The sequence below is a fragment of the Pezoporus flaviventris genome, unplaced genomic scaffold (assembly GCF_033815535.1).
Source record: "Pezoporus flaviventris isolate CSIRO_AGI_PZ_B2104156 unplaced genomic scaffold, CSIRO_AGI_Pfla_v1 ptg000001l, whole genome shotgun sequence".
Taxonomy (NCBI): domain Eukaryota; kingdom Metazoa; phylum Chordata; class Aves; order Psittaciformes; family Psittacidae; genus Pezoporus; species Pezoporus flaviventris.
Window position 1 is genome coordinate 63,103,136 of NW_026892549.1, and position 229,365 is coordinate 63,332,500.

General features: G+C 41.1%; 3 protein-coding genes and 3 long non-coding RNA genes across 8 annotated transcripts in view; 4 read left to right on the forward strand and 2 right to left on the reverse strand.

The window, feature by feature from the left end:
* Window positions 1–349: 349 nt before the first annotated feature.
* On the reverse strand, window positions 350–23,136 carry SELENOF (selenoprotein F). Its single transcript, XM_061462190.1, has 5 exons — window positions 22,985–23,136; window positions 20,723–20,890; window positions 8,577–8,640; window positions 2,967–3,016; window positions 350–572 (listed from the first exon to the last, which is right to left on the reverse strand). Exons 1-5 carry the CDS (start codon window positions 23,051–23,053, stop codon window positions 441–443), a joined length of 483 nt encoding a protein of 160 aa, XP_061318174.1. The 5' UTR covers window positions 23,054–23,136; the 3' UTR covers window positions 350–440.
* Window positions 23,137–23,808: 672 nt separating this feature from the next.
* On the forward strand, window positions 23,809–106,860 carry HS2ST1 (heparan sulfate 2-O-sulfotransferase 1). Of its 2 annotated transcripts, XM_061462222.1 has the most exons (7): window positions 23,809–24,118; window positions 84,745–84,983; window positions 91,348–91,433; window positions 95,403–95,541; window positions 98,982–99,079; window positions 100,299–100,456; window positions 101,368–106,860. In XM_061462222.1, the coding sequence occupies exons 1-7, from the start codon at window positions 23,995–23,997 to the stop codon at window positions 101,592–101,594; spliced, it is 1,071 nt and encodes a 356-aa protein (XP_061318206.1). In that variant the 5' UTR covers window positions 23,809–23,994; the 3' UTR covers window positions 101,595–106,860. The 2 variants fall into 2 exon arrangements, 1 of the variants encoding a protein (XP_061318206.1); XR_009744924.1 differs by lacking the exon at window positions 101,368–106,860 and having other exon boundaries at window positions 98,982–99,204; window positions 100,299–100,457.
* Window positions 106,861–115,862: 9,002 nt separating this feature from the next.
* LOC133273745 (uncharacterized) lies at window positions 115,863–123,445 on the forward strand. Its single transcript, XR_009744925.1, has 3 exons — window positions 115,863–116,000; window positions 117,093–119,509; window positions 120,448–123,445. It is a non-coding gene; the product is annotated as an uncharacterized LOC133273745 (long non-coding RNA).
* Window positions 123,446–130,482: 7,037 nt separating this feature from the next.
* LOC133273748 (uncharacterized) lies at window positions 130,483–202,616 on the forward strand. The gene is made up of 11 exons (XR_009744928.1): window positions 130,483–130,653; window positions 134,186–134,254; window positions 135,747–135,894; window positions 173,835–173,895; window positions 174,599–174,733; window positions 177,136–177,272; window positions 178,609–178,725; window positions 180,160–180,324; window positions 186,970–187,259; window positions 191,816–192,002; window positions 199,937–202,616. It is a non-coding gene; the product is annotated as an uncharacterized LOC133273748 (long non-coding RNA).
* A 1,622-nt stretch (window positions 202,617–204,238) lies between these two features.
* Window positions 204,239–219,440, forward strand: LMO4 (LIM domain only 4). Its single transcript, XM_061462257.1, has 5 exons — window positions 204,239–204,827; window positions 206,995–207,233; window positions 213,997–214,093; window positions 214,449–214,604; window positions 218,689–219,440. The coding sequence occupies exons 2-5, from the start codon at window positions 206,998–207,000 to the stop codon at window positions 218,695–218,697; spliced, it is 498 nt and encodes a 165-aa protein (XP_061318241.1). The 5' UTR covers window positions 204,239–204,827; window positions 206,995–206,997; the 3' UTR covers window positions 218,698–219,440.
* Window positions 219,441–226,098: 6,658 nt separating this feature from the next.
* The window catches only part of LOC133273759 (uncharacterized), a 260,975-nt gene continuing 257,708 nt past the window's right edge, over window positions 226,099–229,365 (reverse strand). Inside the window, exons 13-15 of one of the 2 annotated variants that reach the window (XR_009744931.1) lie at window positions 228,126–228,393; window positions 226,895–227,084; window positions 226,099–226,218 (exon numbers count right to left, since the gene is read on the reverse strand). This is a non-coding gene — a long non-coding RNA (uncharacterized LOC133273759). The remainder of the gene's footprint in view (window positions 226,219–226,894; window positions 227,085–228,125; window positions 228,394–229,365) is intronic. The other variant, XR_009744930.1, reaches the window with a different exon arrangement.

Sequence of the window (229,365 nt, forward strand, 5' to 3'; positions counted from 1 at the left end):
CTTCTAGAGAGAGGACAGTTCAAAGAAGAAAAGGGGATTAGCAGTCAAGTTTCTTTGGAAGATAGTACATGGCATTTGGTTCTGACTTTCTTACAAACAGCAGCTGACAAAAAGCATGGTAATCATTTCAGTTATTTGAGGCTCTTCAGTTTTAAAAGCATTTGGAAGAATAGGTCCAATTATAACAAACTGGTAATTGCATAATTAACTTTGAAACAAAGCATTTTGCTCATGATAAATGCATTAAGAGCTGAAATACATGAAGACAAGCTATTATGTTTGTCAACTTGTCAGATGGGTGCTGAAGCCTCCTCTCTTAATTACAAGATGTTTAGCACAGCTCAATATAAAGCTGGAATGTGTTTCCAGTGGTAGCACATTTCATCTGAGATGATTACCATGACAAGGCAGGAAAAGGGAAGGGGACTAAAAGCAGTGATTTATAGACGCTCTAATTTTTCACTTAGAAATTCTTCCACGCTATCTGTATTCCACTTGAGGATGCTCAGTTCTTCTGCAATGTTCCCACTGTCATCGAGCAGCTTCAGTACAGGGTCAGAACCACGCACATACTCCAAGGGAAGAAATGAGAGTCAGTTACCTTGGGCTGGATTAATGCTCCTCCCCCAGACTGATTTAAATTAAGTAAAAATAGCTCAAAGCAAGAATAGTAACAAGTCCAAAGAGTGACATCATGAACACTTAAGAACAGAGCACTAAATTACATCAGAGTATTCTGGGTAAACGTTGGCAATACACTTTGTGCTAAGAAATCAACCTCAGCTTTGGCTTTTTAAAGCTTAGACTTCTTCAATAAACCCAAACAGACAAGCTTGGTTGCTCCTGACAAAAAATACAAGTATTCCAGTGCCCCCTCTTTTGTTCTGATTTTATGCATTTCCTTTCTAGGGTTTAACAACAATGGATTCTACTTTTCTGGAGCAAAACAGATCTGTAAGGATCAAATTAAGAAATTAAGCTTAGGAGATGAGCCTTTTAGCTTGTTTTCTCCTTCTCTCCTCCAGTATTTTTTCACCTACTGTGCAGATTCAAAGGAGAAGGTAGATGGTCAAAGCTAGAGCTGGTGTGCATGTGTATATGCAAAGGAAAAACCAGTAGAAGGGGAGACACCAGACAGAGGCTTTAAAGATGGAAAGATGCTGAAGTCTGTACACTCCACTAGCAGCAGTTGGCCAGTGTTTGCAGCTATGGCTTTCTTGCCTAGTCCCAAGAAAAGAGGGTGGGAGAAAAGAAGGAACCCTAAGAGACAAAGAGGCCTCACTTCACAAGCAATTAAAACACATAAAGGGCAGTAAGTGTCTGAGATCCAGAACAGTTATTTGCCTTATGTAAAACAGGCAGAAAACAGCTTCAGTTTAGACTTTTCACTTGCATTTAATGTCAGAGAGAGGAAAGTGGAGGAATAAGTCAAACGAAGGGGTGAGAGGATGTCAAGGTTGTGTGCGTGTGTATGTTTGAGCAACATCTACTTCTTGTCCTTGGCCCACTGCACAACCTAATGCACATGCAGGGGGCCAATGCCATAAACCTAGCTTTGAAAGATGGTTTTCTACTTCGGCTGGTTTAAGTTACTGAAGCTGGATTTCTGAATCAAGCACCTGAATTATTTTTCTCATATAATCAGTGGCCTTTTTAGCTTTTTAGAAATTTCTGGTCACTTTCACAGCTCTAAGTTACTTCTATCAGTTTCTAATGTAATCCCATTCTTTCCTGCTGCGTTGTATCTGTGCTTACAAGGCTTTGCTGGGAACATACTACTTTAATGCTTCTGAAGACTCACTAAGTCACAAATTCTGTGATGCAAATAAAAACTTCACAGTATCAGAAGGCTCTAACCATTTAAGTTTATGGAAAATGTTCCCCAGGAGTATTGTACCTTTCCCTGCTGAGCTAACCTAGAACCTAGTTGATCTTACTTGACCAAGCTGGTGGCATCTCTAATCCATTTTCCAAAAGTCTTGTACAATAAACACAGATCCATTTGCACTCATTTTTTTTCTGGCAGTGCTCTACACCAACTGCACTCGAGACTGCTTTGGTGTTCAATACAGCTACAAAGCTCAAAATAAAAGTGAAACAGTCAGACATGCAGAAGGAGAGAAAGAAACTGGAGGACACAGAGACATGAATGCATGAGACAGAGGAAATCTGTTTGAGATGGAATCTGCTGCTCAGAAGACAAATCTCTTATTGCAGCCATGCATAGCTATGAAGTGATTCCAGATGGTGCCATTTGGTGAATGGAGATGGGAGCTCAAGAGGTGAGAATCAAGCTGTGTATGTGTGAAGTATGCAGGAAGTTCATACAGGATTTTAAGAGGAATGTGAAGTTTTACACCAGATCTTGAAACCAAAGGCTTGTTTCAGCTTAAGGCAGTGCAACTTATGCAGCTTTGCATATATGCAGGTTATAATAAACACCATTCAGCATATGCATTTCTATAAAGCTGGATGTTTGAAGACTATAAAGAAAAACAGCATCATAGGAACACAGCAACAAAATTCTGAGAGGGAGGAGAGGAATCTAAGAATCACTCAATGTATGGAAATGGCAGCTCCAGCTCCACCAGAAAATGAGGGGAAAACAGAACAGGAAAAAAGGAAACTATGGCAGAATAAGCTTGAATAAATCCAAAATATCCAGAGAGTAAGGACAGAATGCAGGTGCTCCTCACATTCTTTTGCCAATGGGTACCAATTTTTTTCCCTTGGATTAAAAAGAAACAAACAACATCACCACAGATTGGTACCAAGCAGTTACTGAACAATAAACCGGTTAGTATCAGCAGCAGGAACTTGTAAAGATTTATACTGGCAATGCCCATGTATGTCCTCTGCTAAGGGATTGCTTGATCATTAAATAAGGAACAATCCACAGCAGGACTGTCTCCATCAAGCTTAATTCTTCCTAACAACCTAAATGAAAAAGCTGGGTTACTACTCACCTTGATTTGCAGTCCCCTGAAGAGTTTTGGCTTGTTACTCCTGACAAAAGCTATGGTTGGAAGAAAAGAAAGAAAGATGATCAAGCTCTTCTCCACTTGCATAAAGCAGAATTACATTCAAGGCAGTATTCCCTGAATCATTTCTTTTGGAATGATGTTTTAGAAGATACTTTAATGTTAAAATTCTTAAAATCCTCACAAAATAATATTCAGCCTATCACACCTAAGGCATGCCCTGGTTTTGCTAATATTCCAAACAATTTGCTAATGCAACTGTGTAAAACAGTTTACCTGCAGGTACCACTGCCAGGCTCCAGCAGACTGACCTGTATGCTGCTGTGATATGCAAATGTGATGAAAAGTGTTTGTTAGAGTGACCAAAATCAGGCTGAAGAGAAGCTTTGTGAGGGATGCTGAATATGACATGCATCCCATCAGTATGCTCACACAAGCTGCAGCACTGCAGGTGAAAGGAGCACAGAGGGAACTGGGGGTAGAAGTGTCATTCTTGGGAACAAGACAGTCTTATCCTGCAGAGATCTCTGAGGTTACATGTTGAAAACAGCAAGAAAACAAGAAGCTGCTATCTCCTCTTGCCTCTCCCCTAAAGGCAATCAGCTTTAAGATGGACTCTGTCATGTAGCTACATGGAGAGTTAAGGTCAGAGGTGGGCTGCTGCTGAATAATCCTTCACAGCACAACCCAGGCCTTGTTTTAGTGTTAACTTAGATGATATGAATTATTCCAGGACAAAGTGTAAGCATAATCCCCTACTTCCAGACATTTTAGCCTGATGAATGTCCGAATTCCACAAGTATTTATAATTTGTGTAGAAAATTATAGCTTCATTCCTCCTTTTTTACATTCAGGTTATACTAAAGGCTGCCTTTAGTATCTGTACTGACATTAAGCAGACTGGGGATCCTTGTCAGTACAGACGGACTCTTCCAGAGGTGCCACCTGCATGTTAAAACTGCTTATTCAAGGTTAGACAACAGTGACTCTCACAAACTGCAGTGTATCCAGCTGGTGTGCATGGAGATGAGAGTAACTCAGGACTAATGTTTCATACTGTCTCACAACATGTAGTGCTTTCCTCAGTAATGGTCAGGCTGTCCCCTGGCACTTTTATACCTATCTTTATATCATTGTAGAGTTACCTAACACTTTCTCATTATATGTATACCGAGTGGCATTTATTTTCTCCTCTCTCCCACTGTGGTCCCAAGACAGATCAAAATCATATCCTCTGCTGGCTGCACCAACCACTACACAGTATAAACCAGTCAAAAAATACCAGTGGCCCATGAGCTACCAGATATACCTGACCCCTGAAGAAAATAGGGCCTGTTTCCATTCCTTCTACAGATCTATATATTAATGTCATCCTGTAAGCTGTATTTGGCTAACAATTTCAAACAGCACTAAATAACCAGTTCTTGCTCACATGATGCAATTCAGTTCAGACTCAGAGACATAATTTTCCGTGTTTCCCATGTCCTTGTGACCTGTTAGCTGTCTCAGCTGTCACCAACAGTGGAAAAGTGCACAAAAATGGCAGATATTCCTTATTTTTTTTTAAAGTCCACAGCACATTGAACTGTTTCATGGGGAATTTTTCCACATTCTCCTTTTCAATTTCAATCTAAAGCTGCACTCAGCCTCTAGGGCTCTGTATGAAAAGGAGGTTCTAAGAAGTAGTCAGTACAGTGGCTAACTGGAATTGCAGAACTTAAATGGCAAGAGAGCATAGTGAAATGGATAAAGTTTCAGAGGCAAATCTGAACTGTGGACTTTAATTGTATTAAAGAATAGCCTTTGGGGATTACCTCGAGTTAAAGCTTGTAAGTGGTGTGAGGATTTGTTACTTGAGTGACAGATGAAGGCTCATGTGGATGTGCGTGGCTGTTCTCTGGCTTCAGCGTTGGACTTGAACAAGCTCACATGAAATGGCGACAGAATGAGGTGGAAGGCAGCAGTATTGTATTTTGTCACTTTAAAAGTAGCTATTACACACTTGTATCAATGTCAGACGTCCAAATTTTCTGAAAGCTGAAGCATTACACAACATTTTCCCTGCAGTTTTAGACAGCTGGAATAAAATCCATCTCTGTTAATGGCATATTTATTTCTAATGATGATCATAGCCACTTTCTGCATTAGTCACCTGAATTTGCAATGCAACAAAGAGAAACTCTCACTGTACAAATAACTTCATTTGTATATCCTGACCTTTGGCAACTGAAGTGAGAAACTAACATGCTGACATGCTTTAAAAGTACAGATTAGCCCATCAAACACTATGGGTTTTTTTCTCCTTTGCAGAAAAATCACGTCCTAAGTTGAATGAAACCGATGGGGTTAGGAAGTCAGATGTAGCTACAGCGTGCATTTTGGGACATGTGGCTGGTTGCTTATCACGGGATGGGGTGCACATGCTTCACCTTCAGCACTGCCCCAACGGTTTCCCTTCTGTACCCATTATTGAATATTTTGACGTTGAATGCTAAAATCTGAGCTATCTCCTCATTTTCCTCTCCCTGTAGAAGCTGTAGGAATTACACACAGCAGAGAAACAAGCATTTCTCTAACTCCTGGGTTACTCATAGCATTTATCTAGCTCATGGGCAAGCGGGGAAGGCATTTTCCACTTTGACTTCTGTAAGATGAAGTCTGAGCTTGGTGCCGTGCCACTGTGTTCCAGTGAATTAAACAGACTAGAAGTCAGAGCTGTTCTACTGCCAGCTCTGCAACTGTCCTTTCACATGATGTTAAAGAAATCACTTCCCCCTGTGCTCTTACATAGCGTGTGCAATACCAAAGCATATGCCTTCTGTTTGAAGGCCATCCTGAGGTGAGCGTATAGAGTACACTTGATTGCCATGCAATCAAATGCAACTAAAAGGTCAGAGAAAAGGATCAGGTGTACGTGAGTATTATAAAGCCTGACCAGCACCGAAACTGTTTTGCAAAGAAAGGTAGTACCAAACAGTGCTTTTGAAGACCCAAGAGCATCCTCTGCCCTTGAACAGAGCAGAATGGAGAAACTCACTGCTATTCTTATAATGTCCCTTTGATTTGATATATATATATGACATCTCTGTTTTGGGAAAGTCTGTGAAAGCAAGTTTGTTGTAATTAAAGCCTGGAGTCCTTAGTGCAAATGACTAAGGAATGTAAGCATCACTTAGGCCCAAACACAGGGCAAGCCTGTGCACGTGCACACACTGCACTGTTCTCTCTGAGGCACAGTAGGATACACCAGGAAGAAAACTTCCTGACCCCAAATGGACACGATACCACATCTCTCCATGCAGAGATGCAGATCTATATGCTAGGACTAACTTCTTTGTAAACAGAGCTGACTACCTACTGTTATAGATTAAGGGCATGATCCAGACCACCAGGGATACCTACACTCAGGACTATTCACATTATTTAGATTACTGTTTCAGAAGCAAAGATCTCCTGCTTGATCTGTAACTGAAAATATACAAAGCTATGTTAAGAAAAAATTAATCTCTTAATACCCGAGAGCCAATATACAATGGCAGTAAAATCTCACATTAGTTTTCATATGACTATGCGCAGATAAGTATTCTTAAGCTTGTCTATCTCTACATGCATCAGAAGGATTATAATGGCCTCAAATCAGAAAGGCCTGGAGGAGATTAACAAAACCCTGTCTCTATTTTATCAGTTTCAGATTTTAACAGCAGAAAAGCACAAGTCTGAACTAGTCACATCTTCAGCACAAGGTCCACAATAAATATTTACTGCCCAATTTTTCCTCCTGGTAAGCTACAGCATGTCTTCAAATAAGAATCTAATGTGATTAAGCATCTGCTAGTAATGGAAAAGTCCACTTGATCAAACTTCTGATCTTTCTGGTGTTTAAAAATCTGCGCTTTTAGTTTAGATTTATTCCATTGCTGTAACACAAGGTCTGTGTATGCCCATAGGGATTCATCCTTTTTACACTGGACATACCCTTCTCCAGTTTATGCTATTTTTTGAGTAAACAGAACCCTTTAGCTTCTTCTAACCTCTTGATGCTGTGAATGATACACAGCTTCATATTATAGGTGAGTCTCATTTAAAATGCTGATTATGCAGTGAAAAGCAGTGTGGTACTTGTCTGATGAAGGTGACTGTCCCTCAGCATTACACTAAAATCACCCATTATGTGATCAGGGCAAAGAATTGTTAGTGTTTCAAGAGCAACAGCAGAAAGGAGTAAGTCAGGAGTAAGGAGGAATGTTTCAAAACTGGCGTAAAGGATGATCTATATTGAGAGATCTATACTGAGAGTCTTCTTGTGATGTACTGAAGTGTTTCACACATGGAATTAGCAATAGAAAGCACGTGAGTTATTACAAGCTTTCAAAAGACATCTGATCAAATAGTAGCACGGTACTTTGTGCAACTCAATGCAGCATAAACAACTGATTTTTAGAACTCACAAATAAGCAAGACTACATGTATATAAAGTAACTGCAGTGATCTAATAGCAATACAGAAAAGGAAAAGTAAAGTACATCTAAGATTATCTATACATAGTTGTTCTGAGTTACTTTCAGTGAGCAGAAAGCAAACAGTATTACTTTGCCTAACTCAAGGAAATAAAAGGGTAATTTTTTTAATTTGGCCCTGAATTATTAGACACAAACAGCTGGAAAGTAAAAAAAAAAAATTACTAGAAAAATAAATCTGTGCAGAATGTCACAATTTGTACATAAAAAAATGATACGACAAACTAGACCATTTTGCACCCAAAATGAACTCAAATAAAACAACAGTGTTATTGAGGCATTACTGATTATCATGTGGACTCCTGGGCTAGCAAAGTTAATCTCCTCACACCCTTGAACTGGGGAAGAAAAAAAAGCTTTGCCCTGGCCTTCCAGTCAATTAACTAAACTGTGTGTGGGTAGAGGTGGCAGGAGAGGGCCTAGTGGCAGGGGGGTTGGAACTAGATGATCTTAAGGTCCTTTCCAACCCAAACCATTCTATGATCTGTGAACTTCCCTGAGTTGTAATCTGCCTTAAAGTCCTTCTTTTACTTGTTTGTCAGCTGGCCTTCAAGCAAGGAGGTATTAATACTGGCTGTGGTAGATGGAGATAATGCTGTTTGTGCGATTTTATGTCTTAAGCTAGGTTAGTCTTTCTTCTCTATGGCCAAAGTACAGCATTAGGATCTTCATTAAAGAAGCCAAAGCACTGCTATCATCTAAGCTCTTCCTCCATTTATAAGAAAATTGCATTTTAAACTTCTCACAGATGTTTTTTTCCCTGCAGCTTCCTCCCACCACACACTGATGGTTCTGATTTTCCTTTCACTACTGTCTTCCATTCACTTTAATTGACTGTCATTATCCACTGACAAAACAATTATACTGCAGGAGCTGTGAAAAGAAAGTAATTCCATAGTGCACAATATGATTTCATCTATCAATTACTTGAGACCAGTTCCATGAGTCTCAGGTAATGCAACTTTCCTGATAGGATATATGAAATTTATGACTACTTGTAGTAGTACTTAAAAGCACATTTTGTCATTCAGCTGTGACAGTATTTCACATTTGAAAGAACATTAGTGGCTTTACTTACCCTGGACTTGGGGGAACCTTCCCAGTTTTCATCCACATACCTCTAGGACAGCTCCTGCATAAAGCTGTAATAAAAAACAAGCAGCTGTTAAGGACAGAAAAAAATAATCTAAATTACTTCTGATATGTTTTATCTGTTGAATTGTTTTTCTTTGAGGAGACAATACACTATTGTGTTGATGGTAACAAGCAGGATCCTAAATTGAATTGTCTCTGACTTATGCAACAAGCGACTGTTCATTCAAGATATGTGGTAATTTTCTTTTGTTGTGTTAAATACGTAAAACCAGGAAAAAGAATATCATTTGAGATATGCAGTTGCTGGAAACAAACCTTCATTAAAAAATAATGCAATCAGAGATGTTACAATGGGAATTATGGACTAGTAATAGGAAAACTATTTTTTCCTCCCCAAAGATGCTAAGAAAATCTCATTAAGTGAAACTTCAGTCTCCGTTTTAAACCTACCTTGGACAGTGAAATACTGTTTATAGTAAAGGTAAGGCAGTGACTTTAGGCTTCTCATTTGGGCTAACTATTAGTATTTTATTGTAGTTAACTGTGATTGCAGAAAGAGATCACGTTACTAGGCCTTAGCTGGGCTAACTTTGATGCTTGCACATAAACGTCAGTCACTTCTGTCAGCTGTGCAAGATACTGTGAAGTTAGGCATCGGAATCTTACACCTAGTTGTCAATACTGTGTACCAAGTCATGTCCTTCTAACCCTGAAAACACACCGTTTGTAGTGTAGCTGACAGAAGAAGCTTCAGGTAAAAATTTCTAATTCAATTCATTACCTTCTATAAGCACTGAAGACCTCTGCTTTCATTGTCAGTGTTTGCGTAAAAAATGTACAAGCTGGGACATAGAAAAAATACAACCTGACTGCAATGAAGTAAATTCACGTTTCACTTAAAATATGAACTGTGAATATATGTAATGAAAAAGCTCTTGCTGTGAAATTTAATGCATACTAACTCTCATGAAACAGGAGAGGTGAGTCATGAAAGCAAACCACAGACAATACCACAGCAATCTCAAAGACAAATTAACTCTATGTGGGCATTATGGGCAGCCAGGAATACCCCTTCACTTCAGAATACAAATCTTCTGAATACCGGTACAACTCATTATTTGCTTAAATACTATGAACTGGAACATAAAAAACCACCAGTAATTTGCAGTTATTTGAGAAATAACTTATTTCCTGACATGAACTCATCAGAAATCATTGCTTCCACAGGAAACAGGACAAAAAACATTGAACTGCGCTGCATTGCCTGTCCAGAACAGCATCTCAGCAATTTGCTTCATTGCATTTACATTTTCAGCTAAATAGCAGATTTAAGTTAAAAATAGGATTGGACTGTTCAACCCCAGGACTGCTATGATGAAACAATATGCAAAAGATCAAGAATACAGCATTTCTTTTAAAGCTTTTTTACACCACCCAAAGCAAGATTTTAATTAAAAAAGGCACTAATAAGCAGCTCAGATACTTGCTTGCATAATTAAAGTGCCTCTGGAATTAAAACATGAGAAAAATGACAGAGATAGGGGAAATGTGGAATAGGGATAGTACAAATTTCAATTACCTTGTCTCTATTCATTATTCTTTAACAAACATTCATCAACGATTATATCAGCAATCTGGGATAGATTTAGATAATAGCTCACACACTGAACATTTATACTGGTTCTCTGATACTGACAGTTACCTGCATTTTTCCATCCAGTTAGTATAAGGAATTAAACAACTAAAGAACTAAGTACACCCCAAGCTAGGATGGGGTAAAACAAGCATTTGTTTCAATTCTCATTACTGCAAATAATTCTTTATAGTTTATTTCTTCCTTTCAAACAAGGATTTCTATGGAACAAGATCACTCTGGTAATCTAAAACATGCTAAGACATCTTGTAATTACAAACTATGTCCAGTTTGTAACTCCCAGCCAGTATCTGAATAGAAGTGAAGTTTATCAAAGAAAACAGCTCATTTCTTGATGTCTGTATTTTGAGCTTATGACTCTGCCATAATTGAAGCCCAACTGCGCTGGTACAAAGAAGTTCAGATTCATGCTGGCACAAACAGCTGCTCTCGGCCAGACAAGAAAAAAACAACCCCCAAAACCCTGAAAAATCAATTGGCTTCATTTATAACTCTAAACAAAGGTGTCTTTTGCAAGAAACACAGGTTTATTTGCATCAGTTAGGCCACAACAAAAGCAGACTTGTTAATATCTAGTGCTACTACTATCTCATCATGTCCAGAGCAGATGTCCTCTGAAGTTCCTTATGAAGGCATTTACTGTGTTTCAAGTGTTCCTAAGGGTGACATGTATCACTCAGTGTGGAGGCACACAGACATGTCTGGTCAGTTCATTACAGAATGCTTAACTCTGAAGTTCATTTTAAGATAATGCTTCACTTGTTGTAGTGCTGATGGAAGAGAGTTTAGTACTACAAGCAATGAAATAAAGACTCTAAACTATTACTAGGGTCCACTCTAACATGCCAAACAAGCGCTGCTATGATGGGCAGGCTGATTCATGTCTACATCTATAAAAATAACTTAGCTTTGTTTATAACATTCTAATGGTATGTTTTCTAAGGCTGTGGTGACAAAATCCCTCCTCTTTTACAAAGCATCAACTCAAGTTAACAAATTCAATCCAAAGCTTATTGTAAGCACCTGAACATCTCTGTAGGAGTTCACACTGATGTAATGAAGATGGCTCTTCACAACTGAGAGGAGGAAAACCGTACTATCGGTCATGGCTGCTTTAGTGATGAAGTGGTAATGATAACAGAATAAACCACCATTTACCTAAGAGCAGTGTTAGATAAAGATGTGTAGTGTAAAAATAATTGTTCCAGCAATTGAAAACAATGAACCTGAACTTAGGTGAACGAAAGTATTTAACCTGTTATTAGGAAAGGAATGGAAGTAATTTATGCAAGACAAAGTTCATTTCTAAACAGACACAGTATTGTTATCACAATTACTCATGGTGAAAACTCCAGAAGGAAGATTATGTTCCTGCTATGTAACTGGTAGTTTCTACAACCAAACAGGAATTCAGATCAAACTGAACTGAAAAAAAATGGTCCTGAGCAGAGATTGTTTCTTGATCATAATAAAATGATGTTAGGTTGAGATGACCAAAAAGGTTTTGTAAAATACAATGAATTCTGCCTCATTTTACATCTACAGCACCTATACTTTGCATACCGGTTTCTTTAAATACTAAGCCAGACCCTGCACAGGTTACAAAGTGTCATTCAAACTGGATTTGTACCCCTGTTTGCAATTAGCTGAGTGAAATTCTAGCACCATCATGTCTTAAAACATGCAATGGAAGAGGCTGTTAAGGTAAAGCCATGCAATGGTAAATAGCTATCTTGTAGTATCTGGATTCTCTCCAATACTGCATATTTTCCTCTCCAACTATCAAACCATTTAAAAACTAAAGTTAGGCTCTGAGATCATGCCGTACAAAGCAATTTATGACTGTTGCCTCAGGTACAGGACAATCCTCCACTAAATATTTACCAACAACTAATCTCTTCCCAATGCAAACAATATTTGGTTTTATGAAATTCATCGCAATTTTGATTTCATACTCCTATATAAGCAGATCTCCCAAAGAGGTCTCCTCATCCCCTATCAACTCATGCTGTTATTTTACTTCAAGGGAAAGTCAGGAAAAATACAGATGATATTATTCTTCTCAGCCAAAGTACCCTGGTATGTGCAAACTGGTATTGTTTTCAAATAGGGTGCCTGATCCCTTGCTTGAAAGTCATGCAATCTCATTTTTAATGTGTTCTACCCAACCACGAAGCAAAACAAGTTAATAACTGGTATTTGTTCTTCTGAGAAATGAAGTCACAAGGTAAAGAGATTTTGGTGCAAATCTCTTCTGCTCTTTTCTAAGCTCCTATGACTATCAGTTTGTTTGTTACTTTAATAGAAAGCTGGATTAGTTACAATAAAGGAATACACACAGAGAAAAATGCAAGGAGAGAATGCAGGGTGTTTGTATGGACAGTTAGTTACAAGTCTTCAGAATCACTCTGGTCTTCCCCTTCCCTGGAAACAGAAAATGAGCAAGAATCTGTGGGTTAACACAGAACAGTCAGAAAGCCTCACTGCCAGGAACATTATGAATTACTGCTCTGTCATGTGGAAAGCCAGTAAATCATTGCTGCACACATACATACCATTCACAACTGATGTCATCAGTAAATTCAGCAACAAAGAACCTACTCCCATTCACAGCTCATTATCCTGTGAGGGGAGATGCGGAACTCTAAATAAGAGTTTGGAAACAGAGAGTCAAACAGTCAAAAAACAGTTATGTGAATTACTGCTATTCCTGTAGTTAGTGCTATGTATTACAGGCAAATTCCTGTGAACAAAGCTGAAGCAGAATCAGAGCTCTCATTTGTTTGCAGGGAAGAAAATTCCAACTGAATATAAGGGGGGGGGGGGGGGGGGGAGTTACAATAAGGGTGTCTAAAAACTGAAATAATTTACTAAGAAAGGCTGTGGAATCTGTATCCTTTGAGATCCTCAGATCTTTGAGCTCTGCTTTGAGGAAGAGATTCAGCTTCTTTATTCTGTATGTCATAGTAGTGCACAACTAGGTTATGTACAATCTTCAGCATACAGAAAATGTGTCACCCATCTAAGTGTTTTATTTTTTATCTCAAACATTATCTCCTCCTTGCAGTATTATATAAACATCTTTGCTCTTTAAATCCAACAACTTCCCCTCCTGGCAAACTGTTTTTTGTTAACTTTGCTGTCCGAAATCATTTGGTGTAGGCTCATGTGAGCAAGAGACCTGGCACAAGGGCAAGAGAGAAAATGCAGAAGCTGAGCAACCAACTTCAAATCTTTGCAGTTGCAGCAGGGATTAGGTGCTGTGAATGCCCAGTTTGAGTGGAAGTGGAGGACAGAGCAGAAGAGAGAAGGGTGGCAGAAAAAGGGCTCTCACTTGGACTTAGTGAACAGAATTATGTAAGCTAAAAAGTACAGGCAATGTAAGTTCCCATTTTGGAATATACTGTCCAAATTAATTGCTACCTAGCCATCTACTTACCTCTACATGTAGAAGCCCTGAGTATCTCTCTTATTCTCAAGAGTATGTTCTTTAATTAAAGAAGAAAATGGTAAGAACAGAAGTCATCAACTATTTGTTTGACCTTGGATATTTAAGTAATGTGGAGACTTTATACTTTTGGAAGTTGTTCCAACAAGCGTAGAGTCAAATGCCAGTGTTTTATCCAAATGAAGGAGGTCAGACTTAAACAGCTAAACCTATTCCACTCCCCAGCACAGATGCACATCAACACCTTTAACTCACATTTAGCAAATTCACATTTATGATTTCCCTAGCCTTTTCTTTTTCACAGATAAGACTAGAAAGAGGTCTTCCATAAGTAAGGCTTGCCCTACTATAGGGCAGATAATGTATTTTATCTGAAGTTTATCTGACAGAGATGAACCACTGGTGAATCTGATCCAAACAAAAGATGGTAAATCTCTGTCTTAAGCAGCGACTAGCAAGCTGCACCTTCCTTATCCAAGACTACTGTTTGTCAACATTGTTTAATTGCTGATAACAGCATGTAAGAAGGAAGGGAAAGAGCGTACCTGATAAAGTTCTTGAGAAGGAAATGCACTTTAGCACATTTTTATATTAATATTTATATATTTATACTCAGTAGTCCCCATAACATTATTCTACTGTGAATATTATCAGACACTTTTTAGTTAAAAGCAAACTTGAAATGTGATCATTTGACATATTAGTCTTAGAGAGTTCTGATTCTTAAAATATGCTGGCATTGAATTATGCTATTTTTAAAAGTCACACTTGGTAAAAACAACGAGCATGAACCACTTTATGTAGCACGTCAGAAATAGGGAGTACAGCTGGGCAAAAGCACAATTTGATTTTTACAGAGCAGACAAAGGATTTTATAGAACACATCAAAAAGCAGAAAAAGATGGTTTGGTTTTTTTTTGAGAAATAGCTACAATAATTCTAATTAATTTATTCAAGTCTTGGTATGACTTACACTGACGTTACACTACTGAGATGTCAATGAATTCTAAACAGTCAGCTATTTTTATCCATCGAATTAAAAAACAAGATATGAGACTGCTTCATTGGCTCTATTCATATGAAGAGCCTCTGGCAGAACAAGCAAGCAGCCAACAGGAATTTCTGAGTGTAGCACTTTAATTAGTGAAATGGAAAGATAAAAAAAAAACACAACTGAAAAATGAAACTAAATTGGGTCACACAAGAGCAGCCTAAAGCATAAAAAGCATTTCAAGTTATTCTGGTTGCAGGAACTGTTGTGAGTTTTGTAAACTATTTAGAGTTTTAAAAAGCCTTAACAAGAATGTCACCTTATTCCTCCTTGCAGTTCCTAAGAGTACACTGAAAAGTTGTGTAGGGTTTTAAGAGAGCTTGCCATATTTCATTATTAAAAGTAACACACAGGCATAATTGCAGTGACACGTTTATTAGTAATACTAAACTAAATATTCAGTTCATTTCCAGGAGGGATCTAACACTAATTCCACACAAATTACTGCTTTAAGGTTATGGTAAAACTACATCATAGAGAAGATAAGTATTATCCATTAGGATTAAAACTTGTTCTGAAGAACAGTTTCTGCATACATGCTCATCTCCTACCCTGTAATGTTTTATGCCTGAGTGACTGTTTTGCTGTGAGTAACAAATAAGGTACTCTACAGAAAACTGCATTTGTATAGGTATATTTTTTACCGTTCAGTGAACTTGAGTCATCTTCAGAACAGGCCAAGCTGAATATTAGCAGCTACTTTTACATGGGCTAGGTAGGTATAATTCTCTTTTGTGTATTGTCCGTCACCTCTGTATTTTTCATCCACAAAACCCTCTGGTAAATTGTGTGATACTATGCAGAAACAGGCAGCTGGTGTGGAAGAAAGGGTCAGAGCTCAGGCTTCATTTTCAACAGACTAGAAGGTCTATGGTTTTGCAGTGTAGAAACAGGCTGCATCGTTCATGTCCTGAAGTGAGTTCCCACAATTTCAAATATTGACGACTTGCAAGGAAAAGGATCTTAGGCTGATGCAGTGAAAACAGGGTCTGATCTTCCTGCAGATAAGGCAAAGTACCTGGTTAAGTACAGCACCAGTTCCAATGTAACAACTAGGGAATAAGTCTGCAACCTATGCCCAGCTGCCACATGTCTATTAATGAAGGCATGCTTACCCAGCAGTGGAAATCCATAGTAAAACTGTAGGAGAAGCTCTTCTGCTGTGCTTTGACTTTTTCCCCCATTTTCCAAAGCATTTTAGGATGCATTCTTAGGATTTTCTTGCCAGTTTGTTCTCAGTTTTCAGCATTTTTCAATGCTGAGAAAGCATAATACTTAAAGGTCACTAAATACCACTGTTTTCTATATCTCATCCATTCTGCTAATGGGGTTATGTCCATAGACTTGCATTAACTTTCAAACAGCAACCAAATACTGACAATCATTATAGGTTTGGGTAAGATGTAGAATTGGGATCTGAATGTAAAGCAGTGATAACCAAAGTTGAAGCTGCTCACATTTACTTCAAGTGAGTATTTCACAATACTTTCATACTGAAATGAAAGGAAGCTTTTATATTTACTGCTACAGGAAGAACATTAAGTTGGAAGCCTCTCCTCTTGCGGTACAAGAATCCATTTCAGGTTTCTGAACTATTCCAGTTATTTATATTATCACATCTAGTACAAGTTTGCTGAAAGATAATCCTGAAGTTCTCATTATCTGAGCAGTGCAGAGCCCAGGTATTCCAATACATTATTAAACCATGCTTTGACAGCTTCCAGTTTTTGACAACCCTGAGTGTGTGCACAGGAAAGTAGTTAAAAATTTCAGGACCTTAAATGTTCTTGCTTAAATTTGTCCAGTGCAGCAGTTACTGCCCACCTCTATGGAACTTTAAAAGCATGCATAGAGACTTCTGTATCATCATGTTAGTTTATGACTCTACTATAAAACAAAGCCATTTAGAAATAGTGTACGATAGACACATATGATGTTACCCGTGACAATGTGTCATCTAAATCATCCATTTTTATGGCTCAAATTTCCTGGCCATCTCTTGCTTACACCTAATGTCCCACTATCTAGTTCACCAAAGACCCCAACATTAGAACATGACAAATACTTGACAACAGAAATTTAAAATGCTGAGGTTTAACACATCTTAGTGAGCAAAATGTATTTCAAAGCTCCGTTTAGAAATACTGATGACTTTTAAGGGTTGTAGCAATCCTGCACACTGCAACTGTGCCATTTAATGTTTTGCAAATTTCACCACAGAGTTCATTCTTAAAATCAATTTGCATTTTGACACACATATTGTTGCGATACATCTAAGATTACAATATACAATTAATGGAATATGCTTATAGCAGTGTCTGAAATGATCACGCAGCATAAGTGAAGCTGCAGATGGAGTGCAGCTATTTTCAGCTACTGCAAAATATGGACAATCTCTCCTGCTACTACAATTTCATGCACAGTTAGCTTCACCTCCATTTCATCCTTCTACATTTTACACACCAGCAGTACTCTGCATCTGACAGACTGAGGCTTAAAACTTGCAGCTGTCTGAAGCAATACTGTTTAAGCCAGCTTCCGAATTAGTCTGAAAGTGAATACAAAAATCTCTAGAGGAGGAGCAAGTAACCAAACTTATTCTTCCATTTTGCCCACACTACAATTCTGAAGCAATTGAAATGTTCACTGGCCTGGCGTCAGCAGAAGTTCAGAGCAAGACAAATCCTGGGTAACAAGAGCACCTCACAGCTATTTTCCACAATATCAATTCACAGAACACTGGACCAATAACAAGATGAGGATTAACAGACATCTGTCAAGGGTGTGAAACAGTTGAAATCTGTAAACATCTCATTTGAGGCTGCACTGATGCTATGGCACAAGGTATTTTTAGGACTGGGTGTATTTCACAGTTCATCTGTGAAAAGTAGAAATGATATTTTAAATTCTCATTTCAAACTCATAGCTTATAGCAAGTCATGCTATAAACTAACTCTGGCTTTTTCTATTTCTAACACTTTCCACATACAATGAGAATTAATTTACAATCCTGAAGACTGTCCTGGAATTCTAATAGTTAGCAAGTCTGCCTGTAGCACAGACTACCAACATGCTGTGTCACGTGATGGGAACAAATACCTATGCACATAAGAAACAAGCTAGGTCCACTGGAATCATGGTTCAGAAAGACAGAAAAAAGATCCCTGTACTTTGAGGATGTTCCAGCATGTAGTTACAGCATTAGCTGTAACCCACAGCACCACTGCTCTGGATCTCAGCAACATCTAAGGTTTATGATCTGCAAGTCAGACATCTTACAACTAAATACAGGTTTTAAAAGAAAGACTAAAAAAATCCCTCAAGCAAGAAGGCTTGAGGAAAAGCCTAACCCCTAACAACCAACTTTAAAGATGTTTAACATCCATTCATTCTCAACTATCACATTTTCATTAGCAATAAGATTTCAATGGCAACCTGAAAAAAAAACCAAACCTAAGGAAAGGTAAAAAAATAGCAAAAAACAGCATTCAGTTTTTCTATTTTCCATGTATAGCATGAGAAAACTACTTTAGCAAGAAGCTACTATAAATTATATTGGTAATTTTTATGCAAGAATAAAATCTTAAGCTCAACTGCAGATAGCCTGCAACCAGCACAATGTTAAAACACAAGTCAATCCCAAATGTGAGGATTCTGAATACAGTCTGGTAAGATAATATTTGTGGTCATTTCTCCCAACACCAGTTTTCTACTCCATAGTCTTCAAGGGAAGTTACTCAGTACAAGTTCAAATAACCAAAACCAACCCCAATCAGCAAATCCCTTCTGAAGCAGCATTCAAAAGAAAACTAGAAATGATGCTATAATTTAGTACTCAACCGTATAACCATCACATTAGAACAGTCCACTATTTCTACTCACATACAGTATGGAAAGCTGGCATTCAAGCCAAGATGTGAAAATGCATGAAAACAGTACCACAATCACTCCTAGCACTCAAGCTGATACTTAACATGCTGGCTTCTAATCTCAAGTATCATTTGTATTAAATGTCTTCAAAAATGTCACAGAAATAAGAGCAGATAAGTAATGATCAAGATGCACATGGAACTGTGCTATAGCAGCAGATTACTTATATTTACTGAAAAGCACAAGCAGAAAATGAAACTGGGTAGGCCAACACAAAGAGACTAAAACCCCCAAAACTTATACAATCTCGTGGTTCCTATGAATATACAACAAATTCTGGTTCATTGTGAAGGGATTTATCAAACAATCTTGAAACCACATCCAGCCCTATACTATTTGTTCTACTGCATTCAGCCTGACTAAAACAGAAAAGTTCTGAGACTAAAAATATGCTACAAAATGGCATTTGAATAGTCTTACACAAAAAGTGTGATTACTCACACAATGAAACCTTGTTCTGATTGAGGATCATCAGTGTCAGTATCTTTTGATTTAGATTTTGTTGTTTGATCCAACTTTCACGAATGTAATGTTTACAACACAGAGTTATACCCTTGAGTGAATTACTGATAAATTGAAAAAGATTTTCTTTTTCCCCTCAGGTTACGTGACAGAAATGCAATACAACTCCTCTAGTTTATTTTCCCAACAAATGACAACAGAAATTATCCTGCTCCACAAAGTCTTGTGCTACATCTTATGCACACTGACGTAAAACTGTAAAAATATCACCCGAACAAATAAAAGCATCCACTCCTCACAAGAGGACAAGAAGCCTTGCTGCTGCCACCAGAACTGTCACAAGTTGTGGTGCACAGACACAGCACAGCTGGAGACCCTTCCCTGGTTTTTAATTCCCTTTTATTACATTTCATCAGATTTTATTCTGAAACTTTTCAGCTTTTGCGTGTATGCATATGTATACATATGTACATACATACATATATACTGGAGCATTTTCCAGAGACCAACTTTCCTTTCCAAGATTCATATATCTAGCAAAGGAAAAGTCATAGATACCAAATCCCATAAAGACTGTACTGAAATATTACTGCAAGCATTCTTTTGTCAATATATGAAACAGCACAGTTTCATATATTAAGACTGCCTCTTAACAGTCTCTTAATATTAATGCACTGATTATTTATTCTCTGCAAGCCTCAAACACTTGCTTCTTGATATTTATTTCATCTAACACTAATCAGTGATTATGTTCAAAATTATAAGCAGACTTTATTAAATATTATGTTGAATTAATTGATGGGAGAAACCTGTTAGATTTCCTCATTCATTTCTTGTTGTCAATTATTTAACTACCTCTTAGCCGTTACAAATTTCAGCATCTCTTCTTCCTGAAATCTCTACTTTCCTGATAATTGACTGGTCTTCAATGTATTCTGGAATAATCTTAAATTACAACACATTTGAAAGCATGTATTCTTTTCAAGAGTTCTGTAAAACTTCTTGATCTACCTTAATCCGGATATATATTTATTTACTACAGATAAGGGAAAGGTTTTGCATAGCCCTACTGACTGAAACACAGCATGGGCTTGGAGCAAGATCATTCCCAGTATTTCTAGCTGTTTGAGCCTAGCTGTTCTCACCACTGCAGAATGGAGTTGAGCACTCCTGCTTCTGTCATTCTTGTGTCACTTCAGAAGATGACATACAGCTTTGTTCCTTGGCACTGAATTATCCTGGCCATTACACTAGGGTCAATGACCAAGCAATAGCCATGATCAAGAACACCAGTCTATGGTCTTTTTTTTTTTTTTCCCCCTCTTCAAATCCCATATATCTTCCAATCTAAAGAAGCTGGACATAGCTCCCATGAGCCACTTCACACTAGAGAGGGGCTGTCACAGAACCAAAGACTTTCCTACTCATACAGTGACGTTATTTCAGAGCAGTATGGCAAGTTTGCAAATCTAGACTCCTCTTGAGATTATAATCCAGATTGTCATATATTTTTAAAATGAAAAGCTTCATAGACATAACAAAATGTGTTAAATTATTCCACAAAGGATTTGTTCCAAAACCTACCTTTCTAGTTTCCAACTGAGCTTCTTCTTGGCAGCACTGCCTGCAGAATGGATCCAACCGATTCAGATTGAACTGTCCAAGAAGGCTGCAAGAACTGCAGAGCAAGTTACTGGAGAAGCCCAGCTCTCTGCAAGCTTCTGATGACAACTGTGCTCCATAGGCGCTTATCTGAAAATCAATACAATGTTATACCTTAGTATTAAATTAGTTGTTTAGAAAAGGAAGGTTTAAAATGCTTCAATAACTAGGAAGAACAAAGTTCTTCTGTGACTCTTCTACAACACCACCTAATGGCCTGCTCATAAGTGCAAAACAACTTACTTTGAAGAATGGCCTTTACCTAATAGTGAAATCTAGAAACTCATTATACGTATATTTCAAGGTATCAAACCTGCCAGAATTCATTTACATACACTTCTGACAACTCTATTGTTTTCCTACTGCTAGCTCCAAATTAAGAAAAACCCAAATATAATGAAACAGCTGAAATGCACATGGCTACAGATCTCTAAAGTCTGCTCTTCCAAAGCAATTAGAGCAAATTTCGTATCACCAAAAACACACTTGGAAAATAAGTAGAAAAAGCACAACTAGGGAGTCTTGAAATGGAACAAACTGCTCAACAAGGCATCCAAGTAAGATTTTAATTTCATGTTTGCATTAATGTTACAGGAAAATTGTGTACTAAAAATGGAAGTGTAGATAAAACCCTCCAATTCTGATTTACCAGTAATACATTAAAATAGGTAACTCAATTACATGTAAAACACTGGTTCCTTTTCTGAGCAGCAAAAACAGTTTTACGAATTACCCCAGCACTTAAGTGCTTTTTGGGTTTTGTTTTCCCATTCCCCTACAAAAGGATTTAGCTTAAACCCTTTCCTTCCATCTGTATGCTTGGGTGGAGTTGGGAGATGCGAGAGTGGAAATTAAGAAAGGGGGAAAAGGAGACAGTTTACCCTGAGATGCTTCTCAGTCTGGTTGAAAAACCTTGAACAAAACCCACATCTAAACTGGTAACAAAACAATCAGCAGGCAAATCTGTGCTCAGAAAAGAGACAATACAAGCAAACAGGACTGGATGTTACCAGACCAACAGAAGAGCTGTGCTGGACCAAACAGAAAAAAACACAGAAGAAAAACTAAGTTTGTCCTTCAGCAAATCAGACTTCTCTTCACATTCACCCATCATTTAATCTTTACAGCGTACTCGAGTAAGGTAGAGACAAGCCCCATTTCCTCCCCTGAAGCAGCCAACACACTGCCAAAGGAAAAACATCTGATGTGACAGATAGGAAAAATAATAGATTAGGAATTAACATAAAAATATCAGGAGCCTCAGTTAAAGCACGAGCAGAGAAGTATAATATACAGAAAATGCTCTTTTTCTTCTTCCTACAGGACACTGCTAAAGTAATTTCTATAATTCTGTAAGTATAGAATTCTTTGTTTCTATAAACAAAAATGGGACCCTATCTTACTGAAATAATCTGTTATTTAGCCTTTCCGAGGGATACTGGCCATAAGGAATTTAACACCACCACAGTAGTATAGAAAAATCTAATGAGGATGCCAAACACTGCCAAAGCTGCACCTTAATTCTTGTTCACCGGTGTCTTGTATAACCTCATGTCTCTGGAGCTGAGGTGATTCAGAACTTTAAGGGCATCGGGTGCCCTAAAAGAGAGCTGATCTGTCAGGGAAACATCAAGGGACAGCCTGCACAGGACAATCTTCAGGTAGAAACCAAACCCAACCTACTTTCACTTTCCAAACCTATCCTTATCTTTATTGCTAAGGAAAACCAGTTCCTGGAATTTATACCAACACACAAATCCCACCAAAAACGGGCAAGGGAGCCTGTAGATTTATGCTGCGAGTAGCTGCAGCACCCACACCTCTCGCCGTTTCCCAAGCTAACAGAGTAAACCGGGGCCGAAGCGAGGGTTCAGGCTTCAAAATGGGGCTTTCGCCGTCTGGAGGAGTGCTAAGCAGCGAGAGCAGAAGGGAAGAAGCAGCAGCGGAGCACAACCGCTGCTAAACAGAACACAAGGAGCGGCCACAGAGGCAGAAAGCAGACGAAACACAAAACGATGCCTCAGGGATGGGATGGAATGGGCAGGGCAAGGCCCGCTGCCACCGCCTTCCGCTACGAGACATGTCTCACTCCTGCGCCACCCCCCTGTTACACCCTGTCTCCGTCTGGAAGCCACAGGCGCACTCAGGCCCCTAACGCACGAATAGAGCGGAACGGCCTCTCACCGCCTGCAGCCCCACCAGCAGCCAGAACCAGCACCACCCCAAGGCCGTTTTCTCCCCGGCCGCCGCCATCTTGGTGCCAAATCGCTCCTGCCAGCGTCGCCGGGAGGCCGCAGAAGGACCTCACCCCTTGGGGATGCCCGACACGCTGCCTGATACGGGAGACCGCAGCCTGCGCCTGGCACCACATGCAGAGGCAGCTAAACCAGAACACCGGTGGAAAGCCTAGAGCAAAACTGATTTAGTCTGGTCAAAACAGTACTTCACAGCGAGCCTAGAGGCGATGCCGTGCCCCAGCCTTAGTCAGACATTGCAGAAACACCCCTAAATCAAACCCTTTCCGGAGAGGTGCTGCCAACAGGCACATAAGCCCCTAACCCCGGAGACGGATAGGCGGCGTGACCAATAGTGTTGTGCCTTTGCGAGTGCTGCGGTACCTCTGCCCAATGAGCGTGGGCTGATGGGCGGGACTTCAGGAAGTGCCTCCCAATCACGAAGGGTCGCATGTAGGCGGGACATCGGCTCAACCCGGCAGCTCAGGGCTGGGGGGGGGGACGCTGAGGAGTCAGCGCGTTGTGGGCGGGGCGTCGCCTGAGAGTTGCCAATCCCGTTTCTGGAGAGGGCGGGGTGGTGACAGCACCGCCCAATGGCGGAGGGCGCGGGGGCGGGTCCCGGCGGCGGGAAGCGGCGGTGGCGAGTGTGTGGTGGGGCTTTCGGTTGCCGAGCAGCGCACGCAGGCGGGGGAGGGTCGCTAGTGGCGACGGGCGCGGGGACGGGGCAGGCGGTCGGTCGGTCGGTCCTTCAGTCGTTTGTCTGTGTTTGCCTGCCTGCGGGGCGATGTGAAGGCGGTGGCTGGCCCCCTTCCTCCCCTCAGCCGCGCTCCCTTCGCCTCCCCTCTCTCGCGCCGTCCCTGTGGTAGCGGCTCCCGCCGGCCTCCGCGGCCGGGCCCCGCGTTATGTAGTGATCCCGGTCGGGCGGCGCTGCGGCGGCGGCGGCGGCTGCTGCTGCTGCTCATGGGGCTGCTCAGGATTATGCTGCCGCCCAAGTTGCAGCTTCTGGCGGTGCTGGTGTTCGGGGTGGCCGTGCTGTTCCTGGAGAACCAGATCCAGAAGCTGGAGGAGTCCCGCGGCAAGCTGGGTGGGTGAGCGAGCGGCGGGCTGGGGGCCGGGGCAGGGCGCGGGGGAGCGCGGAGGGGCGGCTCATCCTGCTCATACCCTTCTTCATCCTCTCATGGCTCTCACCCCCTGCGGTGTGCCGCCGGCCACCGGTCCTGGCCACTTCTCCCGTGTGGCTCCTTGTGCTGCCTGCACGCCCGGAATGATAAAAGAACTGATCGATACGCTCTGGGGACTCTGCAGAAGGGGCTGCCCGCGGCAGCCTTGGCCTTTCAGTTCGTTTGTGTGTATGTTTTGCGAGATCATGGGACCTGGGAGAGGTCGATGCAGGGAAGGTAAATATTTCTGTAGTGTGTCTAAACGGGTTTTCCTGAAAGACCTGGGGTGCTCAAAGCGATCAGGAGCAGTGGCTGGCCTGCGAGTGCCCTCTGACAGGTGCCTGGGAAGAGCAGCAGTAGTGGTGCCCACAGTGAGTCTAGCTTTGCTGCAGCGAATTAGCATCTTCTTCACGTTTAATTTCTGCTCCAAACGTTTCACTAACACCCGGCATTCGAAAAGAAAGCACAGGGTAAAGTGGAAAAAAAAAAAGGCAGTTCTTAATGGCAAATGGGTAATTTGTTTTACTCAGTTTGAATGTGAGATGCTGTGTACTGAGTGTAGTTAGTGATCTCTTAACTGTCACTGAGCTATAGTTAAACAGAATAACGATGGACTTGAAAACTCTTGTGTTAGATTTCTGTGGCTTTTCCTGCCGTAAGAAGGCCTTTTTTAGAGTAACATCTGCCTGGTAAGATGTTACTACACCTTACTACTTTGTCTGGTATACATAAGGCCACAACTTGTATAGATTTGATTTTACTTAATAAAGGGTCTCAGGGGTGTGAAAAAATGCCATTCTGAACCTAACCTGTGGTGCCTAGGGTTGTAAAAACAGAGCACTGAGACTTCTGATGTATGCAAGTGCAGAAGCTGGTTTACAAGTGTTCTTGATCAGTTTTCTCATATTATTTGACTTTACTAAGGTATTTAGACTATGAACACTTCAAGTTTGTGGGAAGGAGAGTGCACATATTGTGTTTCTACTGGTGTTAAAACTGGAAGCGGTCTTTGAGTGACATGGGAAGTTTTAACTGTGAGCTTCTAACAGCCATGTCAGCCTAACTTAAGTTGAGCTGTATGATTTTACTTCTCAGCATTTCTTTTCCAGTTTGCTGTCTCTGAACCGGATATTAGAGATTAGGACCCTGCAAATAGCAGTGGTTGACTGCGTGAGTTATGGAATGCTCTCACTCTGTGTATTCTTCAACTGAAAGTTTGTATTGCTTATAATCAAGTCATAATTTTGGGGTCTCAATAACTATAAACAAAAATTTGAAGAAGAAAATGAGTGAAATTGGAAGATAATTCAAGCAGATGTTAACATAGCACTCAGGGTTCAGTGGAATTTTGTACCCATCTGTTTTAGACTGGTTGGTACCTGTGGCTTCAGTGCCTCTGTTGCTGACAGCGTTACCTTAGGGAAATCTGCCTCCTGGCATGAAAAGATTAACGTAATGCCTGTGAAAATAAAGGATTTTGCTGGTAAAACTTCCTCTTCCTCCTTAATATATATGCAGTGGGCATGATTACCTTACATATTTAGAGGATTAAAATACACAGCTCATACTGCTTTGGGACGAGAATCTAATTACTGTGTTCTGCTGATTTTATTTGTTAAGGACAAGGGAAAACTACTGTAAAGTTTATTAAAAGATTTGCTTAGTGGGCAACTTACCAGTGATTCTCTAAAACCCATGTAAGGAGAGGAAAAAAGGCTTTCTGCAAGATTTGAACTCGGGTTCTGTTTTTGAAATGTGAAAGTATGCATTGTTAAAAAGCTTCTTGCTGTCTGAATGCCTCCCTTTTTATGTGTTTGGTCTATATTTTATGACAGAAAAATCATCATGGGAAATTTTTTTACTATCAGTGGTTGGTGACATTTCTGCTGAGGCGTAATTTGGGGAATGTTATTGTCTGAATCAAAGTAATTAGTTGGCCTAATGCAGTTGAATTCCAGTCTTTCTCCTTGCCTCCCAGAAGAATGGGGAAGGGGGATGACTGTGTGTGTGAAGAGGCAGTGATACTGTGATTTGATAACAACACAGTAGTTCTTTTGGTCATTCAGTTGTGTTTCAGTTAGACACATTGCATATTGTTTGGGTACTGGGTTTTGAACTATACTATGTGTTTGCACTGATATATATCCCATGATAAACTGTCATCTTGGAAAGTAATTGTAAGAATTAGGCACTGACTAGGAATGCTGAATGTCTTCAGATTTGATAGTAATTCTGCAGTCTTATCAGCAGTTCTCATAATATTCAACCCTACTTTCTGATAGAAAGGGGTTTATTCAATCTCTTATTGAACATATGAGCAACTTCTGATACTATTGGATGGGGTTAATTTTAGTTTCAGCATCTTGAAATTTGTTGCCTGTAACATGAAATCGGATCATGTTTCTGAGTGAAAGAAAGAATGGTAACCTCTTTGTTCCTCAGAGACTTTTTATAAGTAAAACTCAGTCATCCTGGCAAACCTTTTATCTTTTTTGTAAGTAGAGAGGTACAAGAGACAGAAGCAAATGACCATCACAAATAGTGATGCTGCTTTTTTTCTTGGTGATGAGATTATTATGATCCTAATATAATTTTAACAGGCATTTGTAAACCTTTGAGTGTCTCCATCATATGAAAGATAACTTCCTAATTAAAAAAAAAATATATATTCATTGTAACTTCTTTTCCACTTTTGGACTTAAGCTCTTTACAGATAGTTTGAGTGGTGAGATCACAAGCAGAGCCTAATTGGAACCCAGTTCCAAGCACTTTTTTGTGATATTTGTACATACAGCTATTAATCTTTCATATTATTTTCAAGTTTGCATTTAAGGGCAGCTAAATTGGCATTCTGTCTAGGCTAAGCTGTCCCTAGCTTCCAGTGAAAACTTTAATGTTTTTATTTAAGCCTACTGTACTTGCTCGTTACCTCTAGGAATGCACAACCCTAATAGAGAATATCGCATGTGAAAGGCAAATGTTGAGGTTTGCACTGTCATTCCTAGAACACATTATATTCCTGGAATATAATGTTTGACCATCCCCTTTGGTTTTTGGAAGCCTAGTAGGTGCAGCTCTGCTTCTGTTTTAAACTGACCATCTCTGCCTCTGGTTTGAACGGGTCTAGCATTAAACTTGTATCATGCCATCTCCTGCATTGCCATTAGTGGTGCGCTGGCTGAAAACACTGATCCAGCTGGAAGTAATCCATCCTTCTCTTCTCTTCCCTCCCCACAATTTTGTTGGTGGGGAGAAGGAAGAGAAGAGGGAAGTTTGCATGTGTTCTAGCTTTGATGTTAAATTGATTTGATTCTACAATAGCAAGTGCTAGAGACTTAAAATTTGAGTGGAGAGATGGGGGAAGCCTGACTCATTCAAGGAAGAGTCTGCAGGACTGATCAGAGAAGGTGAGGTTAGTAGATGGGGAAGGATTGCTCTTTGGTGGGGTGGAAGTGAAGCAATACTGCTACTTTCTAGCTTTTTAGTGATACTTATGTATTGGATTTTGAAAATAGTCCATGTCTGAATAATGTAATATACTATAACTGGGAGAGCAAGGATTGAACAACTTTATTACTGTTTCAGATGATTGCTTCAGAAACACTGGTTAGCTGTACTATGGGAGCATTTCTTCTGCTAAGTGATAAACTTACAGCTCATGGTGTTAATTCAGCACCTTGAATCCTGCATTTTTTTTTTTAGGTGGTTTCCTAGCACGTGTGGCCCTTGCTGGGGTAGTATTCTCCTAAGCACTGTGCAGGTACCTAACAAACCACTGTTCCTTTAAAGTTAAATGATTCAATTTTCCAGTGATTAAATCTTATGCTTTCTAGAAATACAAGAGTTTGTGCTGTTTTGAAATGTTGAAATAATAGGCATCTTATGTTTCTTTCATTTAGAAAAGGAATAAAAATCTCCTGCCAGTTGCATGTGTTTGGCAAACCCCTCAGAAAACTTCTTAAATTGTCCCTGTAATATGACATGCATGGTTCCTGCGTATATTATTTATACTGGAACTTCATGTATAAAGATTAGTGTGTGATCGTTGCAGTTCCCTCTGCACACAGCTATGCAAATAATATACTAGCATTTCTTTTAAAATTAGCTCTGTTGCCCAGTAGTTATTATTTTCCACTAAGTAGCCTGAGGCATTCTTTCAGAAGCTGTTTTCTTGTGTACTGACTTTCCTGAAATGAGCTTTAAGGCTGCTTCCTCAGTATATCTCCAGCCAGTTAAATGTTCTTCCACTTTGCCATGTTGGTTCTATCATACTTTTTCATTTAGTTCCCCCTTCCCATTCCCCTTCACCATGCCCCAGTCATGCCAGACACTTTCAGAATATATTTGAAATGACTTCCATACTACACTTCTACTTCCCATTGAAAAGTGTGACATAGAGGAAGTGCATGAATTTTATCTTGTGTATTTATTATGTTGATTTTTGTATTTATAACTTTTTTTGGAATAAGTGTTGCGGCTGCTGCTGTTGTATTTTCCATGAAATTGCTAATGTTGGAATTTTGACTAATACAAAACTGTGTATGTTCCCAAGAACATACCAAGCAGTTCAGACTTGCTAATGGGCTCTGAGGCTCGATCTCACTCCTTTCCGCTGGCACTCCAACATTGGTTTCTAACAGTGGAATTAAAAGGCACAACTTGTTAGACTTTCTTTTCTCTTCTGGAAGGCTACATAGAAGTAATATTAGTGGTGTTGTACCTAGTTTGCAGGTCTCATGCTTTTAGTGAAATAGGGTTGAGAATGAGTGATGTGGTGAGAGCTGTGCCTTTGTTTCTAGTCACAGATGCTGTTCTTAACAGTTACCTGGCAAGGGTCTGGTTTTTGTTAGAAATGTTTCAAGGCACTTCTGAGAGATGAAATAGAGTTGAGAAATCAGATAAAGTGTAGGTCTCCAGTGCCTGCAGCCATGGGCAGCAGTGGATGAGGTAATTGCCAGGTAAGGCACTGCATCTGTCTAGATTCTCCATAGCAAAAGGTCAGGCTTGGGCCAGTACATATATATATGTGTTTGTTTTTAACGCAGAGATTTAGGCTGTAACAAAGACTTAAGATACCATCCTTCAAGGATATCCTGGAAAAAAGCCACAGTTACAATCAGCTGTTTAGAATAGAAAAGGCTTGTTGGACAGCCAAAGAAATGCAATGCCTTGTTCTTCTTCTTTGTGAATTAATGCAACATTTCAGATTTGGTAATGGTGGTTGTGAGGCAGGGAATTCATTCAAGGCTGAGAACCTCAGGAGAAAGTGTTTAAAGGTGTTCTAGGTCCTGTTCTTCCATGTCATTGTTTTTCTATAAAGGAATGGAGATTACTGAAATCTGCCGGGCATTTCATTATTGAAATAACGTAATGTGCTTGGCACTGTAAAACAAAAAGTGGTAGCACTTCTGGGAATCAGAAAAAGCTACTTTTAATGCCTTTATTTACTGTGATAAAGCAACTAAACCAGTGACATGATGGCACAATGCCATGCCAATGCTCCCTTTGTTTTTCTTGTCTCTTTTCTACTTCTAGGCATGGTGAAAGTAAAACCTAACAAAACTAGAGACCCCAAATACTCCACTAAATTAAAATTGACTGGTTGTGCATTTTATACATGTACATGTATGTATATAAATATATATAAAATATATGTATATTAAAAAAACACCAAACCAAACCCCAAACAGCCCTTCCTAAACTACTTAAACTTTTGAGTTAGCGTAACAGGTTAAACCATTGCTTTCCAGTTTATCATGTACATCTGAAGTGAAATATATCATAGGATTTTTTACCTTCCTCATTTCAGAAAACTGACAGGTTTGCAGCTGGGTTCTGGGGGTTTTTTGCACAGCTTTGTGTTGCCCCAGGCTATTAAAGTTAGGGACATTTGAATGGTTCATGAAGTAATTTCCATATCTACTGACTGCCAACCATGAGTCACTGTTAGCCTTATTCTGGCCAGACTTGTCTTCTAATAACGAATGCCTTCCCTCAAATTCTTGCTCCTCTTTAGGAAATAGATGGCTTCTGCATATGGAGTCCTCTATGTATTATCACTTAATTGGGTCAAAAGACAGCCTTTTTATGTAACTGTGTGCAATCTGTAGTTTTTGTCACTTGCCTCAAGTGTATTTAAACGTTGTCAAAGCAGTATTAAGATAGTGGTAAGTGCTTTGCTTGAAATGTGGTGCTGTTTATCTGTTTATATATCTGAAATAGTAGCCTAGCAAGCATGGTGAAAGTGCCATGCTATAGAAAAATTGCTGAACTATTATGTGTATTTGCACTGTTTTTTCAACCATAAATGAAAGATGGCAGGGGGATTGGGGCTAGATGATCTTAAGGTCCTTTCCAACCCTAACAATTCTATGGTCCTATGAAAGACTAAGTGAAAGAAGTCCAGTGTTGAGAGAGGCATCTGAAATTTGGCCAGCTGGCTGCAGTCTTTCATAAGTATGTACAGACTCTTAACTGAAATCTGTACTACTTGCTACATAGACAGGGGGCAGCCAGTATCTTAGTCAAACCTTAGCTTTGTGTGATGCTCAAACCCATCAGTTCTGCTGGATCTGCCCACTCCCCTAAAAACTTGTGGTCCCAGGAAGTTGTGTTCAAAGCTCAGTAGCATCTGTAAAAAGGCAGTATTCAGAGAAGTCTTTATTTGCTTAGAAGAGAAAAGCCAACCTCTTTACTTACTGGAATTGGGACAGTGGTTTTCTATTCATCCCCCAACTGCTCTCTACTTGATCTTTTAAGTTTTGGAGAGCTAAAGTCCCTCCATTTGGCATTCCTATCAGTAACTGCCTGTATTAAAATGACTGCTAGTGCTGGTTACAGTTGCTATGCCCAGGCCCTTCACTAAAGGTAGAAATTCTCAGTACTTGTGGATGCATTCATGTTGCACATATATGTAAGGTTTTGTGTCTCGAATATGCTTACTTTCTGGACATCAGTGTTAACTGCAGGATGTGCCCTTGAGCGTCAGGATCGGGATTCATATTGAGTGTCTGTATGTTCCCAAGTAATTAATTCATTGCTGTAGTTTAGCTTTTATGGCTATAAATTAACAGCCCATTTTTACTTTAAACATATTGTTTGCAAGTATGTCTATAGGAAGTCCAACTACATCTGCATGTCTTTTTATTGTCTCTAGTATTCAGTGTACTGTTATTGTACTTACTTTGCAGTATCTTCGTGACATGTTTCCAATAGCATTACTGCTATAATAATTATAATTCAAGCTTTCTGTTAGTGATAAAATTCATCATGAGCAGCAAGGAGAGTCTAAGGCAGTGAAAGGCTTAATAAGATAATGAAATTACAAAAAGTATTTGAAAAGAAGCTATCACTTTGGCCCAGTCTTTTTCTGCCTTCCTTTACGTCCCCTGCCTTTCTCTATCCAGTTAGTTTAAAATGACAGCTGACATCCTTATACTTTTTTAATCAACTTGCTGTTTAATTCTGAATACTAATTTGTGTTGAAACATATGTAAAACTTAAGTGCTGTTTTGATAAAACAGCTTTTGATGATTTTGAAGTGTTTATGCAAACCTTGTGCATAATTGCTGTAAAACTGTAAAGAGTGTGGGGATGGGATCTAGGTTCCATAAATTAAAATGCATCTCTTCCCCATTTACTTCTTCTCTCCAAAGATCTTATTTTATTCTTCCTTTTTTTTTTTTAATATATATACATATATCTAAAAATACATAGGGAGAGTGAGCAGTATATAAATTTATAATGTATATTGTAATAAATATAAACCTTATATATGTATTTATTACACTAATTTGCTGTGTGTTCCAATGTTGTAGTATAGGACTGATCTTTCTTGGACGACAGATCGAAAGGCAGTAGCATTTCATTTCACTTCACTTGGAAAAAGGTGCAAAAAGGCTGTTGTGAACATGAAGGAACTTGGAGATATGAGAGCAACTGAAGAGAGATTATGCTTGTTCCTCTCACTTACTGCAAAGTGGAGAGGGAAATCCACCTTCATTTTCTTCTCTCCTGATTTTTTCCGCTGCATATCTTTCCATTTTCAGTATTTCCAATACCTTCCGTTCTGGATATATTGTTGTTGAGCATATTCAGAGCAGTTGCATAAATTGCATAGCTGTATTTGGAATACTTGCATTTCTTTACATTGAATCTTTACATTGAGGGGTTTTGAAGACAGTTTTGCAGTAGTAGAAGTCTCTTTTTGCAAAATATGGCATTTGCCATGGGTTTTAATATACAAAACATTAATCAGCACTTGATTGTGTTATCTTGGAGTTGATTTTGATCATTCATTCTGAGCAAAGGTTTTCTGTAATTCTGAGAAGGATTTACATATTTAGAGTAAAAGGGAATGAAATCAAAAAGTAGGATGTGAAAGTGATAGAATCTTATTCTGACACATAAAAGAGACCAAAAAGTGTCTCCAGAACAAAACAAAGCAGTCTTAAGATTTTGACTTCCTTAGCATTTGAATGACAGATGTATATTGCGGAGAAAATAACTTCTTGGAGGATCTAATTTGAACTTTTTGATTCCTTCAGAAAATGGGGAATGATTTTTGCAAAAGCTGATATCCTTCCATTGTCTGTGGGAACACTAGGATCTTACAAGGTTTTATTCCCATGCTGAAGGACAAAAGCAGTCCACCTTGTCTCTTGACAAAAACTCAGTCACAAGTTTATGATCACTTTCTGAAGATGTGGCTTTGTACATGGTACACAACACAGCCTGTGAGAGCATCCATGGCTTTTGAAACAAAGTCATAATGTCAGGTTTTTTGTATGGTGGTGCAGAATGAAGTGGTTCATTGGTAGAGTCTTATTTCAGCTGCACTCCTGCTGACAGCTTTGGCGCCAACATTTTTCATTGTCTCATTTGTCATTAAGCCTTCAGCAGTGTGTGCTCTTACAAGTGAGAAAAGATGTTTTCCTGGCAAAATACCTATACTTGTATACTATTATTGATACATTATCTGATGTGCTGAGATGACCATAGCACTGAAATGCTTTCCCTTAAACAAGTTACTGCCTTTGGGAATACTGAATGTCTTTATGATGCCTTATAATTTGCCCCTTTTTATTTATTGAAAAAATAAAAATCAGCCAAACAAAAGAAAATTACAAAGCCCTCCTGCTTATCTGAGAATAATTTAGTGTATTTTAATAGGTTTTTAGGCAAATTAACTCCTTTCTATTAACTTTGGTGATGCTGCCAATAAGGCATGCTTTTGAAGATAAGTACCTAATAAATAGCTTGCTGTCTCATGATGAAGCAATTAGATCTTGCTGTCCAATTTGATGATTTCGAAGTACATAAAGTGGGATTGGACTGAGTATGTTTCTGGACTGCATTTTACTTACAAAGGTAGCATTTTAAGAGTAGATATGTATTTGCCTTTTGGAGAACGTTTTTGTCTACAAAATGACCACTAGGAGTATGATAATTCAGTAAGAATCGGCATGTTCTATATTTGTACTGTCTTCCTACTTCTATTAAAAGGAATTTTATGTTTTTTAAGTAGTTCTGGACTTCCTTCCCTTTGCTCTCTAAGTTGTTAATCTTAACAGGCTTCTTGTGCAGCTGCTGTTGGTTTGAGTGAAGACAAAACTTGTAGTAGCTTCCGTGTTCTAGCATGACCTGTTTAAGGTTTAAAGTTATCTTTATCTGGAGTGTACTTCGTGTTCTTGCTTGATCAAGCTGTAAAAAAAACCCCCAAACCAACCAACCAAAGAACCCACAAGAAAAATTCTAGCATACTCCTTCATTTATGCTTGTAGGTTAAGGTTTATAGTCTGTTCAATGTGTATGTAGTGTCTAGGCATTTTCTGCTATGAGGAGTACCAGAATGCCTTACTTTCTAATAGGCTAGTAGTACTTACTCTAGTTGTTGAAGTGCCTCACAAGCATGGTTTATGAGCCAAAAGCAAAGACTGAGTGACCAGAAATACCTGTCTAACCTTACATTTAAACACAGCAGTGTTCATAACCTGTCATGTCTGGTACAGACTTGAATTTTATCTTTGAAAGTATTCAATGGCCAAAGCAGTTAGGGTTATGTAAAAAATTTTCCACAGAATTCAGTTGGAGCAGTGCTTATTCCAAAGTTTTGAAATTTGAGGAGAGATTTTGGAGAGGTTAATGAAGTAAAATTGCTGTCAGTCATGGAGGTGCGTAAGAGGGCTAGAGAAGACACAAGACCCAATGGATGAGCTGTCAAGGTTACCAGTGGGAGCATAAAATGCTCCTCTGCCAGCAGAGATCAGAGCATGGAGCATGAAGTTAAAGCACTCTTAATTTCAGTTTAGTTTAATGTTTTGGGCTTTGAGCTGTAGAGGTGGCATATGTTTGTTTCTGGACAGAAAAGGGCAGCCACCCCTTCAACTAACCCAGAAAAAATTGGTCAAGGATATTTGTCTGGCTTCTTAGTTATTCATGAGACATGTTAAATGCATTTGGCCTAAAGGCAAATTTATCTTGTAAACGCATGGTCAAGCTTAGAGGAGACTGTTAAAGATGAACTTTTGAAGAGGGGAAATGAGGAGTAGAAAGGATGTGTATGTGAGGATCAGTATGACTTTCACATGTGAGCTATCCACAGTCTCTGATCCCAGCAGAAAGGCAGAGAGTGTTGGGGAATACTCTTATTTTCAAGGCTTGCTTTACTCTTGTCTAAGAGTCTGAAAAGGTACTTGCTTCTGTTCCTCTTGCTTTATTTTTGTCCTCTGTAATGCAGTTATACCATCCTCTCCTTTCTGATGTGAAAGACAAACGTAAAGCTGAGGTGATGGTTTAGCAGAAAGAAAGGGTAAATCAAAGAGCAAAACATTTAAATGTATCCTCTTTTGGTTTTCCTGTCTCTGCTTTCCAAACCATACTCTGTAAAACATGGTCTTGCTAACGTGTTTGTGGGAGCAGTTTTCTAAACGTTTGTGGCCACTGAGCAACCCAAAGCATTGTTTCTGGTGATTTTTATGTGCCTACTTATGTGTGATTGTGCCTACTTACAGTGCAGATGACAAGGCAGTCTTAATACGAGAATTAGGAAAGAGAAATAGATGCTAAATTATTCACATACCAAGTTTAAAGAAAAAAAAACATGTGAAGGAGGAATGAAGATAATGAAAGAAATATTTTCTTTATTTTTTAATTGTTCTAAGCCATAGAAAAAAGTCCTTAGAAACTGCATAACCATTTTTATATTTTCCAGGAGCATTAATGGTGATGGTTTGGGAGTTTTAAATGCATACACTCTGACTGGTGAAAACTTGTGTCAAGGATGCAGTTAAAAGCACGTATTGTTTTGTGATAAGCAATGGGGTGTAATAAACTTAAATTTCTTAAACTGGTGCTATAAAATTTCCATATGAAATATTTGTTTTGTTGGAGATGAGCAGAAAAGGTTTTAAATGTTAAACTGAGATAGAAACACCATTTTTCAAGAATTCATATTGGAAAACAGGGTACTTTTTTGGATTTGCTTCCTCTCATTCTTATGTCATCTTAAACCAATATGTAAATAAAAATAGCGCTTACATAATGGGCTTTTTAAGTCTGGAAAAAAACCCTAAATGTCTGACAACATGACACAAGCAACAAAATCTGTCCAGTGTTCATATAGCAGCAGGAATGTGAAATGCAATGACTGTTCCTGTATCTCTTTTACTTAATATATATTAAGTATGTGCATGTAAATGTAAACATGAGATGGCACTCTAGAGATAACTAGTATGCAGGAGAAGCCTGTAAGAAAATCCAGGAATTTATTTGGATGAGTTTTCTACCCTTGATGGAATGGCGTATCTATAAACTTTCTGCAAATTCTATTAATCCTTCAACATTTGCTGTATCAGGTTCCACAATTAAATAGTGACATAAAATGGCAATATTTGACTTCTCTATAGAAAAATGTCTAGACCTCACAACATATGTATCAGGCAGAACTAGCAGGTAGTTTAGAGCTTCACCAACTGATAAGCCTTAACCAAGCACACTCATAAAATGGTACAGAGAGACTGTTCTTTTTCAGTTGTTCAGAACCTTTGTTACAAAGAATTTGAGGATCTAAAACCCCTGTGATATTTAAGGATTGGAAATGCACTGATTTTGAACCTGACTGAAATGTTGTCTTGTGTAATTTAGTGGCACCCTTCATAATTTTCCTCTGGTATTTAATATATGACATTTTATGGTGACAAGACTTTAAGCTACTGCATGCTGTGCAAGATGGAGAATGGGGACATAATATGTATATGAGTGGGTTGTATATGTGTCTTGGTTTTGTCCCAGGAAGACCCTCTTACAGGTTTGAAGTATTTGGTTTGGTTTCAGAGCAAGAATCCTTGGAAGTAGTTTGTAGACAGAAAGAACTTAAGGATTGAAGGATAATTATTTCCCTCACTTTATCGCTGCTTCCTGTTTGATCTAAGTGCAAAGTCAAAATTAGCTAAAAATATCCCAACATTCCATGGAAATTATGGAACTTTAGTTATTTCCAATTGCAGAGTTTTTAGGAGATGTCTCATTCAAGAATTGTTAGCTTATGTCAAACAACATGGGGATTAGTTGTCGAAAGTATTCTTGGATAATGGTGGCTGTTTTTCTCCAGCAAGTTCTTTAGAAAACAAGGAACAGTTGGCACTTTTCCAAACTATGACTGAGCTTACTGCAATAATCACACGTTATTGCTATTGTTTCATTGTACTCTGCTGCCTTGACAGCAGTACTGATCTTATAAATGTAAAAATTACTTAGGCTTTGATTCCTTTATTTACCTAAGAGATAGTGTGATCTAAAGCAAACTTCCTCAACTGCACTTTAGTACGTATTAATAACTGTGGTTGTAACTTCCATAGGCATCACCAAGTAGTTGTGTTTCTAAACTAGGATCAGACACAATTATGTGTAGTCTAGTAGTTAAAGCCTTAAGTAGATGCTTAGCATTCTAGGTTTGATTTTGAGGTTGTTTGTGTGTTTGTTTTAACTGCAGGCTTATTTCAGGTGAATTTAGAGTACTTTAGATTTATTTTCTTTAATACAGGGATTGTTTTGACCAGAAAATTTCAGTGCAACTTGTACTTGAGAATTTGTTTTGGTGGATGCACACACGCATTAACAGTTCTGGGGGCAGTCTTGTGACTGGGATTTTTTGTTTTAGAATAGTTGGAATAAAACTATGCAGTTACACTGTCTTTCACAGCTGGTTGTTAAAGAGCTAATCTTTGTTTTGGTGTAGAAGTGCCTATTGGGATTGGTGGTGTTTTGGGGGTGGGGGTGGGTGTGGCAGTGATGCTGTTTTGTTGGGTTTTTTTTTTAAGTGAACATCCAAGAAGAACATTTATTAATGCCAGCTTCTGGAGGGGTATTTTCTAATGAAAATTTCAGAACTTTTGCCTTGAGTGCTCTAAGAACCACTGGGTCAACAAAATGCATGTGGCTTTCCTTGTTTGCAAGGTTTATGGAAATTCTCCCTTTTATGCTCTGTGAGCCTTGGCTACGATGTTAGAATGAAGACTGTTTCTTATGGCAAGTTTGCCATTTTATGGGTTAATTTGTGAACCACTGACTGAACAGAACAACTTTTACAGACTATAAAGTGCAGCCTTGTAACATGGAGTAACAATCAAATAAAACAGAGTCTGCTGGGCAAAGTAATTTTTCCGCTAAAGAGTCTGTACTTGAAACAGTGGGAAGGTTTGGGCTGTAGAGTCTTGTGATGATTCATATCAATACAAGAGATGGTGGGATGAGAGAAGGTTAGTACTAATGGTGTGGGCCATTATAGGCCATCAAGCATGGAAACATTCATAACACTTCTGCCTCTGCTCCCTCTGTCTGTGGAGTCCCAAAGATATAGCTGATAGGTTTATATGAGGGGGGAAATAAATGACAAAGTCTTCATGTGTCAAATGGAAAGTAATTTAAAAAAAATCCATAGGGAGCACCTAGTACAGGAATTATACAGCCTGTCTGTTTGATCCATGTCCTTCAAAGGTATATTGCAGGTATGTGACATTACAAACTTGTATATATACAAAAAGCCACTGCTTGTTTTTATATTCATGTTTAAACTGGGTATTTCTCCATACAATTGGGGAAATACTGCTATGGGTAGAAAATCTCTGTCAGGTGACACAAGGATATCAATAGGAACTGCTTAGTCTCTCTTATCGTGTTTAAAGCTGCGTGAATTAGGTTTGAATGAGCCAGTACATTTACTCAGGCTACGTTGGTCTCTTTTGAAGATACGAGCTTGGCTTCTCTAAGCATATTTCTTCTGCCCCACACCTTACTTGCGTGTTTCTGAAGTGCTGCATTTATGATGAGATTTAAGCATCAGTCTGTTCATGAACTATGTTCAGTAGGCATTGAAATAAAAGTTTTATAAGGTAGTGACTTTTTAGATTAATTGGAATTAAGCTGATTAAATTAACGTTTCAGAGGAGAGAGTGTATGTTTAGAAGATTGATGATGGCTTCAGGGGTAGTATAATTTCTGTGCAGTATCTCACAATAAAATCATGCTCTTGAAGACTTTCCTGTGTTTTATATATATATGAACAAATGTATTATGCTTATGATTCTGTTCCTTAAACAAGCAGGAGTCTGTCAGCCTTGGGAACTCACTGGCTATTTCAAGAATTTAACATGCTTTGACATTTCCATGGTTTCTTCCTGTGAGCAGCTTGAATACCACTTACTCAGCAGTAAGTTAAATAAAATCAGCTAAGGAGAACAGCATACTGTAAATGATGCTGGTAACAAAAAAGACATGTAAAATTGCTTGTAAGATTATAACGTTTCATAACATTCTGGAAAACAACGTCTTAGGTATTGATTTTTTTTTTCCCTATTTTTTTCCTCTTGTCTGCAAAGATGAAATGTAGTCTTTCAAGGAATCTTATTCCTTCCTTGAAGACTTGCTATATTGATCTGAAACCACAGAACTGAACTTGATCATACTTTAGCAGTTCTCCTCTAATGACAGTATATGGCCCTACTGTTTCAGTGGAACACTTGCTGTAGTATTTCTGTTACTGGAATTTGTGGAACAGCCAGAGAGGGACTTCTCTAAAACTCCCTTATGAGGTACTGCAAATGGAATAGTTCACTGACATCTGTATGAATGGATAGCAGACCTCTGCAGATGTGATTTCTTAGTCATGCTTGATGGAAGCATACCACCAGCTTGCTCCAGAATAAAGCCGTGGGAGAAGAGAGGTGTTGAGTAACCCCTGCATGAATACCAATTTCTGTTTGCTCTTTTTGGCCTGGTGCTCCGTTTATTGCAGGCCAGCTAACGTGTAAATTTAGGTTTTCAGTGATAAATACGAGAAAACTTACATTCTCCCTGGGAACAAAGGACAAGACAATTCCTTCTCTCTGACCCCCTTTGCCAGATGAAGAATTTAAGGGCTGCTGCATATGAATTATTCCCCTTGACTGCTATGTTAGCTGTTGATGCAAGGCCTTGCTGTTACTCTAATAATGTGCTAAGTTTAAAGAAGTATAGGACTTACCATTAATGAGGGAGGTTTTTCTTCTGTCTGGAAAAAAAAAAAAAAAAGAGGTGAAAATTCATAAGCAAACATACATGAAGGCTTGTGGTGGTGTTTTTTGATGTCTGGTTCTTGAAACAAAGGAAGTACAGAAGGTCAGAAGAGCAGTGTAGAATTTTGGTGCTTTCCAGCCTCACATGGTCTCTTACCTCCGTTGTCATAAGCCTGTTGCTTTAGAACATGGGAATATGTTTGTAATCTCTCAGTGGAAAGAAAGAGGAATTGCGTAAATTTGAGAGTAACAAATAATATCTTAAGCTTATGGCAGTGTATAAGCAATAACAGCGTTACTGTATTTTTAGGCATAACAATCTGCAGGGTGAGGATAGACAACTGAATGATGTCAATATGCAATCTTGGATTTGGGGAAGTAAACCCAGCAGGTCGAAGTAACTGAAACCGAGCCTGTTCAATTTACAGTCTCTGAACAGATTTTTCTATTTTGGAAACCATGCAATATAAATTTAACATTAAATCAACAGATAATTTTAACTGTAGACATGTCTGCATGAACCATGTTTTTAAGTCCTACTGTAGTGAAATTTATGCCAGGAAAATGGGCCTCAACTGAAACAAACAAGCCCATTATAAAACATACAGTCTGAAGTTTTGAAAACTTTAAATATCCAAAGTGTTTGTTCTTCTTCAATGCACAGGAAAACGGTTAATAATGTCAGTACTGGTTGGGAACAAAATGAATTCAGGATGATGCACTCTTGTGTAATATAAACTCTTGCAGAAAGTGGTGTTACCAAGAGAACATAAAACACTAAGCAGATGTATTGTTGCACAGAAATTATAAAGGCATGTTAGGCACACAGAGCTACTGAAATGAAATAGGAGCTAGACAGTGAATTTGATATTCCTCCCCTTCCCTATTGCCGTTGGGCTGTTCTCATGTTCATCACACGAGAAACTGTTATTGTATGGTTTCACAGCATTTTAACTGAAGGAGGAGAGTGTTACCTTGACACTGTCTGGAACTGTATGATCTTGTGTTGCATATTAAATAGTAAAAGGTTTTGAAGCTAAAGTTTCAACAGTAAAAAAACCCGATTGCCTTGCCAGTCTTTAATAAAGCCACATGGTAAGGCTGGTATCAATAGTAAAATTGATTAATCTGTGGTGTCCTCCTGCAGTTAGATTTCTTAAGCTTCTAATATGGTCACATGGATGCAGTAGCACCTAGGGGGTTCTCTTGCATTTTATTTAAGTGTGTATGCATATGTACATATAAACTTAAATGCTGAACAAGTCTGTTTTTAAAATAAATAAATAAAAGTTTTATTGCTTGGAAACTGCTTTAATGTGTTTTGGAATAGCGCAGTTTAAGTCCTGGAGTGATGGGGCCTGTGTGGGCTTTTAAAAAACAACCACATGGTGTGACCTCTGCAGGTATCTCCTCCTTTCCATCTGATTCCTGCTCTGTCTAATGCTTTAGAGGGCTGAATAGTAGCTGAAAGAGGTTTGTAATGTTTTCTAAAGCCTTTCTGTGCTCTCAATTAGCTGAAAAAAAATCTCAGTCTTTTGAGGATTATGATGAGAATTGTTACTTGTATTTTTTACTGCACATTAATTCATGGTTTGAGCTTGTGGTACGTGCTTTTGTGTTTTAGGGGCTGTGGTGCACAGTTTGATAACAGTGGGCTTTTCAGGGGAAAAATCTCTCCATACCAGCTGACTGGGTAACGGCAGGTGAAACTGAGCTTTGTCGTATCTAAATGTATTTGGAGAGAACAATCCCACATTTACAGATTCTGAATCATCTGCCCTTAATGAGGAAGGAGTTCTTGGAGTTACAGATGTTAACTCTATAAAGTTCAGATCAGTTCTCAACAGTGGTCAGAAATAGATGGATCGTGCTGAAAGCTGTTAAGAACAAGTCAAGAACCACATGAGGATTCTTTTTTCCATTGAATACAGCAGTTCTGCTGTGTTGCCTTTTCTTGCCCTTCATCTTGGAAAAGATTATAGCAGAGTTGGAAAAGATATATGAACGGTGACGATAATGAAAGAAACAAAGCATCTCCCATATAGGGAAAGAATAAGTAGACTAAGGCTCATCTGACTTGGGAAAACATGTTAGGAAATGAAAGGTAGAAGTCTGTAAAATCATGAGTAGCATAGAAATAGTGAGCAAGGAATGCTTATTGTGGAAGTGTAGGAAATGATCAAAAGTAAACTATTGGTTGATAGCTTCAAAAATACTGAAACAAGCTGTTAAACTGTAGAACACAATGGCACAGCATGTTGTGATTATTGAAATACTCAGAGAAACTAGGGGTGGAAAAATCACTGATCTGAAAATTTGTTATTCTGCTATCTTGGAAGCAGGTGAACAATGGTAAATATATCAGGTAGATATGACCGTGTGCTTGACCTGGTTTTACGTCTTCTCCAGACATCCACTGGCCTTTATCAGAAACAGGACATTGGAGCTTTGGTCTTAAAACAGTCAAGCCTGTTAGGTAATGTATGCACCAGGCCACTTTCCTTAAATGCCATGTGTCCCTTAATGCCTCCTATTTTATCCTTTTCCTGCAAGGGCTTGCCTGACAGTTCTTCAGTATTGTGTAGATTTGTAGCTGTTGCCTCTCCAGAAGGTAACTGAAGACTTGCTTTCCTTTGTTTGTCACTAGTCACTTAAATGTCGAGTGGTACATGGCAAAATTTCTTCCGGGAGGGGATCTAATCTTGCTTTGAAACTATCATCAAGAAATGGAGCATTTTCTTTGCTCATTTATGAATAACCTTTCTAACCTTTCACTACTTTGAAATAAGGCCTTAATTTCTTAAAATTTGGACATTGTTGGTATCAGGTTACAGCTACTGGATCTTGCTATAATGTTCTCTATATTCGCTCCCCACCACCCTGCAGTACTTTTCCCTGTGAAAGTACTTGCATCCTGTAGTCATCTCACTTCTCAATCTCTTAAAAACTAACCACACTGAATTCCCTAAGCCTGTTATTCTAAGGTAGCTTTCTGATCCTTGAGTCATTTTTATGGCACTTCTGCACTCTCTCTAGCTTTCCACCAAGCACTTTAAAATGTGGACAGAAATACTCTGCAGTGTTTCGGTCACAGCCTCCTCCCTGCCATGCACTCTTGTTTTTTGTCTCTTCTGTCCTCCTGACCTATCTGAGGATGCTGTTTGTGCGTGTGGTTGAATGGCAGCATTCCAAAGCTGCAGATTATGGTAGAAGTGGCTGGTTGTGTTAACCAGAGACCATGCTCTGACATCCCTCATTTTTTACTGAATTGAAACAGTAGATAGAGTTCAGATAACAGTCGCATTCTATGAAATGGAAAGCAGAGAATTTATTGTATTATCTCCAAACTAAAACCACCAATAAAGTCAGTTTCCATTTATTTGCTAGATACTAGTGACTTACTTTGTAAATCAAAATAGAGAGCTTTTATAGGATGGAGGTGAAAGTGTAGCTAAAACTTCCCCAACAGCTTTAAAGAGTTGATCCTTGCAGTATTTACTGATTTATTTGAATGGTAGGAAAAACCTATCATCACCATCTATCAAATACTGTGAATATTTTTAATGTGGGGTTTCTAGTTCCAGTCCAATACCATGATAGTTGAGCTTGTATGCGTATTTGTGCCAGTGTGCATCTTTTATTTCTGAGCTGGTTTCAGTTTTGGCCACATGACACTTAAGGATGCAATAGGATTTCTTTATAGAAGAAAGCAAACCAGACAACCAGATCTTAATTTTAAAGGTCTGAGTAGCATTTGGACAGTGTTTAAATGTGTGCGAGTTGAGTATTTATTTGAAACACTGCGTAATTTTCAGTGTTACAGCAGGATGAAACATGATAGGGCACGGTTAAGGGTGAGTGATGGATAACGGTGAAGTAGTGTGTTGGTGGAATAAATAACAGATCTTAAGATAACATTTCTTTATTACTTGTAATAGTACAGTGAAAGAGAAAGAAGCTCACCCTTTTATCTCTCAGGTGGTTTTTTGATTGTATTTCCTTAATAAAAACGGTTTCCCCAGTTTTTCCTTGAGAAAGTAGTTAGGCTTTTTGGATTTCATAATTGACAAGTGGTACTTCTGCTGTTTGACTACCTTAAATATTGGAAATGTAATTTCTTCTCCTTGAGAGGAGGGCAACAGTTAACTTTCCTGCCTCAGTGTTCTCATTTCTGTTTGTGATGCGCTTGAGCTGGAGGTAGCTTGTATTTCTGTTCCATAGCTGGTATTATAGCTTGTATTTCTGTTCTGTAGCTGATATTGTAGCTTGTATTTCTGTTCCGTAGCCGATATTGTCACACATCAAAGATTGGAAACCCTTGTGGTAGTAGCTCTACATTGAGAACAAGTCATTCATTGTAGCAGCTGCTTTACACTGCATTTGTATTTAAATAGCAGAAAGTGATTTATTTTTAGTTTTAAGAGTAGTTCCCATGGCAAAGTAACTGCTGTCTTGTCTTTTCCTTCACCATCGATTGATCCATTTGCTTGCTTATCCCCAGGAGTGGGGAGGAAGAAATCCAGAGTGAAAAAGCCTTCATTTCGGAATATGCTGAATGCTTCCTAATAGCATTTGAGTTCAAAAGACCAGAGTCCTTTGGGTCTGGTTTATTTATATAGTTTTAATTAGATCTGAGCCTCATTAATGAAAATGTGGAAAATAAAACAAGGGCATCCCTTTAAAGTTCAGATATACATATTGAGAGAGTGGGATTTGTGTTTCATGTAGCAAGTTACGAGTTAGCTGCACTTGCGCTCTTTGCTCAGGCTGAGATTGGGACTCTGCGTTGAGCACCCTGAGTGATAGAAGAGTGAGCAATCTTTGTCTCTCTGGTTGCTTAACCAGATTTTTTTGATAATGAAAGAATAGAGCAGCTATAATAGTTCTGTTCTTTTTTTTAAAGCTGAAAATATGAAAACACAGGCAATCATGGTTGTAATGACAAGTGTGTGAACAGTTGCATTGCTTTATTTAACTGTTTTTAAAAGCTAAGCAGTATTTTGCTATCTTTGGGTTTTGTGTTTCTGAAATCAAGACTATACCTCAATCTTTGATGTCACTGGATATTTGGGGTATTTTTGTAGAGGAGCATATGTGTGTATGATGTTTACTGTAGCAGCAGCATGCCATCAGACTTATTACTGTGCCTCCTAAGGTGCTGTAAAGCACTGTTCTGGTCCCACTTTGGGGATACAGGCAGACCAATCGGGATATTGGAGAGCTTTTCTCCCCAGCAGCACCTCTTGTGTGACTGGTATTGGAACCTCTCTCGGACATTGTTACTGCAGGAGTACTGTGCAACAAGCAGTTTGCTGTGTTAAGATGCAAGATTAAGCCCATCTCATGGCTTTATTGGAAAAATAGAGACTTAATTTTTCAAGTGCAATCTTGTCACAAATGGACCTGTTTGGGACAGAGGAAAAAAACACTGATCAAGTATGCTCATAGTAGCTTAAATTTGTGATTATTCTGGATTGCAAGCGTGTTCTCCATGTTGAGAAGTACCTTGTGTGCATTTACCTTACTGCTGGAATCATTCAGTTTCTCTTACTTCCCTTCATTTTAAAGAGGACGAACATGTAGAGAACTTAAATGCATGCAACATATGGCTGAAATATCACGTATACTAAAGATCTAAAAATCAAAGTTGCTGTTTCCATGACAACTGTATCTGAGCCAAAGAGTCCCTTTCATAAAGACAGCAGCCATGCACAGCTAAAGTTCAGAGTCTGGGAACCTGATTCCTAGGATGCTTTAGGGTCCACATATAGATCTCCAGGGAGGTGCTATTTATGTTTGTATCCACTTGTAACTTAGAGTGTCACTTGTTCCCAGCTACTGCCTACAAAGCACACTGGTGGGAGTAGAGTGTTTTTATGATATCTTATTGATATGTCTGACATGTTGCAGATGGCAATAGCAAACTAAGAAGTAATACCACCTTGGCCACGAGGAGTTTGAAATAGATGATAGGAGCAATTCTATCTTTAATTTTCAGGGTGGGGAATGATGGTGAAGGCTCTGGTCTGCATTTTTTGCTAATCTGAATTGTTTATATGAATACCTGTAACTAGATTCTTTCTGTGCGGAGACTTTCTGATCTAGATTAGAGGAAAAATCAGGCTATTAGACTTTTCTGCCACAGTCCCACTGTATTTCAGTCATGTCAGGTGGAAATTTAGTTTCTCTTCCCTCTGATGCTAATTGTTCATGTCTTCACAAAATAGGAAAATTGAATTTTGGCCACCCACAGTTAGTCAAGATAGTGAAGTGAATGAATCAATACCCGAAGTATTGCCAGTCTTGTGTAACTGTAGGATTGCATTGCTGTATTTATTGTGCTTAACTTGAATTTAATTCGGACCTTAGATTGATACTGGAACAGAAATTTCATGAGATTAGTTACTATTTACCCTTTTTTGGGTATCCAGACATAGAGATAAATCAAGGGTGGATTAACCAAATCTGTTTGCAAGTCATTTTCCTTCATCCAGGCTACCCAGCAGAGAAGCTTTGTTTTACTCAACTGAAGCAAGTATTTCAAGTAATTTTTTTGCCTAGTCTTCAATTTCATCTAAACATCTTTAGTTTAAAATGATAAAATGGGTAATGTAGATGTTTAAATTCTAGTGACCAAATGCACTATTACTTAAAAAGTGGTGAAATAATAAATAATAACAGTTTCTTTCCCAGTTAAAAACTAACCGCTTTAATTCATGAGAACTCTTAAAAATGCAGTTGACCTTTCAATAACCCCCTTACTGTAACTGGTTGACATCGATTTGAAGAATTCAAACCTTTTCTACTGGGACAGCCTGTATAATAATAAATTGTTCCATTCTTTCTGCTCTGGCTCCTCTATATTAACGTATCTCAGTGGCAGTAATCGAGTTAATCATCGTATTTCTGGAATACTAATTCAAGAAAATGTAATCCCCTGGTGATAGGAGTTAGCCTTTCTAAATGTGATATTATAAATCCCTGTGAGAAGTGAGCTGGTGATGGTTGGCAGTCAGTGTTAGCACAGTAAATGGAAGCTAAGTGTTTAGAAATACGGTGCCCCTCCTTCATAAAAGAGCTCTGATTCATATTCCCAGATGGGTTTTGCTGTCTTGGTTTAAGTGAGTCTGCCTCATGGGCCTGACCTTCCCATCTGCCAGAAGTAGTGCTCCTTGGCAGAAATGGTAGAAGGGGCTTTGTGCCAGCTCATGGTCCCTTTTACATTGATAGTCCTCAAGGCTTGACGTGACCTCTGAGCTAGACCAGAAGCAGAGTCTCTTGGCTGAAGAAACAGCACAGTATGTGCTCATTGTGCTTTGGATTGGCTGCTCAGCTCAGATTTTACCACTAACTGCTTATTTGACGGGATTGGGGTGAGGGTAGAGAAAAGCTTCACAGTCAGGGTATGGGCATGTGAAATGTCTGACTAGAGTCACTGGTCAGAAGTTTCCAAATACAGTACGAATCCATGAATAAAGGTCTGTTAATAAGTAACGGAAAAATCATTTGAAGTATTGGCAGACGTCCAGCAACAGATTCTCCTGCTTTCCGCATTTGGAAAGGGTTTACGGATGATGCTGGGTACTCCCATTCTCCTTTGTGTTGCAAAGGGCCCCTTCTTGATTGAACATATTGCAAATACAGATTGCAATCAAAGTTTTAAGTTCGCTTTTTAAGTGACATGGATTTTGGGGGACATACCTAGAAACGGAGCTGTGTTTATTGACCAATGGTTTTACTGTTAATTTTTGTGTTACTACTTGAAAAACCTCAGCACGCTTTAACTTCTGCCCTTGAAGTCTTGGCTCATGCATCAGGTTTGGAAATTGAGTTTGTAGATGGCATTTGTGGAAAAAGTGCCACCCAAATGAAATGTTTTTCTTCTAGTTCCTTGAGTGTTACAGATGTATCACACAGACTGAACAGGGATGTCACTGAACCAAAACTCCTCAGTGCTCTTTTCAGAACCAGTACACTGGCATATATGACCTTTCCTTTCTGTTTTTCTTTACTTCCAAGTCCAGGTGATATTCCACTTTTTCTATGAAGTGTGTGAGACAACATCACAGCGAAGTTGCAGATTTCCCTAGCAACACAGCAGGCTTCTTCATCTGTCACAATTCTGCAGATACTCATACAGAAGAGTGTAACTTCTTTCTGTTCTTTGTTTTCATTTAATGTCAAAAACTCATTTTGCCACATTTCAAAATGGGCCATTCGTGACTGATTTCCCAAGCTTCATTTTGTAGATCAGAAGTCTTTTGGGAATAGCTTCTGATCTTTTGTTTTAGCAGGTATATATAATTGATAAACTTCCCTTGAAAGTAATCTTTAAACACAGAATTCAAGTGTCTCTGTTAAAGTGGTTAAACATTGATTAGCAAGAGACAAATCCTGTCTTACCCAGCCTAATTCACAAGTGAGAAGCGTTGATGAGGGAGAAGTAATTGCCATTGACAGACTGTTACATTATATTTGGGTACTCAAAGCGTAGATGGGCTTCAGCCCCTGTATTGGGTTGAACCTTCTATCCCCGAATTTCTGTACATGCAGCATTTTCCCTTTACTGAGGTCTTTCTTAACAAACTGCTTCTTTGGCATATCGGGTTTTCTTCATGTATCCCCTGCTGTTTGTACCGTTAAGGCTTCTATAGGTTCCTGTTATTTTGTTTTGGTTTTTAATTATGGAAATACAACTGTTTAACAAGCCCAGTATTCAATTACATTTGCTTTCAGGCATTTCCTAAAGAGCGAGTTTTGCCTGCAGAAGAATGTAAATGAGAATGGCTCTTAAACCTCTCACATCCTCATTTAGGGTGTTACTAAACACAGGAGGAATCATTTTACAATTCAGAATCTGTATCTTTCTAATCAGCATTAGTGAAGTCTGGCCAAAATATTTAAAATCAAGCTGTATTTTTACTCATTAGTGGTTTAAAAGTGCATGATGTCTGCATTCCAAACTTGCCTTACGCATTATAAACTGAAAGATGAGTACAAAAACTTCCCCTTCTGTAGTTTTGAACTATAATACACGCAGATTTGTTGGTTAGCTGAGTAGTAGCAACTTAAAACTTTATTTAGAACTGATATTTACACAGCACGTTGCTGGTATTGTCATAGTTCTGCTGACCAGCACATTGTACAGTGGGATCACAATGTTTGGTAGTTTACTACTAGGAACAGAAACTTTTTTTTTTTTGTGGTGTAGGACTTTATATTTACAAGAGTTCTTCCAATGAAGTCCATCAAGCTTCAGTCCTGAGCAGAAATCTGGCGATAGTGTGATTCATCACTTGGAAAGCAAATCAAGGTTAGGTGAATCATTGAAAAATAAACTACTAAAACACAGACTTAAACAAGTGAATGCAGCGTGTTGAGGCAAGCTGGTGGAAAAAATATATGGATGTAATCTTTGTTTTTTGCTAAATGGAATTCTTAGTACAGACAGTGAACTGCTTCATTGTTGTCTGGTGTAATTGGTATAAATTTGCCAGTTGTATTGTGGAATCTGGAAGTCTGCGTGGAACAGATGCTTTGAAATATCTTGTAATACCTTTATGGGCTAATGCTGGTTTTTAATAGAAATTTGATCTTGGCAAGATTAGCACGAGGCTTCCTCTAGCTAAACTTGAATAATGAAATATTTAATGCAGTGACAAGTTGTGAGGTTTCTAATAATGGTCTGCGTCGATCAAGGTCAACTTTATGCTTTGTGGGTTATTTTTTAATGGTGATCACCATGTAAATAATGCACTAACTTGGCTGTGTACCCTTAGCCCATGTGAGCTTATATCCTACTGGAGGACCTTGAATGAAACTTCCAACTTTCTGGGCAAAGCCTGAGACTCCTAGTTAAACCATTGTAACTAATTGCTCTTTGTGTTACCTTAGGATCACTTAAGAACACACTGTGCTGTGACTTGATCTTTATAAAGAAGTTAATGCTTCATAGCTCTCCTATTATGTTGTGTCAGTTCAAATAAGGATTGTCCAAGGGTGAAACAGGAGAAGGGTGTGAAAATGGTCACAGTTCAGCTGAACAGTGTTTAAGTGTTCCCCAACTGGTCCAGAAAGCGGTTTTAATTAGTACAGTAAAGAAAGATTTGTGAGCAAAGAGCAAATATTTACTAATGGTATTCAGAAAGGGAGATAGCGCAAACCAGTTACCCTGAAAAATCACTGCCAGGTTATTTTCCCCTTTCTTTTAAGAATAGAGGTTGAAAATGTGAAGTGTGCTTTTCAGATCTTTGAAAGGAATATATTTCATACAGTTCCATGGTGAGTGACTTTGTGTCATAGATCTCTCTGATTTCTGTTTTAGGATGTTACAAATACATGCTTTTAGAAGGAAAGAGATGAGGACAATAGGCATTTAAGTCTGACTGCAGACTTGATAGACCAATTTTGTGTATTATTAGTAAAAAAGTAAATCAAAACAAAACAAAACCAAAAAGAAAACCACAAACACACACACAAGTTTTCAGCAGACTTGTGAATTTCGTCTTTTTAAAATATATACTGTACACATAAGTTAAAACAAACATGACTTTACTTAGATGTAATGATAGGATCCTAGAGTAGTTTGGGTTGGAAAGGACCTTGAAGTTCATCCAGTTCCAACCCCTGCCATGGGCAGGGACACCTTTCACTAGAGCAGGTTGCTCCAAGCCCCTGTGTCCAACCTGGCCTTGAACACTGCCAGGGATGGGGCAGCCACAGCTTCTCTGGGCACCCTGTGCCAGCGCCTCAGCACCCTCACAGGGAAGAGCTTCTGCCTTAGATCTAACCTGAACTTCCCCTGTTTCAGTGTGAACCCATCACCCCTTGTCCTGTCGCTACAGGCCCTGATGAAGAGTTCCTCCCCAGCATTTTGTAGCCCCCTTCAGACACTGGAAGCTGCTCTGAGGTCTCCATGCAGCTTCTCTTCTCCAGGCTGAACAGCTCCAACTTGCTCAGCCTGTCTTCACTCATGACTCCTATTTCTTTGGTGATACTTCCACTAAAGATATTAAAAACCTGCATCACCTGTGGAATATTGCTTAACATTTGCATAAACATACATTTACCAAATTGTACTGAGAGGGAAAATGCAACATAATCATACCATAATTGCATAATCAATTCACTGTGATTATATTTTCTCCCTCGATGCAATTTAGTAAATAGGAGCTCAGGTGAATATGAAAGAGTTTTTTGCATACTGTGGCTTGTTCAGTTAGTTTTGGGTGGCTTTTTTACTTTACAAATAGTAAGAAATATCTTTTTAACTTAATCGAGTTCAGGAGGTATTTCCTTAATGACCATTTTGGATTGCGCAGGTGTTTTCATGGAGGGCAGATATATTTCTCATGGTTTAAGTGTCTAGATTCTGTATAGTTCATATTTAAACCAGAATAATACGGAAAACAATTTCTTAGTTTAGAACTTTTTTCCATTAGTATTAGTTTCATTATTCAACATTTGTAGCAAACATTCACTTGCAGTAGCTAGGGACGTAGCTAGTCTTTGTAAGCAAAAAAGGTGACTAAAGAAAGGGAGCTTGAGATCTGGAAATTACTTTTAGAGTGTGAAAGAAGAAAAAATTTCCTATTTAATACAGAGTAAATACAAGAAAACAGCTTAAATATTGGGAGTATTGTCAGGTAGGTTTTGTAAGTCTAGTTTAAAGCTTGTAATTTTCTTAACTTTATGTCATGACTCAATGGTAAGCAGCATGACTGTAATGTTTCATACACACATATATATATATTTAGGAGTTCATGGTGCGTTTGCATAAGATAGACCATATATTCTTGTTGCAGTTACTGAAATGGGTAGATGTTCTGAAGTGGGCAACAAGTCAGAAGAGCTAAAACCCTGCTGTTAAAAGTGTTTTTTCTATTTCAGTGGTGTGTAATGATGTGGAGGTGGAGGAGAGGAAGCGATAGGAGGTGTATATAGGTGTGTGGTCCTCCAAGGGCTTTATGCATATAAATTAACCAGATGCTACTTACTTTAAATTGTACTGCTCTTTTAAATTTTCAGTGTTTTCACACAGGGTAAGAGTCCAGGGCTTTGTATATGTCTGTAGGTATCACTGAGAAGCTCTACCACTGAAAGTAAAATAAAAAGGCTTCTGGAATATGTAGTAAATCGCAAAGCACTTGCAGCTGTATATCTCTGATTTAGAAAAAGGGGAATGAATGTGAGCTCTTCCCTGGGAAAGGTAGTGGCTAAACACTCATGATCAATAGTGGTGCTCAGGAGGAATGGATGAGTAGTGAAAAGATGCAGTCTTTAAGCAAGGACACGCATTGCTTCTCTTCATGCACTTTGACAAACTTTGATACTCCCAGCCAGGACTTTTTGTGCTATAAAACCAGTCTGGGATGCTTTTGTAGCTAATGGAGAAGATGCCTCAAGCCTGGGACACAGGTCTTTCTCTGGATCCAGCTGTGCTTACAGATGAGACTGCTGCTTCCCAGCTGGAGATTGCTGCCCTCAATGTTTTGCTGAGGAAAAAAAAGGATTATATGCATACTTTCTTGTCTGCTTTAGGCTGGTAGTTTAAACAGATGATAAAGGCTAACGTTATTCTTAAACAGGATTTTTCCAGAGGAAAGGAAGTGGTAGAGACCAGCAGTCAAGAATTGGAAGGTACAGGGGTTTTAGGTCAACATCAGTCTATGATCTGAGGAAAACAGCTCCAAGAAATTCCTCAGGAAATAAGTGCTTGGATACTAGATTTGTGCAGATATAACTTGATTTCCTTCAGTAGGTAGGAGTTAAGTTACATGATTTCTCAAGTCTAGAACAGTTTTGATTTAAGTGAGTCAGTAGTTGCTGACCTACATGTTTAATAGGCAAAGGCATAGCACTTCTGAGCTTTAGGCTTCTGAAGTTTGCCCTTGCTCTTTACATAAGCAGTATTTATGACAGCAAATTGATGGGTTTGTTGGTTTTGAACAAAGCATCAAACATCAGTCTCTGCTTTGGTAGTGATGGACAAAATGATACTGATTTTACAAGCAGATTGTTTATCATACAGTCTATTCACAGAGATGTCTTAAAACATTTTTGGTGTTACTGTGAACCTTCTTTGATGCACAGGGTATGTGAATATCTCCATCATACAAGAATGAGGAAAAAAAAGTGCCCCCTAAATAAATGAGGAAGAAAGCCCCGGAGGCCTAAGATTTCTGATAACAAATAATTTTAAATGTGACTAGTCCTATGAAAGTGAGTGGAAATACTCACTCATGTGCTTGATTGTCTTGTTGAACTGGAAAACTGAACTATTAGCAGTATCTTCAACCAGTACAGGATTAGATATTTAATCTCACTTACAAGCAGAGGGCCAAGAATTAAACTCCCGGGGCATATTGTTGGTGAATGTGCTGTCTAACTGTGCTCTCCTCCCTTTCTGGAACATTGAGCAGAGCTTTTTTTCCTATTAGGATAAGTAAGTGTAGCTTGCAAAAATTGCTTTAACTATACACTACTGGTTTAGAATTTCTAATTTTAGGAACTAATGCCACAAATATCTTGCAATACACAACTTAAATTCGCTTACTTTTCCATCAAAATGTTTGCCACCTATGTCATGAAATAGTTGTTAGTTTTTGGTAAGGCTTGTTCCTGAAAGCTGAGTCACATTACACTGAAATATAGAGGATTTTGCTGGAAATATTGTGGGGTTTTGGCTTGTTGTGGTTTATTGTTTATCTTAGCTCTTTTAAGATATCTGAACTGTCCTTATATTATGTTTTCAGGTATCCCATAAGTTGTATTCGATACTACACTGAGGGCAAAGAGACTTTCAGTAGAATGTTGCTTTTCTGAAAGGCAGGCTAGAATCCAGACATTATTTATTCATTCCTCAATGTTCTAGATGTCTTAGGGATGTACTTTGACATGCATTATTTCTGGCAGCAATGCTGACTTAGACATACCCCACTCCTCCTCCTCTTGCTGCTTGTTCCAAATTCTGTATAATCATTGTGGGCTACAGTGGTAAACTAAATCAGAGACTTGGTTTGTCATATAGCAAAAGTGGAGCTGGGAGGCATAAAGACAGAAAGGGCAGTGGAGAATGTGGATATTGCTTAAATATCTGAATATTGGTGGGGGTTCTTTTTCTGTGTGTCTTTCTTATTTCTCTGGAAATAGACATTTTGACATAGAGAGAAGCTAGCTTCTGGGGTATTGCTGCCAGACATTGGAACAGGAAGTTACAAAGTTGGTATCACAGTAGGGGTAGCAGGAAGAAGTTGAAAAACTGTACTCTGAAATAACTTAGTTTAACACTTATTTGTGCTCTATAAGATTAGATTCCTTCTTGCCACTGCGTACAATTAAGCTATTAATGAAAGCATGGTTGAAAGTATGTTTTATCCCATTGTATAGGAGCTTTGATGAAGAGTGAAGAATGGTAGGTAATGGGGACAGAGAAGTAACAAGAATTGATACTTATTTCTAGTTTTCCTTTGTCTTAAGTTGGCATGTTGGAAGCCACTGGGATGAAGGCATCATAAAAGGTGGAAGACTGCAGCTCAAGACTCAGCAGAGAGTCTCAATTGTTCTACTTGTTTTCACTTCAGCATTAGATGTAGGTTATTCCATAGTCTCTGTTTCATCATTTATGGAAAGTTGTCATACATTTTCTCTGCATTATCACAGACATCTGCATCTTCCATGATAACTGTTCCTTGGGAAGTCAGTAGAGATGTTCTGATAATACTTTCTTCTCCACCTATTTGTTGAGCAGTCTTTGTTTTTCCAGTATCAAAACAAGAGAGGGAGCCAGAAAGCTAGCTGACATGCAGTTTGGTTTTCCTTAAGCCAATGATTGTTTTTGAGCAGAAGGTGCAGTGGATTTAGAAATTAGCTGGATTTGTAAATGCAATTTGATTTGAAGGCATAAGGCCTTCAGTTGTGAAGGTGAACTGCAGTCTGAGCTGCAAGAGATTTACTGCTTGTTCTTTGGATAGCCTGGGTAGCCAGGAAAATATATTTGTCTCCAGCTGGCCAAGTGATTGCAGCTTTTCTTTGAGGATTTGAACAAAACTGCAGGCATCCATCTTTGTCATCTTTATGCTTGATTACTACAGCACACATTTTCTTTATGCCTGACATTCTACTCTAATCAGCATTTCCAAGTGAAACTGCTTGCAGTTGGGCTTGCTAACCTAGTATGCTCTGTATTTTGCATTATTTACAAGTTTACTCTTGGAACTGGTTAGTATTTGATTATCTGACATTTCATATACCCAAAAAATGACTTTATGGGGCATATATTGATATATATATATATATATATATGGACATTCTGCTCAATTAAGACCATTTTGGTTTTCCTGAGAGCCTTACTGCTTCTACATTGATCTGAGCTGTCTATGTGGATTAGTAATTTTTTTAGCCTCCTTGCTTGCTCTTTCCATTTGACATTTTCCTAGCTTGAACAGATTTTCCTCAGTTCTTGTGTTTTGCATCATGCAACTGGTAGTGTCTCTTGCAGTTACTTATGATTAGAATAGGACTATTTTTAAGCTTCTGAAAATATTTGACATTCTGCACTTGCTAATAAATAAGATTTCTGGTTTACAGCAGTAAAAATGGAAGAGTATAGGGATTGTATCTGGAATTTGCAGCTTCTGATACTTGTGGATTCTTTATGCAGTCTTTATATTGCACCCCTCAAACCAAACATCAGTCTTTTTTCAGGCTTTGAAACTTCATAAGGCCTAAGAATACTGTGGCTGCCATGAAAGAAGAAAACAGCCAGGTTAACTGTTGATTCTTTCTATAATACTTCCTAACATACATAACCTGAAACACCTTTACAAATATAGCACTTTAAAAGGAAATGCAACAGTATAAGCAGTGTCTGAGGAAATAAATAAATAGCTTGCCAAATAGGCTGCTTTATTTATGGCCTGAGAGCTTACTCGTGCAGTTGGACATACAGACTTAGACAGGCATATTTGAGAAGGTACTTGAGAAATATTTCTCAGCACTAGCTTTATAGAAAACCCATTGACCTGTAAAAGGATGCTGCTGAGTGCTGTATCCTTATCTGGATAGTAAATGTATTTTGTTATTCATTACTGGTGCTAGTGATCCCAATGATGTTCTAATACATACTTTACTTAACTCAGGTTTTCCTCTGTGCTTGCAATCAGACGTTACTCTTTTCATCTGATTTAGTGTAATGACAGCAAAGAATGGCCTCAACATTTGGTTACAAGAAGGAAAAAATTCTTGACATAGACTAATGCAACTAATGTCTACATTTGTGGACCAATGTTTTTGTTTTAATCTTAATCTTTAATATAAAAGTAATTGAAATGTCCCTCAGGGCACTTTACCTCCCTTGCTAGATTTTTTTACGTACTTCTCTGCATTTCTTTTAGGTATCATATTACTATTGTTCTTAATATCATACATACAAACCCATTCCCTTGCTCTCCAGGGAAGGTGTTTTCTAACCAGTCCCCCATCCCATCTTGCAACGCAGTGTTGGGGTTTAAGCCCAACTGGCAACTAAATTATCACACAGTCCATCACTCAGTCCCCTTGCACCCCTGGTGGGATGGGGAGGACAACAGGGAAATAGATAAAACCTGTGGGTTGGGGAAATAACAGTTTTATAATGGAAATAAAGTAAAATAATAATAACAATATGAAATACAGAGAGAGGAATAAACCAAAAATAAGCAAACTTTCCCTTTCCCCTCCAAAAAACCCCAACCAACCAACCAGACAAAACCCCACAACAACCAAGAAATGCACTGTACCAGCCTGACCCAAGCAGCAGTCAGCAGCTCCCAGTTTCTGTACTGGGCATGATGGTCTATCGTATGGGATATTCCTTTGGCTAGGTTGGGTCACCTCTCCTGCCTGTACTCCCTCCCAGCTTCTTGTGCCCCTCCTTACTGGCAGAGCATGAGAGACTGAAAAGTCCGTGACTTAGTGTAAGCAATAACTAGAACATCAGTGTGTTACCAGTATTTCTCTCGTACTAAATCCGAAGTATAGCACTACTAAGAAGAAAATTAACTCTATTCCAGCCAAAACCAGGACATGCGAGAACATCTCTGATACATCTCTTGGTAAAAACCAATAGGATACAATGGAAACAAAACAACTCTTTAAAGAAATCACTGAAATTATCTCTTAAAAAAAGCCAGACAAACAAACAAATAACATAATTGAAAATAAGGAAGAGAGAAACAACTCCAATTTCTGGCTGTAACTCCTGTTTTATTGCAGTGGTGAACAGGAAATCCCATGTAGGGAGCTGCTTGGTCAGTGACGAAGTGCTTGCGTTTGAACATATTTATGAAACAGATACTCTGGATATGTCCTTCAGATAGATGAGTAGCCTATTACCCCTGACTTCTGTTGCAGCTTTCTCTCATGGTTTTCTGTGATTTGTGTAAATTCTACATTTCCTTTCAATTGAAGAGTTAGAAAGTCAGCTTTTCCTACTGACACATTCACAACTGATTTGCTCAAGACAAGCGCAACAAATTAAAGTTCTTCTTAAAATGCATTGTAGAATATAAATGCAAATATTTACCCTTGTTTCCATTCACGTGAGGGAAGAAGAGATGAATAAGAACACTCAGATCATATTTGGTATGGAGTAATACTTCAATCCTTACGAGAGTTTTGAATTATAAAGTTAAATTAGGTGGCTATTTTTCTTGCACAAACGGAGACGAGAGACCTTTTGTTTTGCTATAGATTTTAATGACATTCCAGAATACATTGACAGGCCTTTCAGTGCATCAATAGGGTTGCAGTAAAATGCTTCCTGTTTCCTTTAGGGTATCTTCTGTTACTTTAAAATGTACAGCAAACTAGTCGTAACAATATTTTCTCATGTGATGAATTGAGGCCTGGTCTTTATACTGACTTTACCAGCTCAACTTCTTTTTGCTGCCAGAAAAATTCAGTACAGTTTATAGTGGTAATTCCAACTATATTAGTTGTACTGGTTTGTTGTATAGTGCATTATAAATACCATTAAGTCCTTAATAAAAATATTAATGTAAATAATGTCTCTATAATATTTAGAATCCAACTGGGGCTGTTTTCCATAGAGAGAGGCTGTGTGCTGATTGATGGCATCCATTACAGTAAGGCTGTGTTTGTTCTAAACAGCAAATGGATAATTATGTGCAGACTGCCAGGTAGAGATGGCAGTTCTCAGGTAGGTAAATTATAGTTCTTGATCTCATTGATTAGGTCTATGTGGCACTGTTGATCCCTACTTGTAAATGTTTCTTATCAGGATTGTAGAAAAACCTGAAAATAGGGAAACCTGTCATAAGTTTCTACATTCCTCTAAATATTAGCATATTAGGAGAAAAAAAATCCACTTTGGGGGCATGTAGTTTCAAAACAGTGATTTAGATTATCAAGTTGTTAAAGCAGGAATTGTTCAAGGATGCTATATGATTTATACAGCTCTTCAGGCATTGAAGCGCATGTGGAAGCTGGGATCAGGCGAAGTGGGAGTTCTATCACTAGAGTATCTTGAATGATAAAATATATAGTTTGAGAGAGAGCATGTATTTCCATAACCTTAAGCTTCTATGATTTCATATACTAAAACTCTGATTACTTCATGTTGTATAATTCGTTGAATTGATTATGGATTGATGGTTTCTTGTTCTAGCCAGCAAGTGAAACCTACTGATTGATGATAAACTCTGGTCAGTATTAGGGATGTTCTAAAACTTTTATTAAAGCTCTTAATTCAGTTATTAATTCTGTGAATGGTGAATGTAAGTTTGCTTGTTTTTAATGAATTCAATGCTTAATGGTTAGAATCTGAGTTTACCTCCAAGAAAAAGAATCAAAATATATATGTGCTAGAAAGGACAGATACCAGTTGTGAAAACTGCAAGATGCAAAGAATTGTTTTCATCCCCAAAAGCATGAAGAAATGATTGAGGTAGTTTTAAGATCATTTTGAACATTTGAGAATCAAAGTGGAAAACCAAAAAAGTAATGAGCTCAGTCTAACAAGTGGGGTGCTTACAAAGGCCAGCGAACCTACCTCTGCAAAACTAGCTTTCATCCACAAAACAAGCTGGGGAATATAGCCGGGATCTTATGTACCACTGCATCTATTTTTGAGGCTAGTGCTGCTGACATTCTCCTCAATTTTGGCATGACTTTTACTTCACAAGGACTTATTTTAGGGAAATGAAGCTCCCTTTTTCTAACAAGCTAAATAAATGTTGTGTTCAAATTTACCATCACAGAGAAATATGACATTTTCCTAAATACTCATTTCTAATGGTCATATACTCCCTAACTATTAATCTGTTCAAAAAATCATTACACAATTACTATTTATGTTTGGGGGAAAGGGGAACACATATCTTGAATGAATCTGCCACACAGTCTCAACAGTATATTTTATTTAGTCTGTTACTCTGTCCACATGGAAACTGTTGGTGGAACTAAAATGCAAGGACAAATACTCAAATAATCGATGGATAAACACCTAATTGCAATCAATGTACTACTGTATCACTGATCTCTTGGGCCTTATTCTCAGGGAAAACTTCAAGATGTTTAGGTAAGATAAGTCTGATAACTAAAATGATAAATTTGGTTGAATGAACTATGTACTTGATAGAGACACTGATTTCATCACTTTTGTGTTTCCCCCCCCCCCCCCCAACCCTTCACTAGCAAGTACACAGCAATCATTCTGTCTCTTTATACAGGTGCTAGCAACTTGGTCCCATGCTAATAAACTTTATAGAAAGCCAGATATTCTTTTTCTCTCAAGGGGCCTCATTAGTAAAGTTTAACTAAGCATAATTCTCTAAAACTGTAATTAATTTAGAAGGTGTCACTGCTTGTCAGACCTGACACTTCAGGGACTGAACACTTGCTCACTTGTTGGGTTTTTTTTCTCAAGTATGTAATTCTGTGTAATTTGAAGGGCACCAGAGAAATGAGTAGGGAAAAGTAAGCTTTTGTTTCTGATAGTTGTGTCATGTCTGTTGGCATCCTCAAAGGACACCAGTGACTTAACTGATTCTGATAAGATACTGCACTTCATGCAATAATGTAACTGAATTATCTGCACTGAGTGTCAGCCTCTGCCGTCTTGACTCTGCAGTATGCAAGATTCAAACCTAGCATAATAGGCCATTTTAATCCAGCTACTTCAGTGTCAAGTGTCCAAACAGGTTATTTTATGCATATTAGAGAGCTGCATTAGCAGCAAAATAGGCCGTTAGGTGATGCTGCAGGTAATAAATCTAATAAAGCTATTTGACGAAACATTCAGGTGAAGAAGTAGAAAATAACAATGTGCATTCTGGTGTGCAGCAGAAGTTTTTCTTCAGAGACATGAATAAGATTTCAGGACACCCTTCTTGAAATATCAGGTGCTAATATTGGACGGTCAGGGATACAGGGAATTGTGACAAGTCAAACTGATACCATGGTTAAGGTCTGAGCCCAGGGCTATTGCAGTCAAGCTTTCCATTCCAAGGGGTGTGCTTATGCATGCGCAAATGGCTTCTTTGTGCTATCCCTCCTTGTTTATAAAATGGAAAGGTACATCTTCCAATCTCAAAGGAGTTGTGAGAAATTAAATCCATAAATTCTGGGGGCATGCATTTTTCGTGGCAGATGTGTCCACTGTGGTCCTTCCAGAAACTCTTAAGATAAAAGAAAGCCCCACCCTGCACTAAAATGCTCTAGCCACAGTGATCAAGGTAAGGACCATTGTATTATACTAGTTAGGTTCTTCTAAGAAATATTTCCTTTATTTTCTCTCTACTTTTAAAAATCTTTTATACCAAAGATCTTTCATTTTAGGAGTATACCAGCTTGGAATCAAACAGCTGTAGATAAATGCAATTAAATTTTCTTGGCATCAGCTGTGTTATTCTTTCTCACTACTTCTATGAAACAGTCCCTATTCAACATTAGAAACAGTCTCCTTGCTAAGAATTTAAGCTTTGAGGCCAATATTCATTTAGTAAATAGTCACACTCATTTCTAAATTTGGTAATTACGCTGTGGTGAGTTTTTTCCCTCTCAGCAGAAGCGAAAGAGAAGAAACAAGAGCAGATTCCAGGGAGGAAAGAGCAGCTCTGCTGCAACATGCCGGCCATTTGTGGTACTCTGAAGTGGGGAGGGAAAAACAACCACTGTAGATTTGGAGAGATGTTTTTAAGAACAGGGTTGCGCAATCAAGCACTGTGAGCTATCAGAAACTCAGATGGGAATTAGTTTGCAAGGAGTGAAGTTCTTGCCAGGTACGTTCCTTCTGACTACTCTCCTGGCTGTGAAATCTGGGTGGATAGCCGGAGAAAGGAGCATGGAAAGAATCACTTCTGTACATTGAGTCGACATGAAGCTTGGCCAAGTATGAAAACATAGTGCCATCCTTGTGGAGCTGCTTTTAAAAAGCATATGTGTAGAATGCTTTGACATGGTAAATGGCTTCTCTGATCACACTTGCGAAGATTTTTACAAAAGAAAATTTCAAGTCAGGAGCTGTATTAATTTTGCTGTTGCTTTGCCAGTTCCATGACTGGCATTTAGTATCTTCTTCTCATGTTCATTTAAATCTGTGAAAAAGCACATTGTCTATTTCATCTTTATGAGCTTAATCACTGATTTTAATTTCTACTTTCCAATGCATTGTAAGCATCAGGCTAAAACGAACTGTAGCTGTAGTACCATCAGACTAAAACAAACTGTAGCAGTAGTAGTTTTAGTGTTTATTGTATAAAAATGGTAACTATGCAGCAGTTTTTCTGAAAATACATACAATTTTTTGATTAAAGTAACAGCAGTCCTGGGGAAGAGCCAACAAATTCTGTCTCAGATGCTGTGTCACAAAATGGAAATCAGACCATCACCAGTCGTGAAACTATGTAGCAGTATATTAAAAGTTGATCTGGAAATGCGAGTGTTCCCATTGTTCCAGCCCAGACTGAGCTTCAGATCTATGTGTATTTATTGTCATAGAAATCTGTGTTAATGTAGTGACTGCCTATCCTAATGAATAACTTTCAAAAGAAGTGGGCTGACACTTTCTCAGCATATTGTGTTTGCATCTTAATGAACATTTTCTGCTTGGTCATGATGGAAAGAGGAATACATTTACATAATGTTAATCAAGCACTTTTTCTTAGCATTTGGAAAAGGGCAAGACTTAAATTTAATTTTTAGTGTATGCATGTCTCTAACAAATTTAACAAATAGTTTAAACTACAAATTGCTGTCACAGTGAAAACTGATCTGAACTCTCCCTTCTACAAGTTCTATATTAAATGTTCTTTTAAGATGTTTTATAGATCTATATTTTATAACTCATTCCTATTGCTTGCTCTCAAGATATAAATCCTATCTGAACTTTCCCTCATCTTTCTCAACCTTTTTAATTTAGATGATCACTTTCCATTTTTAGCTGTTCATGGAGCGATAATTCTTTTCTGGTAGTTTGGTACCACTTCATCTTTGGAACCAGAGAAGTAACAAGTGCTTATAAACATCTTCAAAGATATTGTCTCAGAGCCCAAAGGAAGCAGTCTTTTTTGTCTTTTTTTTTCCTTTCTCCCATATTAAAGTAGAAATCTAATCAGCTTAAAGTTAAGAGAAACCGAGAAATATAGAGAGAGTTAGAAGTAGTTACTTTTAGACAAAGCATTGCCTGTTCTCATTTGTTTGCTTCTTCTGTTCCTGGTAATAGTGGGTTTTATTTAACAATGATGAAGGATAAGAAAATAATTTGTGATACTTTAATTAAAAAGAAAAGTGGCAGTTCCAGGCAATGTGGATTGACTGTGTAATTGTCCATTTGTTTTTTGATTGATTTGGGTTTGGTTTTATTTTATGGTGTGGGGTTTCTTTAGGGTATGTGTGTGTTCGTGTTTGTGGGTTTTTTCTTTTTTCTTCCTATTCCTAGAGTGTCATGTATGTCATTGTTTCCTTAAATTGACAACCAAAAAGTTAGCTTTTAGCATGTAATCAGAATCATAGAATCACAGAATCAACTAACTTGGAAAAGACCTTTCAGATCATCAAGTCCAACCATTACCCCAGGGCTGTCAAGGCCACCACTAAACCATATCAGGGGAAAAGAAGCTTCTGCTGGAGGGAGATTTTCAAGTAAGTGAAATGTGTGTTGGCTCCTATTGCGAGAAGGAAATCCTTTGGCCAGAAGATGATGTGGCAGTGCACAGGGAAGTAAAAAGGAAAGATGGAAAACACAAGGGATGAGAATATAGGGAAAAAGAAATGAAAAAATCCAAAATCAAACCAACCAAACAAAAAAGCCCAAACCCCCAATTAGAAAACCAGCCAAAACCCCCACTTTGCTACTTTGCTTTCTTCAGTACTGTTTGTTTGAAAAAGAGCAAAGCATACTATTCACCTCTATATATATACTTCTCCTCTTTCAGAAACAGTTAAAATGGGCTTTTTATCATTTTTCAGTGGCAAACAGAGCAAGACCATAGGAACATGGGTACTTTCAGGCTTATTGTAAGAATGGGATTATAAGGGAAATGATCAATAGTACAAAAAGAATCTGCTGGATTCCTGAATGGTGTTTAGAAAGTCATTTGAAGCACAAACTTAGGTTGTCAGTGCTTCTGTGACAGCATCTTTCATCTGTTAGCACTAATTGTGGCCATAATGTTTCTTCTGGGCCGGTTTTGAAATTTCACTGGAGTTCCAATATGACTAGAACCAGGTATCAGTGAATGTAGTAGTCCAGCTGTGTCCCAGTGTTTAGTTGTCATAAAAATTTAATGCAGAGTGTATGGAGCAATTCTGCCCCTGATCTTGATTCTCACAGGTAGAAACCGCTGTTTTCTATCAGCATCTCACTGAGATAAATCATCTGTTATCATAGAGCTTTGGGCTGCACCTTTTACTCTGCAGTAAGCACACATAACTTGGAAAATAGCATGCCTGTGTGTACAGCTGTAGGACAACAGCAAGAAAAAGTGGAACTAATACTGGTAATAGCAAAATAATGGTTATTTACTTTCTCTTGCTAATATCAATCTATATATGAGGACTTTACTCTTGTGAATTGTTTGGTTAGAGTCCCTGGATTTGCTGAGAAAACTTCAAATTTTCTCTTGATCACCTTTATGCAAAGCATATAGTGATTTGGCTTTTGCAATCCCAAACCTTTTGGTTTTAGTCCAAATGGCTGTGACCTTTCCGTAGTGCCAGGCAGTTTTGACAAAATAGCTTTTCTTTCAGAACTTCCTCTTCACCCTGAGCGTTGCTTCCCAGGTGAGGCAAAAATCAGAAGAGAGTCGAACTGGGAATTGTTCTTTGGTCCTGGTAGATGAATTACACTGTGTTTCAATGCAGCTGTTGAAAAAGTACATCTGTCCTCAGTTTGCTTCAGCTCTTTGTTGTGTTTTCACTGAAAGTTATGTCTCTTGTTTATGGCTTAACATACTGGCTTAAGGCACCGACGGAGAGAGAGGTGTGTAGTAACAGGTAAGATGAGAGGTAGGGCTGAGGAGGAGCCGACACGTGGCTCCTCATACCTGGCATGGAATGGTACTTCCAGGCCTTTGTTGTATCTATCTGAGCTCTTGTGTACCACAATTCAGAGTCCAAAGGAGCTGACGTGTATTGCACTGACACCTGGAATTTTAGGAAAGCCAAACATGACACCTGCTATCACCTTTACTACAAATACTTTGATAGAAACAGATGTGCTGGTAAGGAAGCACAAGTTCAGTGACCAGCCTTGTAAAGGCAATTACTGCTTTTGATTTACAGAGGGTTTGACTCTTTCCTTTGTTTTACAACGTTCGCACATAGCTGAAGCTATATAATAAGAATATGATGGTGTATAATGTGAAGATTTTGTTTTTAAGAAGGAACTGCGGTGTTTTGCTAATCCAGGTTCCTTATGAAAAGATATGAATTAGCAGTTTACTGTTGTGAACCTTTGAAGGGTCTGAGTGATTTTTAAATTCATTCAGTGCTGGGAAGAGCATTGCAAGCTGATGTGCAATAGCTGCTTCCAAAATAAGTATTGACAATGGACTCTCCTTGTGAGAGAAGGAAGAGTGAGTGCTTTCACTTTGAAATCAGAAGTCTGGTGTCTTCAACTGATTCTTTCAAATGTACGTGAGCACTCATTAGTTTTTTCACTGGAAAATTTTTTTCCACTCAGAGGAAGTTCAGATTTTTGGTGTCATTAGATATCCCCCTGGGTCTCTGCACTTTAAGGATGGAGATATTGATCCCTTAGCATAGGTTTCATTTCCGTAAGTTTGCTATATCTGTTCTGCACAGCTGTAGACCGCCAGTATGAGCAGCAGAATGTTACTTGTCTGGAACTTGAAAAGTACTTTTCATTTGACATTTTTGTATTTTTTGGCTTTCCAGCATTCGTTTCATTTTATAGAATAGTTGAAGAGTGAAACTATGAGTAACACACCTGTTTCAAGTGTCATGGAATCATGGAATGGTTTGGCTTGGAAAGGACCTTGAGATCATCCAGTTTCAACCCCCCTGCCATGGGTAGGGGTGCCTCACACTAAACCATGTCGCCCAAGGCTCTGTCCAACCTGGCCTTGAACACTGCCAGGGATGGAGCATTTACCACTTCTCTGGGCACCCTCTGCCAGCACCTCACCACCTTCACAGGGAAGAACTTCCTTAGCTCTAACCTGAATCTCCTTGTTTCAGTTTGAACCCGTCACCCCTTGTCCTATCACTACAGTTCCTGATGGGGAGTCTGTATTAGCATTGGTATGCTTGTTTTATCAGTTTGTTTTATTCTGTAGAAGAATTTTGCATTCTCTATTCTCTCACTTTTAAGCAAAATATAGGCATAAAAATGCACATGGCTAATGTGGATTAGGAGATCAATCTCGAAAAATATAGCATGGAGCATAAAACAAAAACATCTGAAAAAAAACCAAATAGTTTAATTTGTCACAGTATAGTGATTATCCAGTTCTTCATAAGTTAAGCTCTTACGAGCTTAAGAATAAATATTTCCAAATGATTTTTGTTTGTCTGGTGTTCACAGCTTCTTCAGAGTGATGTGAAATCTTTCCAGGAACCGTCTTTGTATTCCCAAAGATATGAAACATTTAAAAATGAAAGTTGTGGAAGCAAATGTTTTGGCATGGGATAGAATCTGTGAAATGTTAAGTAGACCAAAACTCTTGTTTTAACCACAGAAAAGCATTGTTTTTGTTGATTTTCTGTAGGTGTGTTTGTCCTGTGGGAGCTGTCTTACAACTGCCATTATCTTAATCCGGGGACTGCTTTTGCATCAGTAAAGTGTGGGTATTTTTATATGAGAAGAATAGTGTTTCTGTCTGTAAGTGTTCAGCTTCTTTATTGCGACTGCTTTGCTTTTAATTATGAATGGAAACTAGGCAACAGCATCTTGGATGCGGACTTGTTAACATTTGGGAGTACTTAAAGACAGAAGAGTAGGAGTTTCAATGTGCTCAATAAGCTCAATAAGAAGCAGGAGAGTTTAGGGAATGCTGTGAAGATTTGCCACTGGAATTTGAAGAGTAAGAAGCTTGGTGCTTAAAACGAGGCCAGTCATGGGGGGCAAGGTGTGTTTGAGAAGACATTAGTAACTGTGAACAGAGCACAAATAGGGTAATTATAGCTGAAAACTTACAACAGTGGACTTTATTACAAAGTACTTGGTATAACTGTGTACTGGCAAGCAGGTTTTGATGTTGGTGGCAGTGAATCATTTTGTGTGGTGTTTTTTGGTTGCTTTTTGGGGGTTTCTATTAGGAGTCACTGTAATTGAGTACTAGATTTTATTTCTGCCAAATGAAGTAAATGCTCTTGTCTTTTCATTGGCAGAGCTTTGAGAAGAAAGGAGTTGGATGATATATTCCTCCCCTTTAGTTTATGGGTCTGCAACCAGAAAACTTGTTTACTTTGGTCTGCCAGCACAAATACCAAGTGTATTGAAAAAATCCTCTGTTTCCTGACTTTGATATATTGCTGAATGCCAGTATACTTTCTCTGAACAGATCAGTGGTTCTGTGTTCTTGGTTCTTTTTCAGTCTCTAATAAATGGGCAAAGAAAAGTCTTGATTATTTTTATAGAAATAGCTACATTCTCTAGAGCAGAAGTTTGTGCTTGGAGGGAGTTTAAGGGGAGCTAAAGCGATGTCCTCAGTGTTTTCAGCCTGCTTCCCAAGCCTTTTGTATGTCATGTTCTATTACCTCTGAGTTGGAAGATACTAAAACAAAATCCATTAAGACAAGACCTAATGTTATCTCAACTGCCTTACATATAAAAAGGTAGATGAAGACTCTGATTCTTCTGTACAGAGAAAGCTGAATGCCTGTTCCTTCTCAAATTCCTGAGGCCTTATAAACAAGCATTTGTGTTCATTCTTTGATAAAGCAAGCGTGGAAAAAAGGCTGAGGCAATTGATTGCATAAGCCTGATGGTTGGAAGATGAGATCCTCTGGCCTCAGATTGTCCTCATTCAAGTCTATTAAAAGCTATCTGAAAAACTTTAAAAGCTTCTGAAACTGCTGTTTGGTTTTGTTTTGGTGGTGTTTTTGTTTTTTTTTTTTAATGGAAGTAGCATTGTTTCTTTACCTCCATTGTAAAGAAATGTATTCTTTTGTTGTACTCTACAGGGGTATATTTTTGTGCTCTCTGAGATGTTTTTCCAGGTTCTTTAGTGGGTTTCTGGCTGTTTTTTCTTTAACTTAACTGGCTAGAGCTACATTTGTGTTTTATTGGTGATTTTCAATAAAGCCTAAGACTCTTCTCTGGTTTGGGTTAGCAGCAGAGCTGTTATTCAGCTTCGTAATGTAAAATCAAGGGAGAAAGTTGTTAACTATAAATGACTAGGCTTGTTAACTGTGTCCAGACATATATTGCAGGACTTTGATGCCCTTCCCAAGTTTAAGTTTGAGATAGCTGTGAGCTGCCAGGTTTATTTTCTATTATAGACTGTTTCCAGTTTTCACCAAAGTAACCTAGACTTTTTTAACTTTTATACAACTGTATGCGTCTGGGTGTAAATTCTGGGTACAAAGTTTGCTTTTTAATAGAGGCGTGGAATAATGCAGCATACTCTGATAACCAGTGTGTACATCACTTTTTCTTTCCAGTTCCTTTTCTTCCTCTCTATGTATAATATAATTTGACCTCCTGAATTCATCACATTGATTGAGGAATTAAGAATATTGTTTTGGGTGTGCTTGAAGCCCTAGCTGTTGTTTAGCTCGGAGTAATTAATAGTAAGGCCTTCTGTTACTTTACTCCTTTTGGAGGTCATCAGTGATCTTGAAGGTTGGTTTGTATTTAAGACCACTGAGAAAGAGAGAAGTTGTCATGTTCCTTTGCTTGTATTATATTTGTGCTGAAATAGAAATAAAATGAAAGAAGCTGAATGCATGGAAAACTTAGATAAAAAGCTTTCATAAGTGAGTCAAGGAAGAGAACAGCAAATTCAGTCTATGTACAGCCTAAACATTTAGGCTGCTGTTGACTTAAATGCGAAAGGAAACATCCCGATAGTACTTAATGTGTCCTGAGGTCTTGATGAAATAATATTTGGGATATTTGTTTTCAGGTAGCATATCAACTTATCTGTTGTGAAATACAGCTCTGATCACTGATATAGATTGAACAGTAAACTGAATACAATCTATTTAATGAGGTATGCTGAGTACTTCAAGGAGTGCCTCGCCCTTTGCATGTGTACCTTATCCCCCTTACCCCCACATTCCTCTTGAATGGCATGTTCATCAACTCTTATTCTGACATTGGTTTTTACTATAACCTTCCTGTAATGATCTCTGTATTGTGCTTTAATAGCATTAAGATTTGCTTTTTTTCTGAAGTCCTGCCAATGAAGCAGAAGGTTCTGATTAAGAGTAATTTAAGACAAGGCTGTATTTCAAACTAGTTGTATTGATTGCAACAGCTGATAATGCTTTGCCCTTTAACTAAAGGAACGGTTTATTTTCATATGAAGTTGATGTTATGTACCTTGATCTTTGCTACCCAAGTAACTTTCGTATCTGAATGAAATAAACAATGCATTTTACTATTTTAGCCAAGACAGTTCATTACAACTTATAATGGGTAAGTTTAATATGTTTCTGGGTCATGATCAGCTCTTATGACAAATCTGTGAAGCTCTGTGGAGCTTCATTGACTTCTACTGATGTTCAGCCAAAAGTAAGAATTCAAACCTAAGAAGTCTTAATTTTTAACTGTAACTGAAGTGCATTTTCTTGTGTATTCTTTGGTGGACAGTTGATTAGGTTTTATCTTGTGTTGTGTGCTTAAGAGTAAAAACATCATCTTACTTATGCCTATCTTATATGCAAGGGACTTGAAAAAATATGCATTAAAAATAGGTTGCTTTGTCATAGGCATTTTGATGTCGACTAATGGAAAATGTTGAGCATATTTCCCCCCCCCCCCCTTCTTTTTTTATATAAGTTTCTGATAGGAAATCTGTAGCTAAATATCATTTTGCGATTTCCATCTGTTCGTGTATAATAGTGTTCTATAATGCAGCCCAGATTGCTGCCCGATAGAAATGTCCTATAGCAGGAGATAGGCTTTCAAGCGATTGTTGTACATACTAATTATTTTTTTTTAATGAGTGCTTCATTTAATTCTGAAGCAAAGTATCTCATTTTAAAGCCAGCTTCCTCCACGCAAAAATTCCCACTAATTAGCTAAGATAGTGCCTCGCTTTTCCAGTGCCAACATACTTTAAAAGAAGGGTTTGAATAGTTGTACTGCTGTGATAAAATAAGAAAACTAAATGCATCCTTAGATTCAGAGGGAAAGAAAAAGGCAGCAGGAAGAGAAAACTGTTGCTGAAATGGTTCTTAATAGCTAACTTCAGTGATCTCTGCAGTGTTTCCCAGATAGTGAGGAGTAGGTTGAAGAGCACTGATGGTAAGAGGTATCACTTTAATTCTGGCAACTCAGGTCATTTCCTCAGGTATTAAGAGTAATTGATAAAACTGTTAAAACACACTAGCTTCTTGAAAGATATATGTCAGCATGTGTTCTCAAGTGAAAGTTTCCATACTTCACAGCTGGGAAGAAAGGCTTCCCAGCTGTATCCACATAGTGGGAAAACAAGACAGCAAATAAAACAACTTACCTGTGTTATTCATGCTCTTCATCATATGTCAGTCTTGATTCTTGGGTGACTGACTGTAAATTGTTGCAGGGGGATTGGACTAGATGTCATTTAAGGTCCTTTCCAACCCAATATGTTCTGTGATCCTGTGATAAATAGTAAATTACTGTTTTTCTTTATAACCCTTGCCTTTAAATATCTTTACTGTCTAGGAGTTCCCATCTTTCACTTTTAATTGTAATCTGACTAATAAAATTAACATGAAAATCATTTAAAGATTTACCACTTCGGGACAACTTAGGGACAACTGTATTGTGTGGTGGATGGGCCAGCCTGCAGTCTGTGGCTTCCAATTGGGCTGCAAGTGCCCATGAGTGGGAGAGCTGTGCTCCCCCCATGGAGATTAGTTTTGGAATAGCTGAAATAATTCTTATCAAGGGTTCTGGCTGCCCCAAAGGAAATGCGTTTTGTATCCATGTTGGATTTCTTTTCTCCAGGATGGTTTGTTGTGGACATTTGAATGGCCTGAACTTGAATTTTTGTGTAGAGTTTGCAGCTCAGTTGTAATCAACTAAAAAATGTTCTCAATGGATAAGCTAATTTCCTACAGTTTGTTTCCTGTGGCTGCAGGCTTTGCACAGGGTGACCCTTTGCAGAGGAGGAGGGAATAATCCATCTGAAGTTCAGAAGTGGGAACTATTCATGGATATGTGGTCATAAGGGTGCATGGATCTATCATTTTGTCAAATGAAAGCCATTGGATTCAGCTGCTTTTTTGATGAATCTACTGAATGAGTTAGTATCTGGGCTGAAAGCAGGGATTATTCTCAACTGCGTATATCCACAACAGATGTGCAGAGACAGCGAGTCTGACTCCCACGGCTCTGCTGGGCTAGACAGCGCCATTAAACTGCTGTCAGTTACCCCATTGCCAGGCACATCACAGCGGCTTGCTACAGCTTTCCTTTGATGAAAGGGAGATGTCTGTTGTGTTCTGATGCAAAGTCACGTTTGCCTCCTTGGACAGAAGCAGCATGAAACTCCTTTGCTTTAAAGATGTTGAGAGCCATGATTTAAAACCAAAAAAACAAACCCCACAACACTTAAACCAACTTTTTTTCCCCCCTATCTGAGCACTTGTAAGGCACAAAAGTAGAACAGAGCTGTGGCAGCTCAGCTTTTTTTTGGTCTGGAAACATGTTATGTTTTGAAATAAATCTTACTATGTACATTTGTATATATAGTTTCTAGAAGTTAATAGATTGCTGAAATTTTAGCTCAGCTGGAGAGCAGGTTAGGAACAGTTTATGGGGCATACAAAAGCTACTAAGTTCCAGCTATTCTGCATTTCAGTTACAATTAAAATGGCTTATGTGACACATGTAAAGTCAAGTTAAATTTCTGCTACCTGTTGAATTTGCAGGCTTGTAACATTGACTAGAGAAGGAGGCCTTTTCTGTAGCCTCTGGAAGAAATAGCTACTGTTTTAACGGTATCCCAATTATTGTTAAGCTAATTTGGCCACATTTGGGAATGTACAAGGGTGGCCACTTGGACAGAATAACTTCTTTTAAATGTAACATAATTTTGCTGAATGAAATAGGTAGACATATGTACTGAAGTATGGCTCTGTATCCTGTTTGAGAGTTCTCAGTTGGCCATGGGCTAGTAGCATACCGAGATGTGAAGTCTGGATCTATAACAATTTCAATACAGGATTTTCTTTTGATGAAACGTGACCCATTTTCTCATTGGTATGGTGATGTTTGAAACATAGTGAGAATTTTTCCCCTGAGTCAGTTCTGATCCTGCAAATTGATGTCAGCCCATGATATCCTCTTCTTCCTGAGAAGAAAATGGCATGGTATGAACTAGGTGTCAAAAGAGGTGTGAAAATATTTTGTGGAGGCTGTTCAGAAACTAAGAGAAGTTACTTTTATCTGGGAGCGTAAAAGTAAGAAGTCTTCAGAAGTGATTTTAATATGAGCAAGGGAGGTATGTGTTTACAACTTACACACAGCCAAAGTGTTTCTTCCTTTTGAAGGATAAATTCGTGTTGAATCAAAAGGCCAAGTGACATTGCACTTGAAAATGTGCAGAAGCAATATGGCTTTTATGTATGTCTTTAAAAAGGGTTTGTTGGTGCCAGGATTTGGGAGAAGTGCATTAACACTAGCCTGCCAAGCCGGCAGTAGAAATGTGATCCTTGCTCTATCTGAGCAGGTCATTATAAACCTCAATGATTTATGGGAAACTCTGAGCAGAGGTGTTTGATTATTATTAGCAGGGTGCCGAGAGTGTGTGAGGAGAGGCTATAGCTATCTGAAAGATATAGAGGGAGATGATGTGCCAAAACCCTGAAATAGTTAAGAAGGCATGAAATAATGCAATTGAAGGAGACTGGCATGCAGATGCTGTTCTGTAATGGGCACATTGTACTGCTAAATTATTTGTTACCAAACATGGTAAGTTTGTGTATTATTTATTTCCAAGTACCAATTTATTGAACTCTTTGTATGGGAGCTTTCATTCTTTTCCCCCTACACAGCTGCTTGTTTCCTTTGTATAGCCTTTTGAGAAGAGACTTGTTGCTTCCTTTAAGAAATGTCCAGTGAAAAGGGCACAAAGAGCTGAGAATAACCTTAAAACTTAACATGAATTCTTGTTGGGGTGGGTCTAGGGTGGTGACTGTGGATATTAAGGGTAGGAGTATGCACATTCTCATTATTACTTATCCTGGAGCTTCCCTTGAACCACATGGTGCTATAAAGGGCTATTGCCTCTTGGCTTTCCTTCCCTCTTTTCTGCCCAAACTTACATCTGAATTATTCTTGCCATGATATGATGTCTTTGGAGCTCTATAAGTACATGGGTGGTTCCCTGACTAATCACTACAACTAAGTTTGCAGAGGATCATGAGTCAAAATTCATTTGTATTTTACATATTTTATATTTATATATTTGTACTGTATTTCCTTATTTAATATGTTTCTAGGCAGTCTATCTCATAGCAAAGAAGTCTTCTTCATGTTTTTCTCTGCTCACTCAGTCTGAAGAATAACTTCAGTGTGTGACATGTTTCTGGAAGGTATTATCACCCTGGAAACAGAATTCACTAGTGGTCTTTTTTGCTTTGAAGTATCCCAGATAAATAAACTATTTCTTACAAAAAACCTGTATCAGTTAGTATGTCCTCCCACAGAATCTAATAGTGTTGTTGTGTGTGTCCCCTTCCCAAGTAATTGCTTGGATTTAAATATCTCCAAAGAAGCAACTTCCACTTCATATAGCAAAAAGGAAGACTTGAGTGTGGTTTTCCATACGTGCTTTATTTGAGTTGCCAACAGATATTAAAATATACATATATCCTTACATGGTTAAAACTTGTTAACATAAAAACGAACTTTTCAACCTTACTATTCATAGACATAAAAATAGTAATTGAGGCTAATGGAATTTGAGGATGGTGACTTAATGCAACAGCAAGCAAGGCAAATTTAAAATAGATGTATGGAAACCAGCTGTGGTCCCTGGAGACTTAAAGCAACTCAGGAAATTTGGGGTTCATATATGGAGAACAGAGAGTAAAAGCTTGGTTTAGATGTCCTCAGTAGCTTTAATACTGATACTGAAAAGAAATGTTACAGCTGTACAGCTGCTTATGGGCTGTATAATACCAATACCAATACCTGCATCTCCAGCAAGAGCGCTTACTTCCCAGCGTCAGGCACCTTCTGTGTTTGGGAACACAGGCCATGAAGTTTCAACAAGTCTTTGCTTCAAAACATGATTTTAGCATTGCTACTTCTATCAGTGCTGACCATGTATTATATTCTTTACAATCAAGTTGAAATCTCTTAAGTGGCTTGGTTTTGACAGTTCTGAACACTTTCTCTCTGAATGCCACAAAAAGAATTACTCCTTTACAGAGCTCTACGGGTTTCAGCCATATTAGAAATGGGTTAATGCTAGATTTTAGGCTATTGACTATTGTTGGAAGCAGATTATTTTGCTTGTATAAAATAAAATCAGACAATTTAAAGTCTTAATATCTGCAAAAGATAATCTAAGCAAATATGGGGGTGTTCCTGGTGGTTGGTTTGGGTGGTTGGGTTTTTCTTTTCCAAGACCAGTCAGCATTTTATATCCTGTGCAATTCTACATCAACTGCCAACAAAATGATATGCAAAGCTAAATTAACTTTCTAGGTCCAAGGGCCTTCATAAAATGAATATTTTAATGAATATGAAATACCAAAAGAGAACCTTGATTCTATTTTTCTGTGGTCTTACTGTAGGAATTCTTTTGGATTTAATTTCACTGGCATTGCATTATCCAGAATAACTTCCTGAAGTGCTGACTTTTACAAAGTTCAGTGGTGGTGTACCTCCTGAGAATGAAGAATTGTGGTCTGGTTTAGTCAGGAAGCATTGTTAGAGATTGATAAATACAAGCCTATTGCATCCCTTACTGCCATGGGACCAAGTGGTTAGAATGGGTTTTACCTTTTTGCAACAGCTACCTAAGGTGCAGTGAGGGAATTGCTTGTTTTGTTTGTTCTGGTCAAATTTCATCATGGAGTCCTCCTTTTTCAACAAAGAACTGACTTGGGGAAGGAACAAAACATTTCTCGTGCATGTAGGAAAAGAATTATTTTTGATTAAAAAGCTTAACCCAATCTGAATTATGATTAACAGCTAGAGGCTTTCAGTGAGCAGCTGGAAGTGGGAAGTTCTTTCTACAAAGCCACTTTCCTGCACACCTCACCAATCCTGGACTGTTTCTGTTTTTACCAAGGACAAGGAGCTCCATCTCAAACTGACATGAAACTAGATAAAGCTTCTGCTTATATAATTTTGATTTTGCTAATCAATATCTGCTGCAAAGAGGTTTTATAATAGTGCTGTTGATATGCAGCTATATTTGAACTGAGTATGACTGCCACTGCATGGAGATGGACATTGAAGTTTTGCATAAACTGGCTAGTTTTGTCACAAGGGTGTTTCTAATGCATGATTTCAAACTAATCCTGGGGATTTCATCTGGGCTTCTCTCCTGAGAGCCCAACTAAGCTTACAGAGTAGGGCTGGGGAGGGTACGTGTTGTGAGGACCAGAAGGCTTTCCTTTGTAATATTGCTTCTGTTGACTCCAGGAGTCCACTGGGCCACTGCTCCTTTTCATCCTCTGGAAGTCTGAGGGGAAGGGCTACCTTTATAGCAGGTAATGATTTTATTCAGAGCCAGGTAGAAACTGAGTGTATTTGTTTTCCTAGTTCAGCTTGAGTATGTGTTAAACCCCAGGTGTGAAGAGGTGTAGGATGTAGCAAGAAGAGTTTTCCAGAGTAGTTTAAAACCTAATTGATTTAGTGTTTGTGGTATTTCTAGCCTTTAATAATTAAAAAAAAAAAAAAAAAAGAGTGTTTCTGGTACTTTCATTTACTTAAAATGGTTCTGAGCTTCCTGAAATGTGATTTTTGAGCGATGTGTGTTGTTAGAGCTTGTATTTATTCATGCTTATCTTTCTCATCTCCGTCTCGGATGAGATCTTTAGGCTGCAAATCTAAGATGGGAATAAAACAATAAAGCAGTATTTTGTAATGTATGTTGAGATGTAGTGAGCTACCAGGTTTCTTGATTAACAATTCACTAAGAAAAAAAAAAGGTTTTTGGGGAAAAAAAGACATACTTTTTTGATTTGTTCACGAAGCAGTCAAAGTACAGAATGCAATTGGAAGTTCTTAAAATGAAGCTAAGAGCAAGATAAATGGTTTTCACAGAGAAAACAGAAAAATAGAATCGAGAGCTTATCTAGTCAGTATTTAAGAAATGTAATTAAAATGAATTCTGTTATGCCAGCAGTGGGGCTCATTCAGCATGCAGACATCTCTGTTTCTTTCCAGTGACTTTACACAAACTCCTAGAACTGCATTAAGGTTGGAAATCATGTTTATTACTGTAAATGCTTAGTCTGTACACAGCCAGTGTTAATTAAGCAAATATGCTGTTGGTACTACATAAAGTTATCATAAGGTTATTCTTTGTTCTCTAACGTCCTGAGATTCCTAACAAAATATTTAGATCTTCTACATTAACCACATCAGCTGCTGTTCTGACCAGAAGGCAATGCTGATTTGCTCTCTCCTTATTTGGCTGCTAGACCAGTTGGAAATAGTTTGTTTCAAGATGAGGTCAGTTTAACCAAGAAGTGTGAAGACAAGCAGGGGTATAAGCGTAAGGTGTTGGAAATAACAGTAGAACTTGCCACTTACTAAATGTGACGGTGACTTATTGCAATACAGCACTGTCTGTACATAGAGGTCTTTCAATGATGTTAACAGACAGTTCGGCATCCTTTTTGCTTTTATACTAACCAGTACCCTTTTAGGAAAAGTAAATTATTGTATGTCTGGAGAAAACCTGTATAAAATAACAAAACAGTCTCCAGGCTACCTTACTAAATGGAGTCAAATGATCTATATTGATCTTGCTTTCCTTCATTATTTGAATTGGATTTTGCTTGAAGGAGTGACATGCACATTTGTATAGTGGAATGCTTGTGACAACTGTATCCCTGTAGAAAACAGTTCCATTAACTTTTCCTGCTAACACTGAATACCTACATTACGATATTAAGGCACTATAAATAAGAGCAAGCCCTGCTGTTACATGCTCAGCTGTAGTTTATTGTTTGGAGAATAAGTCCCCGATTTCCAAGTATTTTTCATTGCTGTTACTGTAATTACAGGACTTCATAGTAGTTTACTGACAGTTTTGGGGGGTTTGAAAAGCCGTAAAACTTTTCCTTGTGTGATCCTTCTCTTTACAGCTGTCTGTTATTCAAGTTTCCTTGTGCTAAAAAAAAAAAGAAATTGAAGTGACTGGGAGGAAAAAGCCATTGAATGCTGTCTCTTGCACCTCCTTTTTTTTTTTCCTGTTTTATTGGATGTTATTGCACAAAAATACCTGCTATAAGCCATATTTTCTTCGGGGAGTAACGGTGCTTGTTAGGGTAGCTACGCTTTAATCTATAAACGCAATCTGGTGCCGTCAACATAAAAAGGACATAGAGCTGTTGGAGCAAGTCCAGAGGAAGCCATGAGGATGCTCAGGGGCTGGAGCAGCTCCTGTATGGAGACAGGCTGAGAACACTGGGGCTGTTGAGCCTGGAGAAGAGAAGCTGTGTGGAGACCTCAGAGCAGCTTCCAGTGTCTGAAGGGGGCTGCAAGAATGCTGGAGAGGGACTCTTCATTAGGACCTGTAGCAACAGGACAAGGGGTGCTGGGTTCAGGCTGAAACAGGGGAAGTTCAGGTTAGATCTAAGGCAGAAGTTCTTCCCTGTGAGGGTGCTGAGGCGCTGGCACAGGCTGCCCAGAGAAGTGGTAATTGTTCCTCCCCTGGCAGTGTTCAAGGCCAGGTTGGACAGAGCCTTGGGCAACATGTTCTAGCATGAGGCATCCCTACCCATGGCAGGAGGGTTGGAACTAGATGATCCTTTCCAACCAAAAACATTCTATGATTCATCTGATCTGTGACTTTTTATGGGTTTTTGTTTAGCTTTGCTCTTTCTGAGGCAACTCGAGATGTAGGCCCTTACCTGCTGCATGTATTCTATAACTAAAATACAGATTGACTTCATAGTACATGTGTGGTGTATCTGGTCTTGTATCAAAAAAGGGCCACAACTTACGAAGTTTTTCATTAAAATATTCTGCCCAACAGAATGCTGAAAGAAAAAACGTGGAAGGCTGTATGTTAACTGTAATAAACAAACATTGGTCAGAGCTTAATCTTTAAATACTCTCTTCCTTACAAAATGCAGGTGATCAACTAAATAAATTTGCAGGAAAATGAGAAATGGAAGCTCTGATGTTAAAAGCAGCTTGGATGTATATGTGGGATAGAGATTTCACTGTTGGGTGAACTTTAGTTTAATATCACACCCTGAACAATACTGCACACTAATCAATATGCTTCTGCTTATTACGTGTTCAAAATGAAGCCCTGGCAAAAATGCTATCTTGAAATTAAATGGCAGGTATCATGTGCTCATGGGACTATATATAACAGGCTTTTTAGCATCACTACATTAGATTTTAGTTAAGGATCTCAGTACCTAGCTGGAGGTGCCTCCTTGCTGGTCTTTGAATTGTCTGGAGGGGTTATTTTTGCTTTTAACTAGTTCCAGTGTGCATTTGTTGGAGTTTAAAGTTTGGCGTTTGAATACAATCCTCTTCTGTTTGGACTGTTCTTTTTGCTTCTGTTCTATTAACCAGTCAAACACTAGTAAAGAAAATGTTTTGCCAATGTTGGTGACTTTAATTGTTCAGTGAACTGCAGGGCCTTATTACAGAGGATTTTTTATACCTGTATCTTTTCATGCCTTACTGGGGAGAAAACCCAAGCTGGAACGACATTTCTACAGTTAGTTACTAGAATCTCTTGACACTAAAGCAATTGAATTCTTAAGAAGAGGAAGGAGGATAATAGGGGTTTTGAACTGACTTAAAAAACCTCTTCTGGAATGATTTGTGCTCTGTTTCCCTCCTTGTATGTGCTATGCACATGATTTTCACTTGCTGTAGGTCAGAGCATGTATATGCTCAGGCTGTCCTGGAATTTGAGGACTTTTTAAAGACAAACCTTAAAGGTTTTAATGGATCTTTAATAAGTTGCTTTAAGATAACTGGATTTGCAAGGGAGACCAACAGTCTCTTTTGTCTGAAATGCAAATAGCTAAAATATCTTAAGGGTTAAGATATTTTTAAATAGGTAATTTGTTCTGAGCTGCACCCAAAAATATTTAAGAAAAGAACAAAGCAAAATGTCAGAGTTATTCTTTTCAACTAGAACAACTTATGGGTATTGCGTATGGCATTAGCAGTGATTTCCACAAGTGTGGTTCCCGGGATGGTATCTGTTAACCAGAGTATCTGAAGATGTGAAGTGATTTGCAGCGGGGTGTGTGTGGGGGGGGCAGGAACGCAATGGGACCATCTTGCCTCAGTCTAGAGGCAGTTGCCTGCTGCTTGAGTACCAGTGTTCTTACCAGCATCAGGTTTCGCTGGTGACTGAAAGAACTGAATTGAAATTGCAGTTTTGTTTCTTAGCAATCCTTTTGTTATTTGTCTTAATAACAGTTTGGTACGATGGGGGTAAATGCGCCTGTGTTGTATCATTTCACACTCAAATTGTGTTTGCTTTACCAGCAGAAAATCACTCAGCTCTGATAAACAGAGATGGTGCAAGATTGGTAGTTTGTATTTCTATCAAATAGCCAGCATTTTGCTTTCCTTGTTTGTTAATGTTGATTGTGATATGTGTATTTACATATGCTAATGGGAAAATTAATAGTTAATGACAATTTTAAAGATGGTCACTTAGAGATAGCTGTAAGAAGTCACACTTGAAGGAATCTGGAGTCTCCTGGACTGTTTTTAAGAGCACTTCAATTACTGGAGCAGGAAGGTAGGGTTTGCTGTGCTTTACTGACCTCCCCGCCCCAGTGGCTCACCCAGAATTGCCTTTGAGAGTAATAAATGTTCATTCATCAGCAGTAAAGAGACAGCAAGCTTCATGGAATATTTTTACTGAGAAAAAAAAAAGTAGGAGAAACCAAAAGCTTGCCCAAAATATGTGTTGGTCTTTTAAAGTTATGAAGTTGCTAAAGAACCAATGTACTGGTTCTACTGTTAGTATCTAGAGTAGGATAGAGTTGTTATTCTTAAAGGTCTTTGAAAGAGTTGATATGTTAATACTGATACCTTGAACAAATTTATCTTCAGGCGTTTTTTATTAATTTGAGCTATATTTTTCCTGCAGTTTTAATTGGGTATAGTGACATAAATCCTCCATGGCCATAAATTGTCACAGCACCATTGATTCTTTCTCTCCTCCTCTGCATCCCCAAAGTGTTGATATCCACATACATCAGCACTGCACTGGTTTATAAGTAGTATGCTGCTAAACAGCTCCCAGAGGAGGCAGCGTTTCAGTGAAGGATGAAGGCTATGTGTATATGGTGGGTGTATGTAATTCCAAAATGAATCGTGACATTAACTTTGCTACGTAATTATGGCTCAATTTTAAGCTGCTGTTTAGTTTTCATTCTTCATCAGAGGAGAAAGGAGTCAATGATGAGTAGGTTTTTGGTCCTGCTCGGGTTCAGTATTTAGGCCAGTCATGTGTTTAATGCAGCTTTTGGGCAGGGAAACAGCTTGAGAGCTGCTCAGTGCCTCAGGCTACCAGCTGCTTGCCTAATTGGCCTGGGAGCACAGTGGAAAGAAAGCTGAGACACCAAGTCAGCTGGCTTTCAATATTATTCCCAACTGGAAGAGAACCTGCTTATTGGGTTGAAGTGGCATTCACTCTTATAGATACATAGTAACTGTTTGCCCAGGGATGGTGCCATCCATTGTAGCTGTCCTGTTTGTTTGCATCAGGTCAGTGTGAGTGAAGTTTGAATCCACATCTTTTTCTTCTGTTGGGCAACACTTGAAGGTTATGAGGTAAAAATTATTTTAGGACTGAGTCGTTTCTTATCTGAGTGGGAGGTTTCAGAAGGAAGCATAGCAGGCTCATAAGACACGTTGTGGAGAGAGCCTAAATAATAACCATAGATGCATACAGAAGAAACTAGAGGACAAAGAGCATAGCTTCGTGAAGTAGAGCTGTATGCTCTGAATGATTCTTCCACATACTCGGTTAACTTGACTTTGACAGTCAGTGAGGCTCAAAAGGTATCCTTCGTCAAGAGTGGTAACTGCTAAGCTACAGGGGAAAGAAGAGTTTCTAGTTTTGATAGATTTTCTTGTTAAAAAAAAAACAGGAGGTTCTTGCAGTCTTGTGGAAAATTTAAGGAATTTGAATGGTTTGGGTTTTTTAACCTTTTAAGTTGTTAAAATCCATGCCACTCTCTTTTCTTTGGGAAGATAATATTTTGTATGTAATAAACACTTGGATTTGAAGTAAATGCTAATAAACTTGTTTTACCTAAGACATTCATCTCTTTGAACGTGCAAGGAATGTAGACTGCTTATGAACACAGTGATTTGTTTCTATAATTATGTAAATACTGCTTAGTTGGGTTTTTAAGTATTTCTCTAGGTATGTATGGGTCTGGTGCATTTTCACAGGTGATTTTTATTAGCTGAGATCCTAACAAAGGAGGGCCAAGCAATCATAGAATCTCAGACTGGTTTGGGTTGGAAAGGACCTTAAGATCATTCAATTCCAACCCCTGCCATGGGCAGGGACACACCACATTAGAGCAGGTTGCTCCAAGCCCTGTCCAGCCTGGCTTTGAACACCGCCAGGGAGGGGGCAACCACAGCTTCTCTGGGCACCCTGTGCCAGCGCCTCAGCACCCTCACAGCAAAGAGCTTCCTTATATCCAACCTTAATCTCCTATTTTTAAGTTTGAACCCGTTACCCCTTGTCCTATCACTACAGTCCCTGATGAAGAATCAAATCAAACTCGGTCTGCCTGTTTCTCTCCAATTAATAACTTTAAAACCTGTTGACAAACTGGTTTGACTTGAAAGGGCAGCAGTCTTGATAAATAATTGTGCAGTTTTCCGTACTCAGTGTTGTCATACAGATTGTATGTGGTTATCAGTGCTTGTGCTGAAGGAGAAAACAAAAGTTGCACATTAGATGTTTTTTTCTGGTAGCATCTGACTGGCAAGTCAACTTGTTGCTAGCTATGGTATTTGCTGGTTTATTGCTACAAGAGGATGGCTCAAGAAATGTAAGATGCTGTCAGTTACAGAAATGTGATAAGGATTTCAAAGAACATGTAGACAAATAGCTGAGGAAACAAGCTGCTTCTGCAGCTTATAAACAGCTACTTCTGCCAGCTGAAGGCTTTCTGCAAGTAATTCATCTGCTGGTAAATAACCATTGTAGCAACCTTTATTGTGCTGATCATATCTGGTACTGCCTGTGTGTAAACTGTCCTCACAGTTGATGGAAGTTGGCATGCAGGACAACTGCAGATGACAAAACAGCATTTCCCCCAACTGTATAGTAATTGTATTATTCGTTACAGTGAACCTAAACAGGCAGGAATAAAAAAGTGGGAGACAGAATATTTTATGCCTTAAAATTACCCTTTATGCCTTAAAATTACTATGAAAATCTGCCTGGTAGTCAAAGTACCACTTGCTTAAGTGTTGCTTATCTTTTTAAATTGATGGAGTTAATTAGTATCAAACTTGGTGCGGACAGTCTTAACCCTGTTCAGACATTTGGCTCCTGTTCATTTTGCCTAGATGTTTTCCTTACAAAATCAGGTTTAAATCGAGTGCAATGAAAGCAATAAGACTGTAGGACTTAATTTTATCCACAGGATCTCGGATAGGAAAGAAATGACCTAAAGTGATTATTTATCTATTTCAGTGAAGCTATTCCAACCTTATATAGACAAGTTCTCCTAATCAAAGTTAATAAGGAGATTTTTGGTAAACAAAATGTATTTAATAAATAGCCAGCATCATCTTCCTCTGTATCTTCCACCTGTAGTCATTAAAGCATACCTTGCATTTTCTACCATACTTCTAAAAACATATAAGCAACGTTATAAGCCAGGTTAGATACTTTGACTTTGCTTCTCGCTAGCTTTAGCTTCCCTTGCTCTTCAGCAATTTACATCGTGCACATCATCACAGCTTTTGGTTTCTAACTGTTGCAGTTATTTCAAAAAGGTGATTTCAGTTCTTTATCATAAGGATTAGTTTTCATTTTAATTTTAAATTGAAAGCCTCCTTGTCTTCGATAATAGAACTGGCTGTGTACTTCACACTTGGGAAGGTTTGCTCCTTGCTTGGGTTTTTGCTTTCCCCTCTCACAAAGTTGCAGATGATTGTATGCCATAGCCTTTCTGTTAATTGCATCTAATTATGCATCTTTTATATCTTATGTATAGCCTTTATAGCGCTTATCACACTAATTCTTGAATCATCATGGTTTCAAATACCTCATTAGAGGAACACTTCTCATCACTTCTCCTGCAAGTCATGCCTGTTTATCACAAATGTTTACTTCTTGCATAGAAAAGGGGAAGCTTCTCTCCACGCCAGCCAGCCTCATCAACCCTGGAGTTCCGTGCAGTTATTCAAATCTAGCTGAGATCTACTACTACTCTGGTGTAGACAATACAAATTTAATTTGTTTCATTTTAGCCTCTCTAGGTGGTATTCCATATCCAGGTAGCCCTGGGCAGCCATGTGGCTAACTATGTCCCCTACCAAATGCTTGCTCTAATCGCTTACTGGCAGGAAGGGGAGAGTTGCCTGTCCTTTCTTGTTGTAACTTTCTTGTTGTAACTTCATCTTGTCTTCACATAGATGAAACCTGAGTCTGTTGCCTCATCTCTTTCCAAAATAGGACGTTTGCCAGCAGTGATGGGAGAGGTAGTAAGCGGGAAAGGAAGGAGCAAAAACTGTGACTGATGCAGTGGGGAGCAACAGATGTCATGTGGAAAATTGAGATATACTCAATAAGCATTTTCTACAAACATTTTCATACTGATGTAACTTAGTTATGGGGTGTGAGATACGAGCATATGAGAGAGTGAGTTTAAGCTTTGAAGCATTTCCGACAGATGGAAGTTTGTGGCTGAAGACAATTTCTGTGGAATTACAGGCTAGTGGTATTCACAGCTTAATGATTCTGCTTTAAGAGTGATTTTATAATTAAAGAGATGTGGTGAAAGAGAATAGAAGGAGCTGGGTTACAGGAAGCAAGGGAAGTAAAGGCCAAGAGTTGCTGCTGTTAAAAGCTTGTCATCCAGAAAGAGCTATACCCTGTGTAAGAACATGATACAAAGAATTACTGACTTCAGCTTGCGCTGTTAGACAACACAAATTTCTGTGAATACATTATTGAAGGCAGTATCACAATAAATGAATCAGAAAAGATGCTTTGACATCTGTATTACAAATTGTGGTATATACTTACCCAGAACAGAATAAAGCTATGTCTGAATCAGCACAAAGAAACTGATATTCAGCAGCAGCAAAAAACCCCAAAATGCTGTAATACTGTGGGTTTTATTTTCCAAATAGGCTTTTAACACTTGAAGCAGAGCTCAATTACTTAGGGTATTGCCCTCTGTATAACAGGAAGAATGGTTTATTTGCAATGTACTCACCTTGCCAAAATGAGTTGTTCGTAGCTTGCTTTTCCATGATTCTTTCTTTTTGATGTATTTGATGTATTTCAGTACTTGGAGATCACTGTTCACCTTGATGTTAACTGATTTGTAAGTGCCTCTTGCTTCTGTTCTTGTCAAACTTGAAATTAATAAATCTAATTGAATTTTTGCAAACCTATTTGTTGTAATGCTTTACACTTGGGGCTTGTGTCAGTTGAAATAACAAAACAGTGGTTTCAGCTGAATTCTGGTGCCTTTACACAGTTAACTGACTAAATCTGTAGTGTTGTTATTTCTCCTGTTTTCAGCAAATTCATCTTCTCCAAATTGCTTGAGTTATTCCTTCTATTATCATTTTTAAATAGGTGTTTTATAGAAATTATTTTGGACATTTTGGGTATGTCACCATTTTGATAGTGCATTATAGGCATTTTCTGTTAGAGATGATGGCTTTCAGTAGCATTATCGTGAGTCATAGAACATGGTATGTGTTCTCTAAGCATATTGTTTTCTAGTTCTGTGTGTTCTGCTTCAGACTAACCTTGTGTCGTTCATACAGTTTATAGATTAAGTTTTGCTTCAGATGTGTGATATAATGACAGCGTTTCCTTTATTGCTGAGGAGTTACTGCTTTTCACCAGGTTATTTGCATTCTATGCTTTGAACTTCAAAACTGGTGATATTTACATTGAAATGTTGTATTTGCCATGCTTTAACAGAAAGAGCTATTGCAAGACATGAAGTCAGAGAAATAGAACAACGTCATACAGTAGATGGCCCCCGACAAGATGTGGCATTGGATGAAGACGACGATGTGGTGATTATTTACAACCGAGTACCTAAGACTGCCAGCACTTCCTTCACAAATATTGCCTATGATCTTTGTGCGAAGAACAAATATCATGTTCTACATATCAATACAACCAAAAATAATCCTGTTATGTCTCTGCAAGATCAGGTAAGCTGCTGCATCTGGGAGGGATGTCTTTGTTAAACAAGGGAGAAGTACAGAAAATGTTTTCCTATTGCAAACTTGTATGGAATTGGCTTTTATGTCACATTTTCCAATATAAGTGAATTCTAATGCATTTATGTTTTCTTTGTAAAGAATGAATGTTTTTTATTAAATAATAGGTTTAGGTTTTTCCTGGGCTACTGGAGGAGGTAAGTATCTGTTTATCAGCCGAAAACAAAGCCAAAAGGGACACAGCTAGGGCACAAATGACCTTTGTTGTTACAGCTGTAAAAGTTTATTGTATTGTCAAATGTCTGCCTTTTGGCTGTGTAATAGTATTTGCCTGTCCTCTCCATCTGCAGTGAATGCAGTCCTATGTGATTTCCTCTATGAGTAGTGCAGGCACTGTGCCCTGCTGTCAGGGTTATGTTTCCATTTTTGATACTAGGTCTGGTCAGCTCTCACAGGTGATAATAACAGGTAGAAGGAAGCAGTTGTAAATAACTTAAACTCTAAAGGATGGGGCACTTTGCATTCATTTAAATCTCTCACTAAAATCAGTGTAGTCCCAGGCTAGAAATGATCATGGCTACCACTGCATCAGATGATGAAGACAATGAAGGATCAGGGCTCTGTTTTTTGTGGGGTGGGGTATGCTGAGGGAGGAGGGTCTTTAAGTAGTCAGGTTTTGCTCATGGTGAGTGCACGTTCAGGGAACGCAGGTCAGATGTCTGACACATCACTATGTCATCAGCCCTGTCTGTAAAACAAAGGTTTCCACACTCTGGAATGTGCTACTGGTTGTATGCCGATGATCTTAAGTGATATGCAGCAGAGGCAGGAGCTGTTCTGCATTGCAGCACATCAGCACTGAGGCTTCCAGCTCCTTTAAGTGCATGCCTACAGGCAGAAGCAGCTCAGCACAGCTGCTGGAGCAGTGCAAGGGGAAGCAGATGGTAACAGGCCTTCCACTTTTAGTTCTCTGTGTTGGAAAAAGGTTGAGGTAGGGATCTATGTGCAGGGGACATTGAATGTACTTGAGGCAGGACTGGAAACCTCTTTTGTGATAGTGAGGTTGTGTTATTGTTGGGTTTTTGGTAGTGTAAAATCTTTTCCTAAACACGAAGGTGATATAGTCATATGTGGTTACTGAGACTACCAAGACTCAACCTGGTAGCCAGCCCCATAGTCTTGTCTACTGCGTAGAACAAGAAAGACTTATGCACTAACAGCAGAGTGAGTTTTCAAAAGGAGATTTATCAAGCCTGTATCTGTTAGTTAAAAATCATACTCAAGTCAGTCACACTGAGAGCTGCACTTCCAAGCACAAGTTCTGTTGCAGTCAGGGTCTGAAATGTAGGGGTCTGTCCTGAAGGATAGGAAAGTGAGTCATTGGTGATATAAATTTGTTCTTTACTGGCTTAGTTTTGTCTAACAGAAACTCTCTTCCTAATTTTCCCTCTAATATTAGAGGGAATATTATAATACTACCTATTGAAAGATGAAAATCCATCAGTGCTGGCCATGTATACAATACTGGCAGTCCTACCTTCATTTGATACCATGCCATTGTCCAAGGTCGTAAGTTATATTGTTTAATTAGGCAGTTGTTACTCCTCTTCTTTGGTAGCCATTAACTGGGAAATGCTGCCAATGAAAATCTTTACATATTGCATAGTTGTTCAAACAAGAATATTTGTTTATCTGTCGTATATCGAGATAGCAACTTGCCATTATAAGTGATAAAGCAAAATTCTGGAGATGACAAGTAGCTGGTGAGGTTTATTCTTTGTGGGCTTGGGTTTGCATGAAATACATGCCACCTTTATCAGTATAGCTCACTTGAGTGCATTAGGTGTATATGCACCAGTAGTAAAATACATAGACATATAGAGACAGAATTGTTTGATTAGTTATACTGTTTGTTAAAGCAAATCTCCCTAAACAAGGTGAAGATTGCCTTGGGCCTGATACAGATTTGTAAAACAGTGAGCCCTCCATTGTGCAGTACTTGTGCTGTTCTTTTTCCAAACTGCTCTAAATCTGTAACAGATTTTAAGTTCTCTGTCCATAGGTGAAACCTTTACTTGTTGAATGCAATCTGCAAAAAACCCTGTTTAAAATCCACTCCACATACAATCAGTATCTGATTTGAGATAATCCAGTAAGAGTCCCTAACACATCCATTTTAGTTTCAGATGGAACTTGTCCCAGCAGCCCTCCTTTCTTTTGCAGCTTCTCTGACAGCAGGATCCTGGGAACTGCCCCTCTTTCCACAGGTTGGGCCTTTTCTTTGCAGTAACCTGAGTGGCACGCTGCCCATGTTGCATTTCTGACCTGTGTGGTCTGTAACAAAAACACTCGGTTTTCATTAAATCAGAGTAGGTTTTTGTGGGACTTCATTTGTTGCTTGCATGTTTCAGTACTAGTACTTTTTGTGGCTATAAGGAGGCCTGTGTTATGGCTTGCTGGATGGCATACCAGCCACACAAACTTCAGCTTTGTTGTTACATGGTGAGATTGTCATCTAAAACATGTAAAATGAAATTACTGTTCTGTCTTGCAGCATAAATCCTTGATATAGTGTTAGAAAAGGGGATGTAAGAACACGTTCTCTGTACTGCTGTTGTGAACATAGAAAAGCCATGGTACACTTATCAGCTTGCTATTTTCTGTTCCTCATTCTTTTTTCTCCTGCAGTTTCTCCATTTTTCTCAAAGGAGCACCTGAAAATGTATAATCTTGCTTCCAAATGTATTCTAAAGCAGTGGCCTCTCAGAGGATAGCACACTCATACTGACTTCAGTTCCACTTCCAGCAATGGCTCTCTGAGGTGGAACAAGGAAAAGGTTGGAGCGACTGTTAGAAGTACTCTCATGTGCTCCTGAACAGATAAGAGTTTTTCTCTTGGAGTTAGATGGCCTGGTGAGCACTAGTGTCCACTGCTGTACTTGTGCCAGTTGCAGAATCACACAATGGTTTGGGTTGGAAGGGACCGTGGAAGATTATCTAGTCCAGCCTCCAAGGTTGCAAGGAGTTTCCACCATCTGTGTGCTCCATACCCCTGGACTTTGACACAGATTGTGAAAACAGGGAGTTTAAAGCCTAATCTATTCAGCCTTTCTTGCACTCCCTGAGCCTCCTCGTGACCCTTCCATGTTTCAGTACTTTCAGTTGAGAAAGAACTGTTCATGCAAGTCTGGAACGTGTTCTTGTCTGGCTTCACCACAGCTGAACTGGTAGACTCTTGTCTTTTCACCGTCTCACAATATTGCTGAGAGATGCCTTTGCCTTGAGCTTGCTTGTGGTTTCTTATGGCATGCCGACAAAGGTGTGCTGCTAGCCTGTTTCCAGTGTTCCTAAACTTCTGGTTTAGGGCTACCTTATTTGACAGTTTGGATAACTAAGCTACCAATGCCTTCCTGCAGAGGATTTGCATTCAGTCATCCCATTATGCTTGGTCTTGAAATCTGAACTGAGATTTCTTTTAATGAGGACACTGTGTCGGTTGGTCTTAAGTCATACTTGAATGGAAAATCCTCATGTGTCCTCACCAGGCTGTGCTGGTGATATCCATCCCCCAGTTATTAGTAATTTTGAGTCAGTTATTCAGCAGTTGACAAACAAAACTAGAATGTAATGACGGGAAAAGCTGGGGCCTTTTTGGTATCCAAAATCCATGTGATACCAAGCCACAGGGTAATGACCATACCAACTTTGGTGGCAGAGGGTATGGATGTTCTCTTCAGACCATAGACAAGAGGGACTGATGGAAGCAGTGGACAGAGATGGAGGCTTCCCACGTCACTTTGGTCTGCACATACACATTTCCCAGGGATTTTTTTGCTGAGACCAAGTATGCTGGTTGATTTTACATTTTCCCTTTTGGCTCACTGGGACTCATTATAAATTCTTATCGTCCTAGAAACTGAATGTATTTAACTTACCTTTCAGGACATCTTATGCCCCCAGAGTACGTTTGATCTGGCTTTTTAATTCAGTAAAGCTCAGCTGATTTCTCACTAAAGGCTGCAAAGCAACTTTGGAGCTGATTATATAAAAGCACCATGAAACAACTTCCCAGGAATTCCATTCACGTCTATCTGCACTTTTAAAATAACCTCACATTTTATTCAGTTGGGTTCAGATGGAGAAGCTTGCTCAGTCTCTTGAAAGCTCCACTATCTGTTAAGCCCTGAAAAGAAAGGTAAAATAGATCTTATTTAACAGTATGAAGCAGCAAGCAATATTCATCTCTGCCCTAAAATGTGTGAATCCAGACTTACTAGGCTATCTGTGACCTGGAACAATTCTGATTGTTGAAATGCTGCAAATGGGGCTGGGGGGAATCTCTTGCCTGAAGGCTGGTTATAGGTGTTAAAAACTGGTATTCTCAGGACACAATGTGGGGTTGGTCCATCTTAAGGCAGACAAAAATGTCACAGCTGTCTTATAAAGCCTTCCTAGCTGCCTCTTAGCTTGTCTGGTATTGAAGTTAATAAAAGACTGTAACACCCATCCTGTGTTCATAAAAATGCTTTCACTTAGCAGACAATATTATATGACAAAGACAGTAAAGGATTTTTTTAACTATTACTGGAAGATCTAAGGTTTGATGCCAGATGGTGGCACAAGGATCTGAGACAGAACTGACCCTTGAGACTTTGCACTTCGCATTTCCCTGTGCCTAGTCCTAGTCTATTAGACACTGTGACTCTGGGGCTTGGAGGTGATGGAAGGGAGGATAATGTATACTTTGCATTTAGGAAACTTCTTTCTCAGGTATAGAAGTATTCATAGCTGAGGGTCTCCACTGAAAATATCCTGTCAATCTTTAAAAGGTACAGTCGTTGAAGTGTGGTTTGTTTCAGTAGGTAGATCCAGTGAATTCAAAGTCTCATAGATATCTATCAGTTTGTGCTATGGACAAAACAAGGCAGAAAAGCCAGTGTAGTTTATGAAACACAATTGTATAACATTGTGCAGTGCTAGGTCTGCCACAATTTTCGTGTGCAGGATATAGTTTAAATTGTGAAATGCCACAGACTGTGAAACTTGTACATTGAAAAAATGAATGCTGCCTGTTACTATAAAGTAATGTACATTTCTTTTACCTAAGAGCCCAGGACCCGGTGTTTGAGGAAATAAGTAAATTTTATCAACCTCTTAAGTCTTAGACTGTGAGTTTTGCACATTTGAAGAAACAGAAGCAGGCGAGTCTTGCCTTTTAAAATTCTCAATTGGTTGGTGATAGTAAATAATAAATATCATGTTCCAGGACTCTCCATCTATTAGACCTTACAGAATGTTAGTGCATTGACTTGAGCTCTCCAGCTTTCCCTTTTTGACTCTCTTGTCTCACCTCAGTATCTTCATGGTTATCTCTGTCACTGTATAACAGAAAAGATACTGTAGATGTGCAGGGAATGCCATCTTCTCATTTGCGGCTTCACAAGTGGCCTATCATTGTCAGACAGGCCAGGTAGCACAAGTTTATCATCTTTCTTTATTATCCAGTTGACTAGTTTTGACATAACTTTCCGAGTTAGGTGCTTTGATGTTAAAATACTCTGTTCATCTAATAAAGCCAAGCTATTTCAGGGCTTCCATATCCCACTTAATGCGATAATCCTTTCTAGTTTGGGGTGTGTACCTTATTTAGCTCTTTGAAGGGGAAAGCTGTTCCTGTTTTCATGAAGTTTGCCCGCAACTGCATTATCAGCCCTTGCTGAAGGGCTGCTTCATGCTTTAACATGGAAGCTTCACTGAAATGTTAGACTTAAAGTAACAATTCAAAATGGTAAGCGATAAATCTAGTTTGCACTGTATACCTTTATGCAATTTTTGGATTACTCATGCATTGCTTTTTGAGATGGGGGAGCAAATGAACCATGAGATTTGTTTCTTGTTCCAGTAAAATCGGTCGAAGAACTTGCTTGTAAATCAGGTTTGCTTTTATTTAAGGGACTAACTACAGACCAGAGAATTCCATCAAAGGTGTATGTGCGTTTCTGCTTCTTGCTGAAAGAATTCCCCATTCTTTTCCAATGACAGATAAAATGGACTGACAAAAGTGAAATGTTTGTCTTGCTAATGCTTTTGTGGAAGCTTTTCTTGAATTGCCTTTCTGATTGCTGTCTTCTGCTTTGGTTTACTTTCTGATCATTGAATTGTGATGATATAAGCAGAGTCCTCTGTATGCTTGAAGAAAAGTCTGGTTTTGGTGGCACAAATTCTTTGCTAATATTCAAAATAGAATGTTGTTTTGTAATGCATGGTAAGATTTATAAACCAGAGGGCACTATGTGTGGGGAAACTCAATGTGTTCCAGCTGTACAGAAACATTTTCTGCTGTCTGCTTTTATAGGTCCGATTTGTGAAGAATGTGACTTCCTGGAAGGAAATGAAACCAGGATTTTACCATGGCCATATATCTTATTTGGACTTTGCCAAGTATGTTACCCTTGGATTTATCTGTTGAGTAGCACTGTAGTTGAGGTTGTTTGGATGCAGCTGGGGCATTAGTGCCCTCTAGTGATGACAGCTGAGGTTTGAGACACTCGCACGCTGAAATTCGTGTGCTGAGCAATATTTGGGTTTGATTTTCACAGTTTTCTCTTGCCTTTTTGTATGTTAAAGTGTAGCCGAGTCTCATTTCAAAGCTATTTATATGCTGCATTTAGTATTCCTTGTGTGAATTACAGTCTGTTTTACTGAAAATCCTGGCTTTTCTCTAAAACACTGACAGTTCTGCTTTAGGATTGCTTCCCATTCTGGGAAGTTTAAGATACTTGTTCTCAAGTGTGTTTCATATAACAGGTAATACCACCTGCCTCTTAAGTTATGTAGTTCTCTATCAGAGTATCCCTGTATACTGTATCAAAATACTAAAAGTTATATTTTAAAGCAGTTTTTTTGCCTATAGTATTTTGACTTGCCATAAAAAGCATTGAAATAATTCTTCTGGAGTTAAATCCTGCTGCTTCTAAAATTAATCTAAAAGAAAATGGGGTAAAAATCCTCCCAGTGACTTCAAATGTTCAGGATCATATCTGTATTCACGCTTTCATGTGTTTCTTCCCTTGTCTCATTTTTGCTAATGGATCTAAAGCAGTGATCCTCAGTAGCTCACTCTTGTGAAGCCTCTCCTTGAGCTGGCAAGTCAGTTTTGCTTAAGATGCTTAGCAGACAGTGCTTCATTTTGCACTTGCAACATGCAGAAAAGCATTGAAAGTTGAAAGTGGAATTTTCAGATCTCAGCATATTTGACTGCACAACCAATAGTAACCAGTACTTTCACCTCCTGCTGGTGGTCAAGCCTCAGTTGTGTTATGTTTCTGTGTATTAAAACATTTATGTAGGAGGGCAGGCTGCTGGGGCTGGTTCAGCCTGGAGAAGAGAAGCTGTGAGGAGACCACGCTGCAGCCTTCCAATGTCTGAAGGGAGAATACAAGAATGCTGGAGAGGCACTCTTCATCAGGGCCTGTAGCAATAGGACAAGGGGTGATGAGTTCAGGCTGAAACACGGGCAGTTCAGGTTAGATCTAAGGCAGAAGTTCTTCCCTGTGAGAGTGCTGAGGCGCTGGCACAGGGTGCCCACAGAAGTGATAAATGCTCCACCCCTGGCAGTGCTCAAGGCCAAGTTGGACAGTCTTGGGTGACATGGTTTAGTGTGGGGCATCCCTACCCATGGCAGGGAGGTTGGAACTGCATGATCTCAAGGTCCTTTCCAACCCAAACTATTCTATGATTCCATGATTTATTTAATGAAATAAGATTTTTAGTGTGTAAGAGCTTCTTTTGTTTAGTCATTGCTTTTAATTATTCTCTCATGTGCACTGATTTTTAATTCTAGCTTTTGATTACAAAGAGTAAGAAGGGGAAGTGAGAGCATCAGAGATTCCCAGTACAGCATATTATATAATAGAAAATGCTAAAAGCTACAGTAGTAGCTGGATAATACCAATAGCACCAAATAAAACCTTGAAGTTTACAGAAAGTAACAGGCAAGAAGTCTTAATTGCACCTCATTCAATAAAATAAAATGTACCAACTTTCATTAGTGGCTTTTCTGCCTTCTAAAGTTAAAATGTTGCAACATTAATGCACCCTTGAACTGAGTAACAGCTTTCTAGAATGAATGAATGTTATTTAATTTCAAGGCCAGGTTGGACGGAGTCTTGGGTGACATGGTTTAGTGTGGGGCGTCCCTGCCCATGGCAGGGGGGTTGGAACTGGATGATCTCAAGGTCCTTTCCAAACCAGACTATTCTATATTCTATACATTGCTCACTTCATAAAGCTGAAAACATCCTCAGATACTCCCACATTTAAAATAAAATAATTACTTTACATCTAGAGAGCATCTAAGCAATTTCACAGATTTCTTTCATCTGCATCTTCCCTCTAGGACTGTGTTATCCTTGTGCTTGCTGTTTGTTATCCTTTCCCATAAATGATTTATTTCCTAGACCTCTTCCCCCAACATAGCTTGCTTTCTCATATGTCAGGTTTTCATTATTAAAATAATACCTTGAATACTTTGGCTGTGCTTGGCAGGGCCCACACTTTTCAGGCCGTGAGGTGTGTTCTTGTAATGAACATTCTTGTAGTTGAGAAATGTAAAGTATTTCCAACAAGTCAATGCTTGCTTATATGCAGATATCAGGCTTGGGTCCACAGTCAGGTATCAGAAGAACCTCTTAAAATATTCTGAAGCTTAAAGTACTGCATTCAATAAATGACTTATGGTATTGAGGACAGGTTATCATAACCCATCCATATAAAAATTACAGTAATACAAGTTTAAATTTGTTTTCCTCTTTTTCTTAATTTCTGATCCCCTCCCTCTCCCCCCTTATCCCCTTATCTCTGGTAAACTCTGGTAAAGTTCTTTGACAATGCAGTTACAAAATCATTATAATTACTAATAAAGCTATAGTAGTAAGTACCTTATGTTATCCTAACTGATGCGAGTTTTGCAAGGTCGTGTGCAAATCTACTTGAATGTACAATCCCGCACAAATATTTCCAAGGGCTCTGACACCTCCATTTAACACACAGGAACATATTATTGGTTGAGGCTGCTGCTTGGTCAGAATGGTTTGTTCCAGCCTTCTCCAGCACTTGCAGGAGAGTCTGTAGAAGGGGACGCCTGTGCATGTCTCTCGCACTTCAGTGGACCTGAAAGAGGTGCAGTTCAAAGTCTGGACTTCGAATCATTTTGATGCACACACTCCTGTTTTGCAGACTTTGGGGAGTAAGAGCTGGCATACAGACAAATGTCAGCATTGTCACCTTTACCTGCTACGGTCTCATGCATTGGTACTCTGCTGCTAACATCTGAAGAATCAATTGCTGTTCTGTAGCCTTTAAAAATTTCCGTATCTGTATTGCTGGCCTTTTGCCACAGTGATGCCTTTTAATTGTGGTTTTTTTTTTAACTTCTTCTCTGCTGCTTATTCTGTGTTTCTGTTCTTCAGCTTTTGCAACTTAAGATTCCTCACATAAGCAGTATCTGGTACTATAATTTACAGAGTACCACTTGAACAATAATGGTACTGCATCTGACACACATTCCCATTGTGATATAACCTCTTCAATGTTTGGATACCATATTTATTTGCCACAGTGATGTCTCAAATGGAAAAGAAAATAAAACTGAGAAATGTGTTGTAAAAGCTGCCTTGAATATAGATCATTGAAAAGCAGCATTTGCACAAAACCATTTCGGTGGTTTAAATCTTTCTTACGTGTCCTGTGAGCTTACCACCTTATTTCATCAGGCTTCCTGTTTGTACCACAGTAAATCAAAAGTTGCTTAAGGTAAATGTCTAAGGAAAAATGTTATATTTTCAGATAGAGAAGTTAATATGGTTACAGATACTAGCTTAGGCTTCTATTTAATAAGCATAGCCATATGGATGCAACCCAGGTAATGGATGGGCTCTGCACTCTGCCTGCCTTCTGTTAGAAATCATGTCTCTGACAACTGGAGACCTGCCAAGAAAACCACTTGCAGCATTGCATAGCACAGTTCAGGAGGGCAGGAAATCAATATCAAACTTCCTTATGCTTATTATAAACACGTAGGTGGCTGCTAGACTCATTAAGGCATTTCTAGAGCCAGGATGGTTGTATAAACATTTTGGTACCTATTGTGTGAGGATGTTTAAGGTTTGTTTGCTTCTCTTAAAAAAATAAATAAATCACGGTCCCAGGAAAGCTGAAATGGAACTGACTTTCACATCCGCATAACACGCTGGATAATGAAGGTGAGAGGAAGCAATCATTAAACTTCCTCTCACCATCATCTTCTTTGTATGTAGGTTTCAGTTGTGTCAGTAGAGACAGGCTTTTAAGTATTAAATGGAAGCTCTGATTTGGCCTTTAAAAGACATTTTCTTCCCTCTTTTACTTTAGATTTGGTGTCAAAAAGAAACCAATTTACATAAATGTCATAAGAGATCCTATAGAACGCCTAGTTTCTTATTATTACTTCCTGCGCTTTGGAGATGATTACAGACCAGGGCTACGGAGACGAAAACAGGGGGATAAGAAGGTAAAATATACTTCATTATATATGGTTTCTTACCGAAATTAGTGTATAAACCATTTTAAAATGTCCTGATAGAAGCTGAGTATTTCTTGTATCAGTCTTGGCGATGGTGGCTTTGCAAGTTGTATTCTCCCCTTTTGTCTGTACTAGACCAGAGTGGAACATGAAGTATGTTAAGTGTAACATTTTGTGTAACCTTATAAATTAACTTTATGATACAATTTGTCATGCAAATTAAATACAATTGTAAATGTTTTCAGGTACCTGGAGTTGTAAGTATGGAGTTAAGCTTATCCTCTTGTATGAGAATTCTGCATCTGTTCTTGTTGAAGATTGAAAGACATTTTTCACTACTATTTTTTAATAATTAACAGCCTTAAACAGTAAATGTTGCAGTGGAATTATGTGAAGAGTCTTCTTGCAAACTATAGAGTTCTAATCATAGGTTTCTAGACTTCCTCCATCCGTCTTAGGTGGCTATAGGAGTAGTTCAGGTTCATATATTCAAACCTTGTTTACTAACACAGTTTCAGAATGACAACATGATTCGGACTTCATAATACAGTTATTGCAGAAGGAACTTATACATCCACTGTCGTGGTTTACAGGAAGACATTTGTTGAAGCTTGTTGCTTTGTACTGCTTGTAAATCAAGGAGAAAAGCGAATTATTAAGCATATGAATATAGTTTATAAAACTATAATCAGAACAGGGTGGAAGTTTTTAGTAAATGGAAAGGGCTTTTGTATGTTGCAGAGCCAAACACTTTAAAATGTCAGTGGCAATATTTTAGTAAACTGATTTTTTTTTTTTTCTGTAATGTTACCATTTAGTGTAGAATGTGTGAATACGGAGAGATATTGGAAAAACAGCTCATCAAAAATCATACCGAATACAGCTTAATATATATACACCACATAACTAAGAAATGTAACTACTAATTTTGTGTGCCGCCCCCCATCCAAGCAGTGTATTTAGACTGTCTGGAACAGGGCATTTGTCTTGTCTTTCCCTTTGATGACTAGCTGCTCCTCTGTTATTTAGGGTTTGGCGCCATCTTCAGCTACTGCTGTTCAGTTTGTCCCGACATCCTACAGCATAGGTAGAGGAAAGCTTCAAGCAAACCAAATTGAAATGAAGCTTAAAATAAATCTATCTTCATAGCACTGGCTACAGAAATGATTTGGTAATACAGTGTCGTAAAGGCTAAAAAGCCTCTTTCTAAAAAGAGAGAGAATCTCATCTTTTGTAACCTACTCTCTTCCTGTTCAGGAAGAGCATCATTTGGTCAGTGAAATTCCTTGCTGGTAGAGATGAATGAGTTGGAAAGCTGACCATGCTACCAAGTCCAAGCTGTTTATAGGGCTTAAACTTCATGCTTTTTATTAAGTACTAATAGCATTGTTTTAGTTTTGAATTAGAGTCCAAACAGACTTGTTAGGTGGTCACTGGGAAACATTAAGGCAAAATCCCTAATGCTACTGCTTGGTAGACTGCACTGTAAGCTCTGATTTGCTGGAACAAGTTGAAATGCATTCCTATTTATAATGTTTGCAGTTCACTGCAGTAATAATTTTATGGTTTTCTATTAAAGATGCTTTTTCTTTTCATTTGTCACTATTATGCCACTTTATTTAGGTCTGAAACTTAGTTGTTGCCTTACAGATTTAACTTGTCCTGTAAGCAGCTCTAGTTTGTATGAAGTGAAATTGATTTGCTATGCCAAGTTTTAGGGATCCTGTTTTTCCCCAGTGTCTCCAAGAAAACTGTACATATATAGATGGTGTCAGTTTTACATACATTAGGTATAAAATTCTTTAAGCTCAAAACTGGATTGGCCCAATCACAGTGTCTGTAACACTGGTATCTATCCTAATCTGTGTTATAGGAGATTCACTAAGAGCTCTTCATATGAAAAGTAGAGAAGATCAAAACTTTTTTCATAATGGAAATCAATTTGTTCCTTTATTAAATGGGAGGGAATCTTAATGGACTTTACACCCTCACCCTCTGCCAGTCCATACCACATTTATATGGAAGAGTTCTTCATTCATTTTCTTCCTATACCCCGTGCTTTCAAAGTTACAGATAGCTTGGCTTCAAGAACAGGGTCTGTAAAGACAAGTATTTCTTTTAATAAAATCTCTGGGTGGAATAGCTGAGATAAGTATATAAGAGGAAGTGGGGAAGGAGGTGTGTCCTGTTTAATCTTACTTAGAGTATCACTTACTTGCTTTTGTGTATTAACTATAAAATAACCTGCAGGTATAAGCAAAAGAGTCTTCCTTTTGACAGATGCTAGTTCATACTTAGTATATACACTCATAAGTTAGGAGGTGCATTTAAACAATTCAGTTCTTAAGTAATGTTGATGTTATAAAATACCCATGATAGATCAGTGCAGAATTTCTCTTAGAGAGCTATGCTAAAGAAAGCATACCAATGTCTTGTTTTCTTAGTGAAGCTGAGTTTTTATCTATGTGACATGTATGAGCTATTCTAAACTCCAAGTGCAGTGTGGGCCTAGGCACCACAGGTTAATCCCTGCTTTGGCCTGGTATCAGTACATTTTTCAGATTATCTCAGGATCTTCACCTCAGAACAGAAGCAAAGGGCATTGTCCTTGTTCTAACACTGAATAATTAGGCAAATATATTTGTTAATAGTTGTTTTGAACAGAAACCGGACAGAAGAAATAGTCAAAAAAGTTGTCTAAGTGGTCACTTATTTGTTACTAAATAATTTCTTAAAAAGCTTTCCTAGATACATGGCTTACACCTTGCTTAGAAATAGGAATACTGTGAATACTTCATGGTGACTGGGCAAAGTATTTACCAATTCTTTCCAATGTTAATGGAGTTCTTATTGTAACTGTATTACTGCAGTTGAATCTCTGTGTTGCTACAGCTGTCTATCCATGTAAAGCAGTGCTGTATTTGCCAAAAATAAATTGCCTCCTGAAATGGCAGTTATTTGTCATATTAAAAATGGACTAAAACATTATTTAATCTGCAGCACAAAATGCACAGTGTTCTATCATATAAAGATCCAGCTGTTTCCAGTGTCACATAAATCCTGATGGCAATTGGTGCTGTATCTTTAGTGACTTATTTTGTAAGGGAAAAAAAATGATGTTAACACTTGCTGACTGGTTTTGCTTGTTTTGACATTCATCCTTCATCAAGGTTATATTAAAGAAGTATCAAATGAACCAGGTAAGATCAAATTGTTCATTAGCTCTAACTCCAGAGTATCCAAATACTATTTTAATTGAGATGAGTAACTCCTAATAGCACCCTGAAAGCAAAGCTTGGAAATGTACTGGTTTTCCTTCATTCACATCATCTCTTGTGTTTTTCTGTCCCCACTACATTTAGCCAGGTTGAGATGTGGGATATGCATAAAAGATTTTAAAGCTCAGCTCAATTTTGTCTTTGTTCCAGACCTTTGATGAATGTGTGGCAGCTGGAGGTTCAGACTGTGCTCCAGAGAAACTTTGGCTTCAAATTCCATTCTTCTGTGGCCACAGCTCCGAATGCTGGTAGGGAGAGAAATGTAGCTTAAATTGTTAGTCAAGTATATCAGTGCTAAAAGCTAAACTTAACAAACCTGAATATGTAACATAGTTGAAGAAAGTGTGTGGTACTGGACAGAGTGAAGCAGCAGGTACTTCAGCCATGTATTTTCTTCTGAAGATGCATTTTAATGTAACAGTCTTGCAGCTCCTGAAACAAGCAGTATGTTAGTGTACTGTGTCAGCTGTGCTAGGAGGGAAAACAGATGTTTCCCATTTTAACAATAATTTTTTGTAGATTTGGAGTATTGACGTTTTTCTTTTCTGTCAGGCTACGATATCCATCTTTCTGAAAGGAGATACTCCGTTCAAGCTCGCAGAGTTTCTGGGGAGAGCAAAATAATTGGGATCAGGATAAATTTATCTTCTTAAACCTTTACCAGACATCTAGTAGTCAATGTTATGTAGAAGAAACCAAACCAAAGGCAAATAGTGTCCATCTGTCAATGTAGCATGTTTTATAACAATGGCATAGGCTTTAAAACATTGAACTAAAGGCAAACTAGAGGGGAAAAAAAAAGCAATTTGAAGGATTCTGAGTGAAATCAAGGGCAATTATTTGTCAATGCTACTCTTCATCCAAACACGAGCAAAGCACATGGTCGTGTAGAGCTCCTCTTTCTGTGCCTGTCAGTCAGACCTATCTATGCCTGAGCCAGGTGAAGAAGCAGAAAAGGAAAGAGCTCTGTACCTATCTTTTCACTCTGTCTAGAGCTATAAAAGGAGGAAAACAATATCAGTTTAATTACTGTCTGTTGTTCAGTATGGATGTCCCCCCATTAAGTGCAGTGACTTTCTAGTTCATAATTATGCTTCTAGGATGCAAAAGGGAAAGATGTGTTCTTACCAGAACCATTTCTGGTGGCTAATGGGAAAGTGGAGACTGAATATTGACATGAGAAAATGTAGATCCTCCAAATATTGCATTAATAGAGACAGGAACCCTATACCCATGTGGTTTGTTTGGTAAATGAGTTATTAATCAAAATAACTAGAGGAGTCAAATTTCTAGGTAAGAACTCAGATGAGAGAAACTGCAAAGGGAAACGAAGTTAGGAATGGTTACAAATTGAAGTGAGCCTTCCCTTTCCTATGCAAATGTCCTGTTACAAAATAATCTCCATCTAGGGACCAAGGATTGTTGGCTGACATCAGAACTTGCTGTAATTGTTCTCTGTCATTTTAGGAATGTGGGAAGCAGATGGGCTTTGGAACAAGCCAAATACAATCTGATTAATGAATACTTCCTAGTAGGAGTTACTGAAGAGCTTGAAGACTTTATCATGTTGTTGGAAGCAGCTTTGCCCCGGTTCTTCAGGGGTGCCACAGAATTGTACCGGACAGGTATTTACATTATTTAAGTGGTTGATTTTCAAGGATTCCATGGATTTTTTCATCCTCTTACCCTTTTTTTCATGTGAATTCTTTAGACTTTGATGAATAGTTTTGAATCTTTGCCAGGTTTGCCTCTCAGTTGGCTGATGTTCCTACATATTTAAAAGGCTCCCAGTACAAATGCTTGAGGGCAGCCCAAGTATCTTCGTGCCTTACACAAGCCTATGCTTGATTCAGCCTGGTTGGCTGTGCAGAAAGGCCCAAGGGATACAAAGGCCCAAGTATATGTTGCCTTCCTGGGGCTGTAGTAAGCCATTTGTCATATAGCTAGTACCTTGGTTTCTCAGAGCTGCCCATGCAACTTAGGATGAGGAAAAGGTCCATCTTAGGCACAGCTTCTACCTGCAAATAGAAGGAGAAAAGGATCTGATGTGTAGGGTCTACATGTGTAGTATTAACAAGTTTATTACAAAGCAGCAAATAGCAGTTCTTAGGGAAAACGCTACCATCTTTTTGGTCGTCTTTGTCTCATGTAAGAAGTCTCTTGCTCTGCAGCCTTTAAAATTCTTAACAGTTGATATCAGATTAACATCTAAATAATTAATTTTGAAAGACCAATCTTGCTTCAAGTACATTATGTGGAGTAATTTTGTTCCTTAAATGAAGTGTTCATTCCCTGGGTTTATTAAAGTAAGGAGGAAGAACTGAAAGAACTGATGCAAAATTCATTAACATTTAGTGCAAGAGACTGCAAGTTTCCAACCCTGCATGTTGCGTTAATAAATTCTGGATGAAATTCTGTCGCTTCTAATGCAGTTTATCAACATGCTGAGAGGATAAAACTCTGTGTAAAAGGACTGTAAACATCTTTTAATCCATAAACTTTAAAGTGAAGTTCCTGCTTTCGTTTTTGCGTTTAGGAAAGAAGTCTCATCTTAGGAAAACAACTGAGAAAAAACTTCCCACAAAAGAAACTATTGCCAAGCTACAACAGTCTGAAATCTGGAAAATGGAGAATGAGTTCTATGAGTTTGCACTGGAGCAGTTTCAGTTTGTCAGAGCACATGCAGTTCGGGAAAAAGATGGAGAATTGTATATTCTGGCTCAGAACTTTTTCTATGAAAAGATATACCCAAAATCAAACTAAGAACAACACTGTACAGTGAGATTGATGGACTTGAATCTTTGGTCACATTGTCATCTTAGTCCTCAGCCACGGAAACTAGATTGCTTGTAGACCTTCAAGACATTTCCTGATAGATCTGAGAACAGTAGGCTGTGGATCACCTCCAAGGCATTGGATACTGGCTAACATCTTGGTAATCCAGAAGCAAAGGCTTCATTTCTTTTATCTAATACTTTCAGTGGGAGTTAATATCCTTTACCTGAAGAAATCTACACTTCTAATTCGGAGCAATTAATACACAGCAGTTCTAGTTGAAAATATATCCAAACAAAAGAATGCTTCTGTTGATGCTCTTTTTAAGTTTCAGAGCTATTTCTTTTCTTTTATACTTCTGTGAAGAGGAAATAATTTTTCCCAGCTTTCAACATGGAAATTTGGTTGCATCCAATAGTGTTAATAACTGGTTGACATCTGTGCTTTGTTTTTGTGAATCATGTCACATGATATTAATTGGGATGGTGAATCATGTTCTGCTGAGAAACGCTGCTACAATTGCCCATATTTATCTATGTGGTTTTCTTTACAAATGACAGTTGATCATGAGTGTTCAAACATCATTTCCACATTAATATTGTAAAAAGTTAAAGAATCAGAGGAGGTTTGGTTTTGGTTTCTTTATCCCCACCACCACTGGCTGAGGTTGGAAAAACTGTGAAGAAGCTGGTATTGTCTGCAGTTCTAGTTGATCCTTACACAGTGGTATAAAAAACATAAACTCAGTATTAAGTTTCTCCATGGATTCTTTGTAATAACTGTAAACTGAGGTATTGGTGAATCCATATTATGACTCCATGAGTGAGCTGTGGTATGGTTAGGGTTTTCCTACTACTTCGATACTTTTATCTGTAGAATATTTTTACTAAGGTGCTTTATAACGTGTTTTAAAGCATTGCATATACAAAAGGAGTAAAATGCTGTAAATACTGCTTATTTTATGTATTTGGACCAAAAGGTTTAAAGTAACTAGTTTAAAGTGGGGTTTTTGCACCCGTTCTGTTATGTGTGAAGTGAAAAGCATCACATCTACTTTGTGGTTGTGTTACAACTGTTGGACATTGCTGAAATGCACCTCAGTGACCTCTCTGACTTCAATACCAGAATGTTGTCCAGGGATTCTCTTTGCAGAAATGTAGTCTTCATCCTTTTATTATGGTAAGAAGACGAGAAGAAAAATGTCATGTGTAGTCTGGTTGGGAAAGATGCAGTGAACTTGATTGACATAACTCTATTTATGTAACTGCCTTATGTGACTATTGTAAATCTGTGAGTTGCCATTATTAACAGTGTGAAACACCTGGTAGATGAAGTAAATTGCAATTGGTGAACAGATGTTTGGGGCCACTGCATTAGAGCAAATGGCAGTGGAGAATTGTAAGAATTTGTTTCCTATTGAATTTTCTTAAAGATCTGAGTTTTTACACATCTTACACCTGCCTTTTCTTGTAATGCTTTCCACAGAGTTTGATGGGGGAAGGCACCAAGGAGACAAAGTAAGGAATGGTGGTAAAGGTTTAAATTCTCAAGGGATGATGCTGAAGGCTTAGTTTAAAATTACCAAGTAGAGTTTCTTTAACCAGCTTGTTCTTGTAATGAAAACAAAGGAAATGGAAAATGTTCTGTGAACCGAATGTCTGCAGCCAAGAGCAACAGCCCGATGACAGAGAGGATAGGGAGAGACTATCAGGTCCATCTTGCATTTTCTTTGTTTTCTTGGATTTTTCCCTTTGATTTTTAAAAACAGATCTCTTTTTGTTCTTCCCAAATAATCAGGGAAGTTCCTTCTGATAGCTTACCCTTTATATAGCATGAACCATGCATAAGATTTCCTGTTCCAGGTCTTGTCTGTTGATGTCATTAATAATGCCAGTGTGCTTGGGAATAGGATGTGTTAGTTCACAAATGAAGGCATTTTTCCTAGCTAAAGAAAGGAACTGAGGAGTCATACACAAGAAGTAGCTAATGGAGATCTAAAGATTTCCATAGTGAAGCAGTAACTTTTTGGAAATAAAATGAGTATTTATAATCCCAGGAAAGATTATTCATTCACTGTTAGTTTTACAATAGATTTTCTTTTGACTATCTCTTTTCTCCTTCAGAGTAATTTGGATCAGTTTACCTTCTTGAGTCTCCTTCAGAATATTCAGAAGAGCACCTCTAAGAGAGCAGAAGAGTTTAGTAAGTGAAAACATAAAATATTCATCTAAGTAATGAAATAGGTATGTAGACAAATGCTTCTCTATTGACAAGAAAACCGATAGGCAAACCTTCTACCGATTTCAGTAGGCTCTACAGAAACCCCTTCTATTCTGTAAGACATTTAAAAAGTTGTCTTTAATTTCTGTTTGCTTCCAGGATTTAGATTTTCTTCATTCTGAGTCTTCAGTAAGGACAATAATAGAAAACAGTAGAACAATGCAACTTTTATTACTTTTAAATGAGCAATATATTTTTCATAGGTCATGTCAGAAAGCACATTTCATTTAATCAGCTATCACTTCCCGTCCTTTGCTGTGAACTGGCAGGGTTGAGACAAGCAAGAAGTCTAGCTACAACTGGGAGGTTTCATTCTAGATGTGCTCTGACAATGTTACTGTCTGTGGAACACAGAAGGAATCAAGACTGTCTACTTTTATATCTAGAGCAACTGTTAAGTCAACTGTGAACTTTTTAGGATCCTTTCAATTGACAGCTATCAAACTTAGATCTCCTAAAAGACAGTTTAGGAGAAGGAGCTTTACACATTTTTAATAACCTGGTTTATTCCTCTTCTATTTGGAAATGGAAACAATCCAAGTTGTTGGAATTAAAAGTGTTTTACAGTATATAAACAGAATTTATCTTGTGAATTTGCCCTTAATGACTTGGAGTGAAAAGCAGCAATACATGGGTTTTTGTTGTTGCAGGTTGTATGATCAGTAAACTTACTATGCAGCCTCCTAAACATGGATCTTCTAACTGAAGTCACTGTAGTCTCTGCACAGGAGCTTGGCTTTCTGCAGGGCTAAGTTTGTTTGAAAGGTGCTGAAACGCTCATCTCACTATAGTTTAGAGTAGGTTTTCTTACACTGTTCTGTACTTTTGTACAAGATTAACACCCAGATTTTGTGCTAAACTTTAGCCCTGTTGGAGCTCTTGATGTCAGCATAATGGCATGAGGTCTAGCTGCACTGGCAACTGCATAGCCATACCCACAGCATGCCGGAAGCACTGGGCAGTGCTGACAGGAGAGCAACAGTGGTTTTAGCTCCTTCCCATAATAATTCTGCAGCCATGCAGCAAGAACATCACTCTTATTAGTGTGTCTGTAGACAGCCACTAGGCTAGGGTGCAGAGTATCCTATGTGCACATTCCTGCTTGCTCTGAGTTGATTTTCAAGCAGTCTCTCTATTAGTGGTATGCTGATCATGGCCTCTTATTCAAACAGGCATGAAAATTTATAGCTATACAATACGGGAGAGGAAGAAGCAGCCCACCCTGGTCATTTGAAATCCCTTTTCTGGGTACTTAGTTTTCTCTGAAGATACGTAGCTATTTTTACTTTCCAGGAATAAACATTTGCTTATTTATGGTCTCAGAACTGTTCAGTTTTATATTGGGGAAAATTCAGTTCTTTTATAATTCTGTTTAAATCTTTTATTGAGCTTCCCTGGTGTTGCTGAACACGTATATGACAAAAAGGGGTATGGATGACGCTGTCTGAACTGTGCTGCTTAAGCAGTCAGTGGAAAAGCCTGGTTCAAGTGCACTGCCAATTTAGCTCTTCAGAATTAGAGCATATTTTATGACTACTAGAGATTAAACTTAAGGAAACTGTAAGGCTGCTTAGTTGGATGGATGCTTCCTTTACTGTAAGCCTATGCAACTATGTAACCTAGCAGCAGTATTTATAGAAAGAGTCCTCTTCCTGAGACTTTTCTGGAGCATAATTATAAATGTTCATACACTTGTACTGTCTGATATTTACATCAGCAGCTTTCTGTAGCTTTGGTAAAGAGAGACAGGTTTGTGAGCATTTCTAAAGCAGTACTGAATGTAACTTTGAGAAACATGGATTGTGCGTCATGACTCGTTTCTTTTTGAACACACACACACACAGCTGAATAGTGCCTTTTTTCCTCACAATCCATGTTGAAGATGCTCGATCCCACTCACCCTCCGTAAACTGATTCGTTTGTGCAATACTGTTCCAACTTGAAACCATTTTGTCGCACCTGTTTGAGAAATAACCTCCATTTTTTCCTCACTATGTTGCCAGCTTTCTGTTGTTGAAGTGTTTCAGTTGATTACCTAATACAAATGCTACAAAATAAAACACCCAATGGGAAGGGGAAAGAAAAGAAGTCTGGTGTCCTGTCTTCATATTTGCATGTCACACTCACATTAACTGCTTTCCTTTTTCCCCCTAGAAGATGTTATGCAGTACTGTGAACTTTGTCTGCAGCTATTGTGATTTTGGGGTGAGCTGGAAGGTAGCTTGTCTGTAATGATTTCACATAGCTATAACCAAATATATTTATAGGCTTGTAGAATGTGCTTTGTGCTTTCTGGCTAGAAATGTAATAGATTTGCAGAAGGTCACTGTGCTGAAAGCGTCAGTAAAAAGTTCTTCACGTTAAACTCAAGATGTGTAAGAACAGAAAAGTGGCATTAAGCCAGTGCATTGGTACATATGTGATTCCCTGTCTGAGGGAGTGAATGACCACTTATAGTGGTACTGGAAGATGCTCAGTTACAGTGATGAATGTGATGTAAGAACTGGAAGGTAAACTTCATTTGCACTTGTAAGCAAGCACTTAAACCAAGAAAATACAGTGAGCATGGGATGCACTGCACTGTTGAAGTGCATACAGCAACCGTTGCCCAGTAAACATTCCTAGCTTCATGCACGATGGAGCTGGAAAGTCATCTGACCCAGCCAAGCTTCTTAATGCAATAGTTCCTAAATATTCAGTTGTCAGCCTTGATTAAGAACCACCATGCAGCTACTTAGGAACTTCCAGTTGAGGATTTTGATGGCTTTCAAATCCCCCTTTTGTTGAAAGTAGGCTTTTCCTTCCTTCCATCAGTGGAAGGGGTAGGTGTAATTGTACACAGGAAACAAAGCTTCTCTGCTTTAATCAGCCAGGAGTAAGTGGAGATAAAAATTGCCCATATAAAGGTACAGGACTTCCAAAAGTTGCTGCACCTCTTTACAAAATGATATAGCAAACAAAATGGGGGGGGAAGGCCAAAAGAAGTTCTAACACAGAAAGAATTTAAGATGACAGTAGCTTCTGCTGGGAGAGGCAAAATGATGGTAGTGTTGCACATCTGTGTTAAATACTGGTTGAACAGCTTTTTAACTGATGCTGCCATTTGCACTGGTTATTAATCTCATCAACCAGAGTTCACGGGAGGGGAGTGAAAGAAGGGAAAGGGGTTTTTTTTTGTTCAAAGCTAGTCAGGTCCTGTATTTTCATTTTATTTCTTGTTTGAATCTTGCATTTGATTTCAGTATAATTTCCTTACTTCTTAATAAAATACAAAAAGTTGCTAGTGAATGTCAAAGCAATGTCCAGATGTTTTCTTCAAGCACAAGTCCCCTGCTATGACCTCCCCCTGGCTTCATTACCACATAACGCAGATGTGGTAACTTTCAATAAGAGCTAATTTAAAGGACTAATAATACTCTTTATTAAAAAAAAACCTCTACAAAGAACACCTGTGGCCTAAAAATGAAGGCTTTGAGACCTTTCACCTTGTCATAATAACCAACTGCATCCTCATAAAAGTGGAAAACACTGTGATAAACATTCTCTGCCCAATTTCTTCACGTTTACAAGGCTGGTCCCGAATCCACCCTCAGATTTGCTGTGCACAGACATTAACTTCTCATAATAAACATGACTGTCAAAATAATTGCACAAAGAGCAACTACCCATCATCTTCCTGGGAAAAGAAATAAATCTTGGAATAAAATAGATTAAAATAGTGATTCATGGGAATTGTGCTTATAGTTCGATTTACGCAGGTATCGCATTCCTGTGATGTTTTAACAAATGGTTCCCTACCTTGCTGTACACATGCATCTGTTGTTTCACCCTCATATTGAGATGAACTCCTCTGTGCTTTCCAACTAAGAAAGCATTGTATTTCAAACAGAAATGCAATATTAATAAGGAAAAGCAGTGTTCTATTTTGAGAAACATGCCTAATTTGGTACGATAATTTAAATGCTGTAACTCACCCAGAGCTCTGGGTTTGATGCAGTGGTTACTGGAAAATATGATGAACTGTCTCTTTACCAAAGAAAGAAAAAAACATAGTCCAGAGAATAGTGGTATTCTGGCCCTAAAGACATTATTGTCTTGACAAATATCGATTGCCATTTTTAGCACAGAATAGCATTTGGCATCCTTAATCTCTTTTATTTAGAATTTAATAACTTTTAAAACATTGCGTGACTTGGAGAATTGGCAAGGGGAAGAGGAACGCTTAAGTGCTAGAGACTTGTGCAGTTACAGGCTGGCTCTGTCAGGACTGCCTCACTGCAGTCTGTAATGAGTGAATATACAGGCAAATACATAACAGTAGATACAGTAAGAAATTGTATGTATGCGTCTGTATAAGGAACACAGAGGAAAGTGTAGGAAGGAATATCTCACTGTATGAGACTGCAATAATTCCTTAAATCAACAGCTCTGACTGCTACCTTCAGCCTTATCATCTGCTCTGGATCTTCAGTGCCTTCCCTTGACTGAATTAAGAAACTCAAAATTGCAGCCATCAAGGCCACTGTACTATAAGCAGGGCCTGTACACCAACAAATGAAATGTCTCCTGCTTCTATCCCCAGCCCAAATCCATGCTTCCAGTGCTTTGCTCCAGTGCTATTTATAGCTGAGCTATAGGTCTGGAAAAGCAGGTTACATTCACAGGAAGGCTTGTCTGCTCTGCATTTGAGGTTCTTCCTTCTTGAAGATAAAATAGTAATTACCTGATAGAAGGCTAGGAGAAAGCACCAGAGAAAGCTCAGATTATGTGAAGCAAACACTGTGTGCCTTTGTTTGGTGTCTATTCAGAATGAGTTCACTGGCTCAGGCAGATTCCAACCAGCCATCTGTTAATACTAAAGGCTACTTCGGAGAGCTGGGTAGAAACCTGAGATTTACTTCCAGTAATAATTGCTATAAACATTTTTCCACAAAACTTTGTTTTTCTTAAGACAAACAGGGATTTTTTCCCTTAAATACAGAGCAAAACAGGAAAGTATCAGTGCCCCTACATCGCAGCAAATGTTTTTTGTCAGTGTTTTTGGTTTCCCCCTCCCCAAATGTATGGAAAAATGTGTGAGAGTGTGACATCTGTGTTCAGCCTCTCCCTTCTCTCAGCTGCCTCTGTGAGATAGTGCAATAGGCTTCATTCCTTCACAAGCCTTCCAAAGGACAAGTCTTATCTTGCAGGTATTGTTGTAGGACATGAGATCATGCTCCAGTATGGAGTTTATCAAAGTTGGTGTTTACTCAGGATCACCTTTGAGCCTCTGGTGGCAATAGAGGTCCCTATCCTGCACGTCAGAGGTAGTGCTCACGTGTTGTACTGAGTTAGCTTGTGCATGCTAGTGGCTGTGCATGCAGTGGTTTGGATACCTGATGTATCTGACAGTCACTTCATCTAGCAAGGCTATATAACTTGTGGGCCTGTTTTTTTTTTTGTCTTTGTGCAGGACAAGATGAGAATCATGCTGCAGTCAACAGGTTTTATTAATTACAGCTTTGCAGCAGGCCCATGTGTAACTTTAGTTCCATACTCCCTCCTCCTCAGCTCACCCATCCAGGAATGTTCTCTTACCTATATATGTGCGCATGTGTCTACACATATATAGTCATAGCTCTCATCACTTGATCATATTGAGATAAATGGAGAGTGAATTACAAAGCCAAAAAGACTGGCAGACAGCTTTGTAAGCCAAGTTCAAAAACCTTGTCAGTAGTCAGAGGGAGCAAAGCATGCCCAGGCAGACACTTGAATGCGCTTTCAGAACCCATCTTCCTTGTGTAGCTGAAATGGCCTCTCAGCATCTGTTGAGCAGTCCAGTTTTGGTTTTACTCTTTTTGAGTACATAGGAAAACAATTTAAAAGAGAAAGCTATTTTCTGCAATGAAAGATCCTGATATTAAAGCTTATTTCTCCTTTAAGAACAGTGACAATCCAAGGCACATGCCTTGTGACTGAGAGGAGGGAGAAGCCCTGATGTCCTGCTTTATCACAGATACTGAGATGGTTGTTCAAACTTCTTTCTTTATTTTATCTCTGCTTATGTGTACTGATTTCAACACATTTCTTGTGATCTCTCAAATGAGTGAAGATGTGTTCAAAATCCCAAAGCATGTGCTTTTCTCTACAGCTGCATTGATAAACTCTCCCCCATGCCAACCGCCTTTTGTTTATCCAAATTCAAATAATGATTGATAACTGGAAGTCTTACTGTCTAGTTCCAAAGATAGTGCAGAAGATGAGGAAATGTGTATCACAGCTGTATGGGATATTCCAAGATCTCTTGGTGTCTGTAATATTCCATAACTAAAAGCAATACAAACGAACGGTTGTGATAACAGTATTTGTCAGGATTTCAAATGTGGAGCCTGAATGTAGGTATTTATGTTAATTTGTAGCTATCTAATGACTTGTTTATGTGTTGTTTTGTTCAGGTTGAGCAAGTATCAATAACTTTCTAGGAAAGCAGAGTATCAAGTTCTGGTGCCAAGGCATTAACATCCATCAGCAGTTTGGCATCTGAGTTTGTAATTGTTTTCTGTTGTTCCTTGTTATGAAAATACATTTGTAACAATATTCTTTTAAAGACATTTCCTCTTTGTATTCTCTTCTGTAAATCACATCTGCAAGAAAAATGTGAGTTAGGGACGTTAATCATTTGGGAGCCCTGTGTCTAAGGCTTTGAAGGCAAAGTGCTGCTTCTGCTGACTGTAGACTTTTTGCCCAGGGTGGTTTCCTCTTTCCATATAAATCATAAAACCCCCCATACTGCTGTTCTTCCCAAATCAGGTGGGGGCAGGGGGAACCCCCAAGGAATAAATAGCTGCTTTTCATGGGATGTTGCTGCCATAAAACACAGGCCAGCAACAGAGTCTTACAAGATTTTTGGGAAACAGTGTTTAAGCAGTATGAATGAAAAACAAAGCCAAATTCTTCACCTGCCCAAAGCTGGGGCAAAACCCCAGCCTCATTACTTCAGTAACTGATAGGATTCTGTTCTCTGAACACCCCATTCAGATTAGGAGTGTTTCTTGGCATTCTGCAGATTGGTTTCTAGGCTTCAACTGCCAATACATCAGCTTTCTGTTAAGGTATCAAACAGTAAGATCTATTAACATTTCTTCATGTCTCAAATTTCTGTGAAGAAGATGCAGGTGATGGGCAAAGCTGGCTGCTGGGTGAAGACTTGCCTATCGAAAGGCAGGAGCAAGGTTAGTTGTGGAATACTGGTGTCCAGTTTTAGGAATGATGATTTTCCAGTCTGTCAGATGACACAGAGCGTAACTGAGAAGTTTAAGTAATTTCCCCACAGTTATGCATCAGAGACAGATGTTTTACCCTGCACATGTGAAACAAGTTGACTAACATAGGAGGCGGAGGTGAATTCCTGCATCTTGCACTTCTCATCTTTCTACTCGTCTCTGGACATCTGTCATCATCATCATCTATCCAGTAGAGAATAGTGTCTCCATCAGGTAAGAGCTTTCTTTTCCTACCTGGGAGCAGTATAGATGCTTGTTCTTTGTAGATAACTTGATGTAAGAGCTATGTTACTATTATTACACATAAATATTTTTATTGGCAAATAAACCAGTAGTGCTGCAGATCAAAAGGAAGTCTGTGTTGGTAAGCAGTTTTGGCATGTGGCTGCCATAATATCTGATTGTTACCAGATAGTATTGCAAAGAGGCCTCTTATCCTTTGCAATGTGTTTGTTAAGAAGTCTGGTACTGATGTGCTTTATCAGATGTAAGGCACTGAAACACAGGTGGGATTTATCTGTCTTAAGAGAGTGCATCTCCTGATCCTTCCTGCTGCCTGTGTGGCTGCTCGCCCCTTGCCCAGCTACACTGTGGGCCTGCAGGCACTTCAGCAGGGGTGCCCTATGCAGGGCAGGGAATGGCCCAGCTGGATTCCTGTTTCTGCCAGCAGCAAGAATGTTGCTGCCAGCCTTTGGGTGCAGCAAACAGGAACAGGTTTGAGGAACAGGGCCGTGACCTGGTGGGTATTGATACTGATTCACGTTAGGGTAACAGCAAGATTGGGTTTATTGTTGCACTCCTAAGCCAGGAGTGCAGTGTCTGCAAATACAGCAAGGATGCTGGTATAGGTGAATTGCTCACAACTATGCAAGAATGTTGTAGAGGAGCCAGCAATCCAGCTGAGACCTCCTGAGCCCTGCAAGGGCTGCTCCTGTTTCCTTGCTAATCTTCTTCACATATAACTTCCTACCTTGGCATGACTAATTCTCCAAATTAATGTGTCCTAACCTCAAGCATTTTAATGTAATAAAATAGTAATTTATGTCTTAATATGGAATTTAATTTCTGTGCTTGCCTGTCATGTTTCAGGCACCAGAGGGGTCAAAGAACACATGTGGGTGTCTGGGGAGTCATGAATCCCTCCAACTTGCTGTTGTTGGCTGAAGAGACATACCAGGGTACAAGATGCTGTTTGTTGGGACTCCAAAATGAACACTAGCCCCTGAAATGGGAAACACAGCAACATCTGAGAGTTGGAGCTAACTCCTTTGACTCATTTGGAAAAGGGTCAGAACAGGAACAGCTGTGTGTGCTGGCAGCATTAGGGGATTAGAGTGCAGCAGTTGTACCTGCTTCTGAGGTTCTGTGTTACTGGAGGACAGAAATGCCATGATTGCCTTCTTTGTTCATCCGCTATACCAACCACTTAAAAAAACAGGGAGAAAAAGGTCAGAGAAGGTGATCTGATCCTTTTAGGCATCTGTAGCCATTGAGAGCAGTGGTGTTTGGGTCCTGTCTAGTGAGCAGTCAGATAGCCTTGGGGTGAAGTGGGCAGCTGGCAGGAAGAACTGGGGAGACAGAAAGAACATAGAATTACGTAGAACCTGCCCACTCGTGTTCCCAGACTAACATCCCTCTTGCCCAAACTCTACTAACATTTGACAGGGTAAAGATGGGTTACTTTTGCTTTATTTTGTAAAAGAAAGCATCCTCCCCTGCCCCAGCAAGGACTAGGCATACAACATGAAAGCATGAGGATGTTGGACTGAGATCATGCCAAAACCCCCTTTCATTTTATGCTACACATTCAGGCCTATGTTTAACTAAAAACATGCTCAAGAGCACATGTGCCCTCGCCATGCAGTAATGCTGTCAAAAGGAATATTACCTTCCCCTGCACTCTAAAGAAATACTGCTGATCCATAAATATGTGCCTGAGCAAGCTGAGGGCATCACATCTGCTTTAGAGAGCAATGGCCACAGGACCTTTCTGGGACTCTGGGCAAGAAACACGTTTAAACTGTGCCCAACCATGGTTGCAGAGGCCATTGTTCTGTCCTCCCCCTCCCTGATCATCCACTGTGTGATCTGGATTTTGAAGGGAAGACTTGCTCTCTTGGCTTCTGAAAGCTCTCCCCACCTCCAGAGGGGCTGGGGGTAGGTGCCCTTCACAGGACAGAAACTTGCTTTAGGGTTAACATGCATCTCTTCGTACTTGCTGCAATTATTGCATGTCAAATGACCCACGTTAAGCATATTACTAGGGGTGTGCTAACAGCACCAGTGCATTAAACCACAACTGACAGCCTGACCCAGCACTGCGCTTTAAAAGGGCAGGGCCGCAGCGTTGGAGTTGGAATTCTGCTTTAATTAGGCCATTACCTGACCTTCAAAGCTGTATTTTCTTCCTCCTCTGCATGCTATGCTGGAGGAAGGGCTGCTGGAGAAGACAGGAAGAGCCCTATCTGATCGTTATCAGAGGGAACAAAAGCCATGTGTTGCTTTTTCTTTTTGACTGGTGCAATTAGTTAGGCTTGTGTGGAAGAAACATGTCAAGGTAAATGGCCATCTCTGCCTTTTCCCTTGCTCATCCCTGGCAAGGTCTGTCATTTGCTCCTTATGTGAAAGGCTCCTCAATCACCTGTTGACAGCAGTATCCCTCTCACAAGACTTGCAGCATATCCCGATTACGCACCACCACAAGGTACCTTTGCCCAGGCAGTGCATCACGGAGGCCTGTCTCTACACTTAGGCTGCTTTACAGACTAAGTGCACTCTAACTCTCCTCATAAAACTTTATATGAACCCGGGCGTTTCTACATATCTCTGTGTCCCGTCCCCCCATCCCTTCCTCCCCTCCAAAAGAAGTTTTTCCACTTCTATAGGTATATAAGGATCTTCCTGTGCAGGGCATGTGACACCTGTGGTGCTTTACCAGGAGCACGCTGCCACTGTGCCCACTTCTGAGCAATCCCAACCCCTTTTGGCCTCCTTGTCAGAGCTCTTTCATGTCTCCTGTGCTTGCTTTTATTTCTTGGTCTTCTCAAGCAGGGCTCATCTGTGCTAGTGCATTTATCTTTGGAAAACCAGTGAAATCAGTTCCTGTCTGGAACTGCTGCTGGCTGCACCCGGACAACCTCCATAGCTGCATGCTGCAGGTGACTGTCATGGAAAGCAAAAGACCTGTTTTGTGGTGGTTTTTAGCAATAGATAGAAGAATTTGTTTTCTTTTTAAAGTTCACATTTCAGTGATGCTCCGCTTATGAGAAAGTCAAAAGCAAAGAACTCCAATGCAAATGCTGAGAGAGAATTCACTTTTAATTCACCCTTAGGCCAATTGCAACTGCATTGCTCCTAGGTTATGGCAGAGAAAGGCATTAAGCTCACTCTATATTCGTATCTCAGGAGCCCTTCCTCCCAGGGTGAGCCATGGTCACAAGCCTGTGGTCATACCCTCCATCTCACTGCAGATTTCCTGTGTGGCCACAGGAAAGCCGCTTTGAACTGGTGCTATCTCCTTCGATTTGACCAGCAGTGCTGCTAGCCCTTTTCCTCCTGGTGAAGTTGAACGTGTATGAATACCACGGGGGCTCTGTCTGCTCCAGGACAGTGCGGATGGTTTGTGTTTGTCCGTTTGGGTCCTGGACCTCAGCAGATGGTGATGCCTGTGTCACTGATAGGAGGGAAAAGTTTGCAAAACCCTTCTTTCTTTGTGTAATCACAGACATTCTAAGCAGTCTTTGAAGGGTGATGGAGTAGCAGTTGAGCCCATCAGGGGTCAGAAATCAGATAATGTGTTAGAAAAGGAGGAATAGTCAGCGATGAGGATAACGGAAACAGCACTGAATTTTCACGGTGCTGTTATGCAGTTACAATAAGTACTTAGCTCTGTTTTCTAACGGGAAAAATGCAGGCATGGCAAGATCCAGTGGCTTCCTCAAGGGCATACAGGAAGGTGGCTTTATTGGTGCTAATGTATGGAGTGATTTGACCAACAAATAACTTGTCCTGTGCCGTCAGGGAGCCTTGAGCGCGTGGTGCTGGGGGCCCGCTCCTCATCAAGCCCCTGTTCTGCAAACAGGGACCTATGTGTGGCTGCCCAGCTCCAGGGGCAGTGCCATGCTCGGTGGCGTGTGGGGAGGGTGGCTGCAGATACCCTGTGTGTGTGTGTGCGCGCATCCCTTTTTAGGAGGTGGCAACTGTACAGTTACAGTTAATCAGAGAGACCATTTGTGCTTGTTATCGATCTAACTGTTGCCAGAGGGCCTGGTCTTTTAATCTGATGGCATTCAGCGCTGAGCCTGGGGACAGATAAACCATTAACTGCTAAGTTCAGTCTCTGTCAGGCTCTAGACAGCTGCGGAGAGGCAGCGGCGGGGCAGCGAGCTCGGCGGCCACAGACTCGCTGCCTTCGCCCCGTGATGCTGCCCTCTGCCCTTGGCTTCCGAGAGCGGGCACGGCCTCATCCGAATCGTTTCATTCCCTTTAGAGGCTCCTGTACAGCGAAAGAGGCACAAACCGCGGCGGGGACGTGAATCACGTCCCTGGGTCGGGAGTCTCTTCTCTGGGTTGGGAGCCACCTCCCTGCGGAGCCCCCGCGCCGCCACTGGATGGCGCACAAGGAGCGGCACCTCGGGGCCGCCGTCTGGCCCCGCCTCTCCCCTCCAAGCCCCGCCCCTCCCCGCCGGGCCCCGCCGTCCGCGCCCCCCCTCCGTTACCGGTACCTCCACCGCGCGGGCTGGGGAGCAGTGGAGATGCTGCTCGGTGCTGAGCGCTCGCAGCGAGGGACGGGCGGGATCTCCCGCTGGGATAAACACGGCCACTCTTTTCCCTTGGCCCCTTATTCCAAGTAAAGTGTCTTTTTTTGTGGGTAATTCTAGTGCTAAATCGAGCCTAATTATTATAATACCATGAAGGGCTGCTTTAAGTTACATAACGATCCTTGCGTTGTATTTATATGAATGAGGAATTAAGCTTAAAAGGTTGCTCTTCTCAGAAAATGGATTGCCTGCTCGGTTCTCTCCATCGATTAGTTTAGGTATTTAAAGTGCTGCATTTTATCTCACCAGCCACCCAATAAATTTGTCATCATGATACTTAAAGGAGCAAATTCACATTGTTTATTTTCCCCAGCCTTTTTGGCATATTTCTTGCATATTGCACCTTGAAGCTATATTGTGTTGTATGACGGAAGAGCAGTGATAACCCTTCTACTTAAATAAGCACGACAGCATAACATCTCTGTTCAGCTGAAACGCGAGCGAAAGGGATGCTGCAGTGCGAAATGTGTGTTACATTGCAGTGGATGAAGTGAGGATAGCAATCCTGAAGAGGTTTTCACAAGGACTACAGACTTCCTGGAGGAGGGTTTGTCAGAATTCCTGTTCGCTCCAGAAACTGGAGTTCATTTCTCCTTGGAGCTGCAGATAACAGGAACCATCCTCATAATTGCCAAGAACTTCAAGACTGCGTAGCGTTAGGGATTTTGAATGTGACATGTGCAACTAAGCAAAAAGAGACAGGATGCACACATGCGTTTCTGTATCATAGATTTCTGAGGAAATAATAGGATGAGGTAAAGTTGCTAAGTTAAATAAGAGCATCTGGTTTTCCTACTGAAGTTTTAAGCCTTTTTCAATTGTCTCCAAAAGGCATTGGGGAATGGGGGGGGGGGGGGGCAGTGGGTGGAGATTCTGTGCCAAGATGCTCAGAACAGTTGAAAATCATACAGGAAGCACTGCTTAGCCATGGTTGTGCCCCCCGAGATGGGGTGTTTGCCCTGGTGGTACCCAGGGAGCAGCCTTAGCACACACTGGGCCAGGGTCCAGGCACCCCTGTGATGCTGCACTGTGCAAGGAGCAGTGAGCCTCCACCAAGGCAGCCACTTCCACCACTGCCAGTCTCCAGTGTGCTCCTTCAGTTCCCCTCTCTAGTTTCTCAGGTTTACAGATCTGCTTTTGGTCTCTGAGTGAGCGATTGCCACCCGTTTCCTCACCCCGTGTCCCAGCTGGCGGTAGGAGTACCACTTGAATTCCCCAAACAAAATGGAAGTGGAAAGTCTTGGGCTTAGTTGAAAAGAACAGCGAATTCTGCTTGCAATCTGTAATGCAATTAGCATTATTTGACTTGGCAGCCTTCGGAGGGCCTGCGTGGGCTGCAGGCTGTGAGGGCCTGGAGTCAGCCTCTGTCTAGGAAGCAGGGCTTGAGAGGAACTCTTCACATCTGAGCTCTCGGTGGTTTTCCTCCCCCATCTCCATTTCCCTCCACCGTCAGCGTTCGGATGCCACAGCCGTTCGGATGCCACAACCGGTACTTCTTCCCAGCTGGGAAGGGGTGGAGTGGGTTGCTTTTTCAGCCCCTGCCCTGCTCCACGGCCCCTCTCCAGCCCTGTGGGTGTCTGCATCCCCCCTCCTGGCCAAAGGGAAATAGTTCTGGGTCAGAACTCACTGAGCCATCTGTGTTTTCAAGGCTAAATTATCCCTTGCGAGGGAAATAGCATTAGGCCGGCATATCTGGCTGCTGATTGCTTTAACTGGCTGAAAAGATTTCAGTCTGTTCTTGAGCTGTTTGTGCAAACTGAACAGAAAAGTGTAACCTTCAGATCCTGCCCCGTCCGCAGCCAGAACGTGTAAACAAGTCCTTGGGTAAGAAAAGCAGCACAAAGTTTCAGGCTATGCTGTGAGAGACAGGAAGTTATGGGCAAATTGATTTCACTACTGGGAAAGCAGGGATCTTTTTTTTCCCCTCCCCAAGTAATGATTGTAAAGCATGCTAATGCAATTCAACATTAGTGCATGAAAGTGTGGCCTTATTAATTCAAGACATAAAGGCATCAAAATAAGCTATTAAATTTAAAATATAATACATATATAATGAGAAAAAATGTGTGAAAGCTTTATTCAAATGAAAATTCAGAATTGTTTGAGCTAGTGAAGTATTTTTTGTGCTGAGTTATGAGCATATGTAATAGATTTAATTATTAATTTCTCCATTGTTCTATGCACACAGACAGGGTTCAAGGCACAGTCATTCTCTGGCTTTCATGGATCTAATTTGTATAATTATTGCCTGAATAAAGAATTGCTCCGATTCCTAGCTCACTTTTTTCCTTTCCTAAGGACTACCTCACTGTTGCGTTCCAAAAGGAGAGCACCTGCTAGTTCTTCAGGAATCAGCTGATCACTTCCTGTGATGAGGCACACTCCTGGTGACGTTCCTTTTCAAGCCTTTTTGTCTAAATGAATTATTGTGCATCCTTTTTAATTTTATTGAGCAAATTACGTTTGTCAAGGTCTGCCTTTGTAAACAAATAGCTAGAGACACATGGATGCATATTGCTGCTGTTCAAGTTCTCCTGTTCTATTTATGGAAGCCAGATGAATGTGAAACAAAAGAGAAAGTTTTCTCTAAAAGCAATTATCTTTCTGCATTCCCATCAGTATAATTATATTGCAGGGAATTTTAAGGACTCATACGGATAGAATTGAAAGCTTAAAATCATGGCTGAATCCGTATGCAAAAGCTGAGCAGAGCATCTTACCTCATGCTAACAAAACACACCATGCTTCTGTTACACCTTTACACCTGAAATGCATGTATTCATCCTAAAATAAGAACCTGAGATCCATGCTGTACATATGAAAAGTATTTGTGGGAATAACTACTGAATTCCCCTCCATTTTGAAGTGCTAATATTAATGGGTTGAAGTATTTTATCACTTGGGCATTTAAAAAGCCATGGCCCTTCTCTGTGAGTATCTTTAATCTTGACTCTTTTCTTTGACTTTGGAGACACGTTGTGTTGTTAAAATAGAACCTCTTCTTTGTTTACGGAAAGGTCTTCCCAGACAGTAAAAGGAATAAGGCCCAAGAGCACATCGCAAGGTCCAAACTGAGGAGTCTGGTAAAAATCATTACGTTGACTGTCCTTAGAGAAAAATCATTATGACTTTTAGGAAGCTGCAGCACCAGCATGGTTTGTAAGAAGTCACATCATTCTGGGGGGAGTAGAGAAAGTCTGCCAGGAGAGTAATTTTGTCCTTTCCATTGTCCCATTAAGTGCTGAGAGCTCTTATTTGAATATATGGTTGTCTTTTCCCTTTAGTTTGTTGAGAAGATGCTGTCAGACCACCAAAATAACAATTATAGGGATGGTCTAAGGGTGTTTTTACACTCCTATCAGAGCAGAAAGCTCAGCAAAAGCAGCTTCAGGGGTACTTCTTGAGGAGAAGCAAGACCAGGCCGGGCTGAAAGCCTTCTTGCAAAGTAAAGGAAATGGAGGTCCTGCAGCAGGGATCTGCTATACCACAATTACTCCCTCAGCTATCACCTTCCTTTGCAGGGAGGTGCTATGGAAAGGTGAGATTATGGTAGTGCAATTAAAAAACCTTTAACAGCCCTTGTATGAAGAAGGGAAATAGAAGTGTCATGGGATAAATATATGCAGTTTCCAGATTTGAATTTGTAGACTCTATGTTTAAGTGTATGTCTGCACTTAATACTAGAAGTAGACAGATGTATTCATTCCAGATAGATTTTTCCCTCTCACTCCCTCCACTCCTGTTGTATCCAGGGTTGCTGTCTTTTCCCTTTGCTTTACTGCCCTTTTTTCCCTTTTCCATCCTTTCTCATGTCAAACAGAACCATGTAAATTGAACATTTAAAACTCAGCTATGAAGAAACGAGGCATTTAGCCTGACCTTGGCAAACATCTTTTTCAAGTCAGGAAATGTTTATACCTCTCCGTGCCATGGCAGAGGGCTGCACAGGCTGCGTGCTGAGAGGTGCCCATCCCACACGGGACTGACTCTGTGCTGCACACCTACAGCAGCTCCAGCCCAGTGTTTTCTTTTCCATGCAAGCCATTCTGACTGCCATGTGTTTGCATTTATTTCCCTTCCGGCTCCGTCCATGACTCATCTGCAGTAGGATGGAGTAGCCAGGGCAGAGCTGGGCCGCCCGGGAGCTCCTTTCCTCACTTCCCAGCCCTGTTTTGGGCAGCTCTCTGGAAGGCATCCCCACAGTGAGGAGCTTCACAGCAGGCTGCGGAAATGACCTCGCTGTGGTCGTGGCAGCTGGGCTCAGCATTGCTTTGCAGGGCAGGAATATCCCCTTCCGGTGCCTTGGTACAAGAGACTAAGATGCTTCTCCCTCTGTAAAGTAATAGAGGCAGCTTTTCTTCACTGTGGCTTTGAACCTTGCCTTTCCCTCTAGGTTACCCACAAAGCATACTGCCACAGGTCTGACGCTCCTAGGTTTTAGTTGAATCCAAACCTAATCTTTTCTTCATTTTCCAGAAGTCCCATTGGCGCCAGAGTTTTCTTGTGTTCAGCCATGGGCTGGGTTACAGCAAATGCTTTCCTCTCGCTTCCTTCTGGGATCCTGTGCCAGGGCATGAGGTACATTGCCATCTGAGGATCCCTTGTAGGAAAGGTTCTTGTTTCAAGGGGGGTTATGCCTGAGCCATAATGGTGTTTTAACTGACTTTTGTTTTTCAGTAAAATCTCCCCCCTCCAATAATCTGCAAATCTGTTACCAATCAGAATATGATACGTATCCTCAGCCAGTTTCAGTGGAGCTTATTTCTATTACATCTGGCAGTGTGTCCAGCGGTGGAGAAAAAAACCTCAACCAGAATTAGCTGCACTGAAATCAGCTAAATCTTGGATGTGTTCAACCTTTTTGGCCTGACTCATTCCGGTTCATGAGAAGTAATTATCTCTTGAGCATCACATTAAAGATCCATAGGCATTAGAGTTTAGGCAATATACCTTCTTCCCAGCTCAAAAAAAATATGTGGGATAATTGATCTGAATGTGCTCCAAATGTGCATATGTCTTTATTTATGAATTCCAATGTGGATTGTTTGGGAGGATAAGGCGGAATAAGGAAAAGCAGGCAAAAACGTTGGGACGTCTCATCTCCCTGGCCATTTCTGTTAGGAATAGTTATAATCCTCTGAAAATGGGTTGTGAAAGCCAACAGCACGTTAATAGCACATGTTACAAACACTAAATCCCTTCAACTGGTATTTCTGATTTACACCTTTCCCTCTTTCTTAGATCAGGGAAGCTGCGGCTGTCCGTGGCCAGGCCACTTGCTGGAGAGCCAGGTTTGGGCACTAATAGTTCCACTTTCTAAGGTCAGTGTGAAATGGCACCCCAGCTTCTGCCTGCTGAAGGAAGAACTGCCCTTGGAGCATCAAAAAAGCTGTCTCCTGCAGGGCATTCATAAACTGGGATGCTGAGGTCACCTGTCCCGGATGTGAAGGTGAGGATGGTTGTGCTGAGTCCCAGGACACGGTGGTTGTGCACGTAGGAAACCACAGCCTCAAGTGTTTGGGTACTGCTTGCAGACAGTGTGGCAGGACGCTGCAAAGGTGGCAGCACTGCTGGCTGAGGGCTGGGCTCAAGCCATCAAGCACCCCTGCACTGACACACTCCCATACCTTCCATCATCACTGTGACAGTTGAATCTGTGCTCTGGTATCTTATGGGTACATAGATGGTATTCCATTGCTCATCCTTCCACCAGCAGAAAATTCCATTACTCCACACTAGCAATGTCATTGCATTAAATAAAGGGCAGGTTTTTCCTTACTGAATGTTTTATTGTGTTCAGCTTCACCCAGTAGGGGAAAACAAGTCTATAAACGTGCCGCTAGCTTGTTTCAACTCCTGCACGTGCACCCACCTCATTTTCATGCCCTGCCGAGGGGTGTCAGGCACAGCCCGGCTGCCCTAGCAGTCCTGAACTGGCCCAATTTCCTGCAGAGTGCAGCGAGGGCCGTAGATATCAACTTCAAAGGTAAACAATTACCTTTTATTATCACACATGGCTTTAGCTCTACCAGTTTCAAATAGCACGTAATCACAAGTCTGTGATAACATTTACTCCTGATGAGAGAAAATTCACCAAGTACTAAATTGCTGCTGAGATGACGGGAACATGAGCCAGGCAGGAATTAACTCCAATGATGAGTCAGCAGATGTTAATGTCTTGCACCATGCTGGAGACATCTGCTGAGCCGTCCACTGTTGAATCATCTTCAATATTTCTGTGTTATTACCCCTCTAGGAACAAGCACCGGAGAACTTTTGTGTCCCTGTGTTATAAATGCATAAGCTATTTTAAAATAAATACATGCAGGCACATAACAAGTGTATGCATTTAGGTATGTAGGTAATTTTCAGCGATGGGAAGGATGAGCAACCAGCAACTATTTAAAGTAAAACATGCATGAAAATGCTAATAGCAATTGCCTACATTTGGTGTTTTGAAAGTGATAGCTTTGCTCAGTCGTGGCTCTGATAAGCCTGGATGGTGCCCTCATGCCCATGCCATATGCCCTGAACCTTCACACAGACCAGCCAGGCCAAGGTCTCAATGTAGGAGCTACAAGTTCACTAAGAGCTCCCTGTGTTTTGGAAATAAATCCCTCTGGAGCAGCTGCAGGGTGCTGTATTCAAGTGTATCATCACTTTGGCTTTTCCCACTTTTTTCCCACATAAACCCAGAATGTCAATATACATGTGGTTAGATAAATGTAGTAACTAGGTGCAATCAAGAGCATGACAAGAATTCACTGAAGAGGCACAAATGCCTTCTTATATGAGATCCTTTTTCACTAGAGGCTCTGCAACCGTGCCATCATACACTGTCCTCCTTCTGCAGTCATTCTTCGGCTAAGGGCAGTGTTGTATAATTGGGGGTGCTGGAGGACTGCACTCTGGGCAATGTAATCATTGCACAAAGGAAGAGGCAGAGCTTTTATATGGGACGTTGTTTTTTGTTGCATTCAGCTTAACTCACTGCTTCAAAACGACTCAGGTTGTTTTCAAGTCCATTGTTCTGGCCTTACTGGATTTAAACTTTTGCATAACATCATTACGCAATTGTGTGCACATGAGAACTGCAGCAATTCAGTGCCAAGCTGCACTTTTTGAAGCCCTGACTCTCTGAGGTCTGGAGGTCAAAAGTTAATTCTAGTGAGATGTGAGGTCTGCCTATGTTTGCCAGAAAGGAGCTTGTTATTTCAGGCACTCTGCAGACTGTGTGTCACTGCTCCAACTCATGGTCTTAAGGTTTACCCACCCTCAGTTCTCAGACACGACTTAATAAAGCCACCCCAACACACTGAAAGTTTTGAAAAGCAGGATGAGGGTAGGCATGGCTGTTCCCAGAGGGGACATGGGAAGCGCAAGCTGGCAGTGGAGCTGGTGCCCACTGTGGGGCAGTGGGACTGGACAGCCTCATGGTGCCCATCCTCCCTGTCCTATTCTCCTCCTCACTGCCACTGATCCCTGGCTTAGCTCTGACCATGGCTACCTGGCATCTGATGGAGATGCTCTGAGCTTGTGTCCCCCTCCCGGGGCCTAGGGTGGGTGCAGTGACCTGCTGGTCCCCACTCATGGGCCTGAGGACCTCAGGGTTCTGAATGGGTTTGATGCTGGATGCTCAAAATAGCTGTAAGGAAATGACGTGAGCATCCCCTACATGCTGGGGTTTTCACTCAAGCACTGCTTTTCTCAAAGATCAGCTCTAGCAAACTCATCTCGAGGTGCCCTAAAATAACAACTTAGTATTTAATGAACATTAGGGGGGAATTAAATTAATCCAAACAGTAGCTTGGTTTCAGACTTCTCAGTAGTGGCTGCACAAAAGTGAGGCAGTGTTTTTAGACCAAATAGGAAATCCATCCTTTGAGGGTTGGTTTACAGTCCTCCAGAATTTTCCACAAAGTTAATAACCGAGTGAAGCATCTTGGCGGGAACGTGATTGTTTCCACTCCTGCCCAGTCATTAGAGTGGTGGGTCAGAAGGTTTTGAGTGAGTCTCCTACCATGGAAGATGCACCTCCATATTTGTTTGCAAAGCTTTCTCCCATTTTCCTTTGCACACTGAGCTCTTTGGGCACAGTGTGTTTTCTTCAAGTACAAAATGGAGAATAAAGTGCCAGAACATTTTTGTCAATGGTTTCCAAAACTACGGAATTTCCTGCCCAGCTCCATCAGATCAGCCAACAACTTGGTAATTGCTAAAAACAGCCTGTTGATTTTCCTCCCAAGTGTTTCAGCTGGCCTGGCTGAGCTTTCTCTTTTCCACTGTCTTGAGATGTTTCTCTCATTCTGCACTATGCTGTATTTTTATGGTCAGCGTATCCTATAGCAAACAATTTCAGGCTAATGGCGGAAGGGAGATTGGATTCAGGTTAGAGATTTGAGCCTGGGACAGGGAGCCAGGAGCGCCTCAGTTCCTGGACCAGATCTGCCACTAAATCAGGAATCCACATAAAGCAAAACCACGTGATGAGCTATTGTACAGTGATTTGATTTTCTCTGCAGAGGAGGAAGTGAGCGTTTGAATGCAGTTCTCTGTTGGCATGCCTGCTGCAAGCAGAGCTGTGACTACAGGTGGGCAGGGAGCAGGTTCCCTCCAAGGGCAGGCTGAGATTTGGGGGGGCTGCTGTCTAAATGGGGACCTGGGGTTTTCACCAGAGCGGTACTTGGACTGACATCTCGGTAGTGAATGCAAACAAATTAGTTAAAGTGTGCTTGTATGAAGTTTTCCTGCTGAAAAATTCATTCTATAAAAGCATTTATACTGTATTCTTTATCGTCAGCTAATCCAGCCCAAACTCATTAAATGGCAGTGTGTGGGTTACTCGCTGTCAGTGAAATTATCAAAGGCATTTTTCAGCTGGTGCACTGGGAAAGCATGTGCTCCAATGCCAACTAAAACAATAACGAGGAAATGTTATGATCAGACTTGACCAAATGACCTTTCCCATTTTAGATTAGCTCTTAATTTCAGCGCAAGGGTCATCCTGTGAGAACACTTACAATAAGTCACTGCTCACCTCTCACATGAAAAAAAAGTGACTTATTAGAAATCTCACTGTACTCATTGCAGTTAATGAGATGTGGAAAGCTTTATAATTTGATTTGCTGGACCATATGCTGTAAAGGGATACTGCTGATTTCATTCCTCCACATTTAATTTAAGCAGTATGCAATGGCTTCTTCGTATGGCTACTTATATAATAAAAATTAACTCGACGTATAAAAAAAATACACTATTGTGGGGTTTATTACTCGGTGTGGTTGAGTTTCAAGTGTTTTTCATTGAAACATCTGTAAGTAATGTGTAGGTCTAATTTTAAATCCTGGCAAATATTTCCCATGTAACATTTGGTTTTAGTGACGGGCTTGGAGCAGTGGTTTTCTGAGCTTGTCAGTAACAGAGATGTGTTTTCAAAGATAAACATTTCTTTAATTGAAGATAACTGTGATTCAATGCCAGCTTTTCCTGCCCCTCCTCTGTTTTCAGGCAGTAACACAGACACTCGTCCCCTCTCCCTGCGCACCCTGGCCATGGCAGCCGCACTGTGGTGGTGCAGGCTGTCCCTCATGCTTGTCCCCCACAGGGAATAAGGAGATGGCGAACTCCTGGAGGATGTCTCTTTCAGAGATCATAGAATCACAGAATAGGGTTGGAAAGGACCTTAAGATCATCCGGTTCCAACCCCCTGCTCAAGCAGGCCGTCCTGCGTACCCCATAAAGTGCAAACCAAGCTGACTTGTCCATGTGCATCGCACTGCCCAGTAAGGGCATCTTCGTGTGAGAGCTGGAGCTGCAGCCAGGCTAGGGCAGTGCTGTAATACCTGATGTGAGGCAAAGAAAGGTCAGTTTGGAAGCCAAATATTGAGATTATTTTCTAAAAGAAGCCCTAGAAAGCTAGAAATGTGGGAGAGGCACTGACAGAAATGCCCCAGCATTATTTGCAGTTAATGCCATAGTGTGCACAAGCTGTAAATGCAAGGACTGTGTGTGTTTCAATGTAACCCATTGGTTAAATTTGAGGTCAATCTGGTGAAGTTGCTGCCCATGGGGGAGTGTTGAGGGAGGCTGTGGCCCTGCAGCACAGCAGAGCTGCCTCAGGTACACAGGTGCCATTTTGTGAGGGGCATGGCAAATGGTGGCTCTGGTCTGTGGCCTCCTCTCTCCATCTCTCCTTCCCTCCACTCCTTACTGCTTTAGAAACAAGTTTAATCCTGCTTTCAGTGATAAATAATGATGGGACATTATTATCTTCAGACCCAGGCTGTTGAACCCTGAACTGCAGCAGCAGAAAAGTGGGTTTTGGTGTGGGGGGATTGGCTGTGGTGAGGATCTGTGGAGCTAGGGTGCCTGAGGGAAGGCAGCTGAAGCACAGATGCCTCCGAGCTCCCAGGTAAGTGTGTTGGCATTACCTGAATTTAATGGCTTTACATTTAGAGAGACAAAAATGTTTCTTTCTCATTCGGAAACCACCTTTAACACTTGTGTGATGTGGGTTCAGTGGCTTCTGTGTGTCTTTGGTCTGAGTCTCCTTGGCAGGGATCCCACCGGGGATTGAATCGCAGGCCCTTCACGCACAGGCCTCTGGATTGAAAACATGGTACCAGAATCAGGTTTTGATTTTAATACAGCCCTGTTTTCTTTCATCAGGAGTTTTGAAATGCTTCTGAGGAGGTTGGTGATAGTCATAATCTCAGCCACAGTGATTTCTCATAAACATTGAAAGTGGAGCTTTACTGAGTATAGCGTCTGTTTTAAATGGCTGGTGGCTCACTTGTTTTTAATATGAACACAAGCACAGAGGCAAGTAAAATCTAATGAAAGTGCTTAGAAGATTTTGTTTTGATACCCCACAGTAGCCCTGGTTTATACTGAAGGGGGGAAAAGCTTTCTTTATAGGCAGGCCTGCAGAAGCTAGAAATTTAATCTTTCTCCACAACTTATTTTATTGCATTTTTAATTTTCTCTTGCGTTGCCCTGACCCTTTTCTATAGCTTTTGACGCCTGGTGCTTAATTACTTATCATTAGCAATGTACATGGGGGCCTTCCTGCATATTTATAAATGTGATCATTAGTACATGGGAAGACAAAGACTTCTTTAAGACCATCATTAGTTATTCTGTTTTCATAGAAATGTTCATTACAGAAACTACCCACCTGGTTAAATAATTATAATTAAGAATTGGTAATCTCCTTTGCATTTTTAACTTGATCTTCAGGACGTGTGTACATAGCTAAAGGAGCCTTGTTTAGCCATCTCACTATCTTTCCTTTTTGATTTGAATTGTCAAGCAGATTTAACTGCTGTGTTTTGGATGTGTATACCCTAAGAATGATTTATGGAAAGATAGGTTATTAAGAAAAAGTTAAAAAAAAAAAGAAGAAAATCAACCCAGCAATTATCTCTGAATTCATTAACTGCACACTGGCAGCGAGAGGTTAGATAAGCCATTTACTGTAATGCACGGTATGGAGTTAAAGCAAAATGTCACTGAAGCCTGCTTTCTCTGCCCTGTCTGTGGTGCTCACTGCAGACACCCAGGCTGCAGGAGAACACTTGCAGAAAGGTATCATTTCCATGTCATGCTATGGTCTTACTTGGGAATGCCAACAATAAATGTGACGGTGTCAGTACTCCTGCTCCAAACCATGGTGGGGAGCTGGTGGGAAACCCATTCTAAATGCATGTGTGTGCCCGTGTGCTGTGATGCTGCAGGGAAGGGAGAGCATCACCCACCCCTCTGTGCCCACAGTGGCGGGCACAGGGAGTGCTCACCTCTGATAAACCACAGCGATGGGAAGAGCTTGTCAGTGGCATAAATATCATCTGTAAACAATTAAGCAGCTACTGCTCATTCAGGGCAGTTTTGAGAAGCAAAGGAAGTCTGCAATCAGTTATATCTCCAATTACCATAAAAATATATTAGCCATTCATTCATTTATTAATGATTCATCAGTTAACCACACATAATGAGCAAATAATTAGCAATGCTGTACGGTTGCCAAAATTGAAGAAGTGTTGGCATTTTAAAGATGAAAGGTTGCATTTATGTAAAAAGTCGGGTGGTGATAAAGTTAATACAGGAGATAATTATAAAAGTGGCTGTCCTATTTTAGAGGCTGAGGTCCCACAAAACTTGCCTAATTGAACTGAAATTAATATTCTTCAAAAGCACGCGTGTTACTGCATACTAGCTGCTGCATTTACTCAGGGATCTCCCTCCAGTAAGGTACGTCGCACAATGCAAGTTAATAAAATGCCAGACAGCAAGACTGTGTTCTTTGTTTGCTCGGTTCAGGGCCTTGTGGAAAACAATAAATTGCATTCATGTCAGCCGAGGCCCATCCCTTTGCTAATTACCGTTTGGTGCTGAAATGACTTCTGTGAAATTGGGAGCATGAAGAAACACACAGCCGTACAAGGGAGGCTTTTCAGACTACAGCAGTAAATGTGAGATAGGCCTTAGGCACACAGATGTTAAAACAGTGAATTCCCCTACAGATTACACTAATGGAAACCCTGTCAGGGTAAGTCAAATCCGGGTCTGTGGTCAAAATCTAATTAATGTTTCTGTACTTAAAAGAATATGAATGCCTAGAGGTGATGAGGAGCGTATGAGAAACTCGCTTGTTTGTGAAATTGCTCATGTGGATGGCAAGCGCCACTAAGCCCTTCCTTACGAGGTAGCACCTGCTGGAGGAGCTGCTGACGCTGCTCTGTGCAGCGCTGCTGACACTGGGCTCTGCCCCTCTTGGAAGTCCTGCCTGAAAATGGCTGTTGAGGCCTGGGCTGCCTCCCCAGTGGACAGCCATTGCCATCATTAAATGTCCCTTCTTCCTTCGGTGCGACCGAGCGGTGTCAGCATCATTGTTAGGAAGTACTTGTAGCTGAAGACCTAAGCAAAGGCCATCTCTTTGTGTGAATACAAAGGCTTGCCTGTCTAGGTTGAGCTTAAGGACACTGCTGGGGCTCTTATGGCACTTTCACAGCTGCAGTGCATGGCCTGTGCAATAGCAGAGGAAATAAATTTATAATGCAACAATCTCTTCGTTTTCACAGGCACAAAAATTCCCCTAAATACTTAAAATAACACTCAGAGTGGGACAGACCTTAAATTTTGAATAAATGAAGCCTTAATCCAGTGTGTTGCTGAAACAAGCTGGTTATTAAAGAAATAAATTTGAAACAGCAAGTGGTTGGAGAATTTTGGATTTAATTATTTAAATCTACTTAAGATAACTCTCTAGCACTGTGTTTGGCTTTCCTGTTGAGAGCATGTTTTCCAGGAAGAGCATCCCACCCAGTGCCTTGGAAGAATTAACTTTCTCATGCAACAGTGGTTTAAGCAGTAGGGACAAATAATTATTATTGTAATAAGGCCAGATATTGTATGGCAACTTGGTATTTCCTGGATGCATCCTGTCATGAAAACTGTACAGTTATTCAGGTGGGCGGAGGGACCACTGCTCTCCTTGGCTAAATGATGAATGTGATGCAGATCAAATTGCTCTTCAGGCAACAGAGTTCCTTTAGTAATGTTACAGAACCAACCATGACTAACAGTACCCAAATCAGCAGGTTTGTGATTGTAAGCTAATTTGAGGTATTATATGTTATTTAATAGGCAAATATTGGGAATTGGACTTTGTTCATTGCTGATTGCTGTATTTCAGTTAAAATCTACTATTTCATCTTTAGGATGTAAGATTGTCTTCTGAGGTGGCATAGATCAACAAAGCAATAAATCTGTCTTTCCTTTCGTAGGACCATAACAGGAGCTTCCTGGATTCATGGTCTGTATTTAAGGTAAGAATCAGACAAATGTCTTCAAGATGCCCCCGAGCTGCACAAAACCCTGCAGAGGGACAAGAACTGGGGAGGCATTCCTTGTCCCCAGCCATGACCCAGGCACAGGGGAAGTCGACTTCACCTGCAGCCAGGAGTGAGCAGGGGAGAAAACTCTGGCTCTGAGTCATGTTTCCTTCTCCTGGGCCTGTGCTGGGACAGAGGGATGTGGCCACACTCTGTGCTGGCTTGGCTCCAGCAGGGCAAGCATGCTTTATATGTGCTGTGGAAAATAGGGATGGGGTTTTTGCGTTTGAGTTTCTTCACAAGTGATCATTTACGTCTTCAAGGCATGATGCTTGTCTTCACCATTTCTTTCATTATGTTCTCTGCAATACAGCTCTTGCAGGGGGGTTACATGCTAGTTTAGGGGCCAGACTCTGTTGCTGAGTATTGCCAGGGCTCTATCTGTTGTGTTGACCACTGTTTCTCAAGTGCCAACCTCTGTCACAGGGATGAAGCCTTTCACCTTTCCTGATGCTACTGAGGTTTCATTGCTGTAACTGAATTTGTCCCTTTAGTCATGCACAAGGGTGGGATCTTAGGGAGTGATCAGCTTTCTAGTCAAAATCCATGGGGGCAAAAAAAGTCAAATCCAAACTTCCGACTAATCTAGTTAAATGGTTCGATTACTACTCACAGGTCTAATGGTCAACACAGCTGTGTCATCATCTGAATCCACCAAAGTCAACCAATTCAAGAGCTGGTTGAGCACTGAGTTCTCTAAAATTGACAATATGTGTGAGAGTGGTCTTCAAGCAGAACCCAGAAAATTTGCCTGGTTGTCCTCATTCAAGCATGCTCAGTGACTTACCTTGTGAGTATTAGCAATATTTTCTTTCAGAATTTTTTTTTTTTTTCAGGAAAAGGTAGTCCTACAAATACTCTTTTCTGAAGAAATAATGTCTGTCTTTATGTGTTACATGAGGCAGGTGTTGGTTTAAACCTTAGCTCCTGCTTAAGAGATGTCAGTCGTCAACTGAAGGGTAGACTAGTTCCCTAGATGAATCACTTTTTCCCTCCTTTGTTTTGACCCATTGATTCATCAAGGTCCAATAAAGAATGGGCTGAAAGATTGATAAAAATCCTTTGTTTTTCATTTTTCCCCCAACAGATCTTCTGACCTATGCTGGTTTGTCAGTGTATTTTTGACTCGCACATGCCGTCTTTTATATATAAGCACACCGATACAGATGTCTTCCTTAAAGCGACTTGTGTTTTTTTCCCTCAGTAGTAGATCAGGTTTAATTCTGGTTTTAACCAAAGCAAATGCTTTTCTGGAGATCTTTTATATTAGTGAAAATAAATAATGAAAAAATAACCACAGCAAGTCACAGTATCAAAAGGAAAAACCTTAGAAAGGTTAGTAGTGACCCTTTGTTTCCTTTTCCATTCTCCTCTTGCTGGCTGAGGAAGAGAAATGAAAACTTTGGCTTTGCTTTCCAGTTAAGTACCAAGAATGACTGGAAGCTTATGAAACATGGAGGGGTTTTCATTGAAAATGCTTACTACTTTTCAACTTTGTGTCTTGCCTAGGTCAGTGTTAATGCTTCTCATATCACCAACCTCCCCTTTTTCTTTCCCTTCTCCTCCCACCAGCTCTGAGGTTTGCTACTCTAGGGTGAGAATAGCTGTTCTCAGTATGCTAATTTTGCTGCTGACCAGGCTCACCTGTATCTTGAAAAAAAGGTGATTACCATGAATGTGCACCCTTTCCACACTCTGCTTCTGTGGTAGGAAAGGACTTGTGGGTGCTGGGGCTTCTGATGTGGCAGGGAAGCAATGACAGCCTTCAGAAGAATCAAAATAAAAAAAGCCCCAGTTGCAACTTCAAAGAATGGCTCTAATTTGCTGTTTGTGGCCTGAAAGAATAGCATTGCTATTCACAGTGGCAGTTTGTGACTGTGAACCTTCTTAGGTGGCTCTCAGATTTGTGTGCTGCAGCAGGCTTGCAGTACAGCAGGATGTGCACTAAACCAAGAATCTGGTTAGTGGTGGTGTGATCCCAGTGCTGGCTGGGAGCTAAACGTGGATGAGAAAAAGCCATCTGGACTTTGGGACTCCTGGAATGTGCCATACCACTTGCTGAGGGCCATCCCTGCCCAGGAAAGCACTAAAACAGGTGTATAAATCCTACTGTGTTCAGTGGGATTTAGGCACCTGCTTAAAGTTAAGAGCTTGTTTAGAGAGTTTCCTGAATGAAAGCCTGACAATTGTGCCCAAGAGTAACTTTGAAATAAGTTTTAATTTGCTCATCATAACCAGCTGTCATGAGTCTGTATAAAAAGGGTTTGATTTTGGAAAGATGAACGACTTCCTAGGCCCTTGGCTTTTGTGTAAGTGCTCTTCCCAGATGCTCAGCACCCTGCTGAGCTGAAGCAGCCCTTCTCAGCCCTACTTTTATTCCAGGTTACTCTGTGGTCCCACTTGGGCTCCAGTGCCAGCCCGGCACCCTGCAAAGCAAACTGCCCAGCAACTGAAATTACCCAAGTGCACCTCACCAGCCATATCCTAGCTAAGGCAATCTCTGCAGGCTACAACAGAGGAGAGAGTCCGTGCTGTCTTTAGTAGGTGAGTGCAAAGGAAAGTTAGGGGAGAAAGAGAGAGGAGATCTGAGTCCCAGCTGAAGAGTCTGCTGGACCTCCCACTCAGAAACATATCAGCCATCAAGTCCTTTTGTGTCACAGGAGTCAGAAAGCTTCAAGAGCTTTTTCCTTTAGGATTCTTCCCCCCCCCCCTTATAGCTCCTTCTTTATTACAAGAGAGTTTGAGGCTAAACTTAAAAATAAATCTAATGTTAAACTTACAACAACCAGTCTCAAAGGAATAACAAAATCCAACAAATTCAAATTACTACTTTATTCTGTATGTGCACTTGTTTACATGCATCACCTACTTAAGGCAAACAGGACTGTGTCCATGTAGCTGAGTTAGTATTTTTATTTTTTTTGTCAAATACATTGTTAATTAGTCAATGGATGATACAGTGTTGTATAGCTCTTGGAAAGACTAAATTTGCCATTAAAACATTTAAAAGGCTTTCTTTTGTACAGTCCTTAGGTAATTAAGCTGAAGTGCATGTACATTTCCATGTATAAATGTACTGGAGCAATGGTAGCTAATGTAGCAGTTAAGGTCAGGTAGAAACCAGCCTTGCATTTAGAGTCTTTTTTTCAGTACCTCACGCAAACCATCTCTAAATCTAAATTAATCTTCCAGAAATGTATGGGAAATTTGGTTTATGAGGGGAAAAAAAAAGGTCTTGCATTATTACCATAGTCTATCAGTCTTCCCTCAGCATGACTCCATCCATTTTGCAATGCATGGCTGTTCAGCATTGCCATGACTGAACTTCAGAAGACTTTTGCTAGAATAAAGTATATCACAGAAATGGTCACATTGGGGTGCCCCCACCAAGGCAGAATCCGGGATGCAGCCCTGCCTGGCTGCAGCTCAGGGTCTGGGAGCAGATAAAGGGGAAAGCCTTTCCCTAGTCCACAAGAAGGGACTTGGACAGCATGGTGCTGAAGGCAGCTGTGACAAACTGGCTTTGCTGCTGTGGCCCACTCCCCTCCTTGAATACCCCTGCTGGGGCTGCAGCTTCCCTCTCTGCCTCCTGAAGCTGTTCCCTCCCTTGCAGACTTGGTTCTTCTCCTCATTGCCAAGTACACTGACTCCAGCCTGATCTGAAAGTTAATTTTAACAAATAACATCTTGGGCCAAGCCAAGTTAGGATCTGGAGATAGGACACGCTGTGGGAAGGAAGCGGGGTGGGAGGGTGTAAGGGAGCATGAACGCTCAGCCTTGTAATATGTGTGAGTGCTGATGCTCTCTGAGCAATTGAGTGCTTATTATTATTTCTCTTGGATAGGTCACCTGGGAGTGGAGGAATTTTTCATTTTAAATTAAAAAGAAATCTTTCATAATGCTCATTTCTGAAAGGAAAAAAAAAAACCCTCACCTCATCATGGAAGCAATTAGATGGAGGACACACTGAAAGGAGTGATTAGTTGTTAATTTTTGAGCTGTTGGCCCTGACACAGGGGTTTTTGTCAAGGATTCTTTTTTTCTTTTTTTTAAAGGTGTCTTTCATATGCCTATAGTCCAAGGTTACTTTTCATTCAATAGCAATTACCATATGTCCATTACATGCTAGAGACTGCTTGAGGTGGATGCACTGGTCCCCATCAGAGTGTATGCCAAGCTGAAACACCAGCAGCTGTGTGAGCCACAGCAGAATTGTTCCTATCTGATGCTTCTCTTTCCCAAGTCCTAGTAAATGTTCTAGGGAGTAACTTCCCCCTTCCTTGATGTGACCTGAAAATACAGCCCTTCAGTTTGCATTGCAGGTTCCAAGTCAGCCGTGTCAAGATTTGAACAAGAATCAAGGAGGATAATGGGTCAGATGTAATTAAGAGGTAAAACTACTGCACATTTCAGTTTTCTTTCTTTCTGCCCATCAGATTGCAAACCACAGTCTCACCGCCACTTCAAAAACCTAATCTGTAACTGCGAATCCTCTATAACTGCTCTGTTGTATCAGATGGAAACCAGCTAACCAGATACCACAATACAAAAAATAAGCGCATTGTACCTCAGAAAAATATGGGGCTGAAAACACAGAAAAAATGCAGTCTTATTAAAATATGGACATGGTCCAGTAATGGAATGAGTAGGGAAACTTGAATGGATCAGAGTCAAGAAACACTCTGCTTGATTCTTGGGGTTTTTTATTTGGCATTCAGCTTACATCAGTGTTAACATCTACAGAGAAATGCAGCCATTTACAATTTGCAGTTCAATGTGTTACTTTAATTAGTATGAAAATTAAAGGGCAACTATAGGCCAATGTGAATGATTATGGAAATACATGTGCATCACATGCAATGCTCTCATTTAATTAATCGTCTTGTAAACTATATCGAGCACTTTAAGTCAGTTGCTGAGTATAACTCTATTTTAAATAACCACTTAATACTTAACAGGATGTGGAGCAAACACTAGAGCACACGACTGCTTCTCAAGTTTCAGTGTCTGAGATTTTTTAAAGCTGACCCAAGTCAACCCAAAGAATGTTTAACACCGTGTGTCTGAACACAAGAAACTCTGTGATGTACAGACATTCAATTACATTGCGAAAAAAGTGAGAAACATTTTGTAAAACAGTGACTTCAGAAAACTAATTGGCAGCAGCAAACTCGAGAGTGAAGGCCAAAGCTAGAGGGGACCTTTTACTACAGTAACTCTAGTCAAGGAAAAGGAAAATAAAGGCATCTTTGTTTCTCAGACAAATTAGCTGATTAAGAAATAAAACATTTTAACATGCTTTAAATGCGGCATTAATTATTTATATGAAAAAAAATTAAAGCCAGGTTCCATGAATTACACTTTGTGTGTGTGAATTGAACATTACAGGAATAGTAATCCTTTTACATTCATGCCTTACTTCATTAGGAAAAAACAAATATTAAGGGCTCTATTCATTCAAAAAATTCTTATGCATTCAGATCACAACTTTGCTGTGGCCATTTTTTTTAAGAGTACAATTTCCAGCACTGATTTTTAACTATGATTCAGAAAAAGCCATCTAATTCTACAGGATGGGCTCTAGGAAACAGAAGTGCTTAGAAAAGGACAGAGATACAGTGATGGGTCTTGCTTGTCACCAATGAAAAGGCCCAGAGTAGGTCATATTGAGTGGTCTCAAAGCTGGCATAATAACATAGAAAATCAGATGCATTATTGGTGGGGAAGCTTTGAACTCTGTGAAGCCTTTTTCCTATAGATTGATTAGTAAATAATTTCCCCCCTCATTGATTGTTTCCAATGACTGGGCAGTGCTTTATTCAGGTGAAGGAAAACCAGACTTGGGCAGGTGTGTTTAGGGATGTACTTTTCTATTTTCCATAGCAATGGTGTGTCCCATGGTTGGCTCCCTGGGAGGAGAGTCCATCCACTGGAGCTGCACTGATTTGTGGGATGTGGTTAAACATCTGCTGGGACTGAGGCTGGGACCATAAGTCACTTGTCTGCTCTTCTTTGAATGCAGACCCATGAGGTAAGGAGCTGGTAAATTCATTGTTTTGCTAAAATATGTGAAAACAAAGAATTGAATTTAGGTTTGTTTCAGCTTCTTTCCTTGAGTGTTTTGTTGATGTTTTTTACTGACTGAAGAGAGGAACAGCTAGAACTGTGCCATAATGATAATCTTTAACTTTCAAAATAATTAGAAGATTCACTTAACATTTAAATATTAACCTTGAGAGAGAGAGAGAAAAACCCAAACCCAATCCAGAAATCACAAAAAAGGGTTACCCGGAAGCTTGCAAGTTGTCAGCTGGCTGAATTTAAGTAAACTTTTGGGAAACAAAATATTGGGAAATTGGAAAAGGTGTCAGATGGTTGGGTAAGATTGATGTACTTAATAGTTTAGTTAATATGGATCAACATCTGCCTTTAGTTAACATCTGCACAGCCCCCTGAGTTCAGCAGAGTTGTACTTTTGCAACCAAGTTTGGACCAATGTTTTTAAATAGGCCCCGGTGCAGAATCTCTGAAGTGAAGGCTGTGCTGCTCAGTGTCGGTGTAACCAGGCAGCTCTGGAGAGAACGGGTAATACAATATGTGATTGTTTCTCATGTAATTTTTAAAATACATGGAGGAGTAATACATTTTTTTATAATAGGGTGCTCCCTGTCTCTTTAAGTAACTGTCAGATGCATGATGTCCTCGTGCCAAAATGCTACAGTCTGCTCCCTCTGTGCAATTGTTAATTAAATCCATCCCTTATTTTAGAGCCTGCCTATTCTCTTTACCCATTCTGCTTATCTGTGATACCAGATGATGCTCAGTAATTCATGGCCAACCTGCTCCCGCCTTCTCGGTAGGGCCTCCTGTGCACTGACCTTAACCAGCTTCACCTTTTCCTTATTCCCAAGGAGAATGGAGCCCTGGAGGCAACAGTTTTATCAACTTTTCCTGTTGACCAGATGATGGTTCAGTGATAAATAAATGAAGTGTGCTTGAGCTAGAGGCCTCCCACATGCTGCCACTCCCTGCCCCTCTCCAGCTCCTGCTGCCTGTTTGAACACAGAGCTATGCAGGGAAAGGGGACTATCCTCAATGGACAGCCTCAACAGGCACAGCAGGCTGCACCTCTGCTGGCAGGCAATAACTACTTTTGCTTATCCAGGTTATGTTACTCTGCCAGTCATCACATCAGCTGAAAGCTTAGTCTGCTTGGTACTGAGCTATGCCATCTGCAAGCCTCTTTACCCCACCAGTAAGGCTGATATACAGGAGCTGGTAGGAATATTTTCATAACTGACAAGCTGTTTGCCATGAACAGCATCAAAGATTTACAAGCCACTTCTGCAAATGGGACTTTCTGGCAAATATAGGCTAAACAAATCTTTTATTATTACCATACGGCTAGAAATACTCTTAGAGTTCTCCTGGAAATGGGTACTGTACCAGCAGAAAGCAATATTCTGTTGGCCTGTGCATTGCCTCAAGGGTATTTACTATGGTAATAAGATCAGTAATTCATCTCCTAAAATCACTGGGAGTACAAATGCTTATTTAAGTAGATGGTATCTTGATTGCAACTGAGTCGGGAGAGCTCTTAAAGCTGCCTGTTTAGGCTACAGATCTTCTGTTAAAGGCAAAGGGCTGATGATTCTTTGTAAACACAAGAACATCATGTTTCACAGCCACCTTACATTTTCAGCAGTTCATGGCAGATGCATAGCACATCCCTTGACAAAATGGGTGTGTACAAATACCTCAGAAAATTATGCCATTTGGTCAGGGGCTTTTTTCCCACTTTTTTCTTTCCATAGCAATGTAATGGAAAGAAATATAAATCTCTGTTCATCTCCAAATGGTTGGTTAGAACAAAAGGGACAAGGTTAAAGCCATCCAGATCTCATTGTGCTGGGGGATGTAGTGCCAGCAGAAATTAAGAGACAGCTTTGACCCAGTAGGATCTGGGATAAATTATTTGCTTCATCACAGAGTAGGCCAGTGTCAGAGAAGTGTCCTGTGTTTTTGAGACTCTTGCAGCCTCTCATCTGCTAGCTCACAAACTCAGCAGGCCTCTTCTCTGGAAGTCCTGGAGGGAGAAGCCTCCAGTCTTGCTCAACTGCTCCTTTTTTTATTGACTAAGCAGATCAAGAGAAATCATGGTTTCAAAGACATATAAATGAGTGTTTAAGGACCGAGTTTCTTTCTGCCACAGGAAGTCTTCAAAGGAAGGATGATACAATCTAGAAATACAGAGACTGATCATACAGTTTTATTTGAGGAAAACCATAGTTTGACCTTTGAGAATTCAAAATCAGTGCTTGTAGTCCTGTGTCAGGGAAGCCTCAGGTGGTCCATAGTGGTTCATGTTGGTGATGTGGCATCAAAGGTGAATCACAGCAAAACTGAGCTATAAATGCTTAAAACAGATGTTCTCTAGTTTGCCAAGAAGCCTGAGCCCTTAATGAGGACATGTGGCTGAAGCGGAAAGCATTAGCAGTTTTCTTGCAGAATGTTGTTCTGTACTTTAACTTCGTCAATACTGTTCCTTCTTTGCATAGTTATTAAGCTAAATATCATTGAGGCATGAGCAAATTTGATGAGAGGAATATTTGTCTGTGCTCCCTGTATGTTTCAGAAATTAAAGGTTTTTCAGCAGGCACAATCCTGTGAGCCAGAATTTTCAGTCTAATTCTTTTCTGCAGTCATGGAGCATAACAAACATTTGAAATAACTTTCACCAGCTTGATCACCGTTGTCAGACAAAGTATATATGCAAATGAAACTAATAAATTTTGCTGGAGTTCTCTGGATTCCACCAGAATGTATGGAATTGTCTTCTATTAGTTAACAGCGCTTAACACTTATGTAGCAATTTCCATCCTCGGTGACAAGCTTATTAATCAATGCAACACCTCTGAAAGGAGCATTGCTATGTATTCCTGTTAGAGTGTGAAATTTGAAATGTATGGATGTGCTCTGAAGTGTTGGTTAAATAGCCAAAGTAACCTGGGTTTTGAATTCGGGAGTTTGTGGTTTCTGTCCCATGATTAGTCCAGAGTCCTTTGACACACAGACCCCTTTATGTGTTTAATAGATCAAGCCCTGCTGGGCTTAGAGCCACACATCAGCATGGCCATACTCTGGCTTTGAAATGTGGTGACAACACAACCAGTTTTTATAATTGCTGCCTAGAGGACCTGAGATGGGGATACAGCACACTGCTGTGATATGCTGTTTGCAGCTTTGTTAAGACTTGCAGGAGCTAGAAGGTGTGTTTCCAGTGCACAGTAAATAGGGTTGTGCTAAATGACCCCTGCCTTTTTTCATGCTAATAGGTGTGATGACAGTGTTGGGTTATCAAAGAAGTCAATCCTGACATAGTGATGATAATTTTGTCTAGAGTGAAATATCCATTGAGTTCCCTTATCTCTTTTCTGTGCCCACTATTGTAGGACACTAGTGGAACTGCTGATCTGCTCTTCTTGCAGCCAAGAAAGTGTCAGATGAGAGTGTTTTCACTGATTACATCCCAGGAAAGAGAAAAAAAGTATATTCTGTCCAATAAGCTTGGTTTGGGAAATGAGTCCTTTCCACTGCTACCAGGGCTGCAGAAGCCACCCGGCAAGTGCAGTGAAAAGGGTCTCCTGTAAAGTGCGTAATGCAAGGCAATCCATTTCAGTTGGTGACTAAAGCCATACTAATAAAGCTCACCTCCTGCATAAATCAAGTGATTGATAGCATGTTTGAGAGCTTTTTGCAGTACCTTGATAGTGCCATCCAACTGCAATAAAACACATGGATTTCTCTGCTACCTTTGCAGATAAACATGTTGAATGTAAGAAGAGCTTCAAGAACAACAAAAAAAGGTACTATAGTAGGAGGGGAACTGTTGAGCATCTCGTTGTTTTGCTCTGTTAGTAGGCAGCCTCTGAGTCTATGTCAGCAGCCTGACATAAATCAGCCTGCTCAGGGGTAACAGCCCATATGTACCCTGTGAGCCAGAACAGGAGCTTTTGGGATGCCTGGAAGGATGATTCCATATGAGAAAAGCTACCTAAAAATTCACACCTCTCTGGCAAGCTCAGCAGGTATAATACCTTGATAGGACAGACCAGGGCCATGGGCTCCCGCATACCTGCCTATAAGGCATAGGCTGCAGTCTCATTCCCACTGCCTGTCTGCTGAAAAGCTAAGTTTCTGATGCTGCCCGAGGTTTGGGATGGGGGCTTGTAGCTGCTTCTCCCTTGTGGATGCTGAGTCTGGCCCCTCAGTGCATCTGGTGCTTGGTCTCATGCTGTTAATAGGAACTGATTGCTCATATTGAAAAGGACTCTGTGTTTTGAGGATTTGTGCATCCAGACATTGTGAAACATTTATACCTAAAGCTGTGGAAGCATTATATGAGTTTTTATGACCAAATCTGTATCTGTTTCCTTGTCTCATGCTCATAGAAATCTTGTGTCTGCCATTGGGACCCCACAAACCTTGGAGAAGTTTAGGGGCTTCTGGGAAACTCTTACTGAAATGAATTTTATGGCTAGATTCTGTTCCTTCTCACCAGAGAAGGAAATCCAGGTTCATGGGGCTCCAAAACCTAGGAAAGCACCTTGAAAATACCATGGATGATCTGCTTGATCTGATTCATCCACACACAGCTTGTTTAGAAACTGGTTGCAGCTACAAGGCTTGGGTTTGGTCCAAATATCCCTTAATTTAAAGGTGAGATCTTTATCTTGCTGATGCCAATGTGATTTTTATCACTGGCTTAACTGGATGAGGGTCTACATTGCATTTTAAACCTCAGAGTTTCAGTTTGACCTATATGTAATGTGAAGACAGCTATTAGCTGGGAAGTCTGAATTTCTAGAACTCTCTCTCTCAATAGTCCTTATTAAATCCACTACTCCAGCATAATGTAGCTTTCTGTTCTAATCATAGCATTGCTGTATTTGGGCATGGCACATGAAAGGGGTTACCTTGCTCTTGTAGAAGAATCCTCCTTAGGTTCACTTACTCTGGGGACCCACACCACATTTCCCCAGTTCCGTGCACAGGCCAGATTTTCAGCTCCCTTTTAATCTTTGGCAATTTGAATTTATATGGAAAACTTACAGGTGACAGTCTGGCTATGTTGAGACAAGTAGGATAGAAACCATGTCAGAACAGCCCCTGAAAGTCCTACGATGTGCTTAAAGCGTTTCAAGAGAACCCTTGATCCAAAGTATCAAAGGGTTACAGTAAGATCAAGAAGAATTAAAACTGATAGTGTGCCAGAAATCACGTGCATCACAAGGTCATTACTCATCCTTGTTAAAACAGTCTCAGTACTGTGGCCTGATCTGAAGCTTAATTGAAAAGTTTCAAATGATGTATTATAACGAAGACAAGACAGCCACTGCCCATTGCACGACCTCTGCTAAAAAAGGAAGATTGGTAATAGGGCAGAAATCTAAGCAATTGCTGGAGGATAATCAAGGCCTAATGAGGTATCCACTTCAGTCTTTCAAAGGTGGGGAAACCTCTCCCTGATGCTGTAGAGAAAGCAAAAGCTGATGTGAGCAGGTTCCTGCATCCAGGGAACAGCCACCTGGTCACGGTCCTCAGCAGCAGAGAGATAAAAAGAGTGACACCAGATCTGTAGCGCAGATTTTCAGTTGGACAGAAGGTTGGTGCCTGGGACAGCCTTCTTTTAGGACAGCTGCCTTGTTTTGCAATCATTTTCTGTTACCCCAGACCTTGACCCAAAGTGATCATAAGGAGCACATCAGGTCTGAATTAGTAGTTGTGTTAGGAACCAAGACAGTGGCAGCAGGAGATAGCTGACTGGTGATGTTATCAATTTTCCCTAAAAAGTCACAGAAAAACCCCAAACCCCATTGATGTTCCACATGAGCATGATAACGAACTGCAAGTCACAATTACCCAAAGAAATCAAGTATCTTCTTGGCATCTTCCTCTTTTTCTGTTCCATTATCTGTTCTAGCAGAGAGGTCAGTGCCCATATCCACATGATTATCTCCAAATCCAGCTGCCAAACTGCAAGCTGCTCTTCCTGGGCTACTGCTTGGGCAGCCATATTAAAGAGTTTTAAAGAGTTTGTGTGTGCTCCTGCTTGATGAGCAGTTACAGTGTGCAATCACCTTTCAGTGTTCAGAAGCCAAAGAGGGTTTCATCTTCTTGAAGTAGTCAGGTCACCTATTTTAGCTCTTATATGTAGTCCGCTTTTGTGGGAGAGGGTGTCTCTTCAGATTCATATCTGTTTGCTGAGCAGGTTTGCTTGCTGTTCCTTACCTCTTCTGTTTTCATAGAATCATAGAATAGTTAGGGTTGGAAAGGACCTTAAGATCATCTAGTTCCAACCCCCCTGCCATGGGCAGGGACACCTCACACTAAACCATCTCACCCAAGGCTTCGTCCAACCTGGTCTTGAAAACTGCCAGGGATGGAGCATTCACAACCTCCCTGGGCAACCTATTCCAGTGCCTCACCACCCTAACAGGAAAGAATTTCCTCATATCCAATCTAAACTTCCCCTGCTTAAGTTTTAACCTGTTACCCCTTGTCCTTTCCCTACAGTCCCTAATGAAGAGTACCTCCCCAGCATCCCTATAGGCCCCCTTCAGATACTGGAAGGCTTCGCAACTTCATTTCCCAGCTCCTTCAGGACCCATGGATGGATCTCATCAGGACCCACGGACTTGTGCACGTTTAGGTTTTTAAGATGGTCTCGAACCAGTTCCTCTCCTACAGTGGGCCCAAGGTCTTCATTCTCACAGTCCCTGCGTCTGCCTCCCAGGGTTTGGGTGGTGAGGTCAGAGCCTTTGCCAGTGAAGACCGAGGCAAAGAAGTCGTTCAGAACCTCAGCCTTCTCCAAGTCCTGTGTAGCCAGTTCTCCTGAGAGCTTCCTGAGGGGACCTACATTCTCCCTAGTCTGTTTTTTATTTGCTATGTACTTGTAGAATCCCTTCCTGTTATCTTTAATACCTCTAGCTAAGTTTAATTCTGACTGGGCCTTAGCTTTCCTAACCTGGTCCCTAGCTTCCCAGACAACATCCCTGTACTCTTCCCATGCCACCTGTCCTTGCTTCCACTTATTATAAGCCTCTTTTTTCAATTGAATTTTCCTCAGGAGCTCCTTATCCATCCAAGGAGTTCTCCTGGCCCTCCTGCTGCACTTCCTTCTGGTTGGGATGCAACACTCCTGAGCTTGTAGCAGGTGATCCTTGAATATCAACCAACAGTCTTGGGCCCCTCTGCCCTCTAGGGCTATATCCCATGGAACCTTCCTAAGCAGGTTCCTGAAGAGGCCAAAGCCTGCTCTTTTGAAGTCCAGGGCAGTGAGCTTGCTGCACGCTCTTCTCACTGTCCTGAGGATCTCAAATTCGAGCATTTCATGATCTCTGCATACAAGGCTGCCCTGGAGTGTCACATTTCCAACAAGCCCTTCCCTGTTGGTGAGCACGAGGTCAAGCATGGCACCTCTCCTTGTCGGCTCCTCTATTACTTGCAGGAGGAAGTTGTCTTCCACACAATCGAGGAACCTCCTGGATTGCTTGTGCCGGGCCGTACTGTCCTTCCAACAGATGTCAGGGTGGTTGAAGTCACCCATGAGAACAAGAGCCTGTGGGCGTCTGTCTATAGAGTGCTTCATCTGCAGATTCTCCTTGCTCAGGCGGTCTGTAACAGATCCCCACAGTAATGTCTCATCATCATGAGACAGATCCCCACAGTAATGTCTCTAGCCATAGGAAGCTAGACCAGACTGTATAGGGTTTCGTGACAGAGTACAGCCTTCAGTGATGGACTTGCTTTGAGGCATTGTGCAGAGTGATGCACAGTTACAAAAGTTATTTATCACTGTGGGCCATTTTCTTTGGTCTTCAGGTTCCTCCCTAATTTTAGGTGCAGTTAAAATCAAAGTGCTGCGTTCTTTGCTATGAATCCTACTTCAATTATCTTTTACTTTTTCATGTGATTTCCTTCAAATTCAAAGACAGAGACTGGAAAAGAAAGCTGATATAAAGGAAAAGTTACAGTAAAATAACAAAAAGCCTATTTATGCAGCTCTCCAGGTAGCTGTCTTGAAGACTATGAGAGGTGCCACTGGCTTCACTGGTTTACCCTTGGGCTTAGCATTAAGCCATGTGTTTTGCTGAAGACCTTAAATATATGACATGTGGCATCAGCTCTATTAAATATTACTGGTTGGCTTACAGCCCTGTTTCTGTCCATTGCTTGCAAATTAATACTCTTAAGTCTGTGTGGGTAAATAGCTTGTCATCACCAGTGCCCATGGTCACTGCAGGCTGCACCCATGAGCCTAAGGACTCTGCATACATACTTCTCTCGAGAGGGATATGTGTTAAGCTGAAAGCAGTGTCTGACTAGTCCTGCCTGGGGAGGAACCACTGCCACTGTTTGTGCAGGTCTCTGAGGAGCTCTGGGACATCAGGGGAAGACGAGGCACAGCCTTGTGCTGCAGGAGTGCTGGCACGGTGGCCAGCTGGGCGCAGCATGAGCGAGTCTGCCACAACAGCAGGGCAAGCAGTGGGAAACAGGCTGCTTGGACCAGCCTGAAGGTACAGTGTCAAGAGGCATTTCTTAATATATTATTTCTCATTAGGAATCATTGATAGATTTAGCCAGTTACAGGATTCTTTCATGTGTTTTACTTGTATACGAACAAGGACAAAATGCAGATGGAGGTATGCCTGGCATATCTTGGGCTAGGTATAAGTCTGCTCTTCTCAGGTGTCTGCAAATCTCAGCTAGGGCTGATATTTTGGACTTCAGGGTTGCATTTTCCTCATCAGTTCAGGCAGTACAATTGCTCACATTTTCCCTGGGCCATTGGAGCATTCAGACAAGTAGCTGGGTCTCCCTGCTCACATTACACTATCTTCAGCTAGGGAAAGTTAAGGCTAGCGTTAATTTGTCTGTTCTGCAGGTGTGTGCATGTGAAGTGTGTGTGTGTGATGGGCCATGGATTAGCCAATGCAGGTTTGTCTATGCAGGCAAGAAAACCTTACAAAGAAATGTGCTGGGGATGGGGGAGAGTGAGAGAGGCCAGTGAGAAGAAGCTTGACCTATATGCAACCCACTAACTTTGCTGAGCTTTAAGTAATGAGAGGGGAAAAAAACCTCTGACATTTTCTTTAAAATTGCAGATCCTGGAACCCATGTGGCAAAAAATAGGGCAGTTGAGTTATAAGTAGCTGATGAGACTACGAGAAGAGTAATTATTGTGTAGTCCTATTAATGAAATTGTACTGCAGCTCAAAAGGGAAAAAAAAGAAAGAAAAGTCACCAAAAAGAGCCTGGTGAGTTACTTTAGGGAAAAAAATAGCTTCTATTATATGAAATATCAGCATGTTAGGTTAGCAGAGAGCTCTGGACACATGGAAATTCAAAACATTTCCATATATCCCAGTCCAGGATGGAATTAAAGTGTTGTAAAGCTTCCCTGGAAGCCAACATTTATCTAACATGTAAGCATATTTAGATTTCATTTTGAAATGGTTGTTAAAGACTATCCTTTGGCTGCACTCTATCCTTCATTCTAAGCTTTTTTCTTCTGAATTGTTGAACTCTGAGATCTTTATGCTAAGAAAAATGTACTTTCAGAACCAGAAATGCCTGAATGACCAGTTACAAAATGTACTCACCCTGAGAGATATCCATTGAATTTGTTCCCCTCCTCCAATTTACTTGCTGTTTTCCCAGTCATGCCTTGCATTAATGTTCTACACTTAGCTCAACTGTGTGTGTTAGATTTGAGATCTATTTTTGTTTTGTCTAAAAAATTTCCAAATTGGCATTATGTATTCAAGATGTAATCTCTGTAGCAGGAAACTAGTTATCAGATTCATATGAAGTAACTGGGCAGTAGAAATAACTCTAAGCAGAATGCATTGTTTTTTTTCTTTCAAATTAATTTAGAGGGAATTTAATGCCTGTGAAAGGTGCTGGATTGCAACATCAGAGAACTGAAGCTACTATTTAACCACAGAACGGTTACAGGATGGGAGATGGCTTTACAAGGTTCCCCATGAGGGCTGACAAAACATTTGGTTCAGGTTTGGTGCCTTTCATCTAGCTGGAACAACCCAGTTGCCATGTGTCAGTAACAGTCATTCTCAGGATGGGTGATGGAGAGAGCCCTTCTGTAAGCAGGAGTGGATTTTACTTTTGTGATTACTGGCTAACATTTATAATGTTGTTAAACCTAAAAAAAAACCTTACTATAACGGACAGTCCTGGGCTGGAAATTCAAAGCACAAGGTGTGTCCATGCTGTCCCTGCCCTGTGCCACAGAGGCAGGTAGGAAGGAAGGAAGGGGTGAATGCTGCGACCTGCACCCCACCTCATGCTCTACCACTGCAAACCCTTGCAATGCCCCCAGGCTCAGACACCTTCAGAGGGGCTCTCAGGCCCGTGGTTTGCATCTTTTGCTTTCTATTGCCACCTGCTTATCAGAGAAAAGATGATAGTGGCATCTACAAGATGCCATGATTTGAGCTATGCCAGATTCAAGATCCAGTTCTCATATTTTCCCTTCTTGTTTCCCAATATTTCCAGAACAGTTGTCTCCTAAGGCAGCGTATGGTCTGCATGGATTGAGTCTCAAGTCTCAGTAGTCATGTTTCTAGTAGACAGGTACGGACAATATCATCAGGAGACACTGAAAAGCATTTTCCATGAGGGTAGGGGAGAGGAGGGGTGGAATGGAGGTGAGGCAGGCCCTTCCTTCCCAAAGGGAATGGGGAAAGGGGCCCTCAGCACCATAGAGCGATCAGGGCTTTTTAAGCTAAAAGGGCGTTTTTGAGGGCCATGGGCACCACAGCATTTGCTGGTAGTCGCCAAAAGCTGAGAGTTTCACTTCCTCTCCGATTGTATCTATCATATTTGGCACTTCTCTGCCAGGAAATTAGATGGGGCTTGGCAGGAGTTCTTAGAATCCTGCCTCAGAAATCAGGACTTCAGATGCCTGCTTCCAAAACCTGATTGCTCAGGAAAGAAAGGTGTTCCCCTTCCTTAAGTGGAATCACAGCAGGGCTTTTTGTGTTGAAGTGCAAATAGGACCACTTCAAAGATTCAGGCTGGATGTGAGGAAAACATTCTTTACAATGAGGACAGTAAAAATCCAGGCAGAGGTTGCCCAGAGAGGTGGTGGATGCACCATCCCTGGAGACATTCCAGGCCAGGCTGGATGTGGTTCTGGGCAACCTGATCTAGTTGAAGATGTCCATGCTTGTTGCAGGGGGTTGGACTAGATGAGATTTGAAGGTCCATCCAACCCAAACTATTTTATGATTCTATGATTCTGTGTTATACTTCGGTTTATATTTGTTGCTTAGTTAAATTAATATGTTTGGTGTTGATGGTTTTTACTGATTTCACAAGGAGGGGGAGAGGCAAGTAGCCTGAAGGTAGCTTTTTCTCTCAAAGGGAGAGGCTTTTACAGAATCTCCTGCTTTTTACAGTGTAGCCTGCCTCCCACAAGCTCCCCAGGAAAAGAAAATCACCCTTTTCATGTTTTGCATATGCCTGTTCTCAGAGGTGAAGTTTGGGCTGCCCGCATGGGGTGCCTCATAGGCTGTCCAATGTGGCTCTGCTGCAGGAAGGGCCAGCAGAAATACATCTATGACTGCATAAATCAATAGGCTTGTTACTGTAATGCAATGTTGACTTATGGGCAAGCCCACTTGGAACCAGTTAAAAGTTTTTTCCTCTGGAGCCACATTCTTCTACTGGTTGCAGTATGTTGGACAGAGGCTGCATTCCCTCGCACTGGAATTTCCTGTGTTAGCAGTGCAGAGGAGTAGATTTATTTTGTAGTCCTTGAGATTTCTGAGCTTCATGGATTTCACAGCCTTTATGTGCCATGAAACGAAGATCTGGTTTCTCCTGAAGCATTGCAGATAGGATGAGCATTTGCTGACTGGTAGGTCTTCCAAAGATTGGTGCCCTCCAGGACCAGAGGTGAATCAGTCTGGGATTATCTGATTTAAGACTGAGGTATTAGTGACTCAGCTCTCACATAGCTCACATAGGCTTTTTGCACTGATTTTTGGATCTAAAAGAAACATTTTCTTGTTTGTTGCCAGTTTGCACCCTAATGTACTGCTGAGGGAGCTCACTTTGCTTCTGTTGTAGCAGGAATATGGTGGTTACAATCTTATAAAACACTAAACTGAGCCAGAGCATGGGCATCCTGCTTTAACACCTCCCACCCTAAACAAGTTTGTTGTTCTCTGGGCTTGTGGGCTGAACACCGTAAAGGCAATGTTGTAGGTTCAGTTTGTATTGAGGGCTTTTTAGAGGGGCCTGTGGACTCTTCCTCTTTTCTCAGACTCACCTGACTCCAGCCCAGCTGTGGTATTCCCACTTCTTAACTTAATCAGAATTGCATTTCAGATATCCAACCCCCAGATTTACAGCTCTGTTGAATTGGAGTCAGGCTATGTAAGACTTTCTGCATAGAAATGTGTAATATATTATACTATATTGAGTTTTGTGCAAGAGTGGAAAATATGTTTGGTTTTGGAAATACATTATAGAGTTATTCAGATGCCAAGTTTTTCATTGTTCTGTTAATGTCTTCCTGATCTGCAAGTTCTTGAAAGTAAATCGTTAAGCTGCTGCAAATGTTAAGATTATGTCTGTAAGAAATCATGCTCTGTGGTGCTGAGTCAGGTCTCACACCCTTGCAGGAAACTAAGTGGCAGCTGTGATGCTGTGGAATGGGGTTCCCAAAATCACCCTGGCCCATTTTTATATCCCTTCTCCTTCCACTTCCCCACTTTAAACTGCTTTTATTTTGCCACTTTGTCAGGGGCTCTGAGTGACTGGTGAAGTGAACTGAAGCGCTCAATGTTCCCAATATTTGTACCTTATCACTAAGCTACATTATTGGTTTAGGATTTTTAAATCTAAGTAAGGATACTTTCCACCTTACTTGCATGCTCATTAACATTGTGCTTTGTGGAGGATTAATATTCGATAACCTGTAGCCCTACCCCAGCCACCTCTCTCCTATCCCTGTATCCCAGAAAACCATTTTCTTTTTTCCCTAATGTGGCTTCTTGTGCTTCCCATCAGGACAACAGGAATTTTCAGACTTGTCGCTGAGCTCCACAAATAACCAGTCAAACCTCCCTCAGCCAAACCTTCCTGACAGAGCTTTCCTTTATATCATTACATTCTTTTCTATTAAATTTGCCTCAGTAATCAATATGCCCCAATCTGTGGAGTGTCTTAGATGGGTAATTTCATCAGCTTCCCCTTAGAGGGACACTGCTGTCATGTCCCTGCTGCAGCTCCCTGTTGCCTGTGCAAGAGGGTGTCAGAGCACTGGCTGATCTCATCTCTCCCAAGCACTAATTTAACTTGCAAAACGTTGTGTTTTTTTTCTAAAGTGTGTGAACTCTCCTTCCTCTGTGTTCTTGAAACCTGAATTAATGCTCTGTTTCCATCTGTATGGCCTCAGTAAGTATCCTGCCTTTACAAACAAGCCTTCAAAGCTGTGTGGCAAAGATGGTATGAAAACACATCACCATTAAAGTAATGAACTGAAATTTCCTGTGAGTCCCCGTGCTAAGAAGTTTGTGGTGCTTCTTGCTGGTGACACCCTTACTGGTGCTCAACTAATGTCCAAGCCACCACCCTTAGGTGTACGTGTGTTGAAGCACTAACTTGATCACTGAAAACTAACCACAGGCCAAGAAGAGTGGTAGGAAGCAGCTGAACCATGGTGCCCCCTTCCCTGCAGATAGAGGCAGGCCATGTACTGCGTGCTCAGGTGGTGTGATGGTGAGGTCCTGCCATGTAAATACAAACAGAACCATGGGAAAGTTTATACTTTTCATTGAATTCTTACTTTTTCCTCTCCAAACTTCATTCTTATAGGTTTTATTTTATACCATTTGGACTTTAAATCAAGAGTTAGTATTGCCCCATGCAGGATCCAGGCAGAGCTCCAGTTTGAGCTACCTGTTTAAAATTCCCCTTGGTTTATAATTTCAGCTGAATAGTTTGGATCACTTGTTGTGAGCCGTGGTGCTGTACAGTGGGCTGCACACTGCTAAGAAGCTTCAGTCTAGAGGTAGTCGCACTTCAGTGCCAAGGGAAATAACTGGATGGACGGAAAGTGTCTGGTATTGATGTGGTTTAAAGGTGCAGTTCATGCAAGCTATTATCAAGGAAGGAGTTAGGGAAGAGATTCACTTTTAAAATGCAGGTGCTCTCGTGCTTTCTCTGACAGATGTGTTCCAACAGTGTTTTGAATTCTGTTTAAAATTTGAAAGAGCTAAACCTTCAGGCTCTTCTCTTCCTTTCTTCAATTCATTTCCCTGTTTAGATGAAAAAGAAACATTTTGCAACTTACTTTAAACTTACTCCAAAATTGCTGCTGGAAAAGGAACATTCATATAAAGCACATAAGCTGTAAATGAAAGTTAAGCACGGCAGAAGGACCACTTTTAAATGTGCTAATGGACAGATATTAGACTGTAGGAATTTACCTAAGAGAAACTCTCAGATGTGGAGGGACTGCCAGGCACGGGGATGAAACCCCAACAAATGAGCAAAATGACAGAAAAGTGTTACAGGAGTAAAGAGCTGTACATGTGAAGTAAATACTGAAATGAGGAAATAGCACCAGCAAAGATAGTGAAAGATAGAGAACATTTCGGTTCTGTTTCTCTGACTGATGCAGGAGCATGTACACACAGCCCGTGCTAAAAAAGCAAGCTCTTAGGGTGGATCTCGCACCTTCTTTTCCTGTCCCCCACCTTCATTTTGGCATTTTGTCCCCTGCTAATGACTGTAGCTTAACAGAGTTAACAACATTAATGGGCAGAGCTCCTTCCATCTAAATGCACAACAGGCCTTTCCGCAGGGCTCTGTCAGATGTTTTCAGGTGTGGACTTGCCTCAGGATTACTGAAAACACCCTTTTCCTCAGATAATTTTTGATTTATTTTGGTAGTTCTCGTGGCTCATGGTTGCCTTCCCTGCCCGTGTGTAAGTAGCAAAGCAAGTAGGTTGAGGTTTGCATGATTTGTGAATATGAAGGGCAGAAAAAAAAAAGAGCGCTCTGAAACAGAAAATACCCCACAGGAAAGAAATAATGGGCGATATGTTTCCTTTTGAACTTTTTCAAATCAACCTCTGGAAAAGGTGTCATAAAGCCCCCAGAAATGAGTAACAGCACAGGGACAAAGAAAACTCTGTTACAGATGTCCCTGCAAGTCTATGAGCAAAGTGTTTAGTTCTAAATAACTCCAGAACATTACACGGCCTTAACAAGTTTCCCAGGATAGGAACTCTCGGTTTATTACTTGCTCACATTGTCATCAGAAATTAATTTTGTCCCTGAAAGACAAATTGGCTGGTAGCTTATGAAGTTAAATGGAAAAGAACAAGTGAGCATCTGTTTCTTCTGCATTTTGTCTCCTTGGTGTCTTACATATAAATGAATCAGAGTGTTCAAACTTAAATTAAGATCTTTGGCTAGATAAACAGTTAAAACTGGTTCCCATAGCTACCTCTCACACATAGCTGTGATTGCATTATAATCCCCTAGTAATCAGGTCTAAATGAAAGAAAGATGATAAGGGTGCTATTTTCAGTTTTCAGTACTGATTTTTATTAGCTCTCAATCAGATCAGGACTGCTTTGCCTTTCATCACATTGTGGCAGTGTTTGTAGAATCATTAGAGTAATAAAGTGTAAATCTTACCGAGGTGCATTTTTCTTGAGGTGTTTTATATAACGAAAACTCTAAAGATTACATTGGCGGGTACAGGAAAGATTTGTTTCTGCAACTAAAGTGAGCATGTAATGTATGCTATATTCATTTATTCTTTACCCAAGCGAATACCTAATGAATTACCTTGCTGAGGTAAAACAAGAAATAAAAATACCCAGAGAATCAGCCTGCCTGAACATGGTCCTAATATACTGGAGATTGCAAGTACCGAGTTTAGTCGTTTTTTTAATTTGCCTTATTATCTTGTATCATATCTCTCCCTGTGCATTACTATGCACAAATGAATTACAGGCAAAACCACAAGCACTGCTATTACCAGCCTGCTGTTTTTAGTATACTAGTGCAGCCCAATAAAACATCATGTTGCAGCAATATATAAGTATTTATTGTAGAGTAAATTTCAGCTAAACAAAAGCACACAGGGAGGCCTGATTCTCCTTGGAGGAGTGGCAGTGGCAAAGCTGGAGTTTGGCTCACACATCATTTGCATCGCACCTGCACCCTTGATTTGCAGTGTCCTTTGAGGTAAATTCGACTTAATAGCTTTAATTCTAAAAGGTTCCTGAGTGCCAAATTTAGAGAAGACTTCACCCAACCTTCAGAGGTGTTCCTGGATGTGTCTGCAGGCAGAGCTATCCTTCAGCACAGAAATTGCTTTGTGTGGTGTTGCAGGATTGTTCACAGAGTTTGCAGGTGTGCCCCACGTTTGCAATTAACTCCCAGCTTAATTCTGAAGTGATTTTACTTTCCTATAGACTTCTTTTTATAATATCTGGTGAATGTTACAGTGTATCATGCTGTAGCAGAGCTATTAAAATGCCTCCCCATTTTAAATATTAGAATTTTATGTATTCTATATTTAAACGAGGAGTAAACTGTCCCAGTAATTCAGTGTTAGATATTTACAGTCATACACACAACTGCAGGAGTATTAGGTAGCAACAGAAATTAGTCGGAAAGTTGAAACAGAAAAAGCAAACAACTATCTGGTTTTCTGTTTGATTTCAATGTACTTGATGTAGGAACTATGGCCGATATTAACATTAACAAGTTATACTTACTTTCTGTTCTATAAAAGATGAATCTGTTCAGCCATCAAATCATGGTGTTTGCATAGTTACCAAAGTTGAAGATACCATCTGATGTGAGGACGTGGAATACTTTAGGACAGGGACCATTGAATGTATAAAAATGTATACCTGAGATAATTATATATTGAAATTCACATCAGGTAGAAAAAGAATAAATCAGTTCATATGATGTTATAGATAAAGTAACAAAATTTATGGTTTGAGTTTTAATCTATTAAGACTTCTAAGATGCAGAGGGGTTCTCAGTCTAAAATGATTAATTTGCTACAAATATTTTAAACTACAAAAAGCTCCAGTTCAAATGCTGTTTCAAGACAAATAGGCAAAGAGAGCATTTTCATCAGAGAGGTTTTGTGTGTGTTTGTATGTTGACACGCAAATGTAGTATGTCTGGAAGATGTTGCTATGTCTAATGACACAAAAGAGAGTAAATTGTAGAGCCTGATTATCAACAGATAACAAGACATACTGTATATAAATAAATGCTCAGCATCAAAACCCATTATTGGATTAGCTATATAATCATGTTTCAGGCTGTAAGTCTGTGCTGACAAATGAACACTTTTCATTTGGCTCAAGGTCCTCATCAGCAACGGAACTAATTTTACATTCTCACCCATTAAGTGAATAAGATGTGGAAAAAGCTGTCTGCTTTTTGAAGTGTAAATTTGCTGCTACAGGCTGTGCAGACCAAAGCTCTTTTGAAGCAGTGAAATGAGATCATCTCTAGGGACATGTGAACCTGACAAAGTTTAGGTCATTTCTGTGGAAGGTATGGCAGGGGGGGAGCCATTTGGATATGGTTTCAGTAGTGACTTATATGGGTCAATTTGGAAGATGCTGAAGTTTACAAGCTTTTTGTTCCAATTTGTGAGAGAACCTGAACTGAAAGCACAGATGCAAGCTTTCAGCCCTCAGAAAGAAACCTCCATAAACATCTGAACTGGGTACTTGGCCAGCACAGTTTGGAAGTGCTAAGCAGGTTGTGTGCTAAGCTTCTCCTGCTGAGCAGACCTTTCCCCTCTGTAAACACACACACACAAACACACACACACAAATGGAGATCCAGGAATTAACTTGGACCTCTTTCTGGGACAGGCAGTGGAGGTGGAGGAACTACACCATCACATCTCACTTTCCACCCCTCATCTGGCTGCAGACCTAGAAACTTCAGCATGGCACCAGCTCTAGCTCACTTTCTGGAAGGCCCTGGCTGTAGGGAGCATGTCATCCCTGTGCCTGTGGGAGAGAGACATGGGGGGCATGGAAGTCAGCATGGACACAAGGAGAAGGAGAGAGGACTCCTTGGAGCGCTCAGTAAGGATCCCCTTGGTCAGCTAGTGTAAAGGGCAGGATTACAGTAAGCTCTAGGCCTTCCATGCTAGGGAGCAGTGTTGTGATGCACCACAGTTCAAGCAAGGGTGATGAAGATGTTGCTGACACCAGCTTAGAAGAAAAAAGTCTCATGAAAATCATTGAACTTTTTAGATTTCCAGACAGGCAAAGCAGTGTTTAACCACTGTTTAGGATCATGAAAAAACTATCCCCAGGCTGTGCGGCACATCTAACCACAATGCTTTTCATTTGCAAACCAGCTAAAAATTAAGATAGGCTTTGACTTCATTTGTTAATTTGATTTCACCCCCTTCTCTTTGTTAGCTCACTGGAACATGCTTGTATGGCTTAGGTTTTCAGTCTTCCTTGGGAAACATGCAGTTGTTTCATCCACCGCTTCCTGATGTCTTGTAGCCCACCAGTGGTCCTTGGACCGCAAGCTAAGGAACAGTGTGAGAAGCCTTTATAGTGCTGTGTGGGTATAACAAAACTGAAGAAAATTGCAGGAAGCCCAAGCTGGCATATTTGCATGAGAATATACACCCTTGATATGCCCCTGTGTAAATGGGGCTAGTTAAATCTCAGTTCAAGCACCTTCAGCATATGGTTTTGAAATTGTTTTTCTAAGAGCAATGGCTATCAAAGAGTAAAGATGTTTGTCAGGCACTTGTATAAAGCTGCAGGAAGTTTTTTAAGATATCCTCTAGGCAAACAATTGCACTGCTTTCTCCCACAGTGTTTTTAACCAGATGTATTAATATTGTGTAGGAACATCTGACCAGCAGAACTGAAAAGAAACCTTAGGTGGGTAACCTCTGTGGAGTCTTCACCTAAAAAATACATTGAAATAAAGGCAGCTGAAAGAGAGGTTTTGCATGCCTTTCCCTGAGCTCAGCTATATGACTTTGCTGCTGATGATACTGTGCCCACTAGCAGCTGAGTTGTCTACTTGCCTGGGCACACAGATGAGGTTTTTGGCCCTTAGAGCAGCCCCTCTGCAGTCAGCATTGATTATTCAGGACCTCCCCTTCACTTTCCTTGTCAAAATAAAGCTGTTAATACTCCTCTACCTCACTGGCATGTTATGAAAGTTAATGAGTTGATGTCTGCAAAAGACTTTGAAAGTATAAAATGGTGTGGAAGTTCTAAGCGCTGTGTTGTGAAGTCTCCCTTTCCCCAGCTTAAGGAAGAACGAGTTAAAGTTGGCCAAAGGGGTAAGAGAAACAAGAGAGACTTTATGAGTGTATCAGGGGAAAAGGAAATACTGGAGAGAAAATAGACCCATTAGCAAATGAGGAAGGAATGAAGTTAATTATGATTTTAAAATGGATGAGCGCTAGAATCACTTTTTTTCTTGAAGAAAAAATGCCAGTGTTTAACAAAAATAATAAGGACTGACAATTAGGAAGAAGCAAAGGCCTTGTGAAAGCAGGTGTTTGATTAAAAAGTGAGGGGTAGAAAACTTGTAAAACATGAATATATGGAAATGAGCATGTCTGGATAAAACTCGTCTTAAGAGCAATGTGAAACTAATGCATTTTCCCCAGTATTTGCAAGTAGCTTGGAAACAACATGACAGACAGGGGAAGAGTTGTAGCAGAAAAGAAAAAGCAACAGCAGCCACAGAAAAGGTAATCATGTTTGGAAAAATGATGCTAGTGGTTACTGGCCAGTAAGTATTCATCTGTACCTCAAGTGAGAAGCACAACTGGAGTGAGCAGGCAAGCGTCACATCTGCTGGGTTATGAAGCCATGTTACACAAACGAGGTTTTGTTACAGAGTTCCGAAATACAGCAATGAGAAACCCAATACTTGTTGGGTCAGATCCAGAGTTGCTGCTCTGCCTCTACACCAGCAGGTCTATTTGTAACATCTGAACTTGAGTAAATCATTTGACAAAAATACCTTGCAAACTGGTGTTTGAGAAAAGAAATCCAAATTGGCTTTGACAGGAAGGGTGTCATTTGGGCTGGAAATGGCAGTATGAGGCCACACAGAAAGTGATCTGAAGACAAAAATTAAAATAGACCCAGGTTGTAAATATGTGATGATTATTTCAGCATAAAGAATGATTAAGACATAATTATAAAAAGAAAAACAAGTTACTGTGTGAGCTGCAGAACTAGGGCACCCTGATTCGTCGTGTGTTTAGATGCTGTCATTGGATTCTCAGATGTCTAATAGGTTTCCTCTGTGAGAGCCCCTTCGAGGTAGTGGGCTGGGGCCTCAACAGGGGCATTGGAATGAATGTGCTTTGTGATACCTGTGATAGCCCTGGATGTTTGAGACCTACACAAGCTCCAAATGCAACTGGGGTCAAGATGGACAACCTTCCCAAAAGTTCAAGGAGGGGACTTGGAGAGGGTGATCACACTTCCCACATCCATTTACTGGGAACTCACATTTAAAAGTCTTGCAAAAGGGTAAATTCTGAGTGAAAATTGGAATGTCACAAATGAAAAAATCGCTCTGAATTTTGAGACTCTGTCCCTCTCTTTACTCTTGTTTCTAAAACACTGTATCTACATGAATGGACTGCATATGAATAATAGCTGTAATGATCTTATTTTCATACCTACTTCTTAGCTTCTATTTTAGAAGCTTCCTTCCCCCCTCTATGGACAAAGTATTTTTCCCAGGAGCTGTTTGTTCTATTTTGGTGTAAAAGCTTAAGGAAATGGGGTGTTTCTATCCTGAATATTTTGAGAAAGATTCTTTTTTGCAACCACTGTTGTGAGTCTCTGCCTGTTCAACATGTACACCCAGACATATCAAGGAAATTGCTTCTTTCACAGAATGATACATACAGAACTTTAGACAGGTTACATTTGCCTATTGTAGAAAGGGAATCAAAGCTAACTTACAGTTTATGATAGTCAACCTTCAGTATAAAGCTACATCTGCAGAACCTACTCAATATCAGGGCTATGCCTCCATTGCTCTTCTGGGAACTGAAGTGAGGACAAGGACACTATTTCTTGCCTACAGTCAAGAAGTATCACTGGGTTACATGGGGCACCCAGCAGCTTCTTATACGAGGACAGAAGGATAGAACTCTTTTGAAGGACAGGGGAATAATGTTATGATTCTTCCTTTTTAATCGCTATTAGATTCCATGTTCAAAAATAAAAGGTGTCCTACATGGCTTCACACCAGCAGAGAGGTCGCAGCACACATGGGCTGAGAAACAGAAATCCCATTAAAGAGCAGGGACTGTGAAAGTAACACCTTGAATATGGTTCTGAGAAAAGTGACTTAGCAGTTTTCATGGCTGTGAAGCTGGCTCACAGGTGCATGTAAATCTGTATAGAAATATATCACTCTGTTTGCCATCAGGATTACAAAGCCCAGAACGGAAAATTTAGATGGAACGGTACAAAAATGCAGCCAGCATATGCTCTGTACAAGCAGCAAGGCTCAGAGAGCCCACCTCCCACCTCTAACCACTATTCTTCCAATGGTTCCAACTCAAGAGTTATGTTTGGAGTGGCTGTTTTATGGGCGGGAGGATTAGTGTGGACCTACAGAGTCCTCCTGTTCTCGTCCCTTCAAGTCATGTAGCTGGGGACCACCCATGCACCTTCACCTGCTGTCAGGGCAGCATTGAGTATGAGGATGTGGATTTGCACACCCTGATTCTTTCTGTGTTCCTTAAGGTCCTGCTTCCCCCTTCCCCTGGTTTCCCTCGCAGATTTGCTTATTTCTTAATAGTGCACCGTAGCATCTTGTGCATTCGCTGGGAGCCTAAAGAAAGACAGATTTTATCATTTGGACTGTAGATATCTAATGCCCATTATGGGCTGACTAAATTTAGTAGAGTGGCAATTCACCAGACTACTAAATTTAGTTAGGCCATCCGGTCATATCATTTTACTTAGCTTAATATTGGATATCATAAGATAGGGCCTATCAAACAGTATGGCTCCAGCTTCCCCAGCTGCAGATTATATTATCATTATAGCTTTACAAAACATTCATGTTGACTTCTTTAAAACCTTGACATTTTTTAGGTTGTATATTTTGGCACAAGTTTGTAAAGATGGTCAAAATTCACTTGGTTTTCACTGTAAAGATCACTGTTCAAAAAAAAAATAAAGGATGCTGCTGTTTTAATTTTAAGCAAAACATTTGACTTTCCCTGTTGAACTTCAGCTTCAGTTAGAAGAGGATTAGTTTTTTCATCAAAACTAGGTAGACAAGGTGCAGTCTAATTTGGAGAGAAGTTTTGCACAGTATTTTTCAGTGTCTTTGTGCATTTCTAGTTGCCATCTGTCCTGGTAGCAGCTGGGATAGAGTTAATTTTCTTCTTAGTACCTGGTACAATGCTGTGTTTTGGATTTAATATGGGACACCACTGAATCTCAGTTCTGTTCCAGGCAGAAAAAAAGCTGTATGAGAATCCAAACAACCTGGACTGGGATAGTGAGAAGGAGTTCTGAGCGCTGTAAATTCAAACTTGCCATGAGCAGAGTAAACGGGAAAGAGATCTTGGTAAGGATCCCATGCACAACAGCTGGAATTACAGTGATTGGATCAAATATGACTAATAGAATGGCATGTACAAACTCATCAGCCCTGCTGTAATTCTTCCTTAGTACATGGAAAGAAAAGTGCAGTAGCAATACTCTGGGACTCTGTAGACTTAATCTTTTTTGGTAGGCCTTGAAAGGGAGCCAGTGTCTCTCCAGTCTGAGTCAATCATCCCTTATCCAAGTAAACTGAACTGAGATCATCTAGATGCTGGTCTTCATTTCTAATGAGCTTTCACAGTAAAACAGGAAATAATAATCTCGAAAGGGGAAAAAAATGGTCAAAAATCAGCCAGAGAACATTTAAAGGTTTGTTCTGAACAAGCAGGGCTAAGAAAAAGGCCTGAGAAAAGTGTGTCCTGGGATCACTCACAGCTAAAGCACTGATTAATTAAGCAGAGGGTCATTCTTCAGAAAGACTCAAGGGCAGTTCTGGCCCTGGGGCTGTAATTTGGACACTTCTGGAGTTCTAGATACACTGAGCTATTCTGTGCTGGGCCTGTGAATATGTGCATTCTTCTGCCTGAACAATGGCATCTTTATTCAAATGGGAGCAACTAAGTAAGTGGCTGTCTCCTAATATGGGTGGTATTTCTTCCTGCTCTGCCTCAATCTCTCCTGCTTTCCCGTAGCCTTATCAGTGCTTCATAGCACAACTTACAAAATGAAATCTATTCATAATGCTAAATACGTCCTCCTTTTATAGACACAGGAAAGAAAGCCCAAGCGCTTACATATCCTCCAATTCTATGGCAGGGTGTTTACTTTCTTAAATGCAATTCAGCTTATCTAACACTGGTTTGGAAATTAATAAAATGGTGCCTGGCTTTTATTGTTTTGATTATGGGAAGGAAATTAATCCACAACTATTACAAGTGTTTGATCCAAACAAGCAGAGATAAAACTACAGTTTCAAGAAATGTCATTCCTTGTTCATCCTAGTGCACCTGACATGTCTGATTTATTCCTCCCATGTTTAGCAGCTGCACTGTCCAGGTAGATGATTTCCATTCATCTTGCTTTGTGTAGGTATTTCTTCAGGGTGGCTTTCACAGAATCATCCAGGTTGGAAAAGACCTTTAAGATCATCAAGTCCAACCATTACCCCTGTGCCACAAAGCTCATAATGCAAGTTGCTTGGTTAACAGTACCAGCAGTACCTAGGCTTTATTTATTATTTCTTAACTACTGTTTCTTCTTACTCAGTTGGTTTAGCTCTACCAGAAGTTAGAAAAGAAGTTGTTTGCCTGAAGAGATAAGGGTGTGGTGAAAATACTCCATGCCAGCCAAGTAAACCAAAACACTATCTGAATTACAAAGCAGGCTGGAATAGAAAATTGAACTGACAGAGGGTCTGGATCCCACTTCTACTGAGAGACAGAGAGAAAGGGAGTCCCAGGAACTGGCCATGTACCTACCCTGGAGGTAGGTCTGGAGAAGGGGACTATGCCCCCCCAAATCCTTAGGGAAAAATAATGTCAATGTTGATGCAGTATTACTCGGTTATATTGGGCAGTATTACTTGAGTAATATTGTTAATAGTTAGTTGGGTGAGAGCAGGCTTGCTGTGAAACTGTACTGCAGAAATCTATGACTTCGCCTACCATGGGGACTGGGCTGTGGCACCACATGCATGCCAGACCCATTCCAAAGCCCACGATCAACTCATTGATGGCTGCCAGAGTTGCAAGGATTGGTGCAGTGGGGCGACACACTACTTGTTTCCACCAAAGCTACCTTCCAGCTGCATATGCTTCCATGAATAGCATTTCCTGAAATACTTCTGAACATCCTAGATCTGTATAACCACCAAAAGACACTGTACAGGGCACTGATTTGGTATTATGTACAACTGCAGTGTAATATCACACAGACCATCTTTAGACTACTTAAGCTTTAGGCTTACTCTCCCTTTGTGAGACCCCAGCCAGAGAGCAGGCAGCTACTATCTGTCTTCCCAGAGCCCTTTGCTCTCTTTTGCTGGTGCTTGCAGCATGGTGGAGGCATGAGTTTTAACAAACCATGCGGCTACCATCTAAACCTCTGCTGTAACACCTGGCAATCTTTGGGATGGGGACCAAACGTGAGGAAAACTGACTGTGGTTATCCATAGCTGCTGGCTGTTGGGTCCCTCTGACCTGCTAAGTAATATGTACTGAGGGAAAGGGCACTGGGTGGATCTGCCTCCCCATGCCTGCGTGGGGAAGGAAGCCACAAGCAGAGGCCTGAAGGAGTCTGGAGAACAGAAGTTTTACATTAGTGATGAGTGGAGTCAGTTACTTGTATTTAAACAATACTGGGCTCTGGGGAAATTCAGATGCAGGCCTGAAGTACATGGCTTGGCAAAAGATTGTTGTTACTGTCACATGTCTGACCCCTTGAAAATAACATTAATTCAAGAGTTAAATGTGTTCAGCTGACAGTGATGGAGTATTTGTGTTAAGGAGGAGATTTTTCAAAGGCGCAAAATCAACTTAGTGAAGTGTTACAATTGCCTCATTGACGTCCTACAGAAGGCCTGAATGCAGCAGGTTTTGAGGGGCTTCCAGCTGCAGTGAGGCAGTTGTTGTGCTGAGAGGAGTGGCTGTGAGCCCCCACTAAAAGGGCTGCTTTTCAGAAGGGGTTTCTGAAGACTCACAATCTTTCTGCACACTTTAAATATGATTACTTAAGAAATTATTCCTGCTGGTTTAGTTTCCAAGTATGCAGTTAGCCCTGGCAACCACAGACATAGCTCTTGTAACTGGCTTTGATGCATAAAAGCAGCATTGCCATAATTCTGGAGATATCCCTTACTTTTCTGAAGTACATTGGCAGCTCATGATACCAGCATGTCAAAATGACATTCACTTTATATTGCAGAGAGTGTATAAAAGCTTGTGTTTACATTTTGTCTCCTTTGCCCTTTTCAATTTTGCTTTAATTTTTTTATAGCTTTGTAACTTAAGCAGTACATATTTGGGAATGTTTTTTTCCATCCCTTGTCTAGCTTTATGGCTTGTTCTGGCTGAGGCATTCTTACATGATTTGATTTTACAAGAAATACAGGCTAGCACATATGTATGTAATTGTTTCACAGTGAACCAGTCTGTCTGGAGCACGGGGCGAAGGTATACATTAATACTTTCTTTCATGCTATTTACAAACTGAATTGCTAGACCTACAAGTGATGCAAAATATTAGAAATTGCAGCAGTAAGGCTCACGCTAGTTAGCAGGAAGCACAGAAGTATGGTGGAGCCAGAGAAACACTCATAAAAGTAATATTTTCATCACAAACAGAATGTATTGTAATCAGGGCAGATAAGCATGAGTAGGCAAAACTGACTCTGCTTAGAGCCAGCATGCAGCAGCAGAACAAATCACACACTGCTGAGTGAAATCTGAAGAACTGAAGCCTGATTCTTCTACCAGGAAGTGCCCCTCCCTGCTTTAAGTAGGTGTGGAACAGGGGGCAGGTGGTGGGGACTGCCGAAGTGTGCCAACATCTATCTGCACCAAAAGCACAGAGCAGCCTGTGACACTAGCTAGGAGAGGCTGAGCTGTGCCCAGCCACTGGAGGCCTGCCACTTGGTCCTTATGCTGGTGACAAATGGCCCTCTGATACCAGAGTGTCTAAGGAAGGGACACAAAGCCGAGTGGGACCCATCGTGGAGGAGCTGGTTAGCCTTTGCCACACAAAGAAATGTGGGAGGACATTGGTGCTTCCAAGTAGGAGAGCAGCAGAGAAAACAGCCAGGAATTGGTGCAAAGGTAGAGCAGCAAGCCTTGTTTAACAGAGGGTGCATTGCAGTGGTATCAGCAATGTGGAGGCAGTGCTGCAAGTGCCGCATACTAGGACTTATTTAAAGAGGCTATTGTAAAAGTCTTCGAGCCAGTTAATTACCAGTTTTTTGTTATGTCAGGAACTCCTTGAGTTAAAGCAGAAAGAAACTATTCATGAATATGTTCCACTTCTGTAGTTTAATGGGACAAATTTGAAAAAAAAAAGAAAGAGAAAAACTGATAAAATGATTTAGTTATGGAAGGATTGAAAACCCTCACAAGAAAAGAAAGCTGAAATTAGATATTGTGCCCCATCTACTCTTGCATAAGCCATTGAAATTGCTGGAGACTTAGTTGGACTAATCGTCCATTGCAGTTATGCATGAGCCTTAGGGAGTGCAAAGGGTTCACACGGGCCAAAGCACCAGCCTATGAAAGAGAGAGACATTATCCAATAGCATTCTTTAAAAAGTAGATGCCCAGGTATAAGAAGCCAAGAGGCTTGGCTTGCATTTAAAAAGTGTTAAGAGCAACTGAGGAATTTCATCTAATTTATTCACCAAGAGGACTTGAAGAGGTGTGAAAAAAGGACAGAAGTGACTTTAGGCAAGAGAGAACTTTCAATGGGAAACAAGACTCTTCAGAGGACATTAATGTAGGCTCATTCCTCTCCTGCTTACATAATTTTTTTTCTCCAATTGCTGTGAAGTTACTGATGGACCATGTTTATTGCAAGCAGATTCAGGCCTAGAAGTACCATCTGATCAGAATAAAAATCATAGTGCATGCTGCATACTGAGTTGAACCACAGACTTTAGAGTAAACAGCAGTTTAGAGCCTGTCTCATACTATCAGTATTCTTCAGACATTTACTTTGCTGCCTTCCACTGTTCAGAACAGCCTGAAAATCACCAAAACATTTACTGAATTGAGGTTTAAAAGCAACTCAGAAACAGAAACAAATGATAGTTGTTAGCTCTGCTGAAGGTTAGAAGAATACTGTCACGGAGGGGGCACTTCCTGCCTGCATCTGAGTCCCTCCAAAATGACCTGTCATATATACATGTGTCCTAGTTTCTTTTTTACAAAGAGAGTTGGTAAGGAATTAAACCTACCTCTTGAGAGAAAGAACAAGTCCACCATAGCAGAATACAGAGCTTCCTAATTCGTACCATGGCACAGACTGAAATCCCAGACCTGCTCATATCTTATGAAGCATCTTGGAGAAAGCTTTTATGATTTTGTGCCTATAAACACAATAATCTCTCAGGATATAGAGACAGTGCAGAGGATATTGAACATAGTCTGTTAGATCTTTTCCCTTTGTATTACTTGCATTTTCTCATCCCTGGTAAACTTCTCTGAGCTTGGCTTTTCCGATGTCCCACAGCAAACACCTCAGGTGATGATGCTACTGTAATGTAGGGCTAACCACACTAGAGGTTGTCAACCTTTCAGTGGTGCCCTCTTCCCAGGGCTGGTTCCCCATTTGGCATGCTGCTTCCTACTCCTCTCTGATCCCACTCCCCACCCATGCCTACCCTTTGCTCTGGGTGGGAGAGCCCTACTGCTACGTGCTGTGCTCCTAGAACTCAAAGATGTGAGGCTTTTGCTCTGTTGTTCTTTAAAGTGCTAGTTTGGCCCTCTTAATATCTTTTCAATGGTTGGGATTAGCCGAGCTTGTAAGGATATATCAGACCTGTCAGGTTTACAAGTCCACTTGCCACCTCCGCCCTCTTACATATATTTTTAAATAGCTAATTAGGAGATAATGCCAATGGACCCAACTACTGTCACAAGATAATGATCTCGCACCACCACAGCACTGGTAAGTGGAACTGTTTATTTTCAAAGGAAAGAAATACTGATCATGTGCCTAATCCTATAATTCTTAAGCAAGTAAAATTCTGGTAGATTTCAGTAGAGCCTGAGGTAACAACATCCTATTACTGTGTAGTATTTCTGGATACCAAATGGCCATAAGTGATGCAGTCATTTTCTCCAAATGATATTGGTGCAGTATTGGAACAGATGTTTCCCTTACCTTTATTAGCCTGTTGTATCTTCCGACTTGGAGGACAAATTTTGCATGTGCTTCATTGCACCAGCTTAGATGGTTTTCTTTTTAATTTTTTTGATGTGCTTTAGGAAGCAGTGAACTGTGGTTTGGATGAAATTATGCTTATTTTTAACATACTGACAGTTCATAATGGTGATACACAAGCCTGTGGTGCTACTGCAGCTCCCTTTGGTACACTAAAGATCATCTGTGTTTAAATCAAAGACGGCCTTTCCTCTGTCCTTCAGGAATTTTGGAAACAATGGCTGTCTTAAACTCACCTTTCAGGAATAAACCACATCATGTTTCCAGTGGGCTGAAGGAGGCAACAGGTTCAAGTTCATTAGCTGCTCTGGCATAATTGCCCCTGTGCTGCTTTTCCCCAGTAATAGATTTGAAACAATTTGGGGCAGCTTTACCTCTCATTCAGGCTCATCCTTGTGCTGTATTCCCACCAGTGGTGTCTGAGCTGTGCAAATCCTCCCCCACATCACCTGCCAGGGAGCCTCTTGCTCTGCTCTGAGGCAGCATTAATGGGATGGGTACATATGCCTTTACTGCCTCCCCCCAGGGAAGCCTTCTTTCTACTGCAGCTCTGGACCCGCTTTAGATGCAGGGTTGTCTTACAGACAGGTGAATACTGCAGTGGAAATTAGAGGCAGATGCAGAGCTGCTTTCAGAGAAAAGCCTGTCAGTGAAAGCATGAAGGTATATCCTAGTCAGAATTCACTTGCACAAGTTGTTAGTGCTTCCCCGTGGAAGGTGGCCAGTGTCGGTTTTTATAGAGATTCCTGCTGCTTTCACAATTACTGAAGATTCATCATTCCACTGAATCATGTCTAACCTGCTGTAATTGTTCTGATTTTTCTTACCTTGTTCGCCAGTTCATGTCTCAATACAAGAAGATGTTTATATTGCATACATTCAGCTTTAATTGGCCCTTAAAAGAAGGTGTTGATTAGAATCTTCTCAACATCAACAGCTCGCTCGCACAACATTCTCTAATTACTGTTTATTAATTTAGTTCAAGTGGCATAGTTGAAAGCCCTGCTCAGATGGGAGAAGTAAATTGTCACTGGTATTGAATATGTAAATTATGTGCCATGTAAGTTTCCATGAAGAATGTTTAAAGTTAAATGCACATAAAGCCTTCCAGTTTCATCTAACCCAGCCATGTGACAGGTTTGCAAAGAGTAAAATGAAAATTTACCAGCCCTGGCAAAAAAAAAGACTTGCCTATCCTTTGCTTTTTTCTAGTAACACAATCATGATGATAATAATAATTTATTTACCAGTCAAAAAAACCAAGTGATCATTCATGATGGCTGGCTGGAGATTTGCAAGGCTGCCAATTGAATCCGAGCTACATATTGCTGTAGTATAGACATTCAGCATCCTGAAGTTGCTGCCCTAGTGCAGTAGCCCTTCCTTCTCTTTAATTAGCTATAAAATCAGAATTTCTTGAACAAAGTCCTCATTAAACATTGCCTTGTTACATTGCTTTAAAATGCAATTAAAAGTTTTAAGAGTGCCATGGAGTTTGTGTGCCATTGTCAGCATCCATGTCACTCACTATCAATTTCCACCCACTCACACAGATCAGAGGCCTCCCATTAAACATATATGTTACTTCATAGCTTTTGCATATAGACTAGGCATAAAATAATACACTGATGAGGATGATGGGACTGCATCTTGTACTTCAAGGAATAAGAGAGGAGTGGAGGGCAGGATATTCTAGAGGAAGGAAGACCTGGGAGTCTTGTCCTTACACCTCTGCAGTTGTCTCTCTGCAAACCTTTGTGCGGAAGTAGCTGCATGTTGCTGGTGAATGTGCTGCTTCAGAGTCTTCCCACACAAAGCTGCATGGGAATACCACGCAGTTACTGTATTATGCATCTTAAACAGTGAGACCAGACATTAGGTTAAAAGAGGAATTAAAAATACCCAACACCTGAATGCTGCCTAGGCCTTCACCCAGTCCACACACTCTTGCTGGCTGCTATTGTGAATGGCACTAATCAGTTCCAGGAAATCTCTGCACCAAGCATTATGTCACATATGGTTACATCATTTCGTCTAACCTCTAGGGCTCCCTGTTGACATCTTAGAAGCTCTTCTACTACCAACTGGTATTAGAAGAAATGCCAAATGGTATATTTAGCCATTTCTGTCTGCCAACAGGAATCCAAATGTTTCCATTTTGCAGCTTTCAGCTGCTGGATGTCATCTTTGCTCTTTGAGGGTCTGCTTGGGGTCTCCCTAGGTGTTTGCATGAAGGATGGTGGGGGCATGTGAGGGGTTCGTTGAGAAAGAAGAGGCTCATACCTCTGCAGAATGTATTTATTCTTAATGTCTGCCAGATTGCTAATCTAGCTTGGCAGTTTTGTAACTTCTGTTATAACTTCCCCCCTCCCCTCCCCCCTCCCCCCCCCCCCCCCCCCCCCGCCCCGCCCCGCTGAAGGCTGCTTCTCTTTCTGAGTTCTTTCGTAGGAGATGTTGCTCCTCAGCATGGACTATGTTGATTTCCAAGCATCATCCTGCAAAGTATTCCCCTCTCCCCTTGCAGGGCTACCCCTACAGCCACGTAGGAGCCACTTCTCTCTTGGACGAGGCAGTGACACACCAGCAGCTTCTCCTTGCAACCCTCACTTTTTCACCTGCTCAGCCAAAAGAAGCAGGGCTCCAAGTCTTTCCAGATCTAACTGGCAAGATTATTCTGTCTTGAAACCACTATGTTTCTTGGCTTGGGTCTTTTTATTATTATTAGTTGTCTGGTTTATACCTTCCTTTCATTCTAATGGTTTGATTTTTGTGGCTGTTTCTGTGTACATTCACTGCTGCAGTAGGTATCAACAACATGATTAAATTCCAGCTCTGACTGTTGCAACATAAGCACTCTGCCTTCATTATCCGTGGTGCCTAAAACTATTTGATCTCTAATAAGTTCACCTGCAAGTGTGCCTCATTTGCATGATGAGGCTAACTGGTGCAGCCTGGTTGCATATTGGTGTGTGATTTTGATCAGATACATCAAACAGAAGGAACTATTAGAATTGCCAGCAACTGTGTTTTATTCTGTTAATCATGCTAGAATACTTGGAGTGTAGTATAGGAGTATACTCGGAGTGTAGTAGGCTGGAGAAAACCACTGATAAAAGGCATGGGAGAGCTTCTCATGTCAGGTCCCATACAACCCAGCTCTGTTCTGGGGATAGTTGGTCTGATTTGATGCACAAGGTGTTAAGACCACATACAGCTCCTGAGCCTACTCAGTAGCCTCCTTTGGTGAGCTGTGCTTCCCATTGCCACTGGCCCCAAGCTTGTGAGGAGCTGTGCCACCCAGCAAGGACCTCTCCCCTGGTCTATGAGGCTCAGAGCTGGAGGTGTCCTTCTGAGGGTCTCTGCCTGACTGCCCCCCGCTCCCATCCATCCTCTCTGGTCCTGCACTTAGACTCAGTTGACGTTTAATTAGCAGTAGTGCCTCCTTGGGCTTTACTGCCCAAAATGCGTAGGGAGAGAAGACGTGTTTTCTTACACCAAGCTTTTAGGAACCTGAACCTTTCTTTGAGTCTGAAATGGAAGCAACAGACTTCAAAGCTAAATGTAAGTAGAGAACAGCAGCTCAATAATTGTGAGTTTCATAGTAATACTGCTGAAAACCTGTCAAGTTGCCTATTTCATTTCTGGAACAAGCTCAGAATAGGCCTGAATATTTTCCTATGTTCAGTACGACTTTAAGAAATGTGACTTGCTCCGTTGCAGCATCCCTTACTTCTCTGATCTCAGAATTCCTCTTTTTACGTTGTAATGTATACCAATTACCTGCATTTTCATTTGAGACAATGTTTAACTGAGCTCAGTGACCTCTAAGAACATGGAAATATCTCACATTGATCCGAATGGGTCCCAGACTGAGTTCTCATTTCAGACACAAAACTGTTTTCTCTCATTCTTGGGCTCACACAGAAACTAAAACACTAAAGCAAGCAGAACTGAACAAAAGAACTCAGAGGATCTCATCAGCAGTATTTGCTTTGCACATGAACAGTAATTTTTCCCAGCACATACTTCCAAGAATTTCTTTAAATGTCATTCATACATCATCGGCCCTAGCAGACAATAGTTGTTCCAGAGAAGCTGTTGCTCTCTATTAGGTCAATGATCAGTGAACTAAACATTTTCTACTTAGGCCTTCATATGATAAAAGCCTAAGAGCTTTGAAGGAGCCATTACAGACTATTGCCTAGAAGAAATATCCATTTGAAAATTCAGCAATTATGTACTTCTATAATAGCGTGTAAAAGGAGCTCTGGACCCATTATGGGTTATTGAGTAAATAATGTATTTTTAAAAGTGTCTAAGTAATTTATATGATAGCCTGTATTGGCAGCAAGGAGTGAGTGTAGACTAAACATTCTGTCTTTCTTTCTTTTTTAAAAATCTCATTTAAATCCCTAAATAGCAATGAAAAAAAAAAAGAAATCCCTGCTGCAGTTTCAGTGTTTCTATAACAGTCAATAGCTAATGGCTCTGACTTTCCTTTACCGAGGCTGCCATGTTGTGCTGAGCCAGTTTCCTCTGCTCTGACTTACTTTTTCTGTCTTGATTGGAGAAGACAGGAGGCTTCATTATCAAATATGATACAGAAGTGTCCAGAGGCCTCCTGGAGGTCAGGCTTACAGTCATCAGACCTACCCATAATCAGGAACAGCCACTAGCCAAAAAAGCCACAAGTCCAGAGAGGGAAGACAGGAAGCTGTCAGTCCCTATTTCAAGGAAAAAATGAGGCTTGGAGAGAGGAAATATGTTGTGTGAGATCATACAGGGGACAAAGAACCTCTGCCTCCCAAGACCAAGTTTAGTTTCCCTACTTTATGTTCACACCTTCGATGGAATGGCACAGTCTGAGGTCTCATTGCAGCAGATCCTCAGTGCTAACGCAAACAGGTCCTTTATCAGATGCTCACAATAGTCTTGCTTCAGACCACTGCTCTCAGCCCTTTCAAGCAGAGACCCTGGCCAGAGCAGATAGGAAAACAGTGCAGCTGAAAACATTTATATTGCAGCAACAATGTGCTGTGAAACAGATGTGCTGGAAAACAAACTTGTTTGCTACTCTTAAATGTAGAGTAAGCTTTCCTTAGTTCTCCCCTTTATTTATTATACTGCTTCCTGCCATGGCAGAGGTAGTTGCTGCTTTGGTAATTTTATGTCAAAAATTGAAATAATAAGTTGAACCAGTTGTTTTTGAAGAAACACTGGTCTCTGAGCTGCATTGAATCTTGCAGATTATCTTGGCATCCCCAGATACCTGTTAGGCCAAGCATCCTATAGTGCCACAGGGACACTATGTACTTATGTATTATACCCACATTAAGATAATTCAGGGGGCCTGACTTGAGGAAACAAAAGTAGCACAGTTCTCTGCTTATGGTGATACTCCACCTTAACTCTTTTTGATGGGACTTTCCCTGGCATAAATTAGAGGCAAAGTCACTTAATCTGGTGTTCTTGAACCTGTAGGTCCAGACCTGTGTTGTAACTAATTCTGTACATGAAACAAAGCAGTAAGCAGGAAGCAGTCATTTGTTAGCATGACTGTCAGGAGTTCCGATTTCCCTTTTTAGAGGCTATGTAATGCCTGCCCCTGCATGTGCCTGTTCAGAGCAGATCATGTGCTTCCCATAGCTAGCTATGCTTTTCAGTTGCACGTCAAGAACAACACCTTTAGATCTGAATTTGAATATGGCTGTACAATTTCTTATTGTTTAAGAAAAGTGGTTTTGATGCAATGAATGAAAATGTGGCATTTTGGCTCCCCTCTGAGGAGATGAGATCTCTAGTGAGGCCATTGCCACATGAGAGTCCTTTTTCATGTGTTTGGAAAGATGCAAAAATGAGAAGAAATACAAGGGTGCCAAACAACATATAGAAAGATGAAATAAAAAATACAGTGAGCAAGGGGTAGCAGAGACAGAAATTAATGGAGGAGAAACAAGGTGAAAGGCATAAATACATTTAAGTTGTGTTTGAGCAAAACATATAATATCTAAGAAAGCAATCAGTCTTTCTCACTATTAGACTGTATTTGCCACTTAGGAAAGGACAGCGCTGTCTGTTGGGATAATTGACTGAAGCAGTGACAAGGTCTCCATCACTGGAGGATTTCTATGACAGAATAATCAAAATCCTGGGGAATACTATCAGGTACTGGACAATCCCTTCCAGCTCTTTTCTATGACCTCAGCATCCTGAAGAGTATGAGTGAGAGCAGTACCTCAGCTGTGTGATTATAGAAAACCTTTCTGGCCTGATGAAATTCTGTAAGATCTCACAGAGTAAACAAGGCACATACTTGGAGATTAAGTCTAAGAGGAAGATGAACATAGGTGGGGAAAAAAAAGTAGGACTTGGTTGATCTGCAGATAACATTTTCATCTGAGCTATCGACCCAGTGCCACAACCCTTAAGTTTTCCTCCTCATACTGAAGAGCCCCATTCTGCAACAAAGACATAGTTTGGCTTAGATACAAAACCAAAGCCCTCACAACTTGAGATAAAAGATCCTGGGATCTTTCTTCCAAGAACAGTTATTAATTACTCTGCTGTGCTCTAAGTAATTCTATTCTCCCTTTCAAAGAAAATTTCCCTCTAATTTCAGCCAAAATCATTCTTTGCTTCCTTTCCTTGAATGGTGGGTGATGAGAGGACACAGCTATGAAGTGGTCTGGGATTATTCCAGACTGATGATTATTTCTATGCAAACCACCAGTTAGCACTGCAGTACAAAACAAAGTGCAAACCAGGCTTTTCAAAGTCTGTAGGGGCATCACACTGAGATGAAAGAAAGCTTCATTCTCCCATCTTGTTCAGTTTGTTAGGGCTTGCTAGGGGGATCTAGCAAAGCCCAGTGTGATAGTCAGCGATCCTCCCCCTGGAGGCAGAAGGCTTGGAATTGCTCTAATACTGCTGTAGGAAGGCACAGGCCTTTAAAGTGACCAGTCCTTCCCTGTGCAAATCTGCCATGTATTCTCCTGTTTTACACTCTGGGCCACCAGGTACAATGCTGGTAACTGGAGGAAACAGCATTTTTTGCCTTTCCCCTTCCCCCCCCCCCATTCTTCCCCCAACATTACTGTAGAGACATTAGATTCATTATTTGAGGGTGTGTATGAGATTCTGGAAGTACAATTTACATCTGCTATGCAGTGAGATGTTTGGTATGATATTGACTCATTTGTTGGCACCTGAGAGAGATTTGGGGAATTCAGCAAGCTTTCAACAATCCAGTTTGAGAGATTAAACAGAATTATAGCTCACTCAGGTTTGTCCTAATTTTATTAAATTTTCACCCCTTCTAATTGCATAAACATATGCAGCCAAGTATGGGGACTGGGAAGATGTACAAGGACACTCAGGCTCCATAGTCAGCTAATTGGCGGACTAAGTAATAGGGCACTTGGAAAGATTGATACTTCATTTCAGGGTAAAATCCTGTCCCCATTAAAACTGAAGCAATCAAGAGAGGGAAGATTTTAGCCTTAGAGTTTGTTGGAACTGGAGAAAGAGATGAGAGAAACTATGTGGTGCAGCAAATATCCAGGACACAAGAGATTTTGAGCAAGATTCACTACTTATTTGTCTTAGCTGTAGAAAAAAGATGGAATGTCTCAAAAACATAGAACAACTGACCTGATCCATATGGTGACATCAGAAGGCTTTTGATCAAGTCTAAACAATGATTAACAATTTCAGATACTGCCAGGGTAAATGAGAAGTCATTCTGTGGGAACACTGCTATTGGTAGCCAATGCCAAGCTGTAATGTTTTCAGAACTATTTAATCTTTTCTTTTGGAAAATAAATCTGGTTTTGCTATGGCTAGGAGAGCTCTTGGGCCACAAGTCAAAGTACGTTATGGCTATTTCTGGTCAAACAATGCCAGCTGAGGTATTGGCATGGCTGCTCATATGAGTACTTTCATATGAAATATCACTACGCATATTTGTTAAGGGAATGCTGCTGTTGACTTCTTTCCTACAATCAAGACAGAAGAGGGCAGGAGGGAAAAGTCTACACCCAGGTATTGGCTATTGGATGTACTTCATCCCTGATATGGCATCTGCACTATGAAATTGACCCTGATGAGTGGACATTCAGGTGTCCTCACCTGCAGGAGACAGGACACAACTGTCAGGCTGAATTAGCCCCAGTTGGGTAGGAATTTTAAAATCTCCCTGGGTAACAGACATGGAAGACACACTGGCATGGGCTGAACAGTTGGTGAGTAAAAATCCATGTATTTAATTATTTCCTTAAGAAAAGTAGAAGAAAGCAAACAATTTGGTCACATATTTGGGCCTAGACTTCTCAGCAAAGTTTTGAAAAGTCCCCTAAAAAGTCAGAGGATTTAGTAAATATATAATGAAATATTGCCTAACAAAAAAAAAAAAAAAAGAAATGCAAGAGAGATTTAATAGTGTTGGGATGTAGTTTCCTGTTAATGACATTATTTTCTTCTTCCTCCTGTTCAGGCAGTAACATGCAAGCTCTGACCACATCACCGGTGTGAAATTGTTGATTAACCTTTTGACTCTGACAATTGGGACTTCTCTCAACACCAACTGGTAATGCAAAAGACCATTAGTAGTTAATATTGGGACATCCCAGCTCCAGATGTCAAAAGGTTAATGAAAAAGCGAGTATCTTGCTTTTACTGGGCAGCTTGGAAACCTTCCCCCCCAAACATTGCATTTTTGGTGATAAATAAGCCAGGCTGCTTGGGCTGAGAAAGATGGTGTTTTGCTAATGCGTACAGCTGTTAATTGAAAAAGATTTTGTTATGCTTGTTCTTCTGGATGTAGATAAAAGAGAGATTTGTTGGCGAACTTTAGTTGGTCTTGAACACTCCTTTGTCCAAATACACTACTTAATAATAATGCTTTGTTCTTTCTCTAACAGCCGTGGAGGGATTTTGAGCGGAATACTCATTTTCTTTAAGTCCTATCTGCCAGTAATCATTTCTGGCTTAAGACCAGCTGCCACTTATGTGTTTTATGAAAATATAACACCAGTTTTACACTCAAAACTATTCTCTTTTAGGTAAAAGCTTCAGCACAAGCCAGTTCCCAATATCTGCCATAAATGCTATTTATCACAGATTTTGGTCTTTGAAACAGAAAGATAATGTTAAAACATTTTGATTACCCTTTCCTTACCGCTATCATTCACAAACCATCTTTTCTAATTATGGTATTAGGACATTTACATAACTGGGAAAAGGGTCCTTTAACTACATTTCTATTATGTTTGGCACTTGTGTGAAAGGATATTATATTCATGTGCATTAGAGATTGCTTATAAAAGATCAAGACAATAATAGCAGATCAGACGATAAAGGTTCCCTTTTCTCCTCCCAGACAGGCTGTCTCTGACAGAAGAATACAGTTCATCAAAAGTGTCTGCAGGTTGTCAAACTCGGTGAGATTTGGGGACACTCAGATGCTGTCATGGCCAACAAGAAGATTTTCTGTAGGGTTCTGCCATCATTCACCCTCAAGAAATAATCACTCACTAGATTCTGCATGCTCTCATGATAGAGCTCTATTTGAGAGAAAAGAGCCATTTTATCAAAGGACAATACATCCCTTCTCTTGGTCCATGCAGCTTCCATTATCAGACCATAATAAATCATATTTATGTTCTCAGTTAATAAGACTGATTACAATGCAGGTTACAGGCATGGGAAAAGCAAGGCAGGTGAAAAGATGTTTTAATGAAAATATGATAAGCAAACAGCTTCTTGTGAACATTTCAGGCTGTTATTTGTAATGATCACAGGCAATATTTGATACATCTTCTTTAGCAATGGTTTAAGCTGCATAAATTGGCTTGCCACTTTATACGTTGAAATAGGAAGAATCCCAGTGTCCTTCTTATGTTGTCTAGAATCATTATATACATTATAAGCATAAAATGAGTTTAATGTATGTGCTTTGAAAAGAAGGAGAAAACAGAAAATCAGGTAGACTGATTTTAATGCTGCTCAAAATGATTTTGAAATTTTCTACTCATCTTTGTTACCAACGGTGCATTTTCCATGAAATTTAGGGATGATATGTACTGCTTTCATCTCCTTCAAATTAATATACTGCTCTCTCTGTTTCTCTCAATTTCTTCAAAGTTCTTTTTAGAGCACTGTGCAAAGAGACAGAGAGAAATTCACCACTCGACGTGTAAGCATACCTGCCATTAATGCTGAGGGGAGTTAAGTGGCTGCTCCTGCAGAAGAATATACCCCAGTGTTCAAGACCAAAAGGTACCCTATTACAAAGGTTCAAGCACGTTTAGCTCCAGCACATGATGGATGCATTCAAGGGCCAACTGTCTTTGCATTTTTTAAGTGAGTAAGATCTTTTTGGTAAGGTAAAAGTTCTTTCTGATATGATTTCAGCATACAACTGAATGGAGGGAAGTGGCTGATGGAGTAGTGACTGCCTTGCTCGCACCTTGTGAAAAGTCTTCCTTTGTTACTGTTATGTTCAGCATCATACTTTCAAGGTGAATTTAGAAATTTAAGCCATAATTTCCTCCTGCTGATAGATACTTTTTCCCCCAAGTCTCTGAAATTCTACAGCACTTGAAGAACACTTGTGGCAAAGACTCCTTGGTATTGTGTGTCTGTAGGACCTATTCTGGACACTGATATTTCCCCAGAGTCACTCTTAAATAAATGTTAAGGCTTTGTAATTGGCCTGGCCCTGGAGAATGACCACGAAATTCCATTAAACCCTTCTAGGGCACTTCAACAATAGAAGTGGCCACACAAGAAACAGCAAACTGTTCTTCAAAGGCAATATCCTGATATGACAACAGATGTAGATAATGTACTTCATGATAGAACTGCTTGATACAGAGAAAAACATGTAACTGCCTTCACTGTGAAAGGGGTTTAAAAACGCTGCCTGCCAACTCCACAAAAACCAGAGCTGCTATTTCAGTTAAAGGCCAGTGGATTGTATTTTTCACGTCAGTTTTCACTAACCTCAAACATCACTGTTATGACAGACTGTCATCCAACCAAACCAGCACTCTGGTGCCATTCAAGTGGGCAGGAAGAAAGCAGACACGAAGGAAACTCAAAAGTCCAATTAGTAAGGGGGGAGTGTAAGTGAGTGAACTGCTTTTGTGTAATGATACTGATTACTGAAAATGAAGCACTTAAAAGAAAATAAACAAAAAGCAGCACTTTTTGAGCCACGGGTGTTTTCTTGGCTGGCAATTTCTCTTTGTTCTGTTTCATGACACCAGCCTCAATGGTTGAAGGGGTGTTCTGGGCCAGATGTCAATCACTATGTCTGACATAAACAAAAATAGCTAAAAAGGCATGCCAGCATCTTCCTTTTGTTTTTCCATTAGCTCCATTTTTCCTTTCATAGCCTGACAAAAAATTACTGCCTCCAAGTGAATTCAGTAATGTCACTATACATCTAATATCTAGGAGACCTTTTGTTTTAGCTTTGCTGGGCTTAACCACAAAAGACACTTGACATTGACAAAGAATCTGTCAAACATACAGTGATCAGAGCAATGAAACCTCTCATGACAGAAGGGTACTATTCTGCCTCCCCTCTGCCTCCAGCAGCAGCCTGTCTGAGCAAAGTATGCTGGAGCACATGTAGCAGCTGAACCATTACAGAGGAGGCCAGAAGCTGAGATGTGTCTTGTTTAAATTGTCATAGCATATTAGTATAATTAAAACCACCAAAAGAGTAGAAAAGATAGATAGAAATGTTACATTACTTGTTCCTAGGGATTAACCTCAAGCCAAAACTGACACATTGTGGATTTCTTAGAGCTCTGATACGGAAGAAAACAAGGCTAAGAGTATGTCTCTTGAAGTGTGAGACATGAAGTCATAGTTCTTTTATTTACACAATAAGCAGAAGTAGTGCTTCAGATACAGACACTGTTTTCACTGTGATTACAACTCCTGTTGTGGCTGCACTCTGCAAAGCAGTTGTATCAGCTCTCAGTTACCTCCTTTTCACTCTCCTTTGCCTTCATGCCTGCAAGGTCTTGTGCAACCCTTGGACCTGCTGATGAGCTGGTGCCCGTGCTCTCCCCTCCCTCTCCATCTGCGAGCTTGGCTGGTGCTCCAGGTGCCCAGCCCCGAAGCAGAGCATGATGTCCTGGCTGTTCACTGCAGAGGCCGCAGCTCAGGCTCTGGGGCTCAGCAACCCCCAGGAGCTATGGTTAGGAAGTCCTCCTGTACAGCCTTCAGCCTCTGAGCATGCATGTGCCTGGAGTAGAGAAACAAGCACCTAATGGAGGCAGGCACAGGTAGACCAGCCCTGAGACTGCTCCTGAATTGAACAGAGGAGCCGAACAGGGAGCTGGATGACAGACTAAGGTTGTCTTCACTTAGGCTGTTTCTGCTTCTTGTTGCAAAGGAAGTTGTTTGAACAATGGCTTCAGTTTAAAATCTGACCTTTAAAATGCCAAGCTCCATACTTGCTTCTGTGTTGAATGTACAGATAATAACATACGGCTTTCTAAAACTGACCCTGAACATTATCTCTTCATCTGATTAGATATTTTCCCTCCCATGCATCATTACCTCTCAACTATTCAGGACTAGTTATGATCACAATTTTTAATTTGCTCCAAGTTATAATTGGTGGTGAGAAACCCATGGAAACCTCCTGTGAAGCTGTTCAGTTGTAGAGGTTGGAACCTGATTTATCCAGAAGCTGGGGAGGACCTTAACTGTCTCCAACAGTTTTGAAAGACAGCAAAAGCAGCACAGCTTTCCTTTAACAAAAGTGGTACATTCAAGGAGAAGGTACATGAATCAGGTAGGTCTTGTGTTCATTTCTTCTAGTATAAGTGAACTTCACAAGCTTGCCCCATATCCTGATTTGCTTTAAGTAGAGAGATGTTAAATGTGGGCCTTAAATTTTAGGTTTCCACATATTTCCTGTATTTCCCAAATTTAAATCTCAGTTAATGACTTCTCCATATAGTGCTTCTCTTAAGTTTCTGTCAGGGCATGTAAATGTGCATAACTAGTAAAAAAAAATATGTTATCTGCATTTAGTGTTGGCTTTTGGAATCCTCCCCGCCAAGTCACCTCTCTGCTGTGTCTCACCTCCCGTGCATTTCTGTGTAGTGCCAGGAGAAGAATGGAAAATAGCTATGAAGGAAAAGCAGATCCTACTCCCATTAAAGGCAATGAAAACTAGGCTTTCACTTCTACTTACTCATAATAGCAGGGAAAAACGAAGTGGAAGCAAGCACAACAAAACACCTCTGCCAGCTATCTGCAAGGTAACTAAGGCTTCCACTAACGAGGTGCTCTGACATTTTGAGAAAGACAGGTTCTTCCAGAAACAGAAAAAATATGCTGAGTTCTCCCTTCAGCTCTGAAAGGCTGGAGAGAGAGGAACAAAGTGTATTTCAAACAAAGAATAGCACTCAAACTTCTAATGCTGTGCTATTAAATACCTATGGATGCCCATATAACTTCTTGTCAATTAAATGCTTTTACGTGTATGTGTGACAGATTATTAGATACTGATTCTTATATATTTCACCTAATTATCTGCTGCATTTACAGATTCAAAGTTATTAATTTCAAATCACAATAAGAGTAACTTCCAGGTCAGGTTTTCTAGAACCTGACTCAATACTGCGGAAAATCGCATGGCCTATTCAACACAACAGTATGGTTTAGGGAAAAGATAACAGTCCAGATCACACGATAGCACCAGATTTTACATTAGGATCTCCAGATGTCTTTGGGAACTTAATGCATCCAGCATTGGTTCAAGTCTAATCTGCATGGCAGAAATGCGAGTTGTTCCAGTTTTCTCCTCACTGGGGCTGTGCGGAGAAACTGTCTCCCTAAGGGCTGTAGAGGACAGGCTGGGGTAGTTTGGCCATGCTTTGGTAAGAGCATTCACTGTATTGCCAGTGAATATTGCCACTATACTGGCAGCTGCTCCTGCAGTGCCCAGTGGTATCACATGCAGGAAAGAAAAGGTTTCAGTCTTTGCTTAGTGGGACGGTTCTGTGCCCAGGTCTTCCTGACACTTGCCCATCCAAGCTTGTTCTACACATTGGCCAAGGAGGCAATTACTTAGGACAGCAAAATGAGTGTGGCCTCACTGTCTGCTTCATCTGTGCTTCCAGAGAGCTGGAAAAGCAGGTGGGTGTAGTGCTGCTGCTTTGGAGAGAGGAGTTTGCCTGAAGGACAAAGGAAAGTCCCACCTAGCGGTGTCCACATTCCCATCTGGCTGCAGAAAGCTGGTGAGTCCACCCCTGACCATCAGAGCTCCCCATCTCAGCTGCCTTTTCCTTGCATTCTCGCCTCCACATGGACAGAACAGGCCTCCCTGTCCTGTCCCCAGCCCTAACCATTGGAAACACCTATGTTCCCTTTTGCTTACAATGCCAAAAACCCCTGAGTGACAGCAGCCTGTCACAACTGTCAGGCTTAACTGTCAGGCTTCTGTGACAACCTTGTTGTATTATTCTAAGCAGAGTGTGTTGATTCACTGGAGAGAGGGTGGACTTTGCCAAATTGAGGCATCACTTACTTGCTCAGAAGCTCCTTGAATAAGTGTCTCTGTGTTTTGCAGTGCAGTGGTGTTGAGAGCGGGATGAAATCCTCCCTCCGGGCACCCTGTGAGATTTATAGCATTTTGCAGAGCAGCCCAGTATCCTGCTGCGCCCATAGGGGCCACAGATGTCCAGAAGTTTCTGGTGGGTCACATGTATCTATAAACATGATGCATTCCTGATGGAGAACACTTTGCACTGGTACAGGTAGCTGGAGGTGGATAACAATGCAATGATCTGCCAGTGCATCTTCTTTTCAATTTCAGCACCGTTGGGCTGGGAAGTAAAAAAGAGCTCCCCAAATAGATCAAGTGTCTGACATGACACTGCAATGCAAAACAAAAGCGCATGGCTACTTTTCCTCCATGGAAATCTGTACAAAAATTGTCTATTTGGGATTGTGTGAGATTTTCTCTGGAGTGAAAATTCAGTGTAAGTGCACAAAAGAGTGTTAGGAGAGAGCATTTTGGCTCCTTCAGCCCTCTGCACAAAACCTCCCAGGGCTTCAGATAGGATTTTAGTGTTTCTTGCAGTCTTCAAATGTTGTGCTGTGCAGGGATGTGCTTACACATAATTCTGTAATTGAAATGGCATGTTTACTGTTCTATTTCATGCTTGATTGTGTTTTTTAAACACCTTTACTCACGCTGTTAGAAGTGGCATTATAATTAAAATGTCCTGTTGAACACCTTGTTCAGTTCAATGAAGGCATAATAGAAGTATAAATACTTGTTCTTGTTGACTCTGTGATGTCAGCACAACAAATGTAGTAAATGTCATAAAACAAATCTCTCTTTTGCCAAAGCATCCATCAGAAGGGAAGAGAGACCAGAATCTGTGGGTGGGCAAAGAGGGGACCTCTTTTTTGGTGAAAGGAAGTAATTTGAGATATTATAATATCTGTGATATAGATGCATTAACTAAGGCATGGAATGATTGACTGATTTAGCCAGTTATGAGTAAAAATCAGAGGGACTTGTTTCTCTACTCACAATCCATTGACCGAAACACTAGGCAGTGCTTTCTGCTTCTACAGCTCCCATTAGAAAATGCCGAGTATGGTTGTAAAGTGTGCAAGAGTAATATACTTCTTATTGTTCCTGTCACCTTAAATGTGTACAGATACGCAGACTTTATGTCTTTATGGTGGAGTAGAACTGCAACAAAATGTCCAAAGGTTTCTAAGTCAATGTCCAGTTGTTATCCACGATGAGATGCCTACACATCTTGGCAGGCAATTGTTCAGTCTGAAGGAGCTTTAAATTACTTCACAGCTTGAAATCCCAGGTAAGTAGGGATGCTCTTAAATTTAGCCTAATGTTTGATGCTTACTTGGGCAATTTGATTGGATGCCTGTGTTCAGTTTCTTCCTCTGAAAAACAGGGAGCACAATGTCTGTACTCCTTGTGCTCTAACTGATGTAATAGTGGTTTTAATATACCAAGTACTGGGCTGTACACTGTACATAAACCATGAGGTTTCAGGTTTGTGTCCTTTCACTGGCTGAAAGAGGCCTTTCAATACCAATCCCGGGATGTAAAATATTTCTGTGCCAGAGCAGGACTTGCCAGTCAGTAGCTGCCTTGTAGGGAAAGCCCATATGATCTCTATGAAGCAGGCAAATAAACAGGCCCAAAGGGTGTGCATATTGCCTTCTGTGCCCAGTTTCAGTTCCAGCAACATTAAGCTCAGCAGAAGTTGTACAGGCAGATGGTTCACATGATTTGGTATTTATAATGAAAGCAGTGAGGAAGTGACAGGAGGGTTTTTTTTCTGGGATGAGAGCAGAAGATGGGTACATAGGGCACTCCAGCCCAGCACAGAGAAAGATTCAGCAGCAGGGATAAGGCTCCTGAACATGCAGGACAGAATGTATGAGGATGTTGTCAAGTGGGATTGCAACAAAACTTGGTGTGTTTCTTTGAATGTCTCATTACATGCACAGGTGCAGCTCTACACACCCACACTGGCTGCATCTATTTCAGTGTGAGAGTGTATAAATACCTGCAGGTGCGACACTGAAGAGATACCCATGCTGAGGCATGAATATGGAGTTCCACATCTGTATTTACTGCCTGGTTCACACAATGAACTAGTGCAGTCAGTGGGTTCTCTTCACCTCCCACATGTACTTCAGAACTACCACCAAAGGAAATTCCATCCTGGTAACTACATTTAACAGGAGGTCAAGGCATAGAACCAAAATACGTGATGGGGAAGGAGTGTGGAACAGTCATCATTACTTCACTGTGCTGCACATGTAGATTTAAAATGAGGAAGAAACTAATTTTAGGTAAAGATGACCACATCAGTTTAGTGTATGGTAAAAAACCCAAGAGGTTGGAATTTAATGTGCCTTTTGGGGGGTGTCTAATACTTCAGCTGATCTTTCTCTTCTGGCACACAGAGAGATGGCTCCTTGTCTATAATACTGTCCATAATAGATGGGGTGCAATTCATGGCTGCTGCAGAAACTGTGGTTTTGAATTCGCTGACTTGCGTGCATGTAGAAGCCTCAGTCACAGCATTGCACTCATGCAGCTGGTTGCATTAAACAATAATCTGATGCTAACTACCTGGCTACAAATGCCCTCCTCCCAGTGTCAGGAATGTAAACTAGCTGAAGGATATAAACTGGGGACAACAGCTTGCATGTAATTGCTGTCTCCAGAGACTCAAGGTTGTGAAAGTTTCTTACTTTTCATAAGGCCTTTAGTGATAACTTCTGTCTTGCGATGAGAAAAGCAAACCTACCAAGGTTCCTTTGAACATTTCAGCAGCCTTTCATAGCGTTAGCTGTGAAGGTAATGGTGTCACGTTCCTAATAAGGATGGATGGGAACTGTGTTTTAGGAATCCCTGCTGCTCTCTTTGTGGAAATTATCTCAGATGCTTTCGGATTATTTGGCAGGAACTTCTTTTTGCACCATGATTTCACAGGGATCTTCTCTGTTATCTTCCATTCAGCATATTCTTTTGAAGATCTAGGGAGAAAATGTGGAGCTCAAGAGCATTCACTGAAACCCTGTTTGCATCTCCATCTAGCTAAAGACAGGGAATGAGTTCTCCTGTGACAGAAATGTGACGGAATAGTGCCCAAAATTCATTGAAAACTTTAGGCAGTGCTGTCCAGGCAAAGGAATAATGAGAATATGATCACTGGAGATTTCATAGGAAGCAAAAGAGGAGAGCGCAGGGTTTTGTTTCTGATATGAATGTCACTGCTTTGTCCAGAGGGACAACAGCTGCCATCCTTGCCTCATGATAGCAAATGTGTTGTGTGCAGTGCCATGGAGAAAGGGACCAGAAGATGCTGGAGCCGTGGAAGAAATAACACTGTGCTAATGAAGAGCTACATTCAGGCAAATTTACCTCCCTCCAAAATAGCCCGGGTGTCTCTCCATGACACATTTGTTTTAGAATCACAGCATGTTGCAATTATTAGGCTCTGGCAGGCTCCTAGGTAGGAACTGTGTCCAAGAGCCTTTATTTCATCTGCTCCAATTGGGAAGAGTGTGGCAGTTTCTTTTGGTTGAGACTTTACTATAACGATTTGAGCTTTAGTCACTGTGAGGCTAGCCCACTGCAAAGCATTCAGCTGGTGTTACAACCAGAGACAACTGAGCTCCAAAAGTGAGTGCAGACTGTGTCTACTTATTAAGTAAAGGGGCATGTGGAGAGCCCATTACTCGGTAATTGGTGCTAGCTGCCAGTTAGCATTCAGCAGGACTTTGAGCATTTGTATAGACCTCACAGTCCAGAATGGCCTGGGATTATTCTCACCTTATTTGCTGCCACTGTAATCAGCTGCTGGTTCTCTGCTTTGCAGAGTTACCAAAAGCAGCGTTATTGGACTGAAAGGCACCTGGAAGTACAAGATGTCCCCAAGGAATTCAGACGGAGGGACAAGCAGGTCCAAGAGACTTTATGGCTAAGGTTGTGTTCCAGTGACTACTGCTTTTATGGGCTTGCAAGTTTCTTCCCCTGCCATGGCAGATGACCAGAATTTGTGGTAGATTATACAAATGGCTGTAAAAAAATAGGGCTGTAAAGATGAGGCCCTTAAGTCTTCCGTGACTCTGTAGGTCACACGAACAGCACTTCTGTGCGGGGAGTCTGGATAGACAGCGTGGGAAGTCTTTACAGAATAGCCTGCACAGAGATTTAGGCAAAGATATAGCTATGTGAGGTACATGCCGCTTGCTGCTTTGACCGGGGAAACCTTTTCTCTGGTACCAACTGCTGCTGTTGCTCACAAGGATGCACAATAACAAGCAGGCAGCTCGATGGGGTTTTGGGAAGGAGCACGCCTACCCCAGGGCTGGCAGGGCACATCAGCAAAGGCAGCAGGGGAGTGTGTTGGGTTCCGTGTATGCAGGAGAGCAAAAAGGGGCTCTTCTCACCTGATTACTTCCTTTCTCAGCACCTGCGAAGTTAAAAACCTGTCTTTGCACTCTGGGAAAGCAAATCACAGCGTAGGGCGGCAGGAGTCAGACCACAGCCCTGCGCGGGGCCCGCCCTTTAGCGGGACTGCCCCCAGCGACGGCCAGCCGCGCTGACCCCAGGCTGGAGCACGGCCCCCGCGGCCCGCAACCGATGACCTGAGCCGGGCGGCGGCAGCAGGCGCACTGCACCGCAGCTCCCGGCAGGTGGCGCCCTTGATCGCCGACTGGCGAGCGGCGCGGGAGGGCCCGAGAAACGCATCGCGTCTCTACCCCCACCCCGCCCTTTAATTTAGGAAGCATTATAACTAAAGTGTTTTCAACTTATTATTATGCATGAGTAAAAATTCCATGAATGTGTAACATTTTCGCCTGTATTTCCCTCTTTTATAACATCATTTAAATTCCTCATTAATAATTTAGATATGTTCTGGATTTTAATCACTTTTCTCATCACGGCAGTATCTATCCAAGGGAGAGCTCTCCTCCCCTACCTGAAGGTGACATGGAGGAAGGGCCTGCCAGGTGCCACCCTGCCCCACCATCCTGCTCAGATGCAGAGTATTTCATTCATTAATTACATAATATCCCTCAGGTTTACCAAACCTGAGGTTTGAGTAGGTCACCCCTTAAAAAAAAAACTAAAACATCTTCCTTTTTCTCCTGTTTTTTTTTCATCTGAGTTTAATTATGGTGGTATTTGTTTGATAGCTTGTTACTGTAAATAAAAGAGATAAAAGCAGCCCTTCACTCGAGTAGTTCTAGAGCTGTGAAATATGTACCTAATTAAAACTATTGGTGTAAGAGGCTAATAAACTACATGTGCCTACTAGATGTCTTATTCTAATGAATCTCAGCTAACTTGCTTTGAGTGATGAATTTTGGTGTCGGTAGTAAGGGCTGAATAATTATGAAATTTATCATGAGGTGGGGGGACTCGTGAAGGACCACAGGGGTTTGGGGAGGGAGCATGCGCTCCTCAGGCTCCCAGACTGAGCGCAGATGGGTTGTCTAAAGCATTTCAGATGGAGTTTTGGTCTTGCGCCAGCATCTAATCAAAGTCTTAATTCTGGAGAATGAAAAGGCCGTGCTTTCTAAGCTATCTCCGGCCCGGCTGGTTTCTGCTGGAGATGTAGGTGACCAGCACTCCTGGAAGCCTCATTGCCCCGTGTGCTTCCAGCACCACGGAGATGGCATAGCTCATGCCCCTTGCAGCCGGTGTGTGCATAAGGACATGAGGATTACCTGACACAGTTGAAGGGGTCAGTTCTGTTCAGGTCTGCAGATGAATGCCCTCAAATCCATCTGAATGTGACCTGTAGTGGAAGGAAGTCCGGCAAATGAAAATGTGCATGTCGACAACCCCTGCCTGAGACCTGAGCCTTGCCCTTTGGAGCAGTACAGGCTTGTTGGGAGAAAGGGTATATTCTGAGAGAAGCTGGATAATAATAAAGGGGCTGGTTAAGCAGAGAAATAGCCCTCAGAGTAGCACATATTTTTATTGCTTTTTTGAAATAGAGTAGAGAAAACATCCCAAGGCAAAATGTCTACCGTAGGCTTTCCTGTAGTCCCCAACAACGAGTATTTAAACACTTGCATGTGTGTAGGTCCTGTCAGGATTCTCCATTTCCCAGCACTGCGGGAGTGCCGGCGGGGCTCCACACTGGTGTGCCCCATCTTAACCCAGGGCTTTCACAAACCTCTGGGGTCCCAACCTTGCATTGCCTCTCCCCACATGAGGCATGAGAGTTTGGTGCACAACCGAGCCATCTGGGCTTTGCTGCCTACCTCCAAGTCGGATCTGATGCGTTCAGATGACTCCCTGACAGTATTTGGTAGTCGCAGCTGCTGAAGGCACATCGGCAATTTCTGATCTGCACATGAATTTGGAGGTTTTTTACAAGTGCTGCATTGGCAGTTTTGCTGCAGAATGAGATTTTCACTATTGCTAATATCAGCTGGGGAGACACGTGGAACTCGTTATTCTCCTTGCAAAACCTACCTCTTCACAGAGAAGAGATTGTTCTTCCTGGCTCTACAATCTGCTAATAGGATAGATAGAGAAAAAGCCTGGGGGGAGCTAGGCTGTTTCTGGTTTTGCCCCTCACTTCCTGTTTGACATTAGGAAAGTCCCTTACTCATTCCAGAAACATGTTTTCTCTATCCATAAAGAAAACAAAAGCAATAATAGCTATATCAAGAGACAGACATCAGTATCCAGAATTGGCTTTACAATTTCAGGTGGAAGTTCTAATAGTGTCACAAGAATGGCGTCTGTGGTGCTTTCTCTGAGACCTGCAAGAATCTGTTTTCTGCTGTTGAGAGAATCCTCTCCGTGTTGCTCAATAAATGATCATTTTAATATATTTTTCTGCCTCTCAGTTACACCTCAACTTTTTGTGTTTGTGCAGTTTTCACGGTCTCATATCTTGTCTCTTTCTGCATAAAATGCATGTTGTCAGCTCGAGGGGATGCTTTTTCTTTTCAGCTTCTTTGTAATTACCAAAAATAGTTTTAACCTGGTAAAACATTTCTGAGGTGTCAACATGGCATGGTGTATGGTTTTAGAGCCTCATTACTCCACTGCAAACTTGCCTGTGCATTGTGTTTACCTTCTGATACCATTTCTAATCAGAAGCCAAACACCAGCAGAAGGAAGGGGATGCTTGTACTGCTGGGTCCAGTGTGAGTTTGCATAATGAAATTATGCAAAACTAAATGACACTCCCATATAGTTGAGAGAGAGAAAGAAGTAGAATCAAATTGTTTCTGCAAGGAAGGAAACTTCTGTGTATTTGCTGGACAAGCATTGGTAATACCATGATCTGGGACATGACAGCAGGGATTCTTGGACCTGGTCTTTTGATTTCAGCATGACTCCACCAAGAGACCCCAGCATAAATGTCTACCTGCCTTTAGAGGAGAGTACACTCGGGTCCTCAGCAAGGCCTAGGTTTGAGGTGTTCTGAGCCAGAGTTACGGGGAGAACAAGAGCTTAAGAGCTAACCTCAGTTACTCTGAGCCTGAGACTGCAAGGAAGCTTTCCACCCAAAGTATGTTTCCTAGATGTTGATGGCAGATGGCCCTCCCTCCCATCCCACAGGCTGGGGCTGTGCTGACTTTCCTCAGCGTAACTTGTTCTCACATCACCTGTGATTCTGATTTTTTATTTTTTAACAAGCTGGGTCTGATAAACTAAGCTAAATGAACTTTGAAAGTGAATTTCAAGTGTAAAGATTGTTACTAATTCTGTTGTTCAGAGTCACAGAGATGGTTAATACAATGTCCTTTTTTCCTTTGGCACCTAATCTGGCCTAGATTTAATTCTTCTGGTAGCAGTCAGGGAGGAGTCTAATCAGAGGTGACCAGTAGCTATGTGAATGTGTATTGTAATCTCTGCTTTTGTAGTAAATGATGAATTAATGTTCCAGCAGCATTTTGTTTTTCTATACCTTACCCCTATTCATTAGCTTTATTCTGCTTTTCCCCAGCTTTACCTCATCCTCCTCTGAGAAGCCAAAGACATGTGGCATTGGAAGTCAGGTTTTTGAGATTATCTGCTCAGAACATCTTCACCAAGAAGTCTGTTTTCACTGTTTCACACAACTTGGGATTTGATGTTCCCTGCGCAAGTGTATGAAGAGAATTGGTTTAGACTAGTTCAGTGAAAAGGAGCTGTTTATCAATGGACTCAGATGCATGGAGGTCTGAGAATCATAAGTGCAAAGCTTTACCCCTCCTGGACAATGGTCTTTGAGACAAGGCAAAGAGGACACAGAAGGTGAGGAGACACTGCTGTTTCGGAGTTTGTATTTCAGGTCACGGTCTTCTAAGGTCAACAAAAATCATGCAACATAAACATAAATAGTTGTGCATGAGTATTTATCTTCTTCCTATTATCAACTTCATTTTGCATTTGCCAGATTTGTCGTTACACAGTTTCTTTGACAAAACCCCCAAATGTGCTTTGTTTTGTAGTACATCAGGCAACAACCCAAAATGTAGGTCTGGGGAAGCTTTAGCAGTGTGCTCTTCCTGAAGCTTCCTTCCAGATCATCTGTGTTGTACTGGATTCCCTACTCACTGAGGAAAGGGGTGGAAAAGCCCTCTCCAGCTGAGCCATGGTGATCCCACACATTGTGCTCTCGGGGCTGCTGTCTGGGCTGAGGTGCTACTTGCAGCAGCACATGCTGTTCTTCGAATGATCATCAATTGGAGGGTATGGATGGCACTTGCCCCCTGACCTGTGGCTCACACCCTTGTTCTAGAACCTGGTGCTAACTGACGGGCCAGACTGCCTTTCCCTCCTCCTTTTAGCCTGTGGATAGTTCTCTGGCATGCATCCAAACCTAATGCAGTAGAGAGGGAAAGGTCTTCAGAGTGTATATACACATGTGGTCAAATCCCTAGCTCATTAAATTAGTATGTGCAGTGGAAAGCAGCTACTGATTTATGTTTTCATCTATGCAAGGTAAATTGGATTGAAACTTCACACTGTTTAAAAAGGAGAGCTGAGATTCTTGCTTACATTTGAGTTCTAAATTAGCAGGCACATGACTAAGCTTCATGGACCTGAAAAAGCTGGGTCCAAGTTAATATGACGCCTGTAACATTGATTTCACTGGAGCCTTTTGTATCAGAAACCACATGTACACAGCCTCACATTGTGAAGCAAGATTAATTTAGCTGTTGGCAAATTATGTGCTGTATAAGAATATTCTGTGAATGGCTTGGATTGCAAATTCTACTTCTTAATATGTGCAGTGCAAAGTACGAGTATCATGAACAGGACACTAGTGGTTTCAGCTGAATTTTGCAGAAATGTGAATGACATGCACCCGAAATAAGGAGATAAATGGTGGAGAACTAACCAACAGAAGGCCTACTGAGTCAGATATTAGAAGCCTCAATCTAAATGATAACACAGAAGATAGTTATAAAAGTAATTGCAAAGGATTTAGAGCTGCAGTCCCTCTAAACTAAGCAGAGAGGGCTGCCTCTCTCTAACAAAAAGGTGATTCATGATTATTCTTAGCTATAATTACAGGGGCTACCCACAGAGGGGCTACCAAAATTATTTCTATGGTTCAGTTTAAGATGTTATTTTAATGTTTCTAAAATATATCCACTTTTAGAAGCAAAATTCTTGTTTCCTCTCTTTGAATTGTTATAGCAATAGCTGAAGCAAAACAAACTTCCCATGATCTACTCACCTTGGAGAACAGAACCACTCTGGATAATAGAAGCAAATTAATGGTATGTGAGCTCAGTTTTTGATGTGCTTTCTAACAGTACCAATTCACTTGATGTGAGTCCCTAAAGAAACACAGGTGTCCTGGTTTCAGCTGGGAGAGTTCAGTTCTCTTCCTAGTAGCTGGTGCAGTGCTGAGTTTTGGCTTTAGTCTGAGAACAGTGCTGATAACACACCGATGTTTTAGTTGTTGCTCACCCTGATCAAGGACTTCTCAGTCTCTTATGCTCTGCCAGTGAGGAGGGGCATGGGAAGCTGGGAGGAAGCAGAGACAGAACACCTGACCCAAACTAGTCAAAGGGGTATTCCATACCACAGCACGTCATGCCCAGCATAAAAACTGGGGGGAGTCACATGGAAGGCCAGATTGCTGCTCAGGTTGGGCTGGGTATCGGTCAGTGGGTGGTGAGCACCTGTGTTGTGCATCGCTTGTGTTTACTGTTTGTTTCCCTTACCCGATTTGGTTTTTATATTCTCTTCCCTTGTTATTTCCCTCATCATTATTATTACTAGTAGTAGTAGGCCAGGATGGGGAGGAAAATATTAAGCTATTACCCTGAAGTGAAAGCCACTGTATATTGTTCCAGTGATCCCTGATGTGCAGTGGTCTTCAACTTTGCTTGCTTTTATGTTGGTAAAGTTTCTGATTATTTGGCATTTGCAGATGCTGACTATATGAAGCTTAAGTAGCATAGATTACAGTTTTCTGTTGGACCAGAGACAGTAAAATCGTTAAGTCTCTTCTCTTATGGTTCCTGTCAGTTACTAACCAACCAGTAACTGCTGTTTCTCCCAAGCACATATATCTTATCTTTAAAAGTGTTCCTTACTCATATCAGTGAGATGTAGAGACATGGACTTTTCTTGCGCTGTGTACTGCTGATGATAACTTTTTCCTTCAGTCTTATTCAGTCTTAAGAAATTTGCATCCTTCCACATGGCTGGATTGGTTCCAGTGTTACATGTTCATCTGTTCTCCTAGACCAAATTTCCTGCACTGTGTTAGGCTATTTACTAGTTGAAAACTACACCCCATTTTGCAGCTTGCCCTTGGTCCCTCCCCATAGCTTTGCCATTATAAGAGGCCAAGCAAACATTCCCTAATGCACTACAAGTAAAGCCAGCCTGGTTAACTCATACCCATGTTCATCAGCAGGTGAAATGAATCTGGCTGACATAGCTTAAACAGATTAGGAGGTAATACGCGATCGTTTTTGCTAATGGAACAGTATGTAGGGTACTTGGAAGGCAGCAACAAGCACTAAAGACAGTGCTGTCATCTCCCAGAAGAGCTTCTCTGCAGTCTCAGGTCTTCTCAGTACCCCCATCCTTGAACACTCTCTTGCACCCCTCAACTTTCATGCTTTGTCTACATACCTTGCCTTTATTTTTACCTTAGTGGGCACAATTAAGAATATATTTTGACATTTTAAATGAGTATTCTCTGTTCAGCTTGCTCTGCCTGCCTTTATTAATTAAACTTATGTCTTCATATTAGGTTCCTTCAGCTCATCTCTTCCAGTTTTAGCTCTTATTTCAATTTGCCTTCATTATACCTTGCCATCCCTGAACTGCACTGAACTCTTTCTCATTTCACATCTTCCTATACAATATTCAGATCTGCTATTTCTCTGCCTAATTTTACCATGGCCAATGTGAAAATCTTCTTTGCTGCAGAACCAGCAATGAGGAGACAGCCCTTTCTTCTCTTTGCCACTTTCCTCCTCACTCTTACATAAAATCTCAGCTGAAAAAGAAGGGCATTCTCTTCTGTGATCATAACTTCACATTCCTCTTTTTCCTGCCGCTCATCCCTTTGGGATATATTTTAATACATCTATGGAAACTGCATTGTTTATATTTGCAGTTTTTCAGTGTGCTTGGAGTTGGGGTTTTCCAGATGAACGGTGTATTAAGATTTCATCTAAACCTCGTCAGATAATACTGACCTGCAATGAAAAAGCTGTATGAATGAGATAGCAGCAGACAGCTTCAAGTGCTGAGTGCCAAGTGCTGACTGAAAAATGATACCCCAGAAGTTTGGTGGTGGAGAGCAGATGGGACAGTTATGAATGGAAAAGCTTTTTGATTATTTAAATATTGTGATGTATTTTTTAACATTTTCTCTATTTTTTTCAACGGTTGCCAAAATTTCCCTCATCCTGGAGGGTGGTACAGCAGGGATCTTCCAGGATCTGCTCATCCCTCTGTAAGCTGCTGCATCTTCATACAAACTTCAAGGCCTCTTCGTTTTGCCACAGTAGACTTCCCCCAAATTAAAACAAGTAAGAACTGAACCCAAGACTTTGGATTCCTGATGCTTCTCCCTGTACCCATTTCAGCTGTAATTCACACTATTCCATGTTAGTAGTCATCAGGAAACATGTATTTTGTTTCCAAAATCGGGGTGTCCTGAAACAAGTCCCTAGGTATTACAGTATTGCCACAGCTTGCAAGCCACATTGTGTTAGGGCCACAGACAATGGGTTGGCCCTTGCCCAAAGCAGCTTTTAATCCAGGTCGTGTATATGGAAGATAGGCAAGGGAAGCTGTTTCCGCATGTATCTGAGTTGCCTGGGTTAAATGTGGGGAATTATTTCAGCCAATCTATTCCAAATGTTCCCCTTCAGTTTTTCACACAAGTTCCAAATTCACATGCTGCTCGAAATGAAAAGGAACAATTGAAATGCCTTTCTAAATGCATTTGTAATGAAATAAGTTACTGTCATTTCCCTGGGCAAGCCAGCTCTTTGGAGAGGGCAAAAGTTGCAAATGGAAAAGCAAACAAACAAATGAGTAACTGTGGGAGGTGCTGCCAGAGCAACAGAAACAAGCCTGGGTAGAAGGGGCAGGGAAAGGCTCTTGTCTGCTCTGGGACAATTTGTAGAAAACAAAATGTGGGGGAGAATTGAAATGAATGGGGGGGGGGTGGGGTGGGGTGTGAAAATCTACTGTCTTTTGTCTTTTTAATCCTGATGTCAGGCTACCAGGACTCATGATGCTCCTACTAGAGAGGACTGATTTCAAGGATTTTCAGAAAGAAAATAGACATTTCCACCTTTGTTATTCAGGTTCTTCCTTTACAGAGGTTCCTACCACTGCACAACTAGGAGGTGAGCTCCCTGGACTCAACTGTAAAGGGGAAGAAAGAATGAGGTTGCCAGACACGCTGAGTTAATAGTGAGCTGAGAAAAGCATGACCACCAGCTACCTTTCTGCTTTCCAAAACCTGGAGCAGTGAGAAATCAAAACCTAGTTTGGGTCAGCCTACAGGTACAGAGTGTGATTCACCTGCCATGAACTGGGGATGGGAAGCGGAGGAAAGAGTGCTGCAGAGCTGCTGACTCTCTGCTCTCCGAAGACTTCCTGTTAAGAGGAATCCTCAGTTGTCCATTTAGGGTAGTATTATAGCTGCGCTGAGCTGCTGAGGCATGCAAAGAAGCCGCAGATGGGGCTGAGAGTACAGCTTGATACTTTACTGTTGAGCCACCCAGTGACACCATTACCAAATGCCTGCTAGAGGTGGGTACTGAGTGCTAAAGGCAAAGCAGGGGGTCTGGTTTTAATAAAAAGGTAGTTTACAAACAGCATTTTTCTTATTAGAATGATAAAATTGATATGAAACAGTTACACTCCAGACTCTTATTTTTCAGGGCTTTTATATATATATATGTATTTATATATATATATATATAAAACACTGAAAACAAAACAAAGCAAAAGGAGGGGAGGGGAAGAGGGGGGGAGAGAAAACTCCCTTCAGACAACAATCACCTTTTGAGTTAAATTCTCATGCTTGGTCTTAGCCCAGAGGGATTTGTCTTGAGTGAAGCTTGAAGAAAATCCTTTCAGCAGTTTCTGAGTTACTTTAATGTAACCATGGAGGTTTGGATTCAGATGCTTTTTTGCACTTGTATAACTCAAAAATAGCTTTGCTTTAAAACTTCTAAATTAACCCTCCTTAACTTTTCAACTTGTCACCTATCCTACTGTATGGCTTATAAAATTTTAAAGCTAATAGTATAACAAACTCAAATAATGATACTGCAGATGTTGAAATGAATCTTGGGAGGAATAAATTATAGGAGTCACAGTAGGTTGTTACTGAAGAAAGAGTGGCTGCATGCCTTAAACCATGTGTTCTCCCTGCTCTGAAATAGGCCCAATTTTTTCTACGATTAAAAAGCCTAAGTGTACTTGGTGTGAATTTTAATACTCAGTTACACATATGAAATCAAGCACATAAGTCCTGTTCCTTTTTTCTTTCCCGATAGCAGTGCTTCAGACTTGTCAGAGCATTCTCTTAAATTTTCCTGCTTGCTTTTTAACACAGTCCTGATCAACAGGGCCCTTAAATGTCTCCTAAATGTTTATGAACTTCAACGTTACTGAAATGCTCTGTGATTCTCTCACTAGTATTCTTTTATTGCCAGAAGATTGAGGCAATGGGAGGTGAAGTGTCTCGGTCACAGTCTTTCCTTTTTCTTTGTCCAGTCCTCCTGTTGTCCTCCTTGTCTTCTTTCCACCATCTCTGCCTCACTTACTAGCCCTGTTCTCACTGTCTCCTATCCATCTTTCAGCCATCTTTCTCCATTTATTCTTCTCTAGCAATTGCACTGAAGAGGGCCCATGACAGAGAGAAATGATTTTTACGTTGGCAGCAGCTTTTTACTTTATCTTTTCCTTAAATGTCTCGGATGGGTCCAGGCAGCTCTCCCCACTTTCATCATCTCCCTTCACATCCCTCATGACCCTGAACTCTAGTCAGCAACCAGAGATCTGCCATGAGAGCACCTCCCATGATCCAGGGCCATGATCAGACTGAGGTGTTGTAACACCGTGAGTTACTTTACCTACTTACCTCGCTTGCTCTCTAGGAACTGGACACCCATGCCAGGTTTTTCTCACACAATAGTGACTGATAGTGCTGCTGCCTTCTGCACGTCTCTCCTTGCTCCCGTGCCCTTCTGCCTCTCCCAAGCCTTTGTGGTTCAGCCTCCTGGCTGGTGCAGTTTAGCCAGGATAGGAGAGGCTTGTATTCAGCCTCTGCCTGAGGCAGATGGAACTTGAATCTCTTGCCCCCTGAATTAGCACTCTACCCAGAAGATTATCAGCTGTTCTGTGAGGACTGTGAACCCAGTCCTCTCTTGAAGTGGGAAAGCTTGGGCTTGGCTTGTCAACCTTGTAATGGGGACGCTCACCTGGGTGGGGAAACCATGTCTGCCAGGGCTTGTCCCAGTAAATACTTAACACAAAGTATTCCCTGGAAGAGGTAACAGAACCCAGGTTTCTTGCTCTCAGTAATGCTTTGAGAGCAAGCACACATGGCAAACCATTTAATATTTAATTATTCCATACAAACTGGAACAACTCCAATCAGATGGATTGCTGAGAGCCCCTTTTCCACAAGAGCCTTTTAGACTGTGTTGTTTGGACTTCACTGCTGAGGGTGAGCTTCCCCCATGCCACAAAGCGGCAATGGCCTCAGCACCACTGACACATTATAGGACTAGGTAGTGAGGATGTATATGGCGGCTGGAGGTAATGGAAGGAAACGATATTCCTGAACATGCTCAGTTATCCATGGTGACAGATCTGTATCCGTTACTGAAACAAGCACCTGCAACTGCTGCCTCAGTTACCATTCTGGATAGGAGTGACAATGAATACACGGTGGAGAGAAAAGAAGTCTGTTAAAAGACAGGGCAGCAGGCTGGGCCACTATAAGGGAAATTGCTTTTAAAGGTGGAAATATGGCAAAAATAGCCTAAGGAATCTTAAAAGACAAAATCAATGCCAAAGCAGGGAAAGCCAGAATGACTTCCAGAGCTCAGCTATAGGCAGTTGTCCCCCAACACAAGCCAGACACCGTCAGTATGTGGGAGACATCCAGGAATTTTTTCTCTCCTACAAAAATATTAGGGACATTATATGTTTTTACTGTAATGGAAAAAATAGAGCTCTAGTGCTCCTTTCCAAAGGAGAACACTAACCATTGGAAACGATGTGGTACAGGGAGCTCTGTGTGTGTGTGTGTGTGTGTGTGTGTGGCTGCTCCCTTTTCTCGTAGGGATTCTATAGCTTCCTTCATTCTTCGCTTCTCTCATATTACAGAAGGAAGGTAATTTTTCCTGGCCATTTACTAAAGCTCATTAAAGACTGAAGAGAACAAACAATGCTACTCCTTAGAGACTACCATTCAAAGTCATTCTACAGTTCTCTGTTCTAATACTTGAGACAAATTAATTATTCCTTAGTGAAAAGTGTATAATTCCTATTCTTCATTTTTGGGGTGGGGAGTGGGGAATAATAATAGGAAGTTTATATCTGAGTCGAAAGCTGTCTGTGCTGAAGGGAAATAAGAAAAAATGTTTGTTCCAAGAAGAGTAAAAGCAATTATTCTAATAATAATTCTAGGGATATTAATGTCTTTTTAAAGTAGATTGCTTTCAAATAAACACCGAAGTTGAAGGGATAGGAAAGGCTGGTTTATTTATTAATCATTCCAAATGTGCATTTTTCTAACTGAACAAGTGCATGAGCAACTTCGCTGGCACATATTAAATTTACTTGAACAGCAACTTATAAATGTCTAAAAACTTCTGTAACCAGAGACTAATTTGTTTAACGTGTTGAAAATGTTATATGGACGTGAGGAACTATATATTACACTTCAAAGCAAAATGCTCCAGAGATTACACCATCTTAAAGATTGCATATTGGGAAGGTAATATATTAAACATACAAGATTTTTTATTCTCTTGTATTTTGAATACTTGTCAATCTGCGTGACTCATGCTTAGGATTGTAAACTGTCATTTAAGGTGTGATGTCCACGTTCAGGCCTTGACCATGATTTGCAAGGGACTGGCTTTTCTCTTTCATCTCTATTAATTAATGCTGTCTCAGTTTGCCCAGCGTACACTTCTGTTGACATCACCTTTTCCATATACTTTAAAGAGTCCCCAGAGAGATCTACTGTAGAACAAAAACTGGACAGAGAATACATTTGGAAACCATTTTATTTCTCAATTACCAACCAAAACGTATGGAAAAGATTTACACTCTATCTGATTTACACAATAATTATACTTTGAAAGCTTAGAAATAAATGGCTTGATCCTTGAAATCATTAGTTACTATACCAAATGTAATTGGTGTAAACTAATGAGTTTACTGGATGGCTGACCCTTAATTACTGATTATAGTTAAACTCTAGCCAATCAAAAATGAGTTTACTTCTAAAAGTACAGTATAGTATTAACAAGCATTACATTTCCAAGTAAGCAGCTCTATGATTAGTTGCGGCACTCAACTCAAGCCTGTTCAGGGCTATCAAAAGGAGCTTTTTAATAATAGTGCACTAAGCAACCATCACTCCCTTACCTCAGCCTCTATCAGACAAACAGAAAGAAACCACATAATTAATCATCTCATGCAATAGAAATAAAGCATCTGGGCTGGATCCAGGCGGCATATACATAGCTGCCTTAGTCAAAAGAGGTGCAAGAGGCTGCAGATTCGCTTTGAGATAGGATAACTGACATGGGGAATTCTGTCCCTCTCTGGGAGCAGTATGAGTATGAAAGTTAAGTATTGATTGATTGTATGAGGTCTTGTGTGATATGGAGAAGCCTATTGACAAAATAGGTTTCATAATTCCTTGAATCCAGGAGGATTCCTTGAGCAGATCCAGTATGTGCTGACAGAACAACTGCTTTCCATAATGGTAGTCCCAAAAATTCCAAAGTTGTGAGTCCTCACTCTTTATTAGATCAAATGAAGAATTATTTTTTAAAAATAAAATGCTGAATGTGAAGAAATTAGTTTTATTTTTTTCTGGTTGATCTTCAAGTATTAATGTTTTTACCTCACCAGGAAGACTCAAAGTTCCTATAAGAAAAAGGTGAAACAGATTAGCATGAAACTGTGATTCCCTAGTTAGAACTTTAAATAGATGCTTCAAATATTTTGATAAAATCATAGGACTTTACAGTACTTACAGTCACGTCCTTGCAGGTACTTAGGTAAATGACTCCAGTTTTCTGCTTTTCCCTATGATGTTCTCTCTGGTGCTTGTCTTTCATAAAGAGCAAGGTTCAGCAGAGGACCAGCCTTATCTGACAGCTCTTTGGCACAAGTGCTGTAATACTTGCCCATTTCTTACTATAAAAAATTTCTTAAAATTCAGAAAGTGAAGAATGAATTAGATCTTAGAATGTCTGCACATGGGTTAAAGTGAACTTTATGCATTTACTGAACTCCTGTTTGTGAGATGTGTCTGGGGCTGAGAAAAGGTTAAAGTTGTTTACTGCCTTCAAGCTCTGGTCTTAGAAGTTAATTCAGGGCTGTGTTGTGAGCAGCTACAAGACTAAGTCCTTGGAACAATGAATTGCTGGTTTGATGTCAAGGTCCTTGGGCCTTAGTAATAAAATTAGTTTCTAAAGGAAATCCTAGCAGAGACTTTATGGTCATATAAAGTTATTATGCTGGTTTACAACATAACTTTAAAGATGCTTTGGAATGATGAGGGTTTATGGAGAGGGATCCTATTTTTTATTATTTCTGGGATGTCCTTAAGCTGTCATAGCTACACCACCACGACTTGGAATAGGTGCTCCATAGTTCAAAAGAAAAGACCTCTACTGCAGCCTAAGTCAAGCAACTGGGACATACCTGTCCAGAGAAAGCTTGTTGAAGTGAATGGATCCCATGTGCTTCCTGACAATTGGCTCCAGTATTGTAGGAGCTGCATACTTGGGGTATCCAAGATGTTTTACTGCAATTTCACAAAAGCAGAGAGAGGGCCTGGGAAGCTTTATGAGCTCTGCTTTTCACAGTCCTCTGTTGGAGGGTTCAGGGCTGAGCAAGTTTCAAAGTCATGTAAAAGGAAGAAGGCATATTTTCCAAAACTTCAGGATCCTGTGAACTCCAAGGAAACACTAAGCTAGCAAAAATTTTTCCTCTCTCCCCCCTGCACAGCAGTGCTGGTAAGAACAACGCTGCCATTTCTGTGCTGGTAACACTGAGGCAACACCCTCAACGCAGAAGAAGGAAGACAAGGAACCATTGATTCAGGAGGAGGGGAACATGCTACGGACTGGCTCACCCTCCCCAGCGTGCCGTCCCTGTGGCACAGAGGAAAGGGGGGCTTCTGGATGGACTGGCAGAACGAGCACGGTAGGGCCTCGCTTTCCTCCTCTTCTGTGAACTGTGCCTAACTGCTTCTGTGAAAGAAAGCATCAAGCCCCATCTTGTTCATAAAAATACAACATATTTTAAAGCTGTACTTAATGGATAAACTGTTTTCTGATTGGATGAGCTCCACAATAAATCTCTTCCTGAGCCAAGTGCAATGCAGCTTATTCAGTTACAGTGAAATGAGCCACTGTCACTTTGCTGCACTTGCATACATCAGGCAAAATGCTTCCATCTTCATCAGTCTTTTAGTGAAATAGAAATAAAGCAATTGTAACAGAATGGTGTCACTGGATCTGTGGCACCTGCTTTAAAAATAAATCTCTTAGCTTTGTCTTCACTATTACTTTCAATAAATGTCCTAGCATTGCCACAGCATTTATCTAGCAGCAGGAAACCATTATCCTATGACAACAATCTATTCCATTAACATTAGCTCTTAATTGTAAGATTGTTTATAAGACAGCAAAAGCTACTGAATCATAGTAGAATGATAAAAAGAGTTATGGTCATGGAGTATAGGAGTTGCTCCAGTTCTGAAAAACACCTTAAGAAAAATAAAGGGCTATATTTTTATATGAAAAATAATGTAATATTCTTACCCAAGAAAATATTTTTAAATAATGGATTACATCAGCAAAGTAACTATTAAAGAGTTAAAAACTGTTACTAAGAAACTCTTGCTTTGATAAATAGTATGACTAAAAAACTGAATACAAAGCTTAGAAACTCTTCCTGAAAGCGAGGCTGCACCGAGTCAAACAGAGAAATCATAATAACAGAAGCACATTTGTCTGGCAGGGGGAACAGAAGGAATGTTGTAGAACTGAGACAGAAGAACCTCACTGCAGAATAGGAGAACTGTCACTCTGATTGTTTGTCATTATTGTTTCATGTCCAGTTAAGTGAACTTAGAGTGACAGTTGTGTCATAACTGCTGGCATCTATGTAAATTTCAAATCAAATAGTATTGAGGCATTTCTGCCAGACACAAGTCACCAGCCTGCTCTTCCTCTTTAGTTTTGTAACTCTCCATTTTCCCGTATGTGCTGGTAGCCCTTAAATGTAAAAGATGACTTCAGCAGGAGATCCCTGATGTGTGTATTTCAGTCCTCAGCCCATACCTTGCTTTCTCTCACCTCTTTGAAACAATGCCTAATGTCAAATCACCATTAGAAACAGTCACCACAAACATCTAGCTGTATTAGCCAAATCTATGCCTTCCCATTGATTGTCTCTGCCTGTGGCAGGGGGGTTGGAACTACATGAACTTAAGGTCCTTTCCAACCCAAACCATTCTATGACTCTATAATTCTGTGATGCATCACACAACAAAATCCTCTGAAACTCTAGGCTGTGGACTTCTCCTGAAAGACCTACAGAGAAAATGGCTTGAGCGAATGTTCCTCTATTGGTTTACTATAGCCCAAGTCAGAGATCACAAGGGTCTTCTCTGTGGAGAGGTGCAAAATAAGTGGAAAAGATCAGTCACGGACCTTTCTGTAAGTTACAGCATCGTTCAAAATTTATGGGAACTTCACAGTGATATCAGATGTATTCCTCCATGGCAGTGAGTTACAGTAAATAACTCATTTCCTGGATACACTCATAGCAGGCAGATACTCTAATGACATAAGATTTGCTACTGGACAAACATCTTTCAAAATAATTTCAATGCAATTTTAAGGGTCTTATGTATGGACAACACCATCAAAAATGTTAAATATGGTGTTTATTCACTCAGGCATAATACTCATTTCTTCTGCATATTTAAATTTACTCTGCTAATTAATTAAATAATACAGGTTAGAATTAAGGTCTCATTTTTTATCGTGATACATGATTCCAGCACATTGTTTTTCCTAAATTCTGCACAGGTCTGTTTGCAAAAATCATACCCAAGCGCAAGCCTTCCTTTGACAAAGGAAATATTTAAAAAATGGCTACAAGAAATAAAGAGCCAGCTCTGAGTAGAAAACATTTAATGTTTCCATGATTTCTTTTCCCAGAGGGAAGAGAAGACACGTTTACTTTCTCTGCTGAAATTCTCTGAAGTGAATTCTGACTGAAAAGAAGTGGCGGTGCTATAACATTCAGAAACATAAATGATGGTGTTATAAACGTGTACCTCTGCATTAGGTAAGAGCACTTTGGTCAGTTGAATTAGTAGGATATTAGATCCAGCTGATCTTTTTTGTTCTGTAAATTTAAAGTACCTCAGTGGCTACCTTATAGCTATAATATGGGCCTTAAAACAGCACCAAATTATGCTCTAATCTGACTGTTTTATTATAGTGACTAGTGAACAGAAGCAACACATTAATGCAGCTTCTATGAAAGTATCTGTAAAGAGAACATTTTTTACTTTAAAGGGTAAGTTCTACATGAGTTTATAATTTTAAGTATTTGTCAAAGGGTTTTTTTTTCCTTGTTAGAGATGGTGACATCTGAATCATAATACTACATGTTGATATTTGTGACAAAAGATCACTCTACAGATATGTCATCACAAAAATCAATTGTCAGTATATATTTAAGAATGTCAAAATCATCTTAACTGAAAAGTGCCGTGGTTTATTAGACTGTGGAGTGTAAAGCCCTCTTTCAAAATTCATTCAGCATTTCCAATTGGAAGAATTTTTATGTAGTGAACTTATTATATATGCATATTCTAGTGGCCTCTAGAGACTTTTAATTTAAAGCATAAATTACATGTCATTTCCAACTCTGATGTCTTTGACTTCAGTCACAAAACTCACACCCAGGACTTTCTGCTACTGATGGCTTGTGGTAATACATCAGTTCTCCCAACAGGAATGTGCACAGGACAAATTAGTGCACGTAATTTTAGCCATATGAAGTCATTACAAATATAGCCTTAGCTCTTCCTAAAGTGGACTTCATTGTTAATATAAATATATATCTATAATTACTGACATTTATATTATTTGGCTCCTGTCCTAAGTTATGGATACAGCGATGATAAAAGGGCCTTGCAAGCCCTTACCTAAGCGAACCATGCTTACTAATTACTTTCCACGGTTCTGGGTTCCTGTAAATAAAGTTACTCATGTATTTATAAGCAAAGTCAAAATCTATACGCATATTTCTAAAAGTGAATTATCTTGCTCTTTGGGGCAACCAATACAGTCTACTGCTTGGAAAGTACACTTGCGAGTAAAGCCATCCAGGGTTCTTCCCTGCGTCTGCCAGGATGCGTACTCTCCCATATCACTGGATATCTGATTTAAATACTTAATCCAGTTGGGTTTTTAAATTGTGTGAGGCCCTAAACCAGAAACTCCTATGCAAATAAAAGGAAGTGTTACTTGAAAGTAGCAAATGGCTGTTGATATTTTGTCACTGTTTCCGAAGAGACTGGGGTCAGAGGGTTAGTTTTAAGAGTCTAATTGTTTGTTCAAAAGGTGCAGCCTGCAAGACATGAGGACTAACAAAGTGCAGCATGGAAGATCTCAAGACAAATCAGCAGCCCCAACATTTCTCTCTAATGAGAAAAGGAAAAGACAGTCCCATAGGCATGCAGTATTTAGGGAGAGAACCACGACTCCTTTCATGAGTGGAGAGACTGATGACTTCTGGACTACCTGCTATCTCAGGGGCACGTCTAGTTTTAAGAGTGATTTGGCTCACAGGCTGTAACATTTTCCAGGCATTCAGATTGCAACTACTAAGCCAGCAATTTTATGCTTTCCTTTCCCTGACTCCAACAGTACCACGATATAAGCAGCCAGATTTTCTTCTGCATTGTGTTTTTTATCCATTCAGCCAAAATTAACAGTCTTCGAGGATAACATATGCCAAGTGAACTTAAATCTTGCGGACTCAAATCGACCTAAAGTTGATGGATACATTCATGCCTACTGCTGAAATCTACCAATTACACAGAACTATGTTAACTTACCATAGAAACATCTCATCTAATAGCACAGATGATGTTGAACTAACTAATTACATTATGGCACATAGACAATGAAAAACATAACGAAGATGACAGCACAGCAACAGCAGATGCTGCACAAAAGAAAAATCAGAAAAATATTGCTCTGCAAAATGCTCTCAGTTACAGTTTCCTCTGTTAAAATTAATCACAAAAATTAGTGATTAGTGATTTCAGAAAAATCATAATCGTATTTCGAAGATGTCATTAAGCTATTTAAAACTCTGCTTCCTGAGAAGGTAGTTCCCATTTTTTGTATCACTATCAGTTTTAAGACTAGTAAACATTTTAGTGCCTATGGCAGAGTTTCTTGGTAGAATATCTTTTCCAATGAGGAGAGGTCCTGATGGCTCTTCCAGAGACTGAATTTGGTACATTCCAGCCATTACAGGCTTAGATAATTAGACAACTTAGATTTTATTTTAGCTTGGCATTTGCTCTATTCTTGTGCTCTTAGCTGTCAGAGAGCTAGAATAACAGTGACTGCTGATTATCTGTAGCATGCCTTGTTACTTGATATGTTTTAAATTGTACCAGATCCTAAATAACAAATCTAAAACTGCTGAGCATGTTTAAATGTAATATGTACACGGAGATTACATCCAGATGATATATTTCATAGACCCTATGTTAAAAAAAATCATTCTTTTTAACCACAACACCAGTCCTCTCCCCCCTTTCCTGGCGGAAGCCTTCCATGAGCTTTATGCACAGACTCCGAACATATCCCAGAAAGAGAGAAATAGACTATTTTCCCCCCTGCATTCACTATCACCTGTGGTGATATTCGGATTTCAGCATTTTATTTGCTATATCATTAGAAACAAAACCTGCCTGCGCTATCCCGTGTCTTCTCAGGTACGTTTTTCCTAGCTAGGCATGTTTTCCCTAAGTTTTAAGTGCTTCCTGGGCACGCCGTGGATCCAGCCAAGGCAGGGATGCAGCCATGGAGGAGGCCCACAGGTGGCGATGTGGCTCAGATACACCTGGGCTGTGCATCCCCAGGGGGACTTACCACTCGGCCTGGCACTGGAGCATTCACTGCACTTTTGTGCCGGCGCACGCAGCTGTGCACCCGGACAGCCGGCTGCAGTTCCGTACCCTCTGGGGGTACATCGCTACTGCGTTAGCGACCCGCAGGAACGGCTTTAGAACACTTTAACAGCAGAGAGACGGACACACGCAAACTCGTTATTCAGTCCCACTGCCATCACATTGACCACAGCAATTAACCATACCCCCAGCCCACACCCCAGGGCCTGGCCTGGCCTCTCCCACCGTTCTCGCTGCACTGGCTGTGCCCTACGACAGCAGCCTGCAATCGGGAAACCTGTATCATGGAGTTTTTCTGTTCTTTCACAGATCCTGAAGGTGTGGAATGGATCAGATGTCCTAGCAGTGGTCTGCACGGTGAAGCACAGCTGCCCCACATCAGACAGCACCAGGCAGGAACCCATCGCAGCAGCTGGGCAGGGCCCCATGCTGGCAGGTGCAACTGCTTAGGGGATAACAGCCACTAATTGTGGCACATTTGGAAACACTTGCGTTGTTTCAAGGGTCTTTTTTAACTCTTTGGTACTGTACTTTTGCCTCAAACAAGTGCAGTTAATACGTGGGGTTGCTTTTTCCAAAATTTAAGTGCTCCTACTGGATGTGACTTTTGGTTTGCTGTCATCCCTGGGCTTCTTCCTCAGAAATGCAGTTGTTTCCTCAAACAAGACGCCGTGCAGCTAACTGCCGGCCAACTGCGGCCGTTTAACCCTTTTAAACCGGTGCAGGGGCTGCGGACAGCAGGCCGTGCCCGGACAGGCATGCCTGGGCACCGCTTCCCTGCGCTTTTCGCCTCCAGCGGAGGGGGGGGGCGGCGGCGGCGGCGGCGGCCTCCTCCTCCCGGCAAGCGCCGACCGCGGGTGCGCAGCCCGCCCTGAGGGCGGCGGTGCGGGCTCCGGGGCAGGACGAGGCCGCAGGCCCCGAGGGGAAGGCAGGACGGTGTCGAGGAGTCGGCCGCACCTCCTCTCAGCGCCCAGCGGGAAGCGGGCAGTGCCCAGGAGGCGCTTTGACGGGCAGCGGCGGCCGCGTCCGGTCGGGCCAGGGGCAGCCCCTCTCCGCCAAGTTCCTCAACTGGTGGCCGAGAGCGGAGCAGGGGGCGCCCCTCCGCACCCGAGCGGGCACCGCTGCCCACCTGGCTCCGCCTCCCCTCCATTGCCCTCCTCCTTGCTCCCTCCCGTGCTCGGCTCGGTTTTCCCTCCCCTTTCGCTCATTCCTTTGTGTTCCCGGGGATTGGCAGGTTTTATTATTCCGCCTGAACAAGCCGCGGGCGGATTGGCTGCGGCGGGCTGACGGCGGGGCCGTGCTGGGGTGTAGTTGGGGTTCGGCTCTGTCAGTAACACATGTGTGAGGCGGCGGGGAGCGCACCTCGCGGCGCGCACACACACACCCGCGCTCGCACAGGGCCCTCCTCCCGTGTCCCGCCAGTGCCGTCGCCGCAGGATCCCCGCCCGGCCCCGGCTGCGCGCCCGGCCCCGCCGGCTTTCGCCCTCTCCTCAGGCGCGGCGGCGGGCCCGGGAGCCGCCACAGCCCGGCGAAGGGGGCGGAGGTTGAGGGGGGAGCGCTACAAAGTGAAGCCACATTGCCAAACTTGCCCGGCGATTGCAGCAGCGAGCGGCGGCGGCGGCGCCCTGCGTGTGCGGCTGGGCGGCTGAGCGCTGCGGCTCCCCTCGCGGGCACCGCGAGCTGCAGAACGGACCCGGGCGGACGCCTCTCACAGAAACAGCTGTATTTTTGTAGCCCGGGCTGCCCTTTACCGGGCGGGGGGGCTGCGTCCAGAGCTCCCGCGAGCCAGAGGGAGGCCGAGCGCTGTGTTTGTTTCTTTGCAAGGAGACCTTCTCAGGCACCCCGAGCGGCGTTGCTCCCCGGCCTTTTGCAATATAGAGGGGAAGCAGGTAAGAAGCGTCGGTCGTTACCCCTTGTTTTCCAGCGTACGTGAGCGCGGTCGCATGCCCGCGCTGCCCGCCGCCGTCCCGCGCTGCCCGCAGCCGCGGAGGGGCGCGGAGCGGGGGGAGCCGCGGGCCACGGGCATTGTCGCGGTCCCCGCGTACAAAGCCTGGCGGCGGCAGCCGCTCGGAAAGGCTTTTCCTTCCACCCCGGTTCGAGCCGCCGCCTGGAAGGGCTGTGCTGCCGCGGACGTGAATGGAAGGGACGGGGAGGGGGCAGGTTGGGGCACCCGCTACCCCCGTAGTAAACACTGCCGAAACAGTGGCAGAAAAGATCAAAGTGAGCTCTCTGTTTCTCTCCTCTCAAATTCCCTTCCTGCCCCCACACGGTCTTTTGTTTCAATCCAAGAGAAATCCGGTGAATCACCTAATTAAAACCAAGACATGAATTAAGCATCCATTTTTGTACTACAAATTGCCAGCTCTCTGCTTGTCCCTCCCTTGGTCTCCATTAAAAAAAACGCCAGAGACGCTGTTAAAAGGGGGGGTTATTTTGCCTCTAGCTTCCAGCTCTGCTTTCTATTTCACTGACTCCTATCCCAGGACCTAAATTGCTTGGCTGTGTAATTACCAGAGTAAGCCTATTTAAGTTAAAAGCTTTTTCCCCCCAACTCTAAATGAAACTTGATGAGGGCCCGTCCTTAGTTATCAAGGGAGTCACTTTCTGGTCAGTCCTCTTGATTCATCTTTTTAGATTTAATCAGCATTAAGGTATTGCTTGTCCTTAAGAGCTTTAGCTTAATGGGGTTACTGGACGGTTTTCTCAGTGTAACGGTTCCCATTTTATATTTATATACGTTTGCCTTCGACAAAGACGGGTTAAGGTGGTGGCACGGAGCCTTTCTTTTAAGAAATCCGAAGTGATTTAAAACGTAGGGAAACGGTTTAAAGACTCGGAGCAGGAAATGCAGATTCATTTAGGCGGTAGCTGGAAACTAACAAAAGGCAATTCCTTGAACAAATGCATCAGAAATCAATTTACATAAAGGTATATGATGCGTTCGGATAAATGCAATGCTAATGGCTTTTAGAGTGGTTTTCTTTCCAAAGTCTCGGGGTTTTTGTTACAGCTTAATTGGTGCAGTTCTTCTGGTTTATTGTGCGGTCACTGGACATACCTCCAGGTACTCTTTCTGAGGAAATGTGTGTTTGAAAGCGGCCCCAGCTTCTCCTCCTCCTGTCGCCGAGTTGGGCCGGTGGCAGGAAAAGTTCCTGCTCGCTGCTCTGGAGGTATCGCTCTGAAGGTCCTTAGCAGAGAGCCAGATGCCTCGGCATGACCACGTACAGCTTACAGAGGACAAAGACAAAACACGCTGCTTAATTGGCAGTAAATAACTTGATCTTTTTATAGCATGAGTGACTGGAGGAACACCGGGAGTTTATTGGGCTCTGGACTGAAGGCAACAAATTAATCGGTTTAGAGTAAGCTTTATGAATTGATTCCCATATTATCTCCGGGTTGTCCTGCTCGTATGGAGCGTTCATCAGAAAGTGAAAAACGCCCCTGGTCACAGTTTGGGCGGCTGGGGTGGCTCCAGCGGAGCGCTCCGGTTCTGCCGCTCTCCCGCGGCCAGGCAGCTTTTCCCTCCTCCCCCCCCTTTTTTTTTATTTATATATTTGGGGGGGGGGGGGGGGAGTAACAAAGCCTTAGCATTTAAACTGCTGATCGAGGGCAGATTAGCGAGACAGAAGTAGAGTATGTTTGCATAGGAAGTTAACAGGCGTCCTGAAGTTCAATGATCCATTATTCGGCCAGTGCCCTCAGTCTGGAGTGTTTTCTCGGCGTGCTTTTATGTCTCCAGAATAAACCCAAACGGAACGACCCCCCACGTCCCCAGCACGCCGCGGGGAGGCCGGCGGGTCCCGAGCCCCTCGTTGCTGCCTGGGGCCTGCCGCGTCTCTCTTAGACTGAAAAACCAGTTTCACAACTCCCTTTTTCACTCTTCGCACGCCGTGTTTCCCATAAGCAAAACAAACGCCGGGGCTGTTCCCGACTTGTGCCGCAGCTGCATCAGCCCGGAGCGGGGGGGCTCTGCCCCCTGCGCCCGCCGCTCCCCGCTGGTTGCGGGTCCGCTCCGCGCACCCCAGGCCCTGACCCGCCCGCGTCTCTCCGCAGGCCATGGTGAACCCCGGCGGCAGCTCGCAGCCGCCCCCAGTGACGGCGGGCTCCCTCTCGTGGAAGAGGTGCGCCGGCTGCGGGGGGAAGATCGCCGACCGCTTCCTGCTCTACGCCATGGACAGCTACTGGCACAGCCGCTGCCTCAAGTGCTCCTGCTGCCAGGCCCAGCTGGGGGACATCGGCACCTCCTGCTACACCAAGAGCGGCATGATCCTCTGCAGAAACGACTACATCAGGTGAGGCGGCCGCCGGGCAGCACTTTCCCTCTTCATCCCTGCCCTTTTTTACCCCTCCCTTTCTTCTCCCCTCTTCTTCCCATTAATGCCTGGCGATGGGGGCGCGCGGGACAGAGGGGTGGGCTGCTGCAGGATCTCTCCTTCATTAGGAGCAGTGAGACGTGCGGGTGCGGATGTCAGCGCCTAGCCCAGGGCACAGTTGTGACTGCCAAGTGGAGGGAAGAGTTGGGGGGGCGGAACGACGACTGTAACTTTAAAGTGGTTTGTCAGCACAAAACAAGTCCTAACTAAAAATAAACAGCAATCAGAGAGGCTAAATTAATCTGCTTTGTTGTAGTGCTGAAGGAGAAGCGTGCATATCTGAACGGTAAATGTTAAAATCGTAGGGCTTAAATAAGGCTGTGCAGAGGTGCTAAATAATGAAATGCCTGCCTTTAGTATCTGATTAATTATGATATTTACATAAGCACCTTTAAACTCCTTTGAGTGGAAACAGAATGACTCATTCTCTGTTCTCCTTCTGAAAGAGCTGATTAACCGTCAGTCGGAGGGCCACCGATTCTACTTATAGCCAAAAGCAGTGGCACGTTGTTTGTCTTCACGTTGCTACAGGGGAGTGTGGAACTGACATTTTTCCTTAACTTCCAGTATAGAGAATGCAGGGGATGAGAGCAGAGGGATGTGCTCCTGCCCTTTATTTCTTGTCTCTTTAGTTTTTCAGGCCGTTTGCTTTAAATGCCACAGATTTGGGTAGGGGGAACTAAGCCTGATTAATCTTGCATCTGTTGGGGTACAGTAGGATTACGCAGAGTATCCCTTCCAACAAGTTCCCAATATAATTAATAGGAAGAATTCATGAGGTCAGGTGCCCGTGCGATCTTTTCAGGTGAACTCAAGCTACTTAAACTCATTAATTTAAAAGGAGGCATTTTGAAGGATTACACATTTAATTTGAGTAAATGGTTTGATAGACTGATGCACATGAATGCTTCAAGGAGGTGTTCTATTTCGACATTCGGTAATTAAAAAAAGAACTCAAACCAACAAAAAAGCCCCATACCTTCCCAGCACAACACAAATGCTTGGTTAAAACAAACTGTTTTGTTTAAACGCTTCTGGCTCCTCATTTACAGTAAATGTCCAGAGTTAACCCAAGTTTTTCCTTCTCCCCGGTGGCCAAAAAGTTGCGCTTTTTGCCCTCCTTTCTGAAAGAGAAAATCGGCCACCAAATGTTACAAGTTTGCTCATGTTGTGAAACTTGACTTATGTTGGGGGAGGTGGGGACTGTGTTGAAGGTGTGCAAATGCATGGCAGCCTCCTTCCTCTAAAGGGATGGAGTTAAGGCTGAGTTATTCTGACAGTGCCGAGCCTGTCCTGATACATGGCTGTGTCAGTCAAGCAGAGGAGACAGCCCGCAGTGTCTTTCAGGAATGGGGGCTTTGGCTTTGATAGTTTTGGGCATGTTTTCAAAGAGAAATGCTAAAAAAAATCAGACACGAAGGGGGGTTAATGGTGCTTTTTGGTCATCATCCTAAGCAACAAGCCTAAGCCTGGCAGAACTGTAATTAAGTAGAGCAGAACGGTGTTAGGGAAAGAGTTGCGTTTGAAGTGGAAAAATTGACACTACTGTTCAGATGCATGGAATAGTACAGATTCATCACTCGACCAACACCATCAAACAAACCCCCATGTCTGATTACTACTAATTAAAAAGAGAAGATGCGTCCACTGTGTCCCAGAGGCAAGTTCAGGCAGGCTTATCGCAGTCCTCTGGTTTTGTGTTGCCAAGAATTAATACTCGTTTATTTTAATGTAGGCGATTATGAATAGGATGCTTTATCAGATGAGGGGTTTGAATTGATCTCCTTGTTCTATCGCCTGACTTCTCTTCAGATCTGTGTAATTTGACTTGCAAAAATAACTCTGACAGATGCTTGCTGAAACTTGAACTGGACACCGTACACTCAAGGTGGGGTAGGGCGGCCTGGCCTGCCGGGGCTGAGCTAACTTGGAGTCTTTTCCTGCTGGAAAAGGACTTCACAGGCTTCCACGTGGATTGTGCTGCAGGAGCGAGGCCCTCGCTCGCCCTTTCCTTGCTGGAAAGGGCCTCGTTTGGTTGTGGAGGCAATGGCACCCGTTTGGCAGCAGGTCCCTCCGGTTCCCCTCTGCCATCCTCCCCCCCTTGGTCCTCTGTGGGGCTTGTTCGGTGGTGCATTCTCCCCCCTCCTCCGTGCAGGAGCCACGGGCGAAGTTCTTAATGGGAAGCGTGGGCACACCACAAAATGGGGACGGACACTGATCGGCCCGATGGGTGTCAGGTGAAAGGGACCCGACTCCTTCGGGCCAGGACTACGGGGCCGTTTATTAACGAGCTTTTTACCCCGTCTGAGGCTGTCTGTGGGGTTTTGTTGTTCGAACAACACAGCCCCCCACCCCAGGCCTCTTCCCCTTCCCCTCCAAAAAAGAGACAAAAATAAAGGACAAACTCCAGCCGTGGAGCTGCAGCAGCGGCTTTCACTGGAAGCCAAGGTTCCTGGGAACAAGAGAGGGAGGCGAAAATCCCGGTCCCTTCTCCCTCCCTCCCGAGGGCGAGCAGCGCTCTCGCAGGGAGGGGAGCGGAGCGGAGCCCTCCCAACCTTAGGATGCCAGATAAAGCAGCAGCGTGGCAGCGAATCCGCACAATTAAAAGCTTTAATTAGTGTCTCCTCCATTTTCTCTTAGTTCTGATAGGTTTTATCTAATGAGATCTGGTCCCTGGCTTAGATCTGCTCGCAATGACGTGTCCGAAATGAATGAGAGCCGCGTCGCAAACAAAACATTTAATTAACAAAATTGGCCTCTAAGAGCGAGCCAGGGAGCGGTGGGAAGGGGGGAGGGGGGCTGCCCGGGCGCGTCTTAAAGGGGCAGCACCCCGTCCCTCCGCGGGTGCGTGGGGCCCGGCCGCGGGGCACCCCCAGTCCTGCAGTGCGCGGAGGGGCCGGCAGGCAGCGGGTTCATTTCCCTGGTAATCAGCGGCAAGCTGCTATATTCAGGGAATGCTGTCCCTTTAATTGAACAGGCTAGGTAATTAAATGGCACTTTTCCAATAGGACGTGCTAGGTAAATCTAATAGTTGGTTATTTAATATCACTTTGAAGTCTGCCCACTCAAGCACAATGACAGCACAGGAGCATGTGAACTATTAGCTAGGAGAGAAAAAAAACCACCAGGATCTCAAAAATTAATTAAATCGCATGCAATTTAGGGGGAACGTTTATCTTGATTTGTCATAACAGAATTAATTCAAGGCCTCCAATTCACTTGGGGGCAGATCTGTTACTCTGAATTAACCAAGCGTAATTTGGATGTTTTTTTTTTTCCCTTTCCTTCCCCTTCCCTAATGCAGCACTTGCCATTATGCACAGCCCCCCTTTTAAGTATCAATAGCTTCTGGTGCTTTTAAGGTGCTTGGGCTCTAGTTATTCTGAAGTACCTTTAATGGACTTGGCTCCAGGCGTAATTTCTGTGTTGCCTTTCTTTGTTACATTTAATATAGGTGGTGCAGAATGTAGATTAAATATAGGAAATGTACAGACACACCAATCGCTTCTGGATCAGTAGGTCTGGATGTGCATTTTTCTTCGCTAGGGCTTGGATAGACATTTGTGGGCACAAATGCTCACTGTGTTGTGCGAGAATCGCAGCACTTCAGTCTGTCTCTGCAGTTTTGGAAGGAACTGGAACCTTGTTGTGTTAGTTTAAGTTGCTGGAGATGTGTTTCTGCTGGTACTGAATTCTGAGCAGCAAGATGGGAAACGCGGCTGGAAAGGTTTCCTGCTGCTTCGTTCCCACTCCTCTCAAAGTTCTCAAACCCAAACCCAGTCCACCCCAAAACCCAGGAGTGTCTTTGTGCTGGGGGGTGTGGGGAGCGCCGTGTTGGAACCGCACAGTAGTTAATTTAAGGTGGCTCAGTAAAATGCTGCTAAGTGCAGAAGAGCTGCCTTGTCTGCATAGGGAACCTCTTGATGTTTGTGATTGATTGCATTGCCCAAATGCTGAAATATTAATGACCTTCTTGGACTGAGGACCCAAAGAGGAAACTGAAACCAATTCTGTCATCACAATTAAAGAGTCCCCTGGCTTTAATTAGCCTGACCTGGGGTATCTCTACCCATTGCTGCAGTTAAAGAGAAAAGAGCCCATTAAAGTCCAGTCTGAGACCGATAGCTACTTAATTGAGCACCTAAAGCCTCAAGCCTTTTAAATCAAATACTGTCCTGGACAGTCCCCCCGGTTAGATAATTAGCTCTCCAGCCTCGCAGAAACCATGTGAAACAACTTTTTCAGTAAGGAATAGTTACTGTGGAAGACTTCCTTTACCGGGAAGGAGGAATAAGCTTGTATTTAAAAGAGAACACCTTTTTCCTGTTAATGGGATCACAGACCAAAACCATTCATAACAGAAGAGAAGGAAAATAAGCTCCATTTTCCTGGTAAATAATACAAAGCAGTGGAAAGGTATCCTGACTTTGCAATTGATTTTTAGGAATTTTAGTAGGAGATTCAGCTGAAGTGACTTCCCGGAACAGAACTGCTCTGGGAGCGTGCTTAGGGAAAAAACCTAAGATGTGTGGAAAGCCTCTGGATTAGTTTGACTGCATTTATTAGAATTCACAGACATTCAAGGTGTAGGACCACTTCCAGCCAGGGAGAACTGAGCTGTGTAACAAATGCATGCTTAATGAAGACAAGTAGTGCAGTGAGATCAGTATTCTGAAGGCTGCGTTGGGTGGTGTACGAGGGCTTAAGAGAGGCTGCTTGCCAGGTTTGGGTTCTCTTGGACCAGTTGTTTGTTCCCCTGCAGTGGGTGGGTTACTCTTGTGTCTGGGTAACACCTTACCTTGCGTTGTTTGGGGTCTTGGCTCTAGAAACGCCACCGTGCCTCGCTGCCTCCGCTCGCAGTGCTCCCCGTGCGCCTTGTGCCAACTTCAGTCCCAGGAACAATGGAGGCAGGAGAATGCATACGGTAAAGCTCTGGAAGTCACCTTAGTACTCCTGTCGTGTAACTACTCCCAGCTGGCCCTGGTCTGGAAGATGCCCTAATACTGGGCCCTTAGTTTCCAGCCACTTTGGTCCCTTTGGCTGGAGGTCCTGGCAGTGCCTTAGTTCGGCTTTTCCTTTGTAGCCACCGTGATTCTGCAAGAACGTGTCAATGTGTCGTGGATCTCAGACTAATTAGTTTTGAAATGGAGTTTTGATTGAACTCTTCAAATCGATGCTGCTGCAAAATTTGTTTCTCAGCTTCCTATTAAAAGCCATCTTAAGGGGCAGTTTTACTACTCTCTCTGTCGTTCAGTCGATACATTTAATAACAACTTACAGGCTATTTTCAATAAAGTGGCGACAGCAAATTAGTAGTTTGAACATGACAAGCCTCCTCTGCAAGCTCGGATCCTGAAAATTCAAAGCAATTATTTTTATAGAGAGGCCCGCCGCAGTCATTCAGAGTGCGGGCATTCTGTTGTAATGCGTGTCCTGGGTTGACACAACCAGAATTTTATGACTTTATTTGGACAGGAAGGAGATGCAAATATTAATATTTATTATGACACCAATACGCTAATTTGTAAATCCTATTACTGTGTTTTACATGGTGCAGAAAAGCGGGCCTGTGACCCTGCCAGCTTGTTCCCTTCCCTTCCTTACTTGGGGGATGACTGTGGTAGTCTTAATAAATATTTGTGTGTATTAGAGATGCGCACAAGAGCAAATAAAGGGTTTCTAATTCCAGCGGCCGCAGCCTGTAGAGGTGGAACTCGATAATGGTTATTGTATTCCAGTTGGAATCGATGCGTTGTGCCTTTAAATGGAGTGAAGAATTATGTATATATTTTTCTTCACCACTCGTGTGCCTATTTCCCCCTTCCCCCACCGCATGTCCCCCCCCCCCCCCCCCCCAATGGCAGATGTTGTGGTCTCATTTGATTGCATAGGAAAACTGCAGTGATACAGCAAACACCCAGAGAGATATGATGACAAATGGGTCCAGATCCCGGTAAATTACTTTCTGCTCAAATCGAAATTTCATTCAGTTTGTTGCTAGCAGAGATGAAGTAATCTAAATTGTGGACTCAGGAGCAGATAGAGGGAAGTTGGAGCAAGCATTTCATTATCAAGAGAGAGAGAAGGTTAGGATGAAAGAGATGAGCAGAGGCAAATCTAAAGTGTTGACACCATGATTGAAAAGGTTAACCCATACACATTATATATCAACCTGGATAGCAGAGAGTTTCTAATGGAAACTCTGCACTGATGGAGGTTTACTGGAGTTTCAATACACTGAGCATGATGTCTTCTTAGATATACAATCAAATCCTCTTAACCCTTTTGATGACTCATATCTCAAGATATGATTAAAGTACAAAAGAGTTCTTCATATAATTTCAAGGACACAATGCATTTAAACTCGAGTCATGAATTGTATCGTTTATTTTTTATGATGAACCTAGTAATCTGATCAAATGTGTGTAGTACAGAATTGTTTGTGTTTCCAGAGGTGTAAGTCAATATTTCTGATTAAATCCCCTGCAACCACATCCGAGGTGGGGTGAAGCTCCCAGTTGTTACACAAAAACACACTTTTTCATATTACGACATGTAAGCAAGTTGGAAGGCGGGGGTCAGAAGTCTAAAATAGTTGTGTAATAAACCATTGCAGTGATGCGCAAAAACGCTCGGAGCCTCCTGTGTATTAAATTATTCATGATCATCACCTCTGTTTCAGGTTATTTGGAAATAGTGGTGCTTGCAGTGCCTGTGGACAGTCCATTCCTGCTAGCGAGCTGGTCATGAGGGCACAGGGCAACGTCTATCATCTGAAGGTGAGGGGCTTTTTCGGTGTGTTTTTACTTGGCAGCTCATCAGTGCTGCCCTGCTTCTTTGACTATGAAATCTGCATCTGCTTGGGAATGAAATGCAAAGCAGTAACTGGAAATGCGAGTATATATTATAAAGCTTCCCTTAACGTGTAGCTTTGTTCCCTCTTAATCGGTAAAACTGTACTTGAGTTATGTACTGCACAGTCCCAACAGGTAAGACTAATGCCATATTTGGAGCTACTCAAAACCAAGCAACTCCGTATCTCAACTCGCTCACGGTCTCTGAAGCGTAATTTTCAAACCTGCAGCGTACTTAATTTGCGCTGTGGTCTCACTTGCTGTCTCTTTCCCTCCTCAGTGTTTTACATGCTCTACCTGCCGGAATCGCCTGGTCCCCGGAGATCGGTTTCACTACATCAATGGCAGTTTATTTTGTGAACATGATAGACCTACAGCTCTCATCAATGGCCATTTGAATTCACTTCAGAGTAATCCACTACTGCCAGACCAGAAGGTGAATACCCAACAATTACTAATAAGCTTTATTAGAGCTGAATGAAGATCAATTTCTTTTCATTCTAATAGTGGACCTTCCCCACCCCTGCAAGGAGACCTTTAAGTAACCAAACTTACATATCTTAAGTAACGTAGGTGTGGGGCATGGGGAGAAAGCACTAACCTTTTAAGTATGACATACAGGGGGGGAGGGAGTCAGTTTATTTTGTTTTGGGCATGTGCACCTGTACAGCTATTGAACTCGTGTCCAAAGCAAAGCGGAGAGCATCTGTTAATACAAACTCTTAACGAAGAGAAGTATTTCATTCCATAACCTCGAAATTAAGGGCTAAAAGAGAGCAGGTTTCTGTGGGAGGAAAATTAGAGCCTTTAACGTGGAAGTAAATGTCTTGTGAAGAGAAGGTTCCTGAACTGAACCAGTGTATTTCACTTCACTGTTCAAGGGTTTAGTTGAGGGAGCATCCTGGGGTACTTTTTCAGGAGTATTTTCTCGTCTGTTTTGTGTGTTACAACTCTGATTTAAAAACCAAAGTGTGCTTTTCTTATCGCTCCATAACACTAATAGCTCAACTAGAGATTGTGTATCTCAGTGGTTGATAGCTCCTGCTTTCTAGCTAAATGAGTAAATAATGACTGTACAAATCATGGAGAGGAGAAGAAGAAAAAATCCCTGATCAACAGTTGTCCTGTAACTCTGAAACTAGATAGTTTTAGATCTATTTTAATCTCCTTAATAAGTCCTAAAGCTATGCAAGTGAGTGCATTTTGATAACTGCTGTGCCTAATTTGTAACAATTACTGTCAACCTTGAGTTAAGAGACTGTTCATTCCACCCTGGTCCAGAAAAGAGTGAATGTATGACTCTTGCACATAATTTTATTCACATCATATTTCATACTGATTATGTATTGATGACATTGATTCATTTACTCTTTACAGCGCCACTTGCATGGATATTAAATCTTATTGACCACAGATGAATTTTAATTTCAGATTGGTGATAGATTTTTCCATCAGCTCTGATAGTATATTTGACTTTTTCATCATTAACCCAGGCAATCACACAGCACTGAGTTATTGCAATGAAACAAAAACTGCACACTTCAGTTGGTAATTCTTTATAGATTTACAATAGGAACTTCATTAATGTCTGCATGGAGCACAAAAAATAACATTTATCTGCAAATAGGAATTTGGGAGATTAAAAAAATCTGGGACAAATGCTGGGCTGCTCAGTCTGCGATGTACAGAGTATTTCTTAGTGCTTTTAGTTCGCGGAGAAACAGGTCCAAGAAAACACAAACTGGTTGGTAATGTCCGTGATTTTGTTGTTGTTGTGTTGCTCCATTTCAGTGTCGGTGTTTGCTTTAGTTTTTTTTTTCTCTGTGCATAAATTTACTGATTAATTTTAAGTATTCTTTCAAGTCTTACCCAGGGAATGTAATTACAGCAAAATAAAACGTGGGCCTTTTCTATTTACTTAATTTGTCAATGGAGGTGATGAGAGAGTTGAGTACAAAAGTCCTGTATCATTAGGCAGAACAAAGATAATTAATATTGGAGGAGAATGTGCAGCATCTTCTCAAGGAAGTACAAATACAGTTAAAGATTCATAGATTTATACTGTTGTGAATTTTAATGAAACAAATCTGTGATGCAGCCTCGCCAGCAGTGAATCTGGTAAATGAATATTTATAGTTATCCCCTTTCAAAATATAGGTAAAACCATTCATCTTTATACACCGCAGTAAAAGGTTTACCATGCCGAGAGTGGTTTATCCACTTGTCCTCTACGAATGTAAAGTTTAATGTAACTTCAAATAGGTGTCTAAATTGTCATTTAGTTTTATCAGTTTCTTACTATGCCTTTGCAAAACATAAAAATGATTTAGTTGCAATAAAAGCAGTAGACATGATGAGGAACATAGAACATGGGAGAGAGAAGTAAAATTGGACTGGGTTTGCAGAGCTCACAACTGCAGACATCTGACTGATAGAAGCTAAATGAAGAGAAAATAGTGAGAACAAGCTTTTATTAGGTAACGGCGTTGCTGCAGCCAGTGCTGAGGCACATGGCCAGGTACTGGGAAGAAGGTTGGCGGGAGAGGTTGTAGTTTGGGGTTCTTTATAGTACAATCTCTCTAGAAAATGGTGCAAATTCTGCCAGTTCTCAAAGTTGCAGAGCACCTGAACCCCAGAAAACTGAAACACAGGTGAGGAGACAGGTTGGCAATTCATAGGTATTCCCGGTTTTTTGAATTTTGGAAGCTGCAGGAACAGGTGTCAAGAGTTGTTGACAAGTGTTGCGGGGGGGCTTTTTAACAGCGTGAAGATGTGTACATCCGAGGTGTTCCAGAAAGCTGTGTTTCAGGGCCACTAAAATGATTCCACCATGACAGTGTTGGCTGTAACAGATACTTCTTATTAAACATTAAAGATAAATCAGTCTCCAGGTTATTCTACCACTGGAGATTACAGACACAGCAGAACATGCACAGGGGGGTTTATTAAATTCAAGAGAGACTCCTGTCATTAATCCCCATTTCTGTTGCATAGGTGTAGGTGACAGGGACTTGATACTGTGTCCATACAGTTTGCAGGTTAATCCTGTGGGTAACTGGCGCAGGCAGAAGGGGTTTTGTGCCCCAGTCTTGGCGGCTGTTGCTGCCTTTTGCCTCCCTGGGGCCATTTGGAGACATCGGGTATAACTCCCCCATTGCCTGCTGTGCCATGTGGGAGCGGTCTGTGTTCTCTGACCTCAGTCCTGCCTGCCTGCAGAGCGCAGACTCGCCCTGCGTGATGCCCCGCGCGCTGTTCCACGTGAAGGGACTCTCTCTGCTGTACTCGTAGTGTTCCTGTAGTAGTTCTTGTTTGCAGCAGTGTTACCACCTCCTCCGAGTGTAAATTTTCCCCCGGTTGGCAGTGTTCGTAGCAAACGCTTGTCTGCAGCTTCTGTCCTGTTAAATAAAGGATGAGTTAGATTACGTCTCTCAGAGAAGATCTTAAAAATCTTCTGGTTTACATATCACTCAACAATTCCCTTGTAGTTACATAATTGGTGTTGTCTGTGTCCATAGTAGAGGATATTTGATGCTCATTTATTAAATATGCTTGCTGGCTGCTCCCTAATCTTTGTTCTGGACAGACAAATTACCTTTCTCACACTGAGCTTCAGCTCTGGGGAATTAAACCTCCAAGCCTCTACTACTTTAATTAGCTTGAAAGTGGGGGGTTGCAGTTACTAATAGACCTCAGGCTTTTAGTAACTTAGAGAAAGGGTGAAAAAAGAACTTCCTGGGAAGCGCAAAATGTCATTTAAACCCCATAAAAATCTAATATATATTATTTCATTTTGGTAATTGCAAACAGATTGTATTTGAAGACTGTGGATGATCATTTCTATTTTATCCATGAAAGTTTAGATTTTTATTGAGTTAGACACTTTTAATTATCGCAATTCATTAACACCAGTGCGAAAGCACATGTTTGACTTCATGTATTAAAATGTTTATGTAACGTTAACTAACGCAGCAGATGAGGAGTTTTAAAGGGGTGGGGGGAGGAATCCTGAAATCTCTATATTTAGCTGTTGTGCAATGCAGCACATTAACCAAAGTTGCCTTGGGAGGATATTGGCTGCACTTCTTATTTGCTTTACACACTATTTCTTCCAATTATAAGATCATGTTACGAGCTTCTTCAAAGGCATGGAGTAATGTGTCTTCCCATTTAAGAGGGGCCCAGAAAACCCACCTTACTCACTGTACAGTCTGTTACCAGACAGTGCGCTTCTTATTTACTGGTGTCATCTCTCTCTTTCCTCTTTGTTGTTTTCTGCTTTCTCCCCTCCCATCTGCTCTTCTTGCTAGTGAAACTGCAGAAAGAAAATGTTTGCTCTTTGCTATTTGAGGTGGAAACGGTGGCGGTATCAATGGATAGTGTAGAAAGCCTTAATCAAGTCGCAGTCGGAAAGTAATCTAATAAAAAAGAGATTAGTGCATAAGGAAAAGCAGTCATGTTGTAGTTTCCTATCATCTCCAATTTAGTGTTCTAGCTAAGATACCCGTTTTTATTTCTTACAGGTCTGCTAAAAGGTCAGAGTAATGCAGAATGCGTGCCTTCATCTCAGATTTTGTTCATCACAGATGGATCCCATGTCTCCAAGTAGACAAGTCACCTTTGTAGCTAGCGTCAATGCCAGCTCCATGCCATTGCACCTTCTTTATTCTTGATTGCCCTTCCCACATTTATTGGTGTATTAAAATGACTGACTATGAACATTAAGGACTCCATGAACCTGGGCTAATGGGAGACTGTAGAGAAAATGAAAAAAGATCCACCGGAGGACATCTTGGGGGGCGGGTGGGGACGATGACTAATGAAGCTAATTACAAGAAGCATTGAAATCTGCTTTCTACCCTCATTAACAATTAGCAGGGCACTGGCCAGTTTGTACCCTGTGTTTTACCTTAACAACATTCTATTTGCTCTTTGTATATTTAAGTGTTGTAAGGAAATGTGTTGCAATCAAACTGAACATGAGATAAAAGATGTGGCTTTTGTGATATTCTATCACAAACACTTTTATTGTATCTCTGTAAAATACAATGTATGTATGCATGTAAGTGTTTTTGTCCTAATGTTGCTACTTCCCATGGCAAAAAAAGAAAAACAACAAGAAAAAAAAAAGTCAGGCTCATAGCAGCTACTGTGTAGAGATTTTCACCTACTTCTAATTTGCTGAATGAAGAAAAATCTTTTATTTGTGATATTTTCAGAGACATTTGCTCTAGTATGGTGTATTTAAATAATAAAAAAGTAAAACAACACTGAATCGAGTGACGGGTTTCGGACACTTCGCCTTGCTTGTAACTACGTTCAAAACATTACTCTGAAACTCGATCTTACGCAGTCATTACCTGAATTGTTGATTACCTTTCAAAGTAGTTTCTTGGTTTGGATGGGGTTCTTATGCCGGTAAGAAGTCTGTTAAACCATGTTACTTTTGGCAAGGATACAGAGCACTGTTTCAAAACGATCCGTATTTTGCATTTTGGTCCTTAATTCCGTACAGTTCAATCCATACCGCAGTGAAGCATGGGACACATGCAGGTAGCAGCATCACCTGTGTTAAGGGCGTGTATGTGTCTGTGAGCACGCAAGCAGGAGAGTGTGTGTACATACCTTAAGAGGTCAAAGAGGAGCGGAGTAAAAACCAACCCAGGGCCTGCACCTCATGCTGAGCACTAGAATTGAGTATTCATGGAATACAACAGCTATTCTGATCTGAGCAGTATAAAGTTGTGTGTGCTAGGTAAGAATCTACTTCTTAACACCAATAATCTTAAGGGAAGAAAACCACATTTCCTGGGCCATTTCTGAGCACTTACTGATCTCAAATATGATCTGTTCTCTGTGAGCAAACAAAACCTGCTCCCTCAAAGCAACCCAGCCTCCCCTAAGCTTAGAAAAGTGAGATTTTCCCATCGGCTGCTCAGTGCAGAATAATTCTAAGGAAAAATTATTCCGAGTCCTCATGTTTGTGTCAAGAACAGCAGCAGGGATCTATGGCAGGAACAGTAACAGGGATTTATGGCAGGAACAGTAACAGGGATCTATGGCAGGAACAGTAACAGGGATCTGTGGCAGGAAACCGCACACACCCAGAACGTGCCTCTGCTGCAATTAATAACAAATCAATATTAACAACTACTCTGCTTTTACAGGAGAATCATACATGTGAAATACACCATGATTAAGTTTTCCTTGTTGATTCTATTCCTGAGGTGGCGCTCACTGCTCAGAGCCTGACTTTTCCATGGTGTGATGCCGCAACACAAAAAGCTGATGTATAGATTTGTCTGTCTAAACAGCCAAGAGCAGATTTCTCCCTTTATTTATTTCCAGATTCTATTTCTTGACCTCCAGCACATTGGGGGCTGCTGAAGTGCTTCTTTTAACACTTCAGTGCTTGAGGAAAAACAGGACCGGTGCAGAGAACAAAAAATGTCGTAATACAGGGGATCAGGCGGTACAGACAAAAACACTTGCATAACACAGCAATAAACTGACTGAAGCTCTGTATGGCCTTTTAATTAACTGCACTTACCTATTTTTTAACTTAAGTTTCTGAGCTTTTGGATCTGGTGTTGAAGTCTTTAAGGAGAGGCCTGCAAATTGTGCTGCTCTGAAAAGACACCTGAAGGCATGTGAATATCAGATTCAAGTGTTGGTGAGAATGTAGACATCTTTCTGCACGCTTTGAGTGTAAGCACTCGAGGTATGGTGTTTAACATGCAGAATTTTGGTTGTCCAATATAACCTCGAAGTGCTAAGGAGATAGCTAATAACTGTCAGTAAGTAATGTGGTATCGCATTTAGTGCTGGTGAGGTTGAAGTTCATTAACGGCTTTAAATAAACTATTATATGACTCGTTTGTAAAGCACAGCTACCTATTTAATAGCTTACTTTAAAAGGATTTCTTCAGTTGCAGACCTATAAGATTACAAATGTCACTCATGTTAGCATAATCCACATGCGAGTGATGAAGCTTTTGCTTTGATGTGCTAAATTGGAGGAGGACTAATGGAGCTATGAATATACAATAGAACATATTTAAGTAGTGTTCTTGCTTTAGGTAAAACACTTCCTTGAAACCAGAGGTATTTCAGACAATAAACCGGGCTCAAATAGGGATGGGAGGTGTGGGTGGAAGGCTGTTGGCACCACTTAGGTTTGTCCTTCTGTGAAAAATCACTTTTTGGGGAGATCTGTAAGGAAAAATAGGTACTTGTGCACCTTTTCTCCCATGCATTTGCGATACCGAGGCTGAAATACACCCTCCGCATTTAGTGCTGTGGAAAAGTCACACAAATAATCATTCACTAAGAGCTTCCCTCACTTTCAGGAATGAACGCTGTTAAAGAACACCAAAGGAAACATTTCTAATCTGAACTCATCCCGGTGAACCTGGATAAAAGGTTCCGTCAATGCTGCATCTGAATGCCTCCATCATAGGAATTGTCACTCTTATTAATGAAACAACTCCGTAAAAAGATTGCCCTCTGAATGGGTTTAATGTTTTCACCTATCCAGCTGTCTGTGACGAGATTTACGCATCCTGGCAGGCAGGGGGACATTAAGCCTTTCCGAACCAAATTCTGTTTGCAACAAGATACTGTCTGTTCAGTCCTACATGATTTATCTTTAAATATTTTAACAGCTTACGCGGTACCTTATGAAATATAAAATGAGAATGTCTCACCAAAATGAAGCCAGGAAATTAAGTCACAGCTTTAGAATATTAACCACACCGAGGGTGTCTCCCTTCTTCCCTGTTAGCCAACACCGATCAAATTTGCATCATCTAATTTTAGGGTAAATACTAAGAAAGAGAAGGCACCCAACGCCGCACCATGTCCTGCACACTGTGAGCTGCTCTTAAGCACCATCAGACCTTTCAAAAGTGCATTTTACTTTCAAGTTTTCTATCAGGTTCTTTGGCTGGCAGTTGTTTGTCAAGCGTGAGGCTTTTTGCAAGGATCTCCAGCCCGAACAGCTCTATTCAATAACAAATAAAACTGAGATCGGAACATTTATGTACATCTCTTTTTTAAGCATTGCATTCCTTCCGTGTGAAATTACGTGTGCCGGGTCCCATTTCACTGCCTGAGCCTCCCGTACATGAAGTACCGGCTAACCACTGTTGCTGCATGTTACTGTTAGTACCAGGTGTATGCCTATTGTCAGTCCAGCTAAGCCACACAAGAGCTTATTGCAATTAAATAGCAATTTGTTTCTATGAAACTGCAATTAAAGTATTACTGATCAGCCATTTTAGATTGGCGGTGCTTTGACTGCATGTTAAACAGTGAGGAGCTCTCGATTTATTTCTGCAGCCTGAGCTGCGAGTAACAGGGAAGTGTAACCCGCTCACCTATGTCCCTTGTCAAGTTGAAAGTACGAGTCCTCTGTGAAGCACTCTGATCTCATCACGAACATGCTGAGAGCAATGACAAGTCAGGGCTGATCTCTCTAAGTTGCACTTGCAACTTACAGGACCTGAAGTTATTACTGTTTTCTGTTCCTGTATAAGCAGGGATGTGTACGCTTCCTACAGGGGATGTTTTCAACTCCAGATTGATTCTGTTGAGAATGGACTGCAAGTTGTGGGCCGCAAGCCAATAATGTACTGCAGGTCCTGACTTGTTAGAGCTGTGTAAACAGGGCTACTCTAGCTCCTTAATCACAACTAATAAAAGACTAGGAGAAACCAATCAATTACCTTATAAGTTGGTGGGGGTTTTGGTTTGGATTTCCTTTTTAATAAAAAGCAGAAGTTCATCTGCCGCAGCTTTCACCGTCGCACTTGTACAACAGATGAGGCAGTCCAAAGCAATGGCATCGCTCACCTGTGCGCACCCAGGGCTGCTGGCAGCTGTTTGCCTGCGCCATTCCTGGGAAGCCACGGTGCTCCTGCCCTGGAGCCTGGCAGAACCTGCCAGCCCCTGCCTTGAGTCCCCGGCGAGCTCACAGCGCTCGCGGTTCACCTGAAACCTGGGATGTAAATTTTTGGTGCAAATTAAAAACTTGTTTGTAAGAACTCAAAGAGGAATTATCTCTGCAGCGGTAATTACGTTCCTTAATTATCACCAGGCTCTAACCAAGTCTCAGACATGTTCGCTTCAGTTCCTGCCTCTCTGCACGGTGGAGGCTGCAGACATCCTCCTTCCTTCGCTGGCGGGGATGACATCACACCTGTGGCATGCATGAGATAAGCGCTGCTTCGTTTAGAAACAGGTTCCTGTCTCTCAGAGCTGTTCCTGGGGGGTGGGATGGCTCCGGCCCTGCTCCTGAAGGGTGACCCATGGGGCAGACGAGCGCTGCTGAGCAAACTGCTGCGTCAGGGGTGAATGGGGAACACCACTCAGCGTGTGCAGGGTCCTGGCTCTGGGGAAGTGGCAGATGAAAGGCCTGGGCTTAAACCTCAGCTGAAGTTGCCCAGCTGAGAGTCAGGAATTCACTCACCTGCAGCAGAGTGGTCCTGTCTGAGCCCAAGGCCTGATAAAAGCCCTGTTTACTGGAGGCAGACGCAGCTGTGTGCAAGGTTATTTTCCTCCCTCTTCTGTGGGTATTTTTAACAAGTCAGGTTCTGTTGTGTTTCTTATATCAACAATTCTAGCACGAAGCTCACAGAATGTTCCTGGCATGCAGGTCAGGGAGGGGGCAACAGGATCCGAGGCGGTGGCTGGGGAAGGAAGACTTGGTCCTGCCTGGTGGCTCATGGTGCTTTTTTGCCCCTACTCACCTCTGGCTTGGCCGCTGAAGGGCAAGCAAGAGCCTGGTATCACAAAGGCTGGAGTTTTCTGAGTTTCTGATGAGGCCTCTCAGTGGTACTGTATTAAAAGCAATAAACTGCAGAACTTTAGTGACTGGAAAGGCCAAGCCACACTGTTCAGCCAGCTCAGGAAAGATGTGAAGTGCAGTGGCTGAAACAAGAGCTGTCCCTGTATAGGGTGATGCTTGAGGAATGCTATGCAAGGGCTCAAGCCTCTGAAGGACCAGGCCTGAAAAGGGCTTTCAAACAGCAAAGCATACGCACCCAGGAGGGCTGGAAATTCTCACAGGTGCTAAGGACCTTCTGAACTCTCATATTCACTGCTCTAATACAGGCCTCACAGACTGTTGTGCCATTTTGATCCCATATGTAATATTGCTCTTACATTTTTTGTAATCACTTTATCTGTTTCAATCAGTTCCCTGCTACACAAGATGTTCACCCAGCTCACAAATGCTGGGCCTGGAAATCCATTTCTTTTTGAATGATGAAAAATGTTTGAAAAATATTATTTTGCTTTTTAGGCCTTTTTTAATTTTATCCCATGATATGTACAGAATTTAAAAAACCCCAGCCAACCAAACCAGAAAACCTCAGCCATTTTGTTGAAGCAGCCCCATAAACCATAACACTGAGCCCAAAGCTTAGCTTGAGATGTTCTTGCCTCAACAGAACTTTGGTTTTTTGAGAGGGAGGTGATGCAGTGGAGATAAAAACTTACATTAGGAGAAGTGCTGTTCTGCCTGGTTGGGTCCTGGAGCCAGTGAAGTGCCCATGAATGAAGGAAGGCAGCCAAGCAGCCAAACACAGGAAGCAGCATGGGAAGGAGCCCCCGCTGTCAGAACCTGCACTGGTGCCTTTCTCTGCAGCAGTGCGCTGTCCCCTCTGGTGCTCCTCATGTCCCTTGTTCTTCCAGGACTGGTGGCCGCTGGGCAAGCTGACGCTGTGTGCAGCAGGTTCCAGCTGATGTCCCTGTCTCACAGTGCTGGAATACGCTGTTAATTGCATTTTATAATATCCATATACTTTTCTTCTTAGGGGATCTTACAAGCAAGCTTTTCACTAACAACTTCTGTGGTTGGCTGTAACCTCTCAGAATAATCATTGGTTCCACTGAACTTATGCCAGTTGGTTTGTTAAACTAAATTGAGAGAACAGGGCCTATATTAATTCTCAGAAGGCGAGAGATTGCCCTGTGATTTGGGGAAATCTTGATTGCTTACAGTATGAATAAATTAACAAGGCAGATATTAACTTTACACCTGACTTTAATTTCTTTGAGCAGTAGAGAAATGTCCAATAGGAGGAAAAAAAACCCCAGCTAAAATTCATAAGCCAGCCATTAATAGGCTAATTTTGTGCTGTAAAATCATCAGCTGCCTACAGAAAACAAAGGGGCGATGAATATGGTATTTGCCTTTTATTCTTAGGAAAAAAACTGCAGATCAAACAGCCCCAAACAGGCTGAGCTGATACGCATCCCACTTCTGTATTTTTGGGTATCCTCTGATATTCATTCCACTAATGTATTTGGCTGATGTATTTGATAGGTAATTATGTCAGCCATACCAAGATGCTGATACCGAGCAGTGGAAGATGTTTTGCCATAAAGCTTATACCCCTTGTTACTGAACTCCCCTCAGACGTGGGATCTGCAGCAGCCACTCAAAAGCTTCAGTTGGTATTTTTGTGCTTATGCCACATTTAAAAATTATTCCTGCTTCATCAGTTCAGTCTTTTTAGCTGGATTGGAGAAAAAAAAAACATATTGCAAATGAGCTCCTATTCTTATTTGTTGTTTTAAGAAGGGTAAGCACTGAAGTATTCAAATGGAACAGATTATACCTTTAATTACATCCAAACAGGATGCTGAGCTGATTTTTCTATTTTCCATTTAATTGCTATAGTTCAAAAAGATATTGCAGAACTGTAGATGCGTTATTTAAGCAGAGCCACCCGGTCTCCGTGCTGAGAGAGACCAGAAGGGAGAAAATAAGACAAAATAATTTAAAGGGGAAAATTCCAACAAAGTAGTTTGGAAAAAAACATCCTGGGGGAGATGTTTTACCTGGATCTATGTTTCATGCTTTCTGTGAGCAACTTGGGACTCAGTGGGAGTCCCACCAGCCACCCCACTGGGTGAGGGACCCCCTCTCGTCCCATGAGTAGCAAAGCACAGTTTCTTCTCTAACCTGCTCATCAGTGAGTGTGGTGCTTCTCAGATGTGATCCCAACCAGTCACCCTTCTCACAGATGTGCTTGATCTCCACTCTCCTACGATACAAAATGAGAATAATGAAAGCAGACACAATTCATCACTTCTTAAACTAAATATATTTCCATTTTGTTTGCATGTGTGTGCGTGTATATCATTCACCACATAGGTTTAGAGTATGTACTACGACATTACAGCCAGTGATAAATCCTGCTCGCTTACTATATGTGTTATTTGCTGCAACATTAAGCTCCGTGAGAATCTTACATGTAACTTGTACCAAAACTAAATATATTGTGGAATTGATGCACAGTTGTAAACAAGAGCGTAACTTCCCACTTGAGCACAGTCGAAGGTGGCAGCTTGTGTGGCAATTCCTTTGTAAACAACTGCACATTTTCCAAAGAATAAGCCAGTTAATTACATTTTTAATGATGGGTTTAGAAAATAGGATTCTTGGGGGGAAAAAAAATACCTACAACACAACAAAAAAAGTAAAGCTGAAGCTTGTTCTGTAGAAAGAAATACCACGTGTGAAATACTGGATTGTGCTGGGCCCAGGTCTTTTGCTTCCCCCATCTTCTCTTTTTCCTTCTACTTGAACTGGCCTGTGTACAGTCTGGTTTATAGCTCCACTGTGAATTCAAAAAAAGCTGACACTAGCATAATCTACTTATTTTTTTGTGTGTGAATTACCTTATTTCATTGTTTTCAATTGTGCTAAGTACGTGCTACCCGCTTAGAGAGCTGATGGGGTGCGTAGCAGAGCTCAAGATGTCCTCTGAACAGACAAAACTTACAGAAGGCCATGTCACGAGTAGGGTCTAACCGCTAGCAGCACTGACAGCTCTGAAGGACTGATATGATACAGCCTTGCTGACACACCACAGGTTACATGGAGAGATTCAGGGAGCAACTGAACGAGCTGGAGTAAAAGTACACAACTTTTATTGATGAAGTTCAGGGGAAGGAGGCACCGGGGGCAGCTGTATTAATCCTGTAATAACTTGAAATATAATCAGCACATTGCTGCAGGGATGGCGCAGGAGGGAGGGAGGTGGAGGTGTCAGGGTTTAAGTTCACAGGCTTTCCCAGTTCATTAAAAAGTGAATCAATCAGAGGAACACTCTGGCTTTTCACAGGGCTGGCAGTTGGGAAGGGGCTTCGGACGTTGGGAGGCACGCAGATGGTGTGCCCGTCCTCAGCAGCGTCCGCTTGAGGAGACGGCTGTGTTCTACCCTGCTCGAGCTAGTAAAATGTGTTAGAATGCGCTAGAGGAGATTCTGGCTGGACGTCGAGAACTTAAAAGCTCAGCAGTGCTGGTGCTGTGGGCCATACAAAGGTGATGCTGGGAGACTTAAAAGCTCAGCAGTGCTGGTGCTGTGGGCCATATAAAGGTGATGCTGAGAGATGTTTAGAAAGGGAAAACAAGTTTTGTTTTGTAATTTCTAGAGTGGTGGTTTAACCAGCAGGCAAATGGGCAGAAGGAGTCTGCCTACAGGACCCCCCTTTGTAGGCAGCTGGTATAGTAATTAGCTCATTACTATTAATTTTTGCCATCCCTGGACTCATCAGTGATGTATTTTAAAAATCCCAAACAACAAACCCCAAAACTGAAGTGGAATTCATGTATCTGGATCTGGCATTTCCTACATCCTTTGGATGAAGCTGGTGCATGTACACAGACCAGAGAACATCCTTGGAGAATGAGCTTACTCACCCTCACAGGCACTCGAAGGCTTAGGACACAATGCCCTATATTTAAATAGGACTCATGACTTTTTAATTACTGCACAGTACAACAGGGCTCAGTGAGAACACATGGTTGTCCAAAGTGGTATGCTGTGATCGCTCAGCAGCGGTACCGGAGCGCATTTAATCAGTGGTCTCTAGTCCACATGAGAACAAGTACCCACCACAGGCACAGGTAGGAACACTGACAGACAGACAGTATTTCCATACTAACCTCAGTGCTGCATTAAGAACGTGATGTGAGAAGTGCTGTGTCATAGTGATGAGTGATACAGGCTGAAAACCATCTGTGGTAGGCGGCAGCGGTGTCAGTGTGACCCAACAGCTCCTCAGGGGGAAGTGTGTCCCTTTGTGGACATCTTTTCTGGAATGCAAGTCCAAATCTTCATCATCCCCTGCCCCTTGCATGGATCCTGCTGTGCTTGCAGTGGGCCAGGGACTGCCCTCAGGTTAATTAATAGTTCCACTGATTGCTGGAGGAGCTGTGGAGGAGTGGAAAGACATACTTGGTCAGTACCAGAACTGAGAGGCAGGCTCCTTTCTTACAACATTTGCTTTTAAACAATTTTTGCTTTCTAAGATGTTTGTAATGATATGAAAAAACCCAATGTACCTGTCATAGAACCACAGGATCGTCAGGGTTGGAAAGGCCCTCTGGAGATCATCCAGTTCAACCTCCCTGCCAAGGCAGGGCCACCAACAGCAGGTTACACAGGAATGTGTCCAGGCAGGTCTGGGATGTCTCCAGAAAGGGAGACTCCACAACCCCCTGGGCAGCCTGTGCCAGGGCTCTGACACCCTCACGTAAAGACACTTGTTCTGCTGTTAGTTTTTGGCCATTTGCTCCTCATCCTGTCACTGGGCACAACTGGAAAGAGTCTGGCCCCATCCTCCTGGCAACTGCCTTTGAGCTATTGATCTGCATTGATGAGATCCCCTCTCAGGCTGCTCTTCCCCAGGCTAAAAAGGCCCAACTACCACCATCTCATCCTCATACGAGAGATACTCCAGACACCTGAGCATCCTTGTGGCCTTTGCTAGACTCTCTGTAGTAGCTCCTTGTACTGACGAGCCCAGAGCTAGACAAAACTCCAGATATAGGCCTCACTAGGGCCAGTAGAACCTGAACCCCTCCACATCTCTACCAAGTGGTTTAAAGCACAAACCAGGCTGGCTCTATGTCTCCTTTCTCACATTCATTGGTCTTTCCAAGACTATCCCTGAACTACAGCCCAAGGCCAGTGAGTACAAAGCATACTTTCTGGTTTAATTTTTTTAATTTCTTGTTTAGTGCCTCAACCATCTCCCCGTTATGTTTTTTCTAAGCACTGATTTCCTCTTCCCATTCTCCTTCATCCCCACACCTGGCCCAGCCTTGCTTGTGTGTCACTCTGCTGCGAGGACTTGTGTTCAAATGGATTCAGATGAAATGCTAACGTGGCTGGGAGCTGGCA

Coding starts and splice junctions, on each gene's coding strand:
- LMO4 (XM_061462257.1), top strand. CDS start 206,998: ATGGTGAACCCCGGCGGCAGCTCGCAGCCGCCCCCAGTGACGGCGGGC. Junction 207,234..213,996: donor TGCAGAAACGACTACATCAG/GTGAGGCGGCCG, acceptor CCTCTGTTTCAG/GTTATTTGGAAATAGTGGTG. Junction 214,094..214,448: donor GCAACGTCTATCATCTGAAG/GTGAGGGGCTTT, acceptor TTCCCTCCTCAG/TGTTTTACATGCTCTACCTG.
- HS2ST1 (XM_061462222.1), top strand. CDS start 23,995: ATGGGGCTGCTCAGGATTATGCTGCCGCCCAAGTTGCAGCTTCTGGCG. Junction 24,119..84,744: donor GGAGTCCCGCGGCAAGCTGG/GTGGGTGAGCGA, acceptor ATGCTTTAACAG/AAAGAGCTATTGCAAGACAT. Junction 84,984..91,347: donor TTATGTCTCTGCAAGATCAG/GTAAGCTGCTGC, acceptor CTGCTTTTATAG/GTCCGATTTGTGAAGAATGT.